We start from the raw sequence: 288,358 nt of genomic DNA on the forward strand, positions 1-288,358 counted from the left end.
CATTTGTAATAATGGAGGCTGCAAAGGGTAAATAATAAAAATAGCACATTGTCAGATCTTGTGAATAACACAGGCTTGGAGTGTGCAGCTGCAAAAAGCTCTCTAAGCATGGGTACGACGTTCCTGCCTGTGTGACCGTGCAGCCTCTGGGCCCCGTGAGAGGGGCTGTAAGCATGGAGCACACTGCTGTGCCCTGCCAGAAGGCCCTGGTGCTCTCTCACAGCACAGCCCCGCTGGGAAAGCTCTGCGGCTGGGGAAGGAGCAGGCTGCTCTGTCAGCAGAGGGAAGGAGGAGAGGAAATAATTAAGGCAATTCCCTGAGAGAAGCTGAGCAGAAAAGACCTTTTGACCTGACTAATGGTTGACATATGAGGCTCCTGTACTGGATCAATTGCCTCAACGACTGCAGAGGGTGACTGCTGGGAAGATCACAGAACCCCTGTGCCTGGAGAGCTGCACGGGCTCGGCACTGAGACGAAGGCACTTGCCTGTGTGGGAGCAGAAACCAGAAACTGAATTTCACATGGACAAATTTCAGACTTGATAGGTTTTGATACAAACCTGGAGAGTCGTAGTTGTTAAAATGCAGCTTGAATGCAACTTTCATGCAGCCTGAATGCAACTTTCACATTGGATAACTAGATAATGCAGCTCTGGATGCATGAAAAATATAGATTGCGGTCTTTTCTGTCTTTGTCATTGTGGCTGCATGGCAGCGAGGACTTTATTCGAGGTAGAATGTAATATGATTTGCTTGTAAGAAGCAGTGTGAACATTAAATATCCTTTTAAAGATGCACCTTGTTGTAAAAGGGTTTCTGTAAAACACCAGGAAACGAAACCATGAAGCTTGATTTTACTTCTGCCTAGGTCTGTGTGACTGATCTGAAAGGCAGGCGACTACCTTCCTGCCGAAGTTAGTTAAGTCTCTTGCAACCCAATCCTTAAGAAAGATGGGGAGGGAAGTGATGGGGGGGGAGGATATTTGACCCGTCTCCCTCACGGCTCTTCTGCAGGGATGCGGTGCCTTGTGCAACCTTCCGGCTTTGCGGGGCAGAGGGCACCCTGTTACACAAACCAGAAGTGGTGGTGTGGGTTGCTCTTTTTAACTGATTTTCTTTTTTTTTTTTTTTTTTCTTTTTTTTTCCCCCGAGAGACGGCAATGGCGGGAGCATGAGGACACCCCGGGGGATGGGTGCATCCCCCACTTTGCTTTGCTCCTGTGCAAACACAAAATTTATGTTCCCAGAGACCCAAAATCGCCGCCGGCGTCCCAGCGGGGCGCTCGGAGGAGAGGGGCGGCTCTTCCTCTGCAAACTTTGCCTGTCCCCTCCCTCGCCGCCTCTCTCCCTCCTCTTCTCTCCTCCCTGCCCTTCTCGGCTCCCCGTCGACGATGGCTGAGAGGCCAGGGAGCAGCGGGACAGCGCTGCTGCCCGTCTGGTCCTTGCCCGGTCCCCGCGGCCGCTCCCAAAGCGACATCTCCTCCTTCTCCTCCTCCCGGCGGACCTGCCTGCTGCGGTCCAACGTGGGCGGCTCAGGTAAGGGGGAGGGAGGGAAGGGTCCTTGTGTCCGAGACCTCGGAGCCGAGGAAAAGAAAATTTGGGAAAAGACATCCTCGCCGATACCCTGTCCTGCTCTCCCAGACTTAGGACTTGTCTTCTCTCGGTGGCCGGTGGTGTGGATTTCTGGGGTACGTGGTGCTTGATCTTCTCCTTGCTAAGATGTTTGGAGAGTTGCAGGCTTTTTATACCCATGTTCATACAAGTGAATGAATGAATCCTGGTAGCGTCGTGGCTACGCACCCATTTGCCAAAGCATCTCCGACTGCAAGGGAGGAAAAGTCCCAGGAAGGCTTCAGAGTGTATTGCCGGGACATCAAAACTTCTCATCTTGCTGCTTCACACATTATGCTTCAACTGCATGTCAGAATTTTACCTTGTGCCCTTGTATCTGCTTTGGGGTTTTAATAGGTGAGAAAAACCAATGTGTAAGTCAGAATCCCACTATCTTCCTTCAAGAGTCAATCCCTGAAAATGCACACAGGATGACTGGGGGTGGAAGCTGGCCCTTTGGGACAGAGTAGGCTTCCTGCAGGATTTGGAGAAGCTTTGCTGTATAAAATGAGAGGAAGTGAGGGTCCTAGTTTACAGTGCAGATACTTCAAAGATGCCAAAGTGGCTGGGCTGTGCTTTACAGGTCTGTTTCCTGAGGTAGGGCACTAAGGAAAATAAAATTCTGGTCTCCGTAGGGCTGAGCACATTTTGAAAATGTATTTTGCCCAGTTGCAAATCAGCCCTGCTCTGCTGACTAGAAGATGTCTGTAGGCACATACGCCCTGGCGATGTTGGTACTTTGGATGCACTCACATAATAGGGCACAGAGGTACCCATGAAACACCATCAGGGAAGCTCAGAGTGCACTGAGGGACCTCCTCTGCTGCAGCACAAGATAGTGCAGTGCGTGGTTGGGTCTGCAATGGACCACAGTGTTCTCTTATGCTTGTTCCTCAGGGAGTCTTAAGAGGAGGCAGAACATTTGCTTGGGGAAGATCAAGTATACAGCTATGCCTGCTTGATGAGGAGAGAGGGAATGAAAACTTTCTTAGTCACAAAGGAGCAAGTAGATTCAGCTTATGGGGCCAGAGGCTGCTAGCAAAAACAACTCTGTGCCATTCTGTGTATCATTTTCTGTTCTACCTTTTTCTGTGTCTACTTAAAATTATGGTGAAGGATATTTGGGACAGGGAGGAGGGAGGAGGTTCTAGTTCTTCAGAAAGGACTACTTTTAGATGTAAGGTGTATTTCAGCACTGCCTGGAGAGTGCTGCATGAACAATGCCCTGTGACTGGATGTGTACACCCCTGGATCCAGAGGGATCCCCACAGAGGGATCTCCATAAAGGCTGACAAGATTGAGACCATATTGATGTAGACAGTGTTGGTTAGTGGCTTAAGTACAAAGACTACTGGTAACGAGCTGGGCTCATTATGAGAGACTGGCAAATCTAGTGGAGGTAAAATGACAGTGTTTTCAAAGATATGTTGTTATTTGTAGTTTCTTAAACATGACATTTTAGCATCCCTGTTGCCTGACTTGATTTTTTTTATTTTAATTTTGAGGATTTGCTCCCTGAGAGTATAAATCAAGTGTTGCTTTCTTTGTTTTTTATTATTTTGGTCATATTTTCTTTAATTCTCCCTTGCTGCTTCCTGTATCTTTTTTTCAGCTGCTGATTGGACACAACAAAAACACTTTACATATGGCCACACAACTGTTGATTCCATCTTCAAAAAAGAAAGTATGCATTAAAGATGCAAAGCTCTTTAAATTTTAATATGGTGGTTAGAGAATTGGTTTTATACTGAGGTGCCATTAAAATAACCTGCTTTTTCATTCCCCTGCTAACCTGGTGAACAACTATAATGGGGACAGAAATGTGAAGAAACAATATGAGTCATTATTTTTGCTTCTACCTTTTTCTCTAGCCATACCATTTGATTAAAGTAGATGACTCATTTACATCAGATGTTACCTGTGCTCCAACATCTGCGTGTATAGAAGAACAATTTGCATTTTAAATAATTTGCATTTTAAATAACCTGCAAAATGTTTGCTTTATGCCTGTCCTGAGACTGAGTCACTTGCAACTGTTGGCAGCTTCTGTTGCACATTTGTTTCCATTTTCTAGAACCTGACATGAGTTGAGCTGAGAAGATGTTGTCTCCTCACACTCCTTCAGTGATAAGTTGGTACCCCTGTGGAGGTTCACACTGTCATTTATTTTACCACCTTCTGATCCACCATTCTCAATGCAGGAGCTATGAAAAGGCAATATTTTTAGAGACCCTTCTAGCTAGGGGAAAAAATAACAGCTTATTTTAAAGCAGCTTTGGTAGCAGTTCATAAAATGCATCTGCTTGTAATTCTAGGTCAGTACAGTATGTATCTTGATAGTGCAGTGAGGTAGGGTGGTCCCCATGTTTATGCTGTCTGTGCTTTCTTACCCCCACTCCTTCTTCTGCTGCTCTTACACACTGACAGAAACAACTTGCTGCTATCACTTTACAGCATCTCACTTCATTAGCTGCCATCCAGTATGTGAGGACAATACATTTTCAGGATTTTCTTCTTAAAGCTGACCTTTTCTTTCAGTGCTAGTGGTAGAAGATTACTTAATTTCTCTTTATGGGCTATTACCTCATCCACTTTTTTGTCAGGCCTTTTTATTCATGGTAAGCCCCTAGGAGGAATAAAGTGATAATCATCACAAGTATGGGTGGCATGATCTAGAATTTTGATTTAGACCCTGAAAAAGTGTAGTGTTAGCAAAGTTCAAAGTCTCTGTGGCAGGCATAGTTTCTGCATCACTTCAGTGTTGTGGTATGCCCCAGTTGACAACTGGCTGATTTGTCAGAGCATCTGAATGAGATGAGTGAAGTAAAACATACTCTCCTAAAATTTCAGGACAACACCAGAGCCACTTGCAGAAAGCTGCTTGAATTACACACCTTTAAGCAGTCTTCCATGTTTACTGGCTGGATTTAAACCCACCTTAAAGATGGATCAAGCTAGTCGAGTTTCTTAATGTGTCCAACACAGTGAGGACTGAACTGCAACGAGAAAAAATAACTCATTCAAAACCTAGATTTGGTGGTTGTGGGGCTGAAGGTAGCTCTCAGCATGAGCTGTGGGTCCTGGGTTGCAGGGTGGAAGAGGTGCTGTTTCACATCACATCCGATGGTGAAGCTGTGGCAGTGGTTCTCTTTGTGACAGCCCTCAGGAGCCCATCTCCGCTGCTGCAGCGCCTGCTCTTTGTCTGCATGTCCGTGCAGACACTTTTCTGTTCACTCTCTTTTTAGTGTTGTGGGTTTTATTGTACAGCATTGCACTTTGTTCCGAAGGCAGTGAGGTCTGTGGTGAGGTACATCTTGGTGAAAAGGGAACTTTACTGCTCAGATCAGAAGTCAGAAAACCACCCGTCTCTCTGCTCTGGGATTGATGCTCTCGTATTTTTGCAGTTCCTCCTCAGGTCTTGCTCTTTGGCAGCAAGAAGTTTCAGATGATTTGTTCCATTAGTAAGAAATGCACCTTTCAGGTGGAGAGGTGAGCTCCTCATTCATCTTTCCATTCCTTTCATGAGGTTTTTTGAGCCCTTCTGATGACAGACAAAAAAAACCTACCTAAGAACTCTGACAGCAATTCAGTACCTCAGTCTGTAGCCCAGATGTTGAGTTGCAGAAGAAAATGAAAGCCTGAGTGAAAATGGCAGTCCTGTCTCAACACTTGTACATCCCAGGATGATTTGGGATATTTTTGGGGGTTAATTTATTCAAAATGATAAGGAATGACATCTATGAAGCCATCTGCTATTGACTCCAAAGTAGGGTGGGGAAAAGATTGCTTAAAATCCCCCACTTAAGTGAAGCTTTCTTGTGATCAGGGCATCAAAGTATCTGGTACTAGATGAGAAGAAAATTGATGATTATTTGACTCATTTAAGCTTTTCATATTAGAGTACCCCACTTTGCAAACTTAACAAATGTCAGATTCTCTTTTTATGGAACAAATTCTCTGGTTGATGCAAAGGACACATTTTTGACATGATAAGGGGTGGAAGCTGGCCCTTTGGCTCCAGGTATTTGATAATCTAGAAAGGGTGAAACACAGAATATGCTCTAGACATTGACCTGATTATCTGGGAGCATGGAATTTAGGGAAAAGGTAAATTTTGGGCCAGTAGATAGGTAGCTGTTAACATGTTTCTGTATTTCCTTCTGCACTTGTACGCATATTTCCCCAAATAACTACAAATTCATGTTTCCATATACACAAAGCAAGAATCGTGCCAAGCTCTCTGGGAGTTAGAAAAATGTTGTTTTTCAGTCCTAAGATGGGGTTGATGAGGGAGAATATTCATGCTGTGGGAGAACACCAAAAATAGAGCAGTGGATTTTACTACATTTTATGAAAATATGGGAGATATGGGAAAACATGATTCTCCATCGTATTAAGCAGGACTTGTTTACAACTTAAATTGAAGTACAGAATTTTGCAGGAAGCCCAAGGCAGACAATTTTTGGTAGAAATCTATAGTAGAAGTTAAGACAAATAATAATTTGGGGGGATTTAGAAACTCAACTCAGCATGACTAAGTAGTTTCCAAGAGTTAGTGCATCCTGTCCTAAGTTCACATTAATATTTTCGCAACAATTTTAAAATTTAAACTATTAGGAAGAGGCAGCAAGTATAACCAAATGAAATTTGGCTTACACTTCTAGAATTGAAGCAGCTACTTTGTAATAATCTATTTAGGCCATCATCTCATAATGTTAAATCCCATCCTGGTCAACCTTACATGTAACTTGTGACATGTAAGTAGTTTCAGAATGATGCTGAGGAAAAATTTAGGAATCATCTGTACTGCATACACTTACAAAGTTTAAGTCTGCCTGAAAAACAGTTCTGTTTATAAAATAGATGGGCATATAGAGAAAAGAAGCATGTGTCAGAATATAGTGAGCCATTTCTAATGTGAGTTATATATACCAGAATATACACAAAGTAAGAACCTGCTTGTTTTATACCAGACTAAAAGACCTCCACCAACTCTTGCAGAATAACTGGAATAGGTTCTTGTTATTAGCCCAGACTGATTAAGCATGGAAGGGGAAACCCTGGGAATACCATGGTTTACAAATATAAACCTTGTATTCTACATGTCATTTACACAAGGCATAGTTTCTGAGAGAGAAGCTTTACAACAATAATATATTCAGACTTGTGCTCAGGCTTAAAAAAAAAATAAAAATTTACATGTGATGATAGTCATGGTTGGCTAAGTAGAAGTTTAACTCCAAACAACTGCAGCGTAGTATTTACTGCATATTTTGCAGCAGCTAGACCAGTAGCTGATGGTGAGATCTGCTTAGTGGTTTGCTGCTGAGTGTGTTTTAGTTTCTCAAGGCCCTTTGGCATTTAGCACTTCCTGCTGCTCTGTGGCTCCTAGCAAGTAACCATTTAATATCAGACCACATGTCAAGTGTGAAGGCTAAAGAAGTGATTCAAAGAGTAGCTGAAGAAAAATTTTTCTTTTTCTTTTACTGAATGTAAGCAACTTGTTCAAAAGAAGCTTTTGTTTTGGTTTTAAAACCTAAATGTTTCATTGCCCAAATCCACCAGTAGCATAAATAGTTTGTCTTTCTTCTCCTCCCCACTCTTGCATGTCCTTCTCTTTCTGCCATGGTTTCCTGAAAAAGCAGACACAATTTATCGTCAAAAGACTGGGGAGAATTACTAGTTTTTTAAAAGATTTGTGAAGGATTTGCATTTTTTTTATTTATTTAGGCTTTTTGAAATCAGAATCTTTTCAGTGCCAGAAGTCCTGTAAGATTTCAGCTTTCAATAATGCCAGTATTAGTTATGTTTCTGAATTTTTACTAACTCTCATTGAATATGCTTTATCATAAAGCAGACATCTTTTTAGTGATAATCTTTTCTTTTTCTTCCTTTTCCCCTAGCATTTTACCTAGCATTTGCTACTTTTAACAAATGCAGAAATTAGTTTTTCTCACAAACCGAGTGGCACGAAAGGAACAGTATCCAGAAGAAAACACAAAATCCTGACTTCAGTGTTCTGAGTTCATTCACTTCTCACTTTATCTTTGAAATTGTCAGTCTTAAACCCCACCACAACAAGGGGTACCCTTTCATTCATGTGGAAAGCACTGTGATCTTCCTGAAATGCAAGCAGAGTTTGTAGGCAGTCAATACTTCCCTTGCGGGTGTGCTGAGAAAACTTGCTTCCCATCTCGGGGTTTTGATGCAGAACTGGACTCCTAAGATTGTGTGTTGTATATATTCTGTTAGTGCCTTTGACGTTGCCACGATTTTTGAGTTTTGAAACAGTGAAATATTAGTAAATTTTATCAGCATCAAGTATTTAGTACAGTGGGCTCAGAAGTGTTGGCCCTGCTTTAATACAGCCTGAAGCTGCGAAGCCGCTGCTCTTTGCATGTCGGCCACACTCTCAGGTGGAGGGAGCGCTGCATAGAGGAGCTAAAGGGCAGCTTAAACCACTGCATCCTGTGGTGATGAGACTCTTTTCTACCCTCTCCTATTTCTCTTATGTCTCTTACATGTTTCTGACACATCCTGCATTGTCTTGCAAGAAAAGCAAACACACATGCTCTGGAGGGAGAGCTTTGCTCAACATGCTCTTTACTGTCTGGTTCTATGATACATTCAAACTTTATGCTGTGAAGAAGGCATTTGCACCTTTTGATATCCAATAATTTGTAAAAAAATCTGGCAGTGGTTATCCTTGCCTTGGAAGGATGTACGCTTGATGGACAGGATCCCTTGGGATAATCACATTTCTCTGGTGGGGAAATTCTGGCACTTCTCTGCTGCTGTAATTCCTCTTCCTGATCCCCAAACTAGAAGAAAAAAAAAACCCTATGCCAAATATCTGTATGATGAAAAGTTGTAGAAGCCTCAGTTAATTTTTTGAAGTGACAATTTACCATTTTCATAATTTTTGTCAGATATTTTTCCTGAAAATTAAGAAATATGCCTGAAATCAGGATCATTTCTACAGAATAAAAAAGAAAAAGTTGTTCACAAAACTCTTATTTTATCAGGAAAAAACTGTATTCAAGGAAATTTAAGCTAACTTAATAACTTTAAATGAAATAAGGATGATGTTCATGTTTCCTGATCTTTGCCACCATGCCAAGCTTTATCTTAGAAAGGCTCTGAAGCACTTCTTCATTCCTAATACTCAGCAAGCTTTTCTTTTAGAAGTTTTAGGAAATCTTTTATCCTTTCCCAATGAATTCTTAACAATGGAGGAATCCCTGCTTGGCCTGTACAAATTCTGACCATTATCTCTCAGTGACAGAGAGAAAATAAACTTACTGTGCTTTTACATGAAATAATTAATTGCAGGCTATTGCATTATTATATTACAAACTTAATGTCATTAATTGGAAGTTCCTAGTCCCTTCACATCTCAGTGCATTAGACTCAAATGGGCAGGGTACAACAACCTCTCATGTACCTAACCAGACCTTGACAGAGGATCACCAAAGGTGATGTGTAGGCTCTTAACACAACATAAATGACATTAACTGGAAGCTATGGAGAACGCAGAACAGAAGCTAGTAGGGAAGAGGGGAATGAAAGACTGGCCAGAAGGTGAAAGGAAGAAAGAGATCAAAAGAAGAAAGGAATTTTATTATTTCCAGTATAGTTTGGATAGGAACAGCCTGGTAAAGGTGCCAAAACAGAGCTACTGACTGGGGAAATACTTATCTGGGAAAACAGTGTATGGTGCTGTGCAACTGGGCAAACTCCCCAATTGGGAGCCACCACAATTTGCGTGCAAAACTGAAGTCAAGCCTGAAGTTGAAGGGAAACAAAAAACAACTGCTTTTAATGGAAGTCCACTTTTTCTAAACAAATTTTCTTCTGGATACTGTAAACTGTGCAAACATTAGAAAATGTGGGCCAATCTACAAAGCACATATTTAATTCAAATAACTGTTAAATGCTACATTGTCTGAAAAAAAATAATACAGTAAAAAAATAAAATTATTTAAAAAATAATTTTTTAAAATATTTTATCTCATGGGAAGTGTCACCACGCTGCCATTTGTGGTTGAATGCTTCCTCTTCCACATTTCCCTCCCGGCCCTGCGCTGATGGTAATGAATTTCTCTGAATAGAGCCAATCATGAGAATTTCCTTTTAACTGATTTTTAATATAGTATAATCTGTGAGTTTATATATCCACTATATAGCTTATATGAATAGTAAATAGTAATTTGATAAATATATCTTAGGCCACAGCATAATATTAAAATAGACACTATGTGATGTTAAAATGCTTTTATGTAACTAACTCAGGGAATGGTGTAAGATAATTAGGTAGTTCTTTGCATTTGTAGACTATCTGAGTGACAAGATAACAGTGGCAAAATCCAGAACCCAATTTACTAACTCCTCGTTATCAGGGAGTGTAAAAACAACAGAATGGAACCACGAGAAGAAATAAAATGTATTAGTTTAATCTACAGCATGGCATGAAGACAAGTCAAAGGTTAAAACCAAGCACAATAACACCTAAACTCAAAAGAATGTTTGAATGTGTATAAACTCTTATGAATATGCATGTAACCCTCTGTAATGTAACAGTATATAAAGAGCATTATTTTAAGCTAAGGGTGTGCTTTTGGCAGATAGCCAAGCACCCCAGCTCTGGATTTTATCCCTTTTATCCCTTATTAAACTTTTAAAAATTTTAAAGAGTGAACTTTGTTTTTCACACAAACCATGATAAGAACTGCTCCAGCCCCAAGAATAAATCATGGCAAAGCTGCCTTTGTTACTTAGGTTTGTAGGTACCTCTGCCTATGTTTCTGAGTAGACTCTCAACTCTATATCCTTAGGAGTGAGCCAAGAGAGAGAATTACACCTTCCAAGGAGTGTGGCATCTTTCTTTCAGCTGTCTGATTTTTGAGCCCTTAACATTTTTTAAAAATCATGGTGCCTTCCTGTTACACCTTCCTGCAAAAAAAAAAAATCTGAATGGCAAATTTCACATCATGTTTACTTGAGTGAATAGCAAATAAAAAACAAGTCTGCCACCCAACTATTTAAGTATTTGGAGACACATCTGCTATGAGTTTCGCCTTTCTTTGGAAGTTGAGATAAACAATAGCTTTTGGTCTACAAATAGCAAAAATAGTTTTGGGGAAAGACTTCCAAAAATTGATGCAGTAATTTCCAGAGCTTTCTCATATTTAGCTGGTCATCTTGAGATTTTTCTAATGGGATCTTTCTATGGCAAACTGGTGAATGTGTGTAATTTCGTCGGCGATTTCAGCTGGCAAGCCATGGTGCAGATGTTTATCACTGCACACATGGTAAAGGAGAGCATTGTACACTCTCATGCATTTAGTGGTCTACCTGAAACAACCTCTGAAAGCTACATCCTTGCAGTGCAGCACTTGCCAGACCTGGAGGGAATGAGCAGAGTGAATGACTTCCTTGCAGCTACAGGGGCAAAAGACTTCAGGACTTCAGATGCACTGCCTGCCCCTTTTTTGGCTCTGTATCAAACAGCTGTCCTGATGATCACCAGACCCTGGAAGAAAATTTCCCCCCCTGCAATTTCCATGGGGAATTTTGGGGTTTTTGCCTTTCACTCAGTGCCTGCTGTGGAGGCAGTGTCAGGCAGCTCCACAGGCTTGGCTATCCTTGGATGAGGGAAGATGGCACACAGCCTCAAACAGCAAGGCAATTGCCTAACAGCAGCTAAGGCATTGAAATAACTTTCAATTCAAGCTGGGTTAAATAAAATGCAACCAAAGCACTTCTTTTGTAATTTCTAAAATAACTCAGTTGCTGGTCTTTTGAAAAGAGAAAGGAAGCATCACAGACAGAGTGAGTGCTGGCAAGCTATCTATAACCAGTCTGCTGAATTCAGGAGGAGAACAACCCATCAGACTTTACCTTGGTGTCAGCAGTTTAAAGATTTTCCATGCTTCTTTTCCTATATCTTCTATGAAGTTTGTAATAATATTGTCTGTTTCAGATGGCTTTGCATTTCAGTAGAAATCTTGTAATTTATTGAAATTTGAAATACATCCTGCTGGCAACACAGAAGTTGTTATCCCATAAATTTCTGGTGAGTGGAAGTAACTCAGTGGAGCACATGGCTTTTGCAACTTTATTGCATTACTATATAAACTCTGTGGGGAAAAACATATTTGTTCCACTCATGATAGGTCGAGATTGGAAAAGCATTGTAAGCACAGGAAGGGATGTGTAAAAGACATTTCTTGGGAGTGAGATTTATTGGGCTGGGGAATGGCCTCCCAGGAGGAACAGTGAAAGTTGCTCTCCTTTAAGTGCTGGAAGCACTTAAAGCCAGAGCTGGAAATGCACTAAAAAGTACACCAACAATGAGCAGGGTCTTTTGCAGTTGTGGGTGTTCTGTGTGGGGGTTTCTGGTTTGGGTTTTTATTGCTATGTTTAGGCCAAGTCAGGAATGACAGCAGAGGGACAGAGGACTGAGTACACAAGCCATCCATCTGCCAGACTCACTGGGCGAAGGAAAGATGGATCTTGCTTTGTTAGTGGATGGAAGAGCCACATCCATGACCCACCCCCAGTGGCAGGGTGTCCTCTCGACTTCCTTTAAAAGCAGACAGAAGTGAAAGAGCTGGAAAGGAATTCTTACAAGCAGCAGAAAAATAACTGACAATTAGATAAGCTAAATGAAAGGGCAAAGCCAAATTTGCCCCTAGTATTTTGCTGAGGAGTTTTGTTATACACAGTTTTATCCTAAGCTTAAGATAAATATATATTTAGATGATTTGGGGTGAATATTTAGAATATTTAGATGAATTCTAGGCAACATGTTTTTGACAGTGAGAAGTACTTTAAATAAACAAACTTAGTCTGCTTTCTAAGACAATCAACTTCTTTAAATAAATTATATCAAAGAGATTTTAATTCAGGCACTAACTAATGAAGATAATTATAATATTTATTAGAACTTCTTTATATTTATTATTATTTATTAATATTTATTATTTATTTGAATATTTATTAGAACGTACATACTTCTGCTTCAATGAACTTGTCTCATATTATGCCCCATAGAGAAATAAACCCCAGAAAAGTAAACTTCATGCATATCATGTAAGAAATAAGCGATATTTGGTCCAAAATGTTTTTATACAAATATTGATTATCGTAATAATAGGATAGAGGGGAAAAAAATCCAGAAGGGACTCTGCAAATGGCAGAGTCATGTGATAGCAGGCATGGAAATAAATATTGAAATAAATGCTGCCACAGAACTGCAGGACAGTTTTTATTAGGGCTGCATCTTTTTTTTTTTCTGTAAAACTGCAGTACAGGTTCTTCTCTTGGGAATTCACAGAACACGAGGAAGAAGAGCATGTCAAGGGTGCTCTGTACGTAGGAATTGAAGAGCTCTTGGGTATGGTAACGTGTTCATATGAAAAAATAGCTACCCAGCTTCAGTTCAGTCCAGTTCATTTAATTAGTAATATTATAATAATATTAATATTAACATCATAATAATATTAATAATAAATTAATTGAAATAAACGTCCATTAGACATTTCTCTAAACTACTTAAATATAAACATCAGACTGGTGGGGCCTTGCTTTTTCTGCTAGGAAATACAGGTACACAGCCACAGGGAAGGAAGGAGCTGCTTGGTAGCTATCAAGTATCTCCAAGAGAAATGCTGAAGACTGGCCACATGGACCCTTGCTCTGAACAGGGAAACAGGCTTCAGTCACTGCACTTTGAGATTGCCATGGAAGGAGAAGTGGCTGGGCACCCCTTTCCTTTCCCTCTCGAGTCCACGCTGTCATTTTTCCCTCCCATTTCTATGATTTGAGGTAGTGTAAGTAGATAGCACAGACATTTTGATCTTTCAGCAAAAGCATTCACTTTGAGAACAGCGAGGAGATGCAGCAATTCCAGTAGACCAAGCATCCTCCAGTGGATGCCACCCAGGCTATGCCAGAGTGGTCCAGCCAAGCCATCACTGTGACTGCATCCCACCCAAGCTTCGCTGTCAGGTGCTGTGCAGCCCCCTTTGAAATGCAGGAGCGCACTGCCAGTGAAGGCTACTGCCGTGTCTCTGGCCTTGTGACTTCATTGTGACTTTCCAATGCCCTTTCCAGTGCTCAGCATTGTTGTGTTTTGGCACTTACAGTCACATTCTCAGTTGTGGGGTTTTTTCCCTCCAGCAGCTGCTGGACTTCTTTGGTGTTGAAAACTTCTGAAAACACAATTCTCCCATGGCCAGTCATTCAGAGGTTAGGAGAAAGAGGCAGAAAAACTACTGTTCTTTTTTATTCCAAGAGAAGTTATAATATGCTTTCTATGGCATCTCCACGCTCCTGGGGGCTTTATTCATGATGTTGGTGCACTTGTAGTTGGCAGTGCTGCTATTGACTCCAAAGGGTCAAAGCAAAGGCTTGGGCTGGAATAGATTGCTGCAGCTTTTATCCCAGGAAGAATTCTTTACACCATTTTACAAAGATGAGGTGACCTGAAGTTAAATATCACAGTCCTGTAGAAGGCAAAAGTCCCTTTGGGAGCAGTTTGGCTTTTTTCTGTTCCAGCCTGTTAAGAAAATCCTGATGGAAGTAGAGATGAGATGCATTAACAGAGATGAGATGCATTAACAGGTTTTGTGATTGGCCAGGGTCAATAAGGATCAAAATAAATGTGAGATTGTTTTCCAAGGGAAATTAAACAAAGAGCAAGTACAAAGCATCTGCAGCAATTCCATAGTAGGTAAAAATACACAGCAGCTTCCACCTTTATCCTGTGAAAGCCCTATGAAGGTCCACCCAATGATGTGGGAGTCTGCAGGCAGCCCACCTTCAGAGAAGAGGATCTTCTCATGGGAGGAGAGCCCTGCTTTGGCTCCTTGTTACTCAGGTAAGGACAGAAAGAGGATGGGATTGTCCATGATTACCTGTGACTCACTTCCTCTGCTGCATGTGAGCAGGAGAGAGGAGTGCATTAGCTCTTCTCTGGTGTGAGCTGTATTACCTCTCTCCACAGAGCTAGGGCCCTTATTATAGTACCAAGAGGAGTAGGAAGGGCCAGGAGAAATCAAGATGAAAAAGTACTAACTCAGATACCAAAGGAAAATAGAAATGGTTTAAAATGTAAAAGATCCCCATCAAAAATGAAAGAAATTACTTCACTGAAATTTTTTATACCTTCTTTTATGTTAGTCTGCCATTATGTCCACAAACAGAGCAAATGATATCTTTATCCAGAAAAATCCACTGATTCTGCTCTGCTTCTTTCACTTTAGCTTCAACAAACTACCTTTTGGCTCAGCATCTCTGATTCTTGTTCAGTGGAAAATCTTTATTCTCCAGGCCTTTTTGTACTATGATGCCCACCAAGTGTGGGAAAACTAGGGATGCTCTCCATCTAGCAACAATTACTGTAGGAGTCCATCTGCCTGTGGTGGCCAGCAGAGGTGATGTACTGGACCCTTACCAGCTCCAGCTCTGCTCTGCTGTAGATACGAGGAGAATTGTCCGTAGGCTGAGATTTTGCAACAGGACTGTGGAGGAGTCTGAAAACAATGACAGAAAACAACAGATAACTAGGTTAGTGGCTTTAAACAATTTGTTTGCATTATAGTAATTGCCTGAAGAAAGCCTCACTTATGTGAGCAATCTTTTTCATTTTCTCCCTGTGTAATGAAGGTGTAAGGTAATGGAGCTTTCTTCTGCTGTTGTTTGTGCTGTTTCCTGTCCTACAAGGCCCAACAGCTTCAGTGACCTTCCTGCAGGAGGAGGGAAATGGGAAAAATTTGGAAAAGCCAAGATTTTTGGGTTTTGTGAGTATGCTTGTATTCATCAATATATGGTCAAAACAGGATATGTTGCCCAGTGATAAGGTAGAATTAACCCCCTTATGCTTCCTGTTTTGTTACATCTTCCTTACTCTAGTTATTTTTTATAGGATTTAAGGGCTAAGAGCATCCTTAATGTAATTACTGCAGCATCTTGCCTTATCACCACCCAAAGAGCTTCCCCTGAGCCCAGCCACACACGCTGAATGCCTCACACTATGTGCTCCCAAATTCCCCCTCTGCCTTCACACCCATTTGCTGATGGGGCTCCCATCATCTCCCACCTGCACAGCTTGGTTAGGTACCTTAACCTCTCGGCTGCCTGTCAGGGGCTGCTGTGGAAAACTCGCCTGGGGAGAGGTTCTGGCTCTCAGGGAGATGCTGCTGTGTGAGGCTGATACACTAGATGGAGTGGTTGTGATGCTGATCTGCAAAACCTGCCTCTCTGTGCTTGATTTTTGCCTGGATCAGGCACCTGCCTGCAGACAGGATCTAAAATATAGGCTTGTTTAGATTGAGTGATCAGCAGCAGACTGCCCTGAGCTGGTTTCACCTGGTTTCTGCTCCTCCCCAGAGGAAGTCACAGCAGGATCTTCATTAGTTTCGGTGCCTTAAGTGTCTTTAAAGGCACAAAGCTGGAGTGGGATGGAATGGGGATGGTGTGTCAGCATTTTAAATTTCATAATGCTCCCTTCTTCCCCTCCTTTTTTTTTTTTTTTTTTTTAATCCATAAAATGCATATTTAAAAAACACAAAATGTTATTATCAGCCATTGCTCTTCTCTCAGCCAAAGTAATGCTGCAAGCTTGGCATTATTGCTGGTGAAATTGGATCTCCTTGTTGTATTGATTCTGATGTACTTTTGGTCAGGGTTTGTGGGTTCTGCATTGATCTGTCAAAGAAACTGCTGAGGAGTGGGAGAGCAAGGTCTGTTTTCTGTGTTGTTTGGGAACTAACAGAAGCTCTTATTCTTTGCCAGCAGCCAGTTGCACACTTGGATATTGATCCATTATGAGGGAATCTGGCTTTAATTAGTACCAGGATTTCCAGTATTTTTGCAGAGTGCTTTGACCCTAGTCCACAGCAAGTTTGCAAAGGCAGACTCTCAGGCTGAGTTGCACCTTTATTACGTAGTCTTCTGAGAAAGAAATCATTAAAATAATTGGACTAAAATTTTTGTGTGTCCTGAACCTGAAGTACTATTTTCTAAATCAAAATCAGTTGGGTCTATATAAAATGTGTTCAGCAATACATCTAGGCCTTGATTAGCATTGTGCACTTATGTACCCTGATGTCTTCCTGGCCTGGCAGACATTTAGATTTGGTGTATGCAGCTCTAAGGGAAGATGCAGAATCCCTTGACTGAATGAGACTGAAAATAGTCATTCTTTCTCCCAGACTGAAAATTACAGCATTGGAAAGACTTTCCTCAGAAGCCTAAAAGAGAGATGTCACTCATTCTTTCCAACCTCAAAACAGTTTTATGGCAGGAAAAATCTTTTGTTTTCCTTTCTTCTCTTTTTAAAAAATTTCTTTTCTTTTATTCTTTGAGGAGAAGGGCCTGGTATATTTTTGACATTAGAGGTATTGTGTGAAAAATAACCCCACAGTAATGTTAAGTGGTTCATATACAATTGGTAAGTATTAAAGATATCATCAAAATTTTCATATATACCAGTCCATCAGCAACAGAAATTTTTTTCTACTTGAAATATTAAAAATTATAGATAGTAGATATATGACTAAAAGTAAGCTAAAGCAGTCTTCCCATGACACATCACTGAATGAAACATGAAAATAGCACTCTAACTTACCAAAACATTTCTCTGTTATTTATTCAATACTGCCTGAAATGATCATAAAAAGTGACTCAGTGAAAAATGACTGTGTTATTTTACAGAATGCCATCCATGTTGAGAAAATTACATCTGTAAGTCCTGACCATCTCCCACATATATGTGCAGATGAATAAGGAGAGAGAGAGGGAGAAACTTAAAAAAAAAGCCTTTGAATAGCTCTTCTTAGCCAGGTGAGTGCAAGCCTTGAGCTGCCACATCTGAGCAATCACTGCAGCACCTGCAAGCCCAAGGAGCCAAAGCTCCTTCGCTCCACAGCATCCACAAGAAATGCTTGGTGTGTTTCAGCCCCAGTGGCTGAAGAATATCCAGGATTGCTGCAGGTTTTTTGAAAGCTTTAGGGCAGGCTCCTCTGTTGTTAGAGCAGAGTGGTAGAAATTCTTCATTCCTGGACTCTGGGGGAGATAGCATGGTGAAATTCCATTCAGGTCTTGAAATGTATAACTGATAATAATCTTATGTGAGGATGAAAAACACAGGGGGGTTTTGGGGTTGGTTGGTTGGTTGGTTTTTGTTTGTTTGTTTAGGTTTTTTTCATTGGTTGGTTGATTGTTTGGTCTGGAGTTTTTTATTAATTTTAAATTTATGCACTAATCTGGTTTGGATAAAGATAAAATATTGACCTAAAGATATAATTAATAGGGTGGTCTACTACATTGCTTGCTGCAACCTTAGAATGACATAATATCTGAATTATTCCTTTTAGTTTAACTGTTTGGCCTACTTCCAAAGGGGTTTTATTCCTGATTTGGACTGTGGGAGAAATATAGCAGAGAATCTTCAGGTTCTGGCTAAGCACATTAAGGTTTATCTATTTCAATTTACTTTTCCTTTATAAAATAGAAATGTAAATGTTAAACTTGTCCTGTATTTGTGGACAGGTCTAGCTCAGAAGTCAGTGTCATGGAAACATGGCCTAGATGTTATCTTCATGAAGGGTACAACCGTTTGATAAATTGCTCTCAAAGATATGCATCCGTAGTTTTCTGTCAGTGCAAAAGGGCATCTCCTGCAGGATCTTTCATGGGGCAGTCCCTGGCCCAGCTCTTACTCAGTGCTTCAGTTCTGATTTGAATGTAGGATTACAGAATATCCTTGCAAATTTTGCAGCTATTGCTAAGCCAGGAAAGTTGCAAGCACTGGATAGCACTGCTCTTGACAAATGCTCTTGACAGATTTAAGCAAAGAGGTAATACAGCTTTCTGTCAATTGACATACTCCTCCTTTGCTTTGGTTTCCACATAACTAGGGTGTGCAAAGACAGCATTATCAAAATCCAGGTAAAATTCCAAGCCACACTGTCAAGTAATTTATGTCCAGTACTAAGGTTTTGCAAGGATTTAAGATATTTGAAGAACTGCATTAGAAAAATGATGAAACTACTACAAGAAATGTACCATTTCAAGGCTTCATCAAAAATACTTGTATTCTGAGGCAGTCTGTCAGACTTAAAGGCAGCAACCTGAGAACATAAGTAGAGAACAGAAGAGTTGTGAGATTAAGACTGCATTTGATTGTGCCATTTACCCACACTGCTAAACTGAATGTAAGTGGGAGGAAGGAAATTGTTGAAAGACAGCACACCTGTGCTTTAAAACCATGGATGGATAACACGGAATCAAAGAGGAAACAATCTTCATTGTAATCCCATTGTCCAGACTGACCTCAGTAACAAAAGAAAAAAGGATAATAGTAGTAAAATAACCAGATATTTCAAATTCATTATATTTTAATAATCAAACCACTATTAATGATGTAAATAAAAAGATTTAAAATACTTTTTTGTCAGTATCCTTCTATAATATTCTCTTTCTTATTGAAGGAAGTAAGCTTATACTTTTCATCACCCTGAATGCAAAGAGAAGGGCAACATAGCTCTGAAATACCCAACCACCTTTTGTAAGAGCTTTAGTGAGCTTTTTCTTCTTGCTCTCAAGAGAGCACCTTTCCATGCATTACCTAAATACGCTCTCCAGGCAAATTCAAGCATCATGTTCTTGATGAAATGTTGTTATTTTTAGAAATAAATGAAGCAGGATACATAATTTCCCCTCCTACCCCTTTGTTGATGCTTTTATGGAACGACCTGTGTTCAGAAGTTAATTGCAGCATCCCTGATTGTGCACAAAATAGGCAACTGCCAGTGGGTGCTATTGTAAGGGGAAAAGAAAAGGAACAATGCCATACAAATGTCACTTGGGAGTTCTTTTTACGTCTTATTACCACCCCAGGAAAAGAGAACTGACTTGTTTGCCACAAAAGGGATCAAGTGACCTTGCATGACACCCTGGGAAGGGATGCCTAGGTGAAAGGCATGTTGCAATAAACAGGGTCTTTTGGGTAACAGCGAAGGAAGGAGAGAAATTGCAAAAAACAATTTGCCATGTGGGTTTGACCCCTTTTTGAACTTTCACACACTTTTGTGTGCTGTTTCACTTAGGGTGACAAAATGATAACAGAAACAGAAATGTCTTTAATTTCTTCATCTGTCAGTACACCAAGTCTGTTTCCCAAAACCAGCAGGAATCAAACAAAAAGGCATCATTTCACTGTTAGCAGCACAGTTGTTTTCAGCTGGTGTTTGTTCATAGGTTTTGCTCGGGGTGTATTTCCAGAGTTCCCCTGGCTTCCCTGTTGCCTCTTTGGTCAAATTCTCTGGTCTTTCTGCATTTCTTACCCAGACATGCACACTTCTGTGCAAAGCAACCAAGCACTCTGAACCAGATTTACAACACACTGCTGATTTCATTGTAATACACCTCTCAGCACTGGAACTTTTCATGTTGTTGTATAAACAATAGTTTATCCTCTAGCTCCATATGTTACAGTAGAGTACAGTTGGAGTTTTGACTCAGAATAAAAAGGTTTGGGATGCTGAATTATCAGCATTATTACCTGAAATGACTCCAGGGTTTCACTTCTGCTATACTGGCTAGCTGTGGCCTAACAAAAGTACAGCCTATGGTGACACAGTAACATCCTGGAATGGAAAATATTTACCTTGTCTGTTCATTCAGCAAAAGAAAGCTCTTTCTAATGCATGTTTTCCCAACACCTGCATGCAGCACATCTCCAGCTTGCCAATTTGCCTGATGTACTTTGCTGATATTGTCTAGGCTCTGTGTTTGTCACACACTTTTTACAGTAAGTTCTGGCAGGAACACTAGCTACCAAATAAGATTAAAATAACTGGTGTTGTTAATGAACTTTTGCAGGTAAAAGATGTGTTTTATAATAATTAAAATATACCCATCCTTTCAGTACCTTTGAGGTGCATTTGAGCATGTTTTGTTGCTGGCATTAGAAGATCATCAAGCTGCACAAGCTAAAGGGATCCTTGATACAGAACCTAAAGCAGTTCAGGAGTTGAGTGGAAGTCAAATTGCTCAGACATTCCTGTAACTAACCAGGGTGCTAAGAGTTAAATTACACAGCAATCAATTCACCACACTTTCTACACTTGAATAGGTAAAGACATACTCTGGCTATTACTCGTTAGAAAGAAATATCCTTTGGTGCAACTGTGAGGCACCTTGTACAATATCTGGAGCTGTGATTCTAGTCCACCTGGGTCCCTTAAGGAGGTTGAAGGAGCTTTTCTAACTCCAGGGTGACAGAGGCGGTCAAGTTTGTCTGGCTAAATGTACAGTGCATCATGTACAGCATATGGCTGCACACTAGCGGTTGTTTGTCAGCCTTTGGAGTTAGAAAAGCTTTTTCTTTCTTGATTCATTTTCATTTTCATTTGTTCATTTTCCTAAGGGTGACATTTGACATTTAAGTGATCATTACCTACCATTTTCTTGCCTAAATTTTACTTCAGCTAGGAGACAGGGTTAAGACAAACGCCAATAAATATCTTAAATACAGTCTTCTATTCCATTGCCTTTATTGATGTATTTTCACTCACACTACTTAAACTGAAACACCCAGAACCTCCCCTATCCTTAACATAAATGTGGCCACATGTTTTATGTCCAGAGACAAAGTCCTGGCCTGACTGAAGTGGGAGCTTTGCTGTTGGCTTCACTTGAAGCTGGTATCACTTCAGATCCTCAGACCAGGATATATGTTTTTCTATGTTTTTTTCTTTACTAGATTGTCTGTTTGAAGATTTTAAGGGAAAATAGAAATAGAGCTTTGTTTATGCCTCGTGAGGTTAAATTCCCTCTCTTTTTATTGCACATAAGATTGCAAGAGAAAAATCTGCAGAAGACACAAGGAAAAGTGGAGGGAAGAAGGTAAGAATAAGGTCCTGAGATAAGGAGCAGGGTAAAATGTTTTGTAAATCTATTGTATGCAGTCATTAAGGCATGATAAAAGTCTGACATTTCACTTCAGCAAGGATAATGAAGACTGGCCTTTTTACATAGATTCACAGCGCTAATGCCAGAGAGGTTATTTGGGCTGACTTATGTGATACAAGCCCTTAAATTATGCCCATTAACACTTTCGTTGAGCTCAGTAACTTGTGTTTTACTGTTGTCATCCAGAAAGACATCTAGTCCTGATGTGATGACCTCCAGAGACAGAAGATCCACTGAAAGCCTTGGTAGCTTAATCACATTTGCTGTGGCAATAGATAGTTTTTACTTGAACATGCTTAGTCTCAGTTTTCAACCATTGTTTTTTATTGTAACTTTCACTGACAGAGTAAAAGGCATTCTGTTTCTTCTTGGTGCCCTGGCCCCTGTGACTCACAAAATGTGCTCACTTTTCACATTTCAGTAGAAGGCTGAAGTATTTTATTTTATTTTGTATTACCATCCTGCTGAGGTCAAATGCTGAGATGGAGAGGTTTCCACACCAGCCTCAGTATGGCCGAGACAAACTGGGATCCAAAACTCCCTTTATGCAGAGCTTCCATTTGGCCTCTTTGTAGAAAACCTGTTCTAAGAAAAATACTCAATCTGGTCAAATATCATAATGGTTTCAGAACGTTTAAAGATGTCATTAGATTTCCAAAGTCAGAACATTTTGTAACAGGCTCTGTAACTGTCTGCCTCAGGTGTGAAAAGCCTACAGCCCATAAAAAGGAGTTTGAGTCTGGAACTTGATTTCAGTGGACACATGGAAGCAAATTTTTTATTCCTTGTTATAATCATATAATACTGAGGATTATAGCAGCCTGATACCTTAAAATGACACTTAAAAAGTCTTATTTTGAAGTGATTGTCCCAATTTTCTATACCTGGTTTAGCTTAGCACTCTGGGTAGCAAAGGCCATGACATGAAGTAAGGTTTTGGTTGCAGCTCATCTCTGTTTCCATAGGAATAGTAACTTGTTTCAAAGCATTTGTTTGTGATATTTAAAGATAAAAGGAGAGAGGTTATTTCAGTTTGCTTGACAGATTTCATTTATGTGAGCAATATGTTATATTAATGCATGAACACCCACGCCAGGCACTGTAAATGACTGCTCGGGTCTTGTAGCCTTTCACCTGGAACACTTACCCAGTTTTCTGTGACAGAGAGGAAAATGAATCTTCTGGACCTTCCCAAACCATATCCCTAATCCCTTTGGTAGCCATTTGCTTTTCTAAGTAATTTCCAATTATGGGAGACTGTAAAAAGCAAACAGAAGGGCATATTTTGATTCTGACAGCAAATGCTTGGCAGTTCGGTGGAAGACGTGTGGCAGCTTCAGATCTACAGAACTTCCCTCTGTAGCAAGCTCTTGGCTCTGTGCAAGCTGGTACATGGCACAGTCTGAGAGTCTGACTTACAGTAAGGGCAGAACAGAGAGGAATAACCACAGCCTAGGTTGTGTGTGAACGTGTGCTCATGAGAGGGCAAGACGAGGGAAGAAGGGCAAGTGATGCAAATGAAGTAATGGCTGGCTAAGAGGGAGGATGGAGCACAGACAAGTCTGCAACTTGAGGCATTTTTACCAGCATGTCAATTAGACCTGAGTATATTTAATTGTTTTCTGAAGGCAGACAGCCTGCCAACAGCTCTGAGCTGGTTTAAAAGTAGTAAAAATGTTTGAAGCCATTAGATATCTTGTTTGTGAGCCCGCCCCCCCCCCCATCACAGCCATGCAGCTGTGATCATGGTGACACCAGCACATAGTTAATATATATTTACTTTTGGCTATGCCAGGCACAATTCATTCAAGCATCTCCAAATCCAAGAAATCCTCTGAAGATTTCCAGGGCTGGGTAGGCAGTTAGGCACATGCAAGCCTCTATAAAGGAATCAGTGAGAAAGCTAAAGAGGAAGACCTTCAGTTTATTTTTCTGAGTATTTCAAACTGAACACATACCATGCTGCATTGTAGATAGGAATTCACTAAAATCCGGGATTCAGGAAAAAGTTACAGTTTTCTTAAATAATCATGTATTTAGAGATTTTTTTCTTGTCCATGCTTTTATATCCTGCTGAGCTTCCCTCTTTACGATATGCTGAAACCTCTTCTTTCACCTGTCCCAGTCCCTGCTTTCCCCTCCCACTTCCTCTGTCCCTCCTTTCACTCAGCCCTGCCACCCTCTCTGCACAGAACTCAACACATGCCCAACCCCTTCCTGCTCCCTCTGAAAACCCATCTGTGCTGTGAAACTCCCCACCTACAGCGACCCCATCTTGCTGTCTGGATCCCACTCTCTCCTTGTTTTCTCAGTTTAAATCTCTTGACTTCAGAGGTGTTGCTTCTCCCTTTGCAGCTTTCAGCAAGAGTCAGAACCACTGCATCTGCCCGGGCTGTTCAAGGATAAAGTCTTCCTGGGGAAAAAGAGGCTTCTGCTGTTTGCTCAGCAAAACAAAGCGCTCTGTGCCCTTACTGCTGTGTATTAACAATATTTCCAGGTTGAACTGGAGCTTCTTCCCAAGAAAAGAGCATCCTGGTAACTGTCCTGCTCTCAAACTCTACTGCCTCTGTAAGGCAGGGAAAAGGCATTTGGCAAAACCTTTTCCCAGCTGGGAATTGTTAGTGAGGCTTAGGGAAGGCTTCTGCTAGAGGTTGCTTCTGCCCATTGCCACATCCTCAACCCTTACCCAGGGAAGCCTACTCCATGCATACTGTCCAGTGCATCCTCCAGAGGCTTTCCATTTGCCTAGCAATTTTCAAGAATGTGCCAGAGATGGTTTTCATATACATAAAGCCTGAAGAATGTTTATCTAGCAACTTTGTATTTATAGACATGTTACTGATTCCAGATTTTGGTGCAGTTCATGAGCACCAAAACCACTTTATAACAAGCGGCAATTTTTGTTACTGTCTGAAATACTGAAATACGTCTGTAGCAGAGTGCAGATCCTTTGCTGTCATTCCCATACCTTCTCACAATGTCCTTCCTTCCCTCCCAGTAAAACCACCTCACCACTGGTGGATGGAAAGGCACTTCAGAAAAGGAAACGCCTTCTGGAGGGCTACAGATCCCTCATACTCAGTAGAGTCGTTGGCCTGGGACTTGGTGGATACTTACAAGAATTGCATGAAGTTGTATATTTAGAGTATTGATGATGAGTATTCAAACCCACAGTATCTAAAAACAAGTATAGCTTATCCCAGAGACACCTGCCTGATGATTTCTGTGTAGGAAGAAACAGACACAGTGAAAGGGAAGCGAAACATTTTGCCCGAAATGGCATCTTACAGAATCAGATCTTTGCAGTGACAAATGTGCACTGAACAGAGCCAGATTTCACATATTCTAAATGTGTCCTTAGGCATTTTTGTCATGATTTGAAACACCAAAGCTGAAGCTGCCCATCGATTCTGCAGGTTTGTCGACTCTAAGTGTTTTGATGTCTGGGTACTGAGGTCTGTGTTTACCCTGATTTCTCTATTTGCTGCTTACCTGGGCAGATTTCTGTGCCTCCGTTAATCCTCATTGATTTTCCTGGGAGTGAAATGTCATTGCCCTAGCAGGCTGTGTACATCAGGTATATTGGAGAGCAGGATCGTTGGGGTTCTGTGTATTTAGCAGTGCAACTAATGTACTCTGTAATGCTTTCTTCTCCGAGGGTTGGCCCTGGTTATGTGGGTTAGTGACTTCATTGGCTCCTAGCTCTGCACTGGGGTCTCACACAACCTCCAGTGTGTTTGTCCTCACACAGCTCAGGTGTGGGAAGCGAGCACGGTACAAGCTGTTCCTAGGTCAGATGTTGGAGGAGCCTGCACAAAATCAGGATGAACAAGGAATTGAGCCCAGGTCCTAAGTGCCTATGGCTGAAATGGATTGTTAGACAGGACCACCTCACAGGTGAAGGAAACCAGGATATATTCTGATGGAGTATGAGATTTTTACAAGATGAACAGAGAGCTTTACACCTGTTCAGATCTGATCTTCTTAGCCCATACCTCAAATTGTCCTTAAAAAGACTGAGTAATTTTGGTGTCATGCAACTGTGTATTGTGATGGGGTTGCTCTGTCCTCACAAATGAAGTAAATGTATGTCTGGAATATATGTATATTTTACTTCTAAATAACAATCACAGTCTCCTTGTTGAACTCCACCTATTACCTGTATCTTTCTTTTCCCCCAAGTTCAGTCAGGCTGTCATTGCTTTAGTCCTGTAACAATGGCATCTGATCATGCACATCTGTAGATTTCTATGCAATAACCTAGTTACCTACAATTTAAAAAAAATCCACCCCAATTCACATATTTTGTAAAGCTTTCTCTTTTTCAAAGTTTCCTGGTGAGATAATTTCTGTTCAAATGGAGGAGATTTATAGCATATGAAATTTCCATTTATAGTTAGCTTTCAAGAGTTAATAAATTCCACTAACAGTTAATTTCATTGGCAGTTCCTGTCACACAGCCATGATGAAGCACCCAAACTCAATGCTTATCAAGCTGTTGCAATTGGGATTTCCCATACTCTAGTTAGCACCTTACAGTCCTGATCCTTAGCTGACCTGAAGCTGTGAATCTGTACTGCATCTCAGGAAGAGACCTGGGTACTGATTAGACTCTTCCAGGGCATCCTTGGAAGGAAACCTGTGGTTGTGGGCAGGAAGAGAGCTGTGGTGTGCTCCTGTAGGTCTTCTCATCTGTGTGACTGGGGGACCAGCACCCTGAAGGACACCATGAAGCCCACCTGCCCTGCAGCTGAGGTTCAGCCATGGCACACACACTGGGACTGCTCTGCACAGAGAAATAGTCACTGTCTGGAGCTCTTCACTTCCCTGAGGCCTGTGTAGGTACAGCTTTGCATCTTCCCTTGGGATCTCTGGCAGGGGGAGTTGCCCACCTGTATTCCCTAGCCACAAGGGTCGGGACTGGTATCCTATAGCTGCACCATTGCCTGGTGACTTCTCGAGTGCAGAGCTCCCCAATTCCAGCTTCCAGTGAAACTCAAAGCAAACAAGTTGGATTCAAAACCAATTCTCTAAGCTTTCGTCAGCACAAGACTTAGTGGGATTTAAGATATCTGTCCTTCTGCCCTGCAGTGGCTTTGTCACCATCCCACAGTGCAGTTTGAGTTCAGACACCTGTAGGATTTGCAGTTCTGCAGAGCCCCATCTCAAAACCAAACCATCTCTTCTTTTCACACAGGCAGCTTGCTGTTCCCTTGGCTAGCAGTAGCCTCCTAGCAAAAGAGTACAATCCTCTGCCCTTCTCTCCTGAGCAGTCTGCCAGCACTGCAGTACATCCCCCAGCTCTCTCCAGGACACGTGGGGCTTTAAAGACACACCAAGAGGCTGCTCTTTTTCTCTTTTCTGCAGGAACCCAGCACTATCCAGGCAGCTGTCTCCCAGAGAGGAGCTGGAGAAAAGTGATTGCCTTTATCAGATGGTCATCGCACAGCCTCCAGTTTAGTGTTCCTCTGCAACTAGATTTCACCAAATGCACTTTAACCAATTACCCAAATTGGCACATTAATCAATTGTCATTAACTGATGCAGGACCTAGCAAATTAATAAACTCCTTATTGGTCATCTTTAACCCTTTGTATTACTGTGGCTGTAGCTATCTGTGACATGCATAATGCAACATGCTTATGCTAACTTCTATTTTCTATAAGCTCTTCGTAAGCCACTTATAAATAGAAGCTTAATATGAAGTGTGACAGATCTCTAATCTTTAGTCTCTCCTTAGCCCTCCAAGCGCCTCCTTTCTGGAAATACAAAATATATCCAGTGTGCCCTAGATATTCTCCATTCTTGCTGATGACTTTACTTCTCAGCCATTGATTCTTTCCACTTCTTAATCAGTGTAAATAGATCAGTGCTGCAACATCTTTTATTCAAAATTTTAAAAAGAGCAATGAGATCAAAGGGACATTGAAGGGGTGATGAATTGAAAATATATTTTGTTGCTCACGTGATTCTGTGAGGCAGAGGGTCAATATAATGGAGACATAAAAAACCTGTATTCCTTCTCCATTGCAATAAAGAGGATTGGAGTGAATTATCTAATGGAAGGTACAAATACTGAGAAAATACTGTGCAGCATTGATGTAGTGCCAGTACTTTGTGACATTCTCTTTCACCAAAGGCTATGTGTGTAATGGAGCCCCTGACACCAGTGAACAAATGCTGTGGACAAAATGCCTGGTGTAGGGTTACACAGCAAATCTGTGCCAAAATGCGGGATAGAACCCTAATATCCTGGTACATGGAAATTTTTATGAGTCTGTACTGGATTTGTTTGTTTGTTTATGTCTGTGGGGGAAAAGCCTGCGCTTCACAGTCTCAGGTGATACGGAAAAATTTAGAATTAATACCTCTTCGTTTCAGCATGTCACTCAGATTTTGTTGAGCCAAATCCCTCCAGAATCCAGTGGTTTTCACTTTGACTTTAAAAGTAAAGCCCTGTAGTTACTCTTTATCCTTTCCTTACATTCAGCTATGATCACTATAATAATGTATGTTTCCAGGCAATTAATATATTGATATGCATTCACAGACAAGCACATCTGCTCTGTTTCTCACAAAAAGGAGAACACCTGATGTAGAGAACATCAGGTGCAGAACTTGCAGGATTTAAAACACATTAGCCAAAGCTAATGTCTGCAAATTGTAGCCTAACCCAACACTTTCTCAGCCACAGATTCCTCCCCCTCTTTTTCTCTCCCTAAAACTTTTGCTGTTGCGTCACTGATAAATAACAGCCCTTTCCTCGGTAATATACCCCTTCTGTATTTAAGGTTTTGCCCTCCTACCCATTAAACCTCTCCTCATCAGCATTACTTTTACTTTTCAGAAACAAATATTCAGTATTATGGGCTGGGAGTTCTTTTGTTTTCCCCCCATAGATGTAAAACCCTGGGGGATTTAAGTATCTACTTGATAGGCTCACACAATCTTAATCAGCCTATAATGGAGCTAATGGCTGTTTGTCATCCTTGGAGATATAAATTTCCTGGTGATGTCTACTGCAGTCAGTACATGAAGTATGCTGTGACTGCCAGCAAGGTCTAATAACCAGGAGAAGGGCAGCCAGCTTCATTATCGAGCCTGAGACTGTACCGGCTGCTTTTCTTGGGAACTGTGCTTTTTGAATACCAAGAGGGAATAATGGATAATACCGGTAAGTGAAATAAAACAGATCTTCATTCTTAGTGGAGCTACGGGGTTCATTTGTATCCTCTCTCTCTTGCTGCAGGAGATGTGTTTCTTTAGCCTCTGTGGCTTCTTCCTTTTAAATGTCCTTTATTAAAGCAAATTTTTATGTCTAAAATGTGACACGCTTAAGTTGTTAACCCCTTAACAGTCTGGTTTTTTTCTGCTCTAAGTCTGTTTCCTGGAAATGTGAAGCTAAACTGTAATGTAGGATCTGCCTTTTTAAGGTATTCAGTGTTATTTTGGAAGCTATATGCAGGAAATGTGGCAGGAAGGGAAAATGAGTGTACTTCAGAGAGAAATATCTCTCGCAGTTTGAAATAGGTGTGGATAGGTAACTAATAAAGCTAACAAAAAGTAGATAATGGTTAGCTCTCATCTGTCTTATTTTAAGCTGGTTCTGTTTTCTCCATATAATGCTTACTCTCTTTCATATTTAGTACATAAAATATTGAATATATTTTATTTTTATTTTCTTTGATGTTCCAACTTCAGATCATGCATTTTCATCCCAAATAATGCACTTCACAGTTTCTAAGGAGGCACACACATCATTACATTGGTGATGAAATGCATTATTTGCATTTCCCTTTTGCATTACCTTGTATCACAAGGCAGAGAAAAAAGAGAGCTTTTTGGGACAGCTATTTTGCAAGCTGCTTTGACTGCCGTGAAACTTGAATGTGTTGAGATCTCACAGATTTATTGGTACTAGTGTAATACATATTAGGAGACACAATCTGCAGTAGATTCAGTGCCCTTTGAAACCTGCTCAGATCATCAGATTTGTCTAATGTTGACCTTAAAAGTGACAATCACCTCTACAGTGTGTGGCAAAGATTATTCTACGGTAGCTTTCAGTGATTTTCTGGGGGTTGTGGGTGTTTTGAATTTTTTTTTTTTTAATAGTAGAAATAAAGCTCTTGCTTAGCTGTCCAGGTCTGCTAAGCTGTCCAGGTCATTCTCATCTCACATGTATTGTTATCAACTTCTGTGACAAACAGATAAAAGGTTTTTGCTGCCTTTATTTCTATAAAGTCCAAGACCAAAAAAAAAAAGTTTTTCTAGAATATAAAATGTAAAATTATGAAAAATTACATTGCCAGCATTTAAGAAACCTGACATTGTCCTAGTAAAATGTTCTTTTTTTGCAAATAAATAAGATTAGCAATACTCTTTACACTTGGTTCTTTGGCTAGCTTTTAAGAAGCCTTAACATAATAAATGATAATGACTTGTGTTTGATATTGCATGACGAGGCAGAATTTTCTGCTGGAGGAGAAGGATCCCTGCTCTCCAACACAGAATGCCTGTGGGCAAGAGATATCCTGGCAGGCAAATCTGGTAATTCTTCCAGGTTTTTACACTCCTCAGCATCAACAACTAATACTATTGAAGTCTTGACAGAGATACCACTTGAACCCAACTATAAGTATCTGTTCTGGAATGAGTCACATTTATTTTAAAGGCCAGTTTTAGGGGGGATGAAGAGGGAAGCTAGTGTCTGAAAACTGTAGAAACAGATTTTCCTCTGTGTGGGGTGTTGGTTTTTTTGCTTGGTTTTTTTTTTTCTGTTTGTTGGTTTGGTTTGATTTGTTTTTTTGTTGATTTGGTTTGGTTTGGTTTGATTTGTTTTTTTGTTGGTTTGATTTGGTTTGGTTTGATTTGGTTTGGTTTGGGGATTTTTTGTCCTAAGGAAGAAACCAGTTTGGTTACTATCTGCAAAAAGTTAAAATAAGTAAGGCTTGATGTCTGTACAACTTACCAGCTATTCTCAAAGCTTCTTATAACGTTAGTTTTCTGAATAACTCGAGGTATTTTTTTCTCATGTGGAAACAATGACTGATGCTTTCCATGTTTAGAAAACTACCTATATACCATTGAAATTGGTTAAAAGAGTCCTTTCAGACAGTAATTAGAATCTAATTGTTAAAAAAAAAAAAAAAAAAAAAAGAAGAAAAGAAAAAAAGAAAAAAGCCCCAAACCAACCCAACGACAGATGAAGCTAAGCCATAGTGTCTGCACTATGGCAGAGGATAAGGCTGTGATCCAGTTTCTTTCATGGTTACCACTGATCTTCCTGCTGCCTGTGGTCAACTTGCTCCAATCCCCCAGAAGGCTTCAGCCCCACGGGCGGTGTGGACATGCTCCCTTCTCCAGGCAGCTCTTCTAAGAATCCAGCCACTTCCATACTTTGAGTGCTATAGGGAACACATCCATTTCCAAAGAGCCTGCAGGGTGCTGGGTAAACTGGGTTAACAGCTGGGTCTGTAGGGGAATGTTTAGGGCTTTTGATCCCTAACTGGGATGCCAGTGTGGGGACTGTGCAGCTGAATACCTCTCTGTGTCTGGCCTGTCCCCCTGACATCTACAGGGATGGGAGAGCACCTTTGAAAACCCTTGTGGTGTCATCTGGGCACTTAAGAGATCAGAGAGCAGCAGGATTATTTGCATCCCTAAGCTCAACTGCCTGATTAATTTGTTCTTCAGCAGTCTGACAACTAAAATGTAAACACTCTGATGCATATAAACTGGATACCTGCCCAAATCCTTCCTGGAGAGATGCTATTTCTGGCAATACAGAACTGCGGAATATTAGCAAAGCTGAGTGTTTTAGCTACTGAGTGTTAGAAATAACAATTTGGTATCAGTGTCAGTGAATCAGGCCTCTGTTATTAAACTCATCATGCTGCTGAAGAGACTTTCAAAGTCAGACCATGGATAATTGTTGGGCAAAACTCCATCTTCTGCTCCACATAACAGAAATATCTCTGTAATTCATCTCTCTTCTCCTCTGCCATCATTAACATTATTTTCTGGCCAAAACTGTCATTTAAAAAGATCAGTGTTACTAATAGGTCACCTGTGTACACTTTTAGCTGTTATGGTTGATGCCATTTTGTGGGGTTTAGAAACAAAATGTTTAAAAATGTTTAAACAACTGTTTAAAAAACAATTTAAAAAGTCCTTTCTTTTAAGCGTTAGATTGCTTTTATTTTTATTCTGTGTGCTGAGACAGCTCCACATAATTGTTGTCTCATGTGTTCTTTTAAAAGCCTTTCCTGGAATAACAATAAAATATTCATCCATCTGTGTAGGGCACGACAGGACAGCTCTAGTCATATTTTTTGCCTATTTTGGCATCAGCTGTTTGTGACAGGCTATCTGCAGGTATTCATTCAGCTGCAAGGCTGCCTGCTGCTCTGGGCAGGGCAGGGAAGCCAGCAGCCTCCACTGGCAGGTCCTGGGCTTTGCTGCACACATCTACTTTGGGCCAAACACATCAAGCCTGGAGACAGCAGTGAGGTAACAAAACTCATTTTTAAAATATAGGAAGGTCTGGAAATAACTTGGCAGGGGAGAGGGCAGGGGAAAGCAAAATATAAAAGCAGCAAGGAACTTACAGAAGCAGGAAGAAGGTGTGGAAACAGAAGTGCCCCTAAATGATGCATTTTTTAGAGGGGATTTCCTTTAAGGAGTGAGATCAGCAACATCCCTACCCCCAGAGCTTCTAGTCAGCTGTGTCCTGCTCAGACAGACATCTCACCTTAAAACAGACAAGTCTTATACACTCATTCTTACCAAGAAGAATGCCAGTGTGATGTGCCAGAGGCTTGGGGGAGGAATCTCATGGGGGTGAATGGTACCATGGTGAGGTCCTGTGTCATGCATACCATACCAGTAGTGAACAAAACCAGGAGGCCTTGTTTCATGTTTCTTGGGGATTTATATGACTTCTTTGCACTTGGATTATTATTTTAGCAGTAATGAGCTAGCTGTGGTTAATTGTTACCCTGAATTATGTAGGTTCTGCAGCTGTGGCTGCAGGCTATGCCTTCAAGTAAAAAATGTGTTTTAAAGGGACTGGAGGTTTTGTCTGTTGTACAGCCTATCTCTGAGGAATATCCAGTAGCAACATCAAACTTTATATTTGACCTGTGCTAAAACTTAGAGCTTTCCATTGAGGTGAGACTTTAACTCCAAGGCCTGAAAAGCTATGGGATGGGGAGGGTAGCAAGTGGTCAATTTAGCCTTCTGCATGACATCATGTGTTCACAGGAAGGGTAAGAGACAGAGGAAACTGTTTGCAGATGGAAATTCCCTTGCTTTTGAAGTAACTGGTCATTTTTGTCTTTCCGTATGTCAATAGGACTTAGCATTATTTAAATATAAGACTGCTGGGATTGAATGCTGCTTGAGGATTTGACTTTACAGTTACTGTGTTATGTCTTACCTGATTCTGAGGCAAACAGGGTGTATTTTTCTAAAACACAGAGGAGGGAAAAAGACCAGACAGAAGAACAAAACTGGGAGGAGGATTTCAGTTTATGATCCTGATTTCTCATCAGTTCATGGTGTTCAAAAACCTCTAACGTAGCTGAGCTGATCTGTGTGCAGAACTAGGGTAAATAACAATCTCAGTGAGTTGTAAGGTTCATTTGTTGCCCATAAAGGGTTCTGAAATCCTTTGTCTATGTAAGGCTTAAGCTCGTCTGAATTATCCCTGTGAATTTGGAAAGCCATTAACACAAAACCACTTGCAATGAAGACAGTGGCAGTGTCACTACAGGTTTGTGAGCCCTTGAGACAATTCCCAACTCCAGCAGCAAAATCAGTCACATCCTTTGGCAGCTTCTGTTTTGATCTTTGATGGTACTTTGTCCATGTTTTCCCCAAGTGTGAAGGTGTTTTTAGAGGGGATGACTGCATCTCCTTTTTCTGTCCCACTCCTATGTAAAGGGGGCTATTTATGAAGTCATGTTTCTTTTACTGGGTCCATTTGCCATGTTGTGTAAATCACAAAATTGTTAGCTCATGGGCAATAAAATAAATTGTAATAAGTAACTCCTTTATACTACATAGTGTATTCTAATTTGAGTTCTGTTTTCACCCATGACCCCAGCTGAAGTGAACACTCTAGTGTATCACAGGTCACTGTTTGCTAGAAAGTTGGATTTCTTCTTATTATAATTTTAGAATAATATACATGGCTTATACCCCTTTACTCAGAAGTTGGAACAGAGTGCTTACAAATCCATGACCTTGGAAAACATTTCTGTGAGGATTAAACTTCTTTGTGATGTTGCTGTTCCCTATGTTATTTTCGAGTCTCTGTACACATAGCACATAGAACGACTATACAGGAACTTGCACTAGAGGCAGCCAAATGCTGTGTAGCACTAAAATGATGGAGCATGTTATAATGTGGAGATAGTCCACCCACCCTGCTGAAAATGGCTCCCTTTAGCTAGAAATGCTGTGGTTCCACTGTGCTGACACAGACTCATGATATTTTAAGCAATGATTCCAGTTGCTGCAGTGCTTCTTATGGAGAATCAGCATGAACTCTAGCTGGTTTGGAGAGATGATGTAACACTGATTTTACTTACTAATAATTTCTGATTCTTTTTTCTGGTAAAAGCTGGCAGGCATCAAACCGTCAGGTTCTGAATTCATGCCCTAGGTTTGCATCTTCTGGTTGTGTGGCATTTTTGGCCAGCTGCCTTCAGCCCCCTGTTCTGCACTTTGGATCATCACTGCCACCTATGGTGAAAAAGCAAGTGTCATGTACAGAAGCAGTAATCCTAGTTTGAGAGGCAGCACTTCCCCATACATTTCTAGCACGGATGAAACCAAAATTGCAGTGGCCAGTTATTCTGACAGGATAAGAAATCAGTCCAGACAAGGAAAGGTTGTATTAAGAAGCACTGGCAAAAATTGTTCCAAGAAAACCAGCCTGTGTTCGAGAGGTTTCAAATGCTCCAGACTGAGGGGGCTGGAAGTGAGTGGCAAGGGGCAAACAAGATTGCGTGACCAAAGAGGTGGTGGCTGATAAATAGGATCTAGTCTGCTGCTCTTTCATCATCATTTATTGTCTCTGACAGAGAATCTTTTATGATATGTGATACCTAATTGTGGGGTGATTTGCAGGGGTATTTCTTTGGGCTCAAAAAGTAGACTGGATGGAATTTTACCAAAAAATCCTCCCTTCCTCTATTTTTTCCCCTTTGTCTCACTATTTTAAACATTTTTTTATATTTTCACATAAAACGTTTACAAGACTTCTTCCTGAAGTATAATTGGAAAATATAAGTAGCTTAGGACTATAAGAGTACCTAGCAACCTTCTCTCAGCAGACAGAAGTAAATCCTGAATAAAACTGCTGAGTTTGTCTCTAATCACTCTTGCTGGGAAGTGGGGCCCAGCAGTCCCTGGGGGAGCATGAAGGTCCCAAGGCCAAAGTGGGTGTCCCCAGCTGGTGCCCTGTGGAGAGGCAGGGTGTTGGAGAAGACTGGAGGGGCAGGGTGTTGGAGGAGACTGGGTAATGGGATTTGTTACCTACACCCACGGAGTTGTGTGCTTGACAGCTCGACACCAGAAGGGATGTCTCCATTCGCTGCTGGAGATTCAAGAAGAAGGAAGTAGCCATATCCATTCGAAGAAATCCATCATCTTTACTGCAGGTACTGGGAGATGGAGGCTGCTGTGGTTGTTACTGATACCTGTACAGAAGCATCCTCTCCAAGCAATCTGTGGGGGCAGAGGTACCAGCACAAGGACTTCTTGCAAAGCAGACAAGTGGGGGTGATTTGTCTGCTTTCATCCCAGAGGAGACAAACTTAACCCAGACTTGTCAGCAATGAGGTACTGAATTGCTGGAAATATATGAGTCAAATAGTGGACTTGAATGAAGAATTAGGTCCCTCTTAGTGTCCAGGTTTCAAATAAAGCAAAGGGCTAGGGGAAAATGAATTGGCCAAGGCCAAATATTCACTTAATCTTAGTTTTCTCCACAACATCTTTCCTGCAATGCAACTATCAGAGATTGCTTATTTTGCAACATATTGTATGGGAATCCCCCTTTAAATATATTTCTGAAAAGCAACAGAATATTTCATAGCAACATAAAGGCAACTCTTTGTCTCTGTAGAGAGGCAGGCACAGTGGGAGACAATCCCAGAAACAATTTTCGCACCCATGACTTGACCATTGCTAGAAGGCATGCACAGTGTAGTTCCAACACAAATATGACAGCAGCTGGTATTTCCACAGGAGACAAAGTTGTGATCAATTTGTCCTAGCTCCAGCTCCTTCTGACTCACAAGTCCCTTCTGTCTTTCTCACTGGGACTTGAATCAGTCCAAAAAACAAGGGGTACTTCATTATGGAGGCTTGCCTGGAAACCATGTGGGGAGATGAACTGAAAATATGGCAGTCTCAGGCATAAAATTTGTGCTGCTGGGAGCTGTTTATTGACATTTAAATCATAGTTCAGCAAGACTTTGCTATGGCCTTAGTGTCAGGGAAAATGGTTTGTTGATGGAAGAAGCCTATAGAGTTCATGACTGTGATTTTATCAAGAAACAGGCTATATATTTTAGCTGCTTTTTTTTTATAGCTGCAGTTGTTATATGGCTCCTTTTTATTCTCTTTTCTGTTTCTGTTTTTATTGTTTAATATTATTAAAAGAACTAACATGACAGATTATTCTGGTTTAATTTCAAGTGAAATTTGGCAACTTCTGCTGGTGAGATAAGGTTTAATTGCTCTTGGCATTTTAAAAAGAAATGCAAATGAAAAAGATATTAAACTGACAAATTATGACAGCTCACATAACACTTTTTACAATGGATTTTTTCCATGCATTTTTAACATCCAGAATAGTCAGCCTTAATACTACCATATTTACAATAAATCATTATTCTAATGGAGACATTTTGCTTTGTCAGGCAATACACAATCAGCAGTTTTCAATAAAGAATCTGAAAACTGTTTAACATTAATTCTATGACACAAACTCATAAAAGCCTGACAATTTATAAATGGGGCCAATATGCTGCCCTTAAATTTGGATATTAAGAAATAATTAGAGCACAGTAAGGGCAGGTTGCCAAACATAACTTTTAAATTCTCCAGTTTGTATCACTTAGCACAGTGATTGTAATGTATTATATGCCTTCTGTAAAGGCATAAACATGCATTTCCTCCAAAACAGCTTAAGGCACCCGCAAGAGGTTGAAGTAGCTGTTTACTTTGGCGTGAGCGGCTTCAAGAGGCATAAAGCACCACAGAATTCAGGAACAGTGATGGCTTTGGGGTTAGAAAGGGAAATGGAATGCCATGATTGAGTCTGCTTTTCTCAGTTTTCCTACAAAACTCGGCAATGGGGTTTTTTGTTTGTTTGTTCCCTCCCTTGGGAACCCATGAAGGCCATGTCTGCTCTAGGTGAACGGAGCTCCTTGAGGCAGCTCTGAGCACATTGATATGCTGTGGTGCCTTTTGCCCAGCAGACATTAATCTGAACCCGTAGACAGCACAGTCACATCAGCACAGGGGGCTGGGCCCCGACTGGTGAGCCAGCTGGGGTTAGATGGGGTGCAGGGTCTTACACCTGCACAGCATTCAGCTCAGGACACAGCTGTTCTACTTCGAGCTGGAGGATCTTTCAGCACTGTGATGCAAACAGGCCTCAAAGCCTACCCTTTCTCACAGTTTTGGAGGTGCCATCTACCTTGATGAATTACCTGTCTTATTTAGAAGCTGGAGAAGGTTACACAGTACCATGTGAGGGCATCTTGGCAGTTCCTGAGGTTAGATAGTCTAGGTACTGGGGAAAAACCACTTTTTTTTTTACCTTCATGTGGGAGTCAAAAGTTAATGTGAAGCCTTGAGCAAGATTTTGAGGTCCCTGAAGATGAACAATTTACTTTGCAACATCTAAGGGTGACAAGCAGTTCATTATATTATCTTATTGTCCTCAAGATAATGTAATAACTATCTATGTTCCTTGTTTTAGCTCTGGGTGTTGTCACCCCAAGACAATTCTTTAACTCAAATACTAGAGGAGATGAAGTAACTCTACACAAAGCTCTTCATTTTCACACCAATTTCTGTCACATTTGCAAACACTCAAGTTCTCTTAAGTGTTGTGTATATTCTCTTGTACTGTATCTCAGGAAACCTGACTGCAAAGAAGAGCAGGAAGGTACAAAACTGGCAAAGTAGACACACTACTCAGCACCATTAGAGTCTTGTTTTGAGCTGCTGGAGGAGAAAGGGTAGAGCCAGTGTTATTTCCCAGGATGTTACCTTCTTCCAGGGAGGATGAGGAAGGATGATTGTGGACTTCCCTTCCTCTCTCAGGTGGTAGCCTGTGTACTGCTTTACTCTGCTCTGCAGGTGAAGGAACTAGTGATATGCCACTTAAGCCAAGGGAGCACTTTGTGCAGCTATGGTTTAAGAACACTTTTCTGAAGGCAGTGTTTTTCCACTGCACTAGTAATGCTGTGTGTGCATCAGTCAAGTCTTGAAGTCTGCTTCTCCCTAGTCCCATTGCCTGTTGTGACAGAGAAACACTGTAAGCTGCTTTGCAGAATGGCTTGCAAATTTGGGGACAAGATTGCCATAAGTTTCTTCATCGCTGCTTGCAGTCGCAGCTGGACTTCTTAGAGTGTTTTGAAGTAAAATTTGAAATTCTGAGGGCAAATTCAACTTTTTTTCCCCTTGTAAAGCAGATGGCTCCCAAGTGTTAAAGTTTGTGTGTGTCTTTTCAGATGCAGATAGGTTGTGCATCCATTTCACAGGAGCACCCTCAGGGTGAGCAAGGTGATGGCAGTAGTCAAAATCCTTCCAAGATCAGCATTTAACTACACTTTTGTGTCATTGTTGCCTCTGGCCAGGATCTCCTTTTCCTCTGCTCTGCCTTTAAGCTTTTCCTCCAGGGCAATAAGTGCAACCTCATGCAGCTGATCAGACTGCTAACGGAGAAGGGGGTGCCACCGTGACAGCGGATATATGCTCGCCTGGAAAGCACCACAAATAAACTCCCCAGCATATGGTGGATGGAGTTGTGTGACCTCAGGCTTTCTTTTCTCTGCTTCTGGCATGCCACACTTTTACACCTTTGCCTTTTACAGCTTCTCAGGAAAGCACGTAATTGTCCACGGGATGCAAAAGTGGTGCTTCATGTGCAAAGCATCTATTGCCTGCTACCAAGTTGGATTGGTCCCCATAGCTCCTATGGTCCCCTTCACTTTTACATTCTCATGCTGGTCTGCATGCTCTGTTTGAATCTGCATGATGGGTTTATTTTTTTTTATTTTATTTTATTTTTTTTCCTTCTTCCTATTTTCACAGTGTATTACAGACAGAATGAAAAAGGGGGGAAAAAAAGTATTTTGATGATATTAGTCGCTTGGCAACCATAAAGCTTTCCCATGGCTTTGCAGAGGAATTTGGAGTGCTTACGTTCTGTACTTCTCTTTATCTTGTTATGCACTGTGCACTAGAGCTCCTGTTCTGCAACTGATGCCATGAAAGTAGGTTGCTGTGCTCAAATCCAGGGTTTTTCTGAGTCTTCTGAGTCAATTCAGTGTATGCAATGCTGATTTAGATTGCTTCCAACAGGGATCACCTATTGGCTGTCTCATACAGTAGAGTAGATATTAAGGGGGATATTAACAGTAGCTTGGTTTCTAGGAACAGAAACATAAGAAAACACTTACTTGTATCAAACTGGGCTGCTTCTCAGCTAGGGGAAAAAGTGAAGGAAATTTTCATGGGCTCCATTATTTGCCTGCTTGCCAACTCCCTGGTAACATCAGCTGGACCCAAATGTGAGAAATTAGATATTCTTTACATAGGTATGAAAGGACTTCCCATAGCTGAGAAGTCGCCCCTAACCTGTTTCAGCTTTTACTCTGTCAAAAGTGACTAGTCCAAGATATTTACCATTCTTAAGCATATCAACATTTCCACTTTGCTCCCAATATTTTCCTCCTATTTCATTATACCAAATCAAATTCCATTATGTGTTCATTTATAGAACAAGCTGTGTTCTCACAGTATTTATGGATGGCTGCATCACGTGCTTTGTGCAGGTCAAGAGACATTGCAAACACAAAGGAACAAAGATGATTCCCAAGCACACCAACGCACTCCTCAGCATGTGGGGGACTGATTGCAGGGGTGACATTCAGCCACTGCATGGACCCTGTAGAGAGTTTGCAGTGCTTAGAGACTCTCAGAGATGGAATCCTGGGCTAGGTGCATCTTTCCTGTATGTATAGGAGGGATGCAAGTACAGTAGGGAGGCAGGGAGGACCCAGCCTGCTGCAATGTGTGTTAGTCTATAGTAGTGGTGAGTAGGAAGAGTGCTGCAAAAGAGCTGCAAACAGTTGGCCACATGGAGGCACAGAGCTGACGTTTATTTTGTAGCCCAGAGATGGAGCTGGCAGGCTTTCTGGCCTTCTGTTTGTGGTTTGGGAAGGCAGTGAGTTGCCTGGGCTCAGGAACATTCTGAAGTTATCCAGGTAAGGTTCACAATGTATCCCCTTGGTCTCTCTTGTGAGAGAACTGCATGATTTTGAAGAAATAATTATTAATCTTCCTTGCAACAATTTTTAAAGAGAGTAAATGAGGTAGACTCCTAAGCATTAGCTAGTGAGTTTGACATCAGTCCCAAGCAAAAATGTGAAACAGATGATACAGAGACTGAGCCAGAAAGAATTAAGAGATTGAATACAAATAATTTCAATTAACATGGGTTAGAGGAAAAACAGGTTTGGGGGAAATAGTTCATACATATGTCTTGCTGCATGAGAAGATGCTTGGCTTGGTTCTGATTTATAGAACCTAAAATGATTCAAAACCTGTATGCTGTGTATCAGATGGGTTCTTCTGTGCCCAAATGCCAGGCTTCAAAATACAAGTGTATTTTGGGAATTGTCACTCATCAGGTGTGATTCAGGAGGAATCCAGCAAGAACTGGTCCTTTGCTCCAGCTGCGTGGTGCCACTGGCCTTGACTAGCAAGAAAATAGGGAGTTATGTTTAGGCAAGAAACAAATGCATTCAGTATGGGCAAAGGAAAGGCCGTATAATCAGGGACAAGACTCGTTAGATCATAGTTACATATTGGGAAGCTCAGTGTTGAGCTTCAGTGATTTTCAAAAACACTTGCATAATAGCATTATGCTGGAAGCATACATGCAGCTGATGAGCTCTGTCTGAGAGAGCTGAGACACTCTTACATGTATTTGCAACATGGAAAGGTGCTGTCCTGCTCTAGTTGGAGCACTGGAGTGACTGCTTCTGGGATACTAAGGAAGCTTTTGTGTCCCATGCCTTCCTTGAAACACAAAGATATAAGGAGGGTTCAGGAAGCCTTGCAACAATGTACTCTGAGTGACTGTAAAAGAAAATTTTGTAATTCTGAATCTCCTTTGTACCTAACCCAAAAATCCCTTTGCAGCTTTCTAGCCACAATAATCCTACATATTGTTCCATTGTTTCCTACTGGAAAATACTAATTTTGACCACCTAGCTCCCATTTATGAATAAATATCACAAAGATGTCTCTGTAGAGGTATATTGTTGGCAGCAACAATACATGTCTACACTAACATGTCCGTGTGTATCTATATTAGATTAAAATATTGGTCATTGATGATGCTGAATTTGTTTGAAATTTGAAAAAGGAAGGTGGCTACGAAGTAGCACAAGTAAAAAATAATATTGTACAACTTATGTCAGACAGACTGCTAAGAGGGCTGCAGATGAGGGGTCCTAGGTGTTAGAAAGCCTCCAGCAGGATGTTTCCTAATCAACACTTAGAATTTCTCCTTCCAGTTTCAATAATGGTTTTGTTTCCACTGGGTCTTGCTGCTTCTGCCTTAATTGCCGCCTGTCGGACACATCCAGCATCGCTGGCACACACAAGCCTTGGCTATCCTGCCTTCTCAGCACCAGAAAACCTTGTTGACTTGATGCCCATTGTACTGCTTTTCAGTGCACAGGTAGTTAAAGGAAAGATGTTTAATTCTTTCTCATTGCCCCAGAGTCAGCAGCAGCCAGAGATCCTGTACAAAGCATTGACTCATGTTCCTTTCAGGTGGTGAGTACTGGTGAGAGGGGCAGGCAGGGGTAAGCCAGAGCCAATTAAGTCATTTATATCCACTCACACCAATGGAGGGGCAGATTCTGGCATTATTCCAGCATCTCTGAAATCAGGCACCATCCTCATTTCTAAGTGTTGCTGTCAGCCTGGCAATGTGTCTGGAACTCTTACACATCTGCAGAGAAGACCATGGTTAAACACTGCCTGGGTGTTAGAACTAGCAGGAAGGTTTCACCAGCTAAACCTGACTTTTAGTTTACTGGTGCTGCTCTTGCAAGGCAACACTTTCCAGTCTTATTACCATTGCTTTGTGCAAGTGCTGTGACTTTCTCCTGTGTACTCCAGAGAGAGAATATTTTTTTTAACTTTTTTTTTTTTTTTAATCAAGTAGTTTTAATCATGCCCTTCCATTTTTGATGTCATTCTTTGTGTGGCAGCTAAGAATCTTACACCACAGGGCACCCCTGCCAGAAGGGGCCTCCTGAGACAAACGAGCTGGAAGCAGCAGAGTGGGTTGTGGTGAGCGTGAATGCTGTTGTTGGAGCATGCAGACAGTGTCTGCAAACTCCGCAGTGCCCAAAATAACAAGCAGTTCATTAGGCCTTAAATATGTAAGTATGTATGTATATATATATACATATGTATGTATATATCATATATATATGATAATACAGCCTGCTGATGAGGGCCCTTGTCTGTCCCTCTCTGCACCTACTTAAAATGCAGAAATTATTGGGGTTTTTGGGGTTTTTTTTTTGGAAGAAGAACAACTAGAAACAAGAGCCCAGCTCTATGCCACTATGCTAACTACTTTATTCTCCTCGCAAAAACACGACAAGTATTTCCCCCTAATCCCAGCTGGCAGGATGAAAGTCCTCAAATACTGGTACTATACCAGCAAAAAGATCAGGTTATTTCTGTCACTGGAAAGTCAGAGAAGCAGGAATTAATCCCTTCAAGCAGAAAACAATACTGAGTCAAGAACCACCCCCTAAACTGTTCTGTGTCCTACCCAAGATATCGCATGGATGGACAGAAAGGGTCTTTCCATCTAAATGCTGTTGTGTGGGATTTAGGCTGGAAATAGAGCCCCTGTAACAGAGATGACAGACAGCCTCACTACCCAGCACTGTCATATCTAAGCTCATCCCTTGGGAATGGGGACCCAAGGGGAGAGAATAAACTTTTTCCGCAAACAAGCCTTCTTTGGACAGCCCCATGTCACTTGAAAACAAGAAACAAGAACAGTCTTCAGAACTCTCTGGGACTCTTCAAAAGGGACTGGGCACTATTTCTTCACCAGTGTGAGTGCTAGCAGGGCACTGCCGTGGTGCCAACAGCTGTGGTGGCACTCCAAGGGAGATGTTTAGTTACTAAGGAGGAAAGCTTCAGTGTACAGGTCATTCTGGTGCCTGTGTGGCTGGGCAGCAATGAAGGAGGGGGTTGAGGACTGTGGAACTGAGAGTTTGTGGATCCAAGAAAATTTTAGTTAAAGGAAATAATTTCTCACAAAGTTGTTTCTATATTACGCCTGTTGCAGATCCGTTTGCTGAGTACTGTGGGGTACTCAAATATTGCAGTGAGGAGGAGCCTGAGGTTTGCTTTATGCCATAGCTGGTCACCTCCCACTGAACACACTGTTCCACCTACTCCGTGTTCTCAGGATAAATGTGCTCTTGCTGTACCTTCTTCTCTCCTGGCATGCAGAAGAGAGTGACCGTGATGGAAACAGCCACCACACACAATGTGCATTTTTCATAGCAAGGGGAATGGGAGTCAAGGAGTCAGCTCTGGGAGCAGGATTTTCTTGTAACCTTTTGCTCACATTCACAAACAATGCCTTATTGTGGTGCTGTTTCCTGCAGATTATTCTAATAACCACTGAGCAGTGAAGCATGAGCATGTGTTCAGGTTTCTTACATTGAATTCTAATGTGATAAAACATGCCAGCTTTCTAAGAGTCAATAAAAATGCACAGGAAAGAGAATTGGATAAGGTGGAGCACATGGAACTTTGTTGTAACTCTCAAAACTTGGAAGCTTCCTGGAAGAGATGGATTTTATACCTAAGGACACAAAATGTTTGCTTTCCCTTCTGCTATTTTATAGCTTGTCAATTATATTGACACATCTCTTCTTTAAAAATGCATAGCCTGATGTAGGTAGTAGAGCTTTCATGAAGGCTTGATTGCAATTATAATGGGGATAGGGTTTTTTGTGCATGTGAAAAATACATGGCCCAGGGCCTTGCATGGTATTTGAGCCAGTTCAAATGCTGATCAAGTGCCTTTCCAGGGAAAACAAGGAGTCCCAGAGCTCCTATGGGGCTGTTTCGTTGCACATGTGCTTGAGCATTAGAGGTCTTTACCGCGTCAGCAAATTTGTCGTTTATTAGGTATAAAACTTATTGTCAGTGAAATACATTGTAGTGACTTGAGTGAAACAGCACCAAGGAGGAGCAGAATGATGACTCATTTTGGCAGTTAAGTACCAGGTTGTTGGCAGCGGACTCCTGTCGCGTGCACGGAAATGTTCTGTCTGTGGAGAAGGTCACCCTTCCCCATATTCTGGATTGTCTTTTGTCCTTTAGACTGACTCAGCTTTTAACAAGCAATAACCTGAGGGCTACGTAATGTCATGTCATTTGGAATAGTTTGCAGCCAGACAAATTACTTTCAGTGTAAAAATTAACACACAAGCCTAAAGAAACTTCAGAAAATATGGGTTTTCCCTACTAAGGTGTTATGGTCCATTAGTTAACCAATGTTGCTAGACAACTTATGCAAACAATGCCTAGCATGAATTGTGGATCCAGTTGTCTCATATTAGTTAATTTGATGGGCCAAATTATTTATTAAACCACCTAATATTTATCATATCATGAGGAAATGCCAGATTTTAATAGGTTACTAGCACCATGCTAGTTTAATAACTCTACTAGTTGTATAAAATGTTTCATCTACTAGTTTAATAATGAAATACCTTAAAAAGCAGATTTTTTTCCTATTAGACTAGTAAATAGACATCTTTAATATGTCTTCTTTTCTATACCTCTTACAGTCCGTGGGTTTGAACTGCAGGAAGTCTCACTGCTGGAACTCCTCTTCAGACTTCTAAAAATATTGTGAGATTAATAGGATGGTTTAACACAAATGTCTGTGCATTGAGAAGGTTTTCAGTGATGCTGACCATGCAGGAAAACGTGTGGTTTTTTACCTGGGACAGCATGCAACTGACTTATATCTGTTTCACATCTATACATGGATATATGCATAATTGTAAATACATTCACTTTATGAATTTTTTTTACTTAAACACAACCTGCCGTGTGAGGCCAGGAGTTGGTACTGAGTGCTGAACAAGGGTTAAGTCTCCGCACCTTTAAATAAATTGACTTTTATTGGCTTGAGCTGCAAAGATCTGACCTCTGACAATGTAATGTTATTTTAACCACACTTTGTCTTGAATTGAATGGAAGTCTGCCTGGATCCAGATATCCCATGCTGGGACATTGAGCTTTTGTGAAATTCAGCTGCACAAAATGAAGGTGGCCCTATTTTGTCCCTTAACCAAAAGGTAATCTCTCTTAAGGGCTACTCTAGAGAGGAAGATATTTTTTTCTCTGTATACATTATTAAAAAAACCTAAAAAGTGCTCTGTGCTTTCCTCAAATGTTAATCTGCATACTGCACTCTGATTTATGTTCAGCATGTCGGGATAACAGGGATGGAAAGCACAGGACACACTTCTTGGTTGCATAAATACATTGTAAAACATTCTGAAAGTTCTCAGTCTGTCTCCAGCAATGGACCATTAAATAAGATGAATAAACATAGAAGGGACCATTGACCTGACCTCCACATAATTTACTTTATGACTGCCAGCTACATTCACAGATTTACAGGCACTGGGTTTTATCACCATGTGTGAGTCAAGGTTGTGGTTCATAATTACTGTGCAGTTCATGGGAAAACTCTAAAGACATCTTGTGTTGTATTTTAGTAGTTTAAGTGAGTGGGATTTGTGCTTGAGAATGCTTCAGCATGCCCCTCGTCCTGCTCCACCACCTGCGTAGGTGAGACTTTATATAGACTTCTGCTTACTGATTTTGGGGGAAACAACTATTTACTGTGGCACACTGCTAACGTGCAAGGAAATGTCTCAGGTATTCTGGAAAGGGTAACTGTTTAAAAAGAGAAATGGAGTGGGTGTAAGTGTCCTATGTAGGGTACCTTTTTATCACCAATTAGCACAGTTCTCCAAGTGACTTTACATAAAATAATGCCAGTCTGGATTTTGTGGGTCATACCCACCAATGGAAACCAATGGAAAGTCTTCCATCCAGAGAGCCCAGTACAAGCCATTTGCAGTGCACTTCTGCATGGCATGGTGCTGCTCCTTGCACCCACATGAAGTCTTAGAGGGAGTTTGGCATTGCCGCCTGGCTCCGGTGGTACCAGGGACGGTGGAAGGGGCCACGAGGGCCACCCAGGTAGGTTGTGTTTTCAGAAATATGTATTTTCTTCCTTTCACAAGGCATCTTCTTGGGCTAATGTTTTCTAAAGTCAGATACTTGCAAAACACACTGTAAAATTAAGTCCTTTTTCTCTCAGTAGGTGACATACCAGTGAAGGCCTTATTACTGGCTCTCCCACATCAGCTTTGCTGTTTCTATACTGGAATGTAATTCAGTGAGCCACAGAACTATGAAAATGTCTGATGTACTATTTTTTTAAAATAGATTTTCCTCACAGAGAAGCTATCTTCCTGGGCATTTCTTCTGTCAGCCCAATTTAATTGGATTGTAGCTGAAAACAATAATATTACATTTACATTAGCTTTAAAAGTCTCTGTATTTTTGCCCCTGCAGCTCGTCTGGCTCTAATGTTGCTGAATTTTAATTTAATGATTTTTTTTTTCATTTGAATTGACTAAATGTGCTGCATTAACAATCTGCTGTATTAAAAAAGTAATGAGAAAAAAATGTGTAATATTGATGTTTAGTCTTGGTAAAATCACTTTTCCCAAGAACCACTCCTGCCTTATTTAATATAATTGTTTTAGTTTCCTTGTGTGTGGGTTTGCAACTGAATGAACCTGAAATAAATCAGGACAAAGAAAGGACAAAAAAGACCCCCAGGACTAGCGTGGTTAAAGCATGCTGGTTCCCCAGCCACCAGCAAGTCAATGAATGACACACGAGGATTTAAATAGCAAAATGAGACTCACAGATTGACACTTGATTTATACAATCACCATGTAAAGACTAAATGCCATGCATACAGGAGGAGCTGGAGGCAAAGCTCACCAGGCTTTCTGCCTTGGTAAAAGCAGCCCTCACCGGGGGGATGCTAGCAGGTTACCAGATCAGAATTCTGCTACAGCACACTGGCAAGGGTGCAAAACCTGAGCCTTTTTAGCCCTCCCTATGCACAGCCATGCACACTTGGAAGTTAAAAAGGGATGATATGTTTCCCAGCATCAAGGATGGCTTTAGAAACTAGTGGTGTGCAAAACCTATTGCAAAGACAGCTCCAACTAAGAGAATGAAAGCAGCTGATTCTGAAGATTCAAACCAAAACCCCAAACAAGTGCTTGGGAGGGGAGAGAGGTTTATGGTGTGCATGTTATCATGAAATTGGACCTGATGGTATCTTGGAAGCAGTCACACCTCTCTGATGTTTCCACCCAAAGCCCGTGGCCCAGCCATCAAGGCCAACGCCCTCAGAACACATTCCCATTCCGGAGGTGTTATGAATCCCTGTCAGAGCAGGCTGTGAGCTTTGGCAGCTCTGCTTGCTTGCCTCTGGCTGCTCTTTGTGAGCCCTGTGGATCCTCTTTATGAAGAGCCTTGTGGGGAGCTGGGGCCAGACAGGCAGAGGAGGAGCAGCCTCAGTCAGAGCTCTGCTAGTGCTGGTGTGTCTCTGCAGCCATCCAGACCATGACAGAGCCAGCAGCGAAGGGACATCGCTTCCCTGTTAAACTTCTGGGGAATACAGGTGGAAAGGGGGATGCTCCACCAGCCCTACTCCTGTGAAAAATGTCAATTAGTGTTTGCATTTCATTGAGAGGCAAGAACTGTGAGCAAAAGCCTCAAATCTGCAGGAAAGACAGTCTACACAAAAGCAGGACATTCATTTTATGCCTTTGTTTTGGACACTTGTAACTGGCTGTTTCTTACAGATCAGCAAAGATGCAGGCCAAGCACCACAGCTGTAACCATGGTAGGTACAAAAATAACCATGGAATAGCTTGAACTGGAAGGGACCTCTGAAAGGTTATCTAGTCCAACCCCCCTGCAATGAGCAGGGCTATCTTCACCTAGATCAGGTGGCTCAGAGCTCTGTCCAGCCTTAAATATGTCCAGGGATGGGACATGTACCAGCTCTCCGGACTACCTGTTCCAGTGTCTCCACCCTTACAATGAAGGATTTCTTCCTGATACAGAATCAAAACCTGCTTCCTTTCATATTCAAGGAATGGCTATTTCCCCCTTGTCCCAACTCCACTTACTCATGTGAAAAGTCCCTCTCAGCTCTTTGTAGGCCCTGTTTAATGTACTGGAAGATGCTATAAGGGTCCCTGAACCTTCTTCTCTTTTCTCTTTTTTGAACAACCCCAGCTCTCTCAGCCTGTATTCATAGGAGAGGGGCTCCATTCCTCTCATCATCTACATGGCCCTCCTCTGGACTTGTTCAGACAGGTGCACGTCTTTTGTGTGCTGAGTAAGTCACAGTAATCCAGGTGGGGTCTCACCAGGGCAGACAAAGGGGATTTTCCATGATAGAAAACTGTCCAGGTCCAGGGAAACTGCTTTGTAGCAGTTTTGTGTAGCAGTGAAAGAGGCTGACAAAAGATAGGAGAAAGAGTCTGCCAAGGAGGAGTGCAGCTGAGCAGGATGCCCTCACACCTTTTGTAGCACACCCTCCTCCCATCACCCCAAATGAAACGTGAAAATGGTACCTTGGGGATAATAACACTTCCCTAGGACCAGCAAGAGGTGCTCACATGCTGTAATAATAGGTTCTGTATAAGTGCTGCAGATGGAAAGTGGATATTGGCTCAATATTTGCAAAATGGGAATAATAAGCTCAGGTCTTCCAGAAGACTGTTCGGTGAGTGTGGTGCAGGAAAGAACGTCCACCACCAGCTCTTTATTCTGAACTCTGCAGCCACCGATGAATTAAGTGTACGGTGTCTCGCTGTGAAGAATAAGTGGAACAGACACGAGGAGATGTCTGACATATATTTTGAGGTGTATTTAATATTGTAGTGCTTCCGGATTCCACTAGCATGCTAGGGGTTTTGGCTTCAAACCAATGTTTGCATCAGTACCATGTGTCTCTGGAACAGCAGTGCTTACTTTAGAGCTGGCTATGAAAATAGTTTCCATTATAACCCCTTGTTTTCACATGCTTCTTTTATTTTATTTTGAAAATCCTCTTTTGAGTCAAAAATTTCCATCTGTATCTTTGCCAAAAGGTGAAGTTTTTCCCCCTTCTTTTTCTTCAGCTTGGAGGGAGAATCTTTCAGATGCTTTTGAGTCATGGGAGAGTGGAAAAAATGCATTTTCCCAGTAGGATAAAAAAAAGTCCACATTTCCACAGTAGTAGAAACATACGGGAAAGGAAACTGAAGGATGAAACTTGCATTTTGGTCCAGATATTTCTGTAGGAAACCAGCTTCATAGGAAAGGAGTTTGATTTGCTGAAGGCAGAGATGATTCTGATTTTTGGCAGTTAATCAGGCATGGGTCCAGGTTTGAAACTTTACTGGCATTCAGGATATTGTTCAAGGTAGTGTCTTTACAGCTGGCCATTTAAAAGGAAAAGAGCCAGTGGACTTCTGCCCTTCAGAGCTAATTATAGTCCAGCAATACATTTGAATTCATTCTCAAATCCAATTGAATGGAGATGAACTAGAAGAACACTGGTTCCAAACATTTTCAAACCATTTTCTCAATTCTCACTCAAGTCAGCAAATGGATGCTGAAGTCATGTGCAGGCTGATGCACTTCAGAAGGGTCAAAGTGCACAACAAGGTGCACACACATCACTGGCTTGAGCAAATGAGAAACTTCATACAGTGCTCCTGCCAAAATTTTTTTGTTGAATGTCTTTTCCCCTTCACATAGGCTAGGAAGCATCAGTGCAAAACTCTGCTGTGCTATGTTGTTTCAATGTGTTACATTGAATCGGTTAATAAGCAGAAAAGAAAAATGGAAAGGGGAAGGGGAAAGGAAAGGGAAAGGGAAAAGAAAGATGTTGGCATCTGACCCTCATGCTGATGAGTGATCCTGCACCCCTGTGCTGCTTTCTATTACTGTTTCCTCCTGTTGAGAGCTGTAGTGGATACACTACTAGTAAGTCCCCTCTGTGTGTTCCAGAAAAGACACACGATCTGAACAACTTGGGGGCTGATGACACGGTTGTGACCCTCAGTTTCATATTTTCTGGCTCTTCTGAAACTTTTAACTATGCAGCCTGCACGTTTCATTAAACCTTTTGCTTTCTATCATTCAAAACCTGCTCCAAGTGTACATACATTTGGCAAAGGCGTCCAAAACGATGTGTTTATTTTGTTCCAGTGCCAAAAAGCAGTGATTCATTAAGAAGCTTGGAAACATAGAGGAAAAGCCACAGCCAGCAACCACCACACGTGCCCTGAAGAGCAGAAAGCTGTGTTTTTCTAAGGAAAATGGTTAGTGCAGCTGGATCAGTATCATGGCTGCCTTCTCTGAAGCAAGGAGGCAGTGCTGGGCAGGCTGGAGAGCGCAGAAGTTCTCCTGGACAGCTGGGCTTTGCTGCAGCAGCAGCAGCCAGGAGGTGCCACAGGCCACTGTTAGGCCAGACGGGAGAGAGATAAAATGCCCAAGGGGAATTAGTCCAGCTGGTAGGAGCCTTTCCTTGAAATGATGAATTAGGAACCTCCAGTACAGTGCCACTGCTATGGTGAAGACAATGAAAGGTGCAACAGGCCCTGAGAGAAGAGGTGCAAGAGGAAAGGTGGTGACCTGTGGTAAGAATAGGCCTCCAGCCACCTTTAGCTGCACCACTTCATTTTCCCTGCTGGGGACATGCCAGCTTGTATCAGTGAAGGGGCCTGTTCATTCTGTTTATTGTAGCTACTGATACAAACTTTAGCAGCAGCTAAAGCTTTTGAAAACCTGGCAGAAACCCGACTATTGAGGAACTCTACACTCCGATGTGTCATTGTTACGCCACTGTTTTCTTCTTCCCCAGTGGCTTGAACTAGGACAGGCAGAATGCTATTTATAATTTCTAATGTAGTCCTTTTTTGTCTTTCATCATAAATCTGGAACCCTGAACAAAATTGAAATCCGATAACAAACACACTGTTGATTGGAAAATGTCTGATGGTTATTTTCTGCCTGGAAAGAAAATTCTGTCCTGTGCTGTCACAGTGCTGCCACAAAACAGGAGGTGCTAGGATCCAGGATTCAGTATGAGGCACAAAGGAAATGATCACATATGAAGCACATTAATATCAAGAGTTCTTGCAACTAACAGTCATAAACATGTAGAAGAGTTTCTGAAAATTCAAGGTTTAAAATTTAAACCAGGACTGTGGAATTTACATTGTTAAGTATTAGGGTGTGACCTTACAGGCTTCGGGTAATATGTCACCTGTTGGGGAGTTCTTCACCTGTTTTTCAGGAATATCTGATTTAGGCTTAGAGACATAATGTGATCAGTATGCCAGTTCCCCTTGATGCTTTAAACAAAGACAGAAGGTAGCTTTTTCCAGCATCAAATGAAAACCGCTTAGCCCTCCTTAAAAGAGGGCAAGAGTCTTATCCTCAAGAACACACATTTCTTATAACATATTAGTTTTCAGTAAATTCAAATTTACAAACTCCAACACATGTGTCAGATGGGTCTGATTAATCTCTCGTTTTTTTAACTTTCATAATATTACACAAGTAGTTCTCCAAAATGTGTATTACACCAGTTCTACTACTTATATGAGAAGTCTTTAGGCAGCAGATAGTTTTTCAAACAATAGATGTGAAAGTAATAGTACTCCAAACAATTAGTGAAATACACTGAGTCTGTGAGAAAATGAAGGTTCCTGTATAAGCCAGGCTTGATGAAGCAAAGAAAGGGAACTGACTCCACATCATCACAAGCAAAGTGAACAAACATTAGCAACAAGTGTGGGATGGAGGGAAAGGTCTAAAATCTCAGAGGGCTTCAAAGTTTTAGAATTTGCCTTTAAGGAACATTAGTGAAAGAAAATACCTTTGAAAGACATTGTGGAACAGAACTGGCTGGGATGGAAGCACGTAGAAATTGAAATGTAGGAAGAAAGCACAGTGGGGGTGTAGGGCAGTTTCTGAAGCTGAGGAATATGCACAGGAGTGGAGTAGATCTGTTCTTCATGACTCACTAAATATTTGTTCTGGGACCATTTTCATTCTATTTTCTGCCTTTCAACCACACACGGTATGTTAATTACTTTAAAAGTCCAGTGTGTACAGTACCACTGAAACTGCAATCTGTTATTAAAATGACAATGGAGATTTTTCAACATACTTGCAAATGTTCCAGTCTGTAGAAGTCATTCCTAGAACAACTTGCTAAGCAGTTAATATAGGAAAGATCAGTGTTAAGTTAAAGGCTACAACAAAAGAAAGCCACAGATCAGATGATGAAACCACACAAGCAGATCCATAAGCATTCATTACTAACCATTTAAAACCATATTTATGTGGTTTTTATGCAAGTTTCCTCCAGGCACAGGTTAAACCCCTGAGTCAGAGAGCACAAAGAGGCCCATGGCTGAGGGCACCTAGCACAGAGCATGGGTAATAAATTATTGAGCTCCTGTTGCCAGGAATTGTTTACCTGCTTTCCAGTGTTCAAAACTGGCTTGCAAACCGTTATGGTGAATAATTTAGAGTAGCAAACAGGCTTGCAAGTGCAGAATCTATTTGGAGATAATTTGTGAGCAGAAAGAAAACCTGTCTGTGCCAAATCACCAGGAATGGGTTTGCCCAGGTGTGCTGTTTCTCCTGCCTCTGATGGAAAAGATCTAGTGAGGATAAATAAGAACAGACATTGAAACAGGAGTTGAGATCACCTGAATACTAAACAAGTCTGAGCCCCTCAGATCTTTCATGGGTAACAGCCTTGCTACCCATCACCCAGTGCAATCTTAATGTGAGCAAGCAAATCTCATCCAAAAAATTTCTGCTGTATGTTTTGATCAGGATAACCCTTATTTGCATATTAACTCCCGTGATCCAAAGTTCTGAACCCTTAGCTTCCAAATTTAGAGACTGAACTACAGAAGCTCCTCTCAGTTCTGTATAGTTCCCTTCCATTCTACTATGTAGACAGTATATGGAAAGGGTTTTCTTGTGGGAGGAAGACTGGTGATGACCAGTCACAAAAACAACAGCCTCTTTTTTAAGGAAGATTTCAAGTTCTTTTTTTTTTTTTCCTTATACTTGGGCACTGAAAATGGTAGGTGACAGTGGTGAAGACACAGCATTGCTAAGCCATTAAAAGTAAAAAAAAGGACACATAGAAATATTTTTAAATGTTTTCAAATGAAAGAATATTCTGGGGTTATTGAAAAAGTCTCTGGTTATTAGAAAGAAATGACCTAAATTCCCAGTACAATGCCTGTATAATCCATGAATATGGCCTATGATTTTGTTTTGATCATGCCTGTTTAAGAACTGCATTCAGTTTCACAGAAAACAGAACTAGTTTTCTGCTCAACCACAACTGGTGTTTCAGTCTCAAGCAAGGAGACTGTGGTGGTACCCCCCCCAAACTCTTCCCCTAATAACTGCAGGTTCTCTACAGGCAGGTACAAATTCAGTGTCATTGTTACAAACCTTACTGTGACCACAACTGAAAAAATGACCTTGCTTCTTGCTTGTGTTTGTTCCATTCCATGACCTTTGTTTTGTTTGTTGTATCATTCAGCTCTGCAGCCTGCCAGACACCATGCTGCTCATCTCCCAGCAGTTCTGCACACTGGCAGGAGTTGTGAGTGGGTGGACCACATAAAAAATTACCTGTTTGGATCATTTCTGCTCTGGACTCCGTGCCATCCCCTTGGTTTTTCTTAATAAGCACCTTGAAAGTAGTCTTTTCCTGTTACATTTGCCAGTCCTGCATTATGAATCCTGGGATTAAATGTGATAGACTCCTCATAGCTTTTGTTACATTTAGGGACATAAATTAATCTTGATAACTGCGAGAATAGTAATAAAATTTCATCTTTCTAAAATGCCTCTTTACATGAGCCTACAGAGCTGTAAAGACCAGGCAACAACATCCTACAAATTGTAAGCCATCCATCATCCCAGTATAGTAAACACACTGAAATAGACCTGTCTTTGATGTTTTATTGAGGGGAAGGAATTTACCCTTTCAATATGTGAGATAGATTATTGTGTATATTATGTCATTCTGACTTTAGAAAAATTTGGAAGTTTTACATCATCTTCCATGAAGACATCTCGTATCAGCTGTTTCAACAAGTGAGACATTCTAGTTTTACAAACACTTCTGAAATTCATAATATTTTTTCCCTTTTGGTGGAATATTTCAGTTCTTGAGGATCAGCAGAGTGTCTCTTTAAGAGACACTACAGTACTCAACACAGTAACTTTGGGCAAGAAGAGAAGGGCTGTGTGTGTAGCATGAGGCAATCAGACATTATTACTCACATTGAAATCTCAAATCTAACTGGGACACAGGTTCAAGGAGCCCCATTGGTGATGCTTTCAGTTGTTTAGATGCAAAGTGGAATATACAGCCTAAGATATCCTAAGATCATCTACACCCTAAAAAACAAGTATACCAAATAAAAGTGTATTTTATCTACATAATTGTAATATCAAATCTCTGCTAGAATCATTTGTTATATCCTTAAACTTTCAACTGTTCTACAACTATCAACATGGCAAGAAACCTAATGCATGGATGAGAACACCTCTATCATACTGCAAAATAAAACCAAATATTAAATGTGTGTATTTTGTGTGGATGCTCACATGTGAATGTCAGTAGGATGTTAGAATCCCTTCTGTGTATGTATTTATTTATACATAAATATAGTTCTGTATACGAGAAATGTAATATATCTTTCAACAGCCCAGTTTCCCTTACTATTCATAGAAAAGAAAGCTGCCAACCATCAGTTAACTTAGGAAGAAAAAGACAGATACAAACTCAACAACCAAACCAAAAAAAAATTGGTAACTACTTCAATTACATGAAGGATGTGGTAACTAAATTTAAATTATTTAGCTCACTAATTGAGGATTTTATTACTTCACGTGAATCATTGCAGACAGATGGTATACAATTTTGCATTGTAAACTGGGCTTTTACGCAGGAGGGGAACACAATTTCCTTTGATAAAATTAATGAGATTCACCAGAGGCAGACAGGAACACTTTTATGTTCCTGTTTACAAGTGACTCCAAAGAGGTAACTCGAGTTTCTCAAAACAAAGCCTTTAAAAATAATTTTTCAACGTAAGAAAAATGAACGTGCCAAATTGCATGCAAAAAAAATCCTGAGAAATTAATGACAGAAATTGTCTATACAAGCTGCCCTTCTGGAAGCCCTTCCTTGGGTTGACAAAGGGACCATTAGGCCATCTACCTTTCCCTTGTCTCCCACTGCACAATTCTGCCTTGTTCTCTGCATAAACCCCACTTGGTTGCCTTCAACACCCTGCTTTGCATGGAACCTTGGTTTGGGGGTGTCAGACAGAGAGTCCTTCCTTCAGTGCTTGAACATCCAGGAGTTTTGCAGTGCTGTTCTTTCCTTGCAAGGGCGCTGTTAAGTTAAAATGCAATGTGTCTGTTTGTCCCAAGTGCGTTGGATTTTTTCACACCTTTTGTTGGAGATCGCTTTCTGTGGTTTCCATCTTATCTTGTGGATCTCTTTCCAGCTCTCTCACATCACACAGCGTCTTTTTAAGGGATGGACAACTGGATACGGGATAGCACTTTTTGTCTTGTAAAAAGCATAAAGATGTAATGATTTCTACCTACCCTTTTCTACTTGGACAGCTGTGTGTACATATCAATCCCTTGTCTACCATCAGCAGCTCACTAGGAGCTCATGTTGAGTTTCTCCAAGCTCCTATATGGAGTGACTTTCAGAGATACATTCCTCGGCCGTGTAGCTTGTGTTGTTCCATCCTGCAAGTCTGACTTTTTCTCTTTTTGACCCTATTAAAACATACTTGTTTGAAAGACCTGACTCTATTAAATAATCCAGATAACTCTGTGACTGCCTTGCTCTCATTATCACTCTGTTAATATTTACTCTGTCTAAAATTGCTGCCAGTGGTGATTTATTTAGTCTTTTAAAAGCTGTTTGAAGTAATATGTCTCTAGATTCCTGATGAAAACTCTGAAGAGTCTCCCTGCAGCTCACCAACAGAAACATCCTCATTAAACGCTAGCGCTGCTTGGACAATTGATCTGCTTTTCATTTAGATCTTCATCTGTTTGTGCTTTATTAATTTTGTGCTGTACTCAGTTTTTTTGTTCTTACTAAATCAAGTACCTAGCAGAAGTCTATTACACTCAAGCTTCTAGCAATTTAATGCATAATCATATAAAATGAGGAAATGAAACAGCTGTTTACCGGGACCTATTTTCTATAAAAAAACATGAAGTCTAGCATTAGTTGTATTCTCCAAGTATTGGCTGACAATCATAATTCTTCTGCCTACCACACAGGCAGCAGATACTTCTTGTGCTCCTTTTGTGTCCTTGGTATAGGCCCAACACTAACACACTTCTCCACCTCTTGAAATACCACCACAGTGCCAACACATGCAAAGATCAGCTAGCCAGACATCAACCCCTCTAGGATTTTCCTCTTGGATTTCCAGACCGCTGGGAAATTGTAATTTCACTGTGTCTTGCTAACAGATGCTCTTTAGGTGAGCCTCCAATGTCTTCTTGTGATATATATGCATCTCCCTGATTGTTTCTAGATACTGCATAGTAATAGCTATTAGGTGGTCAAGTTTCGGGGGGGATGGGGGTGGGGTGTATTTTTTTCTCTCTTTATTTTTTCACCAGTGGGAATTTGTTTAATCTAGCATCAAGTTTGTATCACTGCTTCGATGATGCTTATGCTTTAAGGAAGACAAATTAATCCATTGTTCCTTTTGCTCTAGTGCTGTGTGCACAATATCTGTTTCCTGCCATCTTCCCGGTAAGTTTATCCAATTGCTTCTATCCCTTCTTGTCACCTGTCATGGCAGAGTGCTTTCTGGATACTGCTGTCTTTGACTACCATTTTTCTTTCAAAACTAAAAGTAGTTTTTGTCTTCGATGAATGTACCTGTGTGAATGTCTTCGATTATGTATCTGCGTGTGTGGCGAGGGTCGGGCACTTTTCCAGACCTCAGCCACAGCCAAGCGAGCCTGGCCAGGATCCCACGCCCTGCCCGGGAGCTCACTCCTCTTCCACTCGTGTCGGCAGCGCAGCCCTGACAGCTGCTCCCAACAGTGAAGCACCTCAAGCGGGGCCATGGGATCGCTCCCTGCGGCTGCCTCAAGTTTCCCCTGTACCTTTAGAGGGGATGAGAAAGGGTGGGAATAACTCCGTGTCTGGACTAACGCTGTGGAGTAAAGCGGGGATAGCAGGGACCGGGACGCCAGCAGCGCGGGAAGCCCTTCCGAAAGTCCTCGTAGCTAAAGGGGTATTTTTGTTTGGGGTTTTTTTGTATTTTTGTTTGTTTGTTTGTTTGTTTAATTTATTCAAGACCCCTGCGATGCCGGCGCTGCCCCGCTCGGGGCCGGTGCGGGAGCGGCGCGCAGTCCCGGGCCGGGCGGGGCCGGGGCGGGGCCGGGGCGGGGCGGGGCGGGGGCGAGGGGCCGGGGCCGCGGCGGTGCCGGGCAGCTCGGGGGGATGACAGGCAGCAGCCGCCGGCCCGCAGCCGGAGCAGCCGCCCCCCGCCAGCCGGCGGGGAGCGCGGGCCCGGCCAGCACCGGGATGCCCCCTCGGGACCAGCCGCGGCGGAGGCTGCGCGCCCCGCGGGCGGCGTGGGCGCTTCCCGGCCAAGCCATGGGCCAGACCTCGGTCTCCACGCTGCCCGAGCCGGCCGGCGGTGAGTACCGGAGGCGGCGGGGCGGGGTGCTCCCGCCGGGGGTCCGTGGGGGCGGGGGGCGGGCCGCGGTTCCCGGGCCGGAGGAGCGGTGCCCGCGGTGCCGGGGCCGCCGCCGCCGGCCCGTTCCTTCGGAGCGCAGCGGAACGGGAGGGGCCGCCGCTCTCCGCTCTGCACTGCCCGGCTCGGCGGCCCTCGGGGGGCGAGAGGCTCCGCCGTGCCTCCCACCTCCCCCGGGGCTCGGGGCTCCTTCTTTCCCCGTTATTAAATAAATAAGTACGGAGGCTTCCCTTTCGTAGGGAAAGGGAAGGAGCTCTGGCACCTCGCCCAGGAGCGCGGCTAGTAACCCGCCCAGCTGGTTGCTTTTAGCTCCAGGACATTTTATGTGTAAGCAGACTGTTGAAAATAAATAAATAGCGAGTGAGTGGAACTGTTGCGGGCCCTTTCTCTCTTCCCCTCCCCAAAAAAAAGCAGTCCTGACTGTTTACAACTTTTTGAAGAAAGTACGAGCTTCTTGGGAATGTTGTTTGGAGGCATGTTAGGATAACCCGGTGTGTTTTAGTTACTGAAAAACAGAGTGTGTCTCTTCCCACAATAATAGGATGTAGAGTCTAAATTAACTTCAGCAAGGTTTGAAGTTTCCTGTGAAATTCCTGCATGTCTGTTTTCCCTCAATGCCTGTTTCCTTTACATCCACTGGAAAAAGCCCCAAAAAACAACAAAATCCTGTTGTGGACTTTAATACTGAAAGCTGAACTTTATCCTTAATGTACTTATTGCCGTTAATGTGGGAATGTTTTGTCAAATAGGAGACAGTGCAACAAACTTTCTCTTTTCCCCTTTTATTTTTTTCTTCATGGCCATTTTAGAGAATAGTTTTAGTATTAACACATCATTTTCAGATTAACTCTGTTATATTCCTAGTCACACCATCCCAGTCAAAACCTTGCATGATTTTCTCACCTGTCAAACATTGAATGAAAGATAAATTGGACCATTTCCAATAAATGTTACCATCCTGTTGAAGGTTTCACCCGGCAGCCAGTGTGTTAGAATTGTTTCAAGGTAGTCATCGGGAAGCAGAGGTAAGGAAACAGATGGGCTGGTTAAAAATTTCTGTTCAACTTCCTGCACAAAAATAGTGACCAAACTTTAAGTGCAGAAGTCTATTGTGAGAGAATTTTGCCTTGGAGGGGCCTGTATCTTGATTAAGGATAACTGTGGTGCCTGTGGTCACTTGGCTGCATGATAATGGGCAATAACTGGGCTGAATTTCTAGCTTTACCTCAAGGAAAAAAGTCACTATTGAATTCTTTCCTGATTGAAACCAAAATTTTCAATCAGGAGCAGTAAGAGACAGGTATCTGAAGATGTAAGTTGTGATGATGTTGCCTCAATATTGCCAAGTAAATTTTAGTTACCTTCATTTTAAGAGCACTGCAGTTTATGGTGAGACAGTAGTAGTACTTTAGGGAGGTTTCACAGAAGAGTAATTCCACTGCACTTTCATCATTGTTGAAATTGTTGGGGGGGTGTATCCTCAACAAGAAACCACAGGGGCAAGTGGGTTTCTGGGTGGCATGGATTCTTGGTGAGTGCACTCATTTGATTTCTCTAATCTGTTTTACTGATGTGGTCTGGAAACTTAGTCCACCTGTGATCAGGACAGGAGAGTGACTTCCACTGGTTCCTGTTCCATGGGTTGACTCTTAGGCAGGCAGACCTAAAATCTTCGTTGATTTTGGCGTGCCAGGCAGCTCCAAGCCATTTAAGTCTTTGACAGCTGCTAGAGATTAGAGTTGAAGGAGATATCTGTCTTGCACACGCAGGGGCTACAAATCTGTTTTAGTGCTACGGAATCAATAGTGCATTCAGATCCCCAGTGAGCCACACAAAAGCAGCTGTGAGGAGTTGCTTGCCTGTTCACTCCCTTTTCCCCCAGCCATGCCAGCCTGGAGGGCTCAGAGGGGTTGTTTGCTCTGTGCAGGGGAGGGCAGCACCACCGTGGTTTGATGTAGCAAACTAAAGTACAAGATTTTTCCTGAAAGTCACAGAGTGACTTAGAAGAGATAAAATATATACATAATGCAACACTCAGGATGGACCTCAGCCAGTGTCCTGAACAGTTGGGTTTTTAAAGTTTCCTTTAAATTAAAGGTTTTACTCTTGGAAATGTAAAAATATGTTGAAGTACTTAAACAGATTGAGGTCCTAGTGTTACTCTCCTGTTGGGTTACAGGCAGGACTGAGGCCTAATCATAAAATTCAGAAGTCTTTCTTGACTGGGCAGATGTGTTCATACCAGATGGATTAGCATGCCTAATAAAGAGAGGAAGAATTTCAGATTTTCATACTGCATTGGAACTTTCTTTAGCAATACTGTCCTGCTGGAGTTTGCCATCAGCTTCATGTGAGTGGCTGTTTAAGTGTTGTGGACAGGAGGATCTGGGCTTTAATCATCTCTCATAACTATGAGTGGTAGATGGGCAACAAAGCAGGTCTTGTATTGCCTGGTTGGTGTTCGTAGGCAGCTTTTGCTCCTTCTCCTAGGCTGCAGCTTTCCAGTCATTTAGATATTTTTTTAAAGCTTGTTTATTATTTGCCATGGTTAGAAAATGTGAACAAACATCAATTGCAACAGGAGCTTGGGAAGCCAGTATAGATATGTGGATAAGGAGGAGCACATATTATCCTTGTTCATTTTCCTTCCTCTTCTCTGATTTTCCCACGCCTGGCAGGACTTGATTAACGAGATCTCTCCCCGTTTACTGGCTGGAGTTGAGTGCTTTTGGGGGTTATCAGCCATTGTGTGCAAAAGCTATCACTTCTACTTTCTGATCTACAGCTTATCAAAGAGCAGCAGAGCTGTGCACTTTTTCAGTTTGGGTTTTTATTTTCCTTTTAGATTTGTTTCCTTTTAGATTTGTTCTTTGGTAGTTCAGTACCAGGCATAGCAGAGAGAAACAAACAGGGGAGATGTGATCAGCATATTGGGAAGGTAGCATTTCAAAGCAGAACTAGTTAGGTGGCAAAAGATTTTTGTTGTTTCTTGAGTGGCGATGCCTTGTCAAGAATGCAATTTCCAGTAAAATCAGACCTTGTTAGTGTTCCTAGGAATAGGTCAGGCAGCTCAGCATGGAGTGTGGTGCACAAGCAGAGGGTATGCAAAGGGGTAGGACAAGCTGCAAAGAGAAGGCCCCCGGAAACTCTTGCCCCACAGGTCAGGATGCTCACTGGGGCCAGCTGAAGACTGGGGTCAGACCCCTGTGCTCACCTCCCGTGCCAAGGATGTGATGATGTGATCTGCAGGGCTGTTTACTCTGGGGTGGGAGGAGTTCCTCTCCTCGCATACGTTTTGCAGAAACAGAGCACAAACTGTCTGGCTTGCGTTTCATCCTTTTACAGACACACAGGTTTTTTTCAAGGGCATGAAAATGTACTTCAACAGCACAGGAAAACCATTTCCCACCCAGCTCCCCCCGTGAGATGAAAGCAGTCACTGGTAGGATCCTGTTGTTTGTTGACCTTGGCACTCGGTGAAATGATTCTCATAGGTCAGAAGTGGACATGTTTCTCAGACTGCTGCTTTTCATCTCTCTTGGCTTTATGGGATTTCCTGTTCGTGGATGAGGAAACAGCAGCTTCACCTGTGTCTGTGCAGAAAAATTGTAATTGTGTTAACTGGGCAAGCTTGTCATAATCCTGAAATGAAATAGAAAACTAATATTTGCTTCAACACTTCTAGGTGTTGGTAAACAAACTAATTGGTTATCCATGGAGAAAATTCCAAGACTTGTCTAGTAAAGTAAGTTGTTCCAGTAGTGCTCTGCATTAGTAGCTACCTGTGAGCCTTACTGAGGGCACTGTTGTGGAGCAAGCCCTCCTGTTCCTGAGGAATTGGACATGGAGATGCTCAGCCATAGACCAAAATTCTCATCCTGACTCAGTCCATTATGACTCTGAATGTGCAGAAAAGCCCTCAGAGTAATAATTCTTATAGGGTTTAAAAAGGAAATTGATTTTTCTCCTCTGGTTATTTTTCCTTCTAAAGTGGAAGAATTTTGAAACTCATTGCACTTTACAGGAAGGCATTTCAAAGTGCTTACAGGTGCAGTGAACTACTCCCAACACACCTCAGCTGGTCATTTCAGGTTTTGCTTCACTTGAAAGAATGGAAAGCAGAGCTATTGAGATGAAATGGTAAGTTCTGTTTGATGTGAAGCCCCAAATGACTTGTCCACAGCCACAAAGGACATTCCTAGCAGGGAGCCTCATCTTCCTTATTTTTTTTTTCATGAGATTTAAATTGGTTGGGGACTTTGAGGCTGAACCCTCATAAGACTACAATGGGAATCCTATTCATTTTTCCCTGCTTTTTTATGCTTTTGTAAGTTATGCAAGAGTTTAAGTGAAATGTAAAGGTGTACCATTTTCATTTGCTACTAAATTTCTATCCAAAGCTTTTCATCTTTTTGGGAAACTCTTTCTTCACTCTACTAGTGCTGTCAGATGGGACTACAGTTGTGGCAGCTCCAGAATTTGGGTTAATTAAGTATGTCATTTGCATTAGACTTCAGGCTGATTGAGTGGATATTTTGGATTCCTAGTCAAAGGTATAAAAAGCCCATGTTTTCAGACAGGATGGGTAGCCATGAAGTTGCCTTCTACTAATGGGAACTGCAAGAGCTCTTTTAAAAAGTTATGTTTCTTGAGCTGAAATATGAAAAGCAATGGCAACTGCTGGAAGTGCAGGTCTCATCCTGCTCCCAACACCATGACTCTGATTTGTGCTGTTGGTGAGGGTCTGAATGTAAGCGTGTGGAATGAATCACTATTTATAGAGAAAAAAATTCAGTGTAGCATGTTTATGGAACATAAAGCATACGTGCTGCTGCATGCTCTGTGATCTGCCAGAGCAGAGCGGTGCCCCCGCAGCAATTCCTCACTGCAGAGGAGGCTGCAACCTGAGCTTGCACCCTGGGCCATGGCTGAGAACATGGGTCTCATAAGGACACAGGGCACCAGCCACACCACAGGGACCATGTGTGTGTGAAAACAAAGGGTGTAGTCCTCAACAGGTTGATGTCTTACCTCTTCTCCCTCTGAGGCTGCTTCACAGATGACCGGAATTTCTCCTCATTTAGTTGCCAAGGTACGTGACCTTTCATGTCAAGCATGCTGGCTGAGAGACCTTCATGTTTGGTAGCCACTAATCACCTGTTCGCAGCGTTAATCATCAGCTTCCTCATCTGCCATGAGGAGAACGAGAGCTTCCAGGCAGAGTGCAGAGCCCTGCTGGCTGCCTGTGTTTGTGTGGGGCTTGTCTTCTCAGATGACCACCCCGATACTTCCTCCAGATGAAAAGCTCCTGGAAGATCTTGTTTCCTGCTGAGCCCCCTGTGCTAAGCCCCACTGACAACTGATCCCATGCCACTGGATCCCAGCCACCCCTTGGATCAGTTGTCCTTCCTTCCTAGATTCTCTTCCTTGGTTTCCTTACTGCTCCTGAGTCATATGGCCTCGTCCTTAGATGGCATTTTCTGTTACAAATTTGAAAATGCTTTCCGGTCCTTTTTATTTCATTCCTTGCTTTAAATGGAAAAACTTATCACAAGGAGGCAGGACATCACCTAAGATAGCCAGGAGGAAACCAAAGAGCTCTCATATCCTCATCAGTGTTTGCACCATATCACAGTCCAGCCTATTAAAAACAGAAAAAACTTACCCATTTATATTTTTCTTTATATGTTTTTCCTTTAAATCGTCCTTTATTCATTTTGGACACTGATGGATTTTTTAAAATCCTTCAGCAAACAGCCTGCTCCCAGAACTTATTTCTACCCATTGTATTAAAATTGTAACAGGGGCTAGAAAAATATTTCTGATACACAGAAATACCCCAATTCATTGCCATTCAGTCCTATATGGAGAAGTCATTTTTGAACTGTCCATGTGTTGTTTTCTCTAGCAGGCACAAGGCAGATTCCTGATCCTGTTCTTTTTCTGATAGGAAAGGATTGACTTTCGAGTGGGGCCAGTTCTAAGTAATGATAAAATTACTGTAATAACAGGCATCAGGAGCTCTGGTCTGTTTTGCCCCCAGAGGATCCCAGAGAGCTGGACCGGCTGCTGGTGCCCCTTCTGAGCCAGAAGAAACTGTGACTACAAACCATGGGCAGGGAAAGTAGGCAGATAATGAGGAGTGGGTTTTGTTAGTTTTTTCATCCCCCAAAGCAAAATCAAAAAGTGAGGCCGAGTAATTTATATCTCCCCCACCTCCCTGTACATGAACTCTACAAGCCTTACACAGCCAAGTGTATTTTTGGGCAAATGTAAAATTATGGTGGGGTCTGGAGCGTGCCATTTCCTGTAGTGTCTTATGAAATGGTTCAGTAGGAGCTAGGTAGGAAGATCACTGTGGATATCCAGGTGATGCAGGGTATGAAGATGTTCTCACTGTGTTTGACCAGAATCAAATGAGTTAACAGGGCTGGGTGTCCTCTCTTCTGTGTTTGGAGTTTTTTTTCTGGGTTTAAATATTACAATATGTGAATCAATTTAACCTTGCCTTTTCGTAGTCCACATAGTGGTTTGGACTAGCAATCAGCAAAGACCATGAAATTGCCTCTCCTAGTCATATGGCAGCTTATTATTAGGAAATTTGATTTAAGACTTGAGCTTCTTTCAAGGCTTGATACAAGGTTGCTGTGAAGGAATATGAATTTATTCTGTCCCTGACTTGGTCTCAAAGGGAAAGTTTTATTTACCTTTTTGTTCTCTCGCTGCTTTGTACAACTGTGATAATCAGTGTAAGTGGGAAAAAACTAGGGAGAAATGAGGATCTGGCTGCTCCATCATTGTAGGGAAGTACAGGGTATGCTGTCAGGTTGCATGTGAGTTGAATGACAGGTCATCAGAGGGTTAGCCAAATCTGTGTCAATTATAGCTTTGTGAAAATGAAGTTTTATATGAAAATATAAGAGCTGTGTTGCCTTTTCTTCTCTGATTCCTGCATTGGTTTCATATGAATTAGAATGATGTTTTGCCTAGCAGAGTTAGGCTGTGATACAGCTGTCCTAACATTTGAAACTGTATGAGCAAAACCAGTTTGGTTCCAAAAGATCAGCCTGCATTCCTCACCCCTGAGAATGTGCTTTTTTATTATTTTTTTAAGATGTCTTCACTCTGACTATTTTCCCAAACAGTCAGCAAATCCTCATCAGGTAGATGCACCATAGTCATTCCAGTGTTATTTAATCCTTTTTGTGTTTTCTGAATCTGAATACTTTAATGTGTTGCCCAGTGATAGCCCAGGAATGGTGCAGAGACCTTAGGTACCAGTTGGGCTTTAAAGCCTGGGCTATTGCATGATCTATGCAAACAGATAATGTAGTTTATGATCTAGAGATAATTCACAAAAAATACAGACAATCTCTAATATTTATTGATTTTAGCTAACTCAGTGATTTGCACAATTAGAATAATTGTGATATATGATGAAACTTGATGTTTTTACTGCTATAATAATTTACACTTTCAGCTTAAAACATTTTTGCTGGAAGCTTCAGCTCAGAAAGTGAACTCTTGCCTGGGGGTTTGTCACCTCTGGTTTTATTTCTGGGGTTTGCAACATAGTTGATGCACAACTGTTCTTTCACTTGACCCTTTCTGCTGAGGAGGAAGGCAGGGCTGGCTCTTCATGCCTTCTGCCTGCATGGCTGTAGAGCAAGTGCAGAAAACCAAAGGAAAGTGATTTGGATCCCAGCTTCTGTTTGGTAGTCAGCTCAACTAAGTAAAACAGCATTTATCGTGAGTGAAATTTGGTCTGAATGCCCAGGAAACCTCATGGGAGGGCAGCCTGTCAGGGAGGAGGATGGTGTGTTGAAGAAACAAATTACTGCAATGGAAGCCTGGAAGCCAGAATGTGGAATGTTCCCTGTCCATGGCAGAGGGGTTTGAACTAGATAATCTCTAAGATACCTTCCAACACCAAACAATCTGTGATTCGAAGAGCCAGGCTTTGCATTCAGCTCAGCCTGCTGCAGTCAGGTGCACAGGTGATCTTCTCTCTAAAACCAGGAGCTGGGAAGCAAGAACCATGTGCCAGTGTCCGTGTCACCATCCTCAGCAGCCTGCAGCCTCTGCTGGCATATGCCAGTGTAAGCACTGGGTGGATGTAAGTGTAAATGTTGGGTGGATGTCTGGAGCAATAGGAGATCATGGAAGAGCCTCATCTGCAGTTCCTGTAGCAAGTGAGATGCCCAGGATGCATATTCCTAGCTGGGGAAAGCCTCAGTGTGGCTTGTACATCTCTCACCTCTACTGTTGGAGGGATTTTAGTGCTTGGGCACCAAACAAGTGAATTTCACTCAGCAGCAGCTTCCTGAGTTAAAAGCATTGTGTGATGTGAGTAGTAAGAGAGGGTCCAGTTTGTGACTCCTCTCTCAATTGCTCTCCTTGCTTACAACCCCCAGAGATCTACTTACCTGAAATATTTATGTCATAACAAGCAATATAAAGTCAGCCAGACTGAAAGCTAATCTCTGTGGGCATTTTTCCCCCCCAAGATTCTGGATGAATCAGCAAAGAAATGACACTTTCGTTGCATGCTTGTGAAAGAGATTTAGTGGGATACAATTAAGTAATTTGAGTCATGTTACAACTTTAAGTCCCTCTAAGCTGGTGGGAAATGATTTTTAGATACTATCTGTCTTTATGAGGAGAAAAAAAACCCAAACAGTCCATTGCCAAGAAATTAGATGTGTTTAAATTATGCATTTGTAATGTGTTGTAATTTATTTCATTGTTAATAATTCAGAACTGGCTGTGCATTTCCTTCCCTGTAAATTCATTCAATGTGTCTGAAGATTACTGTTTTTTTTCTTGGAGTTTTATAGCTTTATTGCGTTTCTGAGGGGAAGGAAGTGTTGATTTTGGCACAGATGCTAAGAGTATTCTTGTTCTGAAAATGTGAAGCAGTGTTCTAGTGCACTGCAAATCTGGCCTCTTTTATGTTTATACAGAGAAGGGTGTAGTGGTTTTCCTGCCTTACACATTTTACCACCATGAATGATTCTTTTACTCACAAATTGTTCAAGTGATTGATAAAAAAAGGAGAATATTGCTATTAATAATTAGTGCTAAAAATCCATACGAGGTTTAAAACAATTGCAGTAATTGCAGGGTAGTTCCTGTGCTTAAATTCTTGAAGGAAAGTTTTGGAAAGCTGGTCTGACTCTTATGAGAGGACACTAGATTTGATTTCTTGGAAAAACAATGCTGTTGTTTATTCTTGCTTGAATATTGCCGCTTTTGACACATAGAAATAGGGTATGGAAGAAATAAGCGAGACACAATAGAGACTCTATCTGTCCAAGGGAATGAACACTAAAGCAGACAACTAAGACTGTGGATAAAGACAGTTTCTTGAGAGCTGGACAAAGACCAAGCAGAAATAGTGTATACTTTAGTTGGATGAGGAAGTAATAAGAGAGCAGAAGAACATGAGCCAGCAAGAAAAAGAAAGAGATATGAACTACAAAGCATTCAGAAATTACCTGTCACTCTGCTTTAAAAGCTTTCTGTATGGCAGTACTGTCATGTAACTGTGTCATGTTACAAAGAGAACATGATTCTGAAAAGAGGAAGAAAGTTTGTGTTGGGAAAGCCTAGGGGAATTCTCAGAAACCTGAAACTGAAAAAACAAGAATCTTGGACACTTACAGAAACACCTCTCTTAACTCCCTCCTGCACTACTTCTCCTGCTGATTTAATTTTCCCATTGCTACTGTAGGCAAGGCGGGGGAGAAGAGTAAGAGAGTGTATTTTAGACAGATCCAGCAAGATGAACAATGTGTTTCTGAAAAGTTTAATGCACCTGGAAACTCTGTAGCTTAGTTTGAAGTGCATAGTAAAAAAATGTGTTGAAGGAAAAAAAGTATTTAATGTCACTATTGGATCTCTAGGATTATATATTTTTGAAGGAGAAAAAGGAAAAAAGAATGTACCTTTCTAGCTGACATCCATGAATGTTGAACAAACCTTGAGAATACAGGTTTAGGCCACTAGAAAGTATACCAAAGCTAAGCATTATTTTCAATACATTTTAAGCCATTAGCAAAAGCTTGTGACTTTGCAGGTTTCTCTAGTTAGCAGGAGAAGCTGGACACAAGATTTGACGTCTATCATTGCATGCTGTGTCTATTGCCTAGACTAGTTTTTAGTTTGGCAATGGCTACAGTGGCTGCAGCTCAGGCCTGTGAAGGTACAAGCCTTTCCCAGCTGCTTCAGTGCAAAATCAGCGAGATCTGATAGCATGTAAGAATAAAGGCCACAGCTAATCACCTTGGCGTGATCTTGAAGGGTTCATGTTGCCCAGTTCTGAAATCTTCCCATGGGTATTAATCAGTCCTGAAGATGGGTCTTGTGTGATAGTTAAATATTGTTTCCCCTCCCCCTCTTGCTATAGAGAGAGCGTGTCAGACCTGAAAGTCATGGACCTTGGACGTAAGTGAGCACAAATGATTGAAGTCATGCCATGGATCTTTGTGGTTTCACCTTTCCACCGGCTGTCCTTAGGGATCTGTTTATAGAGAAAACATCTCTCTCTTTCTGTGGCTCATCCTACATTGCATTCAGGGTTTCCTCAACCACAGAAGAAAAACATTGCAGGAAACATCACCAGAAGGTGAGATGAACCAAAAAACCAAAATAGCATTGCTATATGAAATCCTCTGTTAGGTGAGTTCACTGTGATGAAGGAATCAGCTGAAGACAGCTAGTGAATTATCCCACTGCTGTGGTTAATTCTTTCTTTAGCTTTTGCAGGGGAGCAGGCTCCTCAGCCCCTGCCTGTGGTTCAGCAGATAGCATCATTACACCCTCATGTCCCTGGATGGGAATGCTACTGGTTAGCATATTTAGCAACCTGGGTTTTTTTCCCCAATAGCCTGTATATAGCAGCAGGGCAGAACTGAGACCCATGTCCTTTTGTCAGCAGGGAGGTGTCTGGTGGCACAGATGAGTTTTCTTAACTCCCTAAGAATTGATGCACCCTCTGTATATATGGGTCCAGAGCTTTCTTTCTTTCAGTTTAGATTTTTTCTTGTTTGTGCGGTAAATTCCATGTAAGACTGAGTGGAGAGAAAAGGAAGAACAGATGCAGAGCTTCTAATTAAATTAGCCATTTCCTAAAAGCAAATAGCAGGCACTTCAATCTCATTAAAATAATACCAGCATGGAGCCCATTCTTTCTAGTTTAAGTGATCACTTGCATGTCCAGATGTCAATGCAGGGAAAACTTGCAAATGTAGAGAGGTTTATTTTGTCTTACTGTGTATATTTCCTTATAATTCAGTCTTTGTGCCTACTATTTTTGGTGCCTTTTTATTTTATTTATTTTTTAACATAAGGAGTGGCTGTAAAAGTTTTGAGACAAAAAATGTCCTTCTTGTGGGGTGAAAAGAAAAAGGCTGTGTTTGAGGTGAGAGAGAAGGGAGGGAAACTGGGATAATGCTGAGGTGGTGCAAGAGATGATGCTTCAAGGAGATGGGTAGTAAAGTGGGAAGTCTTTTATGAGGACTTCCAGTAGCCTTTTCCAGTCTGGCAGCTTACTGTGAAATTAGGTGAGAAAAGCAACCATTAGTTTATCTTGGTGCATTTATTGTTGGTATCGTATTGATGACTCTTAATGACACACTGGCAGGAGCATTTTTTCTCTAACCCAGGAATTGTGAGTGAAGTCCCATTGAGTGATGCACATATGTGTGGAGTCACACACACTCATCAAAGTTTTTAGCTTCAGACTAGGATTGATGTTATATTTTGCTGTAGATGTCCATAGCACAACTTTCAAGATAACTAACAATTTTTCAAAATATTTGTCGTGTCCATTAAAATAGAGAAGCCAGAGGTCTGGTAGTAGCAATTGTTTGCAGTTGTAGGAAGGGTACATGAGAGAAGGTGAGAGACAGAGCAATGCTCCATGGAGCTCCCAGTAGTAAAAGGACAAGGCTAAGAGTCCTTTGAATAGCAGGGATTTTCTCTGGGCCTCTCCAGTTCTGAGTAGGTGCCATAAGAAGTCAATTGGATCCTTCTGTTTTGTGGATATAGCTCTGCATTTCCTCTACTCCACTCCTTTCTGTATTTGCCTGGAAAAAGAGCCCCTTGCATTAAACTGCATGTCAGTGGAATTAGCGATGAGAACTTTTCCTTGCACACAAACCTACATGTTTTTTAGTTACAGTCCTTGCAGTATTTTCACCAGTTACACACTGTTCCCACCAGCAGAGCTTTGTATTTATAAAAACATCCAGATACACCCCAGACAAGTACTATGACTTCATGTTGAGATTACATTATTTTCAACAGCTTGACCAAAGCACACCAAGGGCAGTATTCTAACACTGTACATTTCACCCTGGCTTTATGCTCTGGCTTGCTTTAGTTGTGAAGTTCATGGGTTTATTAAAATATTAGATGGAGTTAAAGGTCCTTTCTAAAAGCCAGCACACAGGACCATGGCTTCCAGAGTATTTAGCAGTGAGGCACTTCCCTCTGCATGAATAACAAGACCCTCTTCATATTTTGTGTTTGTGTTTTTCCTTGCCTCCCTGGTGAGCAGGTGCTGAGCCCAGAGTGCTGCCACTGCTGGGGAAGCAAACTGTGCATCCCCGTGAGCTCCACACTCCAGCCAGGGGCCATTCCCAGCCTGTATGCTGGCCCTTTTCCTGTATAAAAGTGTGCAGTATTAGTGATAAACCATGGTATTCCTAGCACATGAGCAAATTAGGCAAATGCAATCTTTTGTCTTGCTCTGAGTCTGAACAAAATGTGCATGCCATAGTAATCCTTCCTTTTTTTTATTTCTTGTTATTACTTTTTCTCCTTAACTTTTCTCAAAGCTAAACTTCCCACTAAATTCAATTATACTCTAAAAGCCTGTGTTGGCATGAAAGATAATTAAAAGTCCACTCAAACCTTTGATTCCCACATGGTTTAAAAGACAGAAGTTTAAAGTCAGCAGAGAGTCTGACTGAAGTGGGAGGGCGGTGTTGGTGGTAGAGCAGTTTAGATTGGAAACTTTGAGGACACATCTGAAGGTTTTTTGTCCTCCTCAGAGCAAGTGTTACCTGAAATAGGATCCTGTTTTTCCTGCTACCTTGACACAATCCATGGACCCTTTCCTTTAGCTGGCTGCTCCAGCATTGCTGAGCTGATCTGGCAGGGGCTGATTTACAGTGGGTCACCGTCTGGATGCTTGGCCAGGCTGCTGCTCCCTGTCCAAAAACTAAAGGCTGCCTTTCAAATGCAAGGCTGGGTACAGCCCTGTTGTGTGGGACACGTGCATGTTCCCAAACATGAAACTAAAATGTTCTGGCTTAAGTGAAAATTCTTACGGAACTGGTTCTCAGTGACCACTATTCATAAACACATGAAATGTCATAACATTTGTCAAACAGCTTCTGAGTGGGATACATCTTGCATTTCTGTGCTTTTCAGTTTAGTATGCTATTCATGATCCTATACAGGAATTAAAAAAAAAAAAAAAGAGCCAGTTAACATTTGATTTAGTTTAATTTCATTCCTTCTAGAGCAAGAAAATATCCAGTGAAGGTTAGTGGTGCTTTTCTAGAACTTTCTTAAAACCTGAGTCAGACTGTGCTGCTGTGCTTACCTATATTCCTTGTATTCTTCACTTACATTGATATACAGAAAATTTCCTACTAAATACAGAACTCTTCTGTTTTGCTTATTGTGGCTTATATATGTTTCATCACAATTCCAGGTTTTTCCCTGATCTGCCATAGCTTTTGTGAGCACAGCATGTGAAAGACAATGCTTCTTCATGGCAAGGAGTTGCATGGTGTAATGCACCAGTCCCTTTTTGGGTCTCTCCTGGTGTTAAAATTACCACTCTCTCCCAAAGTTCAGCATCCAGCTAGGGTGAAAAGTAAGTACAGGGTCTAAAAATGTTGAGTATGTGTGCCAAGTACTTGAATGTTAGCAAAAGTGGGAGTGAGGTTTAAGGGAAATTGTAAACCTTTTTCCAGGCAAGCAAAATGACTGAAATCTTTATCACTTCTTTTAGTTTCCAAAATGTCACAGCTTCTTGCTAAGCTCAACAAGGTTGCCATCATTTATTTGTAAGCTGCTTGAAGGTGTTCTTTTAAAGAATAATTACTAACCTTTCTCTTTCAAAACTTGTTCTTACAGAAAGCAATTTTCACTGGAGGTGGAGTTACAAGGCAGTTTTTTTTCAGTATGGTATAGAAGTTTTCAGGAGGTATTTTCTGAGGGAGGTAAATTGCCAGGGGTTGCAGGAAGGCCCTCTGCTCCTTCAGTTGAGATTGGAGCTCAACAGGTTTCAAAGTAATGCTGGGGAGTGGCTGTGAACACATTGTGCCTTGCAGAGGGGCTCAGGGACGGGGTTTCCAGGGCTTCAGTGTTCCTTCTGTGCCCACTGGGCATGGGGAAAAGGTCATCCATCACCTGTGGGATCTCTGCTTTCCTTTCCCTCCTTGGATCCCTGCAGCAATGTAATTTTGGGGGCTGCTGCATGGGAAGAGCAGAGACCCAAGCAAGCCCTGCCTGCCAGGATGGACTGCTCACCTCTGGGCAAACTCTTGGAGACACTCTCTGGAAGTACCACCAGTGGAAACAGTGATTGCTCATTCCTTTGAGGGACATTTTGTCCATGTGTTGATTCATCGTTGGCTAAGCAGATAAATAGCCCTTTCTCTCCCTTGTCGCGTGCATCAGCAGCTGGGTGAGTTGTAGAAAGCCCAGGATGAGAAACAGTCGAGTCAGGCAGAAATTGCAAGCAGGAATTTCTGGAGTATTCCTGTGGGCTTTCCTAAGAAATGGCTCGCTTTCCCAGGGACTGATGGAAACAGGTGTGTGCTCCGTCACATAATGTTCCCTCTCTAGGAAAACATTTGGTAGCAGTTTAAAAAAGAAAACTTTAAAGATCTTAAATAATGCCAAAGATGAATTTGGTGAAGACTGATGCTGGACATATTTTATTTGTAAGGATTTGGAATTTCCAGTGCTGCTTGGAGTTGCTAGCAATAGGTCCAGGTATTGCCAGTCATATTTGGGTTTTTTTGCACCACCTATTTCATTTCAGTCAAGTTCTTATTATGGCAGTCATCAGCACATGGCTAAATAGTAAAGCTTTTGTACTCAATTCGTCTGTATCAACAAGGTCATGGCACTTGTAATCATGAAACTAAAGGAACCTGATAATTGCTAGAACAGCTTCTGTTTCATTTGGTTTTTTAAGTAATTCATGTCAGTGTTTTGTATCCCAGCTTGTAATTACTCAAGGGTCACATAGCCTCTAAATAAATAAGGAACAATAAAAACATTTTTTAAATTAAAGCTACATTTTTTTAAAGGTTTAAAGACATTCTTAAAGAAAATGCAAAAGACAATTAAGTGTGTCATTCCATAGTTGGAGTGACGTCTGTCCGCATTAATCTGGCTAAAATAGGCTAAGTTATTCTTGTGGTCTGTATTGGGTTTTGTACAAAGTAAATAAATCAATAGATTATCTGATTCACAATCAGCCTGAATGCATCTTAATGGTAATTGGAAGGCTTAAAATGTTTCACTGGGCTATGGTGACTACTAACTCCTAATTCCACTTAGAAAAAGGAATGGTTTTCCTGCACAGCAATGTATTGATGAATGCTGGAATAACTGGGTGGGCTCAGGTGCCCCTGACAGGCAAACAGGCATTTCCTCTTTGCTCTTTAAAGCTCTGTGTGCTGGAGCTGAGTACTGAATGAATATTGTTAGGCCATGTGGTAGTATAGTGCTGGAATGCACTGGTGGAGAGGAGATGGGGGCTGGAATTTTTTCCATTGGTCCTTGCTTTCCAGCTCAAGGGATGCTCATCCAACTCTAGCTAAAGCAGTTCAGTTTAAACTGGCACATTGAAGTTGAAGTTGGCATTTTGTTTTAGCCTACAGAGGGCAAAGATATATTTTATGATTGCTTAAAATGCCAGTGTCTGAATGGGAAAGTTAGAAAGGGACATGCTGCAAAAAAACTCATAGGGGCTTGTGGACAGCTAAAAATGATTTTTAAATGCAACAACTGAGCAGGTGTCACTGAAAAATCAGAAATCTGTGTTTCAAGCTATTGTCCTTCATTTTATTCCTGGAGCTGAAACAAGAATGGTCTTTTTGGTGTTTGTCCATACGCACTTTAAACAAAGAGGTTCTGATCTATGGCCAGCCCTCTTTAAGCATTGCAATAATGCAATCATTCATTATTAACAGAGAGCAGAGGAGAAGCGGAGGTCTCAAATACATCAGGAACAAGCAAGTGGGGAAATGAAGGTATCAATTATGTATCTGCCATGCTGATGCTCTTACAGAGTAGTTGTTTTCCCCTAAGGGAAGAATCCGCTGGGAGAGCAAAGCATATTTTTAGTGCCTTCTCTGACAAGAAGATGATGTCTCCCCAACTGAAGCTTCAACAAGCTCCTTTCTTTAGCCCTTTTCCCTCCCAGGAGTACTTGATGTGCTGGTTAGTCCTGGGCTGGTGCCTGGATCTAAAAGGAGAGTGCTGCTGGCTGTCCCACAGGGAAGTGTGATCCTGGTTTCCAGCCCTACCTCCACAAGTGACAAGCACCTGCGTGCACTGTGAACAGGGCAGGCTCCAGCCCAGCATCCCAATGCAATAAGCTGAAGGACAGCAGCTTTCTCATTTGTAATTTGTTCCAACTACAGGTTTGTTTTTTTTATTACCAGCACCTCACTTCCATAAACACTGATTCCATGGAAAGACTGAAGTAAAAAAAAAAATAAATCTATGAATACAGCCTCAAACCTTCATGAAGATGGTACTACAATTCTGCTGGGTTTTGCTGTAGTGATTTACAGTGCCATCACCTTGCTTCATGGAATTACTGTTTCTTGATTGTGTTTTTTACACACTGTTTTTTAAAGTAAAACTGAATCCCATCACAGTTGCACAGACTCATCCTTTGACATGAACATGCCCCTGAATGTCTGAGTTTAAGCTGGCAAAAGAAGGGCAACTGGGCTGCCATATGACAAATATGTCAATTTGTGCCTGATTTTCCCCACCTTGGCCCTAGTAAAGAACAAGTTACAGGGAATAAAACAGCTGTTGGCTGTGTGGCTGGGGATGGAGAGGGTAATGAAGCATGATGCAACTTGCCAACTCACTTTTCCTCATAGCAAAGAAGATGACTTAGACTGTATTAAGAATTATGATATTATACATACAGAATGATATGAATTATTTTTACAGGCTGTAGTTTTAGAGTTGGCAAATTAGTATTTTGACTAAGAAGACTCTGTTTAATCATTAATAGGTTGTTCTGAGTATTTTGGAATTTTACTATTATTGTTTATTCAAGTTGGTATCCAGCAACAAATACGAGCATTTTAAAGGCAGCTAAAAACCGAACTTAAAAATAAACACAGTTCTCTCTACAAAGACGGCAGAGCTAAAAGCCTGTACAAATATTTGCAATGACAGCAACAATCAGAAATTTGCTGGTTGGGCTTAAAAGCGTTCTTGACCTCCCTGGCAGGATTCTGAGGCCAGCAAGGTCAGAGAGAGAGACTATTTGCTTTGAGGTTGACTTGCACACATTTGGACAAGTGCAATATGCTGTTTCCTGTACCAGAAAAAGAGGTGTTGAAGCAGTGCCAGTATAGAAGAAAATGTTGCTCTTGAAAGGCAGCACAATGAGCTCTGGACTGTCCTGTCCCAGGCATTTAATTACATGGCTGATCAAATTGCTCCTAAGCTTTTGGGTATGTAAATGTTCTGTTATTCATAGATCAGGAACTTCTTGTCATAGTACTTAAGAGTGGGGAAGCATTGGGATGAGAGCTCACAAAAGCAGACCTGCTTTCAGATATATAAGCGTGTTAATTGTGCAAGATTTGGTTAAAGATAGTGATAATAAAGGGAAAAACAAGTGTAATATTCATACAGAATTGTGTTTGGCAAGGGCACTGGATGGTCTGGAATGAGTTGGAGTGTGTTTCTCACCTTTTTCATGCTGAAGAGAACAGCTGATGATGTTAGCCCTTCAGGTGGTCATTGCTTCAGCACTGGATGTGTTGCAGGCATCAGAGCATCTCTCACACCTGTTGGCAGTGAGCTCAGGTGATCACTTCCTGGCAGAAGTCTTCCCTCTCTTCACAGACCTCTCTCGCCTTCACTCCTGTTCTGTTCCTGCCCCAGCTCAATGCTACACGCTCCAGCTCAGTAGAAGGAGCTGACTCGGTTTTAGAAGCCCAGACAAAGGCTATTTTTCTTTTGTCTCAGTGCAGTGATTACGTGCAGCCTTACAAATGGTCACCAGCGTGGCTGGTGGTTCAGCTAAGGTTTCTATTGTGGTGGTGCAAAAACACAGGCTGAGATGACTGGAAGCCCACTAGTGTGGGCAGCATCTCTGTAAAGCTGTACCTGTGTCCTGCCTCCTCCTGCAGTGGTGATGTCTTCTGGGGACACTGCCAGAGATGTGCAGGGAAGTGCCTCTGTCTTTCCAGGTGTATCAGAGGCATGGCTGAGAGGGATCAGCAGCTGAGTCCTTTAGCCAATGATGCAGAGTAGGTGAGTTAGCAGAGTAATCTCCTAACATCCTGCAGCATCTCCTTAGGGCTGATGTACAGCTCCAGAAAGCCAGCCAGCTGAGACCTGTGACAGCCTCAAGCTGGCTTAGGGATGGAGAGGAGAGGAGCTATAAGCATCCCAGAGTAACTTTGGCCATGCTTTTACTGTCTTGCTAGGTTTTTGACTCAGAGTAGACAGAGAGTAGCTGGGGCCACCTGAGGGTGTGGCACACCTACCACCCCATCTTTCCTGTCAGTCAGGTGGCACTGGAGATCTTTCCCTGCCTTCCCTTGCCTTAGCAGGTGCTGCTGCTAAAACCAGCCATCCAGGGGCTCCTGGCCTGTTTGAGGCAGATAGAGTAAATTGCTGCTGGGGAGGTGAAAACCAGGCTTCACTGTGACTCTCCTCACCCAGTTTTATCTCAGCATTGGTATAATACACCTATTAACTACTACAAAGGTGGTTGCTTTTAATTCCTCTTTATCACCACACAGGAGAGGGGCCACAGGTACTTCAGTTTATTTTCACACTTGTAGCCAATATTTGCTGGGGAGAGTTACCACTTGCCTGCAGCTAAAAAGATTTGTTGTAAATTTATTACAATTATGTTTCTCCCCCATATCAAGGCTATGCCAAGAAAAGTCAGTAAAGAAATATTTCCAGTTTTGCAGTTCTGCTTTTCAGATGTGGTTTTAAAATATCAACAGAATTTACTAAGATGAGTACATGCAGCTTACTATTAGGTGACATTACAAAATCATCCAAAAAATATTTAAAATGTGAATAGAAATATATACCATTGTACTCCAAGGAGATTTATCCCTTAATATTCAGACACAAGAAGCATTAATTTTCAATTAGCAGCTCAGTTGCTCAAAGTAGTTTGGTTGCTCTTTTATGTACACTGCTTTTAGTTGTTTTTTCTGTCCTCCCACATCTTTGTTATTGTGCCTGGGTTTCCCCCCCCCGTTTTTGTGGAGGAGTTGCTTTGACCTTTGATATGATGTTTCATATATCTGGAAAATGTAACTGTCTGGAAACTTTCCATTTGCTGATTTTTTTCTCAAGTATTGGGGTTGAGAAAAAAAAAAGAATAAGCAACCTGAATTAAACCTATGATCCTTTTCCTTCTGGTTGGAGCCAGCTGTGTCCAGGGTGAGAGAGGAGGTAGCAAGAAGATTTTCAGCCAGATTGCTTTCAAACCTGTGTAACAGGATGGCTGAGCATTTGCTTGTTCCTTCTTCAGGAAGCTGGAAGTGTGGAAGTTAAACATGTTACTGAAGAGAAGAAAGAAGTTGTGTAGCTATTCCAATAAGGATCACATGTTGCCAAAATGTAAACAATTAATTTACAAACACATGTCTGTGGGCATATTGCAAGTGTAGGTCAGATCTTTATTTTTTTCCAGGACTTAGGAGAATCCCTGATGTGTTTTGATATAAGAAACAGTTGAGAAGAGGGAGTGTGATTGTAGAGGTGTGTCTGCAGTGCTCAATGCGCTGTAGAACACACCCAGCTCAGATGCCAGTGTAGATGGAGCAGACGAGCTCTGAACCATGAGGTTCCTGCATGGGAAGTGTAATTTAGAGGCTGGGTAGTCCTGACTGGCTGTGTTGCCTTTGGTATTTCTAGTGTCTCTACAGAGGGTCCTACAATCGTAACTTTGCTTTTTTATTCTGTAGAATTAACCCCGTGGGAGTGAAAACTATATTGTGGAGTAACGCTGAAGCCGGATGTTACAAGTGTGTTATGTGCATTTGGGATGCACTAGCGAGAGACAACTTGTGGCAATGATAGCCTGTAACCTGGCAAACCATCCAATAGCACTTAAGTTGAGGTGGTTATTGTGACCAGGGAAAAAAAGCAACATTTTTTCCACTCTACCCCAGTGATGCAGCAAGCATGTGTCAAGCCTTAAAGTTAACCCTTATTTTATATCCTTTTTCTTGTGTAACTAGTAGGAAGCCCAGGTCAGGTCCCCTGCTTGCTTACTGGGGATCAGTGTCTTGTAGGACTAGGGCATTCTGCCTAAGAGACAGATAGCTAAACAAGCTTTTCCAGGCCTTCAGCCAGTTAATCCCAGGTGTACAGCCAAGAAAGTGAGAACTAGAATAGATACATCATTGTTTCTAACTCTGGTCATACTCCTTTTCTCCACACTGCAGAACAGAACAGTGTGTCTGAGCATCCCTCAGCCACACAGCTCTTGGAAATGTGGAGCCCTGAGCATCCATGCTATGACTTTCAGGGAAGCACAGGCTTCCCTCTTTTCCTCTGAAGTGCCTGTGTAGCAGTACCTGTGCTTTTTGTAGAGCTTAGGTAGGGGCTCATCAGAGGCAGAACAGAATGTGGTCTTCTGAGCTGACTTTTCCACTCTTGCCAGGTTTGACTTTCTGCAGCAAGGTAATATTTTGCTTCTGGAAGCAGTGGGAGTTGCAGGGTTCAGACTTGAAGCCCTTTCTGGACTTTGGCACTGCTGATCCAAGTGTGATTCCAGCAACCCTAAAGGCATTTGTATCCTTGTAGAAACCTGAAGGTATTCAGGCTGTCATTTCCATCCCTGTGGTTATCCTAGGAGGATTCCCTCTGGCTCTTCCAGGGCAGCAGCCAGCATCCCTACGAAGTAGCCACTACCCAGCCTGTTTAGCTCATTGCCAGCAGGAGGTCCGATTAACATTTGGCAATATTGGCAGTTCCATATGGAAATTACCAGTCTGCCGCCCACGTTTGAACTTCAGCTTTTTCCTTTCATTTAATTAAAACACAATCAAGTCAATTAGCTCACGACAGAGATTCTCCAGAGTTAAACTCCAGATGTATGGCAAGGCAAAAGCATGCAGATGCCAATTCATTGTGCTGCCGGGAGGTAGATTATATCTCTCCCATTTACCAGTTTATCCACCATGGATTAGCTGCATTTTTTTTTTCCCTTCCAAGTAGATTAAAAAACCCACCAACAAAAAACAAAACAAAATCACCCTCAAAACAAAAATGTGAGAAAGAAGAAAAAATTTCGCATCAGATTCAGGTCAGGAAAAATAATAATTTGAAATACTTATTGAAAATTACATTTATAGTGTCAGAATGACTTCTGATTTTTAATGACTATGTCAAGCCTTTTATCACGCAAAGTCTTGAAGTTTGCCAGTAAGCTCAAGGAATAAGCAGCTTATACTGTATAGCAAGTTGATGACTTACTCCTAATTGGGGATAATAGGCAGCTGCAAAAACATGTTCATTTTTCTGGCATAAAAAACATGATTTCCAACTTTATGCCCTCTAGCAAGGTGGTATAGAAAATCATATCGTTGTCAGAAGAGGTTTTGAGGTCTCAATAAACCAAGATGACTTTTGCAGCACATCCCTGCAAGGCAGCAGGGTGCAGTGAGAGGAAGAGGAAAAAAAGTTGTACTAGCTAACTGGTAATTAATAAGCACAGAAATGGTATCCAAATCCACATGTAAGGGAACTCTGAATTGGGGCCAAGGCATCTTGTGCTGCATTTCTCAATTCATTCATGGTTAGATGTGGCAATACTCTGAGTCACCTGTGTTCTGACAGGATGAAAAGGTTTTCCTCACATGCTTTAAGTGATGTGGTGATACCATGGCAACACTGCAAGAGAACTATTGGTAGTGAAAGTGTTAGGCACCAGTGCTATCTCAGTGCCTTGATACCAGTGGAGCACTTGATTATGTGACTTTTCCCCGCTTGGTTATGTTGTTCATTAATAGGAGGAGGACTTTTCCTTCATCTTGCCACTCTTAACCTTGCAGTATGACAAGGATCCAGAGCAGAATTGCAGTACAGGTGGGTGAGCCTCGGCTGATGTGGGTGAGAGAAGGGATTGAAGCATAAAAGGTGCAGCATGGTGGTGGAAAGAAAAGATCTTGATATTCTGCTGGTACTGTCTTGTACTTAACAGCCCTGATGTGCGAAAGAATCCCTTAAATATATGCCAGTGCCCCAGTAGGATTGGATCAGATCAGTCGTGTAGAAAGGTGCTGGTGAGGGGAGTGCAGGTTAGGTTCTTCTGCTGGCTTCTCATTTTCCCTGCCAAGAGAAAAAATATACAGAAGTAAAAAATACAGAACATCTAATGCCATAAGTATAGTGTTCTTTTCTTTTGATCATTAACTTCTTTAAGTCAAAGTTTTTAAAAATGGTCTTTTTGCATTCCAGATCACAAGGCCTAGAACCAGCAGAAACACACTATTTACTTCACAGGAATTTACATTAGACTTGCTTGAAATGATCTGGTGGGTTGTTCTTCTGTTGCATTCTGCTCTTATAAAGTCAGTTGTAAATCCTTATCTGAAGAAAGTCTTAGCTTTTGCCAGTGCTGACATCTTAGTGCTGAAGTGTACCATGCCCTGGGAAAACTGTGATGGTTTCACATGCCTGCCTCAGCCACACAGCATCTCTGGAGATCATTCACAGCAGTAAAGTGTCTCCTCAGCAGCTACAGAGATCAGTGCTGCTTATTGCAAGTAGCCTTCCTGGGATAAGACATGTTCAGGCATCTCTAAACATTTGTAGGAAAGTCAGGGTCATCCACAGACTGATCTAATCTCTGGCTGCCTACAAGCTTGAGGAGAGGCTGTCCTTTTTGTACTTTTCATCTAATTGGCAGCCCACGTGGCACAATTTGGCTTTGCAGTGTCTCCGCTAGCCTTGTTGTTGGCCTTTTGCAGCGAGATCTCCTCTTCATGTGACATCAACGTGCAGGATCCATATCCTCACTTCTTGTCTTTCTTGTGCACCTAGCTGATCCTGCAGCTGGAAAGTCTTCACCTAGGGCAAAGGACTGGAATATGGTCATGTAAACTATGCAGGTACTATTGCCATAAGTGTTAAAGTTATTAAAAATGTTTATTGAAGGGCAATGAAGTGACTCACTGGCTTTTCGAAGGTGCATCAAGACACTATACATAAAAATAAAGGAGTAACACAAGTCAGCAAGCTCCTTTAAACCTAGGCAAGCTAAGATGTTTCTTTTCCCCTCAGTGAATATGTATGATGTTTACAGTGATTAATAGAAGGTAGATAAGTTCTCTGAGGTGAAAAACATACCACTTTATTCTTAAGGAGTGCATGACCTGTAAAGCAAATAGTGTGCATCTGAAGCATCAGCTTCCTGTGGAGTGCTTCAAACAAGAGGAGTAATAACTTTTGTAAAGATCTTTCCATAAATGCTCTGAAATGTCATTGCTGAAATTGTGGGGTTTTTTCTAAGTAGTTTATTAATTGCTAAAATGTGCTAGCTTGTGAATATATATGTGTACACATAATATATATGCTTTTGAATATAAATGAGTTATTTTTTCTAGACATATTACTTTATTTATATTATTTCTAAAGTTAGTCTGTGATATCTGGCTATGTTTATTCCTTCTTTTCAAATACATATTTTAAATGGGGAAATTGGTACAAGGTCCATGGATTAGTAAATTCCCAATTTTGAACTCACTAGATAAATCAACTCCTTGCCTTTTATTGTCTGAAGGAATTAATGTTGACATCTGTTTTCAAAAGTTTCAGTCTTCCTGAATAGAATTATTGTCCATGAATTTCATGTATTTGCTCAGTTTGAAGCAGACAGATTTCTGTAGCTAGGATGAATATCATTGTATTGGAGTTAGCAGTTTTCAGCAGAAGGCAGAGCAGGGACCGATGCAAATCTGTATTTCTCTGTGGGGAGCTGTTGGAGCTCTAATCCTCCTCCATTTCTACTGGTAGGCACAGGGCAAAAAAAACCAACTAGATGAGGTTTTTGTGAAAGTGGTCTCCTGCAATTGGCTGTATGCCATGACTCAGGAGGATTTGAAAAGATCAGCATTCTGGTGCTTGTAAGACTATGCTGTCTATCACCAGGATGCAGGCTCTTCACACCAGTAGCCCAGCCTTTCTGAGCCACTGGAGAGAAGAGCATGGGTTTTGTCCTGCTGCCTCAAGGGTGGGTATCCTCTCACTCTGCTGAGCTGGTATCTCACTGCTTCTGCCAGTGAGACAATGCCTGGCTCCTGTCCCAGGACAAAACTCTAGAGCCAAGAGATCCTGGTCTCACTTCTGAGTATTTGGATTTACTAGTGCTGATTTCACAGAGAAACCGGGTTTCCACATCCCTTAGCACCATGGGAATCTCAGCTGGGAGGGAGTCAGGAGGTTGCTCAGAGCTGGTCCTGACAGTAGGTGAGGTCAGCCCCAGAAGGAGCTTTGGAGGTTTGCATGGCTGAGCCTTCAGATCTTCCCAGAACCTGTTCCAGTGCTGCACTACCCAACTCCTGGTGGTGTCTTCCTTACCTCTTATCTGACTTTTCCTGGCTGCAAACCGTGGCCTTCATCCCTTCTTATGTCAGCTGGAATTGCAAAGATAAATTTTGCTCTCTTGTCTTTGTAAATGCACTTCAAATAACTGTAATTCTCACTTAGATCCACAGTGTCCAGCAGAGGCTTCTGTATTCCATAGAGGACTGCACGCCATAGGCAATGCCTGTAAGCTTGGACAAAAGTGAAATCTCTAATTTCGGGCAAGGCAGCCCCTGCAGGGCTTCTTGTGCTGCCCTGTACCTCTCTGCAGAGCTGCTCACTGCCTTTGGTGATCTTCTCATCCCCCCACCTCTCACCTGGCTTCTCAGGGTGTGTGGGGGAGTAGCTGCTTCATTTTAAGGCAGACTCCTTTGAAACCTCTCTAAGGTTCACCTTGTTCTCCAGGGCACCCAGGTGAGGAAGTTTATTGCTAGTTTTAGCTTCATAGACTTCAATGAAGTTATACAATAAATCTTTCTTCCCAGTACTTTATTTCAAAACATTGGAAATAAAGTTTCTTGGACTCTGTTTGCCTTACATCAGCTTTCTAACAGAAAAGATTTTTTTTTTTTTTAGCATCCTGGATCAATTTAAAGCCTAGGACAAATATAGGACTCATTAAATGTCATTTGTCTGAGAAACAGAATAATAAGATTGCACCATGATGTTATGTGGCTGAATGTGTATCTTTTGAGCAGCTAGGACACAGGACCAGGATTCAGGAAGCTATTTGGCAAACATAAAATTAAGCACTTAACAATTTTGTGCCTCATATTTTCCATCTGTAAAATGGGGACATTGATATTTCTTTATTTAAATAGCATTTCTGATTTAATGATCTATGATTATCATTACTACTGTTCAGAGTGGCATCAACTCTGTTCTGAATTGGTTATAATTAGAATGTTCAGATGAATGAAAGCAATTACAGAGCCTATATGCCACAAACAGTTAAGCCCATTATTAATTTTTTGTCTTAGGTAATGGCAGTTACTTCATTGCTCACAGGAGTAAAACTCAGCACATTGGAAGTCTTTGTTAGAACACTTTTAGAATATAGTTAGAAAGACTATAAATGGAAGGCTTTAAGAAACCTGAATTCTTGAACAGAAATAAGTAATAGTAGATTTCTTAGGGTAGTTTATTTTAACTGTATGCTACAGCATGTTGTGGGATAAGTCTTAATTTGGTTCATGAAACTCAAAGTTTGGCCATGGATGCTAAGTATGGGCTTTCATATCAATCTATATGTTTTTGCAGAAAAGAAATCCTTCTTTAAGTTTTGGCTTCAGTTCAAAAGCTTATTGTTAAATAACCTTTGTTAATAAGAAGCCTGACTCATGGCAGGCTGTGCTGGGAAGGACTGATTACCAGGGATATCAAACAGACCTGTTCCCATTCCACTGCCAGAACAGTTATCTTTAGAGTTTGTTTAAGAAGGGATTCATTTTACCCAGAAGAAATAGTTTATGTTTTCACATTGCAAGGGTTTTGTTTTCTATGTGGTGATAGCTAATTATGCAACTTGACCAAGGATTGGGAAAAAGTCACCCAAACATATGTTGAAAGAAATTCTCCTGTAGTGATAGAAAACCACCAGACTGTGCAAATACACCAGATGACCATCATGAGAAGCAAGTTCTGGACAGAAGCAGCTGAGGTGCTGAGAAGCAGTGAAGCCTAAGGCTGCCTTCTGGAACAGGAAAAGTCCATGGCTATGCACACACAGCCTGTTGCAATCTGGTAGTGGAGGAGTTTAGCTGTTGGGTACTATTTTGTTTTCCATCCTTCAGTTATTTTTATTTCTTTCCTTTATATAGTTGATGGTTTGGACAAGGCTTCAATTGCTAACTCAGATGGACCAGCCCCTGGATCCCAAACTCCCCCCTTCAAGAGGAAGGGCAAACTCTCCAACATTGGCAAAATCTTTAAACCTTGGAAATGGCGGAAAAAGAAGACCAGTGACAAATTCAGAGAAACGTCAGCAGGTATGTCTGTGACCCTTTGGTGGCAAATAACAGAAAACACTGTGATGGTTTTCCAGGATAATATTTTAAAAGCTCTTTGAACTTGTTAGATGGCAGGGATTATTTAGGCATGGTATTTGACATACAGAAAACCAGTTTGATCCTTGTCAAGGGAAAACTGAACCTTATTCACCTTCTGTCTTGAACCCATCACCTAAAATACACAGCTGATTTCTTTACCATACATATCCTCAAATATATTGGAAAAACTCTCCTGGTAGTCCTCCTGGTAGTCAGTGACTTGAATTATGAAAAAAACCTTGCCTTCGTGGGGACAGAAGTTTGGGGGAGAAGCAGATGTAGCCATGCCCAGCAGAAGAATGAGGATCAGCTCTGCAACCCCTGCCTTCATAGAGGCTGCTCTGCCCCTTCACTTCCTCACTGACAAGGCTGGAAGAATGGCCTGAAATCAAGTGCTGTGATTGAATTATATTCTGTCTGAAAAAGAGGGATATTGAAGGCTGGGATTTAGTTAGCCAAACATAGTTGTTTGGGGCCGCCTGAGATGCACTGGGGTGTCCTGGCTGCTCTCCCAGGAGGTTTGATATCATATTTGTCATCCCTGTGCAGACAGCTCCAAAACCGTGGGGCATCTGAAGTGGCTGTAGACATCCATGTTTAGTGAAACTGAATGCCACTCTGCATATATGTGTTTGTGTGTCTTTGTGTCACTGCTCTAGCCAAACTTTCTCTACAAAAATCCCAAACTTCTGGTTTGGGATTCAAACATTTGATGATGTGGTTTCCTAAACTTGAGTCTAATAGAATCCAGTGAGCTTCTGTGAGCTCTTTAGATTCATTGCCACAGTGCAGGCCCTCTATCTACTGTCTTCCAAGGCTTTGGGCCATAAAACCAACACTAGTCTCCTAAAGGGTTTTCAGCAGGCTCCCCTGAACTCTTGGAAGTACAATGCTTGACATTTTTAACCCATACCAATCCCTGACAGTTACAGCAAGGAGCTCTATGGTTTGACAGTGAAACTTTTAAAACAAACTTTATTTACACAAAAAGGAAAAAGAAGCCATTTTCTCTGGTGTCTTTGTCACTCCAGATGACAGCTGAAGTTTTGAACAGATTGCTGAGATCTTCAAATTCTTCTTTTTTTTTTTTTCAATTTTCCCACATACCCTGCAACAACCCCCCCCACAATTTATTCTGCTACTGCAATCAAAACTAAATCCCCTCAGTCTGATATCTCCTTCATTGCTTCCCGCTTCCTTCAGCTTTCCCAGTACCATTTTTTACACTTTTCCCAGTACTTATTATTAAAGCAAAGCTATTTCTAGTTAATGACTCCTGAATGTTCTGCAGCTTCTCCTGGACAGGTATGTGATTTTATATGCAACAAGTTCTTCAGAGTAATGACCATGCACAAGCTGTGTATACAGAGATTCCCTAAACTTTCACAACCTATTAGCATGTGTTAAATTGCTATGCCATTAAATAATAATGCATGTATCATTTTTCAGTTATTTTTTTAAAAACTAATATCTGGTGATTTCATATTAAAGACAGCATTTCTTATGTTGTACTGTCTGTCTTCCAAGGGCCTGAATCCAGACTTGCAAGAGCATGATGCATCAATTCTTATAATAACAAGGCAGAGCATGTGTTCATATTTCTTTTACAAAAGCAGGAAATAAAGCACAAAGAAATTAAGGTCAATATTTTCAGAAGTGCCTTAGATACTCACTTCTACTTAATTTTCTGGTCTTGTTCATGATGTTGTGGTCCCTCAAGACACTGATTTGCTTTTAAACTACATGGGATCACTTATGTTTGTGTACGTGCCTCATGTGAGGCTGCAACATGAATTGAGAAGTAGTTTGAATTGCATTCATCCTGCCTTAGATGGTAATTTCAGGGATGAATAAAAATAGTATTCCCCATATTTCTTGAGGAAATAGACCCAGGACCAGTGGAGACTGAGAAGATGCGTTTTCATGGAAAGTTGCTCCTCGTTGCTTGCTTAGTGACACGGCAGAAGTAACTTGCTTATCTAACTTGAGAAGGAAATGCAAAGACTTCCGTTCAAAATAAAAATCCTACAGGATATCCTCTTCCTCACACTAGTGAATCAGAGGTGTATTTACATTACCAAGTGGGGGCTGTGTATGTGCCTGCCTCTTACATGCAGGAAGCCCATTTCCTGGCCTGGGACCATGGGAGAGAGGACAGTGACCCTCATTTATTGCCAGTTCTCATAGCAGGGCTTCAGCGTGGTCAGTCCACAGGCAGCTGAAGAAAGGGTTTCTCCTAAGACAGAACGTGGGCTATTGGAAGGAACTCTCATTACTTTCTCTGGGTTTTCAATAGGCTCTTTGAAATAGGTTCTTGCTACGGCCTTGCCAGGATGTGTGCCACGGACCGCTTTTTGTCCTAGGAGCAACTGAAAGATGTTCATAAACAGAAAACACCACAAACATCAAAAAATTAGGGATGTTTAAATGTTAGATGTTAATATCTGTTCCAGTGTGGGAATGATGGTTGGAATTTTTCCCTTTAGCAACGTATTTTCCACACTTTATCTCACAAAGTCTATTCTTTGGGCACTGGCTGCATGCTTTTTGCCTAGAGGGCTTTCAAAAGCAAGGAAAAACAAACAAAAATGTCAACATCTCAAGGGTTTCTCTCCTCTGCAATGTTTTGCTGTGAAGGAAAAGGCAGTGGTTTGTGTCTTGGCAGAAAGTAGATGCCACTTCAAAGCTTCACTGCAAAAGTATATACAGAGAGGGATCAGAAGGCAATTTTAGCTCTTACTAGGTCAGAGAAAAATTAATAATCAGAATTCTCTCAGGCTTCTCTTAGAAGAACAAAACTAAATACTGGAGAATATCCAGAATCTCACTGCACTCTTCAAGTCAAAGAATGGATTTTAAGACTGCCTGAGGTTTACAGCTGCTGACCATCACTAAGCAGTCTTTTTTGAGGGGATGAGGAAGGGGGGGAGAGAGAGAGAAGCTGCTTTTTGAGGTAAACTGTTCCCATTATTAGAGTTACTATTATTTATATTGGGCAAAAAAGCAAATATTTGTGAAGAGGAGTAAGTTTTACTGGAGTAAATGAGGGCTGCTTACAATACAATAAATTTACATCCTTTTTGATGGTTACACCTAAAGACAGGGTAAGCTCTGATTCTGACTGCAGCAGGGGAAAGATTTTGATCTGTAATTTTCTGATTCTTCTGGAGCATGAGACTGGAGACTTCCTGCCAGCCTCAGCTCAGCCTTCTTCAGTAGGCAAGGACTCACAACCAGTAACCCTCAAAGTCAGGACTCATCTCTTTGTAATCAGTCTTAGTGTACACAGATGGAGAAATTGTTCTTTCCTTTTTATTACTGCTTAAAGTTATAAACAGTATGTTGGTGTTCATGTTGAAATTTTATGTATATATATATTCACACCTTTATAAATACACATATATTTATGTATCATATATATGACAGACATGTTGAGATAATATCTATTCACTTAGATAGATGTATATTCTTATATACACATATTGCAGAAAAGATTTGTACTGATAGCATCAGCTGGTCACTCAGCCTAACTGCACAGAGTTTTGAGAGTCTCAAACCAGTCTGCTGAGCTAATTACTTTTGACTACTGCTTTATTTCAGAAAGCTCTCCTAAAATGATAGAGTTACGAAGTCAAGCATTCAGAAGTCAGGAAATGTTTGAATGATGGTGCTGGGTGAGAGGATGGTACTAAGTACTTGACTGTGTAAATCTAAAATGTATTGCATAATCTAAAGTCTGCAACAAACCTCAAATTATTATGATGAATCCACACTGACTAAATAGCACCCAGTATAAGTTCCTAAGCTGACAGACTACTCATTCCTCTTATACAAGGGGACATATTTTTGCCACTTCGATTCAAATTAAGATTCTGCCTTTTTCTTTGTAGGAATTAAAATTATTATAGTAGTAGGGAACACTAGCTTGATTTTTTTAGTTCTTTCCATGGGCCAAATAATGTTTAAAATAAATTATCATTTCAAGCTGAATTAATTGAGCTTAATCAGTTTACATAAAAACACCAATCATAGCCAGCATTATAGAAGATAAAGGACTGGGACTTAAGCTTCTTATCTGTTCACAAGTTTTCTAATGTGTGAAATGGAGATACTTACGTCTCAGGGTTGTTATGAAACCTGTGTAATGTATGAAACGCTTTGAGATTTTTTTGGTTGAAGTGTAAAGGGTTCATGCCTTTTAATGACAATTGGCATTTCCCATGATAATTAATTCAATACAGTTGTTAATTCAATGTTGTAGAACTGAAAAAAAAAAAATACTGAAAACTAGAGACATTGATGGGGGAAGGTCTGATTCATTGCTCTTAAGCTTGATGGAAAATGCATTATTGTTTTCAAGTGGCATTGAATTGTCCCACAGATATGTAAGAGATTTCATTTCACTGTCCCCAAGAAAACACAAGTAAAAAGGAAGCAGAGAGAAAAAAAAGAGTGGGAATTAAATAGTATTTGTAATGCTGAAATACTAATAAAATAATATTTACAAAGTCAGCAGCAAAGCAAGCGTGAAGTGTGTGCATAAGGTGGTCATCCTTCAGGGCTGGGTCAAAGGAGATTTCACCCTGCTTGTGAATGCATCTGGTCTCTAGAAAGACCAAGACATTCCATCCATGCCTGCCCATGTAGTCTTCTGTCATCATGATCCCCCATCTCTTTTAAAACAGTCTTTGTGGGACTGTTTCCCTACATGAAGAACTCTTTGCAAGCCTAGGGTGTGCTCCTGTGCCAATGTGTGACACATTTGCAAGGCTCGTGCTTTAAAAAATACGGGGGAGAAACTGGGAGAGCCTGTGAATAATTTAAATGTGGGACTCAAGGCAGCCTAACTTGATCAGAGTTCAGGCTACCACACTCTCCCAAGGAGGCTGGCTGGTATTGAGAGTCTGCAGCCACACTCATAGGCTCCTTTATGCTGTCAAACATGACTTGAATGCTGCAGAAGTTTCACCTTTAGTGGACAGATCTCTCAAAATACCTGAGTATATAGACACAGATAGCTTATGTGTTCTTGAGCCAGAAATGCTTGCATATGTGAACTCTTGATCTCACAGGCATGAGTAACTGGAACTGGACTGGTCAAAATGTTTACTCCCTCCAGCTCTTCTGCCAGGATTTGATGCTATTTTGATGGGGAAATGCATCCCATGTTGAGGAGCTGCTGAATCCCTGCACTTTGCAGTGTGAGAAATAAACCTGGTACTGTAAATTCAGGGAGCACGGAATCCGAGGGACTTGTTACAAGAGCATGTAGCAACAGAACAAGGAGGAATGGCTTTAAACAGGAAGAGGGCAGGTTTAGATCAGATGGCAGGAAGAAATTCTTTACTTTGAAGGTGGTAAGGCACTGAACAGGTGGCCTAGAGTTGTTGTGGATGCCCCGTTGCTGTAGGCATTCAAGACCAGGCTGGATGGGTCTTTAAGCAACCTGGGTTAGTGGAAGGTGTCCCTGCTGATGGCAGAGGGGTTGGAATGAGATGGTTTAGGGTTCTTCCAGCTGAAACCCAAATTCTATCATTCTGTTCAACCATCCCTTTCCCTGATGGAGAAGGGGAGTGGGAAGCTGTAAGCAGTGATGCCTTCAGACACCTGAGCTCAGCCAGTCTGGTTGTGTCAGCAGCTGAGTACCTGCTGCTGGGGAAGGTGCTTTGCTATTTATGAAGGGCAGCTTTCTCAGAAGAGTCAAACTGCCTCTCTCTGTACCTTCACAGGACCCTGTCACTTCACTATATGCCTGAGTCATTCCAACTGGGCTGGCACAAGGGAGATTAAACACTGCAAGAGGTATTATCACTCTGCATACAGCAATTAGACTGACCCTAGAGAGTGTTTGAATTAGTTGATGAGACAGATAGCCCTGTCCCATAGCATTAATAGGATGAAGTCCAGCACAGCTGAAGCTTCGCCACATGCCCTCACCTTGAGATCCAAATGTCATGTGGATTTTGATGCCCGTCTGAAAACAGAATCAGGATGGGAGACTACCTTTTCCTAACAGGGGAGACAGGATTTTACAAGTGATGCTCACATTTTGTGAACATAATGCATGGATCATTACAATAATCTCCGAGATCACTGCATAAGTTTGGGGATGAGATGCAGTGTGGAGATATTCTGACATCTGTAAATGCTTTTCCCTATAAAACTATTCAGCATTTTTCCCATGGGAAATAAACATAATAATTAGAATGCTTCATGCCACAGTCTTGGGGGTTTTGTGTATGCTTGCTTTATTTTTTTTAATCTAAAAACAGGATGCTGCATTTTTTCTTCCATGAAGGCCAGCTAGCATCGATCGATGAGGATGTTATTTCCTTTTAGAACACAACTCTCCGGCTTCTGTTAAAGATTGCTTTTGTTGGGTTTTTTTTTTCCTTTAAACAGTTTGCACATCACAAGGGCTACTCTGTGAGCTGCTTGCTCTGAGCAGAATTTTGTGTCTCGCTGCTCAAAACCTGTACTAAGCAGATGGAGGTATCTCCAGCTGAGCTCCTCAATCAAGTCAGTGGGAAAAAGGTTCTTTTACATGTTAAACGCCTGTGCTAGGATGAGTTCAGTTTCACCCTGACAGGACCTCTTCCCATTGACCATAAAAGAAGCCTCAAGGAGACTTGCTGAGCTGAAGATGCTGAATCACATGAGTCCCCACTTTCTGTGCCTGAAATTGCAGGCCAATACTTTCAGGGACTGTCCATGAAAACCCCAACCACTTCTCCTGCAGAATCAGAGGAAACAAGAGCTCTCTTCCTGTAAAATAAAGATAGTTCTCTACATTTTTTTCACAAGCATCAGCAGTATGAGAGTAAATCTATTCTTAACTGTGCTTTTTCTTTAGTGTTGGAAAGGAAGATTTCGACAAGACAAAGCAGAGAGGAGCTGATAAGAAGGGGAGTGCTGAAGGAAATGCCTGAGCAAGGTGATAATGCATTAACTAGAATTTAGCTACTAAGCATTAAACGTGTATGATAAAGCCACTGTTGCATTGTTTCCATGCAGTATAAATAGGTATGAGGAGACAAACTGAGAGGTGTGAGAGGTAATTTGGGCCAGCTGACAACTGAAGTTAAGTCAAGGGATTTGTGCTCTGTAACTGCTTCTGCCATAGGTGTCACAGCTGACTTCTGGTCATATCCTGAAGTATTTGAATGCTCCCTGTAAATAATGTGACTTCTGTGGCTCCTGCTTACTGCTTGCCAGAATTTTTTCTAATTAGTGATAAATCTATTTTTGAGTCAAGGTCTGCTGTCTAAAGCCACTAGAGTATAAAATGAGAATTTTTGGCTGAAAAATTAGGGGCTTTGGAACCCAGAAAAATCAATATAATTCATTTCAGGTATCAAAAAGTACCAGTGCTGGGATCATATGGATCCCACTGCTGTCACACAGAGCACAGTCACAAATGGCACCAGCATAAAACTGTGGGGAAGAAATAACTTGTTTCAAAATTCTCTAAGGTTTAGTAACTGGCATTAGCCAGAGTTTGCATTTTGAGAAGCATTAGTAAGCCAAGGTAGATACCTCTATGCTACATCCAATTATGTTTCTTGTAGTATTCTCTCTAATATTTTTCATCTTTTTATAAATCTAGATCAAATAAAAGTAGAATAAAATAATTTTCTGTAGCTTAAAATTAAACCACTTGTCATTTTATCAAAGAGTCTTAGAACTCCACATTTTCTAAAAATAATTTTCACCTAGAAATTGTATTTTTCTATGTGATCTGAAGAATCAGTAAAATATCAGTGTGTATGGGTTGTATCATACACATAGATATTTAGAAGTAAAGGGCTTGTTTGTTGATGTGTGATATCACTTGTCCATACAGAGTTTGGCTAATTATCAGACTATGACATTCAGCATAGCTGGCTTCTGCACTTGTCACTGCCACTGTCATTGTCTTAAAACAAGACTTGCAAACTCTCCATACCTCAGTTTGTCCATCTGTGAATTTGTTGTGGGTTTTGCCACATGCTTTACCAGGGACCTGTGTGATCTTGTCCTTTGAAGGTTGTAAATTGTATTTTCAGTTGGGACAGTTAATGAAATGTGGTAACTTCTCAGGTTGATTACAGTCTGAACATAAATAATATAATTTGTGATAAAAGTATGAATACTTTGGTCATCAGTGCCCTTGACCCTCTCTTCCATCCTTAATTTGGATTCCTTACAGGGATTGAGCAAAGTGAGGAAAGAGGATAGAATTATGAACAATTTTCTCTCCTTTCTCCCATATCAACCTGGTCTGTGTTATCTGCATCACATTGTGCTTCATGAAAATCATAATTTTCAAGGACATTTTGAAAGAATATGGGGTTAGTTTGAAGGTGCTAAAATTGGAGAGGTAGGAAAGAGTTGAGGAGTGTGAAGGTAGAATTACTATGGGGATGAAAGCTAAAAGAGGAAATTACATGGAGACTTGAAATGTGAGAGGTAAGAAATGTGAAGAAGTGACAGCGTTTTACATGGAGTGCAGAAGAATGAAGTGGAAAGTGGCAAGTGCCACTTGGAGGCAGGAGGTGTTTGCAGAAGCAAGACGTGAATAAGAGGTGGCAGTGCCATATGTGGAGGTGGAGAGGAAAGAGTGGATTTCAGAAGCCCTGGGAGAGAGAAGCTGAAGAAACGGAATGTTGCAGTTAAGGTAAGTGCAAGTGTCAGGTGTAGTAAATTAGACAAAGTTGGGAAGGCAGAACTCATTTTTTACAAATCAAGTTGATGTTAGTGTGCAGAAGATGAAACAATCACTTTAGTGGAAGCACCCAAGGTGGTAGGACAGAGGCTGCATAATTGTGTTGAAACCAGGGAAGTGCTAAACATCCAGGTCTGATAACACTCAGCAAGGAAGAGAAGGGGAATTGCCACAGTTTGTGAAGAGCCAATGGGAGAAATCAAAGAGATGCCATGTAGATTTGCTTGTTTTTTGGATTGACAGCAAGAGAATACTGCAAAAAGAAATTACCAGAGAAGAAAATCAATAGCACCTTTAAAGTGCATGGAGCAGAGAAAGCTGTAAGCCAGCAGGAGTAGCACTTTTCGGCAATATAGAGACAAATAGGAAAAGAAAGAAGTTTTTTTCATTATCAAAAAAACTCTCAAGCTGAGCTGGTCTGGTGAGTAAAGTATCATCAGAGGTGAGAAAGAATTTGACTTGCAGAATTCAATTATGATATGATATGTGATACAGGAAGACTTCACCTTGGCTTTTAAGACTGGATGATATCTTTGTGATTTATTTTTATTAAGTAAATGGGCACATACATTCTGAGAACTTCTGACAGAATTCCTGGCTCATTTATGTGCTGGGAGTACACCACAGTAGTTCTGCAACTCTTCCACCCACCCCATTGTCCATGTTTGGAACATGCTGGAACATGTTACAGCTTTGTTGTGGTCCATGCACACGTTTCTTTGCTGTGTAAACCAAGATGCAGGGATAAGAGAACAGTATGCTCATGAACAGACATCAAGAAGGAAACCAGTATGGACTTCCAAGCCTGCTACTGCAGAGGTGTCCGCCCAGAGAACATGAAAGCCTATAGAGTTTCTTTACAAAGTTACTTTCCAGAGCAGATCTGCAGCCTGATGTTTCACATTTCAGTAAGTCTTTCTACTTTTCTTCTACAGAAGCTTGAACGCAGAGGGATGCTGTGTGCTATAAGTAGGTAAGTAAGCAGTTAAACTAGGCAGTAACTTCTTAATTTTTATTCCAGATGGTGATGTAACAGTAAATTTCGAAACTTCAAATGGACACACCATAGCCATTGGTGAAGAAACCATACAGGAAGAAAATGTGGTAAAAGGCAGTGGAAATAATGGCACCTTATCAGAGAAAGCATCAGCATCAGAAGGAAAAAAAGAAGATCAGAAAGGTAAATTAACATATTCTTCACAGATTGTTTTTTTGCCTACTTTAAATATTAACGTGTTCTTCCACTAGCACCTATACATGCTGTGAGTTCTGTTCTGCCACAAGGATGCCAGCAGAACCTGCTGAGAAGATAGGACTTCTGAACCACCAGTATTCCGTCACTGGCAGGCATGCCTTTTCCTATGCATATGGTAAGGTCATAAAGAGAAGCATGATCTGAACATCACAATGCGTGCAGGGAGGTTCAGTTTCTAAATTCACTGTGAGCCTTTCCTTGTAGCCATGGCCAAGCTTTGGTGTCAGGTTTTCTCTTGTGAAAGAGCACACTGAGTTCATATGCATCACCTTGCGGTATCATTGTAGAAGTGCCTCGTGGGTTGAATGTTCAGAAGTGTTTAAGTCGCTTGAAAACCATCTATCATTTTGAAAGTAACTCCAGCAACTCATTCCAATTGGTTTTCATGAAATCTTAAACACTTGCAGTCCAGCTCTTCACAAACATTCAAGGGGCTGTGTCACTCCTGCAAACAGAAACTAGGCCATTTATGGAAAATGCACTCTTTAGCTATAGGGTTTTCTATAAATGAATTGTAGTAAATACTGGTAAATATTTAGCAGTTCCAGGGTCCATCTTGATTTTGCTACCTTTACTCAGATCTACTCTGAGTTTGACTAATAAAGGAAATACAAAGATGAGAGTGGAATCACAGGATTTGAACAAATTTTATTTTCTTTCTCTACCATCTTGAATAATGCACCACTTCTTTCCCCTGTCTAGAAGTGTTCTTAAATACTATTTCATTTAATGGACTTTCCCTAGCAGAAAGAGCAAAGATACAAAAGATCAAGACCTTCATGGCTGGCTGAAGCCATGGAGCCAGGACAGAACAGCCTTTCCAATGTCTTCTATTAAACTCTACCTAGTGATGAATGAGCCTCTGGAGGCTGAGAGTGTCAGTTAAGCTAACACAAAAATTTGAATTCTTCTCAGAGCTACGTAAATCACTTGACTATGTAAAAAGTGGATAGATGTCCAAGGAGAATCTTAAGAGACTTCTAGTACTTCCTGTCTTCCAACAAGGCAGAAATACGAGATTAGCCTTTGTCATGACATTTAAATACATCTATCTTTTGGTGCCAACTAGAACCAGATGTGTATTGGGTCAGGGGAAAAGAGTTATAAAAGCCATGGAAAACTCCTTTAAAATGGTTCAGTTTAACTCTGAGGTTAGATCAGACCACTTATTATTTTGTGCATCACTAAATACAGCATTTTGGAACTGTCAGAACTTGGAAGTTTTCCTAAAGTACAGTTTATTCTTTTAGAAATACACATTTCTTACCATCTTGAAATCCCCTCTAGCTGACTTTGCAGAATGTATAACTCCAGTGAAGCAGGAGAGGTTCAATATCTATTTCAAACATCTTATTAGACTCTGCACTCCCAATAGATTGTTTTGATTTTGGAGAAATTAAAAATGATTGCCCTACAGGAATAGACTCAATACAAAAGAAAGTATAGCTACCACTCCAGTCCCTCTCAGAAAATTAAGAATATATGGAGGAAGGAGAACAAAAAATGAGAAAAACTGGTATTCTAGGCTTCTTTGAATCTCAATATGAGCATCTGGAAGATGCAAACCCCTTAAAGTATACTTTCCTCTTGCACCTAAACATGAAGTTCTTCTATGAGTTAACATCTTGAGTTCCCTGAAACAAAAGGAGATAGATTTATTGCAGAGAATATTCTCCCCACAAAAGGTGTTAAGGATCAATTCCATGTATCAGAAACAGTGTTACATTGTGTAAACCCAGTACAAGTCACCCCACAGTCACTGTGAGTACACTTCAGTTATTCTTTATTTATAGCACACTAAGCAAAAAGGTGAGCCAGCCTGATGAACTCAGTGGAAGAGTAAGGCCCACAGCATCTCACCTGGCAGATTAATCCTGGGTGATTTTTTTATGGCAGATGCAGTACATTTGTGTTACACCCACACCCACTGGCAGAGCGAGGAATCAACAGCTGCAGAGTGGAGGTTTGCTAATGCTCACAGAGCATCAAAATCAGAGCTGATGCAGGAATACTTGGCTCACTGTCTTCTGCTGAGACCATAAAATGTGCTGGTGCTTCAGATCACAACCGTCCATCATGAGAACTGAGATAGGGGGATTGAATACTAGTCAGTATTGATATATTGATAGTCAGGAGTAATGGCTGGCTGCAAGAAGCTCATCTTTAATGAGGTTAATATGAGGCTTCTGAAGTCATCAACTCTTAGGTGTAAATCTTGAAGGAAGATATATACACCTTCCATGTTTGTAAGACCCAAAGGCAGGATTCATTCCTGCTGCTTAGCAGGTGTGCTGCATTTCCAACTCCCACTGAGTCAAAGTTTGCCCAAAAATGCATCTCAGCCCCGTGACCTTATAATGTTATTTTAAAATGCTCTTGTGAAATGGTGATGGTCTTTATTTGTCCTCTTGTTCAACTTGAACAGTGAAATGGGTCTTGAAAATGTCCTTCTCATATAAATGTGAAGACTGCAGGAGCCAGAAGCTTAAAAAGAGCACGATACAGGCACATTGTGATAGCACAGCGAGAGCCAGAAGCAATAGGCTGTAGAATGTGGAGTATGTTAGGAGTTAAAAGAAGTTAAAGGAAAAAAAGTTTTTCAGCATAAGCTATGGAAATACAGTATCCACAAGGCAAGCAATAGGCTCAGCCATGCATATAAAAATGAGTAAAGCAGAAGCAAGTGAAGAAGACAGCCCCTGAAAGCTGTTTCCCTGGCTGCCAGGCAGTTCCATAAGCTGTGTACCCATCTGCCGACTGTCAGCTCACAGGTGCCTTTTGTGTTTGGTGAAAAATTCTCTTGGGCAATTTAATAGTATGACTGTTTCTATTTGTAGTAATGATGACAGTCATACAAGCAGGGTATTTAAAAGAAAATTTCTCCTTTATGGCAGGATGATAAGAAACAAGTGGCAGTTTAACATAAAGCAGGTAATTGATGGATAAAGCCTTGATGTTGAAAAATTAGATTAATCTTTTTCTGAGATCATTTATTAGTGTTGTGTTTGTACTGGGTTGACTTCTGAATTCTTCTGTTATGACTGTGGAAAGTCACTAGCATCTTTTGCAGAAAATGAAGAGTTAAACTATAGCTATTTTATCTGTGAGCCTTGCAAGGGATACAGAGCAGCAAGTGGAGAGGCAGCAATATCAAAGAACACCCTGCGTGTTTGGGCAGCAGACTGAAATTTCCAGCTGTTCCTGAGCTCCTGAGCCATAGCACTGATCTGCAGCACCCCCAGCACTGCCCAGAGCTCCAGGTTCCAGGTGAAGCATTGCAAAGGGGATCCAATGAGTCTCTCTGCCTCCTGTCCCCCATAGCAGTGCTGGACTAGATCAAAAGCCACATCAGTAGGATAGGTGTCAAAATGGCACTGTTTTCCTCCCTAGGTATCAGGACATAGCATGGTGATGAAGCATGCATGCTGCCCATGGTAAAGCCTCCAGGTACTGTGCCAGAGACACTTTTCTCCTTTCAGCCCTCCCAAGATGTCTCTGAAACCCAGATGCACGAAAGAACCCCTTTTTTGTATCTGAGTTCAGTTTGTAAACTTTGGTCTTATTCATTTTTGTCAAAGCAAGCTAAACCTTTTAATGATTCTTGCAGATGGTTCCAGATTTCATAGTTAGCTTGGGCTTGAAGAAGTGAAAGGCTCCGTAACCATCAGCAAGATACTGCCTGGAAAAAAAATAGTAAGAAATTCAGTTTTGCATACCATCAGTCAGGTGTGTTAGGTGCTGCTTTGATAAATAATTGCATTGCAGAAAGCCAGAGCTCTGTTACAGGTGCTGTGGGTGATATGGGGCATAAGCTTCTGGAATGTTCCTGGGATATTTATAGGAGATTGATCTTCTCAGGTTTCCTCATGTCTGAAGTAAACACAAGTAAAAGAAACAGGTTTTAGTCCTGTTTCCAAATTAATTTTTGGGCTACATGTGCATATTTTTTCCCCCAAGAGGCTTACTCTCATATGAGAGCTGGAAAAAACTTCCAGGCCTTACTATATTGGGTTTACAGGTTCTTTCCTCTGTATTTTGTCTTCTCTCCTTAAATCTGCCATTAAATTTAATCTTTTCTTTTGCATATGGGTAACCAAAGAAAAGAAATTTGAGGCACAAACTCTGGTCTTACAACCATGCATCATTGTTCTCTAATGCTTTAGTTTGTCTACCAAGGAATGTTCTTCAAAGTCTAATTTTCTAGGTTCCATTTCTCAGAGATCTTTTCTTTATTTCCCCAAAGCAGGACAAAACTTGTTTGAATGTAAGGTAGTAAGCCTCATCTTCCAGGGTCTCGGACAAGATCCTGCTTTGTTTCAGAAGATTAAACCTGGAAACCAGTCACTGTGAGAAACTAGGCAGACTTTGGTCCCTCTTGTGTGCCTAGCTGCCTTCCTACACTCCTGAGCTCTGTAGATCATTGGTATGAGCAGCATACATAAAAGGTTGTGGGCTTTCTTGCCTGACTTCCTAGGAATCTCTCACTCCAGCTGAGTTATTTACTGGCTAAAAGCAGTTCTTCCAAGAATAGTATATCTTCGATTCATCACCTGAACTATGTAAATGAGGCTGAATCCAAGTATTCTTAAAAGGAAAGCTACTCTAGATAAAGCTGTACTTGGCCAGAGCCTGTCCACTAAGTCAGCAGGGTTGGCTCAGGGTGACGTGAGAGGCACAGGCTTTCACCCACAAAAACTGAGTGCCTGAAGAAAGCTCCTGACTTGTAAAGCTGGTTTGTTTCAGTTTTTCTCTTTTATAGGAAAGATATCCTAATGTGGCTCTAGAATTAATGTTGTGTACGTTATTTTTATTAATTAACTATTTCATTATTTGAGTATATCTTTACAGAAAGTATAAGAGGATGTAGAAGCCTACATGCCTTCCAAGATTCTCACAGATCAGCTGACAGTGAATATGTCTTAGGCATTCTCTCTTTTCTTTAGCAGCTTACTTCTTACACCAAGATTGAGCAGTTAAAAATGTAAGATGACAGTCAGGATTTTTTTACCTTTTTTATCTTGAAACTAATGCAAAATACCTGAATGTGGTTGCTTTAGGTGAGATGTAACACCTTTCCCTTTCTCCCTTCTATTTTCTACACTGTCTTGTTATAAGGCCTCTTGCACTTAGTGCTGTTGAAATTACAGAATCAGTAAGATCTAGAAGCCTGCATACATGCAGATCAGCTTATCCATCTTCAAGAAAGATGAATTCCAAACTGCAGAGAGAGCTGCAAACAGCATTGTGAGACAGCTGTCCTGGTTCAGTGTAGCAAAACAGAGCCTGAAAGAGCTTGAGAGCATTAGATGAATGTTGCAAGCTGGTAAACAGCCAGGAGAGAGGATGGGTAAAGGACAATGCTGGCACAAGAAGAAAGGAATAAACAGTGGCTTGAAATACAGTTAGAGTGGAAATTAAAGGATGCTTTCTAATAATTAGAATGGGTCTTTTCTTGAACAGAATTTTATTAGCAATAGCAGGAACAAAAAATGGAGCTGGTTAAATCTGAAGTTTATGAAAGGATTTGTCTGAGTTGACCACCTGCATCGGCACAATCAATGAGTCAAAAAAAGTGACAAAAGACACCTTGTCTTGTCCGGTGTCCCGTGTTCCTGACAGCTTCCTGGATTTTGATTAATCAAAACACAGCTCTCTGCACAGTCTGCAAAGGAAACTCATGATCTGCAAAACTCTTAAAGTTTCATTGTGTGGGGAGCCATCCTGCAGAAGACAGCAAACGCACATTATTTCCAACTTTCATTTTACATAGTGTTTCTCCAGTGTGTTGTGTTCATCCTCCAGGAGGAGGGTGCTTTGCAGTTGATGGAGATCATACACTTGTGCTGCAGCACTTCTGGTTTTCTGTCAGGTAGCTCCACAACACTGCTCAAGCTGTACAAACAAAAACATCAGTGCTGTAGGACAAAATCCTCAGGTAGAAAAGCTCTGGCCTTCTGTCCCTTAGAAGTTCACAGGAGTAAAGAAAAAAATCTTTTATTTTACAGGTCATCTTCTGAAAGTATGCCGAGGATTTTCATAGGTCAATTATTATCCATAGGTCCAGAATTTGCAAAAGTCCTTTGCAAAACTTATTTTAGTTTGAAAATAAGTAATCTGATTTTCTAGTGCATGTGGCACACTGGCATCTCTCTGAATGTCTTTCAGATTTGATGAGTCCCCCCAGGAGCTGTTGTATACTGAGTACTTTGTAAATCTGACCATCATTTAGGTGTTTACATGAGAACAGTTTTGCTAAGAGTCTGGCCCCAATCACAATTTCTGGAAACAAGAAAATCTGGTTTGAAAGTGAGATTTCTTGAAAATCTGGCCTTTGGAAAATTTATTCTAAATATAAATATATTGTTGGTCTAAATGTTTCATGAGATATTAACATTTGCTTTCCTGTTAAACAAGCAATTTATAGGCAAGTTGCTTTTACAGCAGTTATTTCCATCAAGGCAGCAGTGGATAAAAGATATTCCTATCTGATGTATTTTGGAGACCTTTTGTTAAAAGGTCAGTTCTTGATGAACAGATGTCTAAATTAAGAAAAACAGCAGCAATAGAAGTGTGTTGCAGCTGGTCCTGAGGTACCTGGGGGATTGGTTTGAACAAATAGATAGGTCTGAACTGATTCAGATGCCTCCTTGTTTTGGCAAAACAAAGAGCAGGCAGGAAGACCAAGGGTCCATATTCAAGTAGAATCATGTTAGAGAGGTACAATTACAACATAATTGTATCTGTAGCCATTTACAGACATCAGACCATCTCTGTCATTGTTCAAGATCAAGCTCCTGTGGCAGTTATTAGTTATTTGTATTACTACAGTGTTTCTGTATATACCAGACATTTATTATAGCATCTTACATAGATGCAGTAAACCACAAAAATTTTCCAATGGACTTGCAGTAAAAGAAAGGACATTATGATTAGGCACTGGGAAACAAGAGGACACCACACCAGAATAAAAAGCATAGTACTGGAAGCCTAAATATTGTCAGCTTTGGCATCACAGCAGAGGGGAGTTTGAGGGAGGGCAGTCAGTGAATATTCACAAAGCTTGAAGGTCAACAGAGGAAAAGTTATGAAAAGCATCTGCTTTAAACTTGGCTTGTCACTTTCAAAAGCTGATGTAATGGACTGGTCAGGTAGGAACTGGAAATGAGAAGCTGTACTATGGGCAAAATCAGACTGACACTGAGATAAAAAAATGAAGCTAACAAAGGTAAAAGCAACAAAGCTAATAAAGTGCCAGGAGGAACAATATGGTCAAAGATAATAATCTTCACCACAGATTTCCTCCTGGCTGTGAGTTAAAAAAAAAAGGTTTGCTGGTAATCAAGGGGCAGTCAGGACTGGATGAGAGGTGTAACTACCTGAGCAAGTAGGATGTGGCTGTGCAGGAGTCTGCCACTGCCAGTCTTTGGAATGAGGTACATAACAGAATGAACTGTCTCAGACAAAGATAGTATTCCAGTAATGGCAAGGCATTTCTGTTAAAATAAATGCTATATAAATTCCCAGTTTTAATCACAGTTGAAGTCTGCAAGCAAGAACTTTGATGTGGATGAACTGCTCCAGCTTTGGTTTTCATTTATAGTTTTTAGTTATTTGTCTAAATAAAAATTGAAAATTATCGGTTGTCACTAGGATGTGTTTATTTGCAACTAGATAAAGCTTTAGCCTCATATTTTGTTTTATTTTGTACCTTCTTTCCTGATTCAGAAGATAAATTCTGATATACATTATTTAATCAGTTATATAGTTGAGTGTAGATTGACTATATTACTTTAGGATATGGTGAAAGGTGTATTACTTTTCCTAGGTTATAGTTCTATTTTTAACATTTTCTCTACTAATGACCTAAAACAAAACACAGTAATGGTATATGAGTAAACATGTTTTAAATTATTTCTTACTAGTAAATAAAATTTTAGCATTATGGATCTTTATTTAATACATATAGCAAAGAATTGTTTACACATAATTATTTCTGATCATCACATCCTTCAGGATCCTCAAAGTACAAAATCATATCTTCTCTTCCCATGTTTGTTATTAATGGACTTCAAATTTTAAAATGTCCTGCTTTTTCAGAATTATATCACCATTTCAGCTTTGAATGAAGGTAGGTAGAATTTCACAAGGAGACCTTTTTGCTGTAAAAGAGGTCAAAATGTAACAGATAAGCATGTTTCTTTCTCCGTCTGAAGTCTTTCTATGGAAAACAAAGAGATGGTACAAGAATCTGTGCTCAAAAGAATTTGTTTGAAAATTGGAAAAGGTTTCTATGAGACAATTATTTCAAAGCTTTAGCAAAAGTGTATTAGTCTATAACTGGCTGGAAAAAAATGAGGACAGTGGGCAGTTAATGTTAATTCCTCCAGTTCATGAAGTCACGTGTGCATGTTGGTTTAATTAACTGCAGGTGATGCATTAGGTTCATGTTAACAAACCTTAAGCTAGAAGTTGGAAAGGCTTTGTTTCTGAGAGGAAGAATGTCTTTGTTGTCTAACACATTATTTGTTTTTCATCTACTAATCTTAAAATGTGTTGCTTATCTCTTGGGAATCTTTTACATGGGAAAGAAAAGATGAGGACATCCATTTAATGTGTGTTAAGAGTGAGGCTCTAAAAGGAATGTACTGTAAGAAATGAAATGGTTTTCTCTTGAGTGATAGGAAAAAGTCTTTGCAGAATTTGCTTGTCTTCTTTCTTCCCCAGTCATAGTTTTTAGTAACATGTAGACAAAGCCTGTGTGGTTCTGATGGAATGCTCTTGCTTCTATGATATCCTTTTTCAGAAAGGTTTGGAAGGCTATCTTGAGACCAAATGGGCACAGAATTGGTTTAATTGAATAGATAAAGATTCCCATCTGGGAGCTTTAGCTCTTCCCACCCGGGAACACCAGTTTTACAGTGATTATGTTGCAAAATTGTATGTTGATGGTAAATGGCTCACCTATATTATCATTACAGCTGGTATTAGGTAGGCACTTTTGAAATTAATTTCCTGGTCATCCTCACTCTTCTTTGGTCTGCAGGCCACAAACAAACCAGGTTTCTTTTGGACGAAACTAAGTCAAAAGATGCACTCGGGAACTTGTAGTCCATCCACCACTAGTCATGCAATCTACAGAACTAGCCTGAAGACAGTCCAAAGTCAGGTCTCCTGAAATGTGGATTTCAGATTGTGGATATTGGGTCCTCAGTGTCCTCTTTCACTCTGCACAGCCATTCCTATTGCACAGCACAATCTAAAGATCAAATTCCTGCTTGCTAATGAACTCTAGGCTCTTGAAAATGCAGTTGTGTAACAGTACCCAAAGGACCTGCAGGAGGGGAGAGCATTTCCATGCCAAATGATAACCTATCTTATTTAGCTTCATTTGTTTCTGAAGAGTAGAAATGCCCTGAGGAAGTTACCCAAAATAAAGCTCCTAAGAGCAAGCAGTGTGCAGCTCAGAAGAATGGGTTGCTTCAGGGGAAAATTTGGAAAATTTCTGCTGTATATCCATGTTTAAACCTGTGGCTGAGAGAATAGCCCTGTTCACATTCAGGTTCACATGAATCTGAGTTTTATAGCCTGTTGATCTTGGGGTGGGTAGGGTTGAAAAGAAGCTGAGGAGATTTGTTAGAGAAGTAAATAGCATTACCTTGTTTAGTTTGAAGACAACACTCTAATTTGGGTTACTGAATGTAAAGGCTGATCCTTGGAGGTCTAGAATATGTGTCTGAGAGGAGTTCCAGGTAAATATTTTCCGTGAGGATGTCTTGAATTGAGGTGAACAGTAATTTCCTTCTGAGATAATACTTGATTAACAGGTGGAAGATGAAGTCTCTCCCGATTCCCAAGGGCTCAAGCAGCAGAAGTAGTCACTGTTGTGAGGCTTGCTGTTGACTTTACGTGGTGTATGTCTGTGTCAGTTGGCTTCTGTTCACTTTCTTATCCATAGAGAGCACTGATCACTGCCCAGAAATACCGACATCCCCTGCTCCACCACTACCTAAGCCTAAGCCTAAACCTAAAAAAGTTCCGCTACCACCAAAAAATGCCATTGCTGCTTCCACCACCACCAGCCATAAGGGTAACGAAGCCCCTCATGCTAAAAAAAAGGGAAAGGCTCCTGCTAAGCAGCCTCCTCTCCCGCCGCCCAAGCCAACAGGTGCCAGTGCAAATCGAGAAGCTGGTGAGTACTGCCCACGCAGTGCAGTTACGGTGGGTGCATGTGCATGGGGCTGCTTGCCTTGGTCTTACAGTAACTTGTGCCTCAGTATGTAGCAACATTAGTGAAGAGCATGCCATAGATGTTTGTAGAGTGCTTCCTGCTGGGCTCTAGTTCTGCTGGCCACAAAACCCCCAAACAACCCACACTCGTCGTTTAATGAACCTACGTACAACACCGAGAAGGTCAGAGGCAACGCTGAGTTCCCAGTTCAAGTTCAAAAAAATGACCCAGAGAATCAGCTCAGGAATCAGCAGGGAAGAAGGTGACTCCTGTAACCAAGCACAAGTTACCCCGAAGTAAAACTAGTTTGGTATTGCTGTAACTTTCTACTGGAAGTATCAACTATTCCAATTAATTTTACAATATTACAAGATCACAAAGAAGCTAAGAATAAAACCATGAAGACAACTTAAAAGACTGTTGAATAGCAGTTGGTTTAGCTGACAAAGAAAAAAAAAATAACTTTACAACCATTAGAAAAGACCAGGCTTCCCTCAGGTGCTGTGATTCTAAGTAGGTACTGGAAATGGAAAATATCAATCATCAGGCACATAGCACACATGTTTATCACCACACTATTAAACCAAAATTCAGCAGCTATGCAAGATTAAAGAGCATAGGTGGTTGCTCTTAAGGTACTGACCATGAGTTTGAATGGTTGCAGAGTAGATAATGACCAAAATTAAAACATCCACACATCATTTGAACATAAGCAGTATTGTGAAGAATGGGCCTCATATATGTATTGGCAAATTTATAGAAGCCTTGTGTTTTCAATCTCTGTCTGTCTTTGAAAGCTCTCCAGTCCCTCCAGTTTTGTCTTCAAGTATTTCTCTTCACAGCTTGTACATTTTGGCACATTTTGTATTTGAAGCATACAGAAGAGGACTGTTTGAAAACATTGCAAGGCTTCTACAGTTACCATAATAACTTTGCCATAAAATATCCATTTACTTGGTATTAACTGTCCTACTACATCAGACGACTACAAGAATAAACATTTTGAAAATCCAGATTTTGCTGCTTGTATTTCAGTTGCAGCTGAAAAACTCAGCTCCTCCTAGGTGGAGCAGCCTTGTAGCAGCAGAACTTTCAGAAATAAAACAATCCATCACATAAAGAAATGTTTATACCAGTGGTTGGTAACAAGCTGTCAGGGTCACGTGACTTTTTAGATTAAAACACATTCAGGTTCCAGATTTGTCTTCTGTTAGCTTTGCTGAAATGTCAGGCAATGCTTGGAGACCATACAGATGTAAAATATATCCATGAATATCCCTTATTCTACTGCTAATTTCTTCCAACATTAAAAATACATTGTGTGCATTCAAAGTGGGGCAGTACTTAGTAAGTAAAGCTGGTTTGGAACAGTATTAATACAAGAGGTTTGCCAGATCCCCATGAAAGTGAGCACATGATGCAGCCAGTGATCAGGTCCCATGAAGGAGGAGAGGAATATGAGTAACAACTGAGCCATGGCTCTCCTGAGAGCAACACAGAAGGTTTCCTTACTGAAACAGTGGAACTGGGAGAATGGGACTTAAATGTAGGCATGGATGTATGCCAAAGGGCGAACAACAGCCATTAAATTTTTCATTTAATAAGAATTCAAATCTTCTACTGGAAAAGAGGCCTGACAGAAAATTGTCAGTCAGCCCAGTCAAAAACAACAACAGCAATAGCACTTTTGACCCATGTGGATGCGTAGGGGGGTTTTCTGTGGGAGAAATCTTTTAAGTTTCTGTATCTAATTGCAGGTTCTGAGAATAATGTAAGGATTTTTACAATGGAAACATGTTTTGACATTTTCCCAGCCACGATTGTGTGGCCATATATTTATATTATGCTGCAGTTCTTAAGTGTAAGCATGTAACTGGTTCTGTTGACCTCCAGCCTGCACTGAAGTGGATCTGAACAGAGCCTTTTCTTTCTACCATCCACCTACTCAGTAAGATTTCTGTTAAATAATATGCAGTTTGGAAGCACCATCTATTTCTACTATAATTATGAACTTCTGCCTATGCCATTTTTCTGCTTCATTTTTTTTTTTTTTTGCATGTAAATTGAGCGATTTGTGCCTGATGAGGGAAGACAAGTGCAGTATCAGTCGATTCAGGACAGTGCCCTTTACAGTCACCTGAGAGCACAAAGAGGAACAGTGATTTGCCTGAAGTTTCTATGGTTTTTTTTCAGATGTACTGAGAGTTTCACAGCACTCTAAATGTTTACAAACCATAACAGCTACAGAAGAGAAAAATAAAATGTGTCTTTTGAATTTGTTTCCATCTCCTTTGAGAACAGGCTCACCGTGAAAACTGTTTCTATATCATGAACTTATTATGGACAGTATCTGCACTTTGATTCTCTCCCAGTCTGCTCGGGGGTGTTTTTATTTAAATGTTTATAAGTAAAGTAGGCCTTTCAGCAGATTCCTATTACAGCTTTCTGTTTTACTCAGTAAGCTTTGCCAGAAGGCTGCTATGTAACTTTATAATGCTTTAATTTGTTCTCTGGAAGTTAATGAATTTTTACTCCATCAGAAGGGTTTGAGTCGGATGCATGTTGATGAAAAGGACTGAACCGTTAGATAGTTGTCATTTTTATTGCTTTTTAAATGGAAGTCAGAAGTTTTGAAGCTCCCATCTCAGGTGATGGGTGCATTAACACAGCAATCAGAAATGTGGCTGGAATGCACGTGGAAATGCAGGCTAGCTGAAATCTCTGGTCAGATTCATTATACATGTATGCTTCAGTATGGTGAGTACCACAGGATTAAACAGCCAGCTTGTACAGCTTGTACAGCTACTGTCAAACCTTGTTTCACTACATTTGCAAGACTGCCCAAGTTGGTCACCGGTAAAATTAAAGCTTCCAGTACATACAGGAGGCCTTCAGTGCCTCCTCCCTTCTGAAGGCCATTTGTGCAGAGTGACAGCAGTGGTTTCTGCCTCTCTTTTATGGACAGACCCAGCTGGAATTGAAAGTGCACCTTGTTTTGCTGCCCCTCTGCTGTTTTTCATTAAGTAGGAGAACACCAGTTGCAATAACATCGTGAAGGGTAATTGACTGCTACTCAGTAACAGTCCTCAGATGTACATCAAAAAGTACAAGGAAAGTCACAGGGTTTTCACAGTGATGAGACCAAAAGTTCATGTAGTAGGAAAAGTCAGGCAGTTTTCTCTGCCAGGAAGCTTTTTGGGTTTTGTTTTTTGGATTGGTTTTTTTTTAGCTAGGACACTACACATATTTTTAGAGTAAGTAGTGGACTTCTTAGATGATGTCCAGGCCAGGTGTAATGGGCCAATGCAGAATGCTCAAAACAAACTCTTACCCATGTGTAAGGTTGGTCCTCTCTGCTGTTCTTGGGCAAGTATTCATCATTTCAGTGTCTCCCACACAAAAGTGAAATTGGAACTGCAAGGTTTAATCATCTCAAGCATTTACATGAAGTATTGTAGAAGGGTCAATCGAGTGTAATTTTTTTATTTTTTAAAGACCAGCACAAGGCAATCCATGCAGAAAATACAGTGCAAAAATCATATTAATTGCAAGACTGTAAAATGCCTTTTCTTTTCTTGTTTTAGCTGGTTCCTCTCATGCAAAAAAACTACCAGTCTCCAAGTCTTCTTCATCGCCATCTTCTTCGTCCACATCATCTCATCCCAAAGCCTCTAAGGAGACTTCCAGCAAATCTGGCACATCAGGGACTCCCAGGGGCAAGAAAAAACCTGGGAAACAGTCAGCCCCACGAACAGCACCAGATGGGGCTGCTTCTTCCCCCTCAGCTGCGTCAGCCGAAGGTTTGGAAGCAAAGGCAGAAAAACCCAAGCCTGAACAAACTTCCGTAGTCATTTTTGAAATGGAGAATGCAGACCAGTCGAGCAAGCTTGTTGTGCCCCCTCCTCCCACCGCTGCCCCTCCTCCCCCTCCACTTCCACCTCCTTTTCCTGCTGCAGCTAGTCAGCCTGCCGGCTCCTCAGATGCCCAAGATGTGCCAGACAGCTGTGTGGCAGGGCCACGCAGCCCCGGGTCAGACACAAAGCCTCTCCTCCAGACTGAGTGTGGCACAGACAAGAGTCTGAGCAGCGCAGCCCTCGGCAGCGCTCCGGATGCCGGAGGAGAAGACACGGAAAGGTGAGACAGTATGGCTCTCCTGGGGCAGCGGTAAGACCACAGCCGAGGAAACCACCTTTCTTTGCACTGTAGGCACGTGGGGATCTCTTCTGTTTCTTCTGCTGACTGGGAACAGTTTGTGCTGCAGCCCAGCACAGTCTGTTCCTTCCCAGTGCCTTTGAGCCTTTCACCTGTGCTACCTCATGTTTCCACAGAAGGTCCTTGCTCATGACCTGTCTCTTGCTTCATTGTGTGGCTGGCACTGGGGTCAGCAAAAGTTCAGCTCAAAGCTGATGACACTTTTATTTATCTCTCATAAAGGCGAACAAGAAATGATGCCGGATTGTAAGTGGGTTCTTTTCTGTAGTTTTTTTTTTTCTCTAGATATCATTAAATATCTCACTGCTGTAGTTCTCAGTTCAATAGCTGAATTTACTTGAACACTTGAAAATTAAGGTTTCAGGCTTTAAATAGGTGTTTTTTTACTACCTAGTTACTTGTCTAAATCTCAGGTACTGTAAAAACTGGTTAAGAGAAAAGTCATAATTACATTTTTTAAGCAAAATAGTTGGCAGAAAAATGAAACTGGCTTATTAATTTGTCTTTTCTCTGCCACAAAAATCAGTATATTTTATATAAATCCAGGAGGGTTTAGTCTAGATGCCAGTAGCCTAGAGACCTTCCTTTAAATTCTTGCCGGTACATCTGTTGCCAGTTCTACATTCCAGTGCTGCATCTCCCCCTGCTCTACCCTTCCTTCACATAAAGATTTTCCCAAGGCAAAGGACAATCTGCTGTTGATCACCACATTCATTAGTGATGAGCATGAACATTTTGAACTCAACTGCAGTGAAACTGTTTTTACAATAAATAGGGTTAGGCTTCCAGAAGAGTAAACTTTGCACTCCAGTCTGCTCTCCAACTTGCTCCTCTCACCCCCCAGCTTTATGAACTGTTTTCTCTCTGGTTCCCACCCTACTGGAAATAAAAACCAATTAGGATTTTTCTTAACGCAGTCTTTAATGCAGCACATCATTTCAGATTGTTTGCATCCTTTTTCCTAACACACATACATGGAGACATACATATCTGCATATGTTAAAAATGTCTTACATATGTATGTTTTTTAGAAACGAATTAATTTGCTTAACAGAACTTTTATTTTCATCCTTTCTTATTCAATTGCTTCTCATTTGTGTTTTGTTCTGCTTGTATTAATGTGTCATGAATAAACAGCTTGTCTACCAAAGAAGACCAAGAAGGGGAGGCTCCAGATCAAGCGTTCTCTGAAGCAGTGGAGGAGGCTTCTGACGCTGCTGCCCCTCCTGAGAGCGAAAGTAGCAGAGAGAGCCATGGCAGTGACTCGGACTCAGATGGGCCGATCCTGTACACAGATGATGATGACGATGATGATGATGATGAGAATGCAAGTACTGAAAGTAAGCATCCTGCCCAGAAGCTGCGGGCTGCCTTTCACATTGCATTTTGTGAGCATGCCTGACCCATGCTGTTGTGAGGCAGAGAGAGGAATGGCTGCAGGGAATGCTTTTAAGGGATTTAGTATTGTGTCACTACTGAGAAATGAGTGTCCTGCTTCTCCGGGGCAGTCATGATCAGAAACCTGCTGGGGCCTGTGCATGAGTGAGAGCAGATCAATCATTGCATGGAGGAGAGTGGAGGTGGGAGGAACAGGCTCCAAAGGACATGAGGGTGGAACAAGGCCTCTGCCTTAGGGCATCACAAGCCATTCATTTGGCTTGCCCCCCTCATGAGTTCCTTGTGGGAGTTACAGGTGTGGTGGATGACAGAGGAAGCCCATCAGTCAGCAGCTTCACTATCTGAAAGTCACTTGTACCTCTTTGATCGGGATGCTTTAAGCATTGGAGCAACCGTAGCAGACAGAGCAGATCACAGTAGATTACATCTAAGTTTTACAGCTTTGAAATTTCATCTAGAGTCATGACTCTATCATCACCCAAACAGGGCAGATGCCCTGCTGTGCTGAAGGGGTTGTCCTGCCCCCATTTCTGCCTAATCCCTGCTCCCAGTTGTTCTTTCCTTAGGCTAGAGTTCATGTTTATTTTTGCCAGAGCAGCTGTTGTGGAGCTGATTTTTTATAGAATCTGAGGTTCACTGCCCCAGCTCACCCAAAGGCTTCTCCTTTGCTTGGGCAAAAAAGGTGGCAGCAGCAGGCTGTCAGGAGCAGGAAGGAGGCAGCCCTCCCTCTACCTCCTCCAGGGTGGCCTTATGTCAGTATGAAATCACCATCAAACCATGGTTTGAGAGCCTTGCTCACAGCTTTTTTGGAGGAGGTACTTCACTGTGCTCAGCAAAGAAGGCCTGAACACCAAGGTCCAGTGTGCCAAAGTGGCATGAGGTAAAATGATCATGTTTGTTTATTTAGTCTTGGCCACTGGTGCAGGAGAAGTGCCAGGTAGCTCAAGAGGCTGAAGTCTTCTGCAGTTCTGTGTTGGGTTTGAATACAGCCCAGAGTGATAAAAAACAAAAGTTCATGTGTTCACACAGCAGTACATTGTCTTATGAGAAGTGAGCTGGGAGCCTGTGGTCTTACCAAACTGCCCTACAGAGTGAAAATCTGCCCTACACAGTGAAAATCTGCCAACCTAGGGCATATGTAGCCCACCTCAGTCAGAATTCAAGGCACAAAGGGAATACTACAAAGGCTGTGAAAAATGCCCTTCCTTCCACAGCACTCTGAAGCTAATGCTGGCCAAGCTGCAAAGCCCTTGTCCCCAGAGTGTCAGTTTTATGGAGAACAGATGGCTTCAGTGTCTGGGGACTACCACCTAGGTTACTTTACAAGCACTCAGAGCACTTTTCTAAGTTGTATTTTTTGTTTTAATTTACAAATAACTTAGAGATGGAAAGCACTATAAAAGAACTAAGTGGTAATTGATTGAAAAAAAATTTGAAAGAATGAGGGAAATGATGATAGAATGGGACTAAACCATTTAAGGCTGAAGAAAAAGAGCAGCACGTTGCTAAATATACTAAGCAGATAAATAAGCCAACCTGTAATGTATTAGACTTCAAAGACATTTTAGTGTAGATTTGTCATTTTTATCCTATCACTTCACAGATGTGTGATGTTTGTATCAATTTGGCTGTTAGCTTTTTCCTCCAAGCCTTTTAGCTTTTTATTTTCATGAACTGAGCTAAAAATTTTCTTTTGATGTTAATTAGAATTCTTCTCCTGCATGTGGGAACAAGGTTGCTTTGGGGAGGTATTGAAGTTCTTACTCAGAGTTTGTGTCTGTAACCTGAGCATGAATGAACTGAATCTACCCTACTCCTTTCCTCAGGCTCTTTGGCAAGTAAAATTCGTCGTAGGGATACTCTTGCTATCAAACTTGGCAACAGACCATCTAAGAAAGAGTTAGAAGACAAAAACATCTTGCAGCGTACATCTGAAGAGGAGAGGCAGGAAATCAGACATCAGATTGGAACGAAGCTAGTGAGGTATCAGTCACAGGGTAAATGTGGTTTCACTGGGTGGAGGTGGAGGAAGAGAACTGAGAACACTGGGTTCATGTTTAAAATGCAGCCCAATATGCACTGCAGGATCTTTGTGGTACAACTGCCTGGAAAATGGTGTTTTTATTTCTCAAACAACTTTCAACTGTCAATAATAGATTTGTTGTCCTGCAAGAAACAAAATCTGAGCTTTTGGGGTTTTGAGTACTTTGGTTGAAAAAAGCAAAGAAGAGGAAGAGGGTAAGAATGAGTCTACAATAATCAATGCTGTGGTTCAGGTTCTTTCTCAAATTTGTTAGCAGAACTTCCACTTGTATACCCATCTCAGACAGAGCAGTAGTTCCTGACCCATAAAGCATGCTGTCCCTTGTGCATGTTGTCCCTTCTGATCCTTCTCTTCCTCCCCTGGCTCTCCAATTCCTTCATTCCTTCATATCAAATGCTGATTCCAGCAACAGAAGTTGAGCCAGTCAGTGTTTAGTGTTTTACTGTGCCCACCTCTGAGACATGTCTTTCTCAAGCTGTTAAACTGTGGGATATATGTTACTGTCTTCCTCTGGACTTGAGAACATTGCATAAAAAAATTCACTTGCCTTTTACAGGTTTAAAAAAAAAAAAAACTTCATGTTTATTTTGGCTTTTGTGGTCTCTGAGAATAGACTACAGCATGCCTGTATTTTTCTAGACCTGTCCTTGTTTCTGTTTGGCTCAGGAATGCTGTCCAGATTTGGATGATGTCCTGTTTGTTGGAGATTCCCAGATACAGAGTAGTCCAGTCGGTATGGCTCCAGTACAGAGTACGCAGCCCTGCATCAACACCCAGAAGATGAGCTGCGTTGCTCTGTGAACTGGGTGTCTGGCCAAGGCAGCTATTTCATTACTGAGCTGTAAGAGTGATACATCTACTGTGTAGAGCACAAGAGTCATTTTTCTTCTGCTAATAAAGAGGCATGGTTGTTATCACTGCTTTCCAGAACAAATCCCAGCTCTGGTGATCACATCCTGCTTGTCAGTCCTCCAGGCGGACTGGAACTGCAGAAGCTGCTTTGTGGGTTCTGCTTGAGAGCTGAAAGTCAGTGCATACAGCTCTGCTTTGGTGGCAGGAGACAACATCTGTGTGCATCAGGGCTGTGCTCCTACCCAAAATCACATCCGAGTTTGATGCCAGTTTCTTAAAAATTCCTGGCATGGCATCAGCACCTGGCAGCATCAAGGTCTGGTGGAAGATTGGTTCCCACAGCTCAGTCAGGGTTGAGTCAGGTCCCCACCTGGGACTTGCTACACTTGGGACTCTTCACCTGTGGTAAACCTGCCAGTCCTCTGGGACAAATCTGTAAGTCCAAGAGTAATTTGAATTGGATGAGTGTCACAAGGCTAAAGACAGTCTGTAGTGAGCTGTGTGAGTGCTGATGAGCAGAAAGACATCTATCTTGAACACACCTGCAGAATAAGTTTTACTGCTGAAATTTTTCTTGGTCCTTTCCTCAAGTGAACAAGTGGACTTGTTTAGTAAACACAGAGACAACATCACCATGGTCTCCCCAGTACAAATCAGAAAATTAATAATTCAGTTTGGGATTTTTTGTAATGGCAGTTTTTATATATAGATAACTAAATAGAATTAGGTTTCAGGTAAAGCTCCCAATTGTATTGTACATACAAATTAATGAGGAATGAACAGCTGATGGGTTTTGTTGGTTTTGGTTTTTTAAGAAAACCTTAGTAAGACTTCAAAATATCAAAAACACCAAAATTCATTGAAAATAACTGAGAAGAATCAAACAGTTGCATAACTGATTATAGTGATAGTGCTTGGGAACAAAGAAGGTTTATGGATTCATTCATGAATTTATACCTGTGAGGACTTTAAATTTGTTGATACAAATTCTGTAATATTATTCAAGTATCAGTTATTCATGTGTTCAAATGGCAACATCCTTTAAAACAAATGGTAACTGTGGTTACATGAGCAGTTATTGTAACTGCCTGGAAATTACTTCCAGAAATTACATCTTTTAATCTGTATTACAAATCCTAATACATCATTTAGATTTGGTTTTTAATCAGTCACTTACTTTGTTCTCACAGGAGACTTAGCCAGAGGCCCACAACTGAAGAGCTGGAGCAAAGAAATATCCTGAAGCGTAAGTATTTCATTCAGGTTTCATACAGTATTTACTTAGAAAGGGAGCATATGTTTGATTCATATGGAAGCCCATCATTGTTGCTCCAGTATTAGAACCATAGCTAGAGAGAAATTACGTTCTAGAAAAGAATGTGTCAACACTCGATTTATACACTAACCTGTAATTGTAGCTTTGAAAAATTCCATGTATTCAATATGCCAAATTTTGCTTGTCACAGTCTTACTTCTTGAACCTGGTCCCAGAGACCAGGAATTAATTGGATACCCTTTAGAAATATTTCTAGGCTGGTTGACCTTCCACCTGATTTTTATGAGGTGGAGGAGGAGAAAGGAATATCAGCTGGAGGTGAAGGTGGGATGTAAGGGCAGAGGTTGAAAGGAGGAATAGAAAGAAGAAAGGAAAATTGTTCAGCAGAAAGTCAATAGGGATATGCCAACTACTTCAGCATGCTAGCCTTCATATCCACTTCTGACATAAATGTCTTCTGTACTGAAACCTGCAGGAGATTCTCACTGAATATCTTCCCATTGATGGAATCCTTCCTCACATTCCTGCTGGGAAAAAGTCTGTAATTCAAATAGACAAGGGCAGAGGAAGTACACTGGATGTTTAACATTTATACCTATTCTGCCATTTACTTAGGTTGCTTCTGTTCTTTGGCTGGAAAACTCTACAGAACAAGCATTGTTTTGTCTTCCTTTATGAAGCTTTCCATAATAAAGAAGTTACCTAAACACACAGTGCAACAGTTGCTATGCCCAGCTCCACCTAGTCCTGTGCTCATCTTGCAGAGGTAGCTAGTACTTGATGGTTACGTAGAAGAAATAAATGAAGAAAAGGCACTTTATAGCAATAAATCAAAAATCAGACAAATAAAAAAACCCTTAAGGTGTGAGAACTTCTCACACCTGATCAAAGTGTTAGTATAATGTTATTTCCAGCAACTGTACGGTAATGCTGGAGCTCATCTGTGCAACCCAAGTGTCAGTGCTGATGTGTGGCATGGTAATGAAAAGGGAAGAAAAGAAAATGGGATGTTTACCCGATATATACATGAACTGATGACTCTGTCATTTGCTCAGGCTAGCAAATCAGGGAGAGGTCAATTACTGGCCTTCAAGCAAACTATCCTGAAAATAAAATGCTAATAAAGTCTTACTGCTGTTGTCTGAGCTCTTAAATGCCAAATAGTGCCATGTCTTACTGAAAAGGGAAGCTACAGTTCATGCTTGCACAGGAAAGGGATCAGGGGACTCCTGTATGGCACATAATGTGAACAGACTTTCTAAAATTGTAATTTTCAAACCTATCAATTTCATAGATAAATAAAGATAAAATTGGAAATAAGAACTTTTTTATATATATGACAAACTGCTCATGCTGGACTATGTGAGAAAGGCAAATCCAAAACATCTTTGGTGGGCCAGGAGATGGCCACTGAGCTGGGAGCACCAGCTGGGCTTCTTTATTGTCCTTTCTCACTTATCTCGAGGTAACCAACCCAGCAGTGAACCTGTGATGTACTTAATATCCCTTTTGCCAGTGTTTATTCCATTCACTGGTTTTGCAGTAAGGAGCTCAAGACTGGAAAGCAGTTAATAGATTTCCTCTCCTGTTTCAGCTTTGTTTACTTTAAGCTTTTGGCAGCACACCAGGCTTTGCACTCAGTGCCTCCTGCCATCCTCCCCTGCTGCTGCTGGGGGCTGTCTTAAAGAGGCCAGGGAGAGTGAAAAATAAAGGCTGGGAAGATGAACTGTAAATCACAAAAAAATCACAGAGACCCTGGTGAGCACATGGAGGAACTGCTTTTTGTTCATATCACTGAGATATGAAAAATTTCAAGATTGAAGTGATCTATAAAATCCAAAGCAAACCAAAAGCAAGACAGGGTTTGTGATGATAGTCTGACTCAGAGTCCTTTCATGGTGCAAGTTCTCTCCAAGCCATAAGGCACTTATATTTTATATCAAAATTATTGCCATTCCTTCCTGTGAATCATTTGAAAATGTTTACATGTCTTAAATGCCTTTGTTGGTGTAGTCAACTTCTGTGAGTTAGTTGGGATTTCTTTCATAAAGTATTCTTCCTCACATTTTTTAAGCAGTGGATGGGGAGAAGGAGTTATTGTGTGTATGTAAACTGCAGCTAAGGTGATGTACTGTTTTGAGTAATATTTATCAGAATTTAAGGTTACATCAAGTGGTAAAGGTCCAAATGTTTACTTCAGGATAAAGTTCAGCTCAAATCTTCTAAGAAGTTCAGGAGAAAAAAAAAAATCTGTATTTTTTTTTCTTTTTTTGTATTTCCAGTTAGTGAGGAAGTCTGTTTTGCAAGAAGCTTTGTTTTGATAATATTTCCAGATAAAGCAGTTACTGAAAATCCTGTTTCCAAGTACGATCGCAAGACATTGCAGGCGGATTTGTATAAAAACTGTTTGGATAAAACTATCCAGACTTCTGAGACTTCCCACACTAAAACAAAGTTACGATAACTCAAGAGTCCACTTGAAGGAATACATAAAGCCCTGTGTTTTTTTTATAAAGGCAGGCTTCTTGTGTACTGGCTTTGAACCAGCAGTATTTATAGTATTGCATTATGGCAAAGAAACTTTTTAGTCTTCCAAGAATTTCAGATTAAGATAACTGTATTTTTTTCCTGTATTTGTAAGGGACAGTGAACTTCTTATACAGTGCACCTGCATGCCTGCCAGCAATGGCTTTGTAGAAAATGGGGTTTAGCTTTGGATGCTTGTTAAGGAATATTAATGGTTATCTTTGCTTGTAAAATCAGGAAAGAGAAACCTCTCTGTGCATTTCAGAGCACTGCAAGAAGCAAGTGCTTTGTTTGTCTTTTCTTTCTCTTTCCTTAGCAAGGCTGCAGAGAAGTCTAAACATAGCTAATCCCATAGGGACACAATGGAAAGTTTGGTTTTATGCTCTAGGAGTACTTTTTGGTCAAGAACAGAGCAGTCCTCAGGCAGGACAATTTGTCTCTTCTCTTTTCCCCTTCTGCTACAAAACAAACGTCCCACAGAACAGAAAATGACCAGATTCAATGTGGCAAAAGTTGCAGGAGCAATAATGTATAGATGACAGGGAAGCTGCTTGTTTGGCCTTGACTGGTGGTTTATTTAACTTGACGGCCACAAATACTGATGCTAAACAAAACTGTTTCAATTAGGAGTCAGATCCCAGCTTGACCTCCTAGGAACTGCAGGCAGGGAAGGAGGGAAGCCATAGTTTTGCTGGGATCTAATCAGAGACTTCTGCAAGCAAAGGGCTCTTGCTGGGCTGGTTCTTTGCCAGTAGGGCAGCAGCAGGACATCTGAGGAGGGAACTTGCAGCTGAGAACGCTGTGTTTATATTTCCTCTCTCCTCATCACACAGATTAGATCTGCTTTTAAGGTGGAAAGTAGTCATAAGTATGTTCCTGTGCATTAATGTGTTCCTGTTTGGCCAAGTGAGTCAGTTCATACCTGCAGCCAAATCTTGGCCCTCTGGCTGGAATTTTCCACAACACCTACAGGAACCAGGAGCACCATGCCCATTATTTTTAGCACCACACATCTTCTTAACTCCCTACAGCAACTTTCAAAACTTTTACCTTAAAAGACCAAAAACACACTGTCGTTTTTACTGTTTGTAGAAATTTGTATCCAGGCAGTGTTTCCGTACCACCAGGCTTAAAGCAAGACTCTGCCCAGCAGGCTGGAGGTGGGAAATTGGTGCTTTAGGTACAAGTCAGTGCCAGAGACAGGGGCCCATGTGCCAAACAGCAATTTAGTATATTAGCAGCAGCCACAAGATTTCAGTCCATTTCCTATAGCTCTTAAGTTTTATTCCTAGAAGTAAACTAACTTGAATGTATAAAACATATCTTGTCCCAAACCTCTCATGCAGAAGACTGTCTGCTCCCCCTGGGTCTGCTCCCCTCCTGCTTTGCCCAGGATTTAAGGAAGCTCCTAGTGCCTCCTGATGGCATTGTCCTCCAGAAGATGGCCTGCTCTGAGGGGTGCCCAGACCCTCTGCCCAGGGGGTTTTTCCTCATCCAGCCATCCCGGTATGCAATCATCTGCTCTGCAGGGATGTAGCTTCACAGCTTGGGATAGGCAGCTAACCTCCAACCTTCCTAAATGTCTAGAGCAAGTTTTTTAAGGTATTTTATCCTCACCCAAAATACAGAGAACCAATATTTCAGATGGCCATGCTAGGTTGGTAGCTCTTTCTTAAGGTATGCTTTAAGCAGCATGAGCCCCTGTTTCTTAAATGAAGCATCTTATTGCTGCTTCTTAGGAGACACTGTGGTTTAGATAGCAAAGAAATGCCAAGATATGAATAATGCACAGCATATTTTACGAACTAAAGTAAGAAAAGGGCAGTACAGTGATGTGTACATTCAGTTGCCTTTTTTCCTGTTATGTCTGCTACTGGAGATTGTCTGAGGTAGGATTTAAGCAATTTCATTCATGAGGAGACAATTTTTTTTATGTCAGATGGTTCCCAAGTGAATGGAACCCCAAAGTAATAGTTTGTGTTTAATTACCTCGCCTACTGTATCTATTGATTGCAAAGATAGGATGTTTAAACATAAGTCTACAGATGATTTATCTGTGCTAAAACAGCAAAAAACCTTTTGATTTTTTTTTAGGTGAGGATATTATGAGTTATCCTTTAATATATATAAGTCCATAAATATACCCAACTTATTTATTAATAGATACATTAATTAAAAACATTAAAATGTAGATTAATCTGTAACTCTCCAGTTATAGTTATTCTTCAGTTTGTGTCCATTTACAGTTCCTCTATGGAAACAGGCTATCCATTTATTTTCCATTTAAGAGAAAAGCAATTAATAAACTGTAAATTGCATCCATATTTCAGTATTTCAGTAACAGCTCCATCAGCCTGAGATCCAACCTAATCCTGGCAGCAAGCCTTTATGATTCCACCTTGCTCTTGGAAACCTGATGTTGGAGTTGGAGTCCTCTCACAGAGCAGATCTTGGGCAGGCATTGCCTTTTCCCTACTTTTTCCCTTCTTACTTTCTCTTTTATATTATTTGTCCTCTCTTCTTTTCCCTGATGTTCTTTTTACATGAAAGTATTTGAGTAAGCAAAGGATATCTGCAAGTACTATGAGGTGTCCTGGTCACAGTGTTTTCTCCCATGTAAAAGTCATTACACAGAAATTCTTCTGTGGCCAGGTCACCTCTACTAACACAGCAGGCTGGCCATAGGAAACAGGGAAAACATATATATATACCAGGATTTAAAACTCCCTTTTCATCTATACAAGTTGGCTATATCCAGAACAAATGAATTTCTTCAAATTTATAGTTAGTCTTGAACTGTAATGCAGAGTCAGTAATCCCCAACCATGAATAAAACAGGATCAGAATTTTATGGATTTCTCTAGGTGGGAAATTTCAGCCGCAAAACGTTGCATATAAGCACCAGAGTTGGACTGAAAGGGCAAATACTGTCCTTCAAACCATACATCAATTTAAAAACATGCTGAGCCCACATGAACATGCCTTTCTAAGTGTGCTTTTCATTGTCAGTCAAGAAATCAAGTTTGGTTAGAACTAAAGTTTGTTTGTTAAAAGGAAATTGTTTCGTTCATATGCCCAAATACATTCTAAAAACGGACATAATTTTCTGCTGTACTGGTTCATTTGGTCCAGCTGGTGGCCCTTAACCAAGAGGGCTTGAGTGTTGGATCATATGCCCCCATTATAAAACCAGAAAAAAAATTTAAATAATAAAACCAAATTGCTATCAAATGACAGTGAAACAAATGTCATTGATTTGTGTCCTGTAGCAGTAGAAGAAACTTGGATAATTCAAATACTCAGAGAAAACTTTTCATTTTGCATTTATAAATTAGACTCTTATTCTAAAATCAGTGTTGGAAGTAAAAGCAACAGTGATTGTAATGTTAGAATAAGTAATTGAAACATCAGGCAACTCTTTCAGGGTACTTGCTTGCTGGTACACAGAAAGGAAATGACAGGCATCTTCTCTTTGCTGTGCTCATGACCCACAGTTGACTTGAGATGCCTACAGAATCAGGGGAAATGCGGATAGGGAAAAGAAAGAGAGCATACAAAAGCCAGAAAGCAGACAACACATACGGCATCATCCAGAAATATGAGGAAACATGAGCCAGGACTTGGAGTTCTGAAGCTTTCAACCAAGAGAAATACAGTATGTGCAGTTATAATACTTAAATATTCACTCCTTTTTATCTCTTCTGAAAACAGAGAAGAATGAAGAAGAGGAACAGGAAGCCAAAAGAGAAATAAAACGTAGACTCAGTAGAAAGGTGATGATGTGCTTTTTTTGTATTGTGTATTTTTATACATAGAATTATGTTTATAAGAATCTAAAAATCAGTGTATAGACATTGCTGCAAATGCCCATCAGTCTTTTTCCCAGATTAGAAATCTGCTTTAAAAGCAGTACAAGCCAAGTCTGTGTTGGGAGAAATCCCATTCTGTCCAGCTCCCCACACCTGGAGAAGCATACCGAGCCTGGCCATATTGATGTTTCTAAGCAGGGGACATAAGTGACACATTTCCTCTGTAGCATGACCACCCCTGTCATGTAGGATCCAGAGCAGCCACACCTGTAGATCTGTTCTTCCCTACAGCAGTGGAGAGGGCAGAAAAACAATATGGCCCCTACAAAATCCCTTCAGTACTCTTCTAACCACATCAGTGGTCTTAGCTTCTGCAGGTGGGATGATGATGTTCATTGTCCCTGGAAATGGAGCAGTTAGAGATCTGTTCTGGGAGAGGATGGGAGTTTTCCTAAATATCCCTGGTTTGCCTGTCTCTGCAAAAATACAATTTCCTTAATATGATCATCCTTAGTTAATTAAAGTGAATATTCTTTGAGGTGACTGAAACAATTTGGCATCATAATGACCCCTAAATGGTCAAAACCAGGGCTTTTTGTTAGGTGGATACTTCCAAATCTCACGTATTTTTGGTATTGCAGTTTTAACGCAGTATAACCATTAATGCAAATGGCCTAGTGGGGTAGTGACAGTTGCAAAGTCACAATTAATATTCCAGGGATAACTGTCATGATTCTCTGTGACCTGCCCGACAAAGACTATTTTTATAATTGAAGAAATCAGGTTAGGCTGCCTCCCCATTCCTGCGCAGCACTCCCAGGATGGTGCCTTTTTTTAGACACCTGAAAGTGACCCTATTTAGAAATACCATTAAAGTTCTCTTGAGATTACATCATACCCTCCTCTTTTCTTTTATTTCATCTTATTAAGCATACTATTTTCTGCCTCCCGCTTACAGCTCAGCCTGAGGCCTACAGTGGCTGAACTTCAAGCGAGAAGAATCCTTCGATTTAATGAGTACGTGGAGGTCACGGAATCTCCGGATTACGACCGTCGTGCTGACAAGCCTTGGGCCAGGTTAACTCCTGCAGACAAGGCAAGGGACAAATGTAGATTATAAGAAAATGCTTTCATCTGTCACTTTTGGGGAGCTTTCCTCTGGTTTACATTCTTATGATGCTAGCATCACAAATGACATCTGCTGGTGACAGAAAGATTGTCATGGTACTACTGTGCATCTACTGCTTGCAGCTAAGAAAACCCACTCAGGAGCCTATCAAGAGCATATTTTCCACTTCTGTTATGACAGTTCAGGACAGAATTTCTAATTTTTTTTTTCTAATTTTTAAATCCTTGCTAAGACAGGTAAGTGTTTACCAAAGGTGGCCCTGATCTGTGGGAATTCAAGCAGGGGTTTGCAGGCAGAAGTCTGTGTCACTGCTACCAAGAGTTGCTTTTGCCAGTCATTTGAGTGAAAAAAGGTAGAAGCTGCTCCATTCTCCTCAGGGTTCTTGGCCACAACAACCACCCGAGCAGGGACTGACCATGTGCATCCAGCACACCTTCTTGGGAAGTTTGCCCCTAACATCCTACAGTTAATAGCTCTGCTGCCTGACTACAAAGGGTGAGAAACATGATCCTGGGATTTTCACTTTTAAAAAACTATCAGTCAAAGATTACCATAAAGCACTCTTCCATTTCTCTCCTATATTAATTAATGAGAGCTGTAAGATTCAGGTAGCCAAAAATGCTGGCTCTTAAAGCACTGGGTCTGATCCAAGACCTATGGACTTTATGGAACTCCTGTGAGATGTGCTTGGCATGAAAAGTGGTGTGTGTAAGAGCCCTCTCTATTTTAGCTAAGGCTAGTGAAGCACTGCTTTTATTTCAGCTTGTATTTTAATATTAATATTAAAAAAATTACAGCTCATCTGACAATCATATCAGATCAAGGTGAAATAGTTACAGATGTAGTCATAAATGTTTGTAGATGTTGGTTATGGGAGATACTGAGCACTGTCTAGTCCTCCCATAGTCTGCGGGAGGTTAGAGGACCCAGCACCTCCACTTTGACAGAGGTCCAATCATGATAAACTGCACTAGAAAAAAGCAGTGGAGTTTCCTACCTACTTCAGGGTAGTATTTTTTAGTCTCAATTCGTTTTGTAATTAACAGGTGCCCAAGGCCAATTCTGTGAGCCCCAAGTTTGTTGGCCTTAGCAGAAAGGCAGACTTGGGGTTGCCTGGAAACTCTCTTGTCCTTTCTTTTTCCCAGAGAAATCATTCTTCTAATTCCAGTGGGAGCAGAAAATTGTGCTGTAACTATATTACAGAGCTGGAGCTCTGCTGTCTTTGTTGCTGATTTGGTGCTCAGAAATACTGTCTCTTTACTAGCTCTACAGCAGCCTCATGTAAGCGTGCTGTTGTGACTAAACACGACCGCCCCTGCTTAAAACAAAGTTTCTCATTTATAAGACTGCAGCCTGGTGATGCTATAATTTTATCGTGCTGCTTGTCTGTTCTGCACTGAAAGGCATGCACACCAGATGACATTTCTTTAGGGATTAATGAAATGATACTTTATTTAAATTGGTGAAAGAAAAGAATGAGTAAAAATACACTGTCATTTCTTTTAACAGTGAAGGTAGGAAGGTGTGTGGCATAGAAACAAAACCCCTTGAAGTATATATTAAAATATTTCAGGAACTGTATTTATTACTTGATGAAGTAAATTGCTCGTTTCTTAACTAAGCACCAAGGCATTTACAAACTGGATTGAATTTTTGTTGTTCTTTAGTATCTGCCAACTGAAAACCCAAGCCTGAATGTGCCAATAATTCATGTAATTTTACATAAAATTAATCAAACCAGGTGACTAATTCCACTTAAACAAAAAAAACCCAAACCAAAACAAACAAAAAACAACAACAAAAAAAAGGCTGTTCATCTTGCATTCCTTTAGTCCTGTCTCCAGAGAGGAGATACAAATGTCCTGCACAGTGACTGTGCAGGCAGAGTGACTCACCAGCTCCTCAGGGTTGTACCTGGAGATAGAATCTCCTCCTGTCTGCCTACTCAGCAAGTGATTGTCAGGGTAATCCAACCCCTTTCCCATTTTCATCCACAAAAGTGCTCTATTTCAGTGTGGGCTTTGTTCACCCATTGCAGTTGATTGGTGTTTCTTGGTTTACTTTTGGTGCACATTTCTTAGTAGTGGATGAGTGCTTTGAACTGCTGTAATTGAAAAGTCGTTCATGTTGATGATCAGAAATGTGTGAGAGCTGTGGATTACAGTAAGGGAGAATGGAAATGGGAACTGTAAGGCACCTGCAAGAGTAGGGGCATATTTCTTTCAGACTCTTTATTTTCCTGAAAATCTGTATTTCTTACAGTTGCATATATCATTGTTTATTAGGCAGCAATACGGAAAGAACTGAATGAATTTAAAAGCACAGAAATGGAAGTACATGAGGAAAGTCGACAATTTACCAGGTGGGTGAATCCCTCTTCTTCTAAGTGTGAGAAACGAATATGATGGCAACCCTCTGCTTTTCTGCAAGTTCTCTGCAGTTGAGTCATGATTTGTGTGGATTCCTATCATGAGTCCCCTTGAATATCACCACTGATTCTGTTGGAATTCCTAGGATTGCTGATGCCATCTCTAGCTGATACAGCAGTACAGGTGACTGCAATGGACTGGTCACCATGTAGAAAAAGATTGTTTGGGGAATCCAAAAAATAATCCTTTGAAAGAACTCATCAGTTCTTACAGATTAAGTTAGTAATCCTCAAGCACACAAAATAAAAGAGATTTCCTTCTCTGGCAGCACTTTCTTGCTCATTAAAGTATACATTTGTGTAGATGTATTTCCTAAGTGAAAACTAGATGATGTTTTGAACTTCAGAAAAGCTCACCAGTGTCTTGGCAAGCTTTCTAAGGGTCACTTGGGTTCCTGGCAGCACAAGGGAACAAGATAGATACCCTTGTTGTCACTTCTGTTGTGTTAACGTGGATTTGTTTTGTTCTCTGCATTGGATAACACCAAGATGTTGTCTGAAGCATTATTATTTTAAGGAGGTCTGAAGTGTCCACAGTTTTTTAGCAGGCTTTCAAATTCGGCAGAATCATTCCTAGGGGGAGGGACACACTTTCTGTGTGTCATTTTTCATTGGCATGCTTTCATTTTTCTTGGAAGTTACTAAGGCTGAAAATTGCCACCAGCAATCAGAACTGAATGTTAGGGTTGGCCAACATTGTACATGTAGTATTAATGTCTTTGCTTCCGAAGAAAATTAAGTCAAATAGAAACAATGGTCTAAGACTGAGTCCCTTTCCTGCTACTGTTTCAACCAAACTCAGGATCTGAGCTAGTGAATGTGAATCACCTAATTAAAGAATGCATCACAAAGAAAATTCATAATGGGTGATGAGTGTTTCATGTATCTGCTACTTCACTGCTTGATTTCAAAAATTCAGTAATTTCTTTCTCACCAAAATATGGACTTTTAAAAAATAATACTCTTAAAGTCACTTCTGTGTAGATACAACATAAACAAATTCATTTTTAAAAAATCAAACCAGTTTCACAGACAGCAAACCTAAGCCAGAAGATGAACCAGGACACATGGTTTTAATTGAATGTTGCATTCTGACCACTAGAAAATGTCCTTTTCAAACATGGAGATGTATCTTTTCATTTGGCTTCTGGTATTTTTTTCTCTTTAGGTAACAGATAGTATATCTTTTTCAGAATATATAAAAATACTACTTTTTAAAAAAGAGCATCCCAAGGGAGAGAATAAAAATAGCAGGTATAGAAACCAACCCCCTGCTTACATTGTTGTGTTTCTTGATTTGCATTGCAATATTGAAGCCTAAGTACAGACAGGCACGATTCATACAAAAATAATTGGTTATTTTTTCATGAGCTTTGAGAACAGACAGATTACAACTGGATTCTTGAAAGCTGAACCAGGAATCTAGTGGAGGGACAACCAGTAAAAAAAGTGAATTATTTTTTCAAGGAGGGCCTTTGAAAATGGAGTAAAGAATAGGCACAGACAAATTGTGATAAATATAGGCAATGGTTCTATAGGGTCCTGAAAGAATTTCAGTGTGAGGGAAATTAGGTTTTTTTCTGTTCCTTGTCCATGCTCTTCTGTTTCACTGGTCATGCTGTGGAGTTACTACACAGAGGTCAGAAGAGTAACACTAGAAGAAACTAATTAAGAGTAGAATAACATGCAAATGTTTTAAGTCAATTGCAATTTTGAAAATAAAAAGAGATCCCATTTTCTCTGAGATGTCTCACTAAAAATTATGTGCTTTCTGCTACATAATATTGGATTGATACAACAAATGTGATTTAAGAATACCATAGACAGAAGTCTCTAGCCAAAGAATTAATTTCTCATACTTTATTTTCAAGAAGATCACTTAGATAATGCAAATCAAAAGGCACTTGCATTGGCACCTGATTAGCACAGGCTATTCTGTGATAGACTTAGACAACAAGGAAGCTGCTTACTAAACAAAAATAGTTTATAGCATGTAGTTTCCTATATTATTGCAGATTAAATATAGATGATTTAATATTATAATCAGTACTTACAATATATTTGAAATGTTAACATTTTTTATTAAACTTTTATTAAATGGGCTTCATTGTTCATCATTTACTGTAATGACTGTCAAATGACTGGTTTTCTATTCCTAGTAATTTAGACTGACTCTGTTATTTCATAACAAAATGCAAGAAAATTAGTTTCTAAAAATAGAGAAATGAATACAAGTTTGGGAGGAGCATATTAGTAGGTGTTCATGATGTGTTTCTCAATGAAAATGTTATATATAGTCCAATATATTGTTTTTCTACAAAAATACAAACCCCCTATCTTTTTAGCAATCCTCTGTACCCTCATTTAGCAGATGATCTGCATAGTTGTTAATGTCAGGCTTTGTGCACTCCTCCTTCATTTGAAAATGCATCCCTGTATTGTATTGAATCAACTTAGAGGGATAATGTGAGGAACCATTAAGAGAAAATGTGTCAAAATAAAACTTAGGTAAATCTGTTGCGTAGATGCATCATTAACTATGCCTTTTTCAAGCTGCTGCATCTTTTACTACTTCATGGACAGACACATTTTTAAAGTCATTTAAACAGAAATTTATGTCTGGCAATAGATACATTGAGAACCTGATACTGGTGCCCTCCTTACCCTTTTGCTTGGATTCATTACACTTAACATGATTTAGAATTTCAATTGCTGTAGGTTCCTAACTTATTATAGAAAGGGTTGGTGACACCTTTTGGAGCAACCCACTTCTCTAGCCATCATACAGGCAATCTGGAGTGATGTACGTGCCCTATCTAAAAGCCAAAAAAAAGTGAGGCATATATGGGCCTTCATGTACCTCAGTTCACTGTTAATAAGAAAGCATCTGAAGGGCTATAAAATTTGTTGCTTACTTAAAAGAAAATACAAAATTTTTGTTAGCCTCATTTTGCACAAGGATTAAAACCCCAGGAATTTAATTTTTATGGTTTAGCAAAGCTTTTCTGATAATAGTTACTGACAGCATCTCCAAATAATGGATGCAATTGTGGCTAAATATTGGCAAACAAAACAGACTGGAGACTGTTCTCTGGCCCTGAGGCCAGCAGACTTGGCACAGCTTGAATCCATGCAGTTAACCTCTTCCTCTCACCTCAAAACAGGGTGATGTTCCCCCCTACCCAGCCTTCCTGCTGTCCTAAGCCCAACCATGCCCAGGCAGCACCTGAAAGCACTGGCTGACCGAAGCAAAACTATGGCAGGTTGGATGGACAGACAGACCTATACCAGTACCAGTGCTTGAGCCACACCAAATCTCTGTTTGGTTTTCTAAGCAGAGAGAGATGGACAGCAGGAAATAACAGGTCTGTCCATACTAACACAGATCAGGGAAATCAGGAATAATTGGCCCACAAAAGGAAACAGCTATGAGGGCAGGACGAGGATCAGTGTCATTGTCAGTTGAAATAACACAATTCTAAGTTTTTTAATTTATCTTTTCAGGTTTCATCGTCCATAACTGTTTGACCACATCCCATAATTCAAGTAACAATTTTCTTTGGGGAAACCATTGCGTCCTGAAGACCTGAAATTGCACTGGAACTTGACTGAGTATGAGTGTGTGCTACAGCTTACCCTGAGGCTAATGAAGAAAGTAGCCCTTGTCTTTGTCAATGGACAAATGATTAGTCTGGGAGGAGAACCCACAGGAAATGTTTGTCCGTGTCCAGACAGTCCACGGTTCTGTGGCCAGCCCACATGGACAAGCCAGTCGACTTCTTTGTCAGAGCTCCACAAGTCAGGAAGTGCTGAAGACAATCGCTGGAGAGCCTGCTGCCAGGATCTCATAGGGCTTCAGAGGGTTGGGACTGAGAGTAACAAAGAGGGAGGGGGGTGACAAAAGAACTGAGACCTGGGGGAAAAGAGACTTTGTCAGTCCACAGAGAAAAATGGAATGGATGGGACTGCTCATCAATGCACTTGGCCAGTGGAATTATTTTTTAAAAAAAAAATGAGAGTGCAACAGTGCATGTAGGTTTTTTAGTCGCTGCAGCCTGTCTTAAAATGATAGAAAGCCATAAGTCCTTGTGTCATCAGTACTTTAGGAAGAACTATCCTTTTCTTTGGTGCCAGTAAATACAGTTGCCAGAAATTAGTCCTAGTATAACTCAACTGTCTTTTTTTAAATCCCAGTGCACAAACTTCAGGAAAACACATGGAACATTCATACAGAATAAGTAATATATTTTTTTGTTTTTTAATGTTGACATACTCTGGATCCTCAGAAATACATAAACAGGGTTTGAAAGACAAATAATGTGACACTATGAATGCAATGAAATGCTTTGTGTTTAGAAACACTCCTTGCTGTCTGTTACTTGCCATTCAAACCAGAGGGATCATTATCTTTGTCATCCAAGGCAGGCAGTGGTGACAACTTTGACATCATGCTAGTGTGAATCCAAAGTCAGAATTTAAATTAGGCACAGAAGTCTTTATTGATAGGCCTGACCAGTGATTACTAATGTAACGTTTTACATTTAAGGACTCTTGCACTGCTTTGAGGAAGAACTCACAGGTGAATCAGTATGTCTTCAGCTAGTGGTCCTTTAAAAGTGAAAGAAAAATCCTTGGAGTGTCTCCAGCCTGTTTATGTTGAGTGTGGAGAATGCTTCTTAGATTCGTAATTTTTTATACTATCTTGTACATGTGAATACAGTACTATTAAAATTAAGTGGTATGGAGTGTGAAAGGCAATACATGGTTTTTCTAAGTTGGCCCAAAGGCCTATTAAAAAGCCTGTGGTGTTGTTTACACTAAGAAATTCTCTGTCTTATATTAGCACTTATTTATCCTTTGAATTAGTGTACACAACATTGGGGGGGGTCCAGAATTGACATATGCATACATTTAATGCAGTATTACAATATATTTGCTATTTATCCTTTCTAATGTGTGTACATATTACAATTTATTTTTGTCTTTTATGTGTCCTGTTCAGTTTTTAATTATGAAGTGTAAGTATTTCTTTTTCTGGCAATAAAAGGTCTGTGTAGATGTGATTTTTACCTCAAAACCTGTGATAGATTCTTGCGGAATGTGTTTAGTTTATAAAATTGAAGGTTGTTGTTAGAGATGTCAGCCTAAAGGCAGGAAGGCAGTTTTGTGGCTAAAATTAGATATCCCTCTTCAGAGCTATTTCCAACAAGACCAGGTTTGCATAAATGAGGTGGATTATTTTAATGAAGAGCACCGCTAGTAACAGGAGAATGTTTTCCAACAGCCATCGCTCTCCGTCACTCTATTATTTTTAAAGACATTGGCAAACCTTTTTTAAAAAAGGTAAGATTTAAATGACTGTTAGGATCCATTACACTTTACATTGGTAAAAATCTAATGATGTACAAGCCACAGAATATCAATAAATGAATTTAAAAAGCCATCTACATGCTTGCAGCAAAGAAAAGGAACCAGCACCTTCCTTTTTTAATGGAATCAATAAGAGCCATTAGGATTCCATTTGCAGAAAATAAGCTTCTGGAAAGCCCATCATATTATAAATATAGAAACACCACTTTGACATCAAGGAAGCAGTGAAAATGTATTCTTTGGCACTAAATCATACAGGGATAAGCAGGGCATTAGAGCTAAGGTTTGTCAGCAATTCTGGTAAAATGCTAATTTTTATTTTTAGAATTTGAAGGGTAAACTTAAAAGTAACGCTAGAATAGTTCTGCTTAAACTTTTCTTTGCTGATGTTGCCAAATTTAGGAATGTGTGTCCAAAATCATATAAAGGTCTACTATGTTGACTTTGAAGTATAAAACACAGTATTTCACTTCAAAGGAAATGAGTGAAGCAAATAAATAGATCTCAGTGTTGCCTTAATCACGTTGAAACATTTGAAAGCAGCCAAGATACTGAAGGCAGAAAGACAGCTGTTGCACAGGCAGAATAACTCAGACAAAGGCAAGGTGAGACTATAAATATTTTATGTAAGACAGGAGCTCCACCACCATGCCAAGGTACACACAGGTTACACAAGCAAAGTAAAACTTGTTAAACTTAGGATGAAGTGAAAAAATTGACTTTGGAAGAAGGAATTTCCCTATACTAGGCCTGGACCATGGATGCAAAGTCATGTGCCAACTTTGTTTTAAGAGTAGTAACACAAAAATGAAGGTACAACTTCTGGCTTCAGCTTCTTCAAGCTGAAGTTATGTCATAATGTGTGTAGGTGAGGTATCACTTAGGCTTTCCCTATCCTCCTTCTGGGGTTGGAGGGTGATTTTTCAAAAGTATTCCTTCCAAGCCATTGCTAGATGCAGAACACTAGTCTTGGTAGACATGCTGAGTTAATTTTTAGTTTCTTACTGTTTTGATAATAACAAGATACATTGTTTGGCCCACAGTTCAGCTAACTAATTAAACACATTTACATAACTGGACAAAAAGAGTTGCCTTTATTGGAACTTATGTAGAAATTTTATGTAGATACTTGCAGAATTAGAACTACAAACTATCCAGTGTATTGTATCCCCACAGAGCTATAGAATTTTATATACTATTTTTATATTCTAAATATCACAGAAAAACAACAGCTGAAAAATGTTGTCCATGCAATAAAAAATAACGAGTATTTGGTATGTCACCATGTGCAGTGAAGCAAGTTTGCTTTGAGAAGCCTGAAGTCAATTTCTGCTGCCTCTCCTAGTCCTCTGTATTGAAAATTCCAAATGTTTTCCAGTTACATCAACAACCCATTGGAATTATTATACCATATACCTGTTATGGTGCTGCATGCCTGCTATAAGGGAAGAATTGGGATAGGCCCTGAGAAATTCATGAGTGAGTAATCCTAGAGTTAAAAATAAAAAGATGTTAAACAGGCAAAGAAAAAATAGCACTTTTCATCCAAAGTGTAGTACAGTCCAATTGGCTAAGAGAGGTCAGTATGGTAATTTTTATCAAGTTGGACAAATCATTTAAATGTCATCCACAATATATGACAAACCTCACACATGATACCTATGTTCCACAGAATCAGGTATGTCTACATCCATAGAAAGAGAAAATGAACAGCTTGAAGTAGTGGTTTCTGAAATTATCTCATTTATAATATTTATCAGTATAATCACACATCACAGCATGTTGCTGTGGGCACAAAAGAATGGATGCTTAATCAAATCCTAATTTCTTCTCCACATAAAAAATTGAAATGGTTCTAGAGTGTCTCATCTCTCTCTTTTTTGGGGTAGTACATATTAGTCTTTATAACTCAAACACAGTCTTATTTGTATTTTTTTAAATTGCACTATATATATTGGCCCAACAAGTACCAAAAAAAAAAAAAATTGACCTAAATGCTAATGATTATTTAAGCTAAATACCATTTCAGCTGGTGATTTGAAACATGGTAGGACCAGAAGCAACATCTCTTCAAATTCACTGTAAGTATTAATGGCCATTTGTAGTTCTACAAGACTGCATTTATTTGTTGGGTTTATCATTTACCTACAGTTGTGCATGTCCCTTGCTGTGGTGGACTTTATGAACTTCTGATGTGGTGTGGGGCAGGACAGCCCCACATCTGCTTTGGCCACCCTGAGCACGTCTTACAGAAGCACCACAACTTCAGTGTCGACATGGAAAAACCGTATCAGATGAGCACCCATTTTTTAACTTGAAAATTAAATGAAAGCTGTGAAACAAAGGGATGAAGTATCCCTGATATTACAGAAATTAGACCCCTCCTTCCAGGTGAAATTAGTGCTTGATTTCCTGCAGAGATGCGTAAAACTCAGACCTGTAACTAATAATACTACTGCTAATATAATACATGAGAGAATTTGTTTCAAATGAACAGTTGCTTAACCTGACTATAGACTCAGTCTGAGCCCTGAATTTGTATGATCATAAAGTGCAAGAAGATCCAGCCAGCAACAGACTAAAAAGATCTAATCCAGTCTGGCAGCCTGGGAATCAACCAAAACTCCCTGTCTGCAGCTGGCAAGACTTGGATGAGGGTAGGGAGAGCCACGCTGTCACCTGGGTACCTGGCAGAACAGGCCTGTGTGAGCACTGCTGACATCCTAAGCAGAGAGCAGAATATTAGCCCGTGTCTCAATGTCTGTTAATGCTTTAATGATAAAGCAAACCAAGCTAAAAGCCTACATTTGCATGAGACTGTCAGGTACACATGAACCGTGTGTTTAACACTTTTCATGTCCCTGGTTTCAATGATCTTTAGGAGCCCTGTGCCATTGCTGTAAACTAAATTAAAAACATACTCAGGGTGAAAAATAAAAAAAAATGGGTAAACTTGCCTCCTGCCTTTAAGATCTTCCACATTTAGTTTCATTATCGTTCCTATCTGTATTCTAATTATACGAAGATAAGTGCAATGCTCACTGATGGGACATAAAGTCTGATGAAAAGTAAAAAATATATTCCGAAAAATTTTATAAGGTTAATACAAAAATATTTTGAAGGTCAAATTAAAAAAAAAGAAAAAGACAAAAAAAGCAAGTCCCCAGAATAGCTTAAAACTTCTGTTAAACAGAAATCTGAAAAAACCACCACCAAGACTTAGGAAACTGTACCTATAGAGAGAAAGGGAGAAATGAAGTGAAAATAATATATATGTGCTGTAATGTTCAAACAGGTTTCTATTTATTAACTTTAATAATTAATAAGGTCTTGTTTCACTTTGTGTTCCCATTTTGTTTCAAGATTTTAATGGAAATAAAGCTCATATGAACTAGATACAGCATTTCACCAATATTTTCTAGAAGCTGCATACTGCATTGGATAGAAACAAAGAAAGCAATGGTATTATCTGTATCTTCTTGTTCAAGCATAAATTCTTTGTATTAAAAAAATCATCTCGCAATACTATGTCAAATTTAACAATATTTGAACATTGTTATGATATAGTAAAATGTTAAAACGTTGCTTAACATCTCTTCCTTTCACTACTTTGTGTGGTGGTATATTGATTTGTAAACTTGTACAAATTTTGGAATTAAAGAAATACTGTGTTTTGGATTATTATTATTTTAGCTGGTGTGATTTGAAACAAAAATATCAATGGCTTGTGTGAACAGGCATCTGACTGTATCAGCAGCGTGGGGAGGGTCTGGACATGGCACATGCTTAATTGCCTGCAACTGTTTAAATAGCTCTTAAGTTTTGGGGGGGAGGGCAGATTTCCTTAAAAAAAAATAGAATTCCATTTACAACTGCAAATCTGGGGGAGGCACAAGAAGACTGCAGAGCACAGACACTGTTGTACACACAGGAGCTGATAAAGCTGCTAAGTTTGTGTCCCTTCCCCTGGCGTTCTGTGGAACAGTAGCTCAAAAAAGTAAATCATGGCAACATCTGTGTGCTGTGCTTTGGACCCAGCTGTACCTTAAGCACTTAGAGATCACAAGCCCCTGTTTTTCTGGCAGAGCTGCAGTACACCAGGGTAGGTTCAGCTGTAGGAACCATTGCACACCTGCCTCTTCCAAGCAAGCCTACACAGACACTGTGGAACGAGACTCCAGTAAGGCAGGCTTGATCCCACATCCACACCAGTGCAGGTTGCTAAGCTCCAGGAGGGTCTTCCGAGGGTCCAGTACAGTCAGAAGATTCTAACTTGCTGAATAGGCTCTAAGGTGGCCACATTCACCTGAAATGGAATTTGCACATTAATTCATTGGAATTAAAATTTTGCATAGAGTGTCACCTATTCATACACACTAGGCCAGTTCTTAGACTTTATTGTTTCTATTAATTTGATAAAAAATTATTCTTTAAGTAACTTGCTTTGATTTCATTAAATGTTCCCATTTATAAGTCAAGTAAGGCAAACAAAATTCAAGCCTTGGCTCCCCACTGCCTGTCATGATAAAGAGTTACTGGCAACTACCAAAAAATGTATCTGAAACATTACCAGCTTAGAACTGCTGTCCCTTTAAAATGTACTTTCCACATGTTTCATTACTTTCAAAAGATGGAAGTCTGTGGAGAATCAATACCAATAACTTTTCAGCTTATGCAGGGCAGATTTTATGTAACAATTATAAAGTGAATGCATCTACTTGGCTCACTGTGATCAAATGTGGTAACTCTAAAGAGGTCACAGATCTGACACTGCATTTTACACAGGTGTGTGATATCTGTGAATGCAAACAGCTGATATGGTTACAAATTAATGATAGCTGCTTCTTTTTATCTGTAACGTAATATATATATATATATATATATATATATATATATATACATATATGCACACAAATATCATCACCTGAAAAACATAAAGAATGTATTGGGGGTGTTATACAGTACATATGTTATGCAAGTGTGCTGCCTAGTTGGTCAGTACTGTAGGATACTCTGCTGTGCACAGTTCCAAGTGCCTCAGAGCAATTGTTTGGCTCTTTCAATTACAGATATATATGAATGAATATATATAAATAGGAAATTTTAAAAATCACCTCAATAAAGCTGTCCAGAAAATCTTTACTGAAAATACTTTGTACTTTAATCTCTAGCATGCACATGGGCACACAGAGTTAAATTCAGAGAGCCTCCAGAGACCGAATTAAACTCCCTCCTTGTGGAAATGAAAAGAAAAAAAGGTTCCTGAAACCTTCCTTAGAATTCTGGCAGTCCTTCAAACACATCTGGTAAATTCCCTGTGTGTGGTATATTCACGGAGAGGTGTGTTCCAAGAGGTGATACTTGGTTTAAAAATACAAAGTTAGGGTTGTAGCTCAATGGTTTGGAGACCTAATCTATGCTTTCAATTTCCCCTTTTCAGCAAGAAGTGTTTTTTACCAGTTTCGTTCACAGCAGATTTGCAGTGGAAATACACCCTCTGCACAGCTGAGGGCTCAGCCTAGACAGCAGTGCATCTGACAATCTTTTAACTTTCAAAGTGACTGACAGAAACCTTTGTTTTAATTACTTTGCAATAATTTCTTCTTTGCAGGGACTAAGAGAAAAAAAAATGAGCATGAATTTCCTCCCACAGAAGGCAAGTTGATGATTATGTTAAGAATATGCTTCCAGCATATTATCTTTTAAGTGGCTGCCTTGACAGTGAGACTGTTTCAATACTGACCACTTTTCCTCTGCAAGCATAAAAGAAGTGGTTAGTGACTTGAGCACTAACCCCCTCAGTCTCTGTAGATGTTCTTTGCTGAGTTCTGTAAGTAGTCTCTGCAAAGAACCCAGTGAGAGAGTGCAGTGGGATGGATGGCCTTGTAAGGCTTGGATGAAATGAGAAGCTTAAACAGAGTATCCGAGACACTCTCTCACACACAGTTCATATGTATGTAATACTAAATATTTAATTTTTATGTAAATCAGGAGATGATTCGCCCTCAGGTGTCAAAAAAGTAGGCAACGTGGTGGCTATTGTTGCTAATCCTCGATTCAAACTCATCCCCAGATGTAGTACTCTTAGTATACATTAGCAATCTTCTGTGACATGGGGAAGAACCTGTTTTAATCTCTGTGTGAACATATAATACATATCCTTCCCCCTAAATACTTAGAAAGTAGCCAGGAAATTCAGGTGAAGGACGTAAATTAAAGACCGAAAACACTGAGACTTAACTGAACAGGTAAACTTACCTTACACTTAGAAAACAGGGGACTAACAGCAGAGCTGAGAGCAAAAGTTATTTTTTCCCACATCCAAACTAGTACAATGCTCCTAGACCAGACCTGGGGTGTGCGGAATGACAGTACTGCCACCACCAGATATGGAGGTCACCAGGTTTAAGGGATTGTGAAGTGTAATCCTGTCACCATGTGTATACACATGCACTTCTGTGGATGCCAGAGAGGCATGTCAGGAACTTGGAAGCAACAAGGAGTAATCTAATCTACATCATTACCTCACAAATAAATGCTAAGTACTGTGTTTTCAACAGCTGAGTGATTCTTTTCTTAATTACCTTGTGAAAATCCAGCTCTGCTATTCCAGCTGTCGCTTTGTTGGCAGTACAGACATACGGTAGGGAGGGACTTGTTGCTCTTGGGTGCAGTCATGAAAAATCCATTCGCAGCCTGCAGTCCCGGAGGGGTCATTGCCGATGTCCTTGTGCCATGAGGTGTGTAGCACACCCGCTGACAGCAGCAAAACACCCACCGGGCACTTTTTGCAAGAAAGAGGAAAGTCCAGCCTTTGCACAGATATATGCAAGGGTCATCTAAATCCCTCGAGTAGAGGAGTTATTTCAATGTGATGGAGTGGATCAGATCAGACTGTGCACTTCTGCAAGAGTGGTGTGATGAAACTTGGTAAAGATTCCAGACTTCAGAAAACAGCCAGAAGAGTGAAAATCTGGGTTCTTTTGGAGCTTTAGTGACACCTACTGAAAACCAATGAAATCCACCCAAATATGACTAAAGCTAATACTTTAAGGTACACGCATATATAAATATTTAGCTGCATCCATAAACACTGATGTGGATGACTTTTTTGAATCTTCAGTGAAACCTCTGCTTAGCCATTACTGTTATATTTGCCAGCAAACACATGGAAAAAAAAACTGCTCTGCGTTTTACACTTTCTTCTGAAAAATAACAAAGCAGGTTTTAAAATATCACCCATACTTCTCTTTTTCTTAGCAAGGAGCCTGTACGTGAGTGCCTGTGTTTGTACACAGCTCCACTACGTGGTGTAGGTAAAACTGATACAACTATAGCGTGATACAGCGGAATGGTTCAGGTTGGAAAGGACCAGAGTGGATCACCTGATCCAACCTCCCTGCCCAAGCAGGGCTATCCTAATGCACATGGCACTCGAATGTGTCCAGACGGTTCTTGAATATTTCCAGTGAGGGAGACGCCACAGCCTCTCTGGACAATCTATTCCAGTGCGCCATAACGTGCACAGTAAAGAGGTTGGTCCTTATATTCAGGTGGAACTTCCTGTGCATAAGTTTCTGTTGCCTCTTGTCCCATTGCTGGGCACCCTCAAGCAGAGCCTGGATCCAAACTCTTGACACGGTCCCTTCAGATACTCATAGACATTGATGAAGCCCCCTTTTAGTCGTCTCTCCTCTGAACAGGCCCAGTTCGCCCAGCTGTTGCTCATCAAAAACAAGAACTCAACTTCGGCAAAACACCGTCAGCACCAACACGTGCTATTTCCTCCCGCTCCTCCAGACTCAGCCCCCGCTGCCCGCCCCTCCCCTCAGCGAGCCCCGGCTCGGACCGGCTGCTGCGCACGCGCGCTGCCCCTTGGCCGCCTGCGCCGCGTTCTGCCATTGGGGCTGACGGCGGCCCGAACCATTCCTCACCATTTTGGGGGGAGAACTGGAAAAAATGTGTCTCCGACGAGCATCCTGCTTGGGCTCACTGAGCCCCTCTTTTACCTAAATACCATTTCCGTCTGAGCAAAGACTCCTTGTTTTTGTTTTTTAACTGGAAAACGAAACCTTACAAACCTGGCCTGACTGGCCGCCTATCTCCTTCCCCTCGTTGGTCATTGGTCTGTTCCAAGATGGAGGGCACGGCCCGGAGGTGCTGAGGCCTGACCCGCGTGGGAGCGAGTGGGGTTCGGGACACCGGGGGACAGCGCCATGGTGAGTGTGCCGGGCTCTGTACTCGGAATTGCCAGGGGAACAAGGCAGGTTAGAGCAATAGAGTCACCCCCCAGGTTGCCTGTATCGGCTGTAGCGCGTTTTGTTAGGTAAGTAAAGCCGGAAACCTTGCTGGAAGTGTTTTTCCAGGTCAGACGTGGTAACTCGTAGGAATGGCTTCCAGCCAGTTGAGAATACTTGGTGGGTTTGTTGATTGAGAAGGAATGTGTATTTCGATGTTAGAGCTGTGCCTGGGCAGCGGTGATGCGGGTGGTCCTCATGACTGATGCTGAATTGCTGCTGCAGGAGCAGCCGTCTAAAGAGCTCTCACGAAGCAAGATGTGTCTAGATGAATTTCCTTATATCAGTTTCCCGTGTTTCTGTGATGAAGTGTGTTGCGGAATTCCTTTATAGGGCTGTATATTAAACTGTATGTGCTGTTATCAGATATTTACAGTTCGATGTATTGCCGTTTTGCAGGTGAATAAGTGCGTTTGCTGTTAGAACATATTAAATGTCTGTCGTGTGGGGGGGGAGATGAGTTAAGCTCCCACTGGCCTCTCTATGCTTTGTCTACAAGCATATGTTTATAAGGCATTTTCTTAAAATGAATGCAGCAGTGCACTACAGAGAAAAGGTTCTCTTTAGGTGCATTTAATATTTTGTTTTTTGTTAACGGTTAACCATATTTACTTTTCCAGCCTCACAAGAAGAAAAAGCCCTTCATAGAGAAGAAGAAAGCAGTAACATTTCACTTAGTGCACCGAAGTCAGAGGGATCCTCTTGCTGCTGATGATACTGCACCCCAAAGAGTTCTGCTGCCCACACAGAAAGTAAATACTCACTTTTAATACTGAGGTTCATTCAGATAAGAAACGCCATGGAGGAAAATAGTTGGTATGCAATTATACAATTCAAAAGCATAGCCAGAGAGAAGGTAGTTTTTAGTTCAGCTTATTAAAAAAAAGGGATGTTGTAGGGAGTTCTACAGTTGTGTGTTTGTGCCTGATGGTTGAAGGATGATTTAACTGGCATTAGAAGTGTAAATGTATTTGAAAAACAGAAACAAAACTTGGCTGACTCACTGTGATAAAACAGGCATTGTTGGTTATATTGCTGATGGAAAGGTCCTGCTCAGACAGCACCCAGACAGGGAACCGGCTGATTACAACATTCTAATTAGCTGTGAATTAGGGTGAGGAGTGGAGAGAGGACTACAAGGACTTCAGTATTCAGATACTCTCAGTAGATGTGTTGCTTTTCTTTTTGCTAGTAAGTTTTAAATGGACTTAAATAACTAAATGTATTCCTTTTGATTATTCTCTTCTCCCCCTGCTTCCTAGGGGCATGAGGAGCAAAGAAGGGAAGAGCAGCGCAAGTATGGTGTCTTCTTTGATGATGACTATGACTATTTGCAGCACCTCAAAGAAGCCTCTGGTCCCTCTGAGCTTGTCCCATCTGTGCGTGGACAGCAAAGCAGAATTGTCATCACAAATGAGGGGCACATAGAAGATGAAATTCAGAGAATTTCAGTAAGTAGTATTTTTTTCTAATGGTAATACTGTTCTTCGGAGCATTAACATCCTCTAGACACATTGTGTGTTTGTGTGTATATATATGTGTATGTTTGTTTATTTATAAGTGTCCTTTTGACCCACAACCAGACTTTCCTACAAGTAAACCCAGAAGCTGACAAGGCAGAGTTTACTGATGATGAACATTATTTTGCTAGCACAGTGTTACAGCACATACCCATGACAAACTTTTCTCTACAGACATGGCTTGCAAAGGTGTTTGTTTGAACAAGTCATGTGTTTTTCTGGAGTGGGTGTTTGTTTTTAAGGTTTTTTCAGAACTTTTGAATGCTCTGGGAGTTATCAGTGTGTCAGGCTGTATTATCAGTGCACCATGTTTTTAAAGGGGAATGTGATAGAAACCTGATGGAATAAAAACAAACTTTTCAATTGCTGGCATTACTTCTAGAAGTTCATGATGCTGGATCACATTGGAATGGAAAAGCAGTAAATGCTTTGAAGCAATAAAGTATGCCATTGCCAGTCACTTATAGCTGAGGCTGTTTGATTTAACCAAATACTGTAATTTTTACTCAAAACCAATAGTCTTGGTCAGAAGTACCTTTCAGGTACAGCTTGGTGATACTACATAAGATTTAAAGTTAGGTTAGATATGCATGCTTTGAAGCTTTTGAAAAGCCTTTCAGTAAAGGGGTGATTTCAAATGTGTCTTAGTGTTCTCCAAAACAAACAAACAAAAAATTTAAAATTTCAGTGTGCCCTAAACCAGGACACTGCTGCATAACCATTCTCTAAAAGGTTTCAGAGATGCAAAAAATACTGTCTCTATACCTGGAGAATACTGACATGAGAATTGATGCTGCAGTCCTTCTAAGTAGCTGTCATTGTATAACTCTGAAAATTTGCTGCAGATAACGTAGCACTTGTTGGAACATTTAAGTAGCGCTCACAGGGTTTCTTTTGGTCACAGGAGTGTCTGCATGATTTTGTTAACGTGAGCTCAAATAAGAAACTGAGAACAAATACATTGTGATCATGTTTTTCTTTTTCTAAGGCTCCATCCATTAAGTTGCCTTCCTCGGTATTTGCCACAGAGTTTGAAGAGGATGTGGGCTTGTTAAATAAAGCTGCTCCTGTTTCAGGTATATTCCACCTTTTTGTGATGTGAGTTGCCATCTAGGAAATAGATGGTAATTGAGGCTGCTCTTGTGGTGTCGGGTTTTTTTTTTTTGACTTAGAACAGGCTCAGTAGCAGACATAAGGAATTATCTGTGAGACCCATGTTTCAACTTGAGACTTAAATCTGTTATTCACTAATAAGAATTCTTTAGCTTTGCTTGAAAAGGGTGAATCCATGAGCTTTTACTATTGTGTAGCAAGTAAAAACTAATAGCAGGGAAAAACTGTAGATAATACTATTAATTTATTATTCTGTCTGTTTGAATCTGAGTCAGGAACTGGATTTTCACTCAGTTTCTTTTCAAATGCTGCATAGTGTTTACATTCCTTCATTAGTTTTATTTCAGTGTTACAGGCTGTAAGTAGGTTTTTGTTATGTATCTGTGTTTGCACTGGGCGTTGTCTCCACAGCTATCTCCATATTTCATAGCAGTAAGGAATTGTAGCAGTTCTCTCTGTCCTGACAGAAGGATGCTAAAGGCAATTCTGTTAATTGCATCAGAGAAACGTTTTCTAATGTTTCTACTGTAATTGTAGAGAATTTTGTAATAGAGGGAATTTTAGGGTTGGAGCTAATGCTGGTAGTTGATCATGTGGTACTTTAACCTGGATATTTTTTCTTTTTCGATATTCTGTATTAAAATACATTTATGGAAGCTTAAGACCTCTGGGAAATGTATTTTTCTGAGTGATAAAAATTGACAAGAGATTGGTGACATGTCCTGGCTTCTATCAAATCTACAAATATTCTTGAGGAATTTTGTGATTCTTTGATTTAAGCTTTCATAACTGCAAATTAACAGCCCAGTTGGATTACTTTTTATCCACAAAAGTAGTTTTATTATGTCAGAGAAATGTATATTGTTTATTGTAAAATGTTACATTTTACATTGTATATTGTTTATTGTAAAATGTTATATTGTATATTGTAAAACAAATATTTGTTTTGTTTTTTCAACTTTCTAGGACCACGGCTAGATTTTGATCCAGATATTGTTGCAGCTCTTGATGATGATTTTGACTTTGACAATCCAGAAAATATCCTGGAAGATGATTTTGTTCTACAAGCAAATAAACCACAGAAGCGGTAAGATAGAGTTTTGTTGAAATACTTGCCATATGTAAATAGGAGAGGCACTATTTGCTGTTGAATGTGGTAGTGTAGGAAGCCACAATGGTTTCAGATTTCAAATGGAATACTTTGGTGTGTTGAAAGAAGTATTATCTTGTGTTATTTGGGTGGTAGCTTGCAAAGTCAAATTTCTTATGTTATCCAAGAGATGGGTTTCATTTGTTACTCTGAGCTCATGGATTATAGGCAATGTTTGGAATAATAGTGTTCTGGAACTGTTTAAAACATTGTCATCTATTGCATGTAAAAGACATCAGTAATAGTATTGGTGAAGACTAATGGCTGTTTCTGAAACCTTTGCAAAAGCTTCATGTGATACCCCACTGTATTTTATCTGCTTAGGTTTTGTTATCATTCTCATAATTTCATGAACATTCAGAAATTTTGCTTGCTTTCATAGTCAAGAATGCAGCTGGTTTTTTTCTGCTTTGACATGTCAGCTGAATATAAAAATAACTTCAGTCTCAGTGCACAGCTGCATCATCCAGCCAGCAATGCTTTCAGCTCTCAGACAAAAGTCTCACTCAAGATTAAAATCTGTTACTGCCAAATTATTTCAGATAACCCAGCATAGGTCAGAGCTATGTAAAGGTCCATGTATGACTCTAAAACTATTTTATACTTCTTTTCAGGGGACCAGATGCTGAGGATGAGGATGAATGGGAAGATATGGAAGATGATAGTGATGAAAAGGATAGCTGCAGTACTGATAAAGACTATGATTCAGAAGGTCCTTTGTCAGATGATGAGGTTAATGGACCAACAAAGGAATTCCTTTTTATGCAAGAAGAAACCAGGAGTCGTTTCACCGAATATTCTATGTCATCTTCAGTAATAAGACGAAATGAGCAGTTAACCCTGTTGGATGACAGATTTGAGAAGGTGAGGCAGCTCAAGAGTGTAACTGTTTTTGTGTATTCTTCATTTCATCAGGCAGTGTCCTGTATACCTGTGCTGATTTTACTGCTTTTAGTAGTCAGGGCATCAAGCCACTGCTCTTTGCATGTGTTTAATACTGGGCACATTTAGAGGCTTGTGTCACCTAGGTTATAGTTGCTACTGAAAGGCCTAGCACTGATGGAGGTAAACAAAATTACTCCAATGACAATATGAGCATTCATAATTAGTGTTAACACTTTTGTCTGAGAGGCTCAGTTCAACACAGCAAACCATTTACAGGTCCCTGGTGAAGTATGTATTCATGAAGTGATGTCAGAGTGGTGGAAATAGGGGGTGTAACTTTTGTTCTGAGCAGTGACAGACTTCTTAAGGCATAGATTGAAATAATACATCAGAATAAAAGACGTTTTCTTGGAGCTGATTTATATATTATTATAACTTTATGAGTCTCATGTGGAAAGACTACTGACAGTAAGGAGGAAATCCTACTGCAGATGTGTTTGGCGGTTCAGCATATCAGAGGGGAGAGGAAAAAGAGGGAAATATAAAGAAACGTGTGGCTCTTCTTTGAGCTATCAAGAAGTTGCATGACAAATGCGGTCTAATTAGATATCCACTTCTTTATTTTAGTTTTATGAACAATTTGATGAAGATGAGATTGGAGCCTTAGATAACGTGGAGTTAGAAGGCTACATTAACACAGACAATGCTCGGTTGCAGGAAGTCCTGGATGATTACTACAAAGAGAAAGCAAAGAAGTATGTATTCCCAGAAGTAGTGCTTCACATAAGTATTTCTGTAATCCTCTGTTTATATGAAAATTTTGGGTGTGTTATTTCAAGTTCATGTACTCAAAGATTGCATCCCACAATAAAAGCATCTGCATATGAGTATTATCCATTTGTATGATAAAATTAAGTGGAGGAATTTTGTTGATTTGAGTAGGTTATGCTCCTTTTGTATAACTGTTGAACACAATGTAAGCAGCATCTATTAGAGGCATTCATTATCTTGAAAAGTAGAAATACTTATTTTGTTGACTGTGTCTTTGTTCTAATGTTTTTCGTTTATTTTGAGGAGGCTTACATAAGGAAACTTAATTTTTGCTGAAAATTTCATTGGAAATGGCTTTCTTGGGTCTGGGGCTTTACTTAAGGGAGTCTGGGATTATGTAATTTTTTCAAGAAGAGATAAACTGTGTTTATTTCTTCTCTGAACTTCTTCAAAGTTGTGTGAAAATGGATGCTCTTGAACCTGATGAAGATTTGGACTCTCCTGCAAATGAAGAAAGTGAGGAAGAAAAGGAAGAAATAGTAACTGTAGTTATTGAGGAGTCAAAAGAAAAGTGGGATTGTGAATCCATTTTGAGTAAGTATTTTGGAGTTTGCTTATTTGTTCTTAGGATTTCAAAGTAAATGATAGATGATTTCAGAACTTTCCTGACAGTGCTTCATGTAAAATGGTTTATTCTCTTGAGCACAACAGGAGGAATTTCCAAAACCTAAGTAGCAGTACAATTCATAATTTCTATTTGCAAGCCTTTCTTGAGTACTTTCTTTTTTCTTTGTGACTTAGGTACCTATTCAAACTTGTATAATCACCCAACACTTATTAAGGAGCCATCAAAGGTAAAATTAATAAACTTTCTCTGATGAATAACACTGGGCAAACTTGAGATAAATGTATTTGTTTTCTCAATGGGTATCTGTTTTCAAAGACAGGGAGCAGAAATGAGGGTTGGGCAGGGTTCTGATATTATTTCTTCACTAAGGAAGAATTTGGATGTATTTTTTTCTTATTAAAAGGAAAACTGAGTCAATTCAAAATTTCTCCAATAGGTAGGCAGAAACAGAGCAAGGAATTTCCTTTGTTGTTATTTGTGAGACACCTTTGTGTAACCTGTGTCTCCCAGCCACATATTTGTTCAGGTTTATTTTCCTGCGGTCTGAAACAATTTATTCTACTTCTTTGGTCTTCTATGTCTTCCCCATCATTAGAGCACAGCTCGATATCCCCAAATTTGAAATGGAACCTTTTTCTTGCAAGCTTATAAGGGAATATTAAGTAACTACTTAAGTTCTTTATTTTTTCAGTAATGGTGAAATAAAAATGTATTACTTGTTCTAGAAGGCCAGGTTTTTGTCACAGATGTTTTGATTTCTTACTTTGGGATTAATGTGTGTTTTTGTGAAGGAGTTAAATAGTATGAGGAGACTTAACATTTGTTACTGTTAAATCTGGATCTGAAGTTTTTACACTGATAAGGCAGTGCCATGTGCACTTTTTGGAGAGAAAGCTAGGGGCCACTAATTCATATGCACTCTCTAATTTAGCCCAAGCCAATAAAAATTTCTCAGAAGACTGGAATTCCCCTACACATCTTGCCTCAGAGAGGTCTCACCGCTAAGCAGGTGGAACGCATGCAAATGATAAATGGCAGTGACCTGCCAAAAGTGTCGACACAGCCTCGTTCCAAAGATGAGAGCAAAGAGGATCGCAAAGCCAGAAAACAGGCAATAAAAGAGGAGCGAAAGGTATGCCTGACTGCAAATAAAACCTTGCAAAGCATTTTATGTTACCTGAATTCTGTCGTACAAACTTCGTTTGAAGCTCACTTGTCATGTCTGAAGGTAATAGGACAAATTTGTTGGTCTCAAAGGACTAATTATTGCTTCTTTGCAAAAAAAAAAAAAATCTACTGGAAAGAAAGTTAACATCATACTTTAGGCTTACTGATTTCCAGTGTCAAAACTTAGGGTCGTTTACTGTGGCTGCTACTGCAGATACAGTTTCTGAATGAATATCAGATTTCTTTACAACCTAGAGTAGCAAAGGAAATAGTTATAATGTCTCAGATCACACAGAGTGAAAAGTGTCTGGAAGAAATGTGGAAAATCCTAATTGGCCACAATGAAATCCTAGCTGTCTTATTTAGGAACAGAAATTGCCAGCATATTAGAAACTTCAACTAACCAAAGATGTTTATCCTGTTGGTACACATACTAATTTGACTACTAATAATTAGTGCCATAAATAATGTTTTTGACCAGATTGCTCTTTTCATGATTTAGAAGTTATTGGAATGGTTTGATTTTGCATGTTAATTCTTATTTACTATATTTCTCATTAATCCTGTGTAAAGGAACGCAGAATGGAGAAGAAAGCCAACAAGCTGGCCTTCAAACAGGAGAAAACAAGACAAGAGAAAGAGTTGCTCAATCTGAAACAAAATGTGCAAGGTCTGAAGCTGTCCTGATGAAACTGTGGAGTCAACCCTAATTTTTCTTTTGTATTGAGAAGGGAACTGCTGCCTCACACTTCTGCCAGTCCTGCTCAAAGGGGGTTGTTCAAATCTCACTGTAACAAGATCCTGTAACTTGTCACTTTTTCTGAAGTGAAATTCTATATAAAATAATGTATTGGTGATATCTATTCTGTCATGAGTGACATGGCAACTGCTGCAAACTTTCATTACAGTAGAAATGTATTAAAATTATGAATATTTTTCTTACAAGTTATCACTGAACAGAGTTATATATATATTTGTTGAATGTATTCAACAAATCAGCAATATCCTACAGATTTGATCTGGTTAGATTCTTCTATTAAATTATTTCAGTTTACAAAACAGTATTTTCATTTATGTCTTCTCTCTCTTATACTGATGGTTGAATATAGTTCCTTGCTATGATACAGTTTTGTAAGTCAAGGAGTTTACACCCACTCCTTGGTCCTTATTTTTGGGTAGGTTATTTATTGTTTTGGTACTATGATGGAAGCCTTTTGTAAATGAAGGTGTCTGGAAAGCTGTTTTGTAGTTAGACGTCCCTGTTACCTAATATGAATTTTACATTTCCTGGCAAATAAAATCCATCACAAGGGGTGTTGTAGTTACAACACTCAGTGACTGTTAATGTTGCCATTGGAATTGGCTTTGCTGGAAGTACTCAGTGTGAGCAGGATGGCAAACAAACAGCAGATACTTGGATAAATAGTTTGTGTTTGCAGATGGTCACTGTCTTGGTGTTTCTGGAATATGCTTCCTCAGGTCTTGTGTTAAATTTGGTTTAATTGGAATACAAACTTAGTACCCACTACTGCTGTTGTAAAAACTTCCTAAAGGTGAGCTGAGGGCCAAAATCTGTATGTTTGGGGTGAACTTAAATATTTATACTGTGAACATGAGTTATTTTGATTGTGACTGGTCCATAATGTGAATGAAATTTATAGGATTTGTACTCAGTCCTGAATCCTTCTGTATTCATAAAAAAACCCTCGGGTTTATGTCTGTATGTTACAGACAGAGAAATCTGCCTTTATGTGAAAAGTTAGCCTTTTTATTGGAAGGGACATGGTAACAAACACATCAGTGGAGTAGCTTGACTACTAGTGGATTCAAAGCATCTTCAATATTCCTTCAATAGTTTTGTGAATAGTAGATGGAGACAAGCTAACAGGGACTGATGATGTCTTTTAATGTACGGAAACAATTCAAAATACCTGTTTCTATTGGAAGAAGGCTTTTATGATATATTTTAATTGGTAAAGTGACAATTTTGCAGGGGGAAATAAAGAGGCATTTGAATCTGCACATCTTGTCACTGCTCAGAAAGCTAAAGTATCACTACAGTATACACATCTAGATTAAGCCTTCATTTTCTACTATTGTCTGTTAACAGAATCAATAGAAACAATCTGTAAGATCAGAAAAAGTTTCAGGATTTTCCTTTAGCTGATACCTGTACTAGTTTTCATGTGTTTGACAAGCTTCAGCTGTGTCTGCCTGTGTCATAATTGCCAATTGTGTAATCACTGATTCTATGGTAACTGGAATACTGACCACTCAGTACTCCTGACAACAAAACAGAAAAGGAAATCTGAGCAGCAATTCTGTTGAGATGAGTCAGACACCAGGAAATAAGTTCAATGGAACAAGTAAGTAACAGATGCTGTTCAGTGCTTTGGGGTGGAATATGATTTTGTGGTTTACCAAAAAGGACAATCTTATACTAAAAAGCCAGTGCACATGTTCTTTGCTAGATTTTTCATTACTGATTCAGTGATACTGTGCTTATACCTAAAGTCCTTTAAAATTGAAAAAAAAAAAATAAATAAACCCTTGAGGGGATAAGAACAGAATAAAGAGGTGGGGGAGGCAGAGGAAGGCACTTGGAAGAGCGTAGTCCGGACTAAGGACAGACACAGCTGTTGCTGGGAAACAAAAGAGGAAAGACATTTAAACAGAGGCAATAGGAAAGGAGTCAAAAAGATTACAGAATTGCTTTGTTCCTCTGCACTTGTAATCAGTGAAACACTGCAGTAACCTTAACTGCTTTGGAGTGTGGTAAAATCCCAAGGAAAAAGTAAGAAACAAAAGCAGTCATTCATCTGCTTGGCAAGACAAGGATTTCTTTTGTTATAGGAAGAGCAGGTAAAGAACACTTACATGAGAAGTCCTTACAGAAGTTAATTTAATGAAGTACCTCTGTAAGTTACAAGTCAAATGAAAAGGACTCTCTTTTTCCTGAAGTTTTCCTAAAGGCTGTTATTGTTTAGTAGAAGTCATGTCTCTGCTCTCAGAGTGTGATTGTGTTTGGAGTTAGAAGGGCCTGAAACTATTTCCATATAACTTTGATGATTTTTTTTTTTTTTAAAGATGATTTAAATGCAAATCTCAACAAATTTAACATCTGCAAAGTAAGATGATCTTGGAATGCTATTCAGCATATCATGGAAACTTTCCACCTTAATAATGAAGATCATGCCGTACTTTGCATGATACTTTCTACCTAATCCATTACTGGGTATCACTAGCTCCTGCTGGCATCCAAACCATACATCTGGGTGGGTGCAGGTCACCTACCCTGAGTTTAGGCAGTGATGAACTTAAGTATTGTTGCACCATCTCTTCAGCCAACTGTGATGTCATTGTGAAAGCACATACCTAAGCAGTCATGTGGAAAACAGAATGCTGCCTGTCACAGCAAAGGAGAGCCTGTGCTTTGTCGGAACAGGATAAATCAGGAGGGAGCTCTGCAAAAGGGAACCCTGGTATGCAACAGGAGAGTTGGATTTGATAACCCTTGGGTCCTTTCCAGTTCAGGATATTCTGTAATTCTATGGAGATATCCCTTTCTGACAATGAAGTACTGTTCCAGCAAGAGCCCTGTCCAAGTGCCGACTCTGCTGCAGTCCTGACATCCTGTGCTGTGTAACCAAGACTCTTGCATGCTTTGCATTTTGCACAACTGCCTGAAGTCAAGGTCTGGCTCCTTCTACAACCTGTGGAAAACACTTGGCATATTTTGTGGTAAAGCCCCCTCCTTCTTAATGGGAATTTCAATGCATTTAGCTGAAATGGGTAATGAATACTGGGGAAGGAGGAGGTGACTGCTGGTAGAGAAGGGAGTTGAGCAAGTTTAAAACAGCAAATTACCTAGTAACTGCTTTCATTCGTGAACTTGATTAGAGAATTTATCATGCGCAGACACACAGTGAATTCATCTTCAGTCTTGCACTGTCTTAATTTACCTGCTTGTCCAAAACCATATTTACTATACATCAGATTTAAAATAATGTATTTTCTCTTGGTGAGGCATAAATTAGTAGCTTGCAGTTTGCCTTCTTGTTCCAGGGTTTTAGGCTGAATTTGTTATTTCAGTCTTCTTGGAAAAAAATAGACTAATAAACCATCTGAAAAGTAGTCCCTTTGACAGCATAATGTGGGCACCAGGCTCTGTTCCAAAGCCTGCTGAAGTGAATGAAAAGATTCCCCTTGACCTCCCTGATCCCTGAATTATAAAACTGAATGCGTGGCTGCAGTTTGCCTGGCACAACCCAAATGCAGGGTTTTTCTGCAAGGGGTGGGGCTCTGCACACATCCCTCTGCTCCTCAGTTTGTGTTACTGATCCTGTGTCTTTGTGGTAGATCAGATCAGCCCTGCAATAGTGCTAAAAACTGATTTGGCAAGGAGAAAACAAAAAGTACGCTGGAACTGGGGTGACTGCAAGAGCCAGGACAATGGTTGGATTACTTTGCTTTAGTAGTGCCATATTTGGTATCTCAAGATACATGAAGTGCATAGTATTTTTATCTAGCAAAATAGTTTGTGAAGAGAGAGCTCTGTGTTACGAGAGATGAGAAGTTTTGTGTCACTTTGATTAGTGTGAGATCCAAGTCCTGTGATGGCTCTCTGTGCCCTAATGATGCAGAACTGGTTTGCTCCTCAGTGAGCAAGGCATGGGTATCTGCTGCTCTTCTGGTACTGCAGAGGAGTGTTCCTCTCAAGTTTGCTGTTAAAAATGTCTAGAAGCAGACGGTAAGGACCTGAATCATATGAGAAGAAGGTTTAAAGGGAAATGAGGCTTTAGAAAAGTCTGTTTTAGTAGCATGAGGTGTGTTTTAGTTCATCTGAGCTGTAACCAAAAAGGCTTGCTTGAGCATCTGCTTAATTCCTATGGAAAGAGAGTGGACAGCATAGAGAAATTAATTAGAAGATCAAGAAAATAACTGAGAATTAGAAAGGGGGAGTAAGCAAAATAAGATGAGAACAGGGTCTTTAATCTACCAGCTGTGGATGAACTCATTAGATTCACAGTGCAGGAAAGAGGCTTTAGTTTGGTCCTTGCTTCCATGCCGTTCCCTCACAAAGAACATTACCCATCCTGTTGCAGAAGAGTCAGAGTGATGCTAAAATCTGAGACACTTCTGAATCTTACAAACTCTTTTATTGTGAGGCATGGCTCTTCCACAGCTTTGGCACTGGATATCATATCTACCTAAAATTTCCCTGTGCTTCCAGCTGCCAGAGTTATCCATAATTTTCCTTGTGTTGTCAGGTTACAGGTGCTGGTAAGCAGCTGCTCCCATTCAGGGGTTGTGACTCTTTCAGTGGTGTTGGTGGGATGGACAGCACTGCTGTTCATCAGGGGAGACCGCGCTGTGGAACACATCTAAACTCAAGGAACTAGTAGTGAAAATACTGACCCCTTAAACAGGCTCAGACTGTTCTCCCTGTTAGCTAGGAAAGAAGGATAACCAGGTGTGTGTGTGGGGAAGTCTAATGGACAGCTCCTGTTCACAGACCCAATCTGTTCTTCTCTGCATGTCATTATCTGGACTGCTCTCCAGCCCATCCCTGAGCAGAACAAACTGGAAATGGCTTCTATTTCTTACTTGTGTTGAACCACAGCTGTACTTGGACAGCTTTTGAAAGTTTTAATGAAGTCCTTCAGGAGTTAAACTGAAGCCAAAATAAATACTGCTGCAGCATCCTGCTCCTGAGTATAAGTAATTTTAAAGCCTAGGTAAGAAAGCATCATTAACAAAGCATCGCTCCAACCCATAAACAATGGTTTTTCCTTACATCCTGGCTGATCAGTGTTCCAAGAAAACCTTCAACAGGAAGTGCAAGCCCTTCAGCATCTTGAAACAGAGACTATAGGCAAGAGAAATAACCACTGTGAAGAAGCAGCCCCTGCAAAATGTACAGTTAAAACTGAAGTATATGTGTTATCTCCATATGAAGTCTTTCATCCAGTAACACTATTGTTTCCTCCAAGGACAAAGCCTGGATGTTGTGGATGAGTCTCACTTGTGTGCTTGACTGGGTGCCAAATTCTTTCCTTCCCCTCCCTGTGCTGCTAGTGTTAGGGAATATTTCTCTGTTGAGAAGCCAAATCAGTAGATGTCATGTCTGCCTGTGGCACATAAGTGTCTCTGCTCTTTGAGTGAATATTCAAATATCTATTTTAAAGACAATGTGAATCTCTAATAGATTTCTCTTCACCTAAATCTGAAAGAGACCATGATTCAAGATAGTTGATGCATGAATGCCCAAGGTTGAATCTGAGAGCTGCCCTTTCACAGATGAAGTTGCAGAGATTCACTGCCATTTTACTGAAGGGTTTAAAAATGTGTATGAGCTGAACTTTTTTACAGAGATGGAGGAAAATATGCTTAAGCACTTGCTGGATCAAGTAATTTTGCTGGGGAGAAGGTGAATACATATGGTCATGCATGAATATTATTTTACCCAGAGATGCCAATTCGCTATGGATTTGGTCAACTGCTGTTGTAAAATGTCATTTAAAACCAGTTGTGGAAAGAAACAGAAGTACACAAAGGTTTAAAGTAAAAAGAATATGACAAGTGGAGAATGGAAGATGTTGGTCATGGTGTCTTTTCTAATCCTTCCTAAGTGCTCTTGGTTCCATGTGCCTCTCAAAAAAAGTAAATTTATTTTGTTTTTAATGTTTTCTTTTTTCCCCTGAAAAAAAAAAGAGCCCTTGCTCTAAGATACTTCTATCCTTTGCAAGAGGGAAGTGTAGTTTATGTCTTCTCCTATTTCCATTACAGAAACAGTCAGGGAAGAAATCTAGCTGGAAGCAGCATTATGAGTATTTTCTTAATACTATCCAATCAGTCAAGCAGGTCACAAAAGCTGTGAAAGAGGGCCACCTTCTCCCCCACCAAGCACCAATCCATGTTTGTAGTCTGTTTTCTTACTGCAGTTCTTGTACTGATCTTTGATAAGGCAGTGACATCTTATTAACCACAGATGGGATTCAGTTTTGCATCCCTGGCACAACAGAATATGAACATTAATTCCCTGCATAGGCTGTAATTTTCAGCTCTATTTTTTGGCTTGAATTGAGTAGGAATGCAAGCAGAGGCAGTGGGGAGGCAGAGAAAACTTAACCGTACATTTTAAACTTAAAGGCAGAAAGTCTTGGGTCTGATATTAAAACTTCAGGAGGAGAGTCAGGATAGCTGTACTATCCTATAATAGAGGGTGAAATACATCCTCTCTCCATTCAAAACAAGTAGTGTACACAGGCTTCCCCACTCCCACAGGGTGGCTTTTCCATCGTCCACTTCTCCACCCAGCTTTACAGACAGGGAAAGGCATTTAGAAAAGGACGGGTCTGGTTTACTACTTAATACCAGATTCAGCCTCTGCACAGAAGTTGCAGTCCCTGTGTTAAAAGTTCCAGATCCAAAAAGAAGCACACACAGATAATATCTCATGATAGTGTGATTTATAAAATGTGGGACCAATCTTGAAAAGGGTCTCAGTGGAGTCCTGCCTGTGTCAGGAAGGCAGAGAGCAGAAGAGGGGCTCTTTGGGCTCACTTCCAGAGCAGGAATTCCTGACTGATAGCAGGAGCAGCTGCCATGATTCTAGCCTCTCTCCTCTCCTAGATGACAGCAATGCAATATAAAGCAGCAGGACACATCTTCCTTCCTTGATTGGGGTCAAGCTCCTCTCTGAATTTCCACTGCTCAGCTCTTTAATGACTCTGTTATTTCTGGTCTTACTTTACCAACTCAAAGAGCAGACCCTTCCTTTCCTTCTCCCTCTTGGAGGAATCCAAGTTTGCAAGAGCAGCGGTACTTGTGGAGAAAGGAACTGGAGAATTGCTTTTTAGGAAGGACAAATTGCTGACTGACCTAGTATGTGAGAAAGTACATGGATTGTGGGAAGGAAAGAAAGATTTCATTTTTGTCTTGTTCTCCTCCAAATAGAGCCCAAAACTCCCCACTCTCCCCTGAAGTTCCAGGTGTCCTGGAACACCTGAACACCTACTGAAGCCAGGTATCTGCCCTATCTCGTCCTCCCCTCCCCTATGCTCTGAACCGCTTTGCCCACGCTACTGGTCTGGAGAAGGCTTTGGGTGGCTGTTTGGGCTATCTTTTCTATATTGTTACTGAGAGACATCATTTGTAAACGTGCTCTATCTTTAGTATTAAGATAAAGACACCTGGGCTGCTTTTCTAAAAGGCACTGGACGAGGAGGAGGGGTCTGAGAACATCAAGGGCAGTGTGATGGCTGAATGTGCCTGGATCCTGAACACTGATTATTCATTGAAATGAGTTGGATTGTACTTGCCATAACAGTTGCTGAAGAGCTTTTAGCAGAATCAGGACAGTAATGCTGTCAAAAAAGATTTTGGAGAGCACCAGTGCATGTTCTTCACAATGCTGCTTCACAGCCAGAAAGCTGGCTCTTGGATGTGCCTCAGCTGATGGGGCAAAACTGCTCCAGCAGTGTTTCGCTAAATCACAGAATCAGTTAGGTTTGAAAAAAACTCTTGAGTTCATTGATTCCAACCTATGACCGAATGTCCTTGTTGCTGCCCACCTGGACAATCACTAGGGTGTGGTAATCAGTGTGCTGAATTAGTCCAGGGAGTCTCCTGGTAATTTCCCTTACCCAGGCTCCAGCAGGGAGCAGATTTCCCTGTGCTATGGGTCTGGTTGACATACAGGACACTCGGTTCCCCTCAGAAGCAAGGCACCCACAACAACCATTGCCTGTGGTTGTTATCCATCTGGTTGACTGCACTGATCTGGGACACCCCCCAGACAGATCTTCTCCACTGTCATCTGCCTGACCCTCGAGATCCAAGGCTTCACACCTATTCTGTAAGAAACCCTGGGAAGGCAAGGGAAGCCAGCAGGGGATTCTTCTGCCTCCCTGAGCAGGGATCTGCTTCCGTTTCCCTGCTTTTATGTCTCTTCTTCAGCTTGATGGCAAGAGAGGCCGAGCTCCTCAAACTCCTGCTGATCTTCCATCCACTGCATTTCTCTCAGGGATGGAAGGGTGCGATCCTTCAAGTCTACTTCTCTTTTGCACTCTCTGATACTTCCCAGCCTCCCCACCTCCTCTTTAAGCTCTGCCACCAGGCTGAGCAGATCATCCAGCTGTTCACAGTGCATGCAGGTGTCTTTCCCCACTATCCTCCAGCACTTAACACCAGACTCAGACACTCCCTGCAGCCAGAGGCCTGGATATTCATGTGCTTCTCGAGGAGCTCTGCTCAGACTAGTTAATTGTGAGGCTGGGAATGCATAGGACTAGGACAAAGATAATAAAATCTGCTTTTATTAATCCCCAGGATTTATTCCTGAAAAGCAATTGCTGTTTGCTGGGTTAATACCATAAGCATACATTTTAGTGTCCCAAGTGTTTTTCTAGAGGAAGGTTTTGTAGTTCTACTAAGTTTGTCCTTTGGAAGCTGATGGAAATTCACCTGCTGGTGGGGCCAGGTGCTGAACTGCATCTTGAGTGCTCCAGTAAAGCAGGGGAATTCTTCTCCTGTAGTGTATAAACTGACACAAGCTGTTCTTTCTTACTGTCAGTTGAATGTTCATGCTGCTCTCAAAGCTTTACACAACAGAGGGACATGGAGTTTTGTGAAGAAAAAGCTGGCTGCCATGCTGCAAACTCCACCAGAAAGGCTTTGGTAAGCAAAAACACAGTCACACTTGTCTTGTCCTGGAAGCAGATTTGCTAAACTGTAGTTTGTGGTCATTAAAGACCTATATTAATATAAGACTTGAAATTCCAGGGAAGTTGATAAACTCTTATAGCAAGACACATACTGAATATCATCTAGGAGCTGCCCATAACTGGAGTCCTTTTTCTGATTAAAAAAGTGACAGAATATGACAGTACAAAAAACTTGGGACAACAACTTCTTCAGACTCTTCTGCAGTTATATTCCAGGGTGACAGCTGTAGAGAATCAGAAACCTGGCAGCTTTTGCAGTACATTGAGAAAGCTCTTCCTGTCATTTAGGGCTCCCTGCTCTTGGAAGGTTTGCTATTCCCTGGTCACTAGACACAAGGCCAAAGGGCAGAACCTCTTGGGGGAATCAGAAAAGTAGAGCTAGTCATCAGTGTTTTGAAGTGAGATCCTGTTCTGTTATAGAAAAGAAAATAAATAGTTCCTTTAGGAGAGTACTGCTGGTTTGGGGGGATTTTGTTTTAGTTTTATTTTTTTAAGATGTTGAAAAATCTTTTTACTCTTTTTATCTATTTGGGGCAGGAAAAATGGCTTGCAAATGTGAGAGGGTGGACCTCTCACAAGGCCTGTTCCTTCCTAGCACTGCTTCAACAGCAATTTGGGGAGTTTTCACTAGGGTCTACAAGCTCCTTGCTAGAGTTGTGTGGTGATTGTGCATCTTTTTTTACTAGGACAAGCAACCACTGACTGAGAAAAGGACTCCAACATTAACACCTTCTGTGTCAGCACTTCTGGAGAGAGGACAAAAAGACAAACGTAAGCCAGGCAAAGAGTTAATTTAGTCACATTTATGTTTTTCTTATAACTCTAAGGTATTTGAAGTGGGGGAGGCATTTTTAAAGCAGATGCTAGGCTTCAGAATCCAGTTTTCTGATAGAATAATGTAGAATTTTAAAGTTTTACTTTTTTTGCTGGGCTTTTTTTCTTTGCAAGTCCTGACATTAAATCCTAAACTCATTTCCACACACTTGCTATAAATGAGAAAGGACAAAAATTTCCAAGTGGATGTTGTTGATAGTGAATGGCTTTCCTGGTCATTAAATTGCTCCATTGTGTGGATTGTATGCACAGAGGTTTTAATTTGGGTCTTCAGGAGGGGCCCAAATGCCTTTTCAGTTAGAGGTCCTCAAACAGAACTATTTATATAAACCTAAAATATACAGTCTGGCTTTGAGGTTCTTTTTGCCCATAAAGAAGTCCATAACCTTTAATCTTCAATTTTGAGAATTACTCCATCCTTTTTACCTCAAGTCCTTTTAGATGAGGTACAAAGCTGTGTGTGCTGTTTGTTCCAAATGCCCTTGTTGATTCAGCCTTAAAATTAACATCACCACCTCCCTAAAATAGTTCCCTCTAAGCAGGATACCACATAATATGTTTTCTAGGACCCATTGCTACTGGTAATCATAGATGGTATCAATCTATGTTTAGAAGATTTTTTTTAAGTTATTTTAAAAGTTATTTGTAATATAACCTGTGAATGATAATACTACTCCTTGTATCAGTATCTTTGATCCCTACATTTCTGAGGTTTGAGAATTTGTGTAGATTGTCATGTTTTATGGCAAGTAAATTTCAAAAATAATGATCTGCAGAGACCTCTTCAGATATAATGAAGAAAACAGGAAAATCTGTATCAATGTCTGCTGTGAAAAATTCTCCAGGAAAGTTTGGGTAAGAAATTATTATTATTTTTTATTTCAATATTATAATGTAAAAACAACTTGTTTGCTTTTGTTATGTAGAATATCCTGTTGCCATGTTTGCAGTATAATCTCATTTGTATTAAGTGAAGCAATCAATTTCACTGAAACCTGTTGCAGAGCTCCTCAGGGCCCCAGTATAGGCTGCAGAGAATACCAATTTTGGTGTTGAATGTTCGTTGATTTGGAACAGCCCCATCCCAAATAAGCAGTGACTGTGCTCTGCTGTAACAGACATCTTGAGAGGATTTGCTACTCAACAGTGCAAACCTCTCCAGCAGACCTTGTGCACTTACAATGTGCTTCCATTGTCCAAGTGTGGGAGGTGGCAGCATTCATTTCAGTAACACCTATGTCAGGATGACAGTGGGAAGGTTCTTCCTTCTTCTCAATGTTTCATTTCCCAGACCATGATGTTTGGTGCTTCTGCTCCTCAGACCATGCAGTCAGAGGGGCTCCCATTTCTGGATATGCCAATTCATGTCAGAGCAGCAAGAAACCCTTCCAGCCCCTGTTTAAGGTGGTTGTGGTGCTCAAGAGGATGGCTCAGATGGGTCAGCATCTTGCACCCCTCTGAAACGTATACAACTGTAGAACACGAGTTCTTAGCAGGAAATGTGGCCAAGAATGATTCCCTGTAGCTGGCAAGGTATTTTGAGCCTGGGACAGAAGCCTGTGAGAGCAAGCAAGAGCTCCATCTCTAGGAGCATAGGATGAAAAGGAATGTGCACAAAACAGTCAGTTGCAGAAACTCACAAAGTTGTTGCAGGTTCTTCTGTGTGCAGTTCTACTGTCCTTGGTTGCTACTGATCAGTGGCTGAATCCTTCAGCTGTGGGGAAGACTGCAGTGGAGTGTCCAGTCCACAGTGCCATTATCAGCTCTACCCACCTCCTTGCCTTTGCCAGCTAGAGGAAAACTGCTGTCAGTACCCAGTGGTGTAATCTGCATTACCTGGGACTATGTTAACAGCATAGTAATTCCTGTGGTTATCACACAGGGTCTTGCAGACCACCAACAGGGATTTTTTGATACCATTGCCATTCTCAAGGTTTAGCCACTGAATTCCGAAACCTGGGGCTTGAGCAGTCTTGACACCTCCTTTCCCTAGGGATGCTGGCAATTCCAGGTATCACTGGGACTGTAGTTGCAGCCAGTTTGCAGAGGCTTGGGACAGCCATTTCCCCCAGCAGGTCCCTGGGACAGACATCCACACTAGCATCTAAAATAGAGGACAGTGGAAATGTGAAAAAGACTGGTCTAGGTGTCTAGGTGAACTTGCACGTGCTTTGTGTTGGCAACTGCTGCAGCATTTTCTGGAAAACTTGAGCTTGGCCAGGTGCTTTACAGAGCACTTTTGGGCATGTGAGAAATCAGTTTCAATATTACCCAAGAGCATTTTTAGCTGAGAAAGCAGGTGTGAGAACCTGGTTTTGAGTGGTGCAAATAAATGGTCTCATCCTTAAATGTGCCTGTAAATGGTTTCCAGGATGAGCTGCTCCATCACCTTCCCACAAACACAGATTTAATCTTCTTAGAGAAACAGAGTAAATCATAAAAGCTCTTTCTATAATAAGATATAACAAGTCTATGTCTTGTTGCTGCTTTTAGACCACAAGCGGACAACAGAAAAAAAGAGTGACTGGTTGACAAGGACGTGTTAAGGCTTCCTTCTGACACATTATGGAGGATCTTAAGCAACACAATTTTTCAGCACCACTTCCCCTTGGAATGTTACAACTACCAATAAAATAAGCAAACTGCAATTCACTGGCTCAGGTTTGGTCAGGGTTTTTCTCTCCAGGCTACAAATCTTATTATGCTATCCTTTTTAAAGCTGTGAGATTATTTGTATCCGTTGCCAAGATTCAATTAAATGATTGCCTAGAGGGGTGGACATTACCAGCGTTTCATTCAATGGTTTTAACAAAATGTAGGAAGATCCAGTACCATGTGATTTTCTTTTTCTTTCCCCTAATGCTTTGATATATTGAACAAGACAAGTGAACATTGTGGAACTTCATGTGAATATTTAATAGACTCTTCCAGTAAACAATAAATGATAGTGATTGATACATGATAAATGGCCATGTATGCTGTGCATCTCTTCAAAGCACTTTGAGTTCAGACTAAAACCAAATCTCATTCTTGCATTAAACACTTTAACTGCTTTTAGAAATTGATCAACAAGACAGAAATGTTGTGGAGGTATATCCCTTCTTATATTTTTGGTCACTTGATCCATTCTCAGCCTTGGATCACCTTGCATAAACTTTCAGTGATGCAATAAATAGGGCTTTTTAACCCTTTTTTAACCCAAATTTTCATTAAGGCTTTCAATTAAAATCCATAAGGAATTTTCTTACCTATTAAATGCTTAGTAAGTAAATGAAGATGAAAAGTAGTTGGACACAGCAGTAATAAATACCATATTTTAAAGAGTTTAATTAAACTACTTAGACTTCATATAATAGTGATTAGATGGATACAGAAAGGATAACACTGAAGCAACTGTAACTCCTAGAGTTAGAAAAAGCGGCCACAACAGTAGTGCCACTATATTAAAACAGTGCTACTTAGCCTTTCTTTCAGTCCAGGAAGAAGAGGGAAAAAACCCTAAACTCATTCCAAACTGTACTGTGCAATGTTACCACAGTCGCTTTCCTTAACAACCAAATAAATGAAACCTCAAATTTAGAGCAAATTTTACTGTATTTGTTGTTATGCATTATTTTCTGACTGTGTATAGAAATGTAGGATTTCACAGCTTAGTTTCCAGTATCTTACCAAAAAATATAAGGGCAGGAATGGTGTATTGAGGAAAAGCATTTTAAAATTCTACTAGAAATGAACCAATCATGAATATACAGAATGTACCACCCCAGTTCAGACTGGCTATGAAAAACTCTCTGAAAGTAACAGCAACCCATTGACTAAGGAAATAGAAAGTTCCAACAGGAAAAGTTGGTAAACAAAACTGAAGGAAAAAGAAATGAGCTTGGTTTCTGATAGAGGATGGGAACTCAGCAACACATCTACTTGTGTTTACACAGAGGATGCAGTCTTTTGTTCATTGTAGTAGAAATTTAGCTTCTTGATATTTCAGGTATTTTTTATTCTTTCATAAAAATAATAATTTTTTTATGAGAATTGTTTACTAAATTTTGTTCTTTTACATTATGATTTGATTATAGTGATGCTGTTGTTTATTCACCACATACTGCTCTGCTTCTACAGGTTTTCAAGCAGAGTTCAGATAAAAGAGTATTTTTATCTCTACTTGAATGCGAGTTAAAATATCCTAAGATCACACAGATCTTTATGTCCCACCTCTTAGCCGCTGTGCCATGGCCTATTCTACCTTCTCCATGGCAGTTCTCTGCCCTTAGATCCACTTCTCACATTTGGAGGAGGAATGGGCTGTGCCAAAGAGGGAGGACTGGTCAGTCAGTGCTTGGGCTGCTGCCTTCGTCCACCATACCCCCAGTGGATGTGGGGGGCTGCCTCTCCCCACACTGGTGCTGTCACAGCCCTGCAGGAGCCAAAGGCAGTGCCACCAGAGAGATGTCCTGCAGCTTGAGCCTCAGCTACTGATGGCCTCTGAGAAATGCTCACAGAGGTCTCCCTAACAAACATATTCAGAACGTCCAGTCCCACTTACAGTATTGGATGACTTGGGAGTATCTCATGTCTCTCGAGTTGCAAGAATTTTTAAACAACTGTATTTGACAACATAACTTTTTGAAATAATAATGCCTTTCTTTGTCATGGGACATCATCAGCTTCTGCTACATTTATGATGTCAAGAATCTGGAAAAAGAGAATTGAATGGCCTGATGGGTTTAAGCAGCATTGCACATTTAAGGTTTGCTTCTGTGCTTTACTTGCAGACACCACCACTGTGTTCTTTTGAAGTATTTTAAAATGGATCAAAAGTCACTACTTCCTTTTTATTTGAATGAAACTGTCTTTAACCTGTAGCTACATGTGCATTGGTAAGAAATGCTTATCATCTTTCCATATTTTGGAAGAGGCTGAGATCAGGCAGCAGCACCTCTCTTGGCAGCCTGAGCTCAGGTACCCTGCCCCGGGGGCCGAAAGAACAGATGAAAGAATGTGCTCAGTGTCTGCATAATGTTTGCTTCTTAACACCACATTTAAATTCAAGGCAAAGTTTTTCAGTAATTACTGACACCTCTTATAAAAGCACAAACCAAAATAACAAAATGTGTATGATCAGGCAGTGCTATAAATTTTTTTTGTAGCAAAAAATTTTTTGTTGTTGTTTAGTTTTTTGGGTTTTCTTACAGGTACATAAACTCGCTTGAAGCCAAGTAAATACAATTTGCAAAACAGGGAAAAAATACAGTTAAATGAATATATACACACACACACACACCTTTCCAAGTCTAGATGAAAATACAAGCCTAGCTGTAGAACATGCATATAACACTGTTTGCAGCCTTTTCCCTATTCTGGAACTTGTAATTTAAATAACTACTCACTGGACACAACTGTGCAGTACCTGTTCCCCTCCTGTTGTTGTCATTACAGGAATGACCTTAAAATTCCTTTTGGTTTGTCTTATGCCAAACATTTTCATAAAAATAAATTAAAAAAAAAACCCCTCAGCACTGCGTCTGCAGAACATATTCTCTCATGAACGGCAATAAGACAGTCCTTGATCCAAGTACCGATCAGCTTGTAAGAATATTCAGTGACATTGTACAGCTACAATGATCCATTGCTCAGTAACAGCAAAACAGCAATCACATAAAAACTATTTTTTATTTGAAGCTCTCCAGAAATATTCCCGTGATTAATGAGGGAGAAGAGAATATGCTTGCTCCATGTTATATTAGTAATGACCATTGGGTACTATCAAGTCTCTTTGGATTTAATAGAAGAGTAGTTCTTATAGTTTGATAATTTACTCAGATTCAGAAATTCTGTGTCTGTTTTAGATGAAACAGAATCCATTAATAACTGAGCCATCCACTAAAACCATGATTATTTTTTTGTAACTATTGGTTAGGCAACAAAGTAAATTGTGAAGAGTTTGTTTCTTTGTTTAATAATGTCATCTACTGGAAAATGTGATTTTTACAATTTCTGCTTGTTCATGCATCAGGTGATAGGACTGTCACACCAACATACTGTCCACAGGAACTTTTCATTGACAAACAGAAGTCCCCATGGCTCTAGTCTGCAAGAAACAAAGGCTGGAGTCCAACTGCAGCAGTCCCAATGTTTCTGAGAAGAAATCCCATGAGTAAAACAGCCCCAACCATCATCACACCTGCTAATTTCAGCTGGCACTTGTAAGGCAGGTTCAGAACCGGTTTTGCACAGGGCTCAGTGTCAACTCACTGTTGCCCTGAAAACTAAACCTTCTGATCTTGTTTTTCATAGTTTTAGTTACTTTCCCAGGAAAGTAACTATAAACGTAAGTGTTTACACATTCCTTCTAAGAAACATCTTTGATGGACATTTCACATGACCATGTGATTGGGAAGGTGGTAACTTAATTATCCAATCCCTGGTCATTGTCAAGAATCTATAAATACTGGAGTCAGAAAATAAAGCTACTTCTTTTCCTGTCATACCATTGAGACATGTCCATGTGAATCATTCCATGCCCTTTAGCAACAGCTCACCACCACAGCCCCTCTGTGCATAGATCTGTCCCTGGCTCCACAGGGGTCCCACTTGGGCCAGGGTTGGATTTCAGTGAAAGCCCATATTTTCAGATGGTTACAATTATTAATCATTTCCCAGACTAAACAATGGCCATTTTTATCAACAAAAGGTGAATAAAGGCCCCTTAGGTAGGATGCATGATTTTTTATTAAGTGTTAAATTAATCAAGCTGTTGACAGGATATCATAAGCTTAAATTTAAGCAAATGCTCAAGTGCTTTACTAGAGAGAGAAAGAGAGAGGTGTCTGATATCTTGACAGATCCAGCTCTAAATGAAAATTAATGTTTTGCTCTAACTTGAGACAATTCACTTCCCATTCTGAGAACTGCATGTTTTCAAGACAGCAGTTCTTACACAGTTGTTCAGAAGTGGTAGTTATTTCCAGCCCTAGGAAAAAGGCAGCAGAGGCACATAGCTGAACTGCCTGTCAGAAAACAAAATCTAGTTTAACATAATCATAATAGTGATGATCTCCACTGAAGAAGGTGAAACAAAGATGTAATATTTACTCTTGGAATGACTGTGATTTAAATTAAAGATTAATAAAGTTCATTAATTAAGTGCATAACAGAAATCTATCTGATGTTGATAAATCATTTGTTACATTTGCCATGTGTACAAATCTGCTGTGATTTATGGCTCATTAAATAGATTTCTTTGTGATCTCCCCCCTCTTCCCATCCACCCTAACTGTATTTCTCCTACTGCAGCAGCCATTGTTTTATTGTGCCTGTTATGATACTTTGCTGTCATTGAGGATAGTTATTCAGTTGTTTGCATGAAAAGAAACAAAAATATAGAGGGAGCTGAGGGAAATATGTTAGTTCTACTGTTGTCATATGCTAAAAAACTAATAGTATGAAAAATAGAGCTTCTTGTTTATTAACATCTTGAATTTAACTACCATGTTCATAACATGCTTTGAAAAAATCTGGGGCAGTTTTTCTTAAAAACAAAACAAAAACAAAACCACCCCGGTCCTAACAGATTTAAGGAAGAAGCAAAGTCTTTAAAAAAAAAAGGGAAAAGCCCACACAGGGTGATGATTACTTGAAGGCATGGTGAAAGTGAGGCAACGTTACAGAATTTGTAGTGGATGGAAAGGAGCGAGGAAGATGATGCAGCTGGCTTATGGCCATCCCACCAGTTGCTAGCTGAAGACCTTGCTGTTGGCCAAGGCCATTCAGCCTGTGTGATGGGTCCTCTGAGCCAAATGCCGTTGTGATGTCCCCAATAGTGTTCTGGTTGTCACCTGGTGGGAGCTGCCAGAAACCCATCACATGAGTGAGATCCATGAATGGCAGGCTTGCAGTTTCAGCTGCTGCCTCTGTCTCTTTGTGCACTGGGTACTTGTTAGTATCCCCTACAGGCCCTGAGGAAGCTTCTTCCATATTGATTTTGTGGAGAGACTGAGGTTCTGGTAAGGGCAGGTCCTCGAGAAGGTGCACGTTGTAACCTTTAACATCCACTTTTATCGGTAGATTCTTGAGGGATCCCGCGGCAAATGAGGTAGAACTAAGGTCATATTTGTTAGGCTGATGAAGGTTCAGGTTGATAGGGACGGCTGCTGAACATGGTGTGGGAGGGACAGCTGGGAGGCTGTCTGCACAGCCCATCCTTTGCAAGTGAGGGGAAGACTCAGGAGGAAGAGCAGTTTGTAAGCTTGGCTGGGAATGAAGATGTGAACAGTTATATTCCTCTGTTTCTGAACTGTTCACAATCCCATTTGGCACAGGGACCCTTTCAGGAAGAGGGGACAGCATGCTGGTGTCTTCCTTCAGTCTATATGAAAAGACCTGGTCAAGGAGACCCACTGAGTCACCATTCTGCAACCTGCTCTTCAGCAGTTCTTGTGGATGAGTCTTCCTAGTGTGGCGCGTCAGGTGGTCCTTCCGCCCAAATCTTTGAGCACAGAACTGGCACAGGAAGTCTTTGCAGCCTGTGTGAACCACCATGTGACGTCGCACATCTTTACGGGTATAGAAGTGACGCTCACAGTGGTCACACTTATGTTTCTTTTCCTTCATGTTGCCAGCCGGTTTCCCTGCATGACTTTTGAGGTGTTCCAACAGAACCTCAGTACCACCAAACTCTTGGGCACACACCCTACAGGTGAGGTCCCCGCTGGTGGCAGCATGAAGAGCCAAGTGTCTCTTATAGCCTAGCTTGGTGTTGTACTTCTTGCCACACTCTTCACACTTGAAGGCCATCTTGTTGGGGTCATGAGTTTGAAGGTGATTCTTTAGATGGTCCTTCCTGTGAAAGGTCTTTTCACAGTAGCCACACTGGTGAGATTTCTGTGGAGAATGAGTGGCCGAGTGCCTACAAGAAAAAAAAAAAAACAGAACACACACACACACAAAAAAATGTTGTTTTATATACATTCTAGTACGTTTACTCTTGCAGACTCAAAACTTGAAAACACTGGAATTCTCAAAGGAAGGCATTCTCACAACTTCTAAGGTTATTAGCAAAAGCCTAAATTTTGTGGGGGGAAGGAAGGTGTTGATCATAAAGCATAGAGTAGATTAAAACTGCTCAACACCATCTTTATGAGTAGCCACCATAATTAAGGGAGACTAGTTTTCTCCAATTCTATCAAAAACAGTAATAATAAAGACTGGGCCTCAGGGATTAACTGTCGCTAGAACACCCCAAAGGAAAAAGATGCCTTTTTGATCCCCCACACACCCAGCAGAAAAGGAATGCCTTCAGAGCTGTACCTGAGCAGTTTATATTTGGAAATGAAGGCTTTTGTGCATCCGTGCTGTGAACACTTGTAGGGACGCTCCCCTTTGTGCGCATAAGTGTGGACTGTGAGCTTGTCAATGGAATCAAATATCTTCCCACAAAGTCGGCAGGGATAACTATCTGGCTGCTTCACCTCTTTTCCCTTCAGCAGTGAAGACCGACCATTTCTCCATTTAGGTATAAATCTTACGAGAGCACCACAAGCACTTCCTGAGCTGGCACAGCTGAACTTTGCGGCAGAGGAACAGGAAATGGTCCCAAAGCATTGAGTAATGCTTTTTCCTAATGATGCTCCTCTCAGTTTCCCTTTGAGTTTGCTTTTTGCTTTCACAGGTCCTAATTTATTTGGTGGTCTGAACCTTGTAGGAAGGACTCGGTCTTTATGGATGCACTGGTGGGATTCCAGCAGAGCAAAAGTTGCAAAAGTGCTTCCACAGCTGGAACATATCCAAGGGTCTACGGGCTCTTCCTGCAATGAGAACAGAGACAGGTCTTTCTTACTAATCATTCTAAGGAAAGGTCATATTCTTCTCACTCATCTTCTCCTGTGCTTTTCTAAGACCCATCACTGTCCTTGGTTGCTACCATCTAGTTCTTCAATTGGCAATAGATTCTCTCCAGGAATAAAAACTCAAAGGAAAAGTAAGCTTTTTTAAAAAAAAGCTAAATACTGATTTACTTGTTTTTGTTTAGAATTTACTGTAATAGTTCTGAGTCCTTCACCTTTGTTTATCTGTGCTTACTGAATTTCAAAGTCTCTTGCATTTATAAAATTACTCATAAAAGTAGTTGTAAATTGTACTTTATCCTTGGACTGACACAGTTTATCTGCTATTCCAGCCACACAAAAATGGGATGGGTTTCTGTACAAAAATGTAGTTAAGCCACACAGATTTCCTTGTGTCTTGGGCCGACTCCACGCTCTACCACACAGCAATGGTCCATGGCTACAGGGGAGACTTCCTCACTTAGCTTGACATTTGGCATTAGACTTCCATTAACTGTACAAGAAACATCTAAGGATTAGGGATCCCAAGCCTATCCTGACTTAAAGCCTTTTTTTTCACTTTTTTTTCTTTTTCTTCTTTTTTTTCCCCCAAACAATGTATTGTTTGGAAGCATTACTTCCATGGAAATAAGAGCTCTCCTGGATCCAGCTGAATTCACTTTAAATACTAATATTATAAAAATTCTGACAAAAAACAATTACCAAAAAACTTGAATCACTGACGAAATGTACTTCCAATTAAAGCATGACCACGTACATCCTCAACTTCATCTACCTTTTATGTAAGCTTCTCATAAACTGTCCTTCTTTTCCCTTAGTCTTGGGCTAGCTTGCTCTGGAGAGCATGGTGAGGCTGTATCCACTCCATCTTTATTTCCAGACTGAGCCCTCCTCTCTGCTAAGACTTGTGTCTGATGCTGTGGCTCTTCCACACTTTCCTTCTGGGGAATATTCTCAAGGCTTCACAAGCCTTCTCGGAACATGAATCACTGGCTCATTTGTATTCCCTGTTTCCCATTCTTCCCATTCTTCCTAGATTAAGTATTGATTTTCACAGCCATGTTTTCAACGCTTAACAAACTTTTCCTATCAGTTTAAGGACTTCTGCTATGACACAGAGGGAAGGTATTTGAATTAGTAGAAAGGGGTTACTGAACAGGAAAGACTGAAATAATTAGTGGGTACTCTGGCCAATCAGTCAGAGCAAAAGAAGGGGAAACAGTGAAAATAGTCTGAGACTGGACAGCTTGGTTATCCACAGATTAGTGCCCATCTTAAGCCCTTCCAATACGTCAAGTGGTGCCACTTACTTCTGACTGTATCTGATGGATCCATTGGATTACAAACACAGGACAAGGAAGAACAACCTTTCTCTGAATAGCTGCTTGACTAAAATTGCTAAAAGTACTCAATGGCCTACACTTGCATTACTGGAGTTATATAAACAGAGAAAACATGTAAGTAAACCATAATTTACTATGTCTAGTGATGGCTTCAATGCACTGTAGGGGTACTTACTGCTACTGGAGGCAAAGGAGAGACATCTGATTCTTCTTTAATGAAGACTGCAGAAGCTTCCATAAATTTGGCATAATCGGCAGCATACCATACTTTCAATTCTGTGTGGGGTTCAATTGGCTGCAAATGGAAAAAAAACAGCACATGTTTACTTGTATTAATTTTCCTAAACCAAACAATAAGAAAGATAGGAGGGGCAGGGGTGTGCAGTGTTTTGTCCTTACCCAAACTGCATTTTTTGACTCTGTTTAAATTATTGGTAACTTGGTTTCAAGATTCAAGCATTTTTTGAGCATTACTGCCCACTAGGGCTTGACACTTTCCATTTCTACAAGTGGAATTGTGTATGCACAGAGATTTGGGGCGGGGGGGAGGGGGGCAGTAGCAGGAGGGGTGCCTCAATCCTCAAAACCTTTGCTCAGTAAGATGTATTTGCCTGGGATGTTCAGACAGCCAACAGTCTTTCCAAGCAATATCCCATGCCCATTCCTTGATGTCTGGAAGCCCACTGGACACAACACTTAACTACAGGGCACGGGCAAAGGAAAAATGCATCATGAATGTACAAGATCCTGGATGCCTCCTGGATAAGTCACACCAAGCACGGGTGCAGAGCTGATCAATAGGTGGACTGCAAGCCAAATTGTCGCCTTTCCATGGGCTGGCTCTAACGTGTCAGGCTTGCTATGGGTGTGCTTTATTCTAACTCTGCCCTCCTTCCACTGAAGCCTTCCCCCACAGGATTAAGGGAGCTCATAATCTGCAGTCTCCCATCCAGTCATGCTTGCCCAAATCTCTCCTTGGACTGGACTATGACCTCTTCTGACAAATACTTTCAGTCAATAATACAGCGAATAGAAAAAAAGAGGCATGATTACACTCACTGGCTAAATATCTATTAGTTTTTTAAATGCAAAGGAGAAAACTAAACTTTGGGGTTATCATTTATATGACTCCCTGACCCTGTACACAATTTTCTTCATCTATAATTAAAACCAACACTGCTGCAACAAGGGTAGAGCCAAACTGCACTGTACTTGTAGTTTTATTTTAACTAAGATAAACTCATACCACCAAAACCCCACAAACTAGCCCAGAAAGAGAGCAGCTGAGTCTTATTCCAGAAAATGTAACATCATAAAATCCACTTATTTTGTAATATTGGTGTGGGATAAGCATGGTAGAGGAAAGACAGTGTAGATTGTGAATGTAGATATGTGAGGGGTTAATTGTGGGTTTAATGCTGAAAACTGAATTTTGAACTCCCAAGCACAAGCCTGCCTTGCTAACTACAACCAGTATGGGTTGGGTGTACATTTTGATAACATCTGGCCTAAACAGAAATGGTTTGTTCTGAATTCTCCACTCAGCTAAGGACATGAGGCAGAGTCATTAACTAGGAGGCTCATCATGCATTGTGAGACAAATGTTCAAGGATGTCTTGGACCTTGGCCCGTGACACCTGAGACTGCTACCCACAAAACAATGCACAGCATGACACTGTCATGACTTTCTGCCCAGCTTTCCTAGACTAGCAGCCATCTCCTTTATGGGGAGCTGAGACTTGGTCAATGTGGCTTTGGTGGAGGGCAAGTGCATCAGCGTGTGAAACAGTCCAGTAATTCAAAAACTCTAATCTCACTAAAACTGATATTAAATATCAGTATCCAAATCCACTACAAGTTGTCCTTGTGCCACCAGTGACAAGAGAACTGCAGCACACACTTGAAACTCTCCTGGGATCAGACCAACAGCAACCATGGATGATTTTTATTTGCTGACAATTCTATACCCTTTAAAGCACTTATTTCTAAGGATTGCAGCCATTAGGTCAGAAAGTAAGCTAATGGTGGTGGCAGGATGCCACTTACATGTCTGCTTTAGTAGCTGTAGTTTCATGTCACTGAAATCCCATTTCTTTCTAAAAACGGCAGGGAAAGGAGCCAATCCCACTCCCATCTTAATACACTTTATTAAAAATGTTTTAAGAAAGTATCTTCAGAATCATCCCTAAGTTGGCCTCACAGCATGACCAGCAGGGTGTGCCTAAGTGTAGCACAAGGCCATCACTTTCACTGACCAGGACAAAATCTACAGGATGCCAGAGCACCCTGAATGATGCTGGGACTTCGAAGAAACAAAACCCAAGTAATGCTCTATGACACACAGCACAGCAAAGGTTCCAAGACACATGCCTCATCCTAGGGCACTCTTTGTGTCAGTGTATAGGATGCAACTCTCCATTAACGTCAATGTGCAGAGTTCTGCTGAAGTCAGCAGAGAACTGGTTCAATAGAATTAAAATTATACTGGAAATTCAAAGTTACCAGTTTATAACAACTACTACTTAGAAAAGTTCATGCTTCCCAAATATAGTATTAGTAATCCTGTCAATTTTACAAGCATATCATGCATTCTAAACCAAGCTGAAATCTCAAATGGTATGGACTGCATGAGAATCTCAAACACAGCCTAAATATGTCTCAGAGTATTATATACTATCTCACATTTTTCTTTTTTTCTTAATAATTATGTTGATATTAATCCCCAAATCAGCTATACTCCATACCATTATAAAAGACTTTAAGGGTATGAAATGTTATTCTGTCATCACCACTATACAGTAAACATTTTTCTCACTGTGCAGGTGGAGAAACAAAAATGAAGGAGAAACTGTAATAACTACTATGCCACAGAAATGTGTGCCAGTCTTGGATATGAAACTGAAATGCTGGATTTTAATTCACAGGAACTACTTTTCACTAATCTTTTTTTTTTTTTTTATGTTGCTCACAATGATACACAAGCATTATGTTCAACAGATAGATTTCCACTTCCCAAGTGTGAAAAAGAGTTATTTCTGATTAAAACAAACTCTGCCAAAGAAAATGGCCAAAACAATAAAAACCAAGACTGCATGTTCTAGTTTAATTTATAAACACAGAGTACCTTGTTCTCTCTCTTCAGACAAAGATGCAGTCCAGAATCTCTAACATAAACTGATCATTTCATGGCAACATTACAGCATTCTAAATTTTGCTGAAAAGTCTACAGATTTAACGAACATGAAAAATTGTACATAAAGATTCACTTAACACCCTGCTCCTGAGCACAGAGTAATGTGCTCAGAAAACAACATGTGTCCAGAAATGAAATAAAAGAAAGGAATTTGTTTGTTATTTCCAGAATGAAGTACTGTTGAATGTAATAATGCCAAATAATCTCACCATATACCTACCTGGGATTAAAGAGTGTTCAGTTTAAACACTAGCATCGTGAATGATTTTTATGTTCCCTAGGCTCGATTTCTTCACTACCCACAACAGCAAGTACACAACACCTTTTCCTGACAGAATGTAATCCATCTTTCATTGTAGAAGAGTTAGTCTTTCAGATCTTTTGTCTATAAATTTTCTTTTGGATGAGAGGCGAAGCAATGTAGGCTTAACTACCTTAACTGTTGTGAAGTAGACTTCTCCACAGTGCTGATAAGCCACAAGGGTCTGTTCTTCTTGGTTCCGGGCTAGCCGGACAAACATCATCCAGTTTCCACAGTCCTCATTGGGAGTGTCCAGAAAGTACTTCCCTCCATCTTTCAACACCTGAGACAAAGGGGGAGAACAGGAGGACAAATATGATAAAACTATATGGAGGCACTTTTCTTTAATTTGCAATCACAGCTATCAGTTACCTATCTTGGTCATATGTCCCTTGAAATCATGGTTGTTTTGAAGTAGATCACTCTTAATGAACACTGAGTGCAAAAGAAAGTGAAGAATGAATACCTGCTGAGCACCCCACCACTAAAATAACTGTAGGCCTTTGTATGTATTTCCCATTTATAGTTCATCATTTTTATGTTATATAAAGATAGTATTATAAGAACTAAGTGCAGGCAGGTAGAAAGATAAGCTTTATGCCTTAATCTACTTCCTGAGCCCTTGATAATCTCAAGCTTCAATGCTACTACATTTTGCACGGAACAATTGTATAGCTTGTGTTAATAAGTCCAGAGAGGTAACATACAACATAATGGCATTTTAACAGTCTTCTCTTTTTCCTCTTAACAATGCAAAAGTAAATACAAAAGAACAATTGTGCCAGAAATATATTTTTCTTTTTCCTTTACTTCATTCTTCCTAAATTCCTCCTCAAGAGAATGCCCCTATGAGGCAAAAACTACTGACCTCAAATAAGACAGTTACTTTTCTGCAACAGTGTCTCAAACATGGAGAGACAAAGCCGCACACCTGATGCCAGCACAGTTTGTATTTCTTCTACTAACCATGTAAATGAGCAAGTAACTGCAAAAAAAGAGTGGCATTTTCATTGCTTCTGGGAACTACTTTATCTAGCTTCATCACGTTTCCGATGAAAGCACCTGCCTGTTGGACAAGTTTGGTCACATACTCATGCTAGGGAGAAGTCAAGGCAGCTACTGCTGTCATGTAGGAAATCTGGGACTCTAATCTCCTCTTCTGAAGAAACAGTCCATTCATCAGCCAGAGCTGTGCTTATCACTGTATACTTTTAAGCAAATGGTGCTGACTGATAGAGGATAGGGTGTGGTTTACAATGGCTTGGTGAAGAGGAAGGAACTGGGTGCTTAGCTCATCCATCCATTGTTAGAGAAGTACGTTTTCTGCATTTTTAATAGTGTCTAATCAAAAGACTGAAGATATTTAGTTATAGAGAAGAACAAATCTTTTCTGGTATCTGCATGCTATGAAAATCCCATAGATGGACGGTGCTACTTTCCTGGCAGATGATTCCCATGTGCAAATCAAGTTTACAGCAACTACTGAAGCTGTTACTACTTTGAAGCTCTCAAACTAAAGTTCAGAAGTATTTCCTCACAACACAGTGTTTTCCAGCCCCAGGCTTCTCGAGAAAGCTCAAATGAAGACACAGAATGTGTCACAGGACTGCTGCTGCTGGTGTCTCTCTATCTGGGGGTGAGAGGGCCTGATATGAAATGCAAACTCCGGAAGAACCCTGACCTGTTGGGAAGTCCTGACAGAGGCTGTAGCTTGACCATGGACTCACTGTATGACAGAGCTGTGCTCAGCCATGACCCTGACAGCAAAATGCAAAGACTGGGGCCCAGAGGATTGCGATCAACTCTCGCTCCCAAGGAATTCCTGCAGGAAAGGATGTCCACATAGATTTGTCTAAGCTAGGCTGGTCCTGAGAGGCTATGATTTTTGCTGGATAAAGTAAAAATAATAGTGCGATGGTCCAGGTGAAACAGTCAGTACCTACATGTGCAGCAACAGAAGGTACCAGCTCTAAATAACAGTTCTAAATCTGATTACACTGAGGTAGTGCACTGTGTGTCAAAGTCTATATATAAATGAACTATTATTATTAGTTAATAACAATAACATTTAAAATTAATTCAGAAGGGCTTTCCTATCCCTGCACTGTTTCTCCCTCCTAAGCCAGTGCCTTAGTGCATATTTCTGTCACTCTCACTCAGTGCACAAACTCAAACCTCCCAGTGGTGTGGTGTGGTATAAAGCACAAACCCTTTTGTCTTATCTGGGAGGAAACTTCAGCAGCCATGCTCTCTGAAAAGCTTATCAAGAGCTATTAGACTGATAGGCCTAACACCCTAGAAATGGTAAAACTAGAAAGCAAGAAAGAAAATTGCTAGAAAACACAGTATACAGAAACATTTGGGTACTTCAGGTTATGCTGTACTGCCCGATAATGTGACTTACACATCAAAAGTACAATTAATGAACTAGATCAGATGGCAAATTGACTGATGAAAATACTTAAATAAATATGAGCTGCTAAAGATACATACACATTTCATAGAAAGGCAGTGGGTTTTTACCTGCAGGACTAGCCTGCTCTCATCATAGCAGGTCAGTTTTGTAGACAGTTGACCAACATAAGGGCCAAATTGTGTTCTCTTCTGTATTACTTTCTTTGCAAATACACCAAGGACTGTGAACAAAACAAAGAGCAGTCTAATATTAGCACAGACATCACAATCTACTTATTGTATGCTTACAATTGTGAAAATGGAGATCAACAAAATAGTGTAGAACACATGGATTATTTTTCTAGACAAATTAGCCCAGTAAATAATTTTAAGGTGAAGAAACTTAAAAGAATGTAAATAGGTATTGATTTTTTTTAATAGGAACTACATAGAATAAAAAGTGCCAAAAATTCATGACAGGATGTTAAACTGAGTATGCAACACAAACGTGTTAATACTCCTCAATCTACAAATTGATGTTATCATAGTCCTCTCCTTCTTGGCATAATTTGGGAGGCTGTTCTCTTCTAATAAGAGTGGAAAGAATCTATAAAAACACACCATTAGCCTTCTTAATCATTCCAGTTATTCCACTGCCAGATCAATGGAGTGACAGTGTAGGCATTTTGTCACTCTCTTTCTGAAAACCAATCTAGGCAGGACTGATTTTACACAGGTAGCTGCGGAAAATTTGCACACTAAGAACATCATTCCTTTGTTCATGTTTGGGCATTCAAGTTGCTTTGCTTTCAGAAGTAAACAAAAGTCTTTCTATAATATGAACTGAAAATGCTGCAAAAGGTAAATTACCCTGCTGTGATCTCCTGAGTTTGCAGGGGGTGGATAAGGGATGTAATTTACCATTTTGCTTCTGACCTTTCATTGATTACTCTTTCCTGTTTTGCATGCTTGGGGAAAAGAGAAAAAAAGTAGTAGCGCATGACTGTTATTATTAGATACAAATTCAACATTCATTAAAAATTGATAGACTGAACAGAGCTAACTGGTTGCTCACAGCTAAATGTCACACCAGCTCTGGCTAATGTTCTGCCATCAGTTTATGCGTCTGTTACCAGAAATCAGTCATAAAAAACAGTAGCTGACTGTGAGCTTTAGCTGTGCTCAGCTGAAAACAGTCTTCATAGTGCTAATGCCCAGTGATTATGCCTTGAGTTACTCATGAAAACAGGCTAGTGTTTTTGTCTCCTCTTTCTCAAATGTGGGAAAAAAGAGCTAAAATACTTACTCTGCTGGTTTCCAGCTCTCAGCTCCAACACTCGCAAAGTGAGGTAGTGAGGTAGGGTGAGACGGGCTCGGCTGGGAATAACCCTATCTTTAGCCCTGATGAGTGGTCCGTGGAGTTTGCATTCTCCTATAAGGCTTTTACCGCAATCCTCACACCCTACAAATCCAGAAAAGGGAACCTGTTACTAAAAATGACATACTGCTTTCCAATTTAGTCTCTTCTAATTTTGTCATCTTGAGAACACATCTGGAATTACGAATGCTTTTCTTCACATCAGTGTTCTACATTAGGTAGTGAAAAGATTATCTGCAAGTCAAAACTAAACGAGGAAGGTTTGAAATAACACCTCCAGTTTCTGCATTCTCTCCTGAGCAAATTGGTGTGTCTTGACCTCCAAAGGTTTATACACATGCTCATTTGGAGGTGTCACAAACCGTGCCTTTAAGGACTAGGATGGGAACAAAACTGGACTTCAGTGCATGCCCAGCTATAAAGCAAGATGCATATATTTATACAGAGATGTGGACAAAGTTGTTAGCAATAACCTAGGTAAGGTTGGTCCCTTCCAACCTTAGCCATTCTGTGATTATGAAATTCTGAAATTTGCAGAGATCCAAGGAATCCAAGTAAGACTTAGTGTCTGCCACACAGACCGTTCTCAGCAGAAGACGAGACCCTCGGGGTACCATGAGAAATGAGTACAGTGGGTCCTACAGCCACAGCTCAGCTGACAATCATGCAGGGCCAGCCTTCTCATAGGCTGCTCTGCCTGTAGAAGTAAGGAAAAGGGGCACACCACATCTCCCAGCTGTTGATTCTCCACAATGACATCTTCAGGCTGAACACACGGACCATCCAGAGAATTCATTAAAGAGAAATACATGTCTGCAAACTGACTTTCCCCCAGCACAGTGAGATATTTTTGGTTCAGTGCAACTCAAACTGGTTGCCAGGGAAACTCATACAGAGCAGTGACAAAACTGAGCAATGAGACTTTCCAGCAGAAGGTCATCTCAGCACTGGTGTCACACAGGGCAATGGGAAAAAGGGGACTTCTTGCACAAAACCTTTTTATAGACAGTAGAAACCAAACCAGTGAGCTAACAATGCTTTATGACTGAGTTAAAAAAAAAAGCTGATATTGGTCATCCATGACTACCTCGTTTTGTTTTCCTTCTGAAAACTCTGCTGAGCAAGTCTATTCAGTGAGTGACAATACAGAGCAGAGGGGAGCCAGAACAGCCAAGAGATCCCAAGGGAGCACTGCAGCAGAGACTGGGGCAGGAGAGGTGAGGCTTCATCACAGACAGGGGCTCATAACCAAGGAGCATAAAGGGCTTGGGAGACACTGCCTGGAGAGACATCAGAGATAGTCTTTGAAAAAGGACAGTAGCATCATCAACGTCATATTCAGGGTACCTCAAAAAGGCTTCTGTTTGTAAACACAGGCAGGCACTTGACTAAATCACGTACCTTGAGGGTCTAGTCCAAAATGTCCCCAGATAAGCCTAAAGGATTCCTAATGAGTTCTTTGGGCTCTCCATCAACTCCAACTGAGAAAATACACTTGTGTGTTGGTCAGGCTGCAGGCACTACAATAGTCAGAATTTTTCAATAATTTGTGGACCATGGAAGTTTTCTTTTGCCATGGCTCCCAGGCTGCATACCTGAATAGCTGAAAAACATGACTTGTTTTTTGCTAGTGCTAAAAAGAACATGCTCCTCTACAGCCATCACTTAAAATGCACAAAAACTCCAACAATATAGCTGCCAGGCAGATTTTTCTTGTTATACATTTGTTTATGTACTATAAAATCTTTTACAGCTAGGCTACAAGAAAATAAAAATATTTCCTTGGTGATTTAACTTAAGTGGCTTTTAAAGAAATTCACCCTTCTGAGGGCACCAAAATTATGAGGGCTTCCTGAGCCTGGTTGGAATAATAGTGACTTTGTCTCAAGTCAAACAGCTCCTGCTTGGAGAGTCATTGTATGCAAACGGCCGAAACACATTACCAAAAGCAAAATGGAGACAAAGAACTGCTGTTAGAGGAAGGATGTGTCTAATCATAAAGTACACGACCTTATCAATCCATGCCATACCTCTGTGATTCATCACTGAGCAAACCTTCCAGCTGCCCCGGGGCTGTGCCCACCTCTGAGGCTCCAGGGTGGGCAGTTCACAGGAGGGCTAGAAAGGGAAAGTAGGGGGGAATGGGCATCCCTTGAATCAGTCTCCAAATTCTGCAGCAGTGCTTCATTAGCTAACCCTCCTTGCTCCTCCAGATCCAAGACAGAAGGTCTGAAATGATTCACACATGGGTAGTAGTGGGGGTCCTCTCTAAAATCAGGAACTGTTTTGCATCCCACCAGGTATTGAGCAAGGGCCTCCACGCTGAGCAGCCCCACAGACAGCTGCCCAGGCAGCACACCTCAGCAGCAGCACAAAGACATCAGCTAGTCCTGAACAAAACCACCTGCAGAGCTGGAAGTGCTGTTAAGCACCTTGTTAGCATGGCCTGGGATTCTGACCTGGCATAGCTGCCCAACACCTTAAAATATGAGATTAGCTCCGTTGGTTAGAGCATGGTGCTAACAACACCAAGGTTGGTTCAGTCCCTGTACACTTAAGAGTTTGACTTGATCATACTTGTGGGTCCCTTCCAACTCAGAATATTCAGCAATTCTGTGAAACATCCAGAGCTGTCCAATGCTTGTTCTAAGGTTTTCTATGTTTCATTATATGGGTCATGAAGATAACTAGAACAACTTAAGTTATTTACTAACAGGCATACTTGAATTACATCTACTACACAGTATTTTTGACCCCTCACCTCAACATGTTATAGTGCCCTGTACTGCAAATTTATTGCATTCTAAAAATTGCCAGGTGTACCAGAAAAATAGGATTGGAGCACTGCAAATAGAATTACTTTAGACGCTACTGAAGGAAACTGAGATCTTTGTAATTTCTATCCCCAAAACAAACAGTGCAAAACTGTCAAGTTCACATTCTTCCTCAGAGTTAATTACAGGCCAAGTCATGATCCTTTGTGTCTCAATGCTAAATTATAGATGCCATTGGCAAAGGAATGTACATAGAGCCGCAACTCTATCTTTCAAAAATCAGTTTATAATGCTTACACAGATTTTATGCCCTTTTTAAACTTGGCTAATTAAGCAAATATATATATTTTTAACAACAGCTTCAGAACACACTCTAACCTGTTCTGAAATAGGGTGCATCCAGCTATGGAAACAACACACACTTTGTTGTATTAGCACTAGAAATGAAAAACACTTGGTCAGAAAAATCACTTTCGGCACAGATTTCTTCTTCTTTTTGCTAGGTACCTCGACACTTTTTCCGTTTCCTTGCTCCCTCAAATTGTATTTACCCAAATAAAATTAATGGATTCAAGGTCACGAGCAAGCATGCAAGAAAAAGTAAAACTGCCACCATTCCTCTACTTTGTTGTGATTTAGATGAGTAGGCAACAAAAAGAAATAAACAAGATTTACAGGAGTTACAAGCTGTTAAAAACCAGCTTGAGTCATTAACTATATCCTTAGAAAAACAATGCTATATTGTTCCCCAGAGGGTACTTCTTCATTCTTCCTCAGTCCTTGCAATGATTCTGAAAAAATTCCAAATAATGTCTTTCTAGCTATAGATAAGACTGTAAAAACGAATAGATCTTGTAGCTGTTAGGATTTTTAGTTTGCTGCACCTCTCTGCAGCAGTGGGGAGGCAGGCGTGCAGAAGAGCCCAGCCCTGGTGCAGGTGCAGGCTCTGGCCAGGTGTGCAGCCACCACCGCCACTGCAAGGACGAGGTGCTCACCCCTGCCAACCACCTCTGGAGGGGCTAAGAGAAGGGTACATCTCCCTGACACCCCCAGCTGGTACCCCTGCCCCTGAATGCCTCTGCTCCCACTTCTCCCGCATATTGGGAGGCATGGTTGGCAGCAGCCAACCCCTGTCTTTCCCCTGCTCTTTGGGTCATCACAAAACTGAGAGCCGCTGCCCGCAGGACGCACTCCCACCGCGTGAGCTGACTGGACACTGGTAGCTGTGTTCCCAGGGAGGAGAATGGGCTGTGAGTGTGGCTCACCTGTACCGTCCTCACCATGCTGGTTCTTCACCCCAGTCCAGGTCTAGGTGACAGCTTTCCTTTGCTGCAGCCTCTACAGCCTGGCAGCCTCAGCTGCCTCGTCCTCCAGACAGCTCTGGGGCCAGCCACGCTGCACTGGGACGAGCTCCCGCAGCCAGCGGTAGCCAAGCTGGCACGGCAGCTTGGGCAAGCTGGACTTGAGCACAGTCAACAAACTGGTTTCCAAAACAGCAGCACGGTTGGAGCACCGTGCCACCCCCACAGGCACAAGCCCGGCCTCGGGGAGAGCTCATTAGTGTGGGCACGGAGCCACGGGCTGCGGTTACACAGAGCCCTACTGCACAGATAACGGGAGCTATACATAGCCATACTAGGAACTGCAATCACTGTTGTGATAGCTCACACATGCCACCAGACCCTTAACCAATCAGCAGCAGAACATCACTTTTTAAAACCAGTTTGCTAAAAACTAGATGCCTATCAGGACCTCCTCCCTGCGTTTTCTCTGACCCCCGCTTTCAAACAAGACTTCACAGTACCTGAACATTTCAGTGGCCCACAAGATGCCCGTGGTGCAATTATGTTCCCTGTGAAGGCAGAGGTAAATCATTCCTTTTCAATTGTCCACTTGGAGCAAATGCATCCTGTGAGAAATGATCAGAGGCTGAGCAGACCCTGGCATTCACTGCGCTGTTTTTCAGTATTAGAATTAGCTCCCATGCGCAGAGGGAACAAAGATCAGTGTACACAGCAGTCCAAATCCTAGCCTAATTACAATCATAAGATTTGCATAGCAAACAACAGTAATTTATTCTGGAGTAAAACTGTAGCACTCCATTAGCCTTGTTCAGCTTTCACAGAGAGGAGCACTGCAAAAACACCTTCTGGATATTTTCTGTCTGAGATGCACATGCCAGTCTTGGTTCTCTTAGCCAAAGGTGCATGAGGGTTTCCAGACTGAGGTTTGTTCTGCAACACTCTGTGCTGGAAAAGCTTGAAATCCTTGTTCTACAATTTATTTGGCAAAAAATTCAAAGTATTCAATTAGCAAACAGTTAATCACAAGTTATTTTCCCATTATTGTGGGCCACTGACACACATTTTCTCTGTAAAAAACATTTATGAAAGAAGCCTTATATCCTAAATTTGATGTGCAAAATTAATTTTTAACTGATTAATAATTGATTCTATTTATATTGAAGTAGACTAGAATTTGTTATAATTACCAGAGTTCCGAATAATTTTGTTCAAATCCCATCAATTTTGGGTATTTTGTTATGCTAAACTGTCTACAGGTTGTGTCTTGTTAACTGTAAAAACTGATCCTTAGTCCAGCACCAAAATGGGTGAACATTTCCTCAATGTCTCCTTTTCATATCTTTTCTATGTTATACACCAAAACCTTGTATTAGCAGAGATGTACAGCTGCTCAGCTCTGCATGGAAAAAAATAAAAAATAAATCAAGAAACCTCACTATGAAGAAATATGCACTTCTGTGCATGACACTGTATTATTTGGGAAGCAGGTGCAGTGTTTTCCATAACCCTGCACCCAAAATAATACCACCCTCTCAAGGAAGGAGAAGGAAAAAAAATAAATTAAAATTAAGCAGACTTACTCCAGTTTGCTTGAGAGGGAAACTTTAGATTTCAAGCAGAGAGTTCCCATGTGTTTGACACATGGAAACCCTGAAGCCTTGCAGTCTCTACCTGGTGGCACCAGCACAGAAAGTGTGGACATGCTGCTGGGGCAATACGGGCCCCTTACCAAGGCCTTGTGCTGCCATGCCCAGGTTTTCTGGTGAGAGGATGGGAGCTCCTGAGACAGAGGTGAAGGGCGAGGAGGAGTCCTGGTCCTGCCCAGGCATTAGTGGCACCCTGCACATAAATGCCTACTGCTCTTGGGGCCCCCTCCCTGGGAAAGGGAATGGTAGGTGGTTTGCAAACATCCCAGAAATCATTCTGAACATTAAACATATTCATGGGAACATGACTTCACTCTACTAAAATGTAAAACTTTAAAAATGAGTTACTATATTTGGAGACAGAGGCAGAGAGAGAGAGAACAGCAAACATGCCTTACTGCCACCCCACCCCATACATTCAGTTAGACCAGCAGGTCAAGCTGATTTCCTAAAACCCAGCACTGCAGGTGAGCCTGGCCCTCAGGCACCCAGACACGGACTCGCCGTGACACCCTCCCTCACCTCACCTCCATCCTCCCTGTGCTTGTCTTTGCTCCCAAGAAGAATGAAGATTTGGAAGGAGAGTAAACCCTTAGGTTTTCAGCGGTAGGAGATCATCTGTCAAGGCACCTGCTCCTTCCTCACAGCAGTATGATCCTGACCAGCTGTTCTTATGGAAGAATGCCTCTAGAAGGGTGGCTCAGCACTTATCTGACTGTAAAGAAACCTAACACAAAGCATGTGTGCATTTTTCTGTCAGACATAAGTTCCAATATGTAAATTCTTCCAAACTGCAAAACTACTTGTTATGCAAACACATACAAGGTAACAAACACTGTGATTCATTACTAATTCCTAATAGGGTGTCATCATAATGATAATCAAGCTCATGTGGGAACAGTAAGTCTTTCATCTGGTGGCCATGAAGTTATACAACAGGCATAGCCCAAAGGAATTTAAACAGCTTTCCATAAAAAGTCAGTCACACCAATCCCAATGAGGCTTTTTACCATGCTCATTCTGTCTAGCAACTCTGAATAGCAAAACAGTTGGAGAAACCTCAAGGAACATGGCTGGACTATGGAATTCAGCAGTTTCAGCATGTTCCCATGAAAGTTGTGCAGCAAAAGCATACCTGTGCTCTGATGTATCTTAGGAACTCCACAGAAAAAGTTACCTTCGCTGTTTGAGCACCTGAAAAGGCAGTAACTTACACATCTTTCCTGCAAAACTAAAAGAGAAAAAAGCCCCAACAAATCCACAACACAAAAAAAAAAAAACAAAAAAAACAAAAAGAAAAAAAACAACCAAACAGGAGGGAAAGTATGTAGGTGCAAAGTTCACTGCAACTAGTTTATCAAAGTTCTTGGTATGTTCATTCATCTAAAAATGATTTGAGGTCAAAAAACTCATTGATTGATTGAAAGCTAATTTAAAAAATAATCATTGTCTGGTTATTCTTGGGATAAAACTTACGTGTCACATTTCCAGTACACCACATGGGATTTGGTTGTTATCAGAACCCATATACATAAATATATATACATAAATATATTCAAGTGAAGTCACCTCCCATAGTTTACATGTAATAGCTTCTAATCAGCACAAACAAAGAGACTTCTCTCTCTGCTGAAACCTGAGTACATTTTGAACAATCATATGGAAAAATGCAGTTGGATTTTCAAAGGATTTTTTTTTTCCTTCTTCCCTCTCCCTCCACTGTCTTGGCATGAAGTCATATAAAATTAGACCCAGAAACAAGGAAGGAGGTTAACAGCAAACTCACAGAAACAACTACTATTTTTTATGAGAAAGAACCTGAGTCAGCATAGCATGGTTGCATGAAATTCCCAGCAAAAAGCCCTCTGAGAGGGAATCCTTCCTGTTGTACTCTGCCCACCCTCCCCAGCAGCAGTCTGACCTGGAGCAAGGCTGTGGCATCTTCTGCTCACTTTAGGTCTTCACAGCACTGTCCAAACTGTGTTGCTTCTATACTGCAGACAGGAAGATTAAAATCTCCCTGTCACAGAAACAGCATCCAAGAGAGTCATATTCAAATTGCTCATAAGCACCCTGTGGGCTCCTGGGCCACATGTTGGAACCCCCAATCTGCATCTCCCACACCACAGATTCTACCTACCAGAGCAGAAGTATTTCATATATCTCAAGCACTTTTCTTTTGGGGAGATTTTTGGCAGGACGGTTGATTTATTTTAGTGTCAGATGTTTTAGTGGAAAATGTGAATGCTACTGTGGCAGTCCAACACAGACACCAGAATCTTCCATCTTTATAACAGCAGGAAAAAACCCATATAATACATCTTCCTAAATGCATATATGTATAAATACAAATGCACACAGGCACACACATTCCACATTAATGCATTAATACTGTCAGCAGTTTTATTGATGGCAGGTCAACACCACGGTTTCAATTCTGATAAAGGAAGTGCAACAATTATAATGAGTAAAGCTTAGTATTGATCAGTTGAAGTATTTCCAAGCCTTGCAACATTCCCTTAAAAGGGAACCTTCGACTGGGTCTCTCTCTCCTTCGTTGAACTTGGTTCTTACTGGCCACCAAGTCCAGATGTTGTGTGAAGGAGACTGGTGAAAACTTGGTGACAAAAGCTCCCTCTCCTAAGAAAACCAGTCCAAATCAATCCTTCATTTTCCACTGGTGACTTTCAACATGGACTTGTGGGAACTCTGCCAGCAAAGAGACTAGCACCTGGGATATATCTCCAGCTGCTTACTGGAAGAAAGAACCAGGCAAGCAGACACACTTTGGAGGAGGTAATACGAGTTTACAGTAGAATGCAAAGAGGAAGCATGGCATGTAGAGCGAAGAGGTACCATACCCATCCCGTGGCTGCAGAACCTGATGTCTTTAGAGGCAATTGTAACATGAAGCAAATGCAGCTACTGGAAATCAAAGTGTAGTGTTTGCACCCCAGGACTCACTTCTGCAGGTATCATTAGTCTGTGCACATGGCTCCACTGATGTGCAAGTAGCCATTATGAAAGAAAGAAGTCCGTGTGGAGAAGTGAATACATGTACACTTAAGATTGGTCAGGACTGAGACCTTGGAGTCCTGAAAGAACACTCCAGTCAATATTACATTCAGTGGAAGCTATTAATAATACTGGAAAATAAGTTCACTTTCTCAGTGAGCCATCCAAACTTCCTACTGATATTCCCACTTGCCCAAGAGAAAAAAAAAAAAAAAGTTAATTTTTTTTTAAATCAATGAACCCTAAAGTACATATCTAAAATACTGAAATGATGGAGTTGTCTTTTAAAAGCAATGACCTTAGTAAATGAAGGGTCATTAACAGCTTAGCAGAACAGCTTTAGTTCTTACTGTGCATCCACTTCATAACAGAAAACTTCTGTTATTCCTTGCTTCGTTTCCAACAGGAAAAGCATGCTTGATTCCCAGCCTCTCTGGGAACAAGATGGGAAGGAGACTCTCATCCTTAGCCTTTATGACCCTGTTAAATTATCCTCCTCTTTTAAAGCATGAAGTGATTTCTTTAAAAAAAACCCACATAGGCACTGGGAAGCTCTGCTGCTGAACAGACACAAAAATTAATACCTGTGGAAAAAATATTCACATGTACAAGTATTGCATCTGTGTTTCAATTAATTTGTTTTCTTTTTCCTAAGATCCAACATTTATTTTTTTTTTCTACAAAAATATTTTTATGGAGAACCATATGATAATTAGCTAATGTCTTGACTGATACTGTAATAAAGAAATTATTTCTACCTGCACTTTTTTAACAGACTGACTAAAAAAAGCTAATAAGATTGGCAGCAACAAATTAGACAACAGTATAGTACATTTTCCTCACAATAACTATTCTATTGAGATATAAGGACAGCCCTGTAAGACACAGAAATACAAAGTACATGATTATAGATTATTATAAGAGAATTGCAGGACAGTTGGAAAAATTTGTGAGTTTAAAAAAATTGCAGATTTTTTTCTATAGATTAAGTTCTCAACTCAGATCACAAAGTATCTCCATACAGCTCTATTTATTCTGCTGACAGTCATCTCAGTTTGAGATCAAATAAAATTAGAACACTTTTTATAGATTTCTGATCAATCTGTAGTTTCTTTAAATTATTTGCAGAAGTCACACACACACACACACACAAATAGCAGTAGTCTCTATTACATGAATCTAAGAAGCAATCTTGCTATGCAAAGTTGCAAAGAATTTGTCCCTGTTTTCATACTTTCCTAGCTCAAAGAACAAGGTCAACAGATGGTAAAGGCATCACCTTGGGGGAAATGCACCATTCCTCAAATACATATTTATATAATCTGGTTATTTAACATACATATTTACTTAAAGCTGTGTATGATTACATATCTCACCTTGTATTTGGTATGTTTTACTCTGTTGGTTAGAAATCAAATATTTTATACTTCTTCCACTTCAACATTGTAAATAGGTCAAAACAATTTCATATTTTATGAAGATGTTAGAAGAGGCAAAGGGACAACTGTCCTGCCAGAGCATCCCTACACATCTCCCCACTCACATCTGCCTAAGCTTCTTCCAGCCCAGTAAGTTAAACATAACACACTCTGCCTTGTCTTATCGCCTGAGGAACAGGGAACAAGTGCCACCTTCCGTGTCACAAATGAATCATCCACTTTCTTCCCCATTACACCAACTAAAAAAGCCCTGATCAACTGAGCCTTCCGTGACTGCAATTCTTTTCTATTTGCACCATTACAAGTACCCAGGAACCCTCACTGGTCAACATTTTCATAACACATCTAGATTACAGCACTAAAAGGACCTACAAATATATCTCCCATCCAACTTAAATGTTAACTTTATATTAGCTTTAGCTTTACATTTTAATGGCTTCCAGTGCCTATCATGCATAAATACACTTAAGTGAGGTCAAAAAACAGTCTTGACACATTTGGATAACAATAATGACAACAGAGCCCACAAACTTTGATATCTGCCTGCTTGAGTTCAGTGTTTTCACATGTTAGTTAAAATTACAAATGCATTTGCATTTTTTTCTTTTTCTCCCTGAAAATCTTGGAAACTTAACAGCAGAAGCCATGAGCAAACATGTTGATGCTCTAAGTTAAGCAACGTATTTTCATTTTAAGGATCACAAAGTAATCTGAAGAAAGCATGTTTGCATATGGAGCCCAAATTCTTCCAAGAAAAACAAATAAGTTATCTGCTGGGAAAAGCACAAAATGAGACAAAGCTAGTAAGATTACTAGCTCAAAATCACTCAAAGAAAAAATGCCAGACTGAGGAAAACAAACTATTCCAACAAAACATGAAACTTCCCAAGCACTTCTCTCAAAATGAGGGGACTGCTTGAGAGTTTTCAAACTCCTGCACCCATGCACAGACACTTTTAATTGGGTTTGCAACAAAAACACAGCAATTCCTAGGCAGCAATTACTCCGTTCTGAACCTGCCCTTACACTTAAAATAACAAAGGAATAAATGACATTGCTTAACTTTTTTCCTACTATCATAAGTGGGCCACACCTGGAAGTTGTAGCTGCATGAGCCCAGAAATCTTTTCCTTCAGTCACCACAGAAACTAATATAGAAACTTTGCAATTTGTTCTCCTATTTCCAGTAGAAAATTTACATATGAATTACACACCAAATTCCCTTGGTCTAATACACTGAAGTTGCACAATGAAAATACTGCTTCTTCATGATCATCCTTCCCTTGCTATCCTTTTCTGTCTTTACAAAAAAGCCATGCACACCTAAAGCCAACAGCAAGCGTAGTGGTGAGTCTACCTCTTGCCTTGAGTCCACACATGGAAACAGAGATTTGGAAATATATCCTCACATTTCAAAGGATTTTAAGATTCACAGATTTTCTGCCAGACAGGCTCTCTTTTTAGTCACTGCCTTGTGTGTAAGTATTGACACAGTAGTCTGTACCAGTTAAGAAATCATCTGATGCAACTCAGCTGATTTTCAAAAGTCTAAAAAATTGCATATCGTAGCTCACATAAATAACTGATATTCAGGGCTAACTGGAAGACTCAAATACTGATTTTCTATTACTTTTCGTGTTCATTAATCACTATTAGATAAAGAACAAATGAACTCACACAGAGGCTAGAAACAGCACAAGAGTTACTTAGGTGTTTCCCATTACAGAACACAACTCAAACATTGGTTTTGCACTCAAGAACAGAACTGCAAACATTTCATAATCACACCACATATGGGAAATCAAAACAAACCTTACCTTATTTAAAATGGCAATTTTAGTAAAAAAGTCAGGCTATGCTAGTACAGGGTGTAAGGAACCATGCCATCCTCCTTCGGCAGACTTTTCCAAATGCCGCCGTATTCAACTAAGTCTAACTCCACTCTGTTTTGTTTCCCCAGGAGGACCCATTCAGGACCATGTGCTCCTTTTCAGCTGTCAATAAACAGAAGCAGTGAATTCCCCAGCGCTTCACAAAGCTAGTTAGGCATAGCCATTCATTTCTTCAGGAAAACAGGGCATTGATTTCAGCAAATTCCCAGGGAGCAGCTACAACAAAGGGATCAAAGACCCACCTCCTTTCCTGCCTGGCTTTGGCCGGCTGGGTTGAGAGGAGCAGCAACAGGTTTCCCCAAGAGCGGGCTCTGTCCCCACCGACTGCTGTACGCTCCATTCACACCCATCGCCTTCCTACATTCCTGGGACAGCCCCCAGCGCTAACCGTGACAAACCCCTACATTCAGGCAGCATAATATACTGCACACTAGTTCATCCAAGGATAAAAAGAAAAACAAGCTCCAAGGGAAGTCTGCTGCTTCCCCGACCAGCCGAGCCTCAGTAGCTGACAGACTTCGCATAAACGTGGGGTTTTTTTTTTTAGCTTCTCCATCTAAATCAGAGAAACGCTTGCTACCTCAAATTCATGGTGCTGAAACGTCTCTGGAATGTTGGCTTTTCTGATTTATTTCCACAAGCTTGAAGACTTAGCTGCTGGAGTTTGAGGTCTAGCTGCAGCAACCCTTGTATTGTGCAACCATGATATTTTCTTTGTGCAATTTGCCCTGGACTTCAGCGGGGTTTTCTTCTAAGGAATTTAAGGGGGTTTGTTCTAGTTTGGTTAGGATTTTTACTTTTTAAATTATACATCTTGTCTTCATTACTGTAACCTGGAACAAGACTTTCAATGCTAAAATTTGACCTTGTATTGAACCAAGCATTAGCAAAAGACAATGTCATGGTCAAGCTTAAGGACTGGTGGTTAGACTACATGTCTACTGCTAAACAGGAAGAGACAGAGATCTGGTGCTGAGACCACCTGGCACCAGCTCCATGTGTTTAAATGCTCCTCATCTCCTCTTTTCCCCCACAAACAGTTTGGTTATATCCAAATTCCTTACCTGGAACACAGTCGGGTAGATATTATCCCTCACACACACCCTAGTGTTTGTTGCTTGTTAGTATAAACTAGTACTGAGCTCATAGGCTGGCCCTGCAATATTTATTTATATAGATACAGACATAAAGATCTGAAGTCAATTCACACCTGTACAAATTTGCCATGTCATTCTTTAGCATTCTCCTGTGCACTGACGTTTCACCAAGGCACTATCCGGCCGTCACAAACACCCACCAGCTAGAACCTCAAAGTTCCCTCAGCACAGGTACTGCCTCCGGGCTACTAACACATCTCCAAGTTAGAAGACAAATGTCTATCCCACTAACATGAGCAAGTACCACAGGACCTGACACAGAACAAGCAGTGCAGTGCTGAGAAGACCAAGGACAGGTGGTAGGGATGACTGCTCACTGCGCAGAAGATAGCTGAGAACACAAGAAAATACAGAACTGCAGAATTATTGAAGTTGCAGGAGACCTGTAATGATCAACTAGCCCAGACTCTTGCTGAATGCAGGCCCTTTAATAGCATTACCCAGGGCCTTGTCAAGCTGTATCTCGAATACTTCCAGTGAGAGCAACTCTACCACTTCCCTGGGCAGCCTATTTCAATGTTTGATCAATCCCCCATTGAAAATGTCCCTTGCATCCACAAGTATCTCCCCTGAAGCAACTTGAGGCCATTGCCTCTTGTCCTGTTGAAGTGCATGCCTGGGGAAAGGCTGCTTCCAACTCCTGTTCCATAACCACCATTTTTGTACTGAAAGACCATGACTAGATCCCCTTGAGCCTTCTCTTCTTTGAGCAGAACACACCTAAATCTTTCAGCCTCTACTCAAGTGACAACTTCTTTAACACCCTGATCATTAGGGAGACCATGAGAAAGGCACTGTTGCTGAGCTGAAAAAAAGACAAATGAAACTGCCAGGGCATAAAATTGCTAAAACAGACAAACATCTGAGTACAGTTGAGTAGTCTTGACCACGACCCCTGTGCTGTCACCCTGCCCTCTGCTTTCTTTAATATTTCACTCCTGATAACAGTTTTGCCTGTTGCATACAATACAGTCAGGCATATTACATTCCTTATTTTAGAGTTCTCTCTGTATCTTAAGGACATTTAAGCATGCTCCAAAATTGTCATATTCCATAAAAAAAAAAAAAAAAACATTTTAACAAATAACTTGATCTCCACATATAAAAAAAACCCAGTCCTGTTTTCTTTGTTCCTCTAAGGATGTACCGAAGAATGATAAAATGTGTCTGAAATTTCCCTCTCGTATCGCACAGTTTGCAGCTGGGCAGGCCTGGGAGGCAATGATTTAAAAAGGCAGCTGAGACACTGGAACGACTCCAAAAGAACGCATGTAGATCAGATCAATAAGCAGAAAAAATGTGCTTTATGCTTCAGATAACTTAAGCTGGAACAAGAGAGTGCAAGTATTGGGGAAACGTGGGCAGCAAAGTATAAGCATATACCACTTGTCTGTTAAGAAGGACAAATAATAGTGATAAGGCAGGAGATTTGGATGTGACTGGGATAATCATGTCTTGGAAGGAGTTAAATTCACAAAATGATTAAAAAACCCCAAGCACATCACTCTAGTAATCTGGGATAGTATTTGTGCCAAAGATAGATAAAACATTTTAGACAGAATGGCAATTTTAAATCTCAATGAACCAGTCTGTTCTTATATTTGAGCCAGATTTTTACAATTTTACTCACATTAAGTCATGCTTTATTCCAAGAATAATCCCGTTGATTATAATGGTAATATTGTTCCACAGATATCTCAGAAGAAACACAAATGTAAAAGCAGACTTTATACTTCAGATGAAAGGCATCAATCATGAGTACATCTGGGAATCCCATAAAAACATATGGTACAAAAACATCACTGTGGGATGATGGAAATGTACTTACAGAGCAGGTCTGTGGACATGTTTACAGATCAGGCAAAGGAAACCTACACAAAATAATGAAAAAAGAATTATCAGTTTCCTGAACTAGGACCATTCATGTTTATATCTAATGCTAATAATCACATGCACAGTCTTTTAGTTCTTTAGGAAATGAGGAAAACATATCTACAGAAATCTAAAAAGGAAGAGCTTCAGTTTGTAGAGGAAAAGAAAAACTGATTCCACTTCACACACCATGTAAACAGACAATATTAATGTAATGCATTTTAATTAAGAACAGTTCACTGTATTCCACATCTTCATTAACTTCTATTATTATGTATTTTCCAGGCATCAATTACAACAGAATTTTCAAGCATCATGTATTTTACCCCACTGCACGCTATTCTATGTTTAAGCCTGATATTTCTAACAGTCCCAACCCTCACAGAGTCAAAAAGAATATTAACCAAAGATATGGCAAGACATTTTATTTGCACTCTTGAAGGACTTCTGGAGACTTTTGGTTTTCTGCTGAAAAAGAAAACCATCTTGTTTCCTTCCCATTCATCTGCTGGTTTTTGACTGAAATTTTACTATAAGCACATTGGAGTAGAGTCTGAGTTTTCTGTAGCTGTCTGAGCAATCCCCAACACACGGGTATCACAATGACTCAATAAGGCTACTTGGAGCTATAGAAATATTAATGCATTTATTAGTAAAGAAACACACAAATAACAGTACAAATCACATCAGTGTACGCCATTTAATGTCCTGTATAAATCAAGCAGTTTTAAGGCAGTGTTTAAAGGGGAGTGTGTGTGTATGAATTAGGGTGAATGAAAGATGCTCAATAAGACCAAGTGCCGGGTCCTGCCCTTGGGTCACAACAACCCCAGGCAGCACTTCAGGCTTGGGGAAGAGCAGCTGGGAAGTGGCCTGGCAGAAAAGGACCTGAGGGTGCTGGTCAACAGCAGCTGAACAAGAGCCAGCTGCGCCCAGGTGGCCAAGAAGGCCAATGGCATCCTGGCCTGGATCAGCAATAGTGTGGCCAGCAGGAGCAGAGCAGGGATTGTGCCCCTGAACTTGGCACTGGTGAGGCCACACCTTGAGTCTTGTGATCAGTTCTGGCCCCTCACTGCAGGAAGGACATTGAGGGGCTGGAGTGTCCAGAGAAGGGAAACAGAGCTGGTGAAGGGTCTGGACAACAAGGCTGTTGAGGAGCAGCTGAGGGAACTGGGTTTGTTTAGCTTGGGGAAAAGGTAGCTCGGGGGGACCTTATGACTCTGTACACACACCCTGAAAGGAGGTTGTAGCCAGGGGGGATTAGTCTCTTCTCCCAAGTAACAAGGGACAGAACAAGATGAAATGCCCTCAAGCTGTGCCAAGAGAGGTTTAGGCTGTGTATTAGGAAAAAAATCTTCATCGAGAGAGTTGTCAAGCACTGGAACAGAGTGCCATGGGAATATCCCATTCCTGTGGATATTTTAAAAACATGTAGATACGGCGCTTAGAGATATCGCAGTGCTGGGTTAATGGCTGAAGTGATGATCTGAAGGGTCTTTTCCAACCTAAACTATTCAATGATTCTATGAAAATCTGACTCTGATGGAGACAACAGTATTTTGTTAATGACTGAAATGGGCCAATAAAAACTACATTTTTAAAAATACAGTGATAGTAAGATACTTCCAAATTAATTGGAGCTGGTTGCAAGAACTGAGTTGTGCTGTGAGAAAGCTGCAGTACATGGGCCCACATACTAGAGGGACATTCAGTGAGTCCTCTTTCCAGATAAAAACAGGCATGCTGACAGCAGGTTTCCTGAGCAGCAAGTGTCCTAGTCCGATTTCCATCATCCAGAAAACACTTTATTTCTGAAAAAAATCTACTCTGCAGTTTGACGCCATCCTGGCTGAGAGCAAGACTCTTGTCTGTGGTGTTTATTTCTAAAAATATAGCCCTTGCAGAGGGAACAGTGGACTTTAATGGCATCCATATGTGACTGTACACGCATCAGCCTTTGTCATCCCCAGAAACAGCAGGCTACATGTTATCACTGTCAAAGCAATGCCATCAACTAATAGAGATTTCATTCCCCCCACTGAATAACTAGATTCATGATAAAATTATTTAATTGTGCTGGCATTCAATCTGCAGGGCAATTACCTGATAAACCAGCACAACACAAGCTCTTCCCTCCCATACGGTTTGAGTCATTAGTATACCTTCCTTGTCACACATCTGGTCTGCAGCACTCTCCAGAGAAAGCGCAGCCTCAGTCCATGCCCTCCCTGCCCCCCCCACATCCTCCATCCAGCCTTGTTACAGTGACACTGTGGTCCATGAACACCCCCATAAAGGTTTGTTGGAGTTGTTCTATGATGTCATTTTGGAGGTAAATCACCACAGTATTTTTCTCCACAGGCCACTGACACCTGAGAAATTTTTCCCACTGTACAATTCTATGATGAAACAGTGTTAGCAACAGCAACCCCAAATGCCCAAGTCCATCCCTTGGGAAGGGCACAGAAACTACAGCCCAAGAAGGAACACCTCTGTGAAGGCACCCCTGTCACTGCAACACTACCCACTCGCATGACACAGGAACAGCAGGCGCACCACCACAAGGAACTGCTCCTCTTCCAACAGCTGGTTCCAACCTTATCTCTGACAGGGTGAGGATAAGTACAACAAAGTGTATTTGCAGGGGCAGGGAAGTTTAAGTAGAACCACAGACTCCTTCATAAGCTATGCCAGCTCTTACCCGCAGTTATCCTCAACATGGACCCAGAACTGCCTGTCATCCTAGCTACACAAAACCATAACATAAATCCCTCTCCTTCTTCAAGGGTATGAGGGCACCCCTTGTGCAGTGTATTGCCCATGACCAAGGGGGTCCAACACACACAGAGCTGTGGCAGCCACACATACTGTGCCAAGGAGACACAGTGCCTTGTCGCTTCTGGCCACAGCAGTCACTTGTCCATCTAAACTCAGGTGGCTGGCCATGTCCCACATTGACCTTTAGATGAAGTGTTGTAGGTATATTGGCCAAATTTGCTGTGCTGCCCACACAGTCAAAAGAAGTTGTTTGCAGTTGCTCTTAAGTATCCTCCTTTCTCATCAATGAATGGGCAGAAGAGGAAGAGGAGTAGGGGATGTTTCCCATACATCAAAACTGCAGCCTTGAAAATGTGAGGCAAAGCCTAATGAGGTTTTTACAGGCTTTCAGGTATCAGGAAAAGAGCTTTTTCATTCAGGTTGAGGAGGACTTGATGGGTTGAGTATAGTAGATGGTTAACAGTCAAGAGATAGCAAAGCAGTGATTACAGGCACTTTGAATGATGGAAACTTCAATGCTTTGTGGAGGTGGAAAGTGGTTTGTACCCGTTAGAGGAAGTGGAGATGGGTTCTGCACTGCCTAGAAGGACATGTCACAGTGTATTTTGTGTAAGAGCCAGGATTTTAGGGTTTGGGTTATTTTCAGTTGCTCTACCATTGCAAGAAATTCACAGACTATGCATTTTATGTTTTATAAGTGATTCTAGTGGGCACGCTGTGGGGATGTATGACTCAGAATAGATATATATGATGGTGGTGGGACTGCTCTGAGATGTCCAGAGTCCACAGTGGGAAAGGCAATGCTCTGTTCTGGTGCAGAAGGCATGGAAGCAATGAAACAGGCAGCAGTTTACAGGTATGGTTCATGAGGGGGACCTACAGCGAGGATCAAGGTCACTGTTACACCAGAGGAAATGTGACTTCCACAAGGAAATGCACAGAAAGGAAAACCAGCCTGCACAGGACCTAGGGGGCTGTTCATGATGAACAAGACATCCGTGAAGGCTGCCAGGAATGGCCTTGATAACTTCCTTGTTCACCAGTGGTTCACACTGGGAGGCAGCAAGAAGGGCAGCAAAGACTCCACCTACTACAGCTGCTGCAGGTCACCACAGAGTTCTAGGAGGATGACAAGGTTTCACCAGAAAGCACTTGTTTCCCTGGCCTTGAAGCTCATTTTTACCACAGACAACAAATTCCATGGCAAGAGAAGAGAGGAAACTGCTGTGTGAAAGACCTTTGCAATGTCTGCAACATAAGACTACAACGTTTTGTTCAAGACAGCTGCCCTGCATATAACACTCAAGGATTCTCACGTGGGTTCATGTGACAGCTCATCCACGGACCTCTCTTTCAGAACATGTACATCTATCTTCCCTGGCATTATGCCACAGAAAGCCAAGGGAAAAGCAGGCCCAGATGTGAGAAAAGTCATAAGTGGCAGCAACAGAAAAAGCTATCACACTGTGGGTACCCTCGTGCTTCTAACACGATGCCGTCTGTAGATAACAAGAGAACACACTGCCTGCAAAAAGAGACCTCTGCCATGCAGAGACAAAGACCTGGATCAGATATTCTGAATCAGGAGCCCACTGTGAGTTGAGACATGGCTGCTTCTGCCTCCACCGAGTCCTCAGAGGTTATCACAGAATTGCTTACATTGCTTTCCACATAAAAACAATGTCCAAAAACAATGACAACTGTCAACACAGGCATGCTCTTTGTACTGATCTGACATTACACAGCCCCCAAATACACCTCAGTTTCATGCTGCCCACCAAAGAGGCACGAGTTAACCAATCACCAAAAGACTAATCTCACAATGTGAAGTCACCTGTCCACCTTACTCATGTAGCTGAAAAGGAATACTGCTATTCCTTGGATACTCAGAAGAATGCCCAGCACAACTCATTTATAGATTCACAACAGCCTCATGTAAGTGACATTGTTGTCTAAGTACCTTTTATCATATTTTAACCAAGTAAAGGTAAAACATAAGTAAACATTTTTTCAATACATCCATGGTAAGTAATGAAGTTGCAGATGTCTAAAATTCACAAGCAGAGGTGTGACAGGAAAACCACACTTAACCTACTTACACTGAGATTAAATCAGGAAGGACTCTCTTTCTGCTGGCACCGCAGAAATCAGTTGCTGGGGTCTAACATTCAGCACACCTGATGACTCAGGTTGCAATCCCTCAGAAGAAAACACCTTCAGGAGACAACACATCTATCACATGGCATTAGCATTCCACTAGTGTCCCTACTTGTGTTCTTTTGGCTACTGCTAGTGCTTGTGCTGGGCTAACTGCTGACATAGTTTTTCTCCCAAATTCATGAACAGGAAAGAAAATCATAAAGATGTAGGAATTACTTAAGATTGACAGAGAATTAACAGGGAAAAATTAATATGCATGGCCAAAATCTTCATCTAAAGAAACTTACACAGATTTTCTGAAGTTTGTGTTGGTCCCACATGTACCTCAATATCAGGATTTACTGCATACTAAGTACAACTCATCGAACATGATTTGTTTGATGTCACTGATCAACAGTGACTTTCTGTGCATTTTTAATCTACCACATGTAAAGTCCCTCACTGGCAAAATAGATGAAATTATAAATCACTTTATTTATAACATAAAATAGTAATAATTTGTACTTTTACAATTACTTGAGGTTTTTTTCAAGTCATGGTATTATTTTATAGTTACAAAAGAGAAAAATTGTGTCACCATCATCTCTTTCTTTATGTACAGGATTCTGCATCTTTCCCTTGATTAAGCAAAAAATCTTGTGTGGTACAACACATGAAAGCTTGTGTCCACAATCCAGAAATTTGGCTTTCTAATATTGCAGAAGCTCCCTAAGTAAGTCTTATTTGTGAATGTAAAAAATAAGGAAAACCCAAAATTATAAATGTAATGTCTTTCTCTTTTACAAAGGTAAAAGAGCTGTACAAAATGTGTGAGTGGACAAAAGTCATGTTCTCAAGAATGTTTTCTCTAATGTATTTACTAAAGATATTTTGTATACCTTCATGATAATGTTGTAAATTGTGTTTACAGTCACACAGACACCATACAAATACATAAGCTGGTCCTGCTGCTGAAGGAAACTTTATAACTATATACACATTTCCACAGATTAAATGCCATAGTATGCAAGCAACCAAGAGACCTGTCAGTTCCCAGTGACATCAAGAGTCATCCCATTGAAAATTTTTTGATCCCTTGGCTAATATTTCAGCAAAGATATACCGAGCATTAAATTTGGATACACAAAAAGGTCCTGCCTTACCATTCCCTCCACCAACCAATCAGTATTCTAACATGGTTATGATCACCTCAACATGTAGCATCAACAAATACGTTCCACACACAGGCACATAATCTATCCAAGTCTGTTTTCAGTTTAAAGCAAAAAAAACCCCTATTTTCATTAAAAGTAAATACATCTTATATCCTCTGCCCTGATACCAGAAACCCAAAGACCAACAAATCCCACTCCATGTTTCAAAGCAAATTCTCTCTGTTCTGAAATATGGCACTGTCTCTCACTGTATTTTCCCAGCCTGTATCACTTGACACTGGTCTATTTTGGTCAGCAAAAGACCTGCTGCAGACAAGGCATCAAACACAGGTCTCTGCCCATCTCCAGTGCCCTGATAACAAGAAAAGCCATTATATAGAACTTTAAAAAAGAGATAGTAACAGAAGGGAGACAAACTCCTGGGGAAAGATACCAAACGGCATCTCATGCCAGCCTGCCTTTCTGAGGGCTGCTCTTGTTTGGCTTTGCAAAGCACTCAGAATTTTGACTGCGATCCAGCAAAGCAATTCTGCATTTCCCATGTTTCCCACCACTGACTTGCAGGGAACTATTTGTACACATGAAGACAAACCTACACTTCATATTTTGCTGGGTCAGGATCAAGGCACCAATCATCTTCCTGGATCCTTATTTTCTTATGAGAATTGGATAAAATGAGCTAAAAAAAATAAATCTTGTAAGTGTGAGCTTTAGAAAGCCTCAAGACCCAGGAACATTCCTAAAATAATTTGCATTCCACAGCAGCAGGGCAAAACCATTTCCATTTCAATGAGCCCTTTGGAGAGGACTCTGGTCTACTGGCTGAAACTCAGGACTGAACCCCAGCATAAAATAAACATCAAACCCACTTGCACAAGGTCGCGTGAAAAAGCACTTTTTCCTGTTCTCCCTCGATACCTTGGCTAAACTCTTTTTCATTACTTCAAGCCTGCATCCCAACACTTATTTCAAGAAAGGCACTGCCATTCCTCTGTTGGACAGACTGGTCAGCAGGGACATCTCCTGTCCTTTCCTGCATCATCCTCAAGCAGCTGTCTCCCAAGAGCCAACAAGTCTGTGTCTTCAAAGAATGTTTGACAAAAACCTGGGTTTTAGCACTCACTTCTTTCATACGTTTGATACAAATAACACACACTAGCAGCTGAAAACTTTCCAAATGTGGTGAGCAAAACCCACAGCGGAATCAGACAAACACACAAGTTCCCACACCATGTAACAGTCACTGCCCTGCCCAGAGAGGGGGATACACATTTAGCCAGTACTTTGGCAATGTCAGTAAATTTCAGGAAATCATAAAAACAGATTTGTCATCTAGAAGCCAACACCTTACCTCACACATCTTGCTTAGATTACGGTAATCTAAAACCTCCCACCCTCAAAATGCTCACAAACTTGCACCTTATCTACGACACATGCAACCTAAGCACTACTGCAATAAGGTGATGCAGTGTGCAATGTTGCTGCTATATCATAAAAACACATTCAAATCATTTGGTTAAATTCCACTTCTCAGTTTTGCTCACTCTCATACACTTTCAGCAGTTTTAAATCTCAATGCTGTGAGATGATACTTCACTCAGAAACTTGTGAGGAAGTTTTACCTGAAAAAGGATTTTGGGTCAAGAATATTGGCATTTTTCAGTTATTTTAGATGCAAAGTGATCTTCACAGTGATTCCAAGGGGCTTAGCAGCTTAGTTTCTTTAGTTGCTTCATAAAAGCCAGATGTCTCTATACATAAATTATGTAGCAAAGCATAATTAATGCTCTTCCACAATATGCCTTGCTGTTTGTTAACAGCTTCTTGGCTAAGTAGAAATGTTTTCTTTTTCCCTCCACTCCCAAAGGCCTCATACTTCGGAGATTTGCTTGAGCTGCCTGAAGTAGGCAATGATAACACAAATACATCCTTATAACTCTGAAGCATAAGCAAAGTTTTCACTAAGAACTTAATACTCAAGGCAGAGAGACAGCAGGGCTGATTTGTTTTAATTAATGCAACAAGACTTATACTGGGTAACGGCTGCCTGCCACATCGCTCCATTTGTTTGCTTCAACCTGCAAGCTCACATTTCCTTCAGACAGCAGCTGGACCTGTCAATGGCAAACTCAGCAGCAATACCCCCCACATCCTTTCCTCCTGCTCACACATGTGGACTGGCTGGAGCAGGATACTGCATGGAAAACGCAAGCTACTGCTGCATACACTACAGAGGCAAGGGGCAATTATTAGAAATAATTTACTGAAATTAGCCATCATATTAATCGTCAGGGACTGATTCTATGGGAACTAAACTGTAACTTAAGGAATGATTTCTTACTGCCTTTTCTTAAAAGGTATGCTTGTTTTAGTGGTTGTATTTTCATAGTAGTGCCTAGAATGCCTACAGTGCACAACTCTGATAATATCCAAATGCTCCAAATGGCACATACATGCTTTAATAATGAAAGCTACACTTGTTCCTAAATATTACTTGGCTGTTCCCTTAATTTTTCCTTTGGTTATCAAACCATCTGATGACTCCAAAAATCTGCAAATTGTGGCTCACAGATTACTGTTGAATAAAAGCAGATATAGATGCAGACTATTCATATTCAGCCCTGTAACCTGTTTCTCAGGTAAAAGAGAGATAAAATGTTGCTACCCACTATCAACCTCTTGTTGACAATTGTTCTCACATATTGACAACTGGTAACACAGACTCATAACTGGACTCCTGCCTTTCCAAGGTCTGGACTGGAACTGCACGGTATACAAACCTGTTTTGGATTCTGTGCCACTTCTTACACATTACTCAAACAAGAAGCCAAAAAAATGTGGCATTACATGCACAGTGTTCATGCTTGTTTAAAATTTCATCCTGCAGGGCAATCTTGTTCTACTGTTTCATCCAGCAAAACTGAAACTTGAATAAATTAAAAGAGACTGTCTCTTCTCTAGACAAGGTTCTTTTTTTCAGTGAAAGAGAGCACGAAAGGAATTATGGAAACAGAATAACAAGGTCAGCGATGTAGAGACTGGTAAAGGAAGAGCCACTACTTCCACAGAATGACAAAAAAAACTTAAAAACAAGTGACCATTAATTCCCCTGTCAATACCAAATAAAGAGCTTGGAATATGGTGCACCATAGATTAATGAATGCCAAGTGCAGACTGATATAAAATACACCTTGTATTTCAGCAGTTTGGCAATTTTACTGCAGTCACTTGTCTGTATGCCAATTTTTCAGAGACAGCCTTGGAACCTGATTAATTTCTCCATGTGCTCTAGCAACAGAGGCAAAGAACACATTTCTTCATTTAAAAGTCATCCTGTCATAGAAAAGTTACAATAATGTAGAAAAAAAACAAGATAAGTGATCTCTAACCTTTTATTAAAATTCACCAAGAGGTCACTTGTCTTCATTTCTTCACTCAGTTGCATGACCTCTTCAACTCTGACTTTTGAAACATCCATTCAGTATGGTTCTGTGAGTTAATGAAAAATAACCTGAAAGAACTCAGATGTTTGGCATTTTCACCCCAAGTTACCAGAAGGCTGGTTTAGTAATTTATAAAAACCTACATGAACATATTCTGACAGATGTTGATATAGCATGTGAGGTCTGCAAGTGGAAGAACTTAGAGTTATCTGAAAGTGCCCACTATCAAATATTTGGATGTTTTCTGTCAACAGCTGCCAAACTGTATTCTACTTGTTGCACTGTAACATTCTGATCGGCAACATCTACTACATTCTTAATAACAAACTAACAGGTTTCTAATAAATGGTTGCTAATGACTTGCAACCACTGACAGCCATATTCACATTGGGAGAATCCATATGCTTCAAGAGTCACTGCTCTGCTGGGACAAACTGAAGGCACAGGTCACACTCTCCACAGTCATGTTGTCTTAAGTTGTTCCATAAACTCTGTGGATTCAACTTTGGAAAAATACCCTTGTCAAAAGACATGATATTAAAATAAAAATTTACTGCAATTTCAGATTCTGGGACCCAAATATATTATTGAAAGTATTACAGCAACCATAACACCCAAGCAGATGTGTGACAATTTTTGCTCTCAGACTGGAATTTAATATTAAAAATTATAACCTGACTATGGGTCTTTCTAAATTAGATGATTATTTAATAAATTTATAAAGGTGTCAGTGCAAATCACTGACTAAAAAAGATAATTCAGAGACTTGTCAGTCTAAAAAATGAGTGAATTTGACAAGTAAAAAATTTCAAATTAATTTATCCTGCTGATACTTTAATAGATCAAAAAAAGATGCTCATTCTACATTGTCTTCAACTATTTCATGAACTGCTTTTTTGATTTGGATAAAAAAATATTTAAAACAATCTTATTTATATTCTCTGTTTTCTGTTAGCTTAAGAAGTCCATACTCATTTTTGTAATGTCTTATTTCAAAAATATTTTATAACGGTGAGATTTTTGATGTTGATAAAAGTGGTATGAAAAACTTAGCAAAAATATGATAATTTTATTTTTGAAAGGACTAAAACCACAACCCCTTGTCATCAGGTCACTTTGATGACCTTTAACATTGTAATATGTACTCTGTAACTCAGTATTTCATCTTTGCTAGAGGTCTAAAAATCTGTAAATACTTGGCTGTATAGGTCCTGAAGTCTGCAAAGACTTGAAGTGTTCTGAGATTCAGGCATCAACACTGACAAATTGCTAGAAAATTAAGAACAAGTTAAAGGGAAAAAAAATTAATTTCAAGCCTTATCTTTTCTATTAGAGTAAGACAAAGGATGGAAAGCAACTTAATCTCACGTTTATCCTTGTTTTGTTTTCTATCTTGTCAATCTCCATTTTGCCATGGCAGCATTTCTTCTTTTCATTCAATAAATGCTTAAAAATTCAGATGCATTTTTATTAACCAAAACCCTCCATAGACTCAGTGAAAAATCTGTATAGCAAATTCAATTATTAAAAAGGGAGACAATTCCTTCTATCACTTACACTAAGAGTATTTTAGAGAGAAAAGCAGCAATGTAAATTTGCACAAGTCAAGTAAAGATGATTTCCAAGTGTGAAAATTATTCTTGTCCCTGGCAGCTGCTATGTGAGAAGTAATAGGGTCCAGAAGCCTTGCCGGGCACAACCAGTGACAAGAATATCATTACGACCCATCTGGAACCCCAAGAGATGCAAAATGCCTTGCCAATCTTTTGTTCTAAGCAAAACTAGAAATCCAAAGCAACAAGTTTCCAAGCCAGGACATGGTGAGTGTCACCACATGAACACCGCCCTGACCTCCTCAAATGGTTTTGAGTAAGGGCAAGCTGAGAATACCTTTCAGAACTACAGAATTTTCGTATCACAGATTTTATAGGAAATGTGTTTGCTTTGCCTGCGTATTTACTTGCTTTGTGAGGAAAGGAGTGTTAGGTTTGTAAAATGAGTCATGAACAAGTCAAAATATTTCCAGTAAACTTATTTTTGCCTGAATAGCCTGAGTTAACTGAAACCAAAACATTTTGCAGACTTGTATCAGTTTCACTGGCTTGTGATGAATAGGTTCTCCAGGCTGTGCTACATTTTGCTGAAATTGTTAGTTACAGAATCACAGAATCAACTAGGCGAGGAAAGACCTCTGATCATTGAGTGCAACATGACCAATCACCACCATGTCTACTAGACCATGGCACTAAGTGCCACATCCAGCCTTTCATCAAACACCTCCAGGCAAAGCAACTCCACTCCCTCCCTTGGCAGCCCATGCCAATGTCTAATCACCTTCTCTGTGAAGAATTTCTTCCAAATGTCCAACCTAAAACTACTGTGGGCCAGCTTAAGACAATGTGCTCTTGTCCTGTCGCTGGTTGCCTGGGAGAAGAGACCAACCCCCACCTGGCTACAGCCTCCTTTCAGGCAGCTGTAGAGAGTCAGGTCTCCCTTGAGCCTCCTTTCCTTCAGTCTAAACAACCCCAGCTCCCTCAGCTGCTTCTCATAAGATTTGTGCCCCAGACTCTTCCCCAGCTTTGTTGCCCTTCTCTGGACACAAGAAGTTTCATTCACCTTCATTTGGGGTCTAACAGCCTAACTGTGGAAATCCTCACCTGACACATTTTTTTCTTACTTTCATTGGCATCCACCACTGAGGACCAGCACTGAGTGATCTCTTTCCAGTGCCTGGCACCACTGGGATGAGGAAGGGTTATCTGGCTGCCAGGTTTACAGGAAGAAAATGATGCATCTGCTCAGGATAACTCATGTGCTAGTTTTCAAATTTCCACTGAAAGAGGGAGGAGTGGTTTTGTCATAGTGCATTTAGACTCATTCTGGCCAGCAGCCCTGGTCTTTTCTTAGATGAGCCCTGAGAATACAAAAACAGTGTTTCAGCAGGCAAGTCATCTGCTGCGTTTTCTCACTGTGAGAGATATTAAGTCACTTGCCTAATTAATATGGGTGATTGCTGAGATACCTAAGTGCAGTTGAAGCAGAAAAAGATTACGTTACATCTTCTTGGTTTATCTTAATCACTTTAAAAGGGTTTAATGTCTTTTCCTTACTCAATGATGCAGGTGACCCATGACTCCCAGCACATAAAAAAGAAAAAAATGGAAAGCAGAAAGCATCCTAGAACATGGAACATTTCTGGAGCATTACAAAGGATGCCTCTCTGCACAGAAAGTAAAGCTGGTTGCTAAGACTAAATGAAAATTGAATTAAAATAGAACTTATGATTACAAAACAAATCTCTGGGGGTTTTGTACTCCTATCTACGAGTTTCTCTTTTGTTATGCCAATCAAACATCAGTTATGTTTTTAGTAACTTCTTTCTCTTAGCTAATACTTTCCAGCATTTTACTACCTTCCCTCTGCCTTTTGCTTACTCCCTCTTTCCTGATCTTTGTTCAGCATCTCTACTTCCCCTCCTTTCAAACTCCTCTTGGTTCTCTGCATGACTAGAGATAATTCCACCTGGAAAAGAATCCGTATCTACCTCTCTGAGGACAAAATAAGCATTGAACTACTTTAGTTACGTCTTTAATAAGTGCTTCACTGGTCCTCCCATCGCTTATTACTGCAGGAAAATATAATGATCAGACACTTGGTGTCTTCTTTGGGCATCAACCTGTCAAGGCACTGGCAAAATAGAATTCTAATGCTATATAAATAACTTCTTTGTTGCTCAGTTTTACAGTGCTTTTGTTGCAATATTTAAAAAAGCCATACTGAATCTAAAGTTACTTATTTCTGCAGGAGGGGACAAGCCAAAGCTGTCCATCACATTTTACAGCTGCAGTGATTAAAATAACATTCTAGCTAAAGTACCCCAGCAAAATTGAGGTGACAGTTTATGACCAAAAAATCAAATGTGACTCTTGCTGTTGTGGTTCTATCTGAAAGACACAAGAGACATGTCACTCTTGCAGAAGACATCCTTGCTTCTCCACAAGAGTCCCTCAACACCATTAATAGCAACAGGAACCTGGAAACAAGAGAGTGAATGGAAGAGCAAAGTTTGATATTGCTCAATGCACTACATTTGCTTGGTGCTGTGCACGTTCTTACAGGTTAGATACCACCACACTAGTATTTTCCTAAGTGCTTTCCTAAGCTTATATTATTCTATCCCAAGTTGTTTGTGAAATAGCTTCTAAAATAGTGCTCTAGGTGCAAGACACAGAAAGATAAAAGCAGATCTACCCTGTCTTCCAAGACAGAACTAGTTTACAAAGGCATCCTTGATCCTTTAGTACTGCAACTCATGCCATTTTACAAAAGATCAATCATCACAAGCAGAAAAAGCAAGAAAAAGGAGGAAATATGAGAAACATAGAGACAGTAAGGTCCATTGGAAATAACTGTTGCTTCTGGAGTGTCCAGAAGCAGAGACATCTGGAACCCAAAAGACTCTTTCACAGCAAATTGCAAATAGCCCATGTATACAAAAAGGCATTGGAACATAGAGAAAAGTCAGCAAAAAAAAGCAAAATTAGAAGCAAAATATTTATTTGATTAACCCCAGGATATGTGTGCAATTAAATTTTATGATGAACTTTCAAGATTTTCCCATACAGATTTCAAGTCAACTGACCTTCTTTCTGTCCTAACTCTTGTTATTTCCTGCTAGTTATCACAAAATAGCCATATCCTTGGCATCATTCAAAGAGATTTCCTACTTCTTTCCACACAACACAAGAAAAGAACAAACAGATTCTTCTGGGTTTAGTGACAATTAAATGATGCAGCTGCCTTCACGGTGGCACAGGCTAAAGTAGAAGTGTGTGACTGCTGTTCCCTTGGTGTTTGGAGCAGTCTTGTTTGCCTCATGCTTATCTTTGAAAGCAGGAACATCTTAAAATAAAAGCTCAGAGGGGCCAGTAGGGAACTAGCTGGCAATACTCTAGTTTTGAAAACATCTTGTGAACCAGGTTACTCTCACTGAAGAGGATGACTTAGATTTGTAAAGTTAGGTATAAGGTCAAGTGCTCAGATGCGTCAAACTTACAATGCCGGCACTGACTGCCTTAAGTACAACGTGTGTATTCACTTAAGGGCAGGGTGGGGCTCGATGTCTTTTGGAGTTTAATCATCAGTCAAGAAATTAGGAATTTGAGGAGGGACAGCAGATCAGGACCCAGCCCTGGCAATATACTGTAGATTAAATGTGTCTCAATAGTCAAAAGAAGGGGAATTATCTTAGGATGCTTCCTTTTCACTGAACCCTGGCAGAAGGGAAGGCACTGAGAGAAGACATGCAAGTGGTCACAGAACTTCACAACAAGGAGGTTCCCGACGTAGAGAAAATCATAGAAAATAGAGGAAATAGAAGTTACTGCCTTTAGTTAGGGAGCATGAATTTGTGACCTGCCCTGGTTAAACTTCATGATTTAATGGCCTCCTTTAGGAAATAATTGTTTATTTTCTTGTATTTATGTGGTTTTTTTGTACCAAACTCTCCAAACCTCCCACTACTGTTCTCACTGATACACAGGTCAAGAGGAACTGGTACAGTCCTTCTAATCTTATTTCTCTCTTTCATTCCCACTCTTCCCATCTTCTGCTTCTTACACAAATAATCCTACTATCCATTTTCAGCATCTGCATGATCAGAACAACCAGGTACTATTTACATGTCAGTGCATTGAACAAATCAAAAAGCAGTGGCAGCCAGCCCATTAGACAGTTACCGTACTCCAGGATCTATACCAGCTCCCATTAGTTTTGCAAATGAGACTTTGACTGCTTTGACTTACAATTCAGGGCAAGTAACACACTAATGGTGGAAAATATACTGCACATACAGTGGCGCCAGGGCAGCGAACACACACAATATCGAGGAATAAAAACACAGTTTGTCACTGATCCTGTGACTGTAGCTGTGCTTCTGTTTAGCACAACTCCCTGTGTTCCAGCCAGAGTCACCTGTCCCACACAGCCCCATTTTGTGTTGTGCAGTGTGACCACTCCCCACGCACAGAGGCAGAGCAGTGCTCCTTGCGCTGCTTCTCCAAAACAACAATAGGGACAGGAAGGACCAGTGAAGGGAGATTCCCAATGGCAGTATCTTTATTTCTCCCTGATGAAGGGTCAGAGCACAGCAGAGATGTTGCAGGGTCACTGGCATACTGAAGACCACACAACCAAAAAGGGACACTCTTGCAAGGTGCCGAGAAGGGACAGGACTGCTTGACACCTGCTGTATGTAATTAAGTATCTCAGATTTTAACAGCCAGATTTTCTGCTAAGCTTTGGGACAGCCAAGAATCAGGTCATACCTGCTGATATTAATTTTACAACTGCAATGCAATCCAATCCGAGTGTTCAGATTGGGAACCTCTTTCCCATTCTGTCAGAGCTGGATTTGCTAATCTCCTGGTAATAATGCCAGGCACATCCTCTCCTACTGATTCCTGGACAGAGAGTATATGTGTCATTTATATTTATTCATGAAGATACTCATCATGTCAGACAAAGTTGCCACAGACAAGCATGCATGTAGATATATCGTGTATCCAAAAACATGACTTGGATTCTGTCCTATATAAATTAAAAATATCAACTGAGGTGGGAAGATTGTGTTTAAACTCACATTTTAAAGACACCTAGTACTTTTGCTCTTCATCAACTACTTTAAATATCTTCCACAAAAGCAGTTTGCCTTACTGTCCATACATTGCAAGGTGGAACACACTTGTGTTAAAGTCAGACAGGGGAAGCAACAGCCCTCAGAGAAAAGTTTGGCTACCCAATATTCACCTTTCTAAAAAATGAACTGTCATTTGACTAAGGGACAGAAACGTCTAACTGAGAAATCAAAAACAACCGAAAGTTAAATTTTAACCAAGTTAAGTACTTTAAGAAAGAAATGAATCCTACAATGTAGTAATTCCCTCTTCCCCACATGGGAGGGGAAAAAAAAAGAAAGACGTGTGTCCCGTAGGACTCAATGACAGCTCTTCAAGGCTTGAACTCGGCAAGCTGTCAGCCTCCTGAAGAGAGATGGAAAACTGTCTAAACCGTGTTGCGGCGGCTTCTGTGGGCGGTGGCTTTGATGCAGGCGTCGAGACCCGTGTGCGAGCGGCGGGCGCACCTTTGGAGCCGCAGAAGTTTTTCCACGCGGGAACAAACCTCCCGGACCGCGACCCGCGTCTCTCGTCACGGCGGTGCCACGGCCGGCCGCGGCTCACTGCACCGCCCGCTGCCCCACGCTCTGCCCTGAAAGCCCCGTGAGGGCCGTGGGGCTGGAGAGAGGCACGAAGGAGAGATGAGGAGACGTCCCCTCCTCCCCTAAATTCGCGGTCCTGCGGCCTTTCTGTGCCCAGAGGCAAGAGGGGCCGGGGTGGGCGCCCATCCCGGGGCTCCGGTGCGCGGCGCTGCGGGCGGACAAGCGGGAGAGCCTGCACGGCGGCCGGGGCGTGGGGAAAGTGGACGGGGAGAAGCGGAAAATAAATAACTAAACACAAAACTCTCCTGTTGAAGGCGGACACATTGTGGCACAGTTTTCCTGCGGCGGCGGGCCCGGTCCGACAGTCCCGGTGCTCGGCGCCCGCCCCCCAGCGCCCCGCCCGGAGCGGGCCCCTCGCTCCCCCGAGCGCCCCGGCACCGCTGCAGCAGGGCGGCGCCCCCCCGGCCCGGCCCCGCACGCCGGCCCCGCTCCCCCCATGGCCCAGCTCCGCGGGCGCCGCCCGCTCCCCCAGCGCCGGGCGGGGGAGCGCGGCGGCGGCGGGGGCGGCAGCGACGCCCCCTCCCGTCCCCGCGGCGGTGCCCGGCCGGGGGAGACGCCTGGCGGCGGGGCGGCGGCGAGCGGGCCGGGGGAGGGCCGGGACCGGGGGCGGCCGCGCCGCGTCCCCTCCCCGCTCCGCCCCTGCGGAGCGCCGGGGCACGCAGGGGGGGGGGAGCGCGGGGGCGGCCCAGGGGTGCAGCTCCGCCGCCGCTGGTGCCCGAGCGCTCGCTCTGCGGCGGCGCTACCGGGAAGCTTGTCCGCGGGGGAGTGCGGGCGCCGCGGCTGCCCGGCCGCTGACACTGCCTCTGCCGTGGCCGCCGAGTTGTCCTTGCGTGTGAGGATCCACAGAACCTCTTGACCTGCCCCGCTGGTGGTTAACAACTTCCCAGGAGGGCACCTCACAGCATTTAGAATGTTCTGCGCACACGTCCCTGTTTTGCTTCCTACACCTGGGGTTCAGCTGCAGACTCGCAGCCCAGCAGTATGTGCGCATCACCTGAAGCAACCAGTGGCTGTTTCTTGTGCTGTCACGGGTCAACCCTGAGGAGATGATTCCACCTTCTCCGTTACCAACATCCAAGCTGGATGGGACTTTGAGAAACCTGACCTAGTGAAAGATTTCCTTGCTCATGGCAGGAGTGGGATTGGATTAGATGATCTAGAAGGCCCCTTCCAACTCAAACTACTCTGTCATTCTACGAGCCAGAGTGGACTGCACTGGGTGATTCAAATGTTGGCTCCTCATGCTATAAATGAGTAAATTTTGCAAAAGTTCGACACCATTGGGGTTCAGTAGAGAAGGGGAGTTCAGATGGGCGTCACTAGTGCAGGGTGTGCAATGTGCAAAAGGTGACCAGCAGCGTCCTTCCCCGCGTTTCTCCAGCCGGATTGCCGTGGGCTAACCTGCCCTCTTGTGCCTGCAGCGCCCGCTCCCTCCGGCACCTCCGCGCAGCTCCGCCCTGCCCGCACACAGCCAGGAGCTGCAGACCCCCGTACAACCCCCGTGCGTGCAGAGCTGGCCACCCTGCGGCCCTACGTGCTGCCGGGGACAGCTGCTGCTGGGAACACTGACCCAGCAAGGACACGGTGGTGCTGCCATGTAGCACAGATGTACCTTTGTGCGGGGGACTGCCCCACCTGAGGAACTGGCCCGTGAACGGACAACTAACTACACACGGCAGGGAAGGCACATTTTGTCAGTCATGTCTGGTACTGTTCCCAGTAAACCGGCAGGAAAGGACGATTACAAAGCAAACCGAGACTACTTAGCGTGTAGCTCCAGCCCCTGACCTCCAGGAGGGGCTCCAAAAGAGGATGCTGAGGGGGATTTTGCACAGGCAGAAATTCCCAGGGGCAGGTAACTCTTTTGAAACTGACAAGCCTCAGGAACAGCTGCTTTGGCTCTATTACTTGCTGAGACATCCATTCGTTTGTGAGGAAAGACTAACATGAGCCAAAATAAATTTATTTAAGTACTGTAGTAACTACCTTTCAAAATAAGGAAAGTAAGGAAATATTGTTCCAAGAACATTATCAAAGCCCTTGCAAAAGTTATTATGATGCTCTTAACATCCTTCTCATGACCTTGGTGTGGGACAGCATTACTTTTCAACCATAAACCTCCCAGGTTTTGATGGGTTGGATTGGATTGTGTAAAAGGGGTCAGAATTTCCATGTCATTCACTGCACTAGTAACTTCTCTCTTGATTCTAGCAGCCTGAAATCAGCAATTCCAGCATATGGAAAACATGTTTTAATGCTTTACTGTTGCTTAGGTTCATCCTTCAGCATGGCTAGGGCACAATACCTGTAAATAGATAGGAATTAATTCCTTATTTCTAAGCCACTGGTCTCCATTTACTTGATGACTTGCCTGTTTGTTACTCAGTTTCCAAATCCACTGTTCCTTCTTGACATTATTCTTCTAACTGAGAAGAGATGGAATCTGAAGGCTATTCCTCAGCAACAGGCTGGTCAGTCTCTTCTTCCTCTTCAACTGGTTGGTCATCAGCATCTGCCTCACCAGACACCTGGGGAGCTGCATCTGTTGCACTGGGCTCTTCAGCAGGTGCCTCTGTCGGAGCAGGTGGGGGTGGCCGGCTAAACTCATCTAAGCGTTTTTCCACCACCGTACGAATCAAGGCTGAAACAGAAATAGCCACCACTTACAACCACAGAGGAAAAACCCTATAATTTGAGATTATTACTTTTTTATCTATATTACTGACCCATAAATCCTTAGATAGGGTAAGAACCCTGAAATAACTCTGAAAATTAAGAAATACTTAAGGACTGGAACAAGACAATGGTACCTGGTTAAAAATTTAAACAGAATTAACAATAATATGATAGATATTCTCATCAATATTGTATCCTGAAGCACCATTCTCCTTAGAATGTTTACTCAGTAGTCACATACAATATTTTTTTCTTAAAAGAAGAGAATTTTCCCTTCCTTCTGAAGAGCTACATGAAGAAGTGATCTTCAAGTGTACATAATGGTACATGTATCGACATAAAATACCTAACACACCAGCTGTAATTGTTCAAATCATATTATACCTTCACAAATAAAATTCAGGGTCCTGATTAAACTAAAAATAAACCAAAGGAAGCAAACACAACTGTAATATAAACCCAAAATCTCAGCAAGAGGAAAACTATAGGAATGAAGATGTAATGCAAGTGTAACAAGTGGTTTGATCTAGGAGCACACTGCTGGGCACACATACACCATGCTTTTGTGTTTCTACACAAGACAGAATTTTTCAGGTGTTTCAAATACAGCCTCTGAACAAATAAAAGAGCCCAAATATTTAGCTTGAACTAGCCCAAAGAAGACCAATATTTCAACCTATTTCAAACACAAGGACATGATTATTGACTGACAAGGAGACAAGCCCTTGTTTTGATGAAAAAATCGGTCACCTCACTTCCCAGTCAACCATGGCTTGCCATCATCCTCTTTTTGTGTAGGAGAATAATCCATAGCTCTGGAAGATTACACAAGCAAATTAAGACACTTTCATGGTATACACATGGCAGTACACAAGACGGGCTTTTCTGTTCCCACTGGCACAATCAGGTGCACTACAGAGAACACTACAGCAGTGGTGGCTATGTAACACAGAGGAAGTAGAAGCTTTATAGCAGAAAAAAATAACTGTGTTCTTTAACCATTCTGTTCCTGACATATGTGTAGTATTTCCCAGTGTTAACAAACCTCAAACAGTATAAAGTCAGAAGAGAGTGGATAGTGCAGCATGACTGACACTTCTATTGTTTCAGCTGAAAATCAGTTACCTAGTGGTATGTACTAGTAGTTTTCCAAAATTAAACATGTTAATATAGTAAAAAAACAAACCAAACCAACTAACAAGCACAAACAAACAAAACCCCCAACACAAAAAGCCATGGGTACTTGGAGATTTTCCTAAAATGACACTTCCTACCTTAACCAATGATAACCATATAAATGTGACATTTGTTCTGACCAGCAAAAAAAACAACCAAGAATACCAGGCAGATTACATTCCAGGATTTGGTAACTTACAGTCAAGCATCGTCCTTCCCAGAACCTTCTTCTGTAGTGTTTCTTCCACTTCTGACATCAGCCATGGAAGGAATTCTGTCTCTATATCTGTAAGAATTTAGCAGGAAGAAACAAAGGGAAAATGTCACTTTATAAAGGATGACCAGAAGGACTTGGTGGCTATTTTTATTTGCTACAACAATTAAGGGATGAACTCCCCCTGCCAAAAGGCACTTTCTCTGTAAAGTCAGATGGAATCTCTCAGATGTTGTTTGGTTTCTTATCTCCATCCTCTTTTACTGAGGTTCATGATCATTATAGATTTAGAGCAGAGTCCTCTCAACTGCAGTTAATTTCAAAGAGGTCTGGCACCCTTGAAAGGCTTAGCACAGATGAGATACACAGTCATGTTCTAGCAAGATCCAAATAACTATCCTGAACAAGTCAGGAGAATAACATTTCCTGCCTTGCTTTCCAAAGACATTTGGCTTCTGGTCTGCTGAAAGCATTTGTTCTGACTAAGAAGCTCTTGCTTGCCTATGTATTTCTCAAATGATACTTTTTGTACACTGTGATCCCAAAGCCTTCCCTGGTTGCAAAACACACTCAGTTTCTGCATTGACCCCATGACTTACCCCGGAGAGAGTGTAACCATTCCCAAGCTGTGGTCTGTGCCCGTGTGGAGACTAGTGAAGTGGGGTGCAGCAAGGTAGCTCATAAGAAATGCTGCAGACTCTAAGGGCTTGGAAGTCACTGACATACAATTCCAAAATTATTTTCAGGGCCTAATTCTAATTGACTAATTTGTCCCTTGCTCTGATCATCGTTCAAAAATATTCAGAATGACATACTGATTTCTTTGTCTGTTCTATAAAAACACATGTACTTCAATTTGGATCTTTCTCTCTCCCAATCCCTACCTGCCCATTTATTTCTCTCCAGTTCCAAAGTAGCTCTTCTCATTGTCACACTATCAGCTCTTGCTTATTCTTCACTATTTGTACAGCTGACCAATAATGTTTTTCTGTGTTCAGCCACAAATGCAAATGAATAAAGTCTTACGACATTATTCTAAATAATAGGATAATATGTTATGTTTCATGGTTGTTTTGAGCTTTATATTACTTCACTCTTTTTACATATTTAAAAAGAAAAAACAAAACAAACCTCTTTCTATAGGGTCATAAAAAAATCCACTGTCATGAAGATTGTTGAAGACTGAGGGAATGAGATCAGCCAGGTAACGCTGAGCAAATGCCCGAGCTGCAATTTTCTCTGCAGTCTCTTTCTGTTTCCGCAGCTTTTCCAGGTGCTCCAGTCTGCGACGTTCCTGTCAAGGCAATTATGTGTGTAAACTTAGAGGCCTTCAGCTGTGACTCCTTTGATCTAGACTTTGAAGAATTAGCATAGTCTGTGTCCCATAAATAGCAAAGATAGTAAAAACTACAGATAATTATTATCTCTACCTGGTATTTGCAGCCTCTAACTTCCACTGAAATTCCTCACGTGGAAGACTGCTTGAAAGCAAATTTGTACTTAATCTATGGAGTATTAAAATACCCCAAATTTCAGGAAAACACATTTGTGTAGTATTCCTTTTCTGATTTTGGCAAGTCTGTAAAATAAGAGCATCACAGCTGGCCAAATGAAACCCTTCTCTGATGCCTTTGCATACATTAATCTCATGACTCTTTCCTTTATTATCGCAGATCAAGCTGGTTATTTGGCTTGGAATGTGATGAATTTAGATTAGTATTTCCTAAACATTTTATCATCTAATATTATATCCTATTGCACGTACAAAAAAATTAAAACTCAAATTTGTTCAGGAAAACATTAGAAAATACAATTATACAATTGTATAATATAGTGGCTGATGACTAGTAAGTAGCAATTAATTAAGACTTGCCTTTTCTGTTTATTCCTATTTACTAAATATTACTAAATATTATAAATATAGCATAATACTTTGCAATCTTGAGAAGTTTGTGTGCACACAGAGTAAAGCATGCATTGTGTATGAAAGACCAAGTATCTCCCTTACTTCCAAGCACTCTGACTCTTTGTTTAGCACTTGTTATAAAAAAAAGGCTTAAGAAACAGCTGTACCAAGTACAGAATAAAATGCTGTTTGTTTTGGCCTTTTGTCCAGGTGTCCAACTACACCAAGTAATCATGACTGCTCCAAATAAACACAACAGTGTGCTGCTGTTGTATGAGAGCAAGTGGCAGAGTGCAGCTGTATGTTATCCAAATGCTTTAAGGTTTATCAAAGCTGACAGTACCCTTTTGGGCATACCTATATGCTTATACACAGCCTGTCATTCAGTACTGGAAATATTTTTCTCCCTTCTGACAACATTCAGACTTTGCCCTTAGGAAGTCCTACCTTCTCCTCCCTGATTCGCCTGTCCTGCTCTTCCAAGCGCTGCAATTCAGCAAACTCTGCATTACGCAGCTCTGCGAAGGTACGCTGATGTGACCACAGCTGGGCAAGCTCTTCTTCCTCCATGACTTCCAGCAAAGCCTGCTCAACTGTTTTCCCAACCAACACTTCCAGGATTGGCTTAACTTCAATGTCAAAGTCAAACAGCTGAGGATGGGAGTCAGAAACAGATAAATGTCACTTGATCACAATTACTCTTAACAAGGACTGGGAAGGAGGAAAGGAGGATGAACAAAGCCCTTGTACGGAAGTCAGGCTGGAGAGGTGCAGGTGAGGGACCAGTGTCAGCTAAGGCAGAGAGAATCATGAGTGCTGCTGAGGGCTAAGTGGTGAGTGGGCTGGACTGAGACACCACACACCTTCCCACAGCCCCCGTGGGGACTGCCAGGGAGAAACTGAGCACTCACCCAGACCCTATTTCTGTGTTCTCTGCCCCTTCTTGGGCTGGACATGTTTTTACAGAAGAGAGCATTCCTCAACACTATCGCTTAGCTGAAAGCAGCCAAACCAGTGCACATGGAGATACATCTTCCTTAATTTTGCACTTAACCTCAAAGCAGACATTGGTGAGCTGTATTTGGGGTTTTTTGCATGTTCTGTGAGGATTAGTTCTTTTCTGTTTCTATTTAATTTTGCATCAGAAATGTGTCTTGTAAGGGAGAAATATTTTGACAGCACTTGTGGACTGACTTCATACCTCTCCTTCTTCTATTTGTGTGGCCACATCTTTTCCTGTTTTGGCTGGTATGAAGAGTGGAGTGGTTGGTCTGTCCAAAAATTCATCTGTTTGACACTCTCCATCAACCTCTATTATCCGATCACTAATCTCTTCCAAATACAGTTCTAGAAACAAAAGCACAATTAATACTCTAAGTGGGATTCCTTCTATTTTAGCTTTCAGCTGTTTTTGATGACTTTTCATTCTGAATTACATCCAAAGAGTGCAATAAAATGTTTTCTACAAAGTTAGAAAAAAGGCCTCTCAAAACATAGGTCAGTTTGCTGGAAAGGCCACCTGATGCTGTGTTCTCTGTAATGTTAGGTGCACTTCATGGAAGTGATCCCCAAAATGGTAGTTCATCTTAAGCAAAAGTTTTAAAACCTTCAATTTTAAGCATATATGAAATTTCTCTGATTATACTGAAAATGGAAAGAATAAATGAAGCAGTCTTGACTAGTGTTCAAGAATGTACACTGAAAAATAGACCTTCTGGGAAAATGTCACTAATTAGACAAGTTTAGAACCTCTGATTCCAGCAGTCTATGATTTTAAACTGTGTGATTCTACCAACTTCATCACCAATTAAGCAAATGAATATAGATCAGCAAGCTTTTGTTTTCAGACCGATATAAAAAAAATATAGCCTTTTACCTGTCTGCACGTAAACATGTTCTCTGCCCTCCACAGGCTCTGGTGTTCCTGGTTGAATTTGCTCTTGTGTAAGCTTTCTGGCCAGTCCTTGCTTCTGTGCTCTCCTCTGCCTTTTAACCTCATGAGTACTCTGAGCAGGGATGAAGGAGAAAAACACCCACAAAACAGAATACACTTTGTACTTGAAAATGGTACTCAGTTGCCCCTACAGAAAAATGAAGGTTGCTCTTTGATTTTAATGCTAGCTATCTAGTACTTTGGATTTACTTCCTGGGTCCTGGCCCTAAATTTTCAGGGGACTTAAAGACTGTATGGCATGAAATGAATAAGTTATGCTAGCTGCCTACAGGCACATAATAATGGCATCTCATGCTAAGAGTAATAATTAATTCATTTCTTATTTGAAAGTGATTATTGAATACAGAACTTTGTTAGATAAAGTATATTAAAATGATATGTTTTCAAATTTTGAGAGGTCAAATGGACTTAACTCCAGTTATCATATTATGAATAGATTTTTTTGCTAGATAAAAATTATAGGACTAATTATTGCTGATGAAACAAGAGAAACTCATAGTAACATTTAAATTCAGTATTCTACTTATGGATTGAGATAAACATCAGCTTTGAACTTCTTAAACAAAACTTACATATAATTCACTCTAAGAAATGGCTACTGAACAACACAAAGTTATTTTCAAATGGTAGCTTTTAAAAATACAGACTTATTTAAATTAATATATGATCAAATTATCTATGTAGAAATAGTCTCTGAAAACAAAGTATCACATTTGGGTGGGACTCAGAGCAACCTGGACCAGTGGAAGATGTCCCTGACCATGGCAGGGGGATGGAACTAGATCATCTTTAGGGTCCCTTTCAACCCAAACCATTCTAAGATTCTACGAGTTACTATTGTATCAGGCTATAGCAGTAATACAAACAAAATACTTTGGCATCCTTACAAGCAGCTTTTGCATACAGCTGGACCATTTAGCTCTGCTTCTGGGGTAGAATGAACCATAGTTAGCTCTGCTTCTGGGGTAGAATAAACCAAAGTCTACCCCACGACTCAGTTTCCCAGGAGCTGCAATTCTCCCTGATGACATTTGTACGATAACAGATAACAGATCATCGAGTAATGAATTGTGCTCAGGACCATTACAGTAAAGAAACGGACAAGGAAAACAAAGGCATCAAGCACTTAATGGGTGATAAAAAAATCAGAACTGCGGAAGTTAATATGAAACTAAGTGCTTTAAAGAAGAGCTGGAAACAGTCACAGGCTGGTTTAACTGGAGAGCCTGTGACTACATGAAACATTGAAAGTAAAATTGCAGCTTTGGTAGTTAAAATTGTAGATGAGGAACAGCTTTGCTGCCCTACCTATGGCTTTCCACGACAACTGTAGTATGATGCACTTTAAAGAATGCCCATACCTGCCGTGGGGGGGGCCGGACGGACAGGACATTTCCGCGCACCACTCTCGGGTCGACCATGATGTTGCCGTAGCGCCCCGGGCCCTTCTCCCTGCGGCACAGCACAGACAGCGCCGCTTGCGGCTTGCCCCGGCCGCCGGGAGAAAGGCAGGGCGGCGGGGGCTGCGCTCCTCGGGAGGGGAGCTGGGCCCAGGGGAAAAGCGCGGAGGGCAGCGGGCCAGCGGGGCAGCGGCCCGCCGGACACCGGCACTCACGTCTCGTTATTGGACTGCTCTCGGTACTTGGGGCGGGAGACCAGGGAGCGGGGCTGGCTGTAGAAGCTGTAGGGCACGTCGGCGGGCATGTCGGCGGGCAGGGTCAGCTCGGACGCTCGGATGGGCACCATGGTGGCTCCGTGAGGCGGCTCCGGCTCCGCCCGGGGCGGGCGCGCCCGAGGCAGCGGTAACGGCGTCCGTCTCCCGGGCAACGCGCGGCGCATGCGCGGGCCGGCGGACGCGGGCGGTGCGGGGGTCGCGGGATGGCTCGGGCTGGGAGGCTCCGTAAGGATCATCCATGGGTAGGGACAACTCTCACTAGAGCAGGGTGCTCAAAGCCCCATCCAGCCCGACGTCGAACACTTTCAGGGTGGGGAATTCACAGCCTCTCTGGGCAACCTGCTACCTCACCACCCTCCCAGCAAACAACATCTTCCTAACATCTAATCTAAATCTACCCCCTTTGTTTGAATGCATCCCCCTTTGTCCTGTAATAATGCCCTCGTAATAATTCCCTCTCCAGCTCTCTTGTCGGCTCTCCGGTACTGGAACCCGCGGTCAGGTCCCCCCAGAGCTTTCCCTTTGCTGTAGGGGCCTTCCCCCTCACGGAGCTGTTCCCGCCGGGATGGAGGCCGAGCCTCGGGAGGTGCCGGGCGCTGGGGAAGCAGCACCGTGACCCACGGCGGGTTCGTGCTCGGCAGCAGCGCCGCGGGGCCCGAGGCAGTGAGGGCTCGCACCGCGAGGTGTCACCGTCCTCCCGCCGCCTCCGGGATAACTCCCCGGGACCCGCAGCTTCCCAGGGAAACGCGAGGTGGTGGCTTAACTCCATCTGCTGGCGTGCAAAGGCTGGCCGGGGGGTCGCGAAACCCTGAGGGGGCCTCAAAGGCATGGGGAAAGCTGTGGAGCAGGAGGAACTATTGGGGAAACAAGTTTAAAAAACCCACCCCAAACTAAAAAGTAAACCAAAAAACAAAAACTACCAAAAAGCTAAGTGTGGGAGACAAGGGGGAAAAAAAAGAATAGTTTTGTAATTCATTATTGTGCAGATTTCAGAGTCAATAGATGAATGGGAATTGTGTTGACTGCACTGTGCTGGCTGGGTGCTGGGACAAGCGGACATGGGCCTTCAGAAGTACAGTGCAAGTGTCATTGGGGTAGGAGGGGAGAGCAGTCCTTCGGTATTTGCTTTTGTCTGGGCAAGCAAAGTTAATGAATGGGTTCTCAGTCCAACCAAGTCAGAGCACTATGGTCCTTAAATTTGACCAGAACCAATACTTTGATTTTGGTTCATATTTTCTCATATTTTCTGGAAATTTAAGTTTGGCTATATAGTTGGCTATAGTGCTTTTAGACTGGGGACTTCAAATCTGGGTAGACCTTTGCATGATTATTACAGATCTGGTGTTTCTCTTCATGTGAAAAACAGCTGTAGCATAGCCTTAAAAATATCAGTTTAAAGCTATCTAGAATGTGCTTTCCTGAATAACTCTATAAATTTGGCTAGAATGGATTGGATAGGAAGGCAGTAAGAAGACAGCCTGTAAGCACTGGAGCAAGGATTCCTGAGAAGTTGCCTGTTCCCTCTTGACCACAAATCTTGTGAAGATGAAGGTGTTGCATCACAAGTTAATTTTGTTAAACTGGCCTCAGCTGGTGTCTCACTTTTTGGATAATTTCTTGTTCACCTGTTATGTTCACTGGTTGAATGGCAGCAACTCTCCTCTTTATCGCCATGAAACACTGCTACCTCCTCAGTTACTAGTTTAGTGCAAAGGTCTCTGCAGGTTTATAAGTGACAAAGCCATGGCCAGAAAAAAGGCAGCTCTTCTCCCTTGCTCCCTTTTATGCTGTTTTTTTGTTTTGTTCTTTTCTTTTTGGGGGGGTGGAGGTAGTGGGTTTTGGGGTTGGTTTTTGTTTGTTTTGTTTTTGTTTTTGCTTTGTGTGTGTGTGTGTGTTTTGGTTTTGGGGGGATTTTTTGCTAAAAATACCTGGTGAGTTCTGGAACACTTTGTGTCATCACAAGACTGAGAGGAGCAGGATCCAAAACCACATTGATTGTAATCAGATTTCTGCCGTTAATTGCTTTCTGGATCTTACAGTAGCAATGTCTTTTTCACATATTCTTGGGAGGATTTTCTTGGACCTACACAATCGCAGTGCCACAAGTACTGCCTGGGAAACGGGCCTGGCTAGCAAGGAATGAATCAGCCCATCTCCCATATGGCAGCTAAGAAAGGTATTTTGAAGGGAGCCTTCAACTGACTTGAAAGCTGCAGAATGAGGGCTTTATCTCCTTCCAGGTTTGCTGTGGGTCTGTTAAAAGGCCTTGAACATACTTGGTTTTTTGTTTGTTTTCATGCGAATTTCCTGCCACTGTACCATGCCTTATGGCATGCCCTTGGCTTTCTTTTTTCGGATGTGAAACAAGTTTATTCACAGCAAAGCAAATGTGAAGGTGTCAGTGTGTAGTAACAAAAGATGTACACCCACTACTTCCTGCAGCACTTGGGATGCATCTGTAACTAGTGAATGACACCTTGAAATACAATATAAGGGATCTACAGTGCTGATCCTGGGTCTTCCTGGGGCTCTAGCTTGGATGTTGCTAGATTGGGAGACCTTGTGCCATCGTGCATTACACAATACAATGCTGAGCAGACTAGCTGAGCCCAGTTTCCACCATCTTAACTTTCTGCAGCATTTCATAATTAAGAAAAGAAGGAGGTTTATGGACCCAGGCAATGCTTAATTGCCAAAAAAGGACAGGAAGGCGCATAATGCCTTCCTAGAGCATTGTCTTCTGTCTGGAGTAGGACCATGGTTGCTATAAAATCACAGGAATGCTTCCCTGGTGTAAAACTGTAATTGCATGAAATACGGGTTAGATTTGGTTCTCCATGGTCCTGAGACGGAATTTTAATCTGTGATTCTTACCCCCTTGAGCCTGAAGTTAAAGGCATGGATCTCTCAGTCTTGAAAGTAACTTTTTGAAGCCAAAATGCCATTGCTTTCAAGTAGACATCAAAGAATCACAGAGCAATCAATACTGGAAAGGGCTCTGGAGGTCTCTAGTGCAACCCTCTCGCTACAAAGACAGATCAGATTGGTCAGGGCCTTCTCCTGCCAGCTTTTGAAAATCTCCAGGGATGGAGATGCATGAAATAGCCATGAAAATCCAAGAAATTATCATGCCCTGAGATGTCTGATGGAAATACAAAAAGCACAGACATGGAGAGCTGTCAGTGTGACTGCAAAAATGAAAAAAACACAGAGCCCAAGTGAGGTGTATATGTACTATTTGTCCTGATACTGGGAGAGAACAGTTGATAGACATGCCCTGAAACCTGTTTCAATTTGCTGCAGGGATGTGATCAGAGAAATTAGCAAATACTGTGTCAGTGTTGTATCACTGGTGTCTGCCAGCCTGCAGATGGAGTCTTTGCTGCTGTTCATGGGTGCTGGAGTCAGGGCATGAGAGATAAACAGGCCTGGTCCTAACAGGGACATACACAGCTTTAAAAAACATGATGTGCCAACCTGGGAGTTTTGACAGATGGGAGACATAGAAGGAGAAATATATACCAAGCTAAACTTGAGTTCTGCTGGTGACATCAATATTTTTTTAATAAGGGCTGTTAATAATGATATAGAAACATTAATAGAAAAAAATTTAGATCCTATCACTCATATATTCAACCCAAATTATTAAACTTCCTTTTCTGTGTAGCAGCACAGCTTCCTCTCTACTCCAGTTCTGAGTTTGTGGGGTTGGGCAGGACTAGAAAGTTTCAGTTCTCAAGACCTTAATTTCACCAACACTAGCGAAAAAACAGTATTTATTAATCATGGTTTCCAGACAAAATTTACAATGCTGTTTCCCCCTACGACTCTCTGACTCTGACTCTCAGCACCATTTTCCCTAGGTTGCCTTTCCTCCATGTTCCCCTTGTTTTCTGGAAAAACAAGCTTTGTTTTTCAGTGATACAAGCCTGCTCTTCGGGCTGCATTCTTGCCTTTTGTCACCATGTGCTTTCAGAGAGAGTGACTAGAAAAGATTACGAAGGAATGATAAAGCATCTCAGAGAGTGGAGCACACTGAATTTTAAACTGTCATTCATTACATTACCAAATGGAAAATCAATTGTTGGTGACCTTCCTGTTTAAGCTCAGATTGTGGGTTGCTATCCTGCTCCACCCCCTTTTACCTCTCCCTGCCTTGAACAGGGCTCTCCCGCTCCATCTTTTTGCCCTAGGACGCTCTGCCTTATTTTGCATCTCCTTCTATTGAGGGAAGTTGTTCAACTGCACTAAACTTGCAGAGTAAGAAACAAGACAGGTCTGCTTCTGTTGCTCCTTCACTGTAGTCTTGGTGTTCATCCATCTTGATATAAATTTCCCTTTATCACATCTCTGGGATGCAGATCAGTATCACCGGTGCTTAATTTGAGATAAAATGCAAAATCCAAAAACTGCACTGGGTAGGAGGCTTTTTGGAAAAAGCAGACCCAGATGCTGAACACTCTAACTACAAGTCTCTGGTCTTTATCTCAAGATCATCCACCCTGATGACCTATGGAGAATTAGTGGCCGCTCTGCTGTTTGTCACACCCAAGGATTTCTCAAATGCCATGTCTTATGATGTCTGTAGTTCACAAGATGGGTGTGCATCTCTGTATTGTATCATGTAACACTCTGTACTCCTCAGAGTACAGCCCTGTACTCTGCAAAGTTGTTGGATGATACTGTGGTTGCTTTCTCACCTGGTCACCAGTTGTGCTGAAGAAATCCAGTAGGTAAATCACAGGCACAGCTGCACAGGTGCACTTGCTAAATGTTTATGATGGAGAGAAAATTGCATGGCCCAAAGCTGTGCAGCAAGCATGTGGAAGAACAGAAAAAAATCTCTAATCTGTGTTGTAAGAGCATCTTCTCTGATCACCTGACTTGGAAACTTCTTGGATTTGGCTTTAATTTTTTTTTAAACACAGTTTTATAATTTTCAGCATAACCTGTGGGATACTGAAGGTGCAGGGTTTGAATATGAACTGTTGTTGAGGAAGTTGGTGGGAGGTTTGTGGGTTGTAGGAAGGAAGAGTTTTGAGTAGCCGTTGGATAAGTTCTGTAAATAGACTTGTTGGCTGAAGAGCATGTTTTGTTTAGAAAGTGTGAAACCCTTCATATAAACCTTTTCATATTATTACCTAGCAGAGGAAGCAGAGCTCAACAGAGTTAACCGTGTTTAGAATTTACGAATCATTTGTTCATATTTATGTGCTGACACCTCAGGTTAGAAACAGAAAATAATCTGTGTTTTTCTCTCCCTTTGTAGAAGAACAGGTAGAACTTGGAATGGGTTTCACTCAGAAGTGAGATTTAAATTGATATATTTATCACAGTGAATGGGAAAGACTGATTAAAACAATAAAAGCAGTGGATTTATAGAAAAAACATTATTCAATAATTAGTATTTCTGAATAACAGAAAGTCAGAAAAAACAATTTTTACTTAGCTGCCACAGAGACTTGAAGACAGCTATGTATATGATAGTCAGCTGTCCATATGAGGATTATATCACTTCTCCAACAATGGCTGCCCCTTTTCCCGTGGATCTTTCTCTCTATCATTGTCTGACCTTTTATTTAAAAATTACTCCCTCTCCTGAATTTTTAGCTTTCAGAAGATCCTCTAAAGTTTTCACTCTGTTCTGATGACACATGTGATAAGGACTGACTGCTAACAAAATTCAGAGAAAAATGTAACCAGAACGCCTACCCAAGGTGGGTTTCCTTTTCCTGTAGTCAGAAATTGTCCTCCTGGAAATACATGACAGCCACACTAACTGTGGTCTGACTCATTCTACCAGAGTAGCATCATGTTCTTATTTGTTCAGAGTTTAGCCCTGTGATAGCCAAGTGGCCTCACTGTAGTAAAAAGTAATATTCTCTTATCAGGTTAAGAGACCTGCCTGGGTATGATAGGAAGCTGAAATTGTCACTTGCAGTTTATGAACAAGGAATGAGTCAACCTGGGAATAACCTGGTGTTGTGCTGCAGCAAGCCACCTGGTCTCCTGTGATGTATGAGCACCAAAACCAGAACAGTCTGTACAGAAATAAGAACTCCTATTCCCAGATAAAAAACAACACAGATGGGGTTCTTATCAGCTGTGATACTTCTTCAAGCTGTAATTGGAGACATTTGATAGCAATATTACAAGAGGAGCCATTATGTAAAAACCATCATGTGTGGAATTCCCTATAATATGGAACTGAACTATGAAGCAGTAATTTTATTATTAGCTTTCTGCATCAGTATTAGCTTTTTAACATTAAGGTATACATAATACAAGCAGAATCCCCAAACTATCCATTTTGGCTTTAGTGTTACAAGAAATTAGAGATCTAGTTCTAAGCAAAAGGCTGAAGAGATACAATCCCATTACAACAACAACAAAAACTCCAAAGTTCTTGGCTTTATTATAAGTGCCAGAATTGTGGACCACAGTCACATTCTACAGAGTGGTTTGGTCTCAAAAGCAACAGAGTTCTGGGTGACCAACAGGATGCTCTACCTTCCCTAATACTACCTGTCAATGCAGGGTGTGCAGTCTTGTTCACCAGTTACACCACGTTGAAACAAGAAGATGTCAAATCCTATTTCACCAAAATGTATGCAGTATAAAGAACTCTGAAGAGCCAAATGCACACACACAAAAGGAAAAGCCAGCTGTACATGTTGTAAATATGAAATACAAAATGTGGGCAAAAAAGGTTGGTGTAATTCCGTCCACTAATATTTTTGCCTTGGTTTTGTGCCAGCAAACATTACACCAGTGTTGCGTCTTGTGCTTGGGGTACAAAGGTAGCAATCATGGGAGGAAGATATAGAAGAAAGATCTTACATAGAGCAGCGGTTCTGTTCTCTGACTGTGTCCAGTGAAGGGCTTTCCCGGGTTATGTTGAGGCAGCTATCACAGAAAGTGACCATGGCAGTAGCAATTCTCTTGTGCATCATTGCTAAGTGGCTAGAAGTTGTTCTTCCTCAGGTGTGAATTCTTTATCTTTTTAATTTTCACAGTTCCTAGAAATAAGTGCCACTCAGATAATAGCTTTGAAAACAAGTCAGACAGCTGATAAGGCTTCTCCCCCAAGACCTTGCTTGCAGAGGCAGAAAAAAATTTACTGACAATTCCTGTTCTCAGAGAACATGAGCAAATTACTGAAAATATCACTTACATCCTAGTTTGTGCATTGCTTTCATGAGGAACAGGGGAAACAGCTTATTTTGATTCATTATTTCACCTTAACCTAGCTCCAAATGTCCTTCCATCGTAGCTGACAGCCCATATTTCCACACAACAAGAGATGTGCAGACTGCTTGCTAAAATCCCAAAAATTGAAGAACCTCTGTCCATGGGAGGTTCATCCTGAGGCTTTCCATGGTTACAGCTGTGAATTGAGGTCATCACTGGACTTTATAAATTCTGTATTTTTTTTTCTTGCAGCTTGCCGGGAGTTTCCTTCTCTCACTCTGATTCTCTGTATGTAGAGGGAATAAAACAAGGCAGGGCAAGGCAGGACTGAAACTAGACAAGTTTTGATGGGGCTTACTGCAATAACAACCAGTGCAGATAAGATGGGAAAATGTGGAAGAATTGGAAAGAGAAAAATAAAACTGTCTGACTGAGAGAAATGGGTCTAGGGGTAGAGAGGAAATGAAATTGGGATTTTGAGAGCAAGTCAAAGGTTGGGGTTTGTTCACTTAAAAGAGAAGTAGCTGGATGAGGTCAGGAATGGAAGCTGGGAATGGAGAAGGAATGAAAATGAGACAGAGATAAGGGGTCAAGGATGGAGAAGATAAAATCGGAGTCAGAGTTTTCTATGGTGGGATGGAGCAGAAAGTACCAAACTCTGGAGGGGGGCAAGCATAAGAACCTATACCTGCTCAAGAAGGCTTCTTCTGAAGGCTTAGATGGTGCCTAAAAGAAGACTTTGATGGTGCCTAAAATAACAAGTGTTACTGTTTCTCTGGTGGCAGTAAAAATGTCAGCCCTAGATTATAGAGACCTACATTCAAGGTGTCTAAATATATCATGTATGTGTGAGGTGGGAGTCTAATCTTATATCACAGTCAGAGAAGACTTTGGGAAAGGGTTTTACAACCTAAGTATCTGTAATTTTGATGACTTAGGAAATTCCTATCGTTCTAAGATATCCAAATGACTTGAATGGACACATTCTTTCAAATAACTTTGTTCTACTTGCACTCAATTCAGTCCCAGGAATTCAGAGAAATGAGACACAAGGAGCCTGTGCCTCATTTTCTGCAGACTGTGCAGAAACACAAGCCTGGCATACAGGTAAATAAATGTATATGTCTACATCTGCAGTCTGCACCTGAGTGTATGAATGTCTGTGGTCTGAATGGTTGTGAAACCTGCAGGCATGATGTTTCTCTCAATCTTCACTAATGTTCCAACATACAGTTGATGCCATCATCCCTTTTCTCTAAGTTGCCATCCTAATTCAACTGGCAGGGAAAAAGTTTGCCACTTCCTAGTGCTCAATATGGTTAAGGAAGGAGGTATTCCATGAGGAACTCCTTTGTTGTTCTGTTTGTTCCTTCAAATCATAGCAAATGAAACAGGTATATATCCAAAACCTGGATGTCTGCTAGGCAAACTGTACTGGGGAATGCCAGAACTAAAATTTTCTCTTTTGCTGCACAACCTTTTTTCCTTACTGGTGCAGGTGCATCCTGTGGGGAAGAACAGAGTGCACCACCTGTTTGACGACAAGAGCAGGATGCAAACATAAGGAACAGAACTCAAGCTGAATCACCAGCCTTAATTCCAGCATTGTCTTACAAGGCACTGGCTTTGATTTTTTGCTTTAATATTGCTTTTTTCTCCTCTTCCAGTCCTACTTCCAAACTTATGTTTGGAGTGTCTTCATGAAATTTAATTAGAAAATTCTGTGTGTGAAGCAAGTGGCGCAATACTGATGATGGAGAAATTTGTGGAGAATGGAAGGCTGACTGTCATCATTCAACTCTTCTACCAAAATCCATTTCCAGTTGACCCAGTTGTAAATGAGTGTTTGATCTTTCTGGCTGAGGAATCAAAGACAGCTTTGGCACAGCACTTGTAAAACAGATAATCCACTTGTTGGATATAGGAGGGCCTTACTCTTAGAGTCCAGGATAATTGGTCTGGATCCTAGAATACGGTAGGGTGGGCTGGAAGCATGATGAAATGGTTTTCTGAGCCAAAGGCAACTAAGTGCTAAAGCAAAGTTTTCCACTTCCTGTGTTATTCTAGTCTTTTGAGGTCTCTTATCTGCCTGTATAGAAGAAAAATCACTTCTGTGGAGAGATATGACATGAAAATAATGCTGACTAAACAGTCAAGTCTGAAGGGATGAAGAAAGTAAAAACAGTTATCTGTCAATGAGGATGTAAATACCTTTTGGGGTGTGTTTGCATTCAGATTTTCTTTAATCATGGTGTTCCCTGGACTTGAAGAAATGCAAGAGCAGGATGAGGGGGACGAGGCCACTCTTCTATACAGCTCTTTCACCTTAGCCCTTTTTTGTTAACAATTTGTAGAGCTTCTCTCTCTTCCTCCACCAGTTGAAAGTGTTTTCCAAATGTGTTTTTCTTATCCAGGAGCTGGAAGGTTTAGATTCATCTATAATGAATATTTAAGCCCAGGTAAGTTTTCTGAGTGGGATTGATGTATATGCTTTAGGATACCTTAGACCTAAAGAGAGACTTTCCTCATCTCTGGTGAAGTGACTGTGTTTATTCACCCCGGGTTTTCTGGTGTGGTTACAGAGCAGGAATCTTCTTGGGAGACTTAGTCTTCTCACAGTCAAAAAAGAATCAGTCACTTAACAGAAAAGGAGCTGTATTGGTTTTTGATTACATTTCAAGGTTTGTGTTTTCTGTTTTGTGGTCTCTGAGCCTTTTCACTTGCACATGGACTATCTCTTCATACTTGTTGTGCCACGTGGGAAAGATGCCTGTGTTTGTTCCGCAAGAAAAATATAATTCCACTTAATACTGAACAAGAGGCTATAGACATAAATTAAAATACAATACAAAAAAATTCCATCTGAGTGCAAGGAGATATTTTTTCTGTGTGGGGCTGGTCAAACACAAGAATAGATTGCCCAGAGATGTTGCAGAGCCTCTGTCAGTGGAAATAGTAAAAAACTATCTGGACACAATCCTGGGCAACCTGTTTTATCTGACACTGCTTGAGCAGTGGGGTTGGACAGGAGGTTCTCAAGCCTCACTGGTTCTGTGACCCAGGAGATGCAGATTCAAGAAAAATGTTAACACCTTTTGCATCAGAGCCCTCTCATTCAGCTTGCTTGGAAGCAGAGTGCCACTGTTCAGGTGGCTGAGAGAAGTGATGGTTTCTCTAGTTGCAGCCTGCCAATATGGTCCTTCTCATTATTTCTTCTGTCAGGTCAGGCACCCACCTTCCCCTTTCTCTGTGTCATGGGAACACCTACACCTGGAAAACATAATTCCTGAGAAGATGGTGTGCTATTTTTAATGTGTTTCACTTTTGGAGCAGTATCACCTCTTGGCAGCTTACTTGCTGTTACATGGTAGTATAAGTTGTTTTCCTGACAGAGAGGGATTTGTAGCCTGCAGCCTCTTACAACAATAGCAGTGATGCTGCTGGTCATTTACTTTGCTTCCTGCTACACAGCTATGTTACATCATTCAAGCAGACCTGCAGTACCTGTAGAATAGTATAAAAGTAGGTATAGTACATGTAGGGCTTGGATATTTTAAAATCAGACAATGGACACTTAAGCATTCATGCAGAAAAATGATTTATTGTAGTGAAGTTACACAGGAGAAAAACGTCTCCCTGCTCCTGGTTTAAGGCTATGCTGAGCTGTAAAAGCACATTGCACTTCCAGTCATTTTTACAGGTTTATAAGGACACCACCTAGTATTTTCTTTTTTGTCTGTTTTTTTTTTTAATGAGCTTTAACTATTTAAATGTGGAATCCAGAATATTTTGTTGTAGGAATTTTTGTTTGGTTTTTCATTTTTTCTTTCTTACTTGCTTTCTTGCTTTCTTTCTTGCTTTTCCTTTCTTGGTTTTCCTTTCTTCATCTGTCCAATTTATTTAGTCTAAAAGCACCTCAGGACACATGAGGGTTACTTCATACATTGCCATAATGACCTCATAGGGCTGTAACCCCGGGCTCAGTGTACAACACTAACGCTGCTTAGTGGTCAGATCATTCTTATCACCAGCAAGCAGGAAGATGGAATGGCAGCAGGTACAGGCGTTTTATGGAACAGTGCTGAAGTGGCCTAGATGACAGAACAGCCCTTCCCCCATTAGGGTAGCTGCCAGACCACATTTAATGCAGAAAATCAGCAAAGCACTGCATCAGCCTGGCACACATACAGACATGAAAAATGGTACAGGGTTTGTGACCATACAGGAAACAAAAAGAAGGTGAGACAGGTTTTGGATCTGCCAACCTTTTAATTGTCATTTCAGAAAAACAAATACAACACTGTTTATCATCTGCTAACTACTCTTCCCACACAACAGGTTATGTACAGCATAGTAAATTACATTTTTACATAATGATACACAGGTCTTCACCAGCAACAACTCTTGTGGTGAAAGGATGTGACATGTCAAGCTGACTGACACTTCAGAAAAAAATTGTTCATGCAGAGCTAGCTTATTCTTTGTCTCTTGAAAGTAAAATCTCACAAATGGTTAGCAAGATGTCTATTTTTACAATATTTACTTTGTACAGTGCAAAGAGGAAGGACAGGATTTTTAAACATAGGACTCCTTAGCATACTGGATCTGCTCTACCTCAAAAACTGGCTGGCTGCACCTCCTAGCCACATACTCGAGTTTGTTCTTTTGACAGGACTCAGACATGGCTCTCATCCGGTAGACTCCTGGGGTCACGGGTAAATTCACACGGGAGTTTACTCCTACACTGATGCTGAAGGTTTCAGTTTCCATGTCAGAATCCTTTGTTGCAGAAACTCTGGCACTGCGTAGATCCCTCAGGTCCATATGTGCTGTGTCCTGTGCACTGTGGCTGCGTGGGTGAGGCAGCAAAACATCCTGGTTTGACACTGCTAATCTCAGAGTCTGAACCGTGAGATTTTGGGAAGGAACTTTAGTGGTCAGGCAGTTTTTAACAGCCTCTTCATAAGAGGGTGGTTTTCCTGGGTTTTTCTGGTCTACCTCTCTGAACACTTCATCAACCGACCTGAGACGGGGCCTTTGCTGATACTCCACAGGCAATAGTTTGTCATCATTACCATTGTCCTCCTGGACAATTCTGCAGGAGAACTGATCTTCTTTCTTTGTGAAACTGTCCCTCTGAAAAAGCATGTTTTTTCCAGGCCCCCAACTCTGGGTTTTTATTAGTGTTTTCCTGTGATTTGCAAAAGAGAATGACATGGAATGTTTTTTGATCTCTCTGCTAGGTGTACTGCAGTCTCCAGTGGCCTTGGTAGAAAAGGACTGAGGCCTATTTAAAAAGGTTTTTTTGGGACTGGAGGGTGAAACTACTGGGGAGCTGGTGAAAACTGAGCCATCAGAGCTCTCCAGGGAGCAACTGGAAGATGTTTTGGGTAGAGAGTCAGTTGATAACTGTGAAGGTAAGCCTGCAAGACGTTCCTCCAGTGCCTCCATCCATAGCTGTTTCTGCTGAACTGGAAAATTGTCCTCACTTTTGTTTAGCCTTTGCTTCCTTATTGTGTCATCAAGGCAGTTCTGGAAGGACAGGTCTGACTCTGAGTACCTTCTGTCCATTGTGCTGATGTCATTTCTGAAATTAGTCAGTGAAGAGGCAGAGATATTTGTTGGATATTTTCTGTTCACAGTAGCACTCCTCCCTTTGGCCTGTTCCATCTCAGAGGTACAGGGGCTGCCTTCTGCTTCAGGATCTGGGCTGTCATAGGCAGAGTCATTCTGATAAACTGTGCAAAGTTGTTCTGTGAGGAGAAAGCAGACATTAGTTTTTACTGACCAGTTGAGGATGAAAGAGAACTACACAGAGAGAGGGTTCAGAAGAGGGCTTCAACAATCTTGAGTTCTCTATGTTTCCACAGATATATTCACATATCAAATTCAATAATTTGGCCCAGCAGCCCCAGTTGGCAACATCCCCAATCCCTTCTCATACCTGTGGATCTGTCTGTGTGATCTGGTGACTCCTCAGCCAAGGCACAGGCAGGGAAGGCAATGTCCTCCTCAAATATTTCCAAGCAGTTGTTTATGAGGAACTCTACCAGCACTGTAACCTGCATGCAGAAAACAGCCCATTTCAGTCAAGACATATTGAAGACTCTTTCCTGACCCTGCCTGCTGTCTTTGTAGGAAGGACAGCACAAAGCAGGGTGGCTTCTGCCAAAATCATGGCTTAAAGTCCAAGGGTGAGGCCACCTTGGAGGATAAGGCCTGATGCTGCAGACAAATGGAGCTGCCCCAATACAGACAAAACACCATCAGCCACAGCTTTGGCCTCGCTACCTGAGGGCCCAGGGGTGACAATGCCCACGGGTGCCCCTTGCCCTCCACATGCAAAGGCTGCAGGAGCTGTGACTTAGGGGGCTGCAGGGCAGCTGCTGCTTTTGCTCAGAGGAGGCGAGATGAGGGTTAGCCTGGCTCAGCCCACCGCAGGCTGAGGGACACCTGAGCTGAGGGGTAACCCCAAGGCCCAGGGGTGCTGTTCTGTTCAGCAGCTGCAATGGCAGTGGGATCCCTGTGGATGGCTCTAAATTGCCCCAGAGGGAACAGCTGCTTGGTGAGTTCAACACACCTTGTCATTCATCTCCTTCTGCACTTCCAGCGGCAGCACACTGTCCGTCCCTGGGCTCAGCATATTTGGGCCGATGCAGATGGCCAGGTTGCTGGAGTCCATCCTGTTGGTCTCGGCATTTTGGCTGATGTGGTGCAGCAGAGAGAGCAAGAGCTTGAGCAACATGAGGTTTGGTCTCGGCAGCTTGTCAGCCACCCTGCGCGAACACGAACAAAATGTGACGTTAATTGATGGTGCAGTGGCCTCTTCTTCTTGATTTAAGCAAGTCTCAATTTAACATAGTACAACACCACTTCCTCCAGTCAGGGCCATGTGTGTGCTCTCTGTGTCTTTCAGAAATCCCCATCTGCAGCTGAGTGCATGGTTAATTATGAGACCTTTAATTACAAGGTCTTGACTGAAAGGCAGCATTGCAGAAGCCCATGGCCTGGAACAGATGGGTTGACATCAGGAGATGTCACTGGAGGCTTCCCAACACGTGTGGCTGTGCTGTGGGGCTTTCAAAGCACTCCCAGTGAGCCTCCACACCTCCTATTCCTGAGAAGCAAAACATGGTGGTGGTCTCCACATGCCCAACTTCAGTCCCAGCAGATGTGAAGGCTCCATAGCAGTGCCTGTCCCACTGCACCGTGACCATGTAAGCCGAGGCACTGCAGCCTCTGCCCTCTTCCTGCATTGCTGGTTTCATAAAACAATCTCAAATAACTTCAGGAAGTGCTGCTGCTGGAGCCCTCTAAACCAAACCCAATAGCAATAGCAGTCTGGTATAAATGACAGGCTTTTAAATGAGACAGACTCTTGATTTGGAAGATATTTTTAGCCTCTACCAGAGCCTCCATTACATTGGCACTGGTTGCAAGATTTCCTGGTTGACAAACTTACTCCTTCAATTCTTCAATTTTTTCTTGCTTGCTTGGCTTCTCTAGAGCTTGCATCCATTTCTCATAGAGGTCAGCTGACAGGAGTTTGGAGGGAATATTTCGGAGAAAGTCCTGCAAGGCCAAGAGATTTAGATGAAGCTTTGACACTACCCCTGAGCACAGAGAGAGTATTACTGTCACCTGGGCTCTCTAGGAGGCAGGTTGACTTGAGCTACCTGACCATCAGCACTGACAGAGCAGTGCAATGCACAAATGCACTTGCACTTGTGTAGTAACAGGATCCAGCTTTCAGTTGCTTTTCCTTCACCCATAAATCTCACTATTGCTTTGTGGGAGAATGCTGAGCAAGACAAGAACGTTTCCTCAGGAAACCAGCAGCCCAACAAGTAGCACTGACAATCAGACGGAAAAGGCCAAACTTTCCTAAGCTTGAAGAATTCAGTCTGGCTTTGTTCTGGATTTAGCCAAGAGTCCCACCTAGGTAGCTCAGAGCACTGGGCTGGGCCAGTGCTTGCTAGCAATGTCCTCCCACCGGTGTAGCTCAGAATTACTCACCTTTAAAACCACTGCCAACAGGTGCACAGATTTGCTTTTCAGATCAACATCCCCGCCTTTGTTTAGGTCCTCCTTCAACTCCTTTCGTGCTTTCTCATTGGCAGCTTTTCTGAATATCCCTTCAGTAGAAGGTCCTTTCATATATAATATGGCTAGGAGATCCTGCAGGGGAAAAAATCAGACAGGAATGGAAGAACAGTTACTTGGATGAAGGAAGTTAGCAGGTGAGCATTTCTTTAGAAACAGAAGAAAAATTTTCTGGAGATACACTGTACTCTGATTAGTTCAGTATCTAGTTCTTGTTCTAAGTACATTAAATGGGAAGTAGTCTTGATTTTCCCCTAATCCAGCTTCTTTTTTTTAACTGATGAATTCCACTAACTTCAGTGGAGACATCCTTACTTCCAGAAGGAAGCAAGGGATGGCTTAAATCTTAGTTCACATCCCCTCTCTCACAAGCCAGGCAAATACTACTTAGTAGAGACAAATGCATGTCTATTGGGAAAGCCAATTCAGTAGAAGAACTGTTACAAGACCATTATTACCCAGAAGATATTGTTTTGGTATTTTTTTGTGGCAGTCCATAGCTGGACACTTGTTTTTCATGGAAATACAGAAATCCTTGGAAGTTTATGCTGCTGAAAGACTTATCTAAATTACTTCTTTAAAATCACAGATGTTTATATTAAGAAGCAGATCTTCCATTCCTGGTCCTGGGTTCTCTACACTCCATGTTACCTTCCAGTGAAAGTTGGGTGAGCTGGAAAAAATCCTTAGAACTGACTCTTTCTACATCTGGGATGAGCCCTGAGTTTATCAGAGCATGTGTGTAGGGGAAACACCAAAAATCATCTCCCAGGTGATGCAGCAGAAGTACAGGGTATCCTGCCTCACACTGAAGTCAGAGATATCACAGAATCATAGTATGGTTTGGGCTGAAAGGAAAAGATCATCCCATTCCAACCCCTAGGCAGGGACACCTTCCACTAGACCTGGTTTCTCCAAGTCCCATCCAACCTAGCCTGGAACACTTCTAGGGATGGGGCAGCCATAGCTTCTCTGGGTGACCCATTACCCTCACAGCCAAGAATTTCTTCCCAATGTCCAATCTAATCCTGTTCTCTGTCAGTTTGAAGCCATTTCCTCCTTGTCCTGATACTCCAGGCCTTTGTGAACAGTTCCACTATAACCTCTTTACCTGGATTGGCTGGGGCAGTGTGTCATCTTCCCCACAGATAAGTGCCAGAGGATGGCCAAACAGAGTGACTTTGGCACCCAAGTCTAGCTGTCCTGAGGAATTTCTTTTGGTAAGGCTTCTTCTCAGAGTAAATGACTGGGATATCACCTTCTTTCTTTTCTTTGTTCCATCTGCTGCAAGTAAAAGGAAAACAAAAGATCTATTTAAAATTAAAAAAACCAAAGTACTATGTCATCTTTCATCTCTGTGCAATACGGAGATGTATGTTGAAACAACTGAAACAAAACAGTGAGAAACTGAGAGACAACTAAGTGGTTACTAGGGAAACAACTGCCTGAACCATAAAACTGTGGCCATCCCCCTAAGGCCACCACCTTTCCTGTTTTGGGTTGGGTGTTTTTTACATTCTAGCCACTGTTTCTTCTTAGAGAGTGGGAACAGAAATAGAAATATTTATAGAGATTTTTGATATTGCAGTAGTTTCTCTGATAAATCTGAGGTAGAGATACCACTTGGGCAGCTGGCAACGACAACAATTTTCACTACATGGTCTGATTGTGTCCCGGCCTTAGGACAAGAGTTGAAGTAGGGGCTCCTAGTTTTGACATGTTTCACAGCCTGAAATGAAAACATATGGCTCCAGCTCTGCCAGCCCTGGAGCCAGCTCTAATGACAATGCTCCTAGGGCTAGTGCTTGCCCCCCAGCAGTGGAATGTGATTCTTGCTCCAGAGGATGAGAGCATCAGAGTAGGCACTCACTAGCTTCAGGGTTAGAAATCTCTTAGCATGGGTTTTACATCTGCTCCATAAAGAGGAGGGCCAGGAATTTGAAGAGGATAGTTGTATTGGGGTGAGGTGTGCCTTTGTTTTTCCCTTTCACAAACAGTGAGAGAAGAAACATTTTGTGAGAAAGCTTTCTAAAGGATTTGCCTTCTGCAAATTTGCAGTAAATGTCATGCCTTCTACTCCAAAATGAAGTTGTCTTATCCAGATGAGAAATTCTCAGGACCTCTTAAGATAAGCTCTTAGTAGGTAGGGGTTAAAAAAATTTGAGAAAGTCACCTAACATTATTGTAATATAAAATATTAGCTTCTGAAACTCCTGAAAACTGGTCTGATATGATGGTTTGCTCCAAATCTGACCCTGTCCTGTTTGTTGTCTGCTCTGGGCTGTTTACGGGTGCTGAGGTTTTGCATGGTGAGAAAAAACAAGCATTGGTGCTGCTGCCAAGCGGGTTTATCTGCTCTGGTGTGCAACAGCTGGTACAGTACTCAGTACTCGCTTGCAGTGCCACACCTTAAAGGTGATGCTTGAGTGAGAAAGAAACACATTTACTTCCCATTGCTACCAGGGAACACAATGAAACATGGCTCTGAGGACATGGGAACAGGAATACAAGACCGCTGGCACTCAGCATTGTCACATCTGCCACGGAACATACAGGAAAGAAGGAATTTGCAAATGAGTGTCACTCCAGGTCTTAAGCATTCTCATGCATGGGGACTGTGGCTTGCTCTCCGGGAGGGGGAGCAGGCAGTTTCGGGTGGTTTTGCACAAGTGCCGGCTTGCAACATTATATAAGAAGGTAGTTCCTCAGCTTGTTTTTGAAACTCACCATTTGAGAGGCAAAGTCCATCTTCAGTAGCTGCTGGGGCTGACAGGGGACATTTCTTGGCATCAGCCTGCAAAAAGTATGTTAGGGTTACAGAGCTGCCACAATAGTGAGAGCCACCAGCAAGTTGATGCAGCTCCTCAGAAATATGGGGAGGCTCTGGGGAATAACCAGATAAGCCCAACACCTGCTAAAGAGCTGCCTCAGCCCAGGACTGACACTGCCTTGCTGCCCAGTAGAGGGGTCTGTGGTAAATTGCAGCCAGACACCCCAGTCGTGCCTGGCAGGTCACAACCCTGTGCTTTTTCAAGCACACTTTTGATCCAGAGAAGCCATAGCTGGACACAGCCTCCTTTTTTGTGTCCTCCCCTGGCACTGGAAATTTCCTCCTGAACTCCTCTGGGAAGCCTTGATGGCTTTGAAGCCTGCAAGATCCGTGAGCAAAGCTCCTCATGAGCCAGGGTTATGCATGGACTGCCCACAGCAATACCCTGCTCCCTCTGCTCAGCGCAGCCAGAGCTGCCTTTGAACCACTCCTGGGTGAGGGTAGGCAGCTGGCAGCTACTGGAGGAGCCAGCCCTGCTTTGCTAAGGTACCTCACACCAGTACCCAAGAAGGATCCAGGAAAATGTAGGGGCTGCTTACCTCTGTCTGGCACTCAATCAGACTCTCCATGTTCCCAGCATTTAGTGTCTTTGACTAGGCAAGAAAACAAGAATACTGCGTGAGTAACTGAATACTGTGGTTTAGAAATCAGAGCTTTTCAAAGTCACTATGTTCACTGAGCTGAAATAATTAAGATACTCACAGTATTACAGCTGCTTAATACTTTCATTAGGAGCTTGACTGGAGGAGCTCTGGACACTCTGGTTTCCTTCAGTCCTTTTGTTTGCCTGTTTGTTGAACAGGGAGTGGACAAAGAGTCTTGTAAAACTTCACCCTTCTTGGCTTTCTCCTCTGCAAGCTTATCTAGCATGTATGATCCTGAACCAGCAAAATCTCCCATGCAAATAAACCCTTCTCCAATAAAACCCTTCTCCAGAGGGCATTCAGCCCTGCTGCCCTATCTGCCTCCCGATTAAAACAAAATAAAAACAGCTTTCCATTTTTAATCCATGCAAAAAGTGAGCAAGTGGTGACAGCTATGAATGGTCATTAATCTGCACACCCAAGGCTGAGCAACTCAGCTCTGCCCATGAGCTATGCTTAGCAGTGAGTGCACCTCTCCCCCATGTATATTTTTGTACATCTCTGTGCAGCTGCATCTGAAGCTCTCCACTGATTTCAACTGTGATGCCACAGATTTTTTCAAAGGCAGTACTTACCCAAGAAGTGAGTCCAGCCAGAGCTCCTTCACTTCCCTTGAACTGCAAAGGAGAGGAGAAACAGCATCAATCCCCACTGCTACTAATCCTTTGGACAGAGGCAGGCAACTAAACAGTGTATACCACGTGTGCTGCCTTATATATGCAGAAGGGGCAGGTGGAAATTCACAGGCAGGAAGAAGCATCATGGGGCAGGACCGAGACACTACCAAATTTCTGGCTTCCTCTTTCCTTTTAGAGGAGCTACTTTTTTGGTTTTTCCCTCCCTTAAAGAAAAAAAAGAAGCTCTCGTAGCTCTTATGGATGGAAAAGATGAGACACTTGCCAGGTAAAGGTTCCAGCTATCATCACCAGCATGAGGTGAGATGTGCAGAGGGGGCTGCAGTGTGGGCAGCTTCTCTTTACCATTAAAGGGCAGTGGGTACAGTCTGTCCTTTGCTCAGAGACATTAGATTTGGCAGTTTTAAGACACACCACCAGATCAAGTTACACTAAGTGAAAACAACGGGGAGGTGGAATAGACGAGATTCAGAGAAATGTTTCCTTATAATTTTTTAAAAGCTAACTGCAAGAGTTTACTGTCTACAGGCAGATGTAGACACACATTTTGTCGGGACTAAGTAGCTCTTGAGAATCGAGGTACTGGACATCTATAGATGAAGTGGTGTTATGTAGTAATTTAGTAAAGTATGACAATATTTAATTAAGAAGTCTTGCTTAAAATAAATCTGAATAAGATATATTGGTGTGCACATGTTAAAATTTTATTAAAGAGATAAAAAAACTAGGAAAAATCTACCTCTGCTTGACCTGTATCATTCTGTTGCAGACTGGCCCCCAGCTTGGGCATATCAGGAATACAGCACTCACTCTACCAGGCCCGTATGAAAATTCATTGAGATTTGATGTTAAACACATGATATTGTTTCTATTGATTTATTGACTGAGGCAAATTACAATGCTGTTCTGGGTGCCAGTCTGCTGATCTTGTGAAAAAGAGGAGTGAAGGCTGAGACTCAGGGTTGGGAATTTTTCAGTAGTGGATCTAGGTAGAGAGCATACTTGTGAAATGGTGGCCTTTCTGCTGCTTCCCTCGTGGATGCTCTGTTTCACATGTGCAGAGGATGGGGCTGTCCTAGCACAGCACTTTGCAGATGCATGTAATGGCTAGATCCACTGCTGAATTCACACTCAAAGCCATTCTTTGTGTAACCACATCAGACCCGGCCAATGTAGTACTGACCCTGTTTCATGCGGAACAGAAAGGTGATCTCTGTTTGACTCTGGCAGAAATCCAAAGCACAAAATTCACTTTTGGTTCGATAGAGATGTGTCCAGAAGGGCAAATGGAGACTTTCTCTGTTTTTGTGGGAGGAGTTGCTGTGGGTCACCTTTTAAGTCCTGAGCTCCATCATTTCCATGCTCCTGTAGTGGCACTGGTCTGGTGACTAGTTTAGGGCTGAAACTTAGAGCAATCTCAATCAATTAGTCTGTAGCCCTTTGCATTTACCACTGATCTTTTAGTCACTGCTCTAACTGATTTTTTGTTAATTATCAGTCCCCTGACATTTGTAATTTCCCAACATCATTTTCTCCTGAGAATTATTTTTGAGGCTCATTTGCAGCTGCAGCACCACTGCTGATTCCTCAACAACAAGCATCAATTTTTCATTACATCTGTTAAATGTATATCCAAACATACCTGTCTGATAAGGATCTTAGAGGGGACCTGTGCAGTTCAATTCTGCCTTGCCCTCACTTCCAGCACTCTGCACAGATGTATTCCTAAGCTCAGTCTGTTTCATGATTAAGACATGGAGTTTGATCTGCAAAATGTGTTACTTGTGAAGAAAATGTGAGTTTCATGGGTGGTGATTAGCCAGGCCAGATTCTTAGATTACAGCTCTGGCACCATCTGTACACGGTGCACTGTGCTTTGAGTTTCCCAGGAGAAGGTACAGTAACAGGTGGTGTATTGATAGCACATCACCAAACTGTCCACTGGCACACACTGCTGTATCTCTATCCAGTTGGTACAGATCTTACACCATGATGCATCAGAAGAGCAATATGTTTGTTGTACCACAACACTTGCCCCAGGGCAAGGAGAACAGGTGGCAGGTGGCTGGGGTACACCTGGAGCTGTTTGCAGTCGATGTGTTTCTCCCAGTCAATCCCCAACTAAGTGAATACAGCGTCCTTCAAAGACACTGGATGTTTATACAAAGATCAGGGCATGGGAGAGGGGGTGGATTTGCAAGGGTTTCGTGGGACTAGCCTGTGTAGAAGCTCTTCCCTTGCTGTACACCAGGCTGCTTCCCTCAGTTCTGCTGAAATGTTTCACATTCACTGAAAAGAAAGTAGGAGCAGGGATGTGAAGCATTTTCCTTATAGAAGCCAGGACATCGGTTTGATGCCTCTGCTTGCCCCAGTCCTAGCCAGCCCATTTCCCCTTCCCAGACCATGGCTGCTTTTGTGGTCCATTCCCAAACCCTCTGCCCAACCAGTGTTTGGAGAGAGGGCTTGAATAGCACTTGCTGCAAACATGGACCAAATGGTGATTTTCCCCTTTGTGTGAACTCCAATTAAACCAGGCATTTTCTCCTCTTCTCTTACACTTACACTGCAGCTCTGTGAAGGGCTCTAGACCGTAACAATGAAAGAGCAACATCAGTTGGCATGAGAAGGAAGTCAGGAGTTGCCAGTGAAAAAAGAACAAAAGAATAAATCTGCTGTGACTGGAGACTGTCTGTTTGCTTCTCTCCTCATCAAACCGCAAATGGGAAAACCCCAGCCACAGCTCACTTTTGTTTATTTCTATTACTTTTGCAAATGTTTGACACCATGGCTTTTAGGAAGGTGGGAGTGTGTGAATGAATTCTGAAACTCACCTTTGACCTGTTATCACACCAGCAAGGAAGCAGCAAGAGCTTGGCTGTGAGAAGGGTATGGCAGAATGCGCCTGGAGCAGGGATGCTTTCAAGCCCATATAGAGCAGAAAGAGCCTTCATCAGTGCCTCTCGGTGTGGAAAAGAGATTGTATTCCAGTTTTGTCTTCACTGCCACAGCTGCAGTCTCCCCAGGGAACAACAGGAACATTTACCAAAATAAGGAAAGCAGTTGTGCCAAGCTCAGAAAGCTGTTGGGTTAGTAGTTCTTTTGGAAGGGAAAGCTCTGTACAATCTGTCCGTGGACTCAAAGAACAAAGTGACAAGTGGGTTCCTGGAAACAGGCCACATTTACAAATGCCTTCTGAAGGCAGCTCTGATTTCCTACCACACTCCAGAGTGTGTTGTGGGATGCACAGGCATGGTTCAGGGTTTGATCACAGAAGAGTTCAGACAGACCTTTGATCAGACTAGTCCCTACTTCCTACCTGTAACAATTCAGAACGAGAACAGCAGCCCAATTGGTGCTGATCTCCTACAGGTTTAGTCAGGTAGAATCTGGACTCAAACCAAACCTGCCTTTGGAAAGTGAAGCACACTGTCAGTTTTTCCCAGCTCTGTTCAGCTGATTTATATCCTGAATAAGATATCAAGGTTAGATTGCACCACCCTTCTACACACTGTTCTACTATTGCATGGGGAAAAATTACAAATCAAAGATAATACTATAAGTACAGCACAAGGTGCATTCTAGGCCCTTCCTGTGACACCATTTTGGTTCCATTTGCTTTGCAGTATGGTTTGTTTATTCTTTCATGGGTACTAAGTTGGCAGCTTTAAAGATTTTTACTCATCCTCAGGTGACTGGGTCATCTGGATGCTTTTTCAGTTGTGGAGGGCAGGTGCATATGGGCCATTTTTCCAAAGGGTCTGTGCTGCTGTTTGCCTGTGTCTGCACTCAGTTTACTATTATATATCCATGGCACTTGGGAATTACTCATTCCTTGGGTTCCCTGAGGTGACCAGCACAAAGTAATCAGGGAATTGAAGTTTCCTGTCATTTCTGACTGAGTAGATACAGATCTATACTTTTGCTTACTTAAATGAAAATAGCAAAGAACATATGCAATTCAGTCTGAAATCTGTTCTTTTCAAGATTCCTGGTTGAAGGTACTCAAACAATAGTGAAAAACTATATGCTTACTTTTTTTTCTACTCCACCAGGTTTTTCACTTAATTTGTTTATTTATGTTCTTCATTTGCAAATCAGAAACTGAGATGGGACTCTTTGCCAAGCTCATTTGCTGTCAGGGACAGGTTATGCTTCTTACCGAATACAGAGAGGTGTGAATCTTGATGTTGCTTTTCAGGATTAACACAAATGTTTTCTTTTAGATTTTTTTTTCATGTAGGCTTGTATTTGTCTTGTTTCTGCACCTTCTGTTTTGCTTTGAATTTCAGCATCAAAATTATCTCAGATCTCAAAACGTGAACCAGGGGGAACAAAAAACAACCTGGATTTGACAGTGAATGCTAACTTGCATGTGATTTTTAGGCTTAAGTCATCTCACTTTCACATAAAATACAACCTGTAGACTGACACCAGCCTAGAAGCCAGTCTGGAATAAGACCAAGAAAACCTGGTCCAAGTGTAATTTGGGGTTTCATTCTACATGTGTCCCTTGATACAAAAACTAGGAAAGAAAGGCAGGCTCAGGAATGCAAGACCTTACCACTGCTCTGGTAGTGCGAGAGTTGCTCCAGGCATTGCAAGTGCCATGAACACAGCTGTTACTATAGGTGACCAGGAGAAACAACCAGAAGTAGTTGGATTTTGCCCATTTCTCTCCAACTGGCTTCCTCCAAGCCCCAGGGGTTTGATGGGAACATCCCCAAACTCTTCATCATTGTTTTGCACATGAGTTTGTCATTCCTGTGTTGTACCAGTTTCCTAAGTAATAAGTACAACTGCCAGTAACCACGTCCTCAACACCACTAAATTAATGAAGAATAGGAGCTTTTATGACCACACATCTAGATTCCATTCTCCAGGCAAAAGCAGTGTCAGGCAAAGCAAATCTTTCCAGGGACAGCTGCTAACTAAAGCTGAACTCCCCCGAGCACATCTGACCACATGCTTCGAGAGGGTTATTTGTTGTCATGTGCTGTCCTTGTGCAGGCACATCCACACAGTGCAAAATAAAATGTTCTGTGAAGTTTTGGCCACCCATCAAAATCAAGATGATAAATTTGAAACAAACATATCCATATTAGCTGGTGATTGCCATATTGTTGCTGCTAGCAACAGCTGCCTTGTTAGTGGTTTATATAAACACTCCACTTCTTCTTCTGTACTGCTCTCCTGTTTTAAAGCATGACTACCTTATGAGGATTTCTGAAAGCAAATGGCACAGGCTCTGCCTCCTGCTGCGAGGTCTCTGGGAGGAAGGGACATGCAGAGAGTGGAGGTGCCCACAGGGATGGCCGGGACGGCCTCAGGCACCAGCTCTGACCAACACAACAGGAGGGCACTGAGGGCTGCCACAACCAGAGCCAGGGCAGCCAGATCTTCACCTGCACATTTGCAAAAGCACAGTGACACTTCCAGGCCAGGAAAAAGGGAGAAATTCCTACCCTGCAGGGCAAGCAGGAGCTGGGATCTCTCTCTTGTGAGAGTGGAGTCAGAGGAACTAAAAATGCTTTTGAGTTTGAGTTCAGCTATTTGACCCTTTGCTGGAGAGGGCTCAGCTTGAAGGCCAGGCTGTTTCCTTTGGGCCTGCATTCCTGAAAAGCTGGACATTAATTTATGCTGCAGACATGCAAACCAGGTGTTGTTATGGTGCCTTTACTTACTCCACCTGCATGTGCCTGCTCTGGACCCTGCATTTGCTTTCAGTCCTACAATCACTGCGCAAAGATGACACTAAGGAGCATGTTGACAAGCTACCCAGCACACCACAATGTCCATTTCCCTGATCAGTGATAGTGGAGGCTTGAAAAGAAGAATTTTTTCTTCATTTCCACTTCTTTTTAAAGGTTTGTTTGTGGTTTGTTCAAGCTTTACCTTTTCTCCCACTTATCAGAGCATATTGCTTTGGGTTTTGGTTTGGTTTTTTTTCTCTGAAAACAGTATCTATGTGTGTTCTTAGTGTCTCAAACTGCCTTATTCAGAAATAGCATGAAAGTTTGTGAGGGGAGAATATATCTTTAACCAGGCCAATTGATACAGGTACAAAACCCTTCCTCAGTTCTGAAAAGAAATGTCTATCTTCACTCTCAGGACAAATTGAGAAGAAATGCTCAGAATTTTACTAGATCCATTGATCAGTTTTACAGTTACTTGTTAAGATATGATTAGGTAGCCCAGAAGTACCTCAAGGGAAAGGTCTTTTCAAGGAGAGATGGAATCCTCTTTCCTTTGGGCACCATAAGATCTAAAATGCTAAGTCAAAAAATGTAAAGTTCAGGTGTAAACCAACGACCATTTTTGCTACAGAGTCTTAGTTCTGCTTGTGCAACCCTGTGAACCAGTCTTTTCCTTGTGTAACTTAATTGAGCTTAGTATTCAGAGAATAAACATGAGCACTCATTATCCTGTAAGTAATGTCAAACTGAAGATGATGGTACATGTGTCAGGAAGTCCTTCTTCCATTTAGTATGTAACAGGGCAAAGTGGCTGTTATTGCATTATACAAAAATCTCCAGAGTTTATCTTACAAAATTAACCTCCTGAAATTATTATAGCTCTAAGTTAATCACCTCCAATGCTATACTCAGCAAAACAATGTTTAAAGATACAACATATCATAGTAATTGGCACCTGTCTGGGCTGTTTTAGGAGAGCTGGATTGCTGGAAGAGGAGTTTGAGAGGCCTTTCTTATGTCCCAGTTGTTGTTCCTCCTCCCTGCAACATTTCTATTTGCTTCCAGAACCAAATATTCCCACTCTTTGGATGAGAGTGTGCTGCAATGTAAACCTGTCATAACTGTGAGACTGACATGAATAAACAACACAGATAATATTTTCATTCTGGCCTTAGAGGAAAAGACCTAATAAACATCAAAAGCATGGAAAAAGTCATTACTTTAACAATTGAACATGCTTACTCAGCACTCAGTAATCAACCCGTAAATGTAAACAAGCTACAACACAGTAATCCCCCTATTAGGGAATTTTCAGACTAACCAAAGGCTGTAATTGCATCTTTGTGTTGGGATTTTGTGAGTGAACTCCAGGAGATGCTTCAGTTTGCCCTTTGATTTTCCATGCAAAATCTGAAAGGTAGCTTTTTCAGATTAATATGAAAATGTTTCTTTTAATAATGTGCTAAAAACAAAAGGTGACTGCATTGCAAAAAGTGCTTTTGATATCTTTTGTTGAAAACTGGTACATAAAGGAGAACACCGTAAAGAGTTCAACAGCTGTTGCCTCTCCTGCCTGCTATGCACTACACAGCAAAGAGAAGATATTAATTGTAACCCTCCAGGCAAACTTTTGACAAATGAATCCATGTTTTGAAGTGCATCACCCATGAGAAAAACACATTTTTTTTCTGGGCATTATTTGTGTCCCTCCAAGGTCTTTGCAGTTCTACTTGCCACATCAGAATGCAGCAGTCACCTTCTGGCCATGTCACGTACACATTTATTTTAAGCATGCAGCTTATCATCAGGATAATATAAGAAAATGTGACAATGTGTGATCATGTGACAATGAACTAAACATTCAATATGGTGACTGAACCAGCCATTTTATCTAGACTGTGTAATTAGAAATGTTTCTGAGCATGAACTCCCCTCCCTTTGCCTGGCCTCTGGCAAGGGATCTGACACGGGGACTCCAGCATGGTCACAGCAGAGGCTATGCTTTAATCATCAGGCTGATAGTGGGAAATGGTGCCATCTGATGTCTATGTGCTCAATGAGGAGTTTCTTCCTTCAGTGTGAGCTTGGGAAGTGCTGCATGCTACTGAATTGCAACTACTCTATATCTTCAAGCTCCTAAGAAGGTCCTTGCCTTGTATATTCAACACAGAAGAAATGCTGAAAGTAAGAGGTAGCTGCCAATTCCATAAACTTCGTGTTTAATCTTAAAAAAAATCACTGGAATGCTGACTGAAGGGATCTATGGATGGAGGTTGACTATTTGCTCTATATCCCAGTGACAAGCCAGTGAACGCTCCTTTCCACCCCTGTGACACCGTGTGAATGTTGACACGTTCAGTACACCGAAGTATTTGATTCAGTTCATCACTTTGCTGAAAAGCGCACAGACAAGTCCTTAGCTGAATATGTTGGGCTGGAGGATGAGCTAAATACTTATGGTATCAAGGCAGAAATCACTGTTTTATCCTAGTAATTAGTAGGTTTGTCCCTTTCCTGTACTCTCATAATGAATAAATGAAAAATGAGTGTAAATGTAAATGAAAAAAAATGAAAATAATTGCATTTGGGTTTATGTATCACTTCAGAGCTTGATATTCTGCTCTTTTATTTTCAGTACACGGGAGTACCTGGTCAAGAGACAAAGGCCCATTTTATACGCCACAGATTACTTATTTTTAAGAGTAGGGGAAGAATCCAATAGCAAACAGGAACAATATCCTCTCTTTGGTCAACGAATATTTTTTTTTTAGTTTACCTTAGAGAATTTTGGCTGTGTTTTGCCCAGTGTTCTGTGTAGATAGGCTGATTTTAATGAAAATAAGAATAAAAACCTATGCCTGTATTGTCCAGTTTAGTTTCTAAATGCTGGATGATGTACTTGCTGAAAAAAAAATCAGAGTTTCATCAGCTTGAAAGCAGTTGCTTAATTTCTTATACAGAGGTAATTCATTGAAAGGAAATTACAGTAAGACACTGGTTGTTCTCCTCTCTTCCTTCTCTTTTTTATTCTTTACAATTGCTTAGCAGATCCAAGTTTTAGTTCCTCAAAATTCAGTTTTTGTTCGTTCTCTTTTTCTCAGTGTGCAAGATGCCACCAGTCTTGCAGAAAGAATTTTCCCGACAAAACTGCTTTCTCTCACAGTGGTTTGTGCAGCTCTTTCTGTACCTGTACAGGTATAACCAAATAGAGCCCTGTTCCTACAGCCTGGCTCTCCAGGCATCCCAGGTGTAAAATACCACCATTCTCTTTAGGTGGCATTCAGAATTAAACAGGGATAAGTTTCCACAGAAAATGGGAAAAAGTCCCAGGCCTCTGTCTTTGGATTGTGGCTTTATGAGAGAGCACTTATAAAAGCCTGCTGTCATGAAATAGTCTATCACTTTTAGCAAAAATTTCTGTTCTCAAAATGGGGAATTTCCATTCCAAAACCACAGAATGGGGGTTTCACAATGATGCACATGTATGAGGGCTCTGCTTTGTATGGTATGGGTATCATCTTAGTCCCTGTTCCTTGGAAGAGAAGAGGGTATGGAAACAGCACGTGCCCACTGGTGGGATTTTATCTCCTTTACCACAACTTCTGCACCATCTCAGCAGGAGCAGGCTGGAGCTGGCCTTGGCAGTGGGGGGCATCCTTGTGCTAGGGAGTTACCACTGAGGGCTCTCAGGAAGTGAGGAAGTGGTGCCAAGGACCAGATCCTCAAAGATACTTAGGGACCTATTGCCTTTTTAATCACCTACTCAGCATGAAATAAAATGGGAGCTGAGAATCTAACTACCTTGGCAAATTTTGGATGAGGTTAGTGTCAGGAAGAGGTCAGGCAGGCTCCAGCAGCATAACTCCTTTCAGTTTGTTGTTCTTCTTCATGACCACTGTGCACTAAGCATGGCTGAGATAAAACTAACCTGCACTTAGGCAGTACATTACATTTGACCCCTTGTATTTCCAGTACCAGTGAAAGGAGGTACAGGGAGTCTATCTGATGCAGCCCCCAAATCACCTCTATAGAAAGTAGATGGTAAAAACATAAAACCATGTCCTAGACTGCACCTGATAATACAGAGGATGGATTTAATATCAGGGTGCTTGCCTGGAATTCTAGGTCTGGAGACACAGAGAGAAAAGGGATGTGGCTCAGCATCTAGGTTTTGATTTGAGTTGTCACAGAAATATGGCACAAAAACATTGCAAAGCTGGGATTCAGAGATGAATTGCTCTAAATAGTGCTTGAATCAAGTTTCCGTGAAAAAATGGGTATGATTCAAAGATCTAGTTCCAGCCAAAATCTTATGAATGAAGAGATTTCATTGTGTCCCTAGAGAAACTCTGTTCTGAATGAGCTCTACCTTGGACTAACTTATGGGGCCACAGTGAGATGTTCCTTTAGTGCAATATCCTTTACTGTAAGTGGGCACTGGATCACTGATACCCTTTGGCAGATCCTCACCATGGTACCATGTGAATAAGCCTGTAACAGGACTTTGGCATGCTAATAATCTTGTGCACAGGCAGGAACCATTACTTCTCCACAAACCTGTTGCATTAAAAAGATATACACATGACCACGGGAAAATGAAGAAGGTATAATTTTCTTTTATGAGTAGTGTTAAAATTCAAAGTGCAAAATAAAAATCCCATTAAGGTCTTGCAGGAATTCAGGAGGTGTTGGGATCTTCCCATATAATACACAACAATAACAAAAGTGTAGACAAAACCAAGAAGCCATTCTGTTGTATCATCTGATTATGGCTAGTGGCACTTGCACATGTCACGGCTGATTTGTACTAGAGACTCCCCAGTTGTCACTGGACCTCAACCCATTAACGCTGGCTAACCTGATCCCTGCTAACCAGCTATCCTACAGGACAGTGTATGTATGCTTACACTTCTCTCAACACTGCCAGGAGTGGTTACACTTCAGTTGAAGAGCAGCTAGTAACAAAACTTTGATGTACCTGCTGACTAGCACTCTGTAGAAGAGGCCTAAAGACAGAGTGATACAAATACCCTTGCATTATTTTCTTCAAACCCACTAAGCTTTTGGGGAGGTAGAAAGCACCAAAGGTTGTCAAAGACAATTAGGAAATAACACCACCACTTTCCTTCCACCTATAGTGCTCACAGTATTCAACAGTAGTACCTTGCTCTTAAATTGTTCTTCCCAGTAGAAGTTCTCACTCTGCTCTTTTGTGCCCAGAGGTGCATCTCATATACCTGCCTAGGTTCCCTTGAGCAGCATGAGTCCATACTACTCTCCTGCCTCCCTTGTGACAAAAGAAGCCTGGGATTCCCATGTCTCATTTCTCCTGATGGTTTTGTAACAGCTGCTTTGGCCTGTCATGCCACTGGAGATGCCCTAAGCTGGGTAATACCCGGCTTTGCCCAGGCACAGGGTGTAGGACACTCCCAGGACAGCAGTTGGGTTTATGCCTCCAGACCAGGCAGAAAGCAGGCAAAAAAGGAATGAGAGCAGAGGCAGATCAGCAGATGGGATTGCACATGTCAGCAAGGGCCTCCTGGGAAGGCTAATAGCAGGTGCCAGCGAGAGGATGTTCCAGCCCACTGCGCACTCAGAAAGTAATCATTGGTGACATTTCTTCACACCATCCTCCTCCTCAGAGAGGAACTGGCAGGTTCTGAGGGGTTTGCATGTGGGAGGATGATAAAACTAGAAGTGGGGTCTTCTTCCATGCAATGAACTAACAAGGAAGCAGGGACAAAACAGTCCCTTTAATCTGACCAGTTATAATAGCTTCTAGACTTGCAACAATCTACAAGGGAGTAGAGAAAGTAAAGAAAGAGTTTGCCCAGGTTCACCTTGGTGAGACTGGGAGCTTTTTCCCATTTCTCTCATTAAGGCTGCCAGGGACTGCTGAGAGCAGAAGTTTAAGCATACAGACTCATACAAAGTGAGGGGCATAGAAAGCCTTCCATCAGGGCCATGGCAGCTGATCTGCTGAGTAAATGTCTAAAAGGCACATGAGAGAGATTTTCTCTGCAAACCTGGTTCACATGACTGACAGCATCATAAGATCCATGGCAGCTGGTCGGTCTCTTGCCTCAATGCCTAGTGGCTTGTTGTGCAAGCATGAAAGTTTTCTACAAGTCAGACACAATTTCTTTTAAATGGGCTCTTGACTTTGTTGCCAGACAAGTGACCTAGCTCGACTTGTGCTTTTATTTTGAAAGCAGCTGTGTGCATTTTGTTGTTTGAGAAATTTGCTGAATTGATCATTCCCATGACCAGAACTCTGTTTTCTGGGACATGCTGGTCATCATTGCCCCACTGGGTCTTCCCCCAGTGTTGAGATGACCATGGCTTCTATCATCCTCACAGCAGCTGACTGACTTAGTGATTACAAGCCACAATATACTTGAAAAACTCAGAGAAAGGTTTCAGATTATTTGGTAACACAGAGAAGAATGGTTGTCACATTCATGCCTCACTAACTAGCATCCAGTCAGCCCAAAACAAGGTGAAAATTCTCTTGGACCCCTGGGAAACAGTTATTTGTCAATACCACCTGTGGGTACCCTCAAGCTTATTTTTTTTTTTTTTTTAATATTTTTCTCTTGGGGAGTTTTAACCTTTCACAGATGACTTAAATCCTTTGGAGACCTTCAGACATGAGAAAACACACACACACTCTCTCACTCTAACACTAACACCTGTATCCATCAGCCCAAATAAAAATAAATCTTCTGTGACATAACACTGACACTCATTTAGGTTGCACTTTAAATATCCTGAATATCATTTATCAGTCCAAGTCAATGGGGCACATTCTGTATCTGGCCATGTTCCTGAGGTGCCTCAGTGTCCCATCAGATGAGAGCCTCATTTGATTGGAATGTTAGAACAGCAGCACCCCTGCCAATCTCCCCACTTCCAGGACAAAAGACAGATGGAGCATATGAGTTTTGCAAGGCAAGGTGAGAAAGATACAACCTGACATAGCTTGATTCTTCTCTAGATCTCCCCAAATCCTGGCTGGTCCCCAGGACCACTACCAGCCAGTTCACAGACTTCTCCATGTTTCTTTTCTTTGCAGTGTGAGGCATCATTAGAGGCAGAGCAAAAGCAATCAAACAAACAAATATTTTCAGAGTAGGAAACTTAACCTTTTGCAAATATTTTCTAACCTGAAAGATGTTGAAGCCAGACCTCAAAACCCCAGAGCAAGGAGGAAGGTCAGGGAGCTCTAATTGGTTCACCAAATTGGTTCACACCAGCTGCCATCAGCCTGTGTACTCTGTGCTGGGAAGTACACACAGTGCTCCCAGCCTTAGTCTTCCATGGCTATCAGACAACACTGGATGCATGGCTACTGTAACAAACTCCTGGCCATTGTTCTGAGCTGATGGAATTCTATATATTTATCCCAAATTGAACAAAAAAACCTGCATTTTGAGGAAGCTGGACAGAGTCCCTCTGACTATTATTACCTTTGTTTCCTGATAAAAGTCCACTGTGTAAGAAAAAAAATTAATAGTATCAATCTCAATAAATGTAGACATCTATATACACAGGTAGGCAGCGTTTGTGTGCTTACACGAGTCTGTCATTTTTACTTGGGAAAAAAAATAGGGACATCCTGGGCAGATTTGCAGACTGCATTTATAATTCATATCAATAATAGTTCTGGGCCATACAGTTCTGGGCCATTTAAGGGGACTACTCTGCCCTTTCTCCGTGCTGACTGTGTTGAGGTGTCTGTGGAGCAAATCCCCAGGCAACACCTAATCTGAAGGCTTCTTTGTTACAGTCTGATCCTCAGGAGCTGTGGTTTTCTGAGCAGCCAAACACAGTCTCCTTATGTTGTCTTTAAAATATACTCAATGATGGGGAAGCCCAAAAAAGTCTGAGCTACAGAAGCATTCAGTGAGAATGGCACACCCTGTGAATGAGACAAATGAGTAGCATTTGTATTAGTTCTGGAGGCTTTAGTAGCATCCTTCTACTTCCTGATTTTAAAAACAACTTGGGGAACTTCCTTTCTTGGGCTATTTTGGAACTTCTGCTTGTAGTTGTGATTGAAACCAAGATTTGTGAAGATGTGTGGTGGTGGTAAGCCCCTACTGATGACCGCATACCCTCCATGCCCAAATACTCAGCAGCTCATGGAAGCCTTGAATATGGTTGAGTTTTCAGCTTGGTCCGTTTTGTTGGAGAAAACTAGTGTACGTAAAACATAGGAATGTAGGGAATTAGCAGGCTGGATCATTCTCCTGAACCACCTAATCCAGGTTGCTATCTCTAATGGCAAATTATGCTACTTGTTTCAGAAATAGTTGCAGATCTCATGCCTTTATAAGGAGGTTTTTCTTCCAAGCCTCTAGTTTATTAATTTTATTTACTCTAGAGAAAAGCATATAGCAGTAGGCTGATTTAGTTTCTTATTTAATTAAAGGCTGTTTTCCTAGAAAAAGTTTGAATAATGGTACACTGGTAACAATTTCAATTTTACCGGTACATCAGCTTCTGCTCCTATGAGAAGAAGAGCAGGGAATTCAAAAGAAAGGTTGCTGGTAGGGAGTCAGAGCATTCTTCTGGGTACCTTCTACCCTCCAAAGCAGAATCACTTAACAAACTTTTGTCTAATCCATGCAAGCTGTCACACATATGCTGCCCTTTTGCGTTAGGTCTTGGCAGTGGGATAGTGAGCTTGCTGCCCTTGAAGAGAGAAGAGCCGTTTTGTGCCAGAGCCTCTTCTTTTCTCACCACTCTGTTCTCTCAGCCACATACAGGAAGATCCTTACTTTGGTTGTTCTTTGTAAAGCAGCATACACTCATGTTAAAAAGTGGGGACATTCACTAAGTGAATTAACGTGTTCTTTTATTGCATTAGTCTTCTCATGCAACATAAGCAAGATGAAAAACACTTGAATGAGCTTACACTCAAAATTCTGTGTTTAATTACTCTATTTTTCCCTCAAAGGCACCTTTAAATGATACTTTTTTTGTGCTGTCTGCTGAAGAAGGCAGATGAAAACATTTCCATTAAAAGCACAGCCTTTCTTATTTAAGTGTCAGCTGGGATGCAATTCTTTTTCCTCTGCCACCCAAGAAGCAGCCAAGAAAAATAAAGACAAGATTTTCAATTTCCAGTAGCCCTATCAGGAAAGAAATAAATGGGAAAAATTCCCCACCACCAAACAAATTCCAAAGAACTAGAAATGACTGCTGCTCCTTCTTGTGCTTCTCAGCAAGAAAAAAAAAAAAACAAACTAAACCAAAACACATACTACAGTATCACAAAAGTGGCATTGCAAATTGATTTTAGGAATTCTGACTTTGGGTGCCTTCTGGGGAAATTTCTCATGGGAAGTGTGTCTAATACAGTAACTGAAAAATAACTGAAACTTTTTTAATTACTCTAAACAATGGAAATTAAAAACTACATCTGAACTGGCTTTAAGAAGAAATTAATAAGAATACATTTATGTCTTTCTGATATTTTTCAGTCATCTCTCTCTGATAAGTCACTTCTCAGCAGACATGAATAGCATTGATGGGAAGCAGAAGATGCACTTTGTCCATTAGTAAGACAAATACCGCAATTGAGGCTGAATCAGTAGGTGCAGCCTTTGTTATTTCCCACTCCTTCAGACCAATAAATTAATTCACCCCCTGACTAATTTAAGAAATGTGGGCGTTACAAAGTAGTACCAACTTGTTTGAATGTAGGAGGAAAGCAAAAAGTCAGTGAGGAGCTGTTACCTGACTGACCTGTGTGTGGGCTGGATGTTTTGCCTGTGAGAAGAGAAAGGATGTTCAGGGGTCCTTGCAGTTTAAAACTGTAGCAGAAAGTTTCTCAGAAAAGTTGGTGTATTTTCTTCCCCAAGAATTTAGAGCTTAGGCTGATTATTTTAGCCAAGGAAAGTGTCTTTCTAAGAAGTCAGCCAAAGTCTTTGGGCCCTGGAGAATGATCAAAGTCCCTTTCTCCAATGCTGACACAAAAAGGAAAATTAACCTGATTTGTAGTGGTGTTTTTCTAAATATGCAGCACAAATACCTGGGCAGGACACAGGAGGATGCCATAATTTTTACTACATGTATGAGTTTAGATGCATGCATGCAGAACAGTTAGAGGAAAAAAAACCAAAAACCTGACAGAAAAACAAACAGCAGGTGCCAGGAATATTGTATTTCATAACCCATTCTGTGCCTGCTAGGGTACAGAAAACCCTTCCTTCTGTTACTACAAAGGAACTGTCCTGGCCCACTGGGCAAAAGCTTTGCTAAGAGTCACTAGTCAGATTGATTTACACACTAGATTGCAACACATACAGCTGGCACCTGTTTACAGTGGCAGCATTTTCTGAATTATGGTCTACAGTGTCCTAGATTCCTAATGCATTTTTTTGTGAAGATAAAGAACTTTAAAACCATCATTCCCCTCAGAGTGCCTGGTCTTCTCCATGTTCCACTTTCCTGTGAAGCTTACAAAAAACAAGAGCTAGGACCCTGAATTTGGCACTTTACCCAGAAAATGGGCTAGAGAAACATTTATGATAGGCAAAGCAGATGAAATGCATTTAAATGTTGAACTTAACCTTTTTTGTACTATGGACTTGCCTGGAGTTATGCCAGCAGTCCTCCTCATACCAAAACTGTCCAGGCAAATTCCCTTTCTGCCTTTAGTGACCTCCTGAATGATTATATTTCAAAGTTTCTTCAAAATATAGATTCTGGCTCTCTCATTTCCATTTGTTTCAAAGGCTCAGCTCATCAGATAGCATCTGAACCAGAGACTGTATTGCCAGAGTCTAAGTGGAGAAATCCAACCAGAAAAGTAGAGCTGGAGGAGGAGGAAAGCTACCTGTGGCTGAACTCGTGGGGAAGAGCAGTGGATATTGATGATCTTAAGGTGAGCACAGGTTTTATGCAAGTTGCTCTCCTGAAGTGAGAGCTTGTGCCTTTCATGTATATCAAGAAACATCCGATGGCTGATTTGAAACTCACTGATGAATGCTTAAGTATTGGATTCACTGAAAAGTTGTCAAGCTCTAGAACAGGCTGCCCAGGGAAGTGGTGGAATCTCCATCCCTGGAGGTATTCAAAAAATGTGTAGATGAGGCATTTGGGGACACAGTTTTTTGGTGGGCTTGGCAGTATCAGGTTAAGAGTTGGACTCAATGATCTTGGAGGTATTTTCCAACCTCAGTGATTCTTTGATTCTACAAAGAGTGAATTGACTGTTTTGATAAGGAAGAGTTACTGTGTCAGTATGTAATGTATATATAGAAAGTCTGGGTTTATGGTCGGAGGGTGGGCACACTTGATTGACTCTACTGTTGTTGATCTCACCATCAGCATGATTATTATTGACCTTGCTTATTATAGCACAGGGCCTGGGGCTCATCCAAATCAGAGCACCACAGGTCACACAGGGACCAGGTTTCTGCCTGGCACAACAGGTACCTGAGGTCTGTGCAAGGAGAAGGTTACCAGCTTATCAAATGAAGAACCTGCTACCAGTTTCCTGGGAAATGTTTTTATAACCTAAGCATAACAGCCCGAAGAGCTGTGCCCTGAGCAGGCTCTCTGAAGTTAGGATTTGGGCAGGTTCTGTGGGGCCAGTGACATGCCCTTTAGCAAGTCCAGGTTGATGAGCCAGGTGCTGAGGACAAAGCTACGGCTGCTTGTTGGTGCTGCTACCCCCAGCCACCTATCTAGATGTGAGTCTCCAGCAGGGCCAAAGTGGTAAATTTGCTGAGGAAAAATACGTGATGTTTGTCTCTTCACAAAATGAAGGGAAGATTGAAGCTTTTAAAAATTACTTCTGCACCATGAAATTTTAACTGAACATAAAATTCTTTCACTGAAAAAAACAGCATCTCTTCAGCTGAGCACCAGTTACTCAAAATGTGAGACAACTTTGTACACTTCTTCCAATTTCAGGACCAAAGTTCCCAGCAGCCTGCCAAAAATAAGATTTTGAGCAGCTGTTCTTAAGAAATCAAGCTCCTTTCAAGTTTCTTCTTCAAGCCAGCTCCAAAAATACCCGTTTGATTAGTCTGGTGTGGGTCAGGAGCAGAGTTGCAGATTTACCCAGCTCACCTGCGGTTGGCTCAGCATGGCTCCAAGCAGAGACTTTCACTTTCAGTTTGGCTCTGAGCTCACTCATGCAGAAGTTAAACTTTGAGAAATCCCCAAACACAAAGCTGAGCCACAGTGCTACAATTAGTCAAGTGCAGGATTTTCCCATTGCCTGTTTATAACTGACTACAAAGCTTCTTGGGGTTTTTTGTTATTTTTCAAGAAACACTTAAAATGGGGGAGTTTCAGGGATTATTTTAGATATATGAAGAAAAAAAATATATATGAGAGGTAGGAAAATTAATTATACTTGATATTTGTGAGACATAATCAATAGGGTTTCTGCTGTTAGCAAAGGGGAGATGGTTTCTGATTGCTGGGTTTCTGGGAAGCTGTGATCCAACGTCACCATAGGTCAAACCTTACAATGGCAGAAAACCTTGTAACTGTGTGGCTGGCTGTAGTTAAATATTCCTGCTTGCCCAAGAAACTGAGGAATTGTCTCTCTAGATGCATCTGGATGTGTTTTGTCCCGTTAGATGCTTGTTCTTTTGCCATCCTGCAACTGGGCCTTAATTTTTGCAATGAAGCTCTGGAAGTGACATATCAGAGTCATATTCTGAGCTGGGAGAAGGGCCAAGGGTGAGATCTGGCCTGGGCCTTACAGAGCTACATGAACAACACTTTGAAGAGGATGATGGAACTGTGCTTAGATGAAACTGCACGATGAAGAAATGGCAGTCAGAATAAATTCTTTTTTTTTTTTCCTTAGGAAAACAGGCAACATGAACACAGATGTTCATCCATAAGGCCAGGAAATAGTCCATGGAATCATCTAGTCTGGCTGCATGTCCACACTGGAATCTCATCTGGTTAGTCTTGGAGCAAACCCAGCCAGGAGTGTGTGGTTCACTGTGGTTCAAACTTTCACAGAGGCTTATTAACAGCATTATTATTTTCATATTTTATTTTTCCCAGTTTGCACGGCTACATCTTCTCCCAACACCAATTTCACCTACTTTCAAGAGCCTCATCTTGCAGTTGTTTCCCCTGCATGAATACATCCACACACAACCCAAGTCATCTTCTGATCTTCCTTTTACTATGCTACCCCCACTGATATCCTTCAGATTCGTTCTGCAGGGCTTTCTCAAACCCTTCTGCAGTTTTTAAGGGATCTTTCTGCAATTTTATCAAGTTTCCAAGTCCTTTAAAAAATACAGACACCAATGTGTCAGACACTCTTCAGTCCCACTGTTTCAAACACTTTTCTAACTTAATTTCCTTACTTCTGCTAATTGCTTTATACGTACCCAAAAGTCACATCAAGCTTTGAGTATATAAAAGCTTCCTTACAAGTGGTTGTCTGGGTAACAAACACCTGAAAGGTGCTTTAAAACAAGTTACCTGTTCCAGTTTCCATCATCCACCTTAATTAAAGCATGATATGGAGCTTGAACACTCAGAGCATAAGAGAGCTATGCTATTCCTCAGGAAAGCTGAGGCCAGGTGCCATGGTCCATGCAGACACTGGTGGACAGGTCTGTCCAGAGATGCTGTGGACCTTTGGCTGCAGGAGAGGTGGGGACTGCTTTCCCATGATTCTGGGGATGCCAGGACCCCCAGAAACTTTACACCTGCCATCTCAAGGAAAACCAAATTCATACCTGAGCAGAATAATGTTGATAAAATTCCTGTATACAGATATAGAGTATAGAGATTGACTCAGAGAATAGAGAAGCCTTTTTTACCAAGAGCATTTTTAAGAGCTTGCACACAGTGGCTGCACAGTGAGGACAGGATTAAGGCATCCTCCTGGATGAGTTTTGTGGGGTCAGACAGTACAAGAGGCTTAGAAATACATTAGTTGACTATATATATATTATTTTTTTCTGGATTATATTGTTTACTAGGAAATAGATGCAATGAGTTTGGCTAAAATCCCTCCTCCTAGCCAGAGGCAGGCAACTCAGTGAGACTTCATTTTCACATTAAAGTAAGTGAAATTTTGTTTTTATGGCTGTAACTGATTTAAATTAAATAATCCATCCACTGATGTATGAATGTTGCATGGGAAGCACCAAGACATATTTTATCCTCCCCTGGGAGCTCCTCAAGTCCCTTGCTTGTCACTGGATGCTTGAAATCTAAGCAACTGCTATTTCTTTCATATGCCAAAACCAACAGCATCTCCTCAGGCCACGCCTTTATGGGATTCATTAATTTCCATGCACATGTCTCTTCTTATTAACCCACCAATATATGTGGAGCACTACTGTGACTGCACCCCAGCCCTGGTTCCTTCCGTGCCTGGGTTTTAAAAGATCTAACTGTAGGCTGGGGGCCTGCCACTTAGTTTTCCAGTAGGGGACAATAGGAAGTGACTGCTGCCTGGGATCAGAGAGAAGAGGATGGTGTTTGAGACTGTGACAGGTCTGTGCTGCCACATAAAACCTAAATACGTGGTCCTGTCTGCAGTGCACCAGGGGCCTCCATTGGCTTGGGTGGCCTACAGACACCTGCACTTGCCCTGAATGGAAGAAAGGACATTCACCTCTGCAAGCTGTGGGTCCCTCCATGGCTGCAAATCCTCAGGTGAACTCGGCTGAGACCAGCTCGGAATCTTGTGCCTCCCTCATGCAGGGTTAAGAAGTGCAGATGCATTTTCTATCTCATTGACACCTGGCTCCCACACCAGGTAACATTCACATTTTCAGGGAGCTCAAAGAGAACAGAGTCAGAGCAACACAGTGGGAAGCATGCCTCCAAGGCATAAGAAGGTACTCCTTCATCAGCCAGCTGCAGCTTCATCTGCTTGTTGCCTGCCTAGCTCTCTTCCTCTGCAGGGCAGGTGACAGATGACGTGTGGAATGAAAAACACAGATGATGCTCCAGTAATCCCCTTCTCCCGTGCAACAAGAGCACACCCACATACACACTGCTTCCTCCCCAGCCCTTGCTTGCTGTGCCAGCTGAGTGCTAGCAGGGAGCTCAGGACTGCTGAGAACTGCAAAGGTTTTGCTGCTTTGGTTGACATTTAACTATTAACCAATTTTGTGGAGACTGAAGGGAAAGGTGCTGTTTGTGGGAGGTGATATGTAGAAAGGAGAAAGAGTAGGAGTAGCAGGTGTCATGCTGTAAGAGCTGAGCGTGTTTACCCATTTTGACCTTGACTGTCTTAAGGACAGAGCCCTTCTGGGTCCCCCACAGCCATGTGAGGCTACAGGCACCCATGCTTGGCTAAGTATTCCTGGGCCTGGTTAGCAGGAGATTGCCTGGCAGTAGAGGCATTGCATAACTGTGTGACTGAACTTAAAAACCCTGCCAAATGTGAGACCACAGGCAGAGAGTGAAAGGAAACCCTCTGGTTCCACTCTTGCTGGTGGCAAAACAGTCCATACAGACTGACATCATGGCACAATTCAAAGCTGATCTCCAAACAAACCTGGAGATGCCTCATCCTGATGAGATTTTCCTGGCTCTCCTTGCTTTAGAAAACACCAAAGACTCCTTGCCATGGAACAGGCACTGCCTCAGGCATGCCCAAGCAAGGGAAGGATGAGTGTTACATGGCTCAACTCAGCCCTGGGACTTCTCATAGCATTGAGATGGCCCTGCAGCCCGTTGTCTTTCCTGATCTCAGAGGTTCCCATTGCCACTGGCATAAGTGGGCTGCACAAAGACACGCCAAGTGCCTTTGCATTAGGGTAACAACAGGACTCAGCTCTCATCTGCTTTTTAGTCACCCATAAATCTCAGTATTCCTCCCTGGGAGGATGCTGAGGACAACAAAGTGAATTTTCTCTGGGCATGCAGGAAATCATGAGGGACTGGAAGTAATGAGGAAAAGAAAAATGCCAGACTTTCCTAAGCCTGAAACATTTAGTCTGGCTGTGCTCTGGCTTTAGCTTGGAGTCCCACCTAGGTCAGCTCAGGGCACTGGAGTGGGTCTATGCAGATTAGCAACGTCCTTTCATGTCTGGAAGTGGAGAAGGGAACTATGGAGACCAGGGCTGCACTGCTGGCACAGCTGGGCCCTGCCCACACCCTGCACTCAGGGAAGAAGGTGGTTCTTCACAGTCACCCTCACTTGATGACTGTGGAGATGCTAAACATTGACCATGGCAATACTGGCTCGACCCTGGTTCTGTGGTGACCTGGCATAGGGCAGTCCACATTTTTGCTGCCCAAGGCTATCATCCTGCCAAGCAAAGGAGACCTTATCCAAGCTGCCTGCTGGGGATGTCCAGCTTGTGCCAGTTTCCAGATGGTGTCAAGATGCTTCTGGCAAGGGCTAGCTGGCCTGGGCCGAGTTGTGCTGTACTGGGAACACCTGAGAAATTTCTCAAAAGGACAATCCTGTTTGAGTGATGGAGAAAGTCCTTGACAGCAACATGTTTGCTAGCAGAGCAGATGCCCCGGTGAGCCCCAGGAGACCTCTGGAGCTGCTTCATGCCGCAGAGGATGGGAGAATCCTGGATAAAGGCTCTGGAGTGCCCATGGTGGCAGTGGTCTGCATGTCCAGCAGACTGCTGGCTGTGCTGCCCACCCTGCAGCAGCAGCACGAGGGAGATGGCAGGCATGAGTGTCAGCCTCGGGACGCCCACAGCATGTTTCCTTTCCAGCAGCAGACAGGATGTTAGCTGTCATGGGTGTTAATTAGCCGCAACACAATGCTCCTGATTTCCATCAGTGCATTTTTCGGTTTGAGACTCTCTCTTTTCAGACCCAGTTTTTAACAGGGTCACAGCACTGAAGACCCCATCCCTCTGAGGTCTTCTCTGGGTGCAACTTATTATTATTATTATTATTATTATTATTATTATTATTATTATTATTATTATTATTATTATTATTATTATTATTATATCATGTTAATGAAGAATCCTGTATTCTACAAGCATCCCATTAGCACCACTGGACATTTATGAAGTTTGTCCAGAGGTCCACAGTGCTGACGGACTCAGCTAAGTCCTAGGCAACATTGCACATGTTGCTGCACGTTCCTTGTGGCACATAAATAGGAATAGCTCTGTGTGTGCAGAAAGGTCATGAAAACCTTTTCTGGCTTACCTCAGAGTTACATTTAGAAGTAAAATTAAATTATTAACTGTTTAGAGATAAGCTGATTATGACTAAGGCTTGGACACATAATAAAAGTTTTACCATTTTAAACAAGATGTGCTGGTGGAAGTACAGGTTCTGCCCTGTGTGGAACAGCTGTTCAGGTCAGCATCTGTGAGGACAGCAGCTGCTGCCCAGCAGCTTGTGGCTTGGGTGTGGCTTGCCACTGGCCACCTCATGATCACTCTGCTCCCACCAGTCTGCCAGTCTGTTTCACCAGGTGAAATAGAGCAAGTGAGTGCTCCCAAGTTTATCTCCAGTGAGAAGTCTCCAGCTTATTTCAAGCTCCATCACACAGCACTGCAATACAGAATAGCAGAACTGGTACCAGAGCACCCACCAGCCTGTTCCCTGTTTATAACTTCCAGACAGGGAATGATGTTAAGTGGGAACAGGGCAGTAACATCTGAAGACCCTCCGGTCTTTTTAAAGCTATGTGGATGCCTCTATTGTCCACTGCAACTTGGACACCTCTGGTCACACAGCTGTGTGGGCTCTGCAGACCATCCTGCTGCAGGCTGAGCCCTGCATGGGACATGCTCCCAATTCACCCCATTGAATAGTCTGATCAGAGCCCACTGGGACTGATGGTGGAGTCACAGATATGTTCGTGGCAACATCAGCCAGTTCAGGGCAATATTGTTCCAAAACATATTCACAGGTTTTTGGAGTTTATTGGATACATTTGGGTTGCAGCTTTCATGAAATTGTAATTTATCAAAAGCACAATGAGGAATCACACAGGCCAAGTTTCTAAAGTTCACATTTAAATTAGGTCATAGGTAGAATAAATATCTTTTTCAACACAAATGTAACTTTTCCAAAGAAAGCAGACGTCTTCTATAATAATATCAGCCAGCCTTTGAGCTTCTCAGCAGAACAATTTCTATGAATTGTTTTTAACCAACCCACATGAGAAGCTGGATACATTATTCTGTGGTTATAAATAGGCCTGTTTTCACAAAACTCCTTCTCAGGGAAATTGCTCTTAATTAATATGAAGAACTTTCACTTATTACTTGTATTATAAAAAGAGAGGGCTCTTGCATGGATCTGAGTCCTGTTATGCTTAGAGTTAATATAGAGACAAATCTTACCCTGAAAAAAACTCATCGTTTGGGTTTACTCCAGGTCTGTGCAGTCCCTGATTGTCTTATACCTACCTCCAGATTAATCAGCCCCATCACTGTGTTTAGTTCTTAACTTCTCCTTTCCTCACCATATCGTTATCCTTATGAGGAAAAGCAGCATTATTAACCCTCTGTTACAGATGGAGACTTGTGGTGCAGAGGTGAAATGTCTTGCTGAAGGTTGTCTGAACCACAGCATGGAGTGAATGCCCATTCTTCCCCCTAAAAAGCAGCACCCTGCCTGCTATGCCTCCTTTCAGCTGGTCCTGTGATAGTATTACATTTTTCTTCATTAATTTCCCATTAGACAGTCTATGAAAGAAACTCAAAGAACTCAGAGAACTGTTATCAGCTGGTTACACAAGGGAGCTAACACATTTAGCTAGTACAAGTGCACAAAGGGTGAAAAATGGAAGTTAGTTAAAGTGAACGAAGAGACAAAGTGAAGGGCAGGAGCAGTATGGATGTCAAGGAGTAATGGGAGAGTATGGAAAGGAAATCGAACTTCAAGCTGACCTATGAAACTCGGTGGTGTTACCAGCAACCTTGCTGATTTCACCTTCAGAAACTGCGTTTTGCAGTAACCTTCACTTGACTCATTGACACCTGCCCACTTCAGTTCTGTGGCCAGCCAGAAACCTTCCTATCTCCCTTAACCATAGCCTTCCACGCAAGGGTCTCTGCTGTCAGCCCCCAGACTCTGCATGACTCACCCCCTCTGCATCTCTGCAGACACTTGCCTGAGCTTTCTCACCTTGCCATGGCAAGAATAAAAAGGCAAATAAATGGGATTGCATGATGACAGGAATAAGATCTTCAGTTTAGGGATGAGATCCAGCATCTCTGCAGGAGAGTTCAGCACATGCTGTGCTTCCCTGCTTAGACCTGGCTGCCTGGGCAGGAAAAGGAGCCAGGGTAACACAGAAAAGACCACACAGAGCCCAAGCTCCCCCACTCCTTGTTCTTCCAGTGTGAAGAACCCCCCCCCAAAATTATGTTTCCCTCCAAAGGGAAATGCAGTGCTAGCTTCATTATCAGGTTGGAAATCAAGAGAGTTATTAGTTAAATTACTTTCCCAAATGTCACACTAAGGGCTGCAGATAAGACCTTCTTCACTCTCCTGAAAACTAGTTGAGTATTGTCTTCAGTACCCTGCTCCTCTCAGCTTCTGCAATTGCATCTGCAGTCACAGCAAGGGTTGGTCTGGGTCCACTGACATCTCCAACATGACATGAGTGGAAAACTCAGTGAAAAACCTGTGGGATAGGAATCCTGTCCTCATTAATATTTGAAGAGGATGCATGTTAATTAATGTCATCCCTGTCAGGAGTGGGCAATGAAGTTAGCACCGAATTAGCAATATGCAAACTCAGCCCCAGAGGTACACAAGATGTCTGGTACAAATTAAACATCAACTCTCAGAAAATACCCTCTAGAAATCCCAAGGAATAAGTTTCTTTATGGCCTCAGTTTGTTATGGAGGCTATTTCCTTTAAAGCAAAAGGTTTGCCTTCCTGAAATTTGTCATTGGTAGTTTTCCAACATAAATCCAAGGGATTTCTGATTGGCCTCTTCTGGTTAATAACAAGAAAATAAGCACAGGATTATGCTTATGTTACCTTTTCCTAAGGCTACTGATAATTTCTCAATAGGTTCAGAAACCAGACACTTCAGTGACTCTTATGTCACAAGCCAACTCTTCATGCAATGCCTGGATCTGCACAAGTTGATTAGAATACAACCTGTGTGAAGGATTTGGTTTGAGTGATGGATGACACCAGCTTCTAAACCACTGAACCTGCAGGCTGAATAAATTAATCCATTTTCTGGAAATTACTTATGGTTCAGTGTCAGCAATCATCTGCATTAGTCCAGTCTAGTTGTTTATGAAGTTCTGAAGGGGAAAGAAAAAAAATCACATTTAGACTGAGAATAGTCAGGACTGGATGGTTCACGGTTTGGCAACCGACTCACAAAGGCTATTGCTGCCATGGGAAATTCATCTTCACTGTATAGTGGCTATGCAGGACAGCTGGGGCTCTGTCCAGGCTGCTGGGATTAGCTCTGCTCGAGGGATAGGCTAAGCAGGCAGCCACTCCCAGGAGCAGAGTGTGAAAACCATCACAGCTCTCCTGCCCACACTGCCTGGAGAGGATGTGGAGGAAAGACTCAGGGCAAAGGGAGGTGGCAGCTACTGCTGAACCACCTCTTGGAGGAGCAAAATTAGGTGCTGGCACAGGCTGCAAATTAGCTGATGGCACCAGCAACAATGTGGATTAGACCACTGAGAATGCTCTGCAGGAGCTCTTGATAAATGCTGCCTCCTGCAGAAATGAGAGGGGGGGCCCATACTAAGCATGAAGTGGGGATGAGGCACTGCCCAGCACGTTCTGTTCTCATAGACAGATGTCCAATGACAGATGAGGAACTCAGCGCTGGACAAGAGGCACAATTGCCCCTCCAGCTCATCATCCACATCACCAGCTAACACAGGGATGCTGCTGTCTCCTTCCTATAGTGACATTCACAGCCCCCTTTTCCTGCAGGCATCTGGAGTCTGTAGCTATTGTAGGGAGAAGGGTAGGGTGGGGTGTGTGATAGTATTTTTCACTTGTAACACCTACCAAATTATGGCATTAATGAAAACAGAGCAGTGAGTCCTAGGCACTCATTCAGTATTTGAGTTCCTCCTGTCCTCCTGGGCTGTAGGATGATTCTGGGCTCTGAGATGGAGCCGTATGGCAAGCCAGGAGGTGTCACACAGAGCCACTTCACAGACTCCAATCAGGAATGTTTCCAGCAAAAGAAAAATGTGTTAAACTCAGCCGTTCTCACAGTCTGACAGCTCCTGATGTTCATGTCAAACAATGAATGCAAAAAAACGTCCTCTCTCTGAAGAGAGACATAACTGCTGAATAATTAACAAGCACTCTCACAGCACACCTTGCCCCCTTCTCCATGCAAGGAGTGCTCAAGGCCTCAGATTTTTGAAAGAGGAAGACCCAAGATATTTGTGCCCTTTCTGCCTTTTCCCTGGAAGATTTTTTTTGCAACACATAATGAGCCCAGTTGCAACACCACCGTGCCCAGTTAGCAGTGCTGTTTGACTAATTGCACTGAGTTTATTCGAGGGGAAAGCAGGGCATTGCAGTGAAATAGCTGCAGTTCAAATAACAGTGTTCTGCTTATTGGAAACAGTTTAATCAAGGAAGGAGGCTATCATCAGCAGGTTAGCCTCTAACCTCTCCTCACTAACATCAGCAGGTATTTCCCATTGGTTTGTGTAGGTAAGTCATGACCTGTCATAAAACAAAGCAGTAAATGCTATCACAAGCAACTCTTCTGCCTATTTTGGAGGCTTTGCTATCCAAAGGAAAGGAAAACAGGAGGAAAACAAAGAATCAGAATGTACCAATGAGAAACTGCCAATGGGGACTTCTCAACAGCATTAGCAGAAGCTAATATGAACCAGGAGCCAGCACTGGCATCCCTTGCCGTGGGATGGGAGAGATGGAGGGAAGAGGATTATCTCCTGCTGGGCTTGCACAGGCCTGCTGGGAGGGTGAGAGGAGCAGCTGGGTGCAATGCCAGGAAGTGCAGTGCCCACCACCTCTCCCACCCATCCCATTTACACCAGCAGCCCCCACTGCAGTCCCGACTCTGCCAGCTCAGTCACCCCAGGCACCACAGGTACACTCCCTCACCTGTGACTCACCTGGGGTCCTCTAGTGCAGGACACTGACAGCGAGCCATGGGACACATGCATGGGCAAGCCAAGGTGCGTCACCTTGCTCCTGGGCATCAAACACTGTGCAGCCACTCAATGTACGTACCTGGCTGAAGGTAGCCATGGCTTGCTCAAACCTTTGCTGAATGAGAGCGATGGTGCTGAACACCGGCGGGAAGGAACAGTCTTGAGGGGCTGAAAACAATAAGTCTGTTATCAGTTTCCATCCCATAGCAAAGCTTCCACAAAGGTGAGGTATTTAAGCATTTATAAGAGTCATTGATACAGTGTGTGCAGGAGGAGATTATATGTTTGCGCTCTTAACTCCTGGATGTTGCCAAATTACCCCTCAAGTGTGAAGGCTCCAAGCCCCACAGTGGTTGGCACAACAGCTGCTGTCACACAGGGCTGGCTCAGCCCAGGGGCACTGGCCAGGGCTTGTGCACAGCCACAGCATTGTGGGCAAAGCCCCAGGGCCACCAGCCAAGGCACCCCAGCAGGGATCTGCCCAACACTGAGGGTCAACCTCCGCACCAGGGGCTGCACAGGGGCTGCTCAACCCAAGCTCCTTTTACAGGCAGTGGGGAGACATGGACACTTGTGGGTCACCATTCTTCCCTCCCCACCTCTGAAGCAGGCTTCGGAGAGCAGGAGCCATGTCCTTTCCCAGAAGTGCCCACTTCTCTCTCCTGAAGAGAAAGAAGCCTGTAAAAGCCCCTTGGACCAATAGGGTTGGATACAGACCTCCACACTCTGCAATGCAGGGTGAGAGGAGGCTGCTCCTGATGAGCCCAGCACAATGAGGCTGGTTTCAATTAGAGGTGGGTAAGCTGCCTCCTCCAAATCCACAGGGAAGCTCCCTGCCTCTTGAAAATCTAAAATCCCTGCAATCTGTGCTTCAGGACAGCAGGTTCTGTGTGGCTGCCCGCCATCTGAACACAAGTATGAGTGCTAAGGAACGAGGCTATTTTAGGAACAAGTGACACAACAGAGGAGCATCAGAGGCAAAAAATGGCTGCTTGCTGCCAAGTGTTGACATGAGGCCAATAAAGGGCAGGTTACTGCCCTTTTGGGAGGATGCCTGTCTTATTAAAGTTGTAGTTACAGTATTTTTTTGAGATGCTTGAAAAGCAGGGTGATATATTTACAGAGAACTTTCTGAACGTTTGGCCTCATTAACTGAGTGGAAAAAGAATTATTAAAAACACCATCTGCTTTTTATTGAACTTTGTTTCAAATTCATCAGAATTTCATCATCTCTAACCTCTAACTCTTGATTTTTACTCCAGAAAGTATGTTAGCAGAATACCACCCCATGCAGTATACAAATGGCAAACAAGCACTGCTGGTGGTGTCTGCAGATCTTCTCTGCCACAGTCTCACCAAGTCAGTTCAAACCATCCCAGCACAAAGGACAGGCACCTGCACCACATGGAGCTGAGCTGGAGGCATCATGTGCTCCCTGAAGGTGTCTGAGACCCTGAGAAGGGTGACAGGGAGCCCAGCTAGCTGAGGCCACCCCATGGTGCCATGGCCCATGTAAGCCAAGCAAATGCAGTTTCCCAGAGGACATGAATGATGTTCCCTGATATTATCAGCAGAAGAAAGTAAAGCAGCAGCAGCAGCAGAAGTAACCTTGCTCTGGCTGCAGAGAAAAGTGCTGGCAGACATGGTCATGAAGCTGCAGCAGCACTGCACTGGGATACTAGAAAACCACTTCCCCCTAGAAACAGTGAAAGACAGGAGAGATTTGTATATTTACTCCTGGTTTATACCAGTTTGACACTGGTATGTTTAGCCCAGTAGCCTCTCTGTATGTGGGACCTTGTGTGACAGGAGTAGGTGACACTGTTTCATACCTGCAGAGGACCTGGTTTCTGAAGGCAATGCTTGTTCCCATGCCTGTACTATCATGGCCCTTTTTGCTGCCTACCTTTGACAAATACCTAAATATATGCAATATGAAGTCAAAGAAATGAACATTGAAATTGCTAATTATGTACATATGTCTGTTATCAGAGCAGCAAGTCTTTTCTAAGTATTGACTCATTATTACCAGGAGTTCTTCTGCAGTGTGGTGCTCAACAAAAGGTCAGTATGTGACAGAGTTATGTTGCTCTCACAGCAGTCACTGCTGAGCTCATGGAGTTAAATGTGTTTTGGAAAAAGGTTATCCTTCTAAGATCATCCTAAGATATTGTATGGTGTTGTCTTCATCCTTGAGCCCAGCTGGGGAAGTTCTCTAGCTCTAGTTAAAATACAAGATGTATGGAAGGCATGGTCTACTCATCATTGGTTTTGCAGTATCTGGTTAAAACACCAGCCTAGTGATAAAGCAATGGAAATAGCTGCACCCTCTAGGGGAAGAGGGGATGAATCCTGACCCAGGCAGAGGCCCATTTTCTCCCCAGCTTACTCCCTTGTATCCTGAATTCTGACCACACCAGCTTTATAACACTGTCAGCGCTGTCTGTCATCCACCTCCATTTAAACCCACAAGGACTGCTCAGTGCAGACTCCCAAACAAGATGCCCTCGGAAGGGCAGACACCAGTTTCTTATCTGGTGCAACATCTGAGAGGTCAGTCAGGACTCTTTTCTGAGTCCACCTAGGACCAGCCAAAAGGCACTCTCTGTGCAGAGCAGGCAGGGAATGCTCAGGGAAATGCAACCCTCCCAGCATCCACCCAGAGTGGGCATAGAGGTTACTGCTGGTGGCAGCAGGATGCTCAGCATGCCTGGATTGATGTGGCATAGGACAGCAAGGAAAGAGCATTGCACTGTGGGGAAAAATGGTTTTGTTCCTCTCCCCAGTTCAGTGTAAAGCAAATTATTTCTGTTACTACTATTCTTACATTAACTTTATTCTAGAGTTGCCACTATTTCATTTACCAAATGCATATAGGCAAGATTTAAAAATGCCTATTTTTAAATATATGCACACTTTGACACAAGTGAAAATATCAGACCTGATGTTCCTCCTCTCACTCCAAACACAAGGGACTTGTTACTTGATTTGTTGAACAAGATAAGGTCAAGTCATGAAGAAAACATTTATTCCCCACTGTTGCTACTACTTTGGTGGAAAAAAAAACTACATGTGATTTTTACTGAACACTGCAGCAGGTGCAGAGAAGACAAATTAACTTCGCCCTGTGTTCCAAAACCTGGGAGAATTTGAACACAGTTATGTCAGTATTCACTATCAATTACATCATACTTTCTCTCTTCAGGGGTTTTCCTCATTTAACAGATTTTTTTTTTGCTTAACGGAGGATATTGCAGTTTCTGCCACAAGTTTAGCTCCAGCCCTTCTTACTCCTCCCTGTGACCTGTTCTGATTCTGAGGCACACAGCAAATAATGCAAGGATGGCATCTGCAGATGGCAGAATTTCAGGAGCACTCACTGGGAGCCATTTGCTCCAGGAAATCAGCTACACTCACCATGCAGGGGCTTCACCCAGGCAAGGGCTTCACCTTGTCAGCCACCCACAAGGAGACCTGCCTGAAGATGCAAATATAACCAGAAAAACAGCAGGGAAAGTCTAAAAAGTATCCCAGTGCTCTGCATGTTGTGGTAGAATATAAGTTACTGAGGGTGCTGAACAACCCTTGCACCAAATTATTTCCTTTTTGAAACTGGCACAAAAATCAAATCTCCTTTATTGTCTCAAAGCACTCCACCAAAACCCCTGAAAATCCAGAGTTCAGTCATTCTTCCTCAGATGAGCTAACCATGTCTTGCTTCCTGCTGGTTTATCAGCTCAAATGCATTGCTTGTCTTCACTCATTCAGAAAGTGTGTATACAGGGACATGATTTTGCCATCTGAAGTGGGTTTTGGGTGGCCAAATTCTTCAGCAAGTAACAGCCAGCACTAGCTGAAAACCAATGCCATTTCTAAAAGCTTGGACTTCTGTTTCTTCATGACTTTCAGAAGTGCCCCCACATCTAGTAACATATTTCTACAATCCTTAAGGAATTTACTCCCTTCTTTACCTCCTTCTACCACACTAGGTGAGAGTCCTCATGAAAATAGCACACTCATGTCCTTCTTCTCCTGAAAGAATCCATCAATGGCAGGAACACTGAATGTGAACATCAGTTCACTTTAAGTGATCACTTAAACCGAAGCCCACAAGACATCAAAACAGAAGAAGAGAGGAGAGCCCAGAGGATTTCCAGAAGGTGTGGTGGCAGGTAAACCTATCTTTCCTTGACCAGGTTCTCCCAGGGAACACAATGAAATCCCCAGGGACCTTCCTGTCCTGTCATGTCATGCACGTGCATATGCACATGCAGAGGAGGCTGGGGCAGGGGCAGTTGTGACCACCTCAGCACATCAGGCTGCCTAAAAGGGGAGGAAAAGGGACTCCTGAGGGCAATGAGTACTTTAAACGAGCTTTTTCCTGGACCTCTTCCCAATTTTGTCTCTTACCTGAGGTCACTAGCAAGGAGGTGACAAAAGGTGTGGGGATACCGTCCAAACACTCTTCAAGGCATTGGTTTTGCTGCACTGCCAAACCAAACCAGCTGCAGATGCTCCTGGTTTCATGGCTCAGGATGTGCTTGTGTAAGCCAGTGCTGCTCATCCTGAGGCAGGGCTCTGCTCCCACTGGGTACATCCCTGGACACTGCTGCCTTGAAGAGGGCAAGGGTTGAGTGTGACAGTGCTGCATGGCATGGGCCAAAGAGGGTTCAGGGCTGGCTTTAAGAGTTTATGTGTGATATTATAATTTATACTGATTTCAGATAATTATGCTGCAGTGCCAGGGGGCACTCTAAAGTGCTTCTTAATCTATTAATGCAGACAAATGGTGCATGCCCTGGCCATTTCTGCAGCCAGTCCTGCTAGCTAACATTTCAGATGAGCAGCCCTCCATGAGTATTTCCCAGTGGCACACACATGGGTGGCATTGTCTGGCTCCTTTGTCCTTCATGGACCAGGGCACTTCTGTACCCACCTGTGATCCATTTGGTGCTCTGCTGCCTCACTGCCCTCAGCAGTACCCACAAGAGCTGCCCTGCAGATGTTCCCTTAGGAATTTGTTTGGCTCAAGCAGGCTGGGAAGGAACTTATGAATACATGCAAGAGGAGGATTTCTGGTCTTTGTTGTATCAGTGTGGGCAGAGTAGTCCCTCTGAAATAAGCAGCAGCACTCAATTTAAACTAGACATCCCAAGGTGTGCGTCAAGGCTTACACAGAATAAACCAGACTGGAATTTGCCTTGATCTGGTCTACAGTAAAACTCTTTTCCAAAGCTACTTTGTGCCACTATCATCACTCGGGTCAGTGCTGTTACTCTGGACTTCTAACAACACAGCAATAAACAAATTTTTGTCTAAATTGGTTTAAAAGCTGACAGCCTGGTTATGGGGACTGAAGAGATTTCCTTTATTGACTGTGCAATCAGTGTGATTTAGAGTCTCCACAGGGGCCTTGCTGAAGGCTCTCCAAGACTCAGCTGTGACAAACCACCCCCCACCCCCCAAGTTCTGCTGGGCATTGCTGCTGGAGACAGTGGCTGTGGTTCTGGGACCTTGTTCCTCCCCCTCATCTTCCCACCTTCCTGATCCTGCCTTCCTGGTGTCCTGACCTCCCACAGGGCCAGTTATTTGTCTGGCATCACACCCCTGCCTTCCAAGGTAATAAATTACTCCAGGAAGCAGCTTTGCACTGGACCTCATTAACCGCTAGCACTGCTGTCCCTTTTCCTGCCACACCATGCAAGCCAGACATCCATGACTATCGGCAGCAGATATGCATTTCTCAAGCTCCCAGGAGAACCCACAGGTCTGTGGCAGATGGTGCACTGGGCTGATGGATGCACAGGGCTGGGGGAGCTAGTCACCCTCCTTGCCTCTTGGGATCATGTCCCAGCACAGTCTGGCCCTCCATGTGATGCTCCATTCCTGTGCCATTGCATGGGATTTGTGGATGTTGTAAATATGGAAAAAAGTGGGAGGTAAGGTGAAGAGCCTTTTTTTGGTACTGTCTTATTCCATTTTCAGAGGCTGCTGAATTCTGAAAAATTTCTGAAAAAGCACTAGGCTTAAGCAAAATAGATCCACAAAAATCAAATTGAAGTGTCAAAGTGTCAAAGCAAAATGGATCTGTCCCCATGCTATGGGTGCAAACACTGGGCTGTGTTATGTCTAAAGAAAATAGCAAATTTTTTCTATGTATATTGAAAGGTTACTTTTTAATAAACCTAAGTAAAAATTTATCTTGGGGCCACAAGTATCCCAACATTCTATGCTAAACGATCACCTACTCTTTTTATTTCTCGTCTACTTCCTCACCAGAAACAGAAAAATAAAGACTGGTTAAAAAGAAAGAAATGGGAAAAAGAGAGCAGAAAATATACATATCTGAATTTTGTTTTTACAATGTTTCTACAGACAGCTTTGAAGAAAATGTAACTATTATTTGTTTCTGTTTTTTCCTCTTAACTCCTTTGTTTTTGGTTAGTTTTTTTTTTTTAATGTAAACTCTTTCTTATTGGAAAAAAATCCATTTCTGATATCAGCTCTTGTTCTAAAGAGCAGGAGGAACAATGGAAAACCAGATCACTTGTCATGTAAAGTGACAAACTTTTGTATTTGGAAGCATTGAAGCTACTTGATCACTTATGAACCATGCATCTCTGTGTAAGAGAACCATGCAGAGAGCCCCTCATTTTTTGCAGAAAAGTCTATTTGTCAGAGCTGACAATGTCACGAAGAAATGTCACTTTTCAGCGCAGAGATGCAGTCCTCGGCAATATTCTTTTTGTTTCCCAGCCAGCACCTCGCTCCTGTCTGAGGTCACACTAAATGATGTAACTCTCCCTTCTGGCCTCGCAATCGATGGGCTGGTGGCCGGGGCTGCTCTCCCTGCTGACAGGAGCGCTCGCTGCAGCTGAGACCCCCCCGGGGACCAGCCTTTGCTCCTGGGCTCACACCACACTGCCAGGTGCTATGGGACAGTGTTCACAGCATGCACTAAGGTGAAACATGTTTCTTACAACGATGTTAATCCTCTCCAGAAGAACAACAAAAACAACAAAAAAGCATCTTAAACTCTTCCCCTCATATAGGTATAGCCAAGAAACCTGCCAGTTTTATTTTAATCGACGTCCGTTTACTCGTGGCTGAGGGTTTTATTTTATTTGTTCGGTTTCTCAAGGCTCTGCTGACCTAACACGGCGCCCGAGCAGTTTGACAGTGCAGCGATATCGCCAAGCAAGTCTCTTTAAATTCCATTTCTGGCAAGCAGGGAGGAACTGCACTTCGACCTGTCCCCGGCTCATCTGGCCCTGACTCCACCCGGCTCCCCCGGCCCCTTTCTCGGGAGGAGAGCTCTGCAATGCGGGGCAGGGACCACGAGCCCTCCGAGCCCAGCAGTCCGGGACCGGCCCAGCGCCCCGGGAGCGCATCCGCAGCCCGCGGGAAGTCTTGGGGTTTGCTCGTCACCGGGTTCAGGACCAGACTCAGATCCCCGGCGGATCCTCAGCTATCTCTATGTCCCAGTCACCCGCGGCAGCAGCAGCGCATCCCCTCTCGCACCCGGACCGGACCCGGGGCTGCCCCGCTCCGCGCCCCGCACTCACCTCGGGCACGGGGACCCCGCTGCCGCCGCCTGCCCGCGGCCCCGGCATCGCGCTGGGTCCCGTCCGGGTCCGCCTCGGGCGCAGAGCCGGAGCGAGTGAGCGGAGACCCCGGCGCCGGCCGCCCCCGGCCCTCCCCGCCGAGGGAGGAGCCGCTCCCTCCCGCAGCAAAGCCCGGGGGTCCGCCGGGATGCCGAGCGGGCCGCGGGCAGGGCTTGCCGGAAAAGGGGAGGCAAAAAATCAATAGGTGCAAGGAGAAATGAAAAGTGACTTACAAAGAGAAAACCCTTCACGGGTTCTTCACATCCAACCTTTGACAGCCAGGCTCTCCCTGCCAGGATTATTACTGAGGCAGCGTGGCAGGTATGAATGTAACACCGTAGGGTGTCAGACAAAACGAGCACCAGCGCTGGGCAACCTGCGGTTCAAATTTGTGTGCATCAGGCATGAAGGAATGAGGGATGGGACCAAGAAGTGTACGGGATAGGGGTCTGTGTCACCGCTGGCCTGGATGTAGACTCCGTAATGCCCTCATCATCCATACAAGTGTCAACTTAGGTCTGGAAAACACATTATCATCATCATCCTGGGCACAGGTTTGGGGAATCACCCTTTTAATTCTGGTAAGAATGGCACAGAGCTCTTAAGAAACTGAGACTGAGTTTCGACTACACAACATTCTCCATCTCACTGAAATCTAAGCGACCCAAGTGCTGGGAAGTTTTATCACTTCAAAGTGGATTATTTCTTCTACAGACTTGCCTGTACTTAACCATCATATTTTACAAGTGACCTGCTCTCACTGAGTTGTGCTTCTTGGCAGCTAAAGTTGCAGGATTTGTTTCAAGTAATGATGGATTGTCTGCAGATGGGACACTTGCTCTGGCAGTCTGGATTATGGTATTTTCCCTAGGAAAAGAAGCATAAGAACTGCTCTTTCCCATGAAAAGGACAAATGTCCTTGTCAAATATGGGCTGGTTAATAAGAGCTCCAGTTTGTCCTTGAGAAGGTGTAGGGATGAATTATCATGTCCCTGGCTGCCCACAAGGCACTCCTTAGAGAAGAAAACCAAACAAAACAGCGAAATACAGCACCTTTCAAAACCACTCAGACTCCTTAAAAAGACAGGTAGATAAAGATCCCTGCCTTAAGTTGCTTCAAATGACAGCAGGTCTGCCTCTGCTTGTATACAGCCAATCAGCCACCTAGTTGTGCCAGCATTTTCCTCCCTTTCCTGGAGGATCTGTGTGATCCAGGGATTTCTGGAGGGCTTTTTGGTTTGTTTGTGTTTTTTCCTCCTGTATTTTTTCAGCTTTATTACTGAGAACATCTCATGTATCAAATATTAACAAAACTTCATTCCAAGCTGGTGGGTCCACTCTGTGATATCCTCTGGCAGCCTGCAAAAAATCAACAGGGAAGTTACATGAGATTTGGCATCATCACTGCAACTATTGTGAAGGCTCAGTTAAGCCCTCCAGGACATGAATGCAGGCCAGATTTTTAGGAAGTTGCAATATGTTCCTGGACAGCATGATCAGCAGTGATTGATTTCTACATTTACAAATGTGTTTATTATTTTACATTAGCTCAAATTGGACAGATAAGAGACCTCCAGAGACGTGAGAAAGACCATTGCTTTGCTGTTTAGATCAGGAATGTTTTCTGTATTGCTGCAAAGGGAAGAAATTGTTTCTAAGCTCACACTACATCTTGGCCAGGACCTTTTGGTTAAATACTATTAAATGTTAAATACGTGCTAATTTAAAGGTGACAACTGAAGACTACAGTGAGAGAAATCAGAATTGCAAATATGGTCATCTTATTTCCTACAATTTATATTTCTTTTGATGCTTATGCTAAAAAAAGAAACCATTTTGATCTGCACAAAGCCTCATATGCTTTAGCAGAGTAAGATTAACTGGGATGCCTAATTAAAACAGGCAGTTACCAATTAAGATAATAAAAAATTGCTATTTGAAATACAAAAGAGACCAAAAAGTTAGAGACACTTATCCAAGAGCTTAGCAGGTTTTCATTTGCAGATACTTAAGGAAACAAAAACGGTGAAGACGCACTCTGGAACACAGCCCAGTAAAATCAGAGAGGAGTCTGCAAGCTCCTGTGACGCTTCATTACCAAAGTGCCTGCTGCTCACCAGCCCGTTTGCTTTTGCACTCCATCTGCCACGTCTTGTACGTACTGAGACCCAGGCTCTGCTACCATCACTTATGCTGACAGTTCCCCTCAGGTGTTCCAAACAGCACTGCTCAGACCACCTGAACAGTGCAGGACCTGTGCCAGCACCTGGGTTTTCCTTGGGACTGGGACAGCACTGCACTGACATTCATTCAACACTGCTTTTTTTCACTCCTGGGAGCTTTTTGCCATACAGCAGCAATATTATTGTTGTTGTTTTTGTTGTTGTTTCTTTTATTATTAACAATAATAATAATAGCACTAATAATTAGTTTAAAGAATTGATGTCAATTCTCCAACCTGAAGTTCCTTTCACATTTATTTGCACCATCTGAAGCTGACTAAGTCTTCTCTGCCTGCTGTTAGTAAGCAAATCAGCTCAGAGGAGAACATATGTATGTTCAGGTATATAAACATATGTAGCAGCCTGTGAGTTTGCTTGTGCACAGAAGCATGGTGGGTTAACCTTTGCTGACTGCCAGATGCCCACCCAGATGCTTTCTCATTTTCCCTCCTGAGCAGGACAGGGGGACAAAAGCATGTTTAAAAGAAAACCTTGTGAGTCTTCCTGATCACTCCTTGGCTCTTGAGCTGGTGAATCGTGGATGGGAACCAGGGAGCCTTGTGGTTTGTGTATTGCCAATGGTGCGTCATCATGGCTGCCACGGCCACATGCTGCTCTTTGACGTTCAGCAATCCCATGACACAAGGATCCTCCAGGAGGCTGGGCAAGGCAAGCAGATGTTCCAATTTCTCTGAATCAAGGGCAATTACACCAAAAGGCTTTTTGGGTCCTAGAAGTACCCTCTCCTGAGGCAGTCCATGCCAAGGATACATGGGGCATCTGAGCTGGTCACAACAGGGCACTTTTGCCATTTGTCTGCTGTTAAGTTCACCTCAGCCCTCTGTATAGACAGATTTTGGGATCTCCCTGGCAATCCAGAATTCCAGATGGGCTCTTTTCTGATGTGCCATAACAGCATTAAGGTACACTGCGCACCAGTGTCTAGCAGTGTTTTAAACTTCTGTGGATCCACTGTGCCAGACCACCAAATCCACACAGCCCAGTAAAGCTGGTCACCCCTTTCTTCCTTCTGATCAAAGGCAGTGACCCTCTATTCTAGGCTGGAGACCCTTGCAGTGTCAGACCAAAAGTCCCTTCACCAAAATCAAGAGAGTCACTCTTAATCCTCCTCTATACCAGGGAGACTGCGGGTTGCTTTCCACCATCTCAACAGCAGCTGAACAGACAGCAGTCGTGGATGGCCCTCCTTATCTCTCTTCCCAGACAATTTGTGTACGTGTCCATTATCTCCAGACAGATAGAATATCATGCTGGTGAATTCTGAACAACGCTTCCACACTTGCCCATGTACAGTGACCATCCAAATCTTTGGAGACACAGTTGTCATCCAGGTCACTGTAGAAGACTTTCCAGCACTGCTCGTAGTCTCACATATTGGATATTGTCTTCAGTGGTAGTGGCAGCAATCTGCTTGTCTGGCTGGTGGTGGTAATGTTTCAGCATATTTTGAAGTCTGCCCAAGTTTCAGGACCGGTCATTTCTCTCACTTCCTCCTCTTGCTTCCTTGCTGAAGGACCAGCTGCCTGATCAGATCCTTCCTCCTCCTGCTCCTCTAATTGTGGGTATGGACCCATTGACCTCTGCATCCAGTGGTTCTTTGTGACTGCTAAGGCAATGAGTGTAGCTGGGGATTGGGTCCCCATCTTATCCATGGTGTTGTCAGATGTGGTTTGGGTCCCTGTCTCATCCATGTTCCCCTGATGGTGCTGAAGGGAGGCTCAAGAAGAACAAGGAAAGCGGATGGGTTTCACTGAAGCAGGCAAGGCAACCTTCCATCAAGTGCCAGTTCAATGAGATTACACGCCTGAAGAAGTGCAAGATCACAGGCTGTGGGAGGTGATAACCATGCCAGGCATCCACCCAAGTCCTCCCACACACCATGGAGGCACCCAGGCATTGGTGACCTAAAGGCACATTTCCTTGTCACCCCACTGGCAAACAGTTCCTCATAACACCAGACCAAAACTAGTTTCTATGCAAGTGACAAAAAGATGACATTGGTCAAGAAGCTTAGATAAGGATGTGGTGGGGACCTCTGGAGTGGAAGGCAGACACATCAGTCCCGAGGGGAAGAGAGAGCTACAATGCCTCAGCTCTCCACAGGACAGCCCTCCTGGCACAGGAGCAGTGCCTGTGCCAGGGTCAAGTGCAGGGCTGCTGCTTTTATCAGAATGCTTCCAGGCACAGCAAAACACAGAGATAAGCACTGCAGCAAAGACAGGAGCTGAAAGCAGCCACTGCAGAGCCCAAGGCTCTGTTACACTGTAAATCAAGCGAGCCCTATGAGCCACGCAGAAGTCTGCCAATTATCAGCTACCACAGCTATAGTATGCCCAGATCAAAACTGGCTTTATCTCGTGCCCAAGAAAAAGGCCTCGTGGGTTGATCTCAGCTGGCTGGCAGACATCCACCTGGATGCTTTCTCACCTGCCCTCCTCAATTGGACAGGGGGAGAAAATAAGATTAAAAAACACCTCAAGGGTCAAAGACAGTTTAATAAAAAAAGCAAAAGCACGCTTGTGACCAAAAAGAGGAATTCATTCCCTGCTTCCCGTCAACAGGCAGATGTCCAACTACTCCCTGGGAAGAAGAGCTTCAGCACATATAACAGAGGCTTGGGAAGACAAACACCATAATCCTTCTTTCCCTGAGCTTCTGTTAAAAGAGATGTACAGCCTCTCCTTTGTGTGCAGTTTGCTCTGTGGGTTGGATCAGAGGACTGGGAAGTGTGATCTGCTGAACCCTTAGCAGGGACTATACAGTGAAGGAGTCTTATTTCATGTATGTGCTGGGGGAAGGGTTTCCCTCTGCAGCCCAGAAGGTCTCTGCTGGAAGGAGATTTAGCAACTAAGAGTATACCTGGCTCTTGCATTGGGCCACATGAGCACTTAACACTTAAATGTTCACTGCAGTGTTGGTGGCTGGCACCTTGCAGTGTGGGTGAGGCAACCTGTGCCTAGGTTGCTTTGTTCAGCTGTCCAGTTTTTCTTGAGAGACTCTTCTGGTGATTATTTCCAAGTCCAGAGTTCATATCATCCCCAGATGGACTTTTCTGTTCAGGTCAGCTAACAAGGTGGAGGTATGTCATGGATCACACCCAGGACTGCTGCACAATAGATCAGGCACAGCAAATTATTTGGATTTGCATATGCCAGGATGTTCCATGGCACTGCTCAGGAACTGTATCTTGAAGGGTTTGTACACTGGAAAAGAGGCACATTTGCACCCTTTTCTTATTTCCAGCCCTGACTGACAAGAGCTGCTTGCAAAAAGCAGACAGTCCCATGTCCCATGGTCTGAAAGGAAGCTGGCATCAGGCAGCATGGGATGTGGCAGAATTTGTCCCTTGAGGCCAAAGAGCACCAGAGGAGTTGCTGGTGGATCCTAAGCAGTGAGAGAGCAGGAACACATTCCTTCTGGAAACACTGCTACAAGTACATTGCATAATGCTTGCTGAGTTCTCCCTCCAGGTCTCCATGAGGAGAAAATGTTAGTGTTTTATGCAGGCAGCTACTTAGCTGGGGACTGGGGTAGGAGCAGTGTCAAGGGTCTGTGCCGGGAGCTCTGCTTTTGGGAAAGCAGCCAGAGATGCTGGAGGAAATGAATCACCAGTGGCAGCTCTGGAACTGCAGACTAAATCAGTTTAATGCAGCGTGCAAATAGAACAAGGCTGCTCCCTGCACAGAGTTTGTTAATGAGCCCACAATAATCTGTGCTTTTTGAGGTACATCATGCATTTTTCAGGTGGCTGTTGAGTGTTTCATTTGGTTTTATATAGCATGCTCTACATGTAATTGGGGTTTGAATCTGTGTATTTTGTTTCAGGAGTTAAGCAATAGAAAGAAGAGGGTGTCCTGTCATTTCCACTGGGCTGTGGGACTAGATTTCTACATGGACAATGTTTCTGGACATATTTTCAAAGCACCCAGGAGCTTGAGCTCTTCTGAAAATTTTCCCAGGTTTTTTTTCCAGCCCATGTGGGATACAGACTTTTTGAAAGATTTGCTCCAGAGAACAACTTTTGGTTTTCAGTGGTTTAATTTTGCCACATCCTTTTTCTTCATGAATATTGCAGGAAGATTTCTGTGACAACCACAAACAGAAAATCAGTAATTCAGCATCCTGCCAATCTGCATGCTGAAGCCTCTGCATCACTCTCACAAAGTGCATTGGAGATGTGGTGCACAATTTCTCCCACCTTCAGCTGAGTCACCTCATAATGGTAGCAGAAAGCTAAAACACCAAATTCTGGTAGGAAGGTGACAAAGGCTACTTACTAGGACATCCAAAAGATGCTTGAATACAGCATTGTATTGTTTTCCTCCAATGTATTTTTCCTCCAATCTCACTCAAAGGATAGACCGAAAGAGCTCTGCTGAACTTTTTGAAAGCTGAGGTGTGGTGTGGAAACATTGGGCAGCTGCAGTTAAAAAGCCCTGAAACTCATGGTCGTGGTGTGGACTGAGTCGAGGACATGTGGACTTGTCAGGGGCATTGGACTAGATGATCTTTAAAGGTCCCTTCCGGTCCAAACCATTCTGACTCTGTTCGTACTGTGGACTGTGTAGGGTGACTCTAAGTTTTGGTTCCTCATATGAAAAGTATGACCAGATTTTCCAAAGGGTCAACACCATTGGGGTTTAGCGGAGGAGGGATGTTCAGACGGGCGTCACTAGTGCAGGGTGTGCAATGTGCAAAAGGTGACCCCAGCAGCGTCCTTCCCCGCGTTTCTCCAGCCGGATTGCCGTGGGCTAACCTGCCCTCTAGTGCCTGCAGCGCCCGCTCCCTCTGTCCTCTCTCCGCACCCCCGTGTGCACGCTCACCCACTCAATGCATGATGCTGCGGCTCTGAGCAGGGAACAGGAACTGGAAACCCCCGTGGCCTCCCCTGTGCGATGATGAGTGCAGAGCCAAGCTGGTGGAGAAGCCCTGTGGGAAAGTGAAAGGCTTCTTATCAAATACACGGAGGCGGCAGACTTCTTATCAAACGCAAAGTCCAAACTGTTTCCTTCCAGCTGACACATCCAGGACTGTGATTTTCCTCAGTGTTCAAAAAATCCTGCAGCTGACAACTTCTGCAGCAGCCAGGCACCCTGTAGCACCCATGCCTGGCTGTGCAGCTCCGTGTGCAGACAGGGGCTGTGTGCTGGGGAGCAGCAGCCCCTCTGGAAGCCAAGGCCCACATCCAATCCCCTATCTTCTGTGTCTCCTCACCTCTGGGGTGATGGATCACATGTTTCTGACAGTTCAATATGTTAATGAAGTGTTTTTCTACAGGAATGCCCTCCAGAAGTTCAAAACACCCACAAACCAAAGTTAAATCCCATTATTAAACATCTGATTCAAGCACATTTTGTTACAGATGTCCTGAGACTCAAGGATCTTTCTGGCAGGCTTGAAAGAGAGGATCATTCTCCCAGCCTAACAGGTCCAGAGGTCTATTTTGTCACTGCTTCCCTGGAGGAACAGGCTATGAAAAGAAAGACACATTTTCAGTATAGCTGATATCCTATCTGTATCCTTTTTTGCACTTGCCTTATCAAAGTTAACTGCTTCAAGCACTGTTTGTTCTTCAAGGTGAGATGAAACTTGAAGGTTTCAATGCTCACTTCAGAAATCTGTGGTGTGAAATGTCATCTCAAGAACCATTTTCAGAAGAGCAGAACACATTACAGAGAACGTGACATTACAACATGCACAGATGTCTTGTGTATGTTTTCAGTTGGGTTTTGAGTTTTGGGTTTTGCTTCATTTTACTGTTCATTTATTGGATAATGTTTACCTTACTGAATAGTCAGGTTTAAAAATCACAGCAAAGTCCTGCACTTTTGCTCTCTAGAGCTGAATTCAGAGGATCAGCAAGTGAGGTGCACACAGGGAGTGAGAAGGTGCTTTTCTGGAGAGATAACCCTCTCCATTTTTCACCCAAGAAGAAAGAGCAGTGCCTGTGGCCATGCAAGTAGGAAAAGGAGAGGTGCAGTTCCCCAGCCACTGTCAAAACAAGTCTCCAGTATGAACAAAGCTTCTGATGCAAAACTGGGGCAGAATCAGAAAGGAACTTCTCCTTACAGAAGGTGTTGAAACAAAAAAACTCTTCAATTTACGTCATGAGATTAAGTGCAAAATTAGGGAAGATGTGTCTCCATGTGCACTGGTTTGGCTGCTTTCACCTAAGAACTACATTGCTGAGAAATGCTTGCCCTATAAAAGGTGTCCAGCCCAAGAAGGGGCAGAGAACACAGAAATAGGGTCTGGGTGAGTGCTCAGTTTCTCCCTGGAAGTCCCCACGGGGGCTGTGGGAAGGTGTGTGGTGTCTCAGTCCAGCCCACTCACCACTTAGCCCCCAGCAGCACTCATGATTCTCTCTGCCTTAGCTGACACTGGCTCCCCACCCACACCTGCCATGTTCATTGATTTGGAAGGGCTGTGAGATCTGGAGAATTTACAAGGCTATATGTAGCTAACAGTAACAAAGAACAGGTGTTTATCAACTGCTTTCCAAGCACACTAAATATTTTGGTGGCTTCCTTGGTTCCAGTGTTTGCTAACACCAAAAAATCCCATGCTATATACAGACCTCCTCAGTGTTTGCTCCTGGCATGGAACATGTTCACCATGTGGTTTTGTCAGAAATGAATACATTTTGGGAAATACATCCTTCTCAAAAATATTTCATTTGGCATGAGCCATTTAAACTCCTACACGACCTTTAAAAATATTTGAAATTACTATCTGTTACCACCAGATGTCACTGATAACACTAAACAAAGCACCTTTACCTGTGATTAAAGCCTTCCCTCAAAGGCAGACTTGCGCACCGACGTATTTACTGCCCACGGTCTGCACCATGGCCACGGGTGGTTGACGTTGCAGACAGACATTATTTTAGCATTTGTCATGCAGAGGTTATTCAGTGTAAAACTCTTCCTGGAATCACTCCTGCTTATCACACATTTTGGGTTGTGTAATATTTTTCTCCAGGATCTCTCCAGATTGGATGGACATAGGCTTAGGGACAGGGCTTCCCTAAAGCTAGAGCTGTGGGAATGATCAGGAGACCGGTGTCAGGCTTACTGATGCAACCTCCCAAGGTACCAAAACACACGTTTTCCACAGTTTAAGGTAAAAATCAAAAACCTGAATACTGAAATGATAATAAAACTATACTTTTGCGTTTGTGCCCAAATGGTTCTAATGGGCAACAGAGGATTAGGATCATCTTTAGAGAGGCAATCATGGAGATTGGTGTGGCTGCTACTGAGGGGCTGCCAGCAGCCACCCTCTCCCCCATGCCCAGGGCAGATGCAGCAGACACACCCAGCTAGGATGAGCCTGGGGGCTGAGAGGGAGCTGAGAAATGACTAACAGGAAAGTTATCATCACATCTGCCTCTTCAGCCCTGACAGAGTCTCACACAGGCACCTCAGCAGGCAATGGAGCAAAGGCTACCACTCTTAAAGCTCTTCAGACTGCTGTCTGCCACATGTGCTGACCTAGCAGGGTAGATCCCAGCCTGAGAGTGGAATATCAGGAATGACAACATTCAAGGACCTGATCCACACCCCACACCCTCAAAAGGGTCCACTGAACCTCACTGGACCACTTGGATGTGTGACCTCAAAGGTAGACCCTGCCTTCCACCCATCCTGGGTTAGAACTATTCAGTGATAATCAGGGCAGCTCTTGCTCAGATGGCAAAGCTCCCTTGGAATGTGTCACCCTCTCTGTGGGTGGCTAAAAAACAGAAGAAATGAGATGTAACCACCAACAAATCCACTCAGCGGTTTGAGGATCAACAGGTTTGAATGTATTAAACTGACTGTCTATAGTCAGGTGGTTTGAGGTCAAAATTAGGCTAGCACAGCACAGACACATTCTAAAGATAAAATGTCCCTCTGTAAACTCCAGGGTTTGTGTCACAATAATTCAACATACTGTGCTATATTTTTCATTAATCATTAATTCCTAAAAGTATCCTAATAGATGTCATCTCTCTGAAACTAGAATTTTCCATGCTCACCCTACCTGCCTGCTAGTATTTGAGAACAATTGCTCTGTTTCTTTTGGTGACACAAGATAGGAGTCAAAGGCTGGCAATGAAAATTCAGTTTAGGTGTTGAAGTTGATGAGACCAGAACTTTACAATGGTTTTGTTTTCATGAGAACAGAGACTCCTATCATGGCTTCATATAAATCAGTCCTATTATGTCTTATTTTATCTGGATTAAAATAAATAACAAGAACATTAAGGTGTGACATGGGAGAACTGTAAATATTTTAGTTTCTTTAGTGGAATATTAAATGTCAGTTTTAGGGATTACTCATTACTGAATGTCCTCTCGTACCTTTACAAGAGACTTAGCATCACTAGGAGGATTGCTATGGATATTCACAAAAGGATTCAAGCCACTGAATGCTGTCTTTAATATATGTTTTAGAAATTGTCCAAGGCAAAAGTGGTCAACTGGAAGATTTTAATTTCTGCCATTTCTGCCTTGTGTTTTATTGGCTGGAAAATTTAGTTAGAGGGTGTTGAGCTGTTGTATTTAAATTATCTATGATGTTATTTTTATTCTTAAATTGTTGTAAGAAGAATTAATTAATTATACTGTTGCGATAATTCAGTAATATTGGTTTATAAAAGGTCAAGACCAGTCTGAAGAGAAATTCCAAAGTTTGTACATCACTGCTAATCTTCATATAACATTGAAAGTGTTGTTCAGAAAGTCCCTGTCCTCACCTGAAGTCTCCTTATTACCTGAAGTGATATGAACAATTCACAAGTAGAGAAAAGAAAGCGTGTTTGGTTGTATCTAGAAAGACAGGCTCCTGATTTCATATTACTTTTTTTTTTTAAAATAGAATGTGAAGAGATTGTTTGGATTTTTATGTTGTGGAAATTGTCAAGAGACTACAAGGTCAGCCTAAGGTGTTTTAGCTAACATTGCTTGGGATTTCACCCCCCACTGGCTGTAGTATGGGTGGAGGGCACTTGTGGAAAGTTATGTGAAAACTTACATGTAGATATTTTTCCTGTAGCATCATTCATATCAGAGTGACATTTCTACTTCACTAGAATCTACAGATACACCCAAGACCGTAAATAATACCTTCAGCTCAAAATATGCACTTAAAAAAAAAAAGGAAAAAATTAAAAAGTGGCATGAAAATATTGCTACACTGTAAAAATTACCTTACAATAAATTTGAAGAATATATTAGGAAAGCCAATTCTCTTAACCCTAAAATATGGTCCAATCTGTGTTCTTTTGTCAACAGCTAATGGTTGTGTTTGATAAAAAACCTCATAAATCTCCATACCCCCTAAATGAAATATTTGTTTAATGATAACAGCAGCATGGGCACCAGGAATGCTTATTTGATGAAAAATATTTCTTCACATGGATAAGGCATACCCAAGTTTAGAAGAAAAATATTATAATGGCCATTCCCAAGACACCTTTTGCAAGTGACTCTCGGTGAAAGGACACGACTGCGCTCTGCAGTCATCCTGGCAGTCACATACATTCCTTCAGCTGAGTGGGAATTATTTAAGTTTGCTCTAACTTAAAGATAGCAGTAGCAACAGAATTTACTTAGGAGTCAGACAGGCTCCTATGCCAATAAAATTGCATTGCACTGACCCAGAGAGGGCATCTTGCTAGTAGACAGATCAGTGGTTGGGCAGGTTCTGCTGCATTTCCTTCCACTTGCCCCAAAACATTTGCAGAAAGCAGTGTAAGAAACGTGCAGCAGGGACAAGCTGACAAATGGGCAGGGATCTGGGGGGCACTAAAGGGTACAAGAGTTGTGCCTGGCCGGTGACAGCTGGCCCTGGGGTCTCTGCTGAGTAGCAGAGGCAGGTGAATGTCCTGAGGCTAGGGAAGTGAGGTTACTCCAGGGTGACCAACTTTGCAAGCTGCCTGCCAAAACCCTCATATGGCCCAAGGTTAAGGAAGAAGAGAAAGCTCCAGCATGGGTTTACCTCATCCCCATGGGCCCCTGCTCTCCATGGGGCTGGGGAGCCACCTCTGCCAACATTCCTCTTACAGCACAGTGCTTGTGCCCGAGGTCCCCTGGCACATTTGACACACCAAATGAAAAGCAAAAATATAATTCACTAAAATGTAAAAATTACCAGTCCAACTTAATGTATTTTCATGTATATAACTGCCTGAATGATAGGCACTGTCTAGTTCTGGTTAGTAAAAAACACAGACTGAATGAAAATGTTGTATATGTGCCTGTAAATCAGCACTGTCTGAAGACACACCAGTGAATAATGTCTTTCTCCTGGAAAATAAAAAAAAAAAAATTTCTTTTCTTTCCTTATGCCTGTGTGGCACTGCCTGTGTGGCACCACCTCTGTACCTTTAGACAAATTATCAAAGATTTCCTCTTCCAAAGAGTCTCAGCTACTCCAAGAAAACACTGCTGCCCTCCAAATGCTATTGAGATACAAAATCCTCTGCCATCCCAGTCACAGATTACTTGCAGCTCCTAAAAAATGCTGATGAACTGTTCCATGGGAGCAGACACTGCAGGAGCTGCCCACAGTACAGGGCTGTAGCAGTATCTGTGGGAATGGACTGGATGAGCTGAAGGAAAACAAAAATGGAATCTAAGTCAGGTGCTGTTCAGGAGCTGAAACTCACAGGACTCAGGAGAGCTCTTCCCTCATACTCTGAGAACTTTGCATGAGCTTAATAGGTGCCTCAGCAGCATGGGACTTGAGACTGGAAAACCCATCAACCACAGGGACAGTGCCAAGTGCCCCTGACCTCTCCATTCTTCCTATGTGACTTCAGACTTGAGACTTTTGGACACCTACTTGCAGTCTGAGGTTCATTAAAAAGTTACTGGGAAGTACAGAAGGCAGCTATGGAAGTGCAGACAATGTGGTATAAATGTATATTGAGTGTGTGGCAGGTGGAATAATTGCTCTGCAGCCCTTTTTTTGGGTTGAAGCCTAATCCCTGTTCCTAGTTCTGTGGGACTGAGCTCCCTATTCCATCCCTTTTAGACTTGTGTTCTCCAACTAAAGAATAAATTCAGTTTTACTGGTTTTATTTACTGTATATGCTAACTCACTTCTGGGGAAAAGTGCTATACCAAGCATCCAAGCCCAAGGTAGTTTCATGTTTAAGCGGCTTTTGAAGAACTACTCATCCTCATGAAACAGCTGTCTCTGAAGGGCTCCTAAAGCCACAATCTGCGCAATCAGCAATAGAGATGGCAGACATGTGAAAGAAACATGACTTCTCAGCAGGATGGGCTTGCATGGTCAATCTCTGAGCAGCTGCTGTTTCCCATTCCATACACAGCCCCTCACTGATCTGCCATGAATCAGCAGAGCAATGGGAACACAGGTGAGACTAACAGGAAGAACAACAGCTCTACTGTTTCGCTTTTGCCCACATCTATCCTGAGCTGGATCCTTGTACACATGGGAAGTTGTGTCTCCAACCCAAGAGCCGTACACTGCTATAAAATCCAACCCATATGGCAAGGATACTTCTCAGCAGGAACAGGTCCTCTTTTCACTTCTCCTTAGGTAAACAGCCTTCCCTCGGGTTATGCTCTCTGCCTTATGACTGATACACTGGATTTCCACTATGTTTAAAAAAGCACATAATATAAAGGCTCTCCAGCCTTGAAAGGAGTCTTTTTCAGAAGACCTGTGCCTGAATATTGTTCAATACCATGGGATGATCATGCTCCTTTTCTCCATGTGATCTCAGAGCACTTCCACTCCCAAGCACTAAAATTTGTCTTGCTTTTGGAAAAAAAAAAAACCCTGCAAACATTCATGTGCCCAAACTGACTCTTCAACAGAAAGTGTAGGTGGCAACCCATCTCCTTCCAGCAGCAAGACTGGAACGGGAGCTCCCGTGGGCCCTCAGGCAGGCTCAGGGCAGAGGTGGGGGGCTGGCACCACCGAGCTCCCCTACCCCAGTTCCGCTATGCTGGCACTTCATCCTTGCTCTCACCCTTCAGTGTCAGCATGTTCACAAAGTCTGGTCCCACGCCCTAGACAATAAACACAAGCCCTTGCAGATGTGGAGTGTGGAATTCGTAACTGTTTGGCAGGTATTGCTGGTATTTTAATTGCTTTCTCAAATGGCCCATCTGTCTCATTCTGCCAGCACATGAGGACTGGAGCTCCACAGTTTCTTACTTTGAGTGTTTAAACAAACCTTTTGGCTTGTGACCACCTTCAGAAATAGAGATTATTAATATTTATTTATATCAAATATTTAACTAGGAAATACAGGCACGGACCAGCGCTCAGCTTGATAATGTGGTATTATACAAACACAGCAAAGCAACCTTCCATCCCTCAATCGAAGTAACAGGAAAGGCAGGAAAGAACAGCAGTGGTACAGAGCATAAAGAAAGAGCATTTCTGTGTCACAAAGATTTATTGCAAGAATTGTTGTCTATGACTTATTAAAGATTGGGGGGAAAAACGCCCATGGTGAATGAAATGATAGTTAATGTAGGGATGACTGTGCTGGGTCAGAACAGCAGCATTTCAAGTCCAGTCCAGGACTACTTCCAGAGCAGCCAACAGTAATTGCCTAATGACAGCATGAGCACAGGGGAGGCTGCTCCCCAAAATGTTTCCGCAGGATGCGGATTTGCACCTCAAAGAGTTCCTGAATCAGAGGATCAGAGGTGTTTGTGCTGAACACCCCTGCGCAGATTTTTCTTCCATGATTGCAGTTAATTGCTTTCTGAACTGCTTCCTGACATCCTGTAGCAGTAACTTCCAAGATCTGTTTTGTGTGAAGAGGTACCTTCTTTCAAACCTGCCACCTCATCGTTTCATTTGACGATCACTCTTCTCCCCCAGCTGTTATGCTAAGCATTTCAGTAAATACCTCTCCTTGAATCTAGTGGCAACTAAAACAAGAGAATAAACTTCCTATTTAGAGAATTCAGCTGTATGAAATCATATACATACATCTATAAAGATTATATAAAATATTTGAAAGAGATCTTCCCCAGCAGAAAATGTATATTCTTTATTATCTTACCAAGGTCTCAGAAAAAAGGCAAAAAAGCCCCCAAAAACAAACAAACAAAAAACCCCAAAACAAACACAGACAAAAAAAACCCCAACCCCAAATCCAAACCGAGTGATCCTACAGCAGATACCTTATCTGAGGGTAACAAAGGACTATGTGCAAGTAGTAGGGTGAGAACAGGTGCAATTTCCCAGTGCAGACCAAGAACATGTGTTGGGAGCATTTCTACAAAACAAGCACAGCTCAACCAAGTAGGAACACATCTTTGAAGGGGTCCAGTGCACTTACAGCCCTTGCAGACTTCAGTCTAGTCAGGAACTTGGTATATTTTTAACATTTTCCTTATCACGCGTTTTTAAAAAAGGCACACATCTTCAAAATGGAGACTATTTGCTTTCATTCTGCGTCATGTCAGTTTTCACAGTTCTGCTCTCCTCACCTCCTGGTGATGCATCCCCATCTTCCCCAGCCGGAAAGGGGATAAAAAAAAAATCCCACCTTAGGTTTCTCCATGTTTGAGTTTGAGTTGATGCATTCATCATGTGTGTGTGTGTGTAGAGGGTGGGGATCCCCGAGCTGTGAGCAGGGCAGGCCTGTGTCTTCCCAGCAGCATCTTACCCAGAAAGGGCCTGGCGCTGTGCTATCTCTGCAGCCTTCTCCCGTGGCACCACGGCTCAGACTAATGCAGGAGAGATGAAGAGCTCGGGCCAAGGCGATAAGCTTTATCGGCCCGCTTCCTTCATCGGGAACAGGCAGTCTCAGCTCTCAAACAGATGCTGTTTTAAAAGCACACGCACGACACGGCTGCCAGGACAGCTCTGGGTTTTTCACGATGGCGTGGCACCGGCTCCCCTCGGTTTCTGCAGAGGGAGGTGAAGCGCACGCTTTGAAGAGAGGAGAGAAGTAAGACCTGCAGGAGGAGTCAGCGAGTCCTTGAGGGAGGAGGACGAGCTGACAGAGCCAGGCACCGAGCGCCCCGGGGGTGCCACACCCTGCCCCGGGGCTTCTCCCGCGGGCCGGGACCGCGCCCAGTGGCTCGGGGCGTGGGTGAGCCGCGACGAGACGAGGGGAAGGGAGAAGAGGAGAGGTGCGGGGGGTGGCGGCGAGGCCGGGGGCGGCGGTCCCCACGCTCCGCCACACCTGGGCCTGGCGGGCGGCGCCGCCATTTATAGCGCGCTATTCGGGGCGCGCGGGGCCATTGGGCGCCGCCGTGTGACGGCACCGCCGCGCCCGGGGCAAAGTCCCGCCGCGCCCGCCCGGGCTCTGCCCGGCCTCTGCCCGCATGGCCGGGCACCGGGGCGGAGCGGAGCGGGGGGGGCTGCTCCGAGCCGCCCCCTGCCCCAGCCCCAGCCCCTGCACCGCCTCCGGGCGCTGCCGCTGCTCGCTCGGGATGCGCGGCTGGGGGAGCGGCTGCTGGGCAGGGGAGCAGCGCCCCAGGGTGGGATTGGCAGGAGCGTGCAGGAGGAGTGCCAGAAGCGTGTTTCGAGATGTCCATCCTTAGCCAGACCTGCAGAGCGGGAGAACGCCGGCAGTCACTTGTCCCTGTCTCTGAGGCAGCTGGGGTCAGGTGTGAGCCCGATGGGAGGGAGGTGCGAGGGAGCAGTGATAGCAGCCTTAGGTGCGGGTCTAACTGTGAAAGTGAGCTGTGGCACCTTGGTACCCCTGACACCAGCAAAAGGAACGTGCAGGGAGCAGCCAGGTTGTGTCCATCTGCAGGTATACAAGCTACCTTCGCAGAATCAACTAGGTTGGACCTAGTTGGACCTCTGAGATCATTGAGCACAGCTTATTGACCAAACACCGCCTTCTCAACTAGACCATGATCCTAAGTGTCACACCCAGTCTTAAACACCTCCAGGGATGGTGACTCCACCAACCTCCCTGGGCAGCCCGTTCCAATGTCTGATCACCCCTTCTCTGATGAAATTCCTCTTAATGTCCATCCTAAACCTCCTCTGGCACAGTTTAAGACTATGTCCTCTTGTCCTGTCATCAGGGTGTGAGAGAAGAGATCAACCCTCACCTGGCTACAACCTCCTTTCAGGAAATCATAGAGAGTGATAAGGACTCCCCTGAGCCTCATCTTCTCCAGGCTAAACAACCCCGGCTCCCTCAGCCATTTATCATAGGACTTGTGTTGCAGACCCCTCACCAGCTTTATTGCCCTTTTTTGGACCTTAAAATAGCTTAATTCAGCTTTGCTGATTTGGGGCTCTAGATAGGAGCATACTCACATCCCCAGTC

At 41.9% G+C, this 288,358-nt stretch overlaps 6 protein-coding genes across 10 annotated transcripts; 3 read left to right on the forward strand and 3 right to left on the reverse strand.

Annotated features, from left to right (window-relative positions):
- The first annotated feature begins 1,391 nt into the window (after positions 1 to 1,391).
- PHACTR2 (phosphatase and actin regulator 2) lies at positions 1,392 to 129,719 on the forward strand. Of its 4 annotated transcripts, none has more exons than XM_014263606.2 (13): positions 1,392 to 1,536; positions 84,554 to 84,721; positions 91,635 to 91,715; positions 94,507 to 94,665; positions 104,696 to 104,929; positions 108,553 to 109,102; positions 110,318 to 110,520; positions 112,405 to 112,561; positions 114,665 to 114,720; positions 120,988 to 121,049; positions 122,044 to 122,181; positions 124,500 to 124,576; positions 128,147 to 129,719. In XM_014263606.2, exons 1-13 carry the CDS (start codon positions 1,392 to 1,394, stop codon positions 128,160 to 128,162), a joined length of 2,046 nt encoding a protein of 681 aa, XP_014119081.1. In that variant the 3' UTR covers positions 128,163 to 129,719. The 4 variants fall into 4 exon arrangements, with proteins under 4 accessions (XP_014119081.1, XP_014119083.2, XP_014119084.2 ...); XM_014263608.2 differs by lacking the exon at positions 1,392 to 1,536 and adding an exon at positions 57,652 to 57,821; XM_088053314.1 differs by lacking the exon at positions 1,392 to 1,536 and adding an exon at positions 71,686 to 71,769.
- Positions 129,720 to 138,089: 8,370 nt separating this feature from the next.
- LTV1 (LTV1 ribosome biogenesis factor) lies at positions 138,090 to 146,602 on the forward strand. The gene is made up of 11 exons (XM_005518440.3): positions 138,090 to 138,231; positions 138,930 to 139,061; positions 139,572 to 139,760; positions 140,818 to 140,905; positions 141,909 to 142,029; positions 142,707 to 142,956; positions 143,605 to 143,732; positions 144,203 to 144,342; positions 144,550 to 144,602; positions 145,308 to 145,508; positions 146,117 to 146,602. The coding sequence occupies exons 1-11, from the start codon at positions 138,229 to 138,231 to the stop codon at positions 146,228 to 146,230; spliced, it is 1,419 nt and encodes a 472-aa protein (XP_005518497.2). The 5' UTR covers positions 138,090 to 138,228; the 3' UTR covers positions 146,231 to 146,602.
- A 389-nt stretch (positions 146,603 to 146,991) lies between these two features.
- LOC148184649 (uncharacterized) lies at positions 146,992 to 159,080 on the forward strand. Its single transcript, XM_088053315.1, has 5 exons — positions 146,992 to 147,909; positions 155,121 to 155,224; positions 155,958 to 156,042; positions 156,882 to 156,960; positions 158,599 to 159,080. The coding sequence occupies exons 1-5, from the start codon at positions 147,873 to 147,875 to the stop codon at positions 158,627 to 158,629; spliced, it is 336 nt and encodes a 111-aa protein (XP_087909441.1). The 5' UTR covers positions 146,992 to 147,872; the 3' UTR covers positions 158,630 to 159,080.
- A 296-nt stretch (positions 159,081 to 159,376) lies between these two features.
- PLAGL1 (PLAG1 like zinc finger 1) lies at positions 159,377 to 206,989 on the reverse strand. Its single transcript, XM_088053313.1, has 8 exons — positions 206,902 to 206,989; positions 189,612 to 189,656; positions 174,485 to 174,640; positions 173,308 to 173,420; positions 170,918 to 171,067; positions 167,466 to 167,585; positions 165,412 to 165,908; positions 159,377 to 165,010 (listed from the first exon to the last, which is right to left on the reverse strand). Exons 2-8 carry the CDS (start codon positions 189,628 to 189,630, stop codon positions 163,735 to 163,737), a joined length of 2,331 nt encoding a protein of 776 aa, XP_087909439.1. The 5' UTR covers positions 189,631 to 189,656; positions 206,902 to 206,989; the 3' UTR covers positions 159,377 to 163,734.
- A 1,519-nt stretch (positions 206,990 to 208,508) lies between these two features.
- Positions 208,509 to 216,170, reverse strand: RSPH3 (radial spoke head 3). Its single transcript, XM_005518645.3, has 8 exons — positions 216,008 to 216,170; positions 215,754 to 215,844; positions 214,315 to 214,444; positions 213,640 to 213,785; positions 212,886 to 213,089; positions 211,664 to 211,826; positions 210,518 to 210,604; positions 208,509 to 209,107 (listed from the first exon to the last, which is right to left on the reverse strand). The coding sequence occupies exons 1-8, from the start codon at positions 216,136 to 216,138 to the stop codon at positions 208,917 to 208,919; spliced, it is 1,143 nt and encodes a 380-aa protein (XP_005518702.2). The 5' UTR covers positions 216,139 to 216,170; the 3' UTR covers positions 208,509 to 208,916.
- Positions 216,171 to 227,507: 11,337 nt separating this feature from the next.
- Positions 227,508 to 235,598, reverse strand: TAGAP (T cell activation RhoGTPase activating protein). 2 transcript variants are annotated; one of them, XM_005518438.3, is made up of 10 exons: positions 235,411 to 235,598; positions 234,894 to 234,978; positions 234,731 to 234,784; positions 234,089 to 234,155; positions 232,473 to 232,645; positions 231,275 to 231,436; positions 230,721 to 230,830; positions 229,839 to 230,034; positions 229,203 to 229,320; positions 227,508 to 229,011 (listed from the first exon to the last, which is right to left on the reverse strand). In XM_005518438.3, exons 1-10 carry the CDS (start codon positions 235,596 to 235,598, stop codon positions 227,834 to 227,836), a joined length of 2,331 nt encoding a protein of 776 aa, XP_005518495.2. In that variant the 3' UTR covers positions 227,508 to 227,833. The 2 variants fall into 2 exon arrangements, with proteins under 2 accessions (XP_005518495.2, XP_087909987.1); XM_088053861.1 differs by having other exon boundaries at positions 232,473 to 232,642; positions 235,411 to 235,533.
- Between the last annotated feature and the right edge of the window lie 52,760 nt (positions 235,599 to 288,358).

Source organism: Pseudopodoces humilis, chromosome 3 (assembly GCF_049639895.1).
Source record: "Pseudopodoces humilis isolate 2021_Gansu_Grassland_sample_001 chromosome 3, ASM4963989v1, whole genome shotgun sequence".
Lineage (NCBI taxonomy): Eukaryota > Metazoa > Chordata > Aves > Passeriformes > Paridae > Pseudopodoces > Pseudopodoces humilis.

Coding starts and splice junctions, on each gene's coding strand:
- PHACTR2 (XM_014263606.2), top strand. CDS start 1,392: ATGGCTGAGAGGCCAGGGAGCAGCGGGACAGCGCTGCTGCCCGTCTGG. Junction 1,537..84,553: donor GTCCAACGTGGGCGGCTCAG/GTAAGGGGGAGG, acceptor TCCTTTATATAG/TTGATGGTTTGGACAAGGCT. Junction 114,721..120,987: donor GCAAAGAAATATCCTGAAGC/GTAAGTATTTCA, acceptor TTCTGAAAACAG/AGAAGAATGAAGAAGAGGAA.
- PLAGL1 (XM_088053313.1), bottom strand. Junction 171,068..173,307: donor AGAGCAGGCTAGTCCTGCAG/GTAAAAACCCAC, acceptor CCTTTGTCTCAG/GTGTTGAAAGATGGAGGGAA. Junction 165,011..165,411: donor TCCAAATATAAACTGCTCAG/GTACAGCTCTGA, acceptor TTTTTCTTGTAG/GCACTCGGCCACTCATTCTC.
- RSPH3 (XM_005518645.3), bottom strand. CDS start 216,138: ATGGTGCCCATCCGAGCGTCCGAGCTGACCCTGCCCGCCGACATGCCC. Junction 213,090..213,639: donor CACAAATAGAAGAAGGAGAG/GTATGAAGTCAG, acceptor TCCCATCCTCAG/CTGTTTGACTTTGACATTGA. Junction 210,605..211,663: donor TTATGACCCTATAGAAAGAG/GTTTGTTTTGTT, acceptor AAATTCTTACAG/ATATAGAGACAGAATTCCTT.
- TAGAP (XM_005518438.3), bottom strand. CDS start 235,598: ATGATGCTTCTTCCTGCCTGTGAATTTCCACCTGCCCCTTCTGCATAT. Junction 230,831..231,274: donor TGTTGGCAGTGGTTTTAAAG/GTGAGTAATTCT, acceptor TTGGCCTTGCAG/GACTTTCTCCGAAATATTCC. Junction 229,012..229,202: donor TCACACAGACAGATCCACAG/GTATGAGAAGGG, acceptor TTCTCCTCACAG/AACAACTTTGCACAGTTTAT.
- LTV1 (XM_005518440.3), top strand. Junction 139,062..139,571: donor TTCTGCTGCCCACACAGAAA/GTAAATACTCAC, acceptor CCTGCTTCCTAG/GGGCATGAGGAGCAAAGAAG. Junction 142,957..143,604: donor TGGATGACAGATTTGAGAAG/GTGAGGCAGCTC, acceptor TCTTTATTTTAG/TTTTATGAACAATTTGATGA.
- LOC148184649 (XM_088053315.1), top strand. CDS start 147,873: ATGAGTCAGACACCAGGAAATAAGTTCAATGGAACAA. Junction 155,225..155,957: donor ACTCCACCAGAAAGGCTTTG/GTAAGCAAAAAC, acceptor TTTTTTTACTAG/GACAAGCAACCACTGACTGA. Junction 156,043..156,881: donor GAGAGGACAAAAAGACAAAC/GTAAGCCAGGCA, acceptor AATGATCTGCAG/AGACCTCTTCAGATATAATG.